At 46.2% G+C, this 243,781-nt stretch overlaps 1 protein-coding gene across 1 annotated transcript; it reads right to left on the bottom strand.

The window, feature by feature from the left end:
• Window positions 1-9,342: 9,342 nt before the first annotated feature.
• On the bottom strand, window positions 9,343-207,365 carry Vps8 (VPS8 subunit of CORVET complex). The gene is made up of 48 exons (XM_032899998.1): window positions 207,286-207,365; window positions 206,783-207,095; window positions 206,006-206,074; window positions 195,690-195,820; window positions 193,756-193,849; window positions 190,613-190,645; window positions 189,515-189,569; window positions 186,325-186,330; window positions 180,543-180,667; window positions 179,617-179,703; window positions 177,070-177,137; window positions 175,951-176,104; window positions 175,792-175,851; window positions 173,629-173,736; window positions 170,257-170,337; window positions 168,439-168,609; window positions 163,839-163,913; window positions 162,650-162,685; window positions 161,180-161,270; window positions 160,920-160,966; window positions 160,349-160,438; window positions 144,846-144,892; window positions 140,737-140,959; window positions 138,047-138,136; window positions 136,030-136,081; window positions 131,010-131,052; window positions 123,948-124,020; window positions 123,183-123,302; window positions 117,392-117,463; window positions 113,290-113,409; window positions 112,356-112,412; window positions 108,502-108,584; window positions 107,440-107,524; window positions 106,605-106,703; window positions 99,982-100,071; window positions 97,724-97,770; window positions 83,962-84,109; window positions 79,624-79,713; window positions 78,825-78,867; window positions 75,977-76,080; window positions 69,998-70,085; window positions 69,620-69,702; window positions 62,123-62,203; window positions 59,175-59,344; window positions 55,011-55,176; window positions 39,965-40,018; window positions 12,809-12,889; window positions 9,343-9,845 (listed from the first exon to the last, which is right to left on the bottom strand). The coding sequence occupies exons 2-48, from the start codon at window positions 206,933-206,935 to the stop codon at window positions 9,696-9,698; spliced, it is 4,293 nt and encodes a 1,430-aa protein (XP_032755889.1). The 5' UTR covers window positions 206,936-207,095; window positions 207,286-207,365; the 3' UTR covers window positions 9,343-9,695.
• Between the last annotated feature and the right edge of the window lie 36,416 nt (window positions 207,366-243,781).

Below are 243,781 nucleotides of genomic sequence, written 5' to 3'. Positions count from 1 at the left end.
ACTACACTGGGATCCGCACGCCTTGTGCGTATTCTCTCGTGCACACAAAATAGTGAGTAATTCTAACGTAGCTTTCTTCAAAACTCTGTTCCTGATTTGCTGTCAACCGTGTATTCTCATGTGATCTTAGGTGCCATTTCCCAAAACCTATCTGTGAGGCGTAGTGCAGACCTGGGCTTTTTACATATGTTGTCATAAAAAGAGTCACAGAGCTGCCAAGAGGGCCACCTCAGATCCCGGCTGTCTGAGCAGGCACCGTGGCCTTGCTGCGTTTGTGCAGTCTGTACATCCTCTGTCAGATTAGTATGTGCTGCAGGCAAGGAGACGATGCTCCCTCGGCCTCCCCGTTTGGGGGTTCTTCGCTATGTGCTCAAGGAAAAAAATCTGCTTCCTCAGTTGGATATGGAGTCCCAGTGATTACTACTAGAACCTTCTTGAGGCTGACAAGCCCAAACACCCAGTGTTCAGAAGGCAGAATGTGTTCCTTCCTCTGGAAAGCATTAGTTAAAATGCCCCATGTGAGACCAGACTGTAGCAAACCCCCCCACATACTTAAAAGCAAGAACTCACACCAAGGACTAGCAGGCACAGGGAGGGTAGGTGGGAGCCACCATATCATGCCTGTTGGGCAATTCTGCTGGCCTGGGATGGCCTGGTGACATCAGGTGGGCCCTACCTGAGGATTGTGGTGCCTCTCTGGCATGGCAACGAAACATATGAGCCACATATCCCTCATCCTGCACTTGGAGCTGTGATGGCAGCAGTAGCACCAGCCTCAAACATGGGGGAGCGCCTCAGACCCAGAGGTGGAGAGGCAGAAGCTCACACAGCAGGGCTCACACAGCAGGACTCACACAGCAGGGCTCACACAGCAGGGCTCACACAGCAGGGCCCACACAGCAGGGCTCACACAGCAGGGCTCACACAGCAGGGCTTACTCCTGCACCTTTCTTATCTACTTCTTTGCTACAGGACCACTGCCGTGAATACTGAACTAGCTGGGGTCTAGAACCCGGGCTCCAAAGCCATGAGAACACGTACTTATAGCCAAAGTTGGCTGTGTATTGGGTTTGGTCCCTTTATCAGTAACATCTGTGACTTTCGCCCAGGGTCCTGTTTTCTAAACCCCTGAAACTGCCACTCAGATTTGCCACCATTGTGACGGAATTTTTTGGACTTAATAACAATTGATGATCGCATTAAATATTTGCACAATCTCTTTATAATTACACTCACTAAGCTTCACTTGCCGTTTTATAAAATTGGACACGTTCCCTTGCGTTCTTGGATCTCAAAACAGCGTTTTCTAAATAAGCACAGCCGAGAGGCTTTTGGTTTTTCTCCTAACAGTGTTCATACCAGTAACTGTCTGAAAAAAATGATTAAGCCAGAATTATTTCTCTATGCTTGCATTCTGAAGTCAGCTGAAAAGACTATAAAAAATGTATAGCTTAACTGCAATTCTAGGCCTATTCTGTTCTATGTTCTATGAAAGAATTTCTCTATAATCCTGATATTACAGTGCTGATTTGTATATGCGTATTCATAGGCACTTTAGAAATACTTAGAGACCACATGCACCATAGTCAGTAAGCACAGTCGTGTTAAATAGGCGTTTGACGAACACGTGTACAGTGAGAGAGACGAAAGCTTACAGCCTGAACCTTACAGGATGCTGGCCTGGAGCCAGGCTTGGACCACGTGGATGGGTTTCTGTGGGATTCTGGCGCTGTTACCACTTCTGAAAGGCTGTTGTCTACCAGGGTAATCCCACTAAAATGTGGAGTATACTTTTCTTACCTAACCAAGACTTTAAGTTTCAAGTGTGTCCATAACTTTTTTTGAGAAGTGACAAAGCAATTAAACTATTGGGATAACTATTTGATATCTTAAAAAAAAAAATAAGGCTTTATTTCAAAACCTAGGTTTTTTTTTTTTTTGTTTGTTTGGTTTTTTTTGTTTTGTTTTGTTTTTTTTTGCCTTTAACATTTAAGGAATAATATGAGAATTTTGAGGACAACCCTGAAGAAAAAGTTGTTTTCCTAGAAGAGAAAGCTCATGCCTCGAGGCGACACAGTACAGAATGACTAAAACCTGAGCTACAGTGTCCAAACACAACACAGCACGACACAAGTGTAATACAGTACAGAGCCAGTGTCCCAACGGGACACAGTGTAACACAACACAACACAGTATAATAACGAAATACCAACACAACGCTGAGGCACCAAGTCCGGACCAACCACAAGGCTGTTTTCTGATGCGTCTTCAGCTATGTTCTAGGGTCTGATTATCTCTTTTACTTCTTAGCCTCACCTGCTTGCCTGACCGAAATAACTCGTACTTCTAGGGTTGACCAAAACAAATTGTTCTTATGCAAATTTGATTGCAACCAGACACTTGAGAAAGTCATAATATCCACATAGGCATGGTAGTGTAGATACCGCCATGTAAGACCAAAAAAAAAGCACACATTGAAGTAAAGTACTATTTATGTTATCTGCTCTTGATTGCCCCTGAATTATATTTGCAAAACTTTATTGTCATGGTCTTGGCTTTTTACTGGAGGAAAATACCCTAACTGGTCTCTTTCCTTCCCGTTTGTCCAACGGTGCTGTGAATTAGAACAGTGGGTGGAGCTGGGTAGCCTGGGGCTTTGTGGGGAGTGTGTGACTGCGCTCCTTTTCTGTTCCACACAGCCCAGAACACCATCTTAAACCTCAGTATAAACACAAGGGCATTTCTCAAAAGGAATTTGTTTTTAAATTTCACCTTGTCGTAACTATGGTGCCTGAGAATGGGTGCACCGGAAGGGCGGGTGCACCGGAAGGGCGGGTGCACCGGAAGGGCGGGTGCACCGGAAGGGCGGGTGCACCGGAAGGGCGGGTGCACCGGAAGGGCGGGTGCACCGGAAGGGCGGGTGCACCGGAAGGGCTGGAACAGTCCAGGGAGGAGCTGTTTGCTGCTGTTTGCTACTGACGGTAAGGCAGTTGGAAGCCTGTCTGGGGTTTGAATGGCACCTCCAGGTCACCGTGTTTGCACATGTGTTAAGGCTGTCTGTACCTTGCAGTAGTCACCTGCTGTGCTGGGTTCTTTTGAATCTGTTTTGAAGTTTAAGCACAATGTTGACCCTTCTGTAATTTCCTAAAATTACATTGTTTTCCTAAGACAGCTCAACTTTAGGAAAATACTGCTGTACAATAAACGTGATTTTCTTTTCTACTAGAACAAGACTACCGTTGGGGTTTTTGTATCATGGTTACTGTGTGTTAGGAAATAAGCGATTCGTACTCTGCACTCATTCTAACTTTCCAGATCTGTGTGTGTGTCTCCCCACTTGTTTTAACTCCCAGAACTCCATGTCAAACCTTGTGTTGGCTCCCATCATGTTTATGTGAAGTAAAAAACTATGTCCCTGTAAGTAACATTTTCTTTTTGCACCATTTTAGACCCCTTTCCAGTTCATAAGTGCTATGTGAGACAGCTGCAGCTACAGGCTGAGCAGTAAAGGAGACTGCTACCCCACGGGGCTCGGGGTTACCTGATCCCTAGGGCCCAGTCAACCTTTACTACTAAAAAAAAAAAAATTTTTATGTGCTTTTGTTTTATTTTATCTGCCTGCACAGATGTCTCTATGAGGGTATTGGATCTCTTGGAGCTGAAGTTACAGAGGAGGAGAAGGAATTGTCTCAGGTCTAAGGCAAACCCTAGGCGAGCTGCCATGAGGGTGCTGGGAATTGAACGTGGGTCCTCTGAAAGAGGAACAGAGCTGCTCTCCCGCCCCCCAGAAACTCTAGTTTGATTCAGCATGTCAGTTTCTGGGCATGGGGCCATGGGACAGCTGCCCCCAGGGACAGCTGTTGGACATACCAACAGTAATGCCTTCATCGGATTCCTGACGCCGCTTTACCACTTGTGATGTAGTCTTCGTAACATCCCATGTGCAAACAAGAGCAGCTCAGAAAGCGCTACAGCGGCACCAGCCCCTAGTTAGGTTCAGATCTGAACCCGGGACACTGGCCCACACTCAAGGGCCTTTGCCTGCATTACCCCAATGCTCTCTACAACCTAGTGAGCACTGCCTGAGCCTGGTGGCTCGCCACACAGTCCCGCAGAAACGCTGGAACTAGGCAGTGGTCTAGCCTCCCCTTTTCTGTGTATCCGATTACCTGCCAGTGCACGTGTGCTCGCAGGCAGTGTTTCCTACCAGCTCCACATTCAGATTGGCCCATCGCTTTTCTGTTTCGGTCACACCTTGGCCTGGACTCTAGGCTGGCTCTGCTTTCAAGAGCCCTAGCTTGTTTTCCTGCGGACAGCGACTCTCATCTGCATGTACGGCTCGGTAATTTAACTCCGCAGAATTGTACTGCCACATTCTGGAAGGCGTCTGACTGCTCATCGTCTTACAAGTGCTGACTGCCTACTGTTGTCCTGCAGTAAGCTGGGCCAGCATCTTGTCCTCATTACAACCCCGGGACTGTCAATTCCCTTAACTCTCACTGTGCAGCTCAGCACTGGGTGAAGAGGGTAAGACGGGTCCTGTCTCTCGGCAGTGAGTTCCAGGAGAGATGGTCAGGGGGAGGTTCTTAGGAACCAGGGAGACATGACGGAAGTGCTTTTAAGGCCTGGGAAGGATGCTGAGTTATGTAGGTGGTTTTGCCACTTTTTGGAGTTTTCTAAAATGAACCTGTATTTCTATTGGCTAAGAAAACCATTTAGTTTGAAAATTGAAGTCCTAGCCAATGAGTGCAGGAGGCACCTCATTTCACAGGGTCTGTGGCAGGAGGGGATGTCCAGGCCATGGCCACATGGCTGTGTTATCTGTTGAGAGTCTAGGGCGTGGCAGGCAGCCTGGAGCTAATGAACGCCTGCTGAGGATGACCCTTTCCCAGGGGCTCCAACCATGGCTGGGAGCTTGTGGGCCAGGGGAGGTCTTCCTGGGTTTCTGGCCGGAAATCTGGAGGTGAAGGATTAGAAAGGTCAGGCTTTGGGGCATGTTTGATCCTGGTGGCATTTAGCCTGTCACCTGGTGTGAAACTCCAGACAGTCTCTCTCAGTGTAGAGATCTGGTTCCCCGAAGGTGACCAACGGTAGTGCTGTAGACTTGAGTACTGCAGGTTGTAGGCACTCGTGTCACACAAGCATCTCCCCACACAGCAGTTTTCACTGTCCCTGACACACACATATTCTCTCTCTCTCTCTCTCTCTCTCTCTCTCTCTCTCTCTCTCTCTCTCTCTCTCTCTCTCTCTCTCTCTAAGTATGTGTTTTGGCCAAAGCACACAAGACTTAAGTCAGATGTAGAGTTCACACAGCAGGAGCACAGTAGGGCCTCAAACTTGGGTCACCCAAGAGTGCAGCCTTGGTTGAGTGTGTGGTATTGAAGGAACCACACTCAGCCTCCAGCGTTGTTACCAGGTTGCTCTGGCTTCCTGCCAGGCTGCTTTGATCTGGGTCTGGTCTCTCCCAAGAGTTGGATATGGTTTCCTTTGGGCTGTGGCATCCGATCTAAGAGCTACTTTGGGGAACTGGGCTTCAATCTTGGAGCTTTGGGAATCAGCTGCTTCCATTTGCCCCTTCTGTCCTCACTGGGTCATCACCACCAGCTGCCTCCCTCCACTTACTCCCCAGTGTCACTACACTTCTGTGTCGCTCCAGGTTAGAATGCGCCAGGGGCTGCTCACCTGCCCTGAGCAGAAGTGCTGTTTCTACCCACCCCCGGTCTAGAATCTGCCTGTGCAGACCATGCTGCCTGTCCATGCCCCGTTCATCTGTAGGACCTGGAAAAGCCACCTCAGCCTGCTAGTCAGCTCTTGTTGTGATATAACAGCCAACCACAAGGAGTAATACTCAGTTTCAGTCCAGGGCCAGAGGCAGCCTGTAACGGCAGAAAGGTGTGGCAGAGGGCTACTCAGCCCATGGCAGCCAGGAAGCAGAGATGTGGAAGGACCTGGGATACGATGTAGCTTTCTAGGTTGTGTTCCACCTCCCAATGATGCCATCAGTGGAGAAATTATTCTACTTGTGAGGTCAGAGCCCTTGGGATCCAGTTGCTCCCTGAGCTCCACCCTTGGACATCCTTGCATCGGAAACCAAGCTGTCAACACGTGGACTTTAGAGGTTACTTTGTAGCAGGCTGGAACAGTATCAGTAACTTCGTAGTAGGCTGGAACAGTATCAGTAACATGGGCTTTGGAGGTTACTTAGTAGCAGGCTGTAACAGTGTCACTGAGGCTGCTCTAAGAGGCTGGCCAGAGCCAAAGAGCCCTTGGAAAGATAAGGACACACGATATCCAGATAGTTTCAGCAAGGCTGCAAGAGTGGGTATGATTTTCATGGGCATCTACTATACCTGAATCTAGAATGAGATGACTGCAGTGGCTGCACAGAGTAGATGGAGATGATGCCAAGGATCTCAGTTTCTCAAGGAACTCTGGACCCTGGGTGAACATGCAGTCAACACTGGGTATCTGTGGAAAATCACTGAAAGGTCAGGAGAGGTCAGCTGGGTCCAAGTAGAATTTACTGTGGCTCCTTCTGATTGCTGGGAGTGTAAGAGGGATTGATTCTGGTGTCTTCCTATAGTCAACATGTCCAAGGGTCACTGAGAGGTCATGAATGCCTGATCAGTCCTGTTTTCCCTGATCATCTATGTGGACCCTAATCTGCCTCAGCCCTAGAGGGTCACAGTGGCAAGTTTGGTGACATCAAATTTGGCTGGAAACTGCCAATGTGGTGAAGCTGAAGTAGGCACCAGAGTGCTGGATGCCAGGCTCACTCATTCTCTAGAGGGAGGGACCAGATTAGGCAGGCCACAAGGTCCCCAGCCCATCTGAGGACTGAAGATGTGGCATTTTAATTCTCTTAGAACCAAATCACAACTTTCTTGTTCTAAGGGAGCAGATGCCAGGAATGCTGTGTGCCTGGCTTCTCAGTTACAGAAAGTGCTGTAGTGAGAAGCTACTGTTCACCCCACCCCTTGGCTCCTGGCTGCACCCAGCCCCAACTGGCAACTTTCCTGACCTTGGCAGGAGCCAACTGGTCTCTTGCTGTGATGGGGACAGGAGGCAATGACAGAGCCTTGCTTTTAGAGGTAAACTCAGAAGTCTGGGGTAGGTAGCATGGGAACTATTTCCATCTGCCCAGTTCTGAAGCTGTAACTTCATGTGGGCATTCAGGGGGTCACTGAGCGGTTACCTGCCCCTCAGCACTGTAAAACTTGAGTTCATAACTAGTAGAGATGCATGTATGTTCACAAAAGTCAGACAAGAATGGCAACAGGCTGGCCATTATTGCCCAGGAGACCCCCACACACTGGAATTAGAATGAGCTAGTCTAGTCACAGTGGAATGCTGTTCAAGAGTGAGAGTGTACAACATGGACACACACACACACACACACACGCACACACACACACACACAGAGGGTGGGAAGGACTTGTTCATAATTCCCACTGATTTGCAAATATCTGTGCTATTGGGAACCAGGACATTGGCTGACCTGGGGTTGGAGAATCTGCCTTGGAGGTCGCCTCTGTGTGCTTGACCTGATATGTTCCTGGGATACACAGAGTTTGTGAACATTTTTGTCCACACCTGAGAAAAACGGTGACTTTAGGAAACAGAAGTGACACCTCCTGCTTGAAGGAGAGCCTTGCACATGCTTAACCTACTGACTGTGCCAACAGAACAAAGAGCAGAAGTGGGCGGATTAATGCAGCCCATGAACAGAACCACGGGGAGTGCTCCCTGGAGCACTGACAAGGTGAGAGCCAAATGTTGTTTTCCTGGGGTAGGGGTGGGGAGGGGCTCAGAAGGGCTTCAGAGAGCCCTGGGGAGGAGGGGACATGCACTTCCATGCTGGGATATCCCAGGAGCTCTGGCCTTCCCTGGTGTGGTCCTGACCTACCACGAAGGCCACACAGCAGGAGGCCTTTCTTGTGCTCTAGGTGCAGCTGCAGCTTTGGGAACCATTTTCTGCAGACAAAGCTGGGTGGAACCACTGTTCTAAAAGGATCCCCACAGTTCTGAATTATTTATCCACTAAAGCATTCGCCACGGATGAACTGGTGTTCCTCCTGCAGTGGTCCCTCCCCACCTCCTGGCAGCCATATTGGGCCATACCTTTGTAAAACATTTTCCCACAGGTCTTGAGAGCTTCTGCTATGTAGCCAACCAGAGCTTTTCAGAGGATCTGACAGCTTTCTTCAGCTGTGGGGAGCTGAGCGGGGCAGTGTGGGGCTGAGCCTAGCGCCCAGCTCCTGGCTGGCAGCCCAGTACTGTCCCTTTTGGCTTGTCTCTTTGGAGCATTTGCAGCAGCCACTTTCTCTGGCTCTCTGACCTCAAGGCTGTCCCCTTACAAACTGTCACAGAGTTCTGTTGAGAGGGCAACAAAAGCTGTGGCCAGCACCGATGTTTCTCACCATGTTGCATGCCCTTGCCACCCCAGGTGCCCCTGTCCCCACAAAGTATAGCTTAAGGGTCTCTGGTACAGCTCTCCCTTCTCTTAAGAGGCCATGGGGGCAGCAATAGGACCCAGAAATGTGTTGTGGGGTGGGCAGGGAGATGGCTGTATGGGTGAGAGTATTTGCAATACAAGCGAGAAGACCTCGGTCTGAATCCCCAGAACCTATACAAGAGGTTGGCCTGGCTGCATGTGCCTGGAACTCTAGCACAGAGGGCAGAGATAGGTGGATGAATCCTGGGAGCTCTCCTGTCAGCCAGCTTAGCCAAATCACTGAAATCTGCTTCAGGGAAAGATCTGTCCTGAGGCAAAGCAGAGAGCAACCCGGGGTGTGCACAGAAGCAGCAGAGGGACAGCTGGGAGTCTGGGGCTCCGGTCTCACCTTCTGAGCTTGGCCCACACCTCTCATCACAATGTCAGCAGTGCCAGCGTCTGTTCCCACACAACATTTTGAACGGGTAGAACCTCTGGCTAAGTGCTAGAAGAGGGGACAGGGTGGGCTTCGAGATGCTCAGGCTTGCTACAACCCTAGTACACCAGGGCCTGGCACTCAGAGGGGAATACCTCATCCACTCCAGATGAGCCAGGGGAGACTCTTGAAAGCCCACCCTACTGCTTCTTCTGTGTCTGTTGGTAAAAGTGGCTTTGCTTAGCTGTCCAGGAGAGCTGAGCCAATGGCATGAGCTGAGTCTCTGGTGTAATGAACTGCTGTGTCTGCTACATACTGACCCAGCAGGCCCAGGCCCTAATCTCCTCGGCTGCCCTGACCCAGTCACAGGAACGCCTGAGTGTTGAGGGCCTAGTGGGGCCTGTGATGGAGCTGTTGGTCTGAACAGTGTTAGGGTCCTTGACTGGACAGACTGACAACCAGGAGACTGACAGGCATGCAGGACTCAAACACCGAGACATTTATTGTTTCAAAGGAGGGCAGGTTCTGGTCACCGGCTTTAACATAAACACTGACAGACACGCTGCTTCCCAGACCACTGCTCTCCCAGTGCCAACCTTTGCTTTTCACAGTTGATGTCCTCCCCAGACCCCTCCTCACACCACACGTGGCTGGGTAAGTGTTACACCCGAAGGGCTGGGTAGAACGAAGTAATATTCTGAGCGAAATGAAACTGTCCTGTCTGCAGTCCGATCTGCACCAGGGAGGCTGCCCTGAGAGGGAGGGTGGCAGGGTGGCTCCGGGGCCCTCCCTGCCTCCTGCAGCCTGGGCTCTTCCGGGGAGGCCTCAGTCTTCAGCCACAGGCGGAGGTGCAAGCTGCAGCTGGAAGTTCTCCTTCTGGAAGATGCTGTTGAAGGCAGGCCCGCTCTGGGAGCCGGCAAATGGCCTATGGCTGTCGCCACCTCGGTTCTGCGAGAGTTCCATAAGGAGAGCCAGCTGAGAAGAAGAGGACACATGTGAGGGCACAGTCCTGTGTGAGGGCAAAGGTGGAGAGGGTCCTGTTCCTCTGGCCACATGAAGGAGAGCGCTACCTTGTGGGAGGAGTGAGAACCCTGTCCTTGGATCCCAAGGTCATGTCTCATGAAAGGTGTGACCCTGGGCACAAGAGGCTGCCCGGGTGGGGTTTCCTCCAGGCATGGCTGCCCTGCCTGTGCACAGCCTCCCTGTAGGCAGACCTCTGTTCTCAGCACAACTCCCATGTGCTTCTCTTTGGAGCGCCCAGGCCAGAGTCACTCCTGGTCTTCTCTCTGGCAGCCTGGCCAGCAGTTTGGGCTCAGGAATAGCACTCATGGATCCCACCTCTCCTCCAAACTCGCCCTCCCTACCTGCAGCTGTATACATCCACCAGTGGCTTTAGCAGTACCTTGGTCTGTCAGTGGTTTAGTTCCAGGAGGAAGCATTCCTGAAGCCCACTGGAAAGCCGGGCTCTGTACCTCAGGTGCCTCCTCTTACCCAGCTGGCTGTCTGTAAGGCAGAGCCTGGCAGCCCAGTGTCAGATGCTCTGACAACCAGAGGAGGTGAGTGCATGTCCAGGAGCTGAGACCTCCGGCCTGCTAAGTGACAACACCCACACTAACCTGAGGGGAAGCTCAGGGCCAAATGCGAGCTTCCCGGAACCGGGGATGGGACCTGGAGACAGCACACAGTGCCCTGCCCTACTCTTCACAGGCAGCGATGAACGCCTTCTGTGGGGTGATGTAGCACATGAGCCTTCAAATGCCTGAGGGGAGGAGTAGGGGGGAGGGGACTGTGTGTGTATCTGCTTCCTGGCATAAGCCAGTCCCTGGAATGACTGCAGGCCACAGGTGACTGTCTTTTGAGGGCCAGACAGGCTGGGTGCTTTTCAAGAATGGCATTTCTAGTCCCTGGGGAGTGACTCACACTGAGCCACTCAGTTGTCAGTGATAGGGTCGGATTCAAACTTCCTGTTCAGCCAAGCTGCCTGTGGTCTTGCCTTCACCTGCCCCGCTTGCCTGCCCTGACTTCTGTCTGCTCCGATCTCTGGCAAAGAATCTCCCGTCACATGAGCAGTAATGGTACAGAGCTCATTTGCCTGTTGGCTGATGGCATAACCAGTGGCTGGGGAGCCAGTGAAACCCTCTAAGCTCTAAGTACCAATTTATCAGAACTAACACAGCCCTCGGTCCTGACTCAGCAACCCAGCCATGGTCTAACACTCACTCACTGTCACAGTCAGCCTCTGCTGCCCTCCTGGGACAACTGGTCACCTGGGAAGGGTGAACCTACCTGTGTTACCTGCAGGCAGGCGGGCCTGAGCTACAGAAGGGAGGCCGAGGAAACCAGAAAGCGGCACTCCTCTATAGTCTGCTTCAGGTCCTGCCTGCAGGTTCCTGCCCTGACTTCCTCTGACAGAAGACTGCAATCTTCGGGCTGTAATAAACCCTTTCCTTCCCGGTTGCTTTTGGTCATGGTGCTTGTCATGGCGTGCAGCAGACGGCACACCAGAGCCGCATGCTTACACTATTACGGTGAGCCTCCAGCCTGAGAGGTAGCATGGGAGGAAGGCTGGCTCACACAAAGGGCCATCTTGAACTCCCTACCTCTGCAATCTGCTCGGCCTGTGACTGGTCTGTGAGGAGATCATGCCCAAGGTTTCCAACAGAACATGAGATGTCTACATTCTGACACTAGGGCAGAGACCAACCACAAACTAAGGCTCCTACTTCTTAAGTCTCGCTGACTGAACTTCTCCTGTAACTTAGTGACTAGGAAACACAGACCCTGGACAAGGCTCAGAGTGTGAAGGAGATGGTGATTCTGTCTCCAGTTCCTGGCCAGAACTCAGTCCTGCATCTGGTTAACCTGCAGGGTCTTATTCGGGATATTGTGGAAGTTTCCAGAAGAGCCTCTGTCCTGGCTAACAGCTCGAGAGGAAGTGCTCAGGGTCTGCTTCAGTGAGAGCAGAGCTGCTGTGCCCAGAGACAGCTGGGCTAGACAAGCTCAGAGAACCACTGGGCTGGGGGATCTGGGTGTGCCCTGGAGTGGAGGTGCTGAAAAGTTCCTGTTTCCTCCCTCAAGGGCTGGGAGCCAGTGTGGGCCATGCAGAAGGGAAGAGGCAAGAAGGGAGCCCAGCAGCCAGACTTGCATGGCCTCTGTGGAAACAAGGAGCTCTTACCCAGAGCACAGGCAGGCTTGAGGGAAAATGTCTAGGGGTCTAGAAAGGATGCCTCCTGGACCTCTTCAGGATGAGGGCTGAGCGCAGGATCCTGCCAGACCTGTGCTCTGGATGACTGGATGGGACAGGCCGAGAGTCCAGGGGAACATTGAGTCTGCTATGGAGGCCTGTGCAGTACTGGCAGCTGGTAGCCTCTGAGTCTGCACCCTTCTCCCAGTTTTAAAAATGTCTAATCTCCCAGTCTATGCTGCAGATAGCTAGGTGGGGCGCAGATCTGAGGTGTGGCTGTCTCAGATACACATGATGGCCTTCTGAAGGAGGGAATGGGCTTCTGGCCTGCTCTCTGTGGAGACAGGCCAGACGTGGGCCCCCTGTGTCCTCACAGCTTGGGAGGTAAGTAATAAATGCCTCTCTACTGGCCTTTCATCAAATTCTGAGTGCCGCCGGGCCGGGACCGGTGGGCCATGTGCCCATCCGCTCTTGCACACCCATACACACTTAATGCGGCTCCCACAGATACCCCTTCCTTGCCGTGTCCTTGTTCGTCATGACTCTGGCTGATCTGCAACTGCTTGCAGAGGGGTCCTCAAAGCTCACCCCATCCCTCCTGCCCATCCTCGAAGTGCTGCAGTGAACCTTGCTATCTGAACACTAGCTCGGGTACCTTCCAAGCTTAGAGGTGGACGCAGGACACTAGGACACTGCCTTCCCCAAACAGTAAGTCCCAGATCAGAACCAGAGACATCGGTCATACAAACATTACCCTAGAACCTCCTCGGTACAGCCGGCACAGCTGGTCAAAGGCTTGCGTTTGCTGTGGGTCCAGAACGGGTTCTGAGTTTGCCTAGGAAACAAGAGTTATCGGATTAATAATGTCTGTCCCTGTTCCTCGCACAGAGGAAGCGAGACCCTGCAGCTCCCTCATGCGTCTGAAGATCAGGCCCCTGGCAACTGGGGGATTTGTTTAAGCGTTTGGAAGACACGGTCTGGCCTCCCTGAAGGCCTGCTTGGATGTTCCTCTCAGCTGGATCCTCTATCTGTGGTCCTGTTCTCCATCATTAACTCTAAACCTCCCTCAAGGCCTTCTGAGCAGAGGGCCTTTGGTCCATCCGCTCTTGCACACTCTGTACACACTTAATGCGGCTCCCACAGATACCCCTTCTTTGCCAGGTCCTTGTTCGTCATGACTCTGGCAGATCTGCAGAGGCTTGCAGAGGGGTCCAACCCCCTCCTCCCCCCTCAGAGGATCCTAGCAGTGCTGTAGTGAACCTTGCTATCTGAACACTAGCTCTCTCACCATGTGACCCTGGAGAGTCCTTTCGTTCCCCTGACCCTGGAGGTGGCCCGTGGGAGGTCACTGATAGGTAAAGCTAGATGACACCCTGCCTCCCACCAGCAGAGTCAGTTATGCCAGTGCTGTAACTACACCTCTGAGACACCACTGGTTAGAGGGTTAAGCGGTCCGTGCACAGGCTAGTAAAAACTGTCTGTGCTTGCCTTGCCCCGTGAACCTTCTAGGCAGAGAGGAAAAGGATTTCTCAAATGCACATCCCACATGGATGATGGGGAAGGCTTTGGTGCCAAGCCCGCGGTGTTCACCCTAGAGGGTGAGCGCTGTAGCCTGGCGCAGATACAACGCAAGTAACTGAGCGCAGGCAGAGCCCTGGCTGCTGCATGTCACCCGCGGGCCATCTCACCAAGTCCTCAAAAGCCCTCTGTAAGAGAGGTCCTGGCAGATTCACCTTCCCACCAAGAAGGACAGTAACTGTAGTTAATCAATTAGGGGTGTGTGTGGATGCCATTATGCCTGAATGGAGGTCAGAGGTCAGAGGTCAGAGGCCAATGCACAGGAGGAGTCAGTGTTCTACTGTGTGAGCCCTAAGGGAGGAATGCGGCTTAGGGAGCCTTTACCCATCTTGCTGTCCCTGAGGTGAACTTCAGATAGTGTGACACTCAGAACCTTTAAGAGATCTGTGAGTTGGATTTGTCTTCCCAATGGCTCTGCTTCTTTCTTTCCCTTAACATTTTCGCCACCCTCAGGAAATAGGCCAGTCAGGCTGGGAAGGGAAACGGCACTGCCAGAGACCCGCCTCGCTGGCCTGCCTTCCAGCGGGAGGAAAAAGAAGACTGAAGCCCCAGGAAGAAGCCGCAGGGAAGAGGGCTCAGGTCTCCTGGGTTTCTATGATGTCACAGCGGATCTAGCTATAGCTCCCTTTCTTGATGCACTTGACAATATGGCTGGCTGGGGAGGTGGCTCTGAAGCAGTGCGGAGCAAGAAACAAGGCAAGGCCTCGTAGGTGCCCTCTCATGGGGCTACACTCATTTCCCTGGTTCTTGCAGACAGGAGGAGGAGCCCACCACAACCTGGGAGTGTAAAAGCCATCTCGACACTTTTGAAGAACTGCTGGCTCAAGACTAATTGGTAGAGTGCGTATCGCACTTCTGACAGACTTTATAAGGTGTCAAAGGAGGCGCTAAGGCCTGAAGGTCTGAGAAATACACCAAGCCTGGCTCAAACCAAAGCCCAAGAGGGAAACACCATCACTGTTGAGACACAACCACTGGGAAGCGTGACTCAACACCGCTTTCAGGTCCTGAGAGCACTGGTGCCACAGGCTGGGAGCAGGGCAGGGTCAGAGTGAGGAGTGGGATGGGGGAGGGGTAACGTGCAGCGCTGACCACTCTACACCCCTGCCACATCCCATGTAAAGCACCAGCTCTGGTTATCGTGTGGTGAGGCGCTCCAGTTTCATTTCTGTTTCTGTGACAAATACCCTGACGAGAGCAGAAATATTAGGTTTGCAATCCAAGTTTCAGCCCATTTCTTCAGTAAAGTCAAGGGAGGAAGCAGTCAGGGGCAGACGACACAAACACGTTGCTAGTTTTTTCCTGTCAGAAACCCCTGCTGGTGGTGAGGGTTAGGGAATGGGAGCACGGGAGTGGGGAGTGGGGAGTGGTGCAGTTCACGGTGGGCGGGGCCCTGGACACCCATGAGCAATGAAGACCATTCTCTACAGCCATGCTCACAGGCTAGGCTGATGGAGACTGATTCTTCATTAAGGCTCTGGGTGGTGGCAGGCACAGGAGAGTTCAGTAAGGACAGTTTAACAGGAAGCAAACATAACAAAGAAGGGGCCTAGTAAGACACTAGGGAAGGGCGACCACTTAAAAAGATGTTGCAGAGAGACCAGCAGACGTCACCAGCGGCACACGCGTGGTGGCGTGCTGGAGGGCATCACTACGATGAACAAGTGTGTGGTGAAGAATAGGGAGAGAAAGAGAAGGAGAAGGAGCCTCCGGCCACAAGCAGGAGAGCTGACACCAGTGACTCATTGCAACGAAAATTTGCAAGCAAAGCTGTTTGGACGAAAGGGTATAGACAATGTAGCACACAGTGACACTGCGTCTTCCACAACTCGATTTTTTTTTAAAACTTTGTTTATTTTTGTCGTTTTTATTTGTGGGGGAGGTTGCAAGTGCAGAGGGTGGATATGGAGGGATGTGGAGATGAGCGGGGTTGGGGTGCACGATGGGAGATTCACAGAGAATAAAATGTACAGAACGACTTTGAGAGGTCAGGCTAACACATGGCAGAGCAGTAAGAGCCGGACGAGCCGTCCCCTCACAGAGACACCTGTCTGAGGCCTGAAGGGGTATTAGGCCATGAAGCAGATCTCGGGACACTGCACTTCCTGTATAGTCATGAGATATCATGACAGAAAATGATGGAGGAGACACAAGGGTGTTCCAGACGGTGCTGGTCACTTCTGAAGGTGACTGAAACTCCCCTCAGACCCTGTAATTAGATCCCTGTGTTGGACACTGGGATCTCTTAAGTTTTGTTACTGTCCGTCCTTCCTTCCTTCCTTCCTCCCTCCCTCACACCCTCTTCCATGCTTCCCCTCCACTTCATGTAGCTCTCACTGTGAGGCCAACAGTGGCCTCAGACACACAGTAGGCCCACCTCTGCCTCCTGAGCAGCCGTGTTCAGTGTATGCCAGGCTGGTTTAGACTTGTTTAGACTGAAAGGTCTGAGGCCAGAGAAAGAGTGACTGAGGGAATGTGGTGGCAGCTATTTCTGCAAGCTGAGATAAACACTGGCCTGGTTTTATATTATTCTTTCATGAACATGCAGTTTTCCCCAAATCTAGATTTTTCTCATTTACTTGTTTGATTCCAGCAGCTATCTTTTGGAGGCAATTAAGATCTTCTCAGGAAAGAGAAGGTCACGCCACGGGGTAGAGGATGCTGCTTCTAAAAACAGCCACATCATCAAGCCCTTGGGACACGCTGGGCAGCATGCGGGTCTATTCTGGGCAGGGATACTCCAGGGCCTGCCCTTGGGAGTTTGCTGGCTGAGTCAGAAGGAATCTCAAATGAGGTCCGCTCCATGGTTTCTGACCCAGCGGATGTTGTTAAATGCTGATTCTAATGGAAATCTCAGAATGTGGGGGCCAAGGCAGGAGGATACTTTGTTCTAGGCCAGTCTGGGACACATGGTTAGACTCTCTTCAAAAACATTTTAATAGTAAAAGCAGATTGGGGTAGCAGGTATGGGTGGGACTTGAAGACATGCATCTCAGACAGCTGAGCAGGTGGTGACTGCACTGATCCTCATGGTGTCCTGAGGGTAACGACACTCTTACCTTGTAAGTGTTTCATCTCCTGGCTCAACTGTATGCAGACAATTCATTAGGGCTTCTTTCCCCCATGGCGACTCAACTAGTTATGTCGCTTTCAACATTCACTGGGGTCACACACACCCCGGCAATTCTTGTTAAGACTGTTTAACTAGGCCCCTGGTTGAGGGGTGGGGCCACCCGCCCATCTCAAAAACATTAACCTAGAATTGCTCCTGTCTAAAGGAAATGCAGGGGCAAAGAGTGCAGCAGAGACTGAAGGAAAGGCCATCCAGAGACTGCCCACCTGGGGATCCATCCCCTCTGCAGACAACAAACCCAGACTACTCTATTCTAAGGGAAATCTCAGATCTAATAGAAATCTTCTATTGCTGATGCCAAGAAAGGCTTGCTGGCAGGAGCCTGATATAGTTGTCCCCTGAGAGTCTCTGCCAGAGCCTGACCAATACAGATGAGGATGCTCAAAGCCAACCATTGGACTGGGCATAGGGACCCCAATGGAGGAGTTAGGGGAAGGACTGAAAGAGCTGAAAGTGTTTGCAAGCCCATAGGAACAACAATATCAACCAATCAGACTCCCTCAGAGCTCCCAGGGACTAAGGCACCAACCAAAGAGTACGCATGGAGGGACCCATGGCTCCAGCTGCATATGTAGCAGAGGATGGGCCTTATCTGGCATCAATGGGAGGGGAGGCCCTTGGTCCTGTGGAGGCTTGATACCCCAGCATAAGGGAATCCTAGGTTGGTGAGGCAGGAGTGGGTGGGTGGGGTAGCACCGTCATAGAAGTGGGGTGGGGGGTTGGCATGGGGGTTTGCAGAGGGATAACATTTGAAATGTAAATAAATAAAATAACCAATGATAATTTTTTTTTTTTGGTTCTTTTTTTCAGAGCTGGGGACCGAACCCAGGGCCTTGCGCTTCCTAGGCAAGCGCTCTACCACTGAGCTAAATCCCCAACCCCAACCAATGATAATTTAAAAAGACTGTTTAACCAGACCACAGTACTTGATACATGGTTTGTGATCTTACTGGATTGGAAGCTTTATGTTTTCCCACATAAACACAGTTATGTAAACTGAAGGCAGTTGGAGGTTTGTCCAGCAAATGTGTGTAACACACACCTGCACACGGAGGGCATTTTTCAAGTCACACGGCACATCCAGGTGGGATGTTAGGGTTGGTGCTGAGCTCTGGCCTTGCTAAGGTCTCTTTCCTCTATTAGGCCTTTAAGTTTATTGGAGATGCCACGAGAAGGGACTTTTAATACGGTATCTGTGGTGGTTGGACAGTGGCTCCATAGGCTCATATGTTTGAATGTTGGACGCCAGTCAGTGGAGCAGTTTGGGAAGGATTAGGATTCATGGAGACGGTGTGGCACTAGGGGTGGACTATAGCCAGAGTCTATGTCTGTCTATGTCTGTCTGCAACCTTCAGATCAGATATGAGCTCTCCATTACTGCTCCGGTACGATGCCTGCCAGCCACTACATGCTTCCTGCCATGGACTAACCCTCTGAAACTATAAGCAAGCTCCCGGCTAATGCTGTATCTTTACTGCCCTCTGGGGCTTTTGTGGGAGCCCTAGGACCAAGTAGAGCTACTGCAGGAGAGTGATACCCCATGGAGGCCAGGGCCATACAATGTCTGCAGACAAGCAGGACTGAAAGGGAAATGAGGTGGCTGTTTGTTGAAGAGCTTAGGGCTTTTAGGTGCTTGCCTGCCCATCAAGCCCTTTCTGAACTGAGAGTCATAAATTTTACATGGTAGCAGAGATAGTGCACACAACATATATATGTATACATAGGTATGTATGTATGTATATATGTATGAATGTATGTATATATGTATGTATTTATGTATGAATGTATGCATGTATATATGTATGTATGTATTTATGTATGAATGTATGCATGTATATATGTATGTATGAATGTATGTATGTATATATGTATGTATGAATGTATATATGCATGTATTTATATATGAATGTATGTATGAATGTATGCATGTATATATGTATGTATTTATGTATGAATGTATGCATGTATGAATGTATGCATGTATGAATGTATATATGAATGTGTATATGTATGTACGTATGTATGTATATATGTATGTATTTATGTATGTACATATGTATGTATATATGTATTTATGTATGAATGTATGCATGTGTATATGTATGTATTTATATATGAATGTATGCATGTATATATGTATGTATGAATGTATGTATGTATGTATGTATGTATGTATGTATGTATCTGTTCTAATGGGAGGGAAGAGAGGGTGACAGAGCTTCTGGCAAACAGTTGTTCACTGAAGGATGTGGCTAGGCAACTTCTGAGATGCTGACTGGTTCCCATTCTACTCCCTCCAGCCCTATGAACTGGGATCCAGTTCTGAGGCTCAACAGGGATTTCTAGAGGTTCTACCATGTTAGGCCTTGGGCACAGAGATGGACAGTGCTTCCTTTTGCAAGTTGCCTTAGTCGTGGGTTTTCTTCTTAGCAATAGTAAAGTGTAGTCATCGCAGGCTCTTACTGCCTGTGTCTGCTAACCTAGGCCTAGTCCTGGAGGTTTCTAGCCTCTGTACTTTCTAATCTAGGCCTAGAATGTTTTCAGCCTCTGAGACTCACTGCTGAATAAACTGGCCTGTGGTGGTTTGAATACGCTTAGCCCATAGGGAGTGGCACTTAGGTGTGGCCTTGTTGGAGGAAGTGTAGGGGTGGGCTTCGAGACCCTCCTCCTACCTAGTTACAAGACAGCCTCCTCCTGTTTGCCTTCGGAACAAGATGTAGAACTCTCAGCTCCTCCTGCACCATGCCTGCCTGGATGCTGCCATGCTCCCGCCTTGGTGATAATGGACTGAACCTCAGAACCTGTAAGCCAGCTTCAATGGGTTGTTTTGACTTTTGGTAGCATGGGGATACTGGTGAGAGCTTCCAATACAGAATGGCTAGGAAGGCCATGCCCAGGCCTCCAAGAGCTCTCACAGGGGCCGGTACTTAGAATACACAGAATGGCCACAGTGATGAGGCCGGGGGAACAAGAAGGTACATACTACATGGTAAAGTATGGAACAAAGAGAATGGCACCATGAAGATGGAGGCCACACTAAGCGGCCTGCTCGCCAGCCCTGAGCTCAGCCAGAGCAGCTTTGGAAGAACGCTCTGCCCGTCAGATGACTGGAAGGACAGGGAAGGGGAGTGGTGGTGTTCTTACTCCTTCCTGATTTAACGATTTTCCAGAAACGCTCTGCAACGCAGAGAAACACAAAACAGGACTTCTGACAGCAGACGCTGGCTTGACCTGGATTCTAGCTGAACGGCTCTGGGGATACTGAGCTTCTCTCGGTCTGCACTGTTGTCTGTGAAACTCTACTGTGCAGAGACATTGTTAAACTTGCAGACCGTGTGGATCTGGTGCCCATTCGAGGTTTAATAAGTGGTGGCAGAGCCGTGACAGAGTGTCTTTTCTGGAGGTGTCTGGGAGGAAGAACAGAGGGCTGGGGCTGGGCAGCACATGAGCTCTCATCTGCTCACCAGCTTCGTGTATCAGCCTCTGGACCCAGCTCCAATCTGTTTCCCAGAGGCTACAACGGAGCACACACCATGCAGGGGATGAGGGCACCAGCAGACAATGCACATCTAGGGCATGAGAGCTTCAAGGAACACAGTGTTATTTACTGAAGCCAATCTTGGCTTCTACTGCGAACCAAACACAACCAGAGGCTACAAAACAGCCCCAAAGGGAGGAAAATTCAGTGCAGAGACGTTGCACAGAGAAACTGACTTCCCAAATCAGTGTCATGCACAAAGCAGAAGTGAGAGCAGCAAGAATTCCACCCAAAAACCTCCAGAAGTGAGCAGTACGTCCAGCCAAGGCAGGCTACCAAGCCAAGTTAAATCATAGCCTTTTTATATGACAGTAACAAGCAGTCTAGAGGAAAGGTCATGGGCACGCTTCCATTCACACTGGCCTCAAAAATTAAAAATATCCAGGACGGAACATTACAAAAAAATTCTCTATAGTAAAAACTTTAATATCCCTGAAGGAACAGGTTGAGAAGACACTGGAAAATGGAAAGACCTCCCTAGTTCATTGTTTGGAGGAATTGATATTGTGGAAATGACCATTCTACCAAACCCAAGCACAGACTCAGTGCAAACCCAACTAAAATCCCTACAGCATTTTTTTCCACAGAAAAAGACAAAGCAAAGCAAAAACAATATTCTAAAATCCTCCTACAACACAAAGGTGCAGGAAAAGACTTCCTAAACAGGACTCCATTCACTGAGTAATTAAGGCCAAGAGTTGACAAGTGGGACTTTATAAAACTAAAACGCTTCTTTCAGCGAAGGAAACAAGAGGATGTCCAGAGAGTCAGAGAGACCCTCTGCCTTCTATACCTCTGATAAGAACGCAAAAAGTAGTCAAAGTCCAACAGAACAGAACAAAAACCCCCTTAAACCGAACCAGACAGCTCAGTTGAAAAAAATGAGCTATAGATCTGAACAGAGAGGTTGCAAAAGACAAAATAAAAATGGATACAAAATACCCTGAAAAATGTTTATCCCAGTGCTTGGGGGCACAGGCTTTAATTTTAGAAGGCAGAGGCAGGTGACCTCTGTGAGCTAGGGGCCAGCCTGGCCTCTCTATACAGGGAATTCCAGGCCAGTTAGGGCTGCATCCCCCTCCTTGCGTGCCCACGTGCAGGTATTGATCTCCTTAGCAGTCAGGCCCGTCCCCATCTGTACAGCCTTTGACATCCCCCACGGTCCCTCTCCTTGCTGGTTTCTGTGGTTATTTTATGACATACTCAGATCTAAAGGTTCAGAGCTAGATTTCTATGAGAGAGTATATGGCGTTTGTATCTACTCAGTACAACATTTTCCAGTCCCATGATTTACCTGCCGACCTCACGTCTTTACAGCTGAACAGACAGTATTCATAATATATATGTATCGCTACCCCAGCTGAAGGGACAGTAAGTTGTTTCTACGTCCTGGCTATTGTGAACAGAGTGGAAGTGACCATGGTTGAGCGGGTATCTGGAGTGGGATGTTGAGCCCTTTCTTATAGGAACACATCTGCTTTGAGATTGTTTGTTTATGAATTCACCACACTGATTTCCTCAGTGGCTACAGCAGTTTATAACACCACCAGTGGTGAATGAAGGGTGTCTCTTTTTCCATATCCTCTCCAACATTTGTTATCAGTTGTTTTATTGATTGACTAACCATTCTGGCTGTCCCCTTGGATTTAACTTAAAGAGGGGATTCATGCCTCGTAACACAGACCTAGCCAGCCGCCTACAACTGTGGAGGGCCTGTGACCTACTGCTGCTTTCCTAAGCCAGTATAACTCCTAACTCTTATCATTCTCAGCAGCATCCAATTAATTGTGTATCTATGATGCTACCTTAGGCTCAAGGAAGATTCCAGAAAAGGGGCTGGAAAGACTGTAAGAGTTAAACAATCATGAGGCCTGCTGCAAGATGGTGTCTTCTAGACATTACAGGGAGGCTGTTCCCAAGAAATCACACAACATGGCTGCTTAAACAAAACCTATACAATGACAATATCAGGTGACACTAAATGCATTCGATGGCTTTTATGCATGCATGCATGCATGCATGTGCATATTTGCAGCATTTATACATGGAACAATAAATAAACAAAATGATAAGATTCTCATGAATCTGAGGGGAGTTGGGGGATGAGAGGGAATGGTGGAAGAGGTGTAAACGCACATATGAACTTTTCCAAAAAACCTCACAATGTAAGTTAAAAATAAAATGGGGGCAACAAAACCTTGGCAGTGTGACAAGCCATAACACACAGCTCTTCCCCATCCCTGTCCCCATCCCAAACCACCCGTCATGCGACTTCTCAGTCAAAGACAAGCAGAGTGCCTGGTGCCAAGGTGTAGCAGGTTTCTTGCCGTGTGATGAAGTCTACTGCTAGGGGCTGGAAATTAAACTGTAGCTGAACACTTTAGAGGAAGAAATGGTGCTGCCCTGTGAACGACCTTGCAATGCTCAGCGTTGGAGTAAATCCAGCCGAAAGCGAGGTCTTGGTGATCTGTGAGAGCCCTGCGGAGAGTGAGGACCCTGTGTCAGCATGCTGCAAAGCTGGGCTACGCACAGATGTGGTGTGAACGAGAGCTGTAATTACATCCCACAAAGAAAACCAACCAGGGCATTCAGGATCAACAGCTCTCTCAGCCGCACACCCAGCTTCACTGCAGAGCTGGCCGTGTGAGCCACCACTGCCCTGAGGGCCAGGCTCCCAGAGATGGGAGCCCAGGGGAGCCTGCCTGTGAAGCCTTGCACACAGCTGTACCCTGCTTGCTCTCTTCTTGCTCAGAACCCCGATGCTAAGATTTCATTTCCTAGTTGTCGTCTCACTACCGCGCCTTGGAGAGCCTTGGATGCTTGGTGTAATGAACAGACACGTCTTTCTTGGGCAGCGCCATGATTTGTTGGGGCGTGAATGTGACAAACTGTATGTCTGCTTTTCTTCTGCCTGTTCTCAACTCCGCTCTGAAATCTGTTAACACTGTGATCTGCTGCAGGCCTCAGCCAGGTTTCCACTACCATCCGAGCCGGTTCCCGCTAGCGGCCTTGGAGGTAGGAGCCATCTGCAGCTCCTGCTCTGTGAACTGAGCGTGCCCTTTCCGACTGTCCGGCGTGGTTACGCTCTCACACCTGACCCTTCAGGCCCTCTTATGTCCCAGTGACTCAAAGCTCCACAGGCTAACGGGGAATTAGATGATGAGGTAATGTGCGAGGCTGTTAAGCTGCTGGGCAGGACAGGCTGAAGATGTCAGGGAGGCAATCAGGGCTCCAGGATGATGCTGACACAATGGCCTTTCGCAGCAGAATGGGCAGATACTGGTGATGCTGGCTGCTGCTTCTGTGAGGTGGAAAGAGAACAGCCGGCAGGGCTGCCGCAGCTCAGTGCGGCTGCTGTGGGCCAGCCATGCAGCATGGAATCCTATCCTATGCTCTTTCTTGTCATTCTCCGGGGAACCCTACGGGGAGCTTCTGTTGCTGTCACTTTACAGTCAAAGAAACTAAGGTCCTGGGGTTCACTAATGTGCTAAGGGTCATGCTGGTGGTGGGTCGCAGGTCAGAGAGGGGGACAATCCAGGGACAGGGTGTGTTGTGCCTGTCACAGCCCCAGTATCAGTCTCAAAGAAGCCTAGTAGAAAAGTCTCTTAAAGGACACAAAGGTAGTATCAAGAGCGGGAAGGGGCTGGCCAGGTCAGTCACACAGGCAGCCTCTGACCTGCTAGGGAAACTTTCTGATCTGCTCTGGAAGGTCAGAGTTCATCCTCCAATCAGGCCTTCACGAGAGGAGGCGAGAGAAGGCTAGCTGGGAGGGGAGCAGGTCCTGTGAAGAACCAAGCAAACTGCACGGAGGAGCCCCACGCCTCACATAAAGACAGCTGTGTGCGCACACTGGTGCTAACACTGCCTTCTGCAGCACAGGGCAGGCTCTGACCTGGCTCTCACACTGCACATGAGTGACACTGGGCAGTTGTGCTGCCTTCTCGATGGCCGTCACCTTATCTGTGAAGTGTGAGGAATGTCTTAGTAGTTGTTTCCCAAGCTGCAGTTGGGGCAAAGGCAAGGGAGGGGGAGGCAGGAGACACAGGCTTCCTGTTGTCCAGAGCTCTTGGTCTCCGGTCAGATATCTCCATGTTGAAGCATACAGTGGCAGCCCAGGGAGGAAGGACTTACTGTCTGTACATGGTAGGACACAGAAGTTTGGATATGCTAAAGTACTGTTTGTACTGACAGGGTGGGCCATTAAATCACATCAATGGTAGACGTGAAGTTAAGGTGTCAGGAGTTCCCCACAGGCAAACCCAGCTGCCCACTTTGCTGGGGTGCTGAGATGGCTCCTGCCAGGTGTCTTCCTGATCACCGAGAGCCGGTCACTAAATGGTGTTGATTACAACAGGGAGCACCAGTGTGAAGTGGTGTGTGGAGGCCTGGTATTCATGTGAGGTCTGTCATTCTCTCTTCTCTTCACTCTCCCACTACAGCCAGAGTCTCTCACTGAACCTGGAGCTGACCAACTGGCTGAGTAGCCAGCTTCAGGGATCCACCTGTCATTGCCTTCCCAGGGTTGGGCCCGCAGACCTGCTCTGCCACTCAGCTTACGAGTATTGTGTGTGTTTTAGCTAACCATTTTGTGCACGCTCCTTCACACACAGAATGTCCCTGAATTAGCGTGGTGTCTCTGAGGCCCATATGGCACTCACACACATGCTTGGCTGCTCATTGCCTAGCCTACCGTGAAAGACAACACCAGGGGAACTAACCCACCGGAACCTGTCACCCCAGAGTGGATTTCTAAAGCTGATTTGACAACCTCAGAATGTGCTGGGAAGGCTCAGACATGCAGTGTAGCATTTTGGTCAAATTCACTGAAGCCTGCCCATCATCCTGACATCACGGAGTGCTGGCACGGCTGCTTCCTAGGAGTGGGGCGTCACCTCTCTACTACGCAGGCGATACTCACTGACTAGTGTCACCATCACTGTAACTGAAAGGAAAAGGGCACCAGAGGCAGGGGACTCACCAGTCCCACGGTGGGGCTGGGACCCCAGGGCACTGTCCTAAGAAGATTAGACATTTTGCCACGAGGTATATTATGGTCTTTCCATAACCGCTGTCTGTTTTTGTCAGGGACATTTTTGAAAAACCTATTAAGATTTCTTTTTATAGGAAGCAGAGTTACAGAGAAGATATTTTAGAGGATGGCATTGTTCTGCTAGTCAAAACCCTTCATTTTCATCACTGGACAAATGTTTGGTTTTACCAGAAAAAACTGACTTAAAGTAGGGAAAGACTTTATTCTCATATACATAATCACTTCGCTGATTGTTTGTACTTAGGAAAATGTCAGTTATCCTGATGGGCTGCTGAGGACTGTGACTGGGCAGAACTCCTCTGCAGTGCTGAACCCTTCATGATTGTTTTATCAGGGCCCTGAGTTCTAGACCACATTTAGCTCTAATATTCCTGCCCATCAGAACCAAACATGCCTAGAAGTAGAGACCCAGTAACAAGTACAGGAGAAGAACCAGAATAATGGGTTTAGATCTAAAATTAGTGTGGTGGTTTGGATATTAATGGCCCCCATTGGCTCCTGTATTGCAATCCTTAGTCACGAGGGAGTAGAACTACTTGAGAAGGATTAGGAGGTGTGGCCCTTTGGAGGAAGTGTCACAGGGGCTTTGAGATTTCAAAGCTCATGCCAGGCTCAGTCCCTGTCCCCTCTGTCTCTGTTTGTCTACAGGTCACTTTTGAAAGGATTAGGAAGTGTGCCTTGTTAGAGGAAGTATGTCACTGGGGGTGGGCTTTAAGGTTTCAAAGGCCTGTGCTCAGCCCAGGCACCCTCTCTTTGCCTACAGACCAGGATGTAGCTCTCAACTACTTCTCTAGCACCATGCATGCCACCATACTCCTGTCTTGATAGTGGACTAACCTCTGTGACTGTAAGGGAGCCGCCAATTAAACATTCCTCTTATAAGAGTTGCCATGGACATGGTGTCTCTTCCTGACAACAGAACAGTGACTAAAACTATAGCAAAATCAAGGTATCGATCCAATGACAAGTCAAAGGTCAGTCTCAAGGTAACGATCCAATGACAAGTCAAAGGTCAGTCTCAAGGTAACGATCCAATCACAAGTCAAAGGTCAAAGGTCAGTCTCATCAAGAGGCCGTGCTACAGTTATTCTTAGCGGGAACTTAGTGGCACCATGGAAGAGTCAACCATGTCTGGACTCTTTCTGTAAGACTCGGGGGTTGGGATGAGGGCAAGAAGTGAGTGCCCACCCCCAAGCAAACAAACAAATGAAAAGAAGTAAACAAAACAAAACAGAGGGAACCAGGAGTTTGGCACCAGCAGTGGGGAGAATTTGGAAGACAGGAGAGGTGAGCTGAGTTCTGGACATCAATGCAGGGCTTCGTACTTAATTCACTTACTGTGGTGGTTTGAATAGGTTTGGCTCCCATAGATTCACGTGCTTGAATGCCTGGCCACAGGGAGTGGCACCATTAGGAGGTGTGGCCTTGTTGGAGGAAGTGTGTCACTGTGTAGATGGGCTTTGAGGTCTCCTATGCTCAGGCTCTGCCCAGTGCCTAAGATAACCTTCTCTTGGCTGCCTACAGTCTCCTCCTGGCCTTTGGATCAAAATGTAGACCTCTCAGCTCCTTCAGCACCATGTCTGCCTGCCTGCTGCCGTGCTTCCTGTTATGATGATAATGGATTGAGCCTCTGAGACTGTGAGCCCGTCCCTAACAATTGTTTGTCTTCATAAGAGTTGCCTTGGTTATGGTGTCTCTTCACAGCAGTAAAACTACGACACTTGTGTAGGCTAGACGCTAGAGGCCTGGCAGAAAATGCTGCTTGGGGGTCTGAAAGGCACATGAAAACTCCAGATGCCGTGAAGTGACAGAAGAGAAGGGGACACTAGTGCCAGACTGGAAAGACTGTGGGTTCTGATGTGGAAAGCAAAAGCCCAGCCCTGAGCTATGTCTAGGATCTGGGATACTTTACATCTATTCCTGAAACAGCCGAGAACAAAGTCTTAGGAAGGAAGGAAGGAAGAGAGGAAGAAAAGAAAAGAAAAGAAAAGAAAAGAAAAAGATTGACAGACAGGCAAACTCAAACGCCACTAAAAGGAGACAATGAAATTCAGATGCTCAATGACACTGCTGTTGATGTGCAGCACACGACCCAGGACAGGAGGAGCAGGAACTGTGACCCACATCCAAGAACAGCAACAGCAACACTCAGAGGTGCTGGAACTAACACGCAGAGAATTGGAAAATTTTTTACGGCTGGTCAGCAGAGGTGCAAACCTCTAACCCCAGCACTTGGGAGGCAGAGGCAGGTGGATCTCTGTGAGTTCGAGGCCAGCCTGGTCTATAGAGTAAGTTCTAGGACAGCCAGGACACAGAGAAACCTGTCTCAGAAAAAAAATTTTTTTTAAAATACCTTAAAAATTTAAAATATATTTGTGTGTGTGTGCCTGTGTGTGCGTGTGTGTGCGTGTGTGTGTGTGTGTGTGTGTGTGAGAGAGAGAGAGAGAGAGAGAGAGAAAGAGAAGGAGGGGGGGGGGGAGAGGGGGAGAGAGAGAGAGAGAGAGAGAGAGAGAGAGAGAGAGAGAGAGAGAGAGCGCACATTCTCAGTGTTAGTCAGAGACATCGGTTCTTTCTTTCCATTGCATAGGACACGGTGGTCAGGCTTGAGGACAAAAGGGACAGGGAGATGCAGGGGGAGGGAGGGGGACATGTGTGGGGTGGGGGCGGCATGGGGGTCAATCACATGAAGAATGTATGGAGAAAAGGAGGCCTGTGACTTTGTAGGAGGGCTACTGAGATGTCTCAGTGAGTCGGTGCATTTGTCCCAAGCCTGATATAAGCCATCTCTCTAGACCAAAGAACTTAAAGTATTTATTTTACAAATATGTTTGAAGATTTAAAAGAAAGGTGGAATTAATAAACTATATCATAAAAATGTCAATAAAGGAATGAAAACCATAAAAATAGAATTAACACTTGGGAGCTACTGAGGAGCTGTAAGGCCAGAAGGCAGCAGTGAGTGAAGACACTTTCAGAGAAAGAGAGAGAGAGACTCTGAAGGGACCAAGAGCATGGCCAAGTGTGGAGGAGATGGCTGGCACCACAGAGGAAGCCTATCAAAATTACACCAGACTTCTCAACAGAGACTATGAAAGCTAGAAGAGCCTGGTCAGATGTCATGCAGACTGTAAGAGAACACAAATGCCAGTACATGCTGCTATATCCAGCAAAGCTCTCAATCAACATAGATGGGGAAACCAAGATATTCCAGGACAAAGCCAAATTCAAACAGTATCTATCTACCAATCTAGCCCTATAGAGGATCCTAGAATAAAAACTCCAATTCAAGGAAGATACCTACACCAAAGAAAAGGCAAGATATTAATCATCTCACAACAAAGCCGAAAGGAGAAAACCACAAGCACATAAAGCCACCTACAAAAACAAACATAGCAGGAACAAACAGTCATCTGTCTTTAATATCTCTCGATATTAATAGACTCATCTCACCTATAAAAAGACAAAAGCTAACAGGTTGGAAATGCAAACAAGATCCGGCATTTTGCTGCATACAAGAAACAAACCTCAATAACAAAGACAGACACTATCTCCGAGTAAAAGGATGGAAAAAAAGTCTTCCAAGCAAATGGTCCCAAGAAACAAGCTGGAGTCGCCATCCTAATATCCAATAAAATAGAGTTTCAACCCAAAGTTATCAAGTGTGACGAGGAAGGGTACTTCATAGTCATTAAAGGGAAAATCCACTAAGAGAATGCCTCAATTCTGAACATCTATGCTCCAAGTGCAAGGGCACCCATATTCATAAAACAAACTTTACTAAAGTTTAAAACACACATTGAACCTCACACAATACCACTCTGGAAATCAATTTGGCATTTCCTCAGAAAATTAGAAAGAGCTCTACCTAAAGACTAGCAATACCACTCTTGGGAATATACCCAAAAAGATGTCCCACCATGCCACAGGGGCAGATGTTCCACTATGTTCATAGTGGCCTTATTTGTGATAACCAGAAGCTGGAAACAACCCAGATGTTTCATGACAGAAGAATGGATACAGAAAATGTGATTCATTTATACAATGGAATACTACTCAGTTATTAAGAACGAGGACATCTAAGTTTTGCAGGCAAATGGATGGAACTAAAAAAAAAAAAAAAAATCATCCTGAGTGAGGTAACTCAGACCCAAAAGGACATGCACAGTATATTCTCACTAAGTGGATATTAGCCCCCGCCCCCAAATACAGAATACCCAAGATACAGTCCACAGAACTCAAAAAGGACACAAGTTGAAGGGCCCAAGTGAGGATACCTTGGTCCCACTTGGGAGGGAGAAGAAAGCAACCACAGTGGGGGAGGGAGGGAGGGGCTTAAGAGGGAAAGGGACGGGGAAGGGGGAGAGGGGACCATGATCTGGTATTGGGTGGGGGAAAAGGACTGGAGCCCTGAGGGCCAGCAGATAGAATGGAAACAGGCAACCTCAGGAGGTAGGAGGTTGGGAGGACGCTCTATTATGTACCAGAGACCTGGGAAGTGAGAGACCCTTAGGACTCAAAGCGGGGATCCTAGATGAAGTGGCCTACAGTGGGGAGAGAGAACTTGTAGAGCCCACCTCCAGCAGAAAGACATGGCATCAAGTGAGGGATGGGGTTGCTACTCCACAGTCAGAGCTCTGATCCATAGTTCTTCCTGTCTGAAAGAAATGCAGGGATAGAAATGGAAAAGAGCCCGAGGAAAAGAAGATCCAGCGACAGGCCCAAAGGGAGCTCCAACTCAAGGGGAAGCTCCAAGACCTGACACTACTACTGAGGCTATGGGGTATTCACAAAAAGGGACCTATCATGACTGCCCTCCAAAAGACCCAACAAGCAGCTGAAAGAGTCAGATGTAAATATGTGCAGCCAAACAATGAACAGAAGCTGCTGACCCCTGTGGTTGAATTAGGGAAAAGCTGGAGGAAGCTGAGGAGGAGGGCGACCCTGTAGGAGGACCAGCAGTTGGACCCCTGAGATCTCTCAAACACTGGATCACCAACCAAGCAGCATACACCAGCTCATATGAGGCCCCAACACATACACAGCAGAGGACTTCCGGTTCTGGGTTCAGTCAGAGAAGATGACCCTAACCCTCAAGAGACTGGAAGTCCCAGGAAGTTTTAAGGTCTGGTGGGGTGAGTGGGGTGGGGTGGGGACATCCTTGTGGATGGAGGGGTAGGGTGGGGACATCCTTGTGGAGACAGGGGTGGGGTGGGGAGGAGGTATGGGATGTGGATCAGTTGGGGGTGGACTGGGAGGGGAATAACTCTGGAGTGTAAAAATAAATAAAAAATTTAAAAAGATTAAATAAAATTAAAATAATTGTAAATACAAAAATAGAGAGAGAATGAATGAATGAATAAATGAATGAATGAATATGAATTGAAATTGTGGGGGCACATGAACACACTGACATTCTCTTGAGAAGACCAGGCTCGAGAATTTATTGGAGTCACCAGATTGAGGAAAATGGCTAATTCCCTCACCAGTACCCATAAATCTATGGATGCCTAAAAGTATAATACCATGGCCCCAATCCCAGTGGATCGTCTAATCCCAGGTGTGTGCACTAAGGACCCGGGGTTCCCAGATTCGACTGGTCCCCACTGTTAATGCGGCCTACTCCCCAGCGTCTGCCCACCTATGTGCCCATCTGGACCTCGCCTGGTGTGGCCTGTTCCCTTTGCAGTCACACTCTGCAGCTTTGCTCTGGAACCTGACTCCAGCAGCTGCCTCTCAGCACCGGATAGATAGTTTGTATCTATCAGACTTCCTCAGCTCTCCTACGGCCTCCTCACTCTGTGGGAGCATCTTTAATTTGTATTCGCTCTGTAACACACACACACACACACACACACACAGACACACACACACAGAGACACACACACACAGAGACACACACACACACACACACACACACACACTGGGAGAGAGAGACATACACATGCTGTATACTGTGTGATTTGAGAGTTAATAATTAAATAGTAATTAAGACTGGCCAGGCTACCGAGGTAGATGGACTTAATAATAAAGCCATCCTTGAACAATTACACCTTGCATTCAGTATTCACTTGCTCACACAATGTAAAGACACACGGTTGCACGTTGAGGACATGCCCACCATCAGGAAGACAGCTCTTAGTTAGGGCTTCCCAAGGAGGACAGGAGAGATGAGAGGCTCACTTCCCGCATGCCACCCCAAAGAGCTCTGCACTTTCCGTTCCCAATCGCAACCTGGAAATGCGTTAAAACCAAACCTAACCAAACCAAAAACATCATTAAAGGTTCTAGAAATAGACCTAAGTGAAGAATGGCAAAAGAAAAAACAATTATTTGAAGAAAAAAGAAATCTATGAATCCATGCCAATAGCAAGTGTCTGGGGTCTGAACCAAGACTCTTCCTCTCCAGCATCACGGCCCAGCAGAGAGGACTCCGTGCAGACACTGCCTCTCAGAGCCCAGGATGCTCTGGAGGAGGCAGATTTTGTCCTGCTTCCCATTGTCTGGGCTCAGTCTAGATGCGCTCGCCCGAGTGCTGGGGGTTCCCTGAGCTCACAGGATGGCAGTACTTCTATCTGTGAGGCTGTGTGCTGCCCTCCCCCATGTCCCTGCCGTAGGGCAGTTCTATGCCAGAAGATACAAGCCAAAAGCAAAAGGGACATGGGGTATTAATCCTTTCTGTCAAACATTCCAAAACTTTCATTTAAGACCAGGAGTACAAATTTTTTTTTTCTCCCAAGTTGTAAAACCTTCATGTTTTAATCTCCCTTATCTGTACCTTTTGTTTATGTAGAGGCCCTGCTGCATTGTTGGAACTTAAGTGGCCAACCCCTCCCTCCCTTTCCCAGTTTTTTTTCTTTTGGGACAATCTGCCCCCCTCCCCCAATTCTTTTAAAATTAGCCAACTGCGGGGGTGGGGATGGGTGGGGTTAATGATTCTGCAGTTAGGAACATGGCAGTTCTTGCAGGGGACCTGGGACCATGGCAGTCCACAATTGTTCAACTCCAGTTCCAGAGGATCGGGTGCCCTCATTTAGCCTCTGAGGACACAAGGTATGGATGTGGTTGGCTTACAGACATACATGCAGACAATACATCTACACACATTAAATAAATATCCTCCATCTCTTGTGCCCCACCACCCCCTCATCTTTTTTCTCTGTCTGTCTGTCTGTCTGTCTGTCTGTCTGTCTATCAATCTAGCCAATTGTGAATGACTGTGAGGTTGGACCCTAGCCAATGGGGAAGGGGCACAGTCACCACCTCTCTTGGAATAAAAACAGTCACTCTTCTGTTTGTGTGAATCAAGCACCTTTCTGCTCGGAAGGAAAGTTCTGCCTTACAGAGACACTGCAGTTGAGGTGGTCTCCTCTCTGGGCCCCTGAGATTATTTCTAACAGTTGGACCAGAGGCCGCAGCCTCCTCCTCCCAACATCACCCCAATCCTAGATTATGAGCGACACAGAAGCTTTGCACTGTCCCTGTCCAAAGCACCAGAGATTTGGGAGGATAAGCTTTTCCCAGGGATAAAAGCGGGTTTGTACACTGACAGTCTCCGCTCTCTTTTAAAGAGAGCTGCGTCATTGCAGTCAAGCTTAGAGATGTCTGAGCCCAGGTCTGAGGACCACAGGAGCTGTGGAAGGTAAAAGGAGAGCGACTTGAGATGTAGTGCATCACAGAGGAGGAGGGGAAAGACGACGGGAGGAGCCTCTAGTGGCAGGAAGAGCAATAACGTAGACTTCAGAAATGGTTACCTTCGAAGAGTCAGAGTTGACACCCTGGGTTCGAAGAACTATTTATGTCCTGGGTTATTGTTGAAAACAAAACAGCTGGGTGTGGCCAGAGATTAAACAGAGAGCCAGGCACCACCACAGCCCCAGGGTTATCACGGGGTGACTGTATCCTACCTCCTTAGGGAGCAGTATGAGAAGCTTAATGTGGAGACCTGGGTCTACCTGCTCTGTTACCCCCCAGTGTGTAGCACCATGTGCTCAGGATGTGCCTGGCTTCCTGAGGACTTGATTTCACAAAGCAGCATTTAGCTCCATTCTGAGCACAGACAGAGGCAGGTACCTCTTCCTTACACATGCACAGCACCACTTCTCCAAGCCCACCCAGGAGGCACAGCCTGCTAAGAGCTCATCCCCAAAAGTAGAAAAGCACTACCTATAAACTCACCTAAGTGTACAGGGACATCTGGGCACGGGGACGAACAAAGAACATAACAGAAAGTCAGGCCCAATAAAATACCAAGCACGCCAGGACAACAAAGGGCATAACGTCCTCACCTGGACTCTTAGGTCCAAAGCAGGCTCCCTAGATGGCAGTGCCCTAGCAATGCCCTAAAAGCCAGCCTGGGCTGAGCTCAGGCTGGACCCTGACCAGGAAAACAGGATAGACTAAAGCTTGCACTCGGCATTCCTCAGGAACCTTGCCAAGTGGGTTTCTGTTTGCGTGGAAAAACCTTTTCTTCCCTCATCCACCCCTACAGGCATAGGGCATCCCCATCGCTATATAAACCTATAACAGACCAAAGTCCCCATGCTACTGCCCTGGCTCTTCTGGCCGGTGACCCCTCCTGGCTACTCTAACTCACAGGCTGTTCCAGCTTACAGGCTCCTGCCCATCCCCTGTCTCTTTAAAACTGGCAACGCTTTCCCTGCCTTTTGCTATTCTCTGCCTGCTCCCCTCCACTGGAGATAGCCATGGCAGTCTGATTTCCCCCAAATAAACATTTCTTTCTATCCACAGAACAGCCTAGTTTGATGTTTCTAGTACGCTCTCGTTTACAGACCCCACATCTAACACTTTGATAGTGATGGACCCCCTTACCTGCCATTTGACCACCCAGTGTGTAAAGTAAGGAATTCGCCAACAGGGCAGAGAACTCCCCAGGGCGTTAGCTTAGCTCTTCCCCCACAGCCTGCTCTGTAGTCTGCACTGGCTCTCCGCCTCTATTTCCATTCAAGCCTCTTGGCCTCTTTGATTCGTCTGTAGCCATTCTGTGAGGCACATATGTGCCAATCATGTGATGTTGAATACAGACCTGACCGTTAATATTAATAATTAAGGTAGGAATGTAGAAATCTGCGTTTACCAACAGCTGGCTAAAAAGAGAAATCAAAACTACTTAGCAAATGAAATGTTGGCTGTGAAGTTAGTGCTATTTGATACATTGTGACACTGTAGAAAGACACAGCTGCGACTGACTATGTTTCTGGGAGAGTAAGTCATGCCATTAACAGTGGAGGAAAATAAGCTTTACTAAATTATCCCAACCCATCACCAGAACATAATAAAATAGTAGTGAGCCCCGGGGGCAGATGGGCAAGTACACCGTTCTCAAACATTCAGATTCCACTACAAACCACAAGGTGTGCACACATAGGAAAGCATTAACCAAAGAAACGGCTGCAACCACACACAAGAGGAGCTCGACCCCAGATCTCACATCCGGCTTCAAAGCAGTCAGGATATATGTGCTCACGACGTCAGGGGAGCAGGAGATAAGAAAACACAGGGCAGTGTGATGCTTGCCATGGCCCGTGGAGAACGCCAACAAAGAAACATATACAGAAGCTAAGTGAAAACTTGGGAGTTAACCCTGGAACGGAAATAGAGAATTCATTAGCCTACACCTAAGGAAAACCTGAACAGGCAAAAGAATCAGTGAACAGAGACCAGCAGAAAACTGAGCATGTGAGAGCTGTGGCTGGACAGGAGCTGTGGCTGGACAGACACTGTGTAGATAAAAGCACCCGCTGCTCTTGCAAAGGACCAGCACTGGGGATCAGATGCCCTCTTCTGGCCTCTCTGGATACCTGCACGCACATGCACATATCCACCCTCTGAGCCTCCACAGTCATGAACATAAAATAAATCTTATTTTAAAAGATTGCACCAAGTGAAAAGCACAGAGAGAAGAGCAGGAAGCAGTTTTGGAGGGATGTATAGTCCCAGAAGCACGGCGCAGCCAGTGAGACCCTGCAGCAGGGAGGGGGAAAGAGAAGAAAACACTTGAACAACTGTGCTCAATTTCCAAAGTTCACTGAAAAGTAGTAATGTTCGTTCACATTCAGTCAGCTCAATGGACTCTGAGCAGGATATGAATGAACGATACCATAAAACGATAAGACGGAGCCACAAGCGTGGAAAGTAAAAGACAAGGTGGAAAGCACTAGTCATTTCTAGGGGGTGAATGGGATGAGCCCTAAGATTGACGGCAGCAACAATGGTGGCCAGGAGCCAGGGAGGTAACATTCAAAACCTTCAAAAAAACACCTAGCAGCTGAGACTCCTACATCTAGCAAAGCTGTCTTCTAAAAGTGGATGTGAAGTAAGGGCTTTCCTAGATCAATCGAAACCTCGGAGGCCTGCAGACGTGGCTCGGCCGTTAGAGTGTTGTCTCAAAGTCTTGACCTCCTGAGTGGACCTGGAACCCAGGATGGAAGGAGAGAACCAACTCCTGGAGGTTAGCTGTTCTCTGATCCCCACAAGGTACTCAGTACTAATGCCCACGCCTGCTTACGTCTCTGACAAGAGGGGCTAAGCGGGCTCCTCAGAGTGAAAATCATTTTAGAAATTTCAAGTGCACGTAAACAAGGAGAACCGGAAAAGGTAACCGTGTAACTGTAAAATAGTAAATAAATGCCCGTTTTCACATCTTCTCACAACCAACTGGAATTAGCTGGTTTAAATCAGAAACTGAACCAGAAAAGCAAAGATACAAACAGTAAGCCCCAAAGCAACACAAAGCATGCTTCTTGAAAAAAATTTAAAGCTAAGACAAAACAAAAACCCTAACCAGGCTGAGAAATCAATAAAGGTGTTTTTAAAGGGTATATCAGGGAGCAGGTGAGCTGGCAGCCGGTCGGCAGTGTCTGGAGAGCAGGAGTTCCAATGCAGGGGACCAGGATAAAAAGCATTGCTCCTTCCTCCTCCTGACTGAACCGACTCTCGGCAGGTCTAATGGGGAGCCCATGAGTACGCCCTTCAGTCACAGAGTTTAAGAGACTCTGCAGCAGACACATTCAGCTTCTTCCTTTGTGTCTCTTACACATGTCACTTTGGCAGCCACTGTTTGCCAGACATGATGGCCATTTTCATCCTGTCAGAGGATCTTTGGGAGAGGGACTATAGTCAAGGACCAACGAGGATGTATGTAATGGACACACACATGCACACACACACACCTACATGCCTACATGCATGCCCACATGCATGTCTACACATAACATGCCCACACACACACACATGTACACATGTTAAGTTTCACACTGCTCCTCAGAGAACCTTCCCTTCGTATATTGTAGATTATTCTGGAGGCAGAAGCCTCGGTTAGCAACAATGTTTTGTTGTTCTTCCTCTGGTTGTCAGGGCTACACACTTCCTTCCCCACTCATTTTCTACGTACAACCCATACCCTGAGGGATCTCTTCCACAGGCCTCTCATTTATTTGACCACAGTTTGGACAACAATTGAGTGCCTGCTTGGTCCTTATCCTTGTAAGATCAGACACAAAGTTAGTCCTACCCTCAGGAGGCACGCAGTCTGATGAGTGACATTCCTTAACAGGTAAGTTCAGGTGCTATGCACTCAAATGACAAATAACTGACTTGGGGGACATTAGAGAGTTTCCAGGGGATGGGGAGGGAAAGGTGTAAGGCCTGAATGTATTTCACCTTTTAAGATTTCACTCGTACAGCCTCAGGTTAGGGCATTTTTCTACCCTGACAACCATGCTGTTCTGCCTTTCAACAGACCATGGGTGGAAATTCCTATCCTCCACTAAGAAGCTGCCACAGACGGGGCTCTGTGACCTGGACCCCCACAGTCTCCCCCAGCCCTTCTTGCGATTTTGTATTTAAGACATATACAGCCTGCTCCCACCCCCGCACTCATCCCTGCTGACTCAGGTCTTCCTGGGACACATCCCCTATTATTTCAGGCCAGATCAAGCTCTCCTTCCTCTGGGAAACCTTCCGTGCCATCCTGGGATAGGCACCCACACCACACATATGATGTGGTAAAGAGGTGTGCTGGTACACCTAGGCTTCAACTCAGGTGGTGACTGGCTCTAAGGAAGAGCTCACACCCCAGGAGTGGCCATTTAACGTGAATTCCCGACTGTAGCTTCCCAAAGAGTCTTAACTGCTAAAAATTAATGGCTTGTTAATCAGTACGGTAAATACTGGAAATAGGCTCTCATTGACAAAAGAAAATCTGTTCAAGATCTGTAGGTAAGGAAGGATACTTGAGAAGTTGTACCCACTCTTGCATGGGGAAGGAATAAGTGTATAACTTGACAACTTTTATCAAAATAAATCACTAAAAGGAAGAAAAAAATGACGCCAAGGGCAATGTGCACCCAGCAACGGCTTGGGAAGTTTCTTTTTTCTCACTTTGACACAGTGCATCCTGGACTGGTCTGAAACTCACTATGTAGACCAGGTTAGACTCGAACTCATAAAGACCCATCCGCCTCTGCCTCATGAGTGCTGGCATTAAAGATGCTACCACACCTCGGCCAGAGGCATCTTCAGACGAAGTGGATTAGAAGAGTAAGGGACCCCTGCTTTTGTGGTGGCGCCCCTTTTCTAATGGTAGTCAGATGTCTGAATCTCAGAGCCGAGGCACTGCAAAGTCTGAAAATAGGCTGCATCAATCTACTTCTCAATGAGTGTTTATTTAATGAGATCTCAGCTTCGTGGCTGAATTTACTTTCACTACAACATGAAGCGAGGCTGTTAGAGGGGCAGTTAACTGTTCCTCAAGGTTCTTCATTGTACTTACAATCACAAAGAACGTAAGGCTGCACCAGGCTGATCAGCCATCTTAAAACAAGGTCCCTTCTCGGTGCTGGCAGAGCATCCTACCTTTACCTGGCATCACCAAGCCGGACAGTAATAGTGAGATCACCGCCCAGTGCTGAGATTACCGAGAACAGAGAATCTCTAGTCTAGTGCTCAGCTCTGCGTCTAGCACACGGAAGTCCTTGCTGATCGACTAACAGCACGTAAGCAACATGGCTGACTAAAAAGGCCCATGTTAAATGGCGGTGCTGACCACAGCTAAGTATGTGCTAATGCATTACACGCTTACACAAGTCGTTCACTTAGTTTTTAGGGAAATTCTAAGATCATCACTATCTTACACAGGAAAGAGAAACAGAGGCCGCCTTTTCAGGGCTTTCGAGTTTAAGCCCGGCCATACCTTAAGCCTACGTGTTTAATCATTCCGTTGGAAGTGTGTTGCATGGCTACCATTCAAGAGCTTCTACAAACCAATTTCCTTTTGTATTCTAATTCTTTCATGTTTACTAATGAGACTAATATGGCTGGCTGATGACTGTACCCAAGGGTTCACGGAGGTCCTGATAGCTGTGCTAGGAGCTGCTATGGGAGTTTGGGAAGAGGCCTAACAGGAGGTCCTTGAGTCCCTGGGAACTGTGGCACCCTGGTTTCATCCTCTCTCTGCTTTCTGCTCATGCTACCTTTCAAATGTGCTCCTGCCTCAACCAGTCACTTTCTCTTACGGCCCACGCCCACAAAGCTTCAAGGACACCAAACCCCCGAATGACTGTAAGCAAAGCCAACTAACTGCTCACAGCGTGGGGTGGCTCTGAGGAGTCACAACGCTACCGCTTGGTCTTGCCCACCATGATGCTTTGATAGAGCTCAGAGATATTCCTGCAAAACACGTTTCAGGACTTTTCAGATGTTCTATCTTGTTTCTATCCTTCTTCTATTTGAAAATGTCAGGGTTTGCGGGCAGAGCAAAAGGAATCGAGTGTGTTACCCTGCTTTGAAGCTGAAACTTGCAGTTAGTAAACAGAGCAGCGAGATGTCACTTTCATTTCACAAATACTTTGCTGACTTCAACGCTGGCTAGAATTTTTTAAGGGTGGGGGGAGCAAACCAAAATAAAACACCTCGGCCACCAGAGAAGGAACAGTGGTAAAGGGAGGCAGCAGAAGGCCAGGTTACCCACAACTCTCAGCCACCAGCTGCAGCGGGATAGAGAAGGGGCTGCAGTGGGTCTCTTACTGTCCCCTCAGCATTGTTCGGGTCCAAGACTCACAGCCCATCAGGGTCTACAGGGAGGAATAGTGGCACAGAAGACAGGCCTCGTCCTGTATCTACCAACCACCCTCTGTGTGGCATGTGCTGAAAAGCAGTATCTCTAGATGGTTTATTTGGGGCATGGCTATCTGGAAGGAAAATATGTCACTAAGGAAACCAGGCAGCATTCCCTCAGAATATTGCTTCATTGGCTTCTGCCCTCGGGCATGAGGGCGCCAGCCCTGGTGGATGCCAGCCCTGGTGGATGCCAGCCCTGGTGGATGCAGCCCTGGTAGATGACAGCACTGGTGGACTGTGGGTGCTGACTCCACAATGCTGTAGTCTTAGATGCGAGGAGGTTGCTGGGCCTGAAATCCCACATGTGTGCTCTAGGAAGGGGTAAGGAATCCTGGCATCATATCAAAGCATCCAATCAGAAGAGGCCCGAGAATATTAACATAAGTAAACACCAGGGCTATGCAGAGAAGGCTGACCACAGAGGAGGCCATGCAGGAGGAGGTAGTTCTGTGGACCATTTGATTTGAAGACTCACCTTCCGGGCAGGAGGGTCCCCTTTGGACTGATGATACGAGGGAGACATTTTTATCTGGAAAAAGGAGAAACATTTCAACAGTCTTTTAGATATAAACTTTATTTGACCTACATTCCAAATAATTCAACCAAATGAGTGTAGCTGAGCTTAAAACAACAGCAGCAACAAAGCAAAGCGACAGCAAGAACTGTCTATGGGGGCGTGAACACCAGGGGAGGAATCAACCAACTTCTAATTGGATTCCAGGCCTGTTCTGCAGCAGGAGACACATGTCTGATACTGTAACTCTTAAGAGGCCATGGCCTCAGAGCTTACAGGCCCTGGCAGAGAACCCCTACTATGGTTTTCCTAGGTGGACATACCATCAAACTGCCAATTAAATTCCTATCTCCTTACCTGCACATTCCCATAGCTCTCAGGCCACACCTCAGAAGTTTCTTTGTGCAGTGGACGGCAGTTGGCACAGAAAAACATCACAGTCAGTGGGACAGCTATATTCCCGCCCACCCAAGGCTGAGGGACCATTTCAGAAGAGGAGAAAGAAAAATTATAGAAGTCAGAGGCCAGGGAGACCCAGAGTGAAACTGTGTTTTCTGGACCCAACAGGACCATTCATGATCTCATGGGCCTCCTGCACAAGACCAGTTCAGTTTGCATCCCCATGTAGACTGGGGAGAGGCTCATGAACTCCCTCCCTGCCTAACAAGAAGCTACCAACAACTGATAGCTTCAGGGGGAGGAAGCGCCAGTTGTGGTCCCACAACCAGAAGTCTATAAGCAGCATAGTTGGACTTGGTAGATTATTTTTAAAAAGGAGGTAAAGGCAGGAGGGAGTGAGGAGGAGGGGTGGTGAGAATTAGGGTGGGGATGAGTATGATCAAAATACATACATGCACTTATGGATTTCTCAAAGAGTAAAATTATCACACCAAGCATGAACAAGAACCCGCACGGACCTCTCTGGAAAGAAGTTGCCAGAGCATTGGCTGGAAACAGGGCCGACAGTGAGTAAACGAAGGCTGTTTATGAGTTAATTAGGTTGAATCAGGAAACTAAGTCAGACTGTATCCAAAATGAGCTAGAAATGGTCAAATGGCACAAAGAAACAAGAAACAAAAACCTAAATATGAAATAAAACACGACAAAGAAACAAATTAAGTTCATAAGTTATCGGAATGTGACTATAACATCTCCCAGGAGAGAGTGGCTATGGGCTTGCTCTGTGATGAATGCTTGAAGTTGGGCTCCTAAAGCAAGACAATAGGAGCACACATACTTTTACATTGTAACTTCAGAGATGTTAGGGTGTGAAACTAACTCAGAGTCTCATGTTTTCTACATTGTAACTTCAGAGATGTGTGGATGTGAAACTCTGACTCAGAATCTCGTGTTTGAGGTATGGAAAGTCATATCCTAATTTTTTACAGCACACACAGTAAGAGTACTGTATCTAAGCAACTCGGTTTTCCAGTGAGCATCGGCATCCTTACTGATTTTGGAAGCTGCAAGCATGGTTTCCAGAGCCTGCATTAAGTACAGTGATGGTGCTGCCGAGCCAGCAAGGACCTAGACAGAAGATGAGGTCCCTATCTGTGGAGTGCTTAGGAATTTTAAAGAAATGTAAGCCGTGGATTTAAAAGTCAGCAGTTCTTGGCCATGTCCCTCAGTGGCTGCAACAATAGGGAGATCGGGCCCTGCACCTCACCTGGGCAGCACGATACAGCTAGCCCTGGCTGCAGGGAGGTTGCCAGGGAGCCACCCTAAAGGTGTGAGAGCTTGGGGAGCCAGCAGGCCGACCTTCTCAGATACCTCTTAGGTCCAGATCCAGGGCTTTGAATGGACACAGGCTAACACTCATTCCATCAATGGACTGCTGGAGTGGATGAGGAGGCCAGTCCTACAGATCCAAAACTCTAGATCTCCATGACACAGGCAACAGAATGTCCAAGAAAGGTTTCAAGGAGCTTCCAGTATTGATAAAGGAACAGAAGCTGAGGTCTTGTACCAGACCGGATGACTCATTGCAATGAACATTTGCAAGTAAAGAAGAGAGGACAGAAGGGTATACTGTGGGACACACTGGAACACACCACAGCTTCCACAATGAGGTTTTTTTTTCTTTGTTACAGGGGAGGATGCAAGGATGGAGGGCAGGTATGAGGGAGGGGTAGATGAGTGGGATTGATGTGAAATTCACAAAGAACCAATAAAAAGTTTAAAAACAAGTGAGCAGTTTTACTTTACTGGACATATGGGATGCATCCACAATTGTGTCTCAATGCTTACATGTCTGTACTTTTTTTTTTGTCACCTTGACACAAATGAGACATAACTGGGAAGAGGGAAGCTCAGATGAGAAAATGCCTCCACAAGACTGGCCTGTGGACAAGTCTGTCAGGCGTTTCCTCGATTGGTGATTGATGTGAGAGGGCCCAAATTATTGTGGGTGGTGCCACCGCTGGAGTGTGACCTGGGGGCTCTGAAAGGAAATAAACTCTGTCCTTCCCAAGTTGCTTCTGGTCATGGTGTTTTGCCACAGAAACCATGATAAGACAATCTTTTACTACTTAGATGTAGATGATTTTTTTTTTTCTTCTTTTTTTTCGGAGCTGGGGACTGAACCCAGGGCCTTGCGTTTGCTAGGCAAGCGCTCTACCACTGAGCTAAATCCCCAACCCCAGATGTAGATGATTTAAAAAAAGAGAAATAACATGTAGTATATTGTGAGATTTTATGTGCCAAGTAGCACATTATGGGCACAATGCTATTTAATCTATACCACCTCTCCTAGTGTGGCTTCTGCAACAGAGACAGGAAAACCATGTACAGCTTTTGAGGAAGATCACGTGCTCTGAAGGGTTGACGGAGCAGATTCAAGGTGCCTGTCTCTGGGATTGGGCTTTTAAATGCTGCCTTGTCTAACACCTTGGCAGACAGACAAACAGCGAGGCTCACAGGAAAACGAACGTCTTAAAGCACGTTGTTAGGTTTCTAGGAAGAGACGGGAAGGTCACTAAATGGCAGGAAAGCGCCCTTTCTGTACTGAGAGCGCGACCCTCGCATTGCACCTAAGATTTTTTTCTGGAGGCTATTTGAATCCAGTGATAGATGAGTTTTCTTCATTACCTTTTATGAGTACCTCAGAAGCTCTTGACGCAGAATCATACCTTCTAAGAATTGTGAGCACACTCCTAATTTCTAACACAGCTGCAACCCTGCTGATTTTACTCAGACTTTAATCCTCTGACTGTGCTGAGCGGTCACTGAGATGCGCTCTGCGTCTGCCAGTACTAAAAGGTAATGCGGTGGGGCATCTCATGTGAGCGATACCAAAAAGGACAAAATTCTTGTTTTTGTCAATTTCTTCATGATTTCCGAACCCAGCTTCTACAAATACCTATGGTTTCTTTATATTTCAACAAGGACAACTGGAAAAACCACAAACATGAATACTGCCTGTGCTAGATTTGTGTTTTGTTTGCTCTTTGTCTTCCCTTCTTATTTTCTCTGACAATTTCATACATGTAGTTTGATAATATGTTTCTCCCTTTATGGATCTGACACATACAAAATCACTTCAAACCCTTAAAGGTAAAATATTAAAAAAAAAAAAAAATTAAAAGGGGTTGGGGATTTGGCTCAGTGGTAGAGCGCTTGCCTAGCAAGCGCAAGGCCCTGGGTTCAGTCCCCAGCTCCGAAAAAAAGAAAAGAAAGTAAAACATTCCTTAAGTCTAGACCACTGAGTATTCAAAGTATATTTTTCTTTGCTGCTCTACAGATATATAATTATTTCTAATAATACTGAACTTAATATCCTGGAAGACAGCCAACAATTATTTATAGATTCCTGTGGTAAAGGTTTTTAAGAAACTTAATTGAATGAATAATGAAATCCAAAAAAAAAAAAAAAAAAAAAAAAAGGGGGACATCAACAAAGTTGATAACAAACTAAATCTCTAAAGGACAAAGCTCTTCAAATACAGCACTTACAAGTGTGGGCAAGCATGATGACGCAGAAAATATGAACAGCTTGTATCTATGAAGGAAAATTCAGTTTCTTATAGAAAATTCCAAATCCAATAGTGAATTCCAACACATATTAGTATCTGGCCCGTGAAGCCTGAGTATACACTTAATCATTTATAAATAAGATGTGACAACAGGTGCGGGCTGGCTGGCTGATCGGAACTTCTGCATCTAGAATGATAGGGAAGGGCTCTAAGGAGTTGCAGAACAGACGAGACGACGACAGCGATGACGACAACAGCGATGACGACAACAGCGATGACGACAACAGTGATGACGACCGTGACCACGTAAGTAGGAACGGCTGCAAGCTTTCTTGCTTTCACGTTGTTGGAACATGGTCCAGGATGAAGTCAGTTGTGAGAATTCTGAGTGCTCATGAGAAACCATCAAGAAAACAAGAGTCTAGAGCTCCCTCCCCCTCCCCCAACCCCTCACCCCCATTTCTTTAAAAGGCAGAATTGTTCTTGTGTTCCTCCCTGGTGTAGCTGACAGTTGTGAGTTTGCTTCAGATTACCTGTTATTCAGTTAAACGCTTACACTCTCCTCTACACGCCTGTATGGAGAACGATGATGGCCATATCCCTGTGATTGTGTACGTCCTGAGCTCATGAGAACCTTGCTCAGGGGACCTTTCTTAACCCTGCGAGTATATGCTACCTGATACTCTGAATAAAGCTGGCTACTGCACCAGACTGTAATCTGCCTCACTTATCAGCGCCACTCTCCCGCCATCTTTAGCGTGGTGACATGATGTGACTTTCAGAAACTTCAGAAAGTATGACTCAGATTAAAGGTAAAAACTGCTAGCTGTCCACACTGCCAAGTTCAAAAAGTCGGCAAGAACAGGATTTGACCGTCCTTGGTGTAACATACTATGACATCAATACTCCGGAAATCACACCAGATGTACAGTGTGACTTGCACAAAGCGATCCATTTTTAACTTCTGCTATGTTCTTTTTCAAAAGGGAGAAATAGATTTTCAAAGGAAAAGTAGATATTTAAGCTTAAAAAAAAAATGACCTCATAAAAGGATCTGCAGACGTTTTCAAGCAAGTCCGGAACTGGCTGTGGTGGATGACTCACCAGAGAAGGCTGCTCTCCTGAGACGAAGTCTGGGAGCCTCTGATGTGTAACAGAAGAGGTTCAGCAGCCCCGGAAAAAGGTCTCGCTTTTGTTTAAAAAGGATCCTCTGGAAATGCCCCAGGCCGTGTGGCTGTAAATCCAGGTGTACAGATTGCAGCTCTGGGGTGTGGATGACAGCTGAGTGACAGCCTTAATAACGCTGAACATGGCGAACCTTTGTGAGCTCTGTTACCACGGCTCTTCCTGATTCAGGTAATCCGAGGCTTAAGTCCAAGAGGAGTGCCATCATTGCTTTCTGTAAAAAGCCTTTTTTTTCCCCCTGACTATATTAGAAGGAATATATGCACTGACAGAAATCTAGAACCCAGGGCAGACACAGGAAGCAGAAGCCACAGTTACCACAGCAGTGACCACTATAGCACTTGTAGTCACACTCTTGGGATGTCCATACTGTTTATTAAGTAACAGTTTGCTACACTGACATTTTCTACAGTGCGGTATTTCTTATTGCTACAAAGTTTACGTATTGTATAGAGTTACTATAACTAATTTAACCAACTGTGGGCTACTGGACTATTTTGGTTCCTTTCAATTTTTCTTTTTCTTTTTTTCCTAAGACAGAATTTCTCTGTGTGGCCTTGGCTGTCCTGGAACTCACTCTGTAGACCACACTGGCCTCGAACTTAAGAGATATACCTGCCTGTCTCCTCCCCGAGTGCTGGGACTAAAGGTATATACCAGCGCTGTCTGGTCTCCTTTCAATTTTTTAAATATTAAACGCACTGTCATAAGCATCCAAGTATGAGACACTTGGCACTCGAGTTTCACTACCCCTTAGATGTCTGCAGCTCCGTGCCTCAAGAGCACAAGCACAGCAAGAATGACTGTAAAGTTTTCTACAAAACCAGCCCTGGCTTAGAGAGCCCAGCGTCTAAGTACTAAGAACTTCCTGCTCACAAACTGGAAGATGACTGCGTGTCTCGAGGGAGGACACCCAGGCTTCCCCTTGGTATTGGGCTTGGCCTCAGTCTCTGCTCTCAGGGCTGAGAACACCCTGTAAGACTCTTTTTTTTTTTTAAAGATTTATTTATTCATTTATTATATATAAGCACACTGCACTGTCTTCAGACACACCAGAAGAGGGCATCGGATCTCTTTACAGATGGTTGTGAGCCACCATGTGGTTGCTGGGAATTGAACTCAGGACCTCTGGAAGAGCAGCCAGTGCTCTTAACCGCTGAGCCATCTCTCCAGCCCAAGACTCTTAATGAGTGTCTAAATGTCGAAATGTTCTAATTTTTTGAAGTTTAAAAGGAAATAACAACTTGAATGTTTCTGGTACATGATATCTCCTGTTAGTGTATCTGTCCTGAAGGAAGTCAGGCCTTGGCTTCAGAGACAGATCTGTGGGTAAAAAGATAAAGTGTGCTGGGCAAGCAAGCAAGACTAGTGAGTCGGAATCCCCTGAGCTGACGTAAACTCTGGACATGTATCATGAATGTCTGTAATCCTAGCGACCTCATGAGGAGATGGAGAGCGGAGACAGGAGAATCCCTGTAAGTTCACAGGCCTGATGCCCTGGGCACACAGAGCATAAAGCACAAGAGACAGTGTCTCAAGCAAAGGAGACGGCTACGGTCAATGCCCAGGCTGGTCTCTGTCTGGTGAGCACCATGACACCCACCCGACAGGCAGGCGCCCGCCCTAACACACCCATGGAACACACATACCACAAACAGGTAAGAAAAGCAGGACAGAAAGACAAACAACAAAGTGACCAAAGATAAGGAAGAACAAGCTAGAACCCTGAACCTTGTTAATAATGTCTGAATTCTATTAAATTCTTTTTTCCTTTGAACTTCTACTTTTGTTACTTTAAGTTTAATAAATTAAGATTAAACTGAAATTATTTGATATTCATATAAATGAATAGATGTATTTATACAGTAGAGGAGGCTGCTGAGTACTTCAAGTGGAATGACAGTGTCTCCTGAACATTTTACCTGTGTGTGTAAAGAAACAAAGACTGACTGAGACAGACCTGCCGTGGACATCTGCCCAGAGGCTGCAAACCTGGGACTCAGGGAAGACGCTCACTTGGATCATTTCTCTGCTACACAGAATCAAATCCTTATTATTTAGGAGAAAGCAGGTGTTCTGCGGAGTAACTCCAGTCATGTTCATGCTGATTTGTGAGTAGACGGCTAGTATGTAAGTGTCACTGGCTGTATATATTGGTTGGAGAGTGATTTTAACCCGTGAAGTTAGGTAAGAATTCCAGAGACAGCACCTGACCTGCCAGATCACAGGCTTGGGAGTAAGTTGCGTTGGAGCCAGAAGCTGGAGAATTAAATATCCGTTATCATGTTTCCCAAAAAGATGAACTAAAATGCCATGTGATAGGACGGCGTTCCAAGGGCAATGGGAATTTCAAACGCATTGAATCATCCTGTGTTCAGTGGAAGCAGGTGAGTGCTGAGTGCCTCCTGCCATGCTCTCTGGACAGACGATGCAGGACAGACGGCTCTCCCGAGTAGAGTCATGAAACCACCATACCGTGGAATTGGTGGTTATTCCTCAGCTTCTCCCACTGCCCTTGGAACACCATCCCGGTGGAGAGCAGTATTTTAAGATGCTCACTTCGCTCCTCCTAGTTAAATAACTTTTGAAGACCAGGATGCTGACGCGATTCCTTAGTCACAATACACACTGTGTGATGCCTCAGACTAACTCTTGTTTACCACTCATGTAGCAAAGCCCAGCACACCACCCGCTCTGAGCTCGAGAGCCACATCTGCCTCGGCAGCTCTCTGCCAAGGGTAACAGGACGCTAAGTTCACACCATATGGGCTGCTGGTGACAAGGGCTTTCCTGCTCTTTTCAGTGCAAACCTTTTGGCCAAACTGTAACTAGCTAGCATTACATTTTTACACAGGGTCTCTTGCCCTGACAGATGTATTTTCCTACCATAGGCAACTTTATCTGTTTCAAGAAAATTGCAATGAATCCTAGAGAAGTAGAATGATCAAATGTTAGAAATCAGAGCAAAGCCACATTTCCTATAAAATACTAGAAAGCTGATGACATATGCTACCACCACAAAATAAAAGCATACAGTCTGTGCTAACCAACTTTTTACTAAGGTGTGAAGACTACTCAGTGACTAGCAACATTCAGAAGATAGGGTCCCACTCCTGTTCACACCTTACATGTAAAGTCGGTCAAAGCACAGCAGGAACTTCTGGGCTTCGGGGTGGCAAGCAGTGACTGGGTTCCAGGAGAGATGGAGGTGACATTTATAAGGGAAGAGATACCTGAGGGTGGTGACACTTATTGAGGGAGGTGACACCCGTGAAGAAGGTGACACTTGTGAGGGCAGTGACACTTGTGAAGGTGATACCTGTGAGGGAGGTGACACCTGTGAAGGAGGTGACACCTGTGAGGGAACTGACACCTGTGAGGAAGGTGATACTAGTGAGGGAGGAGACACTTGTGAGGAAGGTGACACCTGTGAGGGAAGTGATACTTGTGAGGGAGGTGACAACTGTGAGGGAGGTGACACTTGTGAGGAAGGTGATACCTGTGAGGGAGGTGACACTTGTGAGGGAGGTGACACCTGTGAGGAAATTGATACTTGTGAGGGAGGTGACACCTGTGAGGAAGGTGACACCTGTGAGGGAGGTGACACCTGTGAGGAAATTGATATCTGTGAAGGTGACACTTGTGAAGGAGGTGACACCCATGAGGAAGGTAACACTTGGAGGGCAGTGACAGTGGTGGGCCCAGTGAGAGGCATGGGACCTGCCATGCTCAGCTCTCTTCAACCTTGTCATAGAAGAGTGGTGGGACTATCACATGACATGAGGGCAGTCTTATGGCCTGACCCTCAAACTCCAGAGTCAGCTGATGTCGTGATAACTGACAGAACTGGAGTTAGGATGGTACCACATATGTGAGGATCGAGAATGATTAGTCAAAGTCTGCTTATAACTCCATGGCTATACATTCCAGAAGACACAATAATGTTTTATCCTTACCTATATAATATTTCACTCACATCTAGCACAAGCAGGTAACTGACATTATGTCCAATAATATCTGGGTAAATGTCACTGTCCAGCCACCACTCCACTGGTCTCATCAGGCCCACACACAAAGAACATCCAGGTTAGATTCCTTCCCCACCCCCATTCCCCAACTGAGTCCATCCAGGGCTCACCCAGCTGCCCTGAGATGCTTGCTGTTCTCCAGAGCTAGACTGCCTGGCCGCCTTCACCTGGGCCTGCTACATCAAGCACACCCAGGCTACACCCTTACTTCTGCCCCCTGATGCTCTCCCCACCATACACCATGGAGAATACCCAGCTACTCTAGAAGAGCATTGACCCCTGAGTTCCACTGTCCAGCCCACGGTTGCCCCCTGGAGGCCCGCTGCACCGGGAACATCCAGGAAGAACCAGATGGCAAAAGACCAGCAGAAGAACACAATCAGCAAGAGCCTGGGCAACATGGCGCCTTCGGAGCAAGCTATCCCATTATGGCAGCCCTGGATATCCTAAAGAAGCTGAAACACAAGGAGATGACCTTAAATCCAACCTTACAGAGATGGAAGATGCCTTTACAGAGGAAGTGAAGACATCTATCAACAAACACAGGAAAAGACAATAAACAGGTAAAGGAAATGAATAAAACTGTTCAAGACTTGAAAACGGAAATAGAAGCAATAAAGAAGACAGATTCTGAGGGAATCCTGAAGATGGAAAACCAGGGAAAGAGCGGGAACAACAGACACAAGCATCAACATCAGAATATAAGAGATGAGAGAGAGAATCTCAGGCATAGAAAATAGAAGAAATTTATACATCTGCCAAAGAAAATGTTAAATCTAAAAAATTCCAGACATAAAACATACAGGGAATCTGGGATACAATGAAAAGACCTAACCTAAGAAGAACAGGAATAGAAGAAAGTGAAGTGTTCCAGATCCAAGAACCAGAAAATATTTCCAACAAAATCACAACCCTAGGCTAAAGAAAGAGATGCCTTAAACATATAAAAAGCTTAAAGAACACCAATTAGATTGAACCAAAGAAGAAAAGACTCCCGTTACATAATAATCAAAACATTACATGTACATAATAAAGAAAGAATATTAAAGGCGACAAGGGGAAAAGGCCAAGTAACATATGAAGGCAGACATATCAGAATTACAGCCAACTTCTCAACAGAGACTCTATAGTCAGAAGGTCCTGGACAGATATCTTATAGCCTCTAAGAGACCACAAATGCTAGGTCAGACTACAATACCCAGCAAAACTCTCAATCACCATAGATAGGGAAAACAAGATATTCCAAGACAAAAACAAACAAACATCTATCCACAAATCCTGCCCTACAGAAAATACTTGAAGGAAAATTCTAACCCAAGGAGGGTAACTACATACAAGAAAACATGGGAAATAAAATAACTTGACACCAGCAAAAACTAAATAATGGAAGCACACACATATATTCTCTCTCTCCCTCCTCCTCCCTCCTCCTCCTCCTCACCACCCCCCACATCCCACCACCACCACCATCATCAAAATAACAGGAATTAAGAATCATTGGTTATTAATATCCCTCAACATCAATGGACTCAATTCTCTAATAAAAACACTAACAGAATGGATGCAAAGACAGGATTCATCATTCTGGTACATACAAGAAACATACCTCAGCCACAAAGATAGACATTACCTCAGAGCAAAGGGCTGGGAAAAAGGTTTCCAAGCAATCTGACCCAAGAGGCAAGGTGGTCACAGCCAGTCTAATATCTAATAATGTAGACTTTCAACCAAAATTAATCAAAAGAGATGGGGAAGGACACTTCATACTCATTAAAGGAAAAATCTGCCAGGATGACATCTCAATTCTGAACATCAATGCCCAATTGTAAGGGAACCCTTATTCATAAAAGAAACATTACTAAAGCTTAAACTGCCCGTTGAACACCACATGTTAATAGTGGGAGACTTCAATACCCTACTCTTACCAATTGACAGATCCAGACAGAAACTAAACAGAGAATCAATGAAATGAACCAATGTTATGAGTCAAATGGACCTAACAGATATCTATGGAACATTTCACCCAAACACAAAATAATATATCTTCTTCTCAGCGCCTCACAGAACCTTCTCCAAAACTGACTATGAACTAACTGGTCGCAAAGCAAGCTTCAACAGAAACAAGAAAATTGAAATAAATCCTTATATCTTATTAGACCATCATAGATTAAAGCTGGATTTCAACAGCAACAGAAACAAGAGAAAGCCTACAAACCCACAGAAACTGAACAACTCTACTCAATGATCACTGGGTCAGGGAAGAAATAAAGAAATAAATTGAAGGTTTTCTAGAATTCAATGAAAATAAAGGCACAACATAGCCAAATTATGGGACAAAATGAAATCAGTGCTAACAGAATAGTTCATAGCAATAAGTTCTTTCATAAAGAAACTGGAGATTTCTCATACAAGCAATCTAAAGGTACGACTGGAAGCTGCATAACAAAGAGAAGTGAACATATCCAAGAGGAGTGGATGGCAGAAAATAATCAAACACAGGGCTGAAATCAATGAAGTAAAGAATCTATGAAACCAAGAGCTGGTTCTTTGAGAAAATCAACAAGATAGACAAACCCTTAGCAAAACTAACTAGAAGGCACAGAGACAGAATCCTAATTAAGAAAATCACAAATGAAAAGGTAGACATAACAACAGACACTTCAAAATACTCAATAAAATACTCGCACCGAATCCAAGAAAATATCAAAAACATCATCCACCATGACCAAGTAGGCTTCATCCCAGGGATGCAGGGATGGTTCAATATACAAAATTCATCAACATAATTCACCCAACAAACTGAAAGAAAAAGGCTGAAAAAGTCTTTGACAAAATATAACACCCTTCAGGTTAAAAGTCTTGGAGAGGTCAGGAATACAAGGCACGTACCTAAGCACAGTCAAGGCAATATACAGCAAGCTGAGAGCTAGCATCAAATTAAATGGAGAGAAACTTAAAGCAATTCCACCAAAACCAGGGAGGAGACAAGGGTGATTTCAAGCTGTAGTGCAGAGCAAAAACTGCAGGGCATTAGTACAGAGACAGACAGGTCTCAGTGGAATCGAACCAAAGACCCAGAAATAAACCCACACACCCATGGACATGATTTGTGACAAGGAAGTCAAAACCATACAAAGGAAAAATGAAAGTGTCTTTAATAAATGGTGCTGGTCTAACTGGATGTCTACATGTAGAAGAAATAGATCCATATTTATCACCATGCACAAAACTCAAGCCCAAGTAGATCGAAGACCTCAACATAATCATACAAACTGAATCTAATAGGAGAGAAAGTGGTGAGTAACTTTGAACATAGTGCATGGGAGACAAATTCCCGAACATCAGTAGCCCAGACACTAAGACCAACAATTAATAAATGGGACTTCATGAAACTGAAAACCTTTGCAAGGCTAAGGACGCCATTGATAGGAGAAAACAGCAGCGTACAGAATGGGAAAAGATCTTCGCCAGCCCTACCTCTGACAGAGGATTAATATCCAAAATATATAAAGAATGCAAGAAACCAGCAACAAACCAAATAACTCAATCAAAAATGTGGTACAGAGCTACAGAGGAATCTCAAATGGCCAAGAAGCACTTAAAGAATGTCCAACATCCTTAGCCATCAGGGAAATGCAAATCAAAATGACTCCGAGATTCCAATTCACATCCTCCCAGTCAGAAAGGCTAAGATCAAAAACTCAAGAGGAGCATAGGGAATCTCTCCACTGCTAGTGGGAGTGCAAACCCAAAGGGCTTGTATAGTTTGCAAAGTGGTTGTATAAAATCAAGTCGGTGATTTCTCAGAAAGCCGGGAATAGTTCTATCCCAGTGACACCACTCCTGGACATAGACCCAAAAGATGTACCATTATACCACAAAGAAACTTCCTCAACGATGTCCATTGCAGCTTTGTTCATAATAGCTAGAAACTGTAAACGACATGGATGTCCCTCACCTGAAGAATGGAATACTGTTCGGCTAACAAAAACAAAGACATCATGGAATTTGAAGGCAGATGGATAGAACTAGAATATATCATCCTGAGTGAGGTAACCCAGACCCAGAAAGACACGCATGGTAGGCAGTAAGTAGTAAGGAGGGCCCATGGGAGGATGCATGTACCTCACTCGGAAGGGGAATTAAGTCATTGGAGGTAGATGGAGGGAAGGACCTAGGTGGGAGAGGGAGTGAGATGGGGATCAGGTGTGGGAAGAGGGGATGGGGGCGAGAAAGGCAACTGATGGCGGGGGAAGTTCCAGAGAGTCTATGGGAGTGACCTTAGCTGAGACTCCTACCAGCCAGGCATATGGAGACTCAAGTGGCCACCTTTTGTAGCCAGGCAGGACTTTGAGTGGAGGGAGGGGGATGTCAACACACCCATACAACCTTCAATCCGTAGTCTGTCCTGCCTACAAGACGTGCAGGGATAAGAGAGAAGAGAGGCTGAGGGAACAACCAACCAAATGACCGGCCCAATTAGAGGCACATATCATGTAAGAGAGCCGATCCCTGACACTGTTAATCACATTCTGCTATGCTTGCAGACAGGAGCTTAGCATAACCATCTCCTGAGAGGCCTCCTCTGCAGCTGATGGATGCAGAAGCAGAGACCACAGATAAACATCAGGCGGAGCTCGGGGAGTCTTACGGAAGAGTAGAGGAGAGAACTGAGTGAACCAGAGGGGTCAAGGACAGCACAGGAAGACCTACAGAGTCAACTAACCAGGGACCATGGAGGCTCACAAAGACTGAATCACCGACCAAAGAGCATGCAGGGGCTGGACCCAGGCCCCCTCACATTCGTAGCAGATGTGCAGCTTGGTCTTCATGCGAGTCCCCTAACAATTAGAACTGGGGCTGTCTCAGACTCTGGTGCCTGTCGATGGATCTATTTCCCCTAAGTGGGCCTCAGTGGGAGAGGAGGTGCTTAGTCCTGCTGGGACTGGAGGTCCCAGGGAGGGGTGGTACCCAAGGGGGGCTTTCCCTTCTCCTCAAAGAAGGGGTGGGGGTAATGGGGAAAGGGATTTGTAAGGGCGGGGCTGCAATGTAAAGTAAAAATATAAACGAAAAATGAGTAAGTATGAATGTCAGTGACAAGAAGGGAGTTCTGATTGCTGGAATATAGATATGTTAAAGCGTTATCTGGAAGAGAAGCCCATGATGAAACCGTCCTCAGCTTTGGTTCGGTGCTCAGTGAGGACAGATAAAACAGTAATGTAACAGGTTTGAGTCAAGTGGGGGCTGCGTGACAGTGAGGGAAGAGCGAGAAGCAGCAACTGTGTCACAGTTCAGTGGTCAAGCCGCGGTCCTCCGAAGTTCTCCTTTAACCCTTCTGTGGTCAAACCTGTGGATCAGCAGGGAGCGCTCTGCTCTGATGCCTCTTTAAAAAAATGCTGCAAAATAAATATTAATCGATACAGTCCCTCGTCTCCACGGGCAACGAAAGTTTCTCAAGTGAACGCTGCAGCGAGTTCTTTAAGGGGAGAAGACAGGCGCGGAGTACAGGGGCAGCACCTTGCCCATTACCAGCTCCAAGACAGGGAACTCTCCTGTCTTGCCATGTGGGTGCTCATCAGAACTGCCCTGCCCTCATCTGTCCCCGCTGCCCCCTGCCGTTCCTGAGAATGACCCTATCTATCTTCTCTGCTGCTGACCTGGGCTCCAGGCGTCTCAAGGGCTGAGCGGAGAGAACGGGCTCTTCAGCACTGAACGCCTGCTCAGAACCCGTCGGGTAAACTGAGGCTTATGGGCCCTGACAAGACAGGCCGGGAGTAACAGACCGACAAGAAAGGCACGTGCCAGCGCTGAAGCGAGTCCTACCTGTGGCGAGGTTGTCCGTCCCTTCTTACTCTCGGAAGGATTCTCACTGAGTTTGCCCGCTTTGTTACTTGAGCTGCATTTGTAGCACGTCCATCTTGTTTGACCCTCAGTTTCTAGGGTGCATTCCTTACTTTGTAGACAGAACGAATGATACAAATGGCCACAGCTATGAAGTGAAGACAAACAATTTACACTTAGTATAAAATCCACACACATGAACTACAGAATACATTTGTATATGGTAAAGAAAAATCTCAAGTAACCAGTGGCTGGCTATTCAGGGACGAGAATCAAGAGGGGGCATATATTCAATGATATTCTCCCCCTTTAAGAATCCAGCCTTGCCTTACTTGAATTCTTAAGTTGTGAGTAGCATGCTCCAGACTGGAGAAGATGGGCCGAGCCTATGTTTGCTCTAACTGTAGTGTTCTGAAAGTTTTTATGGGTCATTGTTTAAAAAAGCAATTGGGAAAAATAATTATGTAAGTCATTTGGGAATAACATGAGAGCCCTCACCATATGCATGGCAGACTATGGCTCCAAACACTGACAAAGGTGCCACGCTCTAAAGCTTAACACTGTTCCTACAAGGGCGTCCCTGGCAGTTGGTTCTGGATCCCCCTCTCTCTAAGCAGAAACGTGGATTAGAAGGCCGTCCTTCTCTCTCCTGCTGTCCTCCCCGTTCTCCATGCTGTTTCTCTCTGTACAGAACCTGTGTCCCGTAGGTTCTCCTTGTCTCCTCTACCTAGCCCTGCTCCTTCAGTGATTATTTCTAATTCCAAATCTTTAAGATGCCCCAGGCTCCATACTCCCAGATGTATACCAGTGGTCCAGGCTGCTTCCTTCAGTCTTATCTGTCTCCTTGGCAACCCTACCCTGGATACCCAACAGGTATCTTAATTTAACACATCCAAACACGAGTTCCTAACCCCACTAACTGCATTTCTACTGCACGCTTTCATCTGACCTTCTACATCTCAGTAACAGCAGCTACGTCCCCGCAGCTTCTCAGGCGAGACCCTGGAGCTGTCCCAGACTGCTTTTTGCTTCATGAACGATCAACACTTCTCTCTCTCTCTCTCTCTTTCTCTCTCTCTCTCTCTCTCTCTCTCTCTCTCTCTCTCTCTCTCTCTCTCTCTCTCTCTCTTTTTGGAGCTGAGGACCGAACCCAGGGCCTTACACTTGCTAGGCAAGCGCTCTACCACTGAGCTAAATCCCCAACCCCATGATCAACACTTCTATAAGCAAATCCTATGGTTTGGCGTTTACATGGTCCCTGGAATTTTTGCCTCTTGTTTCTTTGCTATCGACTGCGCTGGGCCATCTCTCTGAAGTAGCCTTCCTAGCACTTTGCATCTTCCCTTGATGTCCCATTCTCCACTCTCAACACAGCAACTGCTGACCATTAACATGGCTCTCTCACTCTCAAAACTACACAGCGCCTTCTCAGAAGAAAGTCCAACTCTGAATAGGAACCAGTTCCTGCCTGGTTACCTCTGTTCTTCCTCTGCCAGCCCTCTTGTCATTGTCCCCTCACTCTGTCCAGACCTGCTGTACCACCCACTCACTGTCCTTGAAGTACACCAGGAAGGGCACTGCCTGACAGCCTCCACTTCCCAACCCTCAGCTTAACACGCCCTACAAATGAGACAGACACTTCCTTGTGTCTTAATATCTCTCAAACGTCATCGAAACGTTTAATTAGTAGCTACCAACATCCTCTTTTCCTCTGTACTGCTTTGTAATAAGCAGCTACATTTTAATTTTCGAAGTTTTCTGTTAAACAGTGAGGAATCCCTAACCATGCTGTATAAACACCCATCCCCTAAACTTCTGCTTGCCTCTCTGCATGCTTTATTCTTTTCCAGAGTCGCTACCACTGGTTCACATTTCACTCCTGTGTTCATGCTGTTCTGTATCCTGATGAATAGCTCTGGTGCACAGGAGTGTCTTTGTTAGAGTTTCTATTGCTGTAATTGAACACCATGACTGTGTTGGTTTGAATGAAAATAGCCCCAAGAGTTCACATATTTGAATGCTTTGGTCCCCAGTTGGGGGAACTGTAATCCTCCAATAAATTCTTTCTTCTGTAAGTTGCTGTGGTATGGTGTCTTATCACAGTAATAGAAAAGTAACTAAAGAAAAATTTTATTTCAGTTTACAACTCTCAGGTCATACTCCATCACGCAGGTAATACAGGGCGGGAGCTCAAGGCAGGAACCTGGAGGCAGGAACTGAAGCAGAGGCCATGGAAAAACACTAATCACTGGCTTGGTCCTCATGACTTGGTCAGCCTGCCTTCATCCATCCATCCATCCATCCATGCATCCATCCATGCATCCATCCATCCATCCATCCATCTACCCAACCACCCACCCATGCATCCACCCACCCATCCATCCATCCATCCATCCATCCACCCACCCATCCATCCATCCATCCATCCATCCACCCATCCATCCATCCATCCATCCACCCATCCATCCATCCATCCACCCACCCACCCACCCATCCATCCATCCATCCATCCATCCACCAACCCATCCATCCATCCATCCATCCATCCATCCATCCATCCATCCATCCATCCATCCATCCATCCATCCACCAATCCACCAATCCATCCATCCATCCATTTACATTTTATGAGTGTGGTTATTTTGCCTGCATGCCTGGTACCCATGGAGGCCAGAAGAGGACATCAGATTCCCTGGAAATGAAGTTACAGATGGCTTTGAGTTGCTGTGTGGTGCAGAGAACTGAATCCAGGTCTGCTGCAAGCGTTAGCCTGTGCTCTTTTTTTTTTTTTTTTGGTTCTTTTTTTTTTTTTTCCGGAGCTGGGGACCCAACCCAGGGCCTTGTGCTTCCTAGGCAAGCCTACCACTGAGCCAAATCCCAACCCCAGTAGCCTGTGCTCTAACTACTAAGCCATTTTGCCAACCCCAAGCCTACTTACTTCTTTATGCAACTCAGGACCACGTGCTCAGGGGCAGTACCAACCACAGTGGTCTGGGTCCTCACAGGACAATCATTAATAAAAATAATGGCCCATAGGCTTGCCTAGAGGCCAGTCTGATGAAGGGACTTTGTATTTTCCCAAGTAGGTTCCCTCTTCTCAGGTAACTTTAATTTGTGTTAAACTGGACCAACGATCAAACAAAAGCACGACAGGTAGGTTCTAATGTACATCTCTCACAGGAATGGGTTCTTTGTATGACAAGAACACATTCCTCGTCACCTCCAGACTGGCCAGTCTTCCTGCACAACTGCTGTTTACAAAGCACTTACTTGTGCCAGGCACCCACTGGCTGGTTACGAAACCCTAGGCTGTAGGCACTGCTACGACCTCCATCTACACATAAAGAAGCAAAGATATCTGAACCCAGGAAGTTTGAGTCTGAGTCATACCATGTTGTCTCTCCTCAGGTATTTTGGAGAAAGTGTCTTTGATCCTGGTACTAAGCTCTCCTCTTGTGCCACTGCTGTATGAACTGTCCCCCCCCCTCGGTATTGGGGTTCGAAGATCATCAGTGTGCTGCTGATTCCTAAATGTCTACTTCCCGCCAACATGGTGCTGGATTTATGATGAGAGGATGTGTGTTAGATAACCCTGCTCAGAATCTAGCGGCCACCTCAAGCCTCAGACCTGCAGGACAAGGGTGGTGTCACCCCAGTTCCTTACACTGGTCTCTCCTCAGACCAGGGCGCATGTTCACCCGGTTTACCAAGCCACCGGTTTCTGCCTCCACATGCAGTGCACTAAGATGGTCGCAGCTTTCAGAGCCTATGTGAGTGCGTTTGGCTTTTCACACAGTCAGTCCCCTCTGTCTCTTGTCCTGTTCGCAGTCATCCCTGAGAGACACATCCCCTTACTGTGCTTTCTCAATATAGCACTGTTCCCCAGCAACCATGTTCCCCGGCAACACTGCATCCTCCCATGCTACTGCCCTGTGCGCATTTTTCATCCTGACTCTGACTCACAGGACACATACTGTCTGAGACCCTTAATCCCCTCCCCACTCCCTGGCAGAGCGTAAGGGCAGTGGGGAAGGGACCCTACCTACCTTGCCCACTACACGTAGTGGCTGACTGGGGCTGTATGATCACATGTACTACTGCTTGGTTACTATGGCCACGAGAGTTAACCTTCCTTCCCTCTCTTACCTGAAGACGATAATCTCATCGGCCGTTTCTTGGCGTCTTTTGTACTGCTGTAAACATATAGAACAGTAATCCTGTTTGGGATTGAGTCCTCTGGACACTGACGCTCTCAGGTTACACAGTGACCAGTGGAGATCCTGGTTCAGGAGGCTGGCTGTTGTTTCTAGCAAGGTCTGTGACGGATCAAAACAAAAGAAAGGGTTAAAATGAAAGACAGGGATGGACGAAGAGTAACTGAAATCAGGGCACTTCACAGAGCGACAACCCAACATCCACACTCACGGGCTCCGGCAGGAACCCTCCGTGTGCAGCTATGATGAACGCTAAATGGTCAAGCCTGCCATTAGCTCCTAAACGTGTGCTCTGCCCTAACTCGGCCTTCAGAGGACTCGATGAGGTCAAACCCACACAGGGCATTTATAATTTCTCTTGATAGCTGACAGCGGGGGTGTGAGACGAGCCCTGCTCCCTGGCCACTGACTGGAAATGTGCAGACAGTGCTTCAAGTACCGCTCACTGGAAAGCTAACGTTGGTCGTTACTCAGTGTTCATCTCCCTTGGGCAGAGATCTCATTTTCTGATCAGCACTTAAAAGTCATTTGAAGCTGCCCAGGACCTGCCATCTGTCACTGAGACAGATATTCTGCAGCTAGCAGGGTAGGTCGCTTTAGGGCTGCCTTGCTTATAAAGTGCTTTCTTGCCGTATCGATTTCCAGTGCTCACATCTGTCGCTGAGCCCTGTAGTCGGGGAAGACAGACCTGGGCACAGCCCACCGCTTTGCTACACAGTTTAACTCTCCAGCCTTACCTGAAATGCAAAACTTAAAACTGCCAAGATGCACTCATTTCTTCCTAGTCTCCCCTTCTCTCTGCTTCGTAGGTCCTCAGTTGCCCGAATCTCCCCAGATGTGCTAAGCCTCCCTCCCACTTCCTAGCATCTGTGTCTTGGGGGTGGGCGTTGAGCCCCCCTGTGCCATCTGGGGCAAAACTCCAATTCTTAAGGAAAATATTTAAGAGAAACTCTGCCTCTCAATTTTTCTTCTTCTCACTCCTAAATTCTTAACAAAAAGTAGACCACAAGCGGGGAGAGAGGGAGAGACCTAGGAGGGAAAGGGTGGGGAGAGTGTCAGGGGGAGGGAGGAACATGATGTGGTATTGGGTAAGGGAAAAGGACTGAAGCCCTGAGAAAAGAATGGAAACAGGCGACCTCAGGAGGTAGGAGGTCGGGAGGACCCTCCAGAATGTACCAGAGACCTGGGAGGTGAGAGACTCTCAGGACTCCAAGGGGGAGACCCTAGATGAAAGGCCCTACAGGAGGAGAGGGAACGTGTAGAGCCCACCTCCAGCAGAAAGACAGGGCATCAAGTGAGGGATGGGGTTGCTATTCCACAGTCAAAGCTCTGACCCATAATTGTTCCTGTCTGAAAGAACTTCAGGGAAGGAAATGGAGAAGAGCCTGAGGAAAAGAAGGTCCAGCGAGAGGCCCAAAGTGGGATCCAGCTCAAGGGGAGGCCCCAAGGCCTGACACCATTACTGAAGCTATGGGGTGTTAACAAAAAGGGACCCATCACGACTGTCCTCCGAAAGACCCAACAAGCAGCTGAAAGAGTCAGATGCAGATGTGTGCACCCAACCAATGGACAGAAGCTGCTGACTCCTCTGGCTGAATTAGGGAAAGCTTGAGGAAGCTGAGGAGGAGGAGACCCTTTAGGAGGACCAGCAGTCTCAATTAACCTGGACCCCTGAGATCACCATCCAGGCAGCATACACCAGCTGAGATGAGGCCCCCAACACATATACAGCAGAGGACTCCCGGGTCTGTGTTCAGTCAGAGAAGATGACCCTAACCCTCAAGAGACTGGAGGTCCCAGGGAGATTAGAGATCTGGTGGTGTGGGGACATCCTTGTGGAGACAGGGGTGGGGTGGGGATGAGGTATGGGATGTGGAACAGTCAAGGGGTGGACCAAGAGAGGAATAAAATCTGGAGTGTAAAAATGAATAAAATTTTAAAAGTGAGATAAAATTAAAAAAAAAAAAAAAAAAAAAAAAGCAGACTTTGTACCAGCACAGGAGGCCTCACTTTGTACTTTAAAGAGTGTACTGGCTGGTTTTGTATGTCAACTTGACACAAGCTGGAGTTATCACAGAGAAAGGAGTCTCCCTTGAGGAAATGCCTCCATGAGATCCAGCTGTAAGACATTTTTTCAACTGGCGATCAAGAGGGGAGGACCCAGCCCATTGTGGGTGGTGCTGTCCCTGGGCTGGTGGCCTTGGGTTCTATAAGAGAGCAAGCTGAGCAAGCCAGGGGAAGCAAATAGTAAGTAACATCCCTCCATGGCCTCTGCATCAGCTCCTGCTTCTTGTTCCAGTCCTGACTTCCTTAGGTGATGAACAGCAATGTGGAAGTGTAATCAGCCCTTTCCTCCCCAACTTGCTTCTTGGTCCTGATGTCTGTGCAGGGATAGAAACCCTGGCTAAGACAAAGAGTGAGCAAAGTCAAGCTGGCTCCAACTGAATCTTTAAAGCTTTAAGTAATTCTGAGTTAAGAGAAGAATGAAAATTTCTAGTTAGCAGCAATAATGTTTCAGAACACTTAATTTGTTTTTGCTATTTTCTATAATTGTACTGACTCCTTTTAAGGATTAAAGATTTTTTAATTAACCATTTTCCCCAAAAGTGTATCCTACTTCCGTTTTGAGATTAAACTACTGGTCTGTTTGCCAATGAGTCAAAAAACGTTAGTAAAGTGCACCTGAATATTCTCTCTCTGTATAAAAATTAAGTTAGCAAGAACCTTACAAGTAGAGGAAGGTTATTTATATCTGACTGGACCTTAGTTTGGCAAGTAGTAATTCAAAAGTATTCCAACAGAGGGAAGGGAAGGGCAGAAAAGCCAAGCATGGCTTCCTTCCTGTCTTAAGGAAAACATGGACGCAAGCTGCTTACTCACTTGCTCATAGTTAAAGGTGTCCAGCATCCCCAGGATAAGGCCCTGGATCTCTCCAAGTTTTCCTTTTCCATAAATTGGGTCCTATTCAGAAAACAAGAGTAATTATTAGGACTCCCGGTGCTTTAACATCATTTTGAGCGCTTGCTATGTTGTGTGATCTTGTTTCCCCAGGGTGGCGTCTCACTCTGTGGGTCAGGCTCGGAATTTGTAGGTAGCTCAGGTTGGCATCACGCCTGCCAGCCTCGAGTTTCATGGCCAGCTCCCACACTAACAGTTACAACACGCTTGCCCTTCCATAGACCACAATCCATTCTCCTGAGCGTCAGGTTTACAGGATGAGCTACGTACTAACAGTCACAACACACTCGTTCTTCTGTGAACTGTACCCAGACGATGATTAGTTTGTTTCTCTTTGGACATCCCAAATGTTTTGGAAAATAAAATGGGTGACCCAAGTCCCTTCTATGACTCTCTTCTTTGCAAGTCTAATCTAACTTTTTATCATCTCTCCTTCCCTCAGAAGCCTCAGTGTATTAGACACCAACCCTCCCGGATTCATCCGCTGCATGGAAAACCAACGTCAGAATCTAAGAACGCAAGAATCTGTACTTCAATTCCACAGCACCCACATCTTGCTTAAAACCAACTAAATTCCTCCAATTTTGGAGACAAACAGCTTTCAGCATGCTTTTTCCTCCTAAGAAAGCCGTTACTGCTAAATTGAGAACTACTCAATTTAGAACCTCAAGTCCTCGCTACTCTCTGTAGCAGGTTTGCCAAGTCCTCGCTACTCTCTGTAGTAGGTTTGTCAAGTCCTCACTACTCTCTATAGTAGGTTTGCCAAGTCCTCTACTACTCTCTGTAGTAGGTTTGCCAAGTCCTCAACTACTCTCTGTAGTAGGTTTGTCAAGTCCTCAACTACTCTCTGTAGTAGGTTTGCCAAGACCTCAACTACTCTCTGTAGTAGGTTTGTCAAGTCCTCAACTACTCTCTGTAGTAGGTTTGCCAAGCCCTCTACTACTCTCTGTAGTAGGTTTGCCAAGACCTCACTACTCCCTGTAGGTTTGCCAAGCCCTCTACTACTCTCTGTAGTAGGTTTGCCAAGCCGCTTATTTATTATGCACAGTCCCCAAACACTAAGTGGACCAAAACCTCGAAGTGCAAGCCCACACCACCCGCCTGGAGACGGCTGACACTCTGCAGGCCTCGCTTTTGGAACCGACGAAAGAGGATGCATTCCTTATCATCTACAACGTGATGATTGCACGCCGACTGTTCAGTTAATGCTATACTCTGACATCACCGGACATTTCTGAGTAACTACGGAATATAAATCATGTTAAAATACAACATGTTTCCTAGTCACTCCAGGCTGTATGTCGGGGTCTCCTCCCCACTCACTGTCCAAGATGATGACTGCAATCTTGGTCTGAGTCTGACTCTTTTTTAGGAGGATATCTCCAGAAAGGGATGTTATGGAATAGAGGACATTTCTATGGCTGCACGTATATACTATATTGACGAGCTGCTCTACCCAAAATGTATCATACGATTCTCATTTCAACACATTCTGTGCCCCTTTAAACTGTGTCTGACCAGACTGATAATTAGTTTTAGGGATCGCTAACAAATGAGCAGGTCCGGCTCTAACGAAGTTCTGTACAGCACAACTGACTTCATCAAACAGAAAAATCCAGCCACAGAGCAGAGATCAAGTAGATGCCGCTTGCTAAAGGCTAGAATGTGTCGGATACGGGGGGAGGGGGGCGCTTCACACCGTCTGTCCCACCCCCATGAGGGGAGCACTTTATACCGTCTGTCCCACCCCTATGATCAGGCACCTGCATCTGATTTGACCAAGTGCACATGGAATAACTATGTGTGTACATGTCTAGACTTTGCATTGTAACCGCTTCCTAAATAAACACGTTTTTACCACAGCTCTTCACATATCATTTACACTGTACGAGGCTTGGTAAGGGGGAGCCGGTGATTCATGATTCTAGTTCTGGGGAGGTAGAGGCAGGAGGATACTGAGTTTGAGGCCAACTTGGGCTACAGAGCCGCAACAATCAAACAAGTGAGAAAAATGTGGCAGGTCTCATGCAAACTCACTTGTCTATAAGGGTTGGACATGCAGATGTTTGTATCTCTGGGGGTTCTCTGAACCTGACAGGGCTGCAGGATCACCCGATTCACATCCCTGACATCCTCCAGCACCTTCCGTGAGGCTGAGAGCAGGCAAACTGTGTAAAAGGACCGTGGTGCCAAAAGGCTGCACTCGGCATCTAGAAACTTCAGAACCCAAGTTTTCATAGTCTCCCGTGTGTACACTGCCCTCCCAAGTATAGATACATAAAAAACAAGCAAGCAAACGATTTTTGCTGGAAAATAAGGGTAATTAAACTGAATGATAAACCAATGACTGTAGAGATGTCTCTGGCAACTGTGTGTTAAGTCATGCTGTAAGAGTAGCTGAGCTTAGAAAGAAAATGTCCTGGGAAACTTGGGTGAATTTAATGGTTGCTCATTTTCGGTTTTGACTTCTGATGTTGGCTCTGGAGGGCCTGGCAGTGCAGTTCCTAATGGAGACTAGCAGCAGGCTTGGGTGTTTTCTAAAGCAGCATGGACCTGTCCCTCCTGGGTTCCTCTAGTCCTTTCGGCTGTGTGTTTTGTACTAATTACGTGAGTTGGGGCTTGAGCAGGTCCTATCTGCTTCGATCTGTCAGCCGGAGAGCACATCACTGAGCTAAAGATCCCTGTACCAGTGGGGATCCCTCGCCAGTTAGACCCACATCCTCTGCTGGAAAAACAATGCACACCACACATCCACGTCTTCCTCTTTTCAATTCTCTTGCATAAAAACAGATCTATGTAACGTCTTTCATCCCTACTTAATTACGCTTCAGTGAAGCTCCCATTGGATACACTCATTTCTTAGCCACAGTGCCAATCGATAGCACAGTACTATAAAATCCAATTTAACATCTATTCCAACATGCCCATAAATGTATGAGTGTACTAATGGTTCTGGAGTTTGACAAGAGAGACTGAAGAATAAAGATATCTTAAAAGGCTACGTTCAGAGAAAAGGAAGACATCTTTATAGGTCATTTCTATATTTACTTCAGTACATTTTCCCTCAATATACATAATTTAAGAGGGAAACCAGGAAAAATACTCATGCTGTGGCAACACATCAATTATAGAATTCGAGGCGAGCGCTTAGCTTCTAGGACAGCATACGACAGACACCAGCTCTCATAATTACTCTGCAGAATCCAGCTAGTTCTCCTAAAAGGCTGCTGGTGTTTCTCTGAACTTGCTGTTAACCATGCAGGAAGACATACGGTGCCCACTACAATTTCAAATGCACACCGGAAAAAGATGTGGCTGCCGTTTTCCCCTACGTCTCTCTGGAACTTACCCTGTCATGCGTGTGACTTGTTTTCTAACTAAGCTTTATCTTAAGTGTGAGCATGGCTCTACGAAAGAGTACACCAGGCCCACCGTCTCCTCAGTGGGACACTCAGAAGCAGCTTTCTTACAAGTCAAGAATGACTTTAGTGGTGTGTGTGTGTGTGTGTGAGAGAGAGAGAGAGACAGAGAGACAGAGACACAGAGATAGACAGAGAGACAGACAAGACAGAGACTGTGTGTGTGTGAGTGTGTGTGTGTGTGTGTGTATGTGTGTGTGTGTGTGTGTGGGTGAGAGAGAGAGAGAGAGAGAGAGAGAGACACAGATAGAGAGACAGAGAGAGGACAAGAGAGAGAATGGGCGAGAGAGAGAGAGAGAGAGAGAGAGAGAGAGAGAAGTAATGTGTGATGTGTGGGTATGTGTATGTGTGTGTATGAGGGAGAGAGAGGAGAGAGAGAGAGAGAGAGAATGTGTGTGTGCTGTGTGTGTGAGTGTGTGTGTGATGTGTGTGTGTGAGTGTGTGTGTGTGAGTGTGTGTGTATGTGAGTGTGATAGAGAGAAATAGAGAGAAAGGGGTGAGCATATATGTACACAGCGTGTATGTGGAGGCCAGGGACAATCTTACAGAGTTGGCTTTATCCTTCTATATGCGCTCTACATTGCCAAGCTTCTATATGGGCTCTACATTGTCAGGAAGCTTCTTTCCCACTGAACCGTCTTACCTGCCCCACCCAGCGATGCCTTTCTAACTTAAGAGTTACAATATGGGGGTTGGGGATCTAGCTCAGTGGTAGAGCGCTTGTCTAGCAAGCGCAAGGCCCTGGGTTCGGTCCCCAGCTCTGAAAAAAAGAAAAGAAAAAAAAAAAGAGTTACAATATGGGTTCCTTAAAAGCTTCCTCATTTATCAAGCACTTATGTCCCTAGAGAAGCTGTATAATCCAGGCCCCTGCATCACTTTGGATCAATATACACCAGTCACGGCCATTAAAGACTACAGTCTTAGACCATCTACTCTGGAAAATCAACTTATTTCAGCTGTGTGGGCAATTATGTGTGTAAATAATTGTCCCTCCCTGTGTTTCCCTAGGAGACTGAAGATTAATATAAACATGAAAAATACACTGACTCATGGTAGACACAGAGTAGAAAGCCAGAGATCTGAAGCCACTGAGGCAAGCTCAGAATGGTGCCTTCCTCTCTAGAAACTCGACATTGCAGATGCTTACTGCTCGGGGATCAAAAAGACAATGTGCACCCAGACTCTATGGCATGGGGGTGGCTTATCACCCATAGGTCCACGTGCTGGACACTCAACTAAGTCCTCAGCATAGGAGATCTATAATATGTAACAACCAGACTGGTAAAAAATATCAGGAATACTAAGGCATTTCCAAGAGACACCATAGTGCTCCTGAAGAACTGCAGTCATCCTGAATCATCTTTGGCTTCTGTCCTGGGATGTGATCATTCCCTCTTGCACGAGCCCTGGGCAATGATGTCATACACTACGAGGTCATCACTGGAGTGGAACAGACATGGCCTGGTATTCTACAGTGTGAGCTACGTAACCATAATAACCACTGAAACTGATGCGGGGAAACTGAGGGGGAGGGGGTGGGACTGTGCCAGTAGAGCTGACAGTCCTTGAAATGGACAGTGTTACCTCATAAAGTGCTCTGAACAGAAGAACTTGAACATTTTCTTTTCTCTTATGGGAATTCTTTTTTTTTTTTTTTTAAAGATTTATTCATTTATTATGCATAAGTACACTGTAGCCGTTCTCAGATACACCAGAAGAGGGCATCGGATCTCCTCACAGATGGTTGTGAGCCACCATGTGGTTGCTGGGAACTGAACTCAGGACCTCCGGAAGAGCAGTCGGGTGCTCTTAACCGCTGAGCCATCTCTCCAGCCCTCTTATGGGAATTCTTATGGGACAGACTCTCATTTCATGCACACAAGCCATCAGTGAACAAGGTAAAAAAAAAAAAACTAATACATGATGATTAACTTGTTCCTCAAGAATACAAAGTTAAGGGGCTGGAGAAATGGCTCAGCAGTTAAGAGCACTGATTGCTCTTCCAGAGGTCCTGAGTTCAATTCCCAGCAACCACGTGGTGGCTCACAACCATCTGTGATGGGACCCAAAGCCCTTGCTGGTGTGTCTGTCTGAAGACAGCTACAGTGTGCTCATATTCATTAAATAAATAAATATTAAAAAAAAAGAATACAAAGTTAAACAGAGGAAAATTGAAATGTCATGGTAGAAAATGTGAATCAGGATGCAGGAGACTTTGCGAGTAGTCCACAGGAGACGTCCGCATCTGTCATTCAGGACGGGGTGGGACTTAACTTCTGTATCCTTTGCTTTTCTCCCTTGTCAGCTGACCGTTTTGTTTTTACTTTTCTGAGACAGAGTCTGGGGTAACCCAGGCTCTGCACACATGTATCTGTACACAAGGTGCTGACGTAGTGCTGGGTGCTGGGCTCGGAGATTCCTGCACGCGAGGCAAGCGTGCTATCAGCTGAGCCACACACCTACCCTGTCGGAGAAATGTTTATAACTGCCTTTTCTATGTCGAGAGCTTGGTATAAACAAACGTGTCTTTAAAAGATGTAAAAACTTTAAATGTACACAGGGGTGGAGCTATCGCAGCAAAGAAAAGCATGAGAGTGAGGTTAAGAACAACACAGCTTCCTGACTGCTGAGGGGTTACTCGCTGCTGGGAACGGGATTTTATCACGAACCCAGTGCAGGTCAAAGCCGAGGTTTTCAAGTATGATAAAGAGGTCTTTTAAAACACGATATGTTTCTCAGTTACATGATGGTGTGCAAAGGAAAGGCAGGGTTCTGTTATAGTTAATATAGCATAGCGTGGGGCTAAGCTCACCTCAAAGCCCAATGTGCATACAGGAAAGAACCCGCCCGAGGTTGGGATTTGCTGCTTCAAGCCTTACGGAGGAGGTGTTACATTGCATGTTTACAAACTCCGTGATTAATAGATTTAAAACATATGGGAAGAGTATACCTTGAAGAATTCCTCAGCATTCGGTAGCCGTCAAGGACAGAATGTGGTAACTAGCACAGCTGAGAGCTGGGTGTGGCGGAGCATGTGTCTGAGGAGGCACTGGGAGGCAGAGGTAGGAAATCTCTCTGAGTCTGAGGCCAGCCAGGGCTACACATCGAAACGTGTCTCAAGAGACCAAACAAATAAACAAAAACCCACCCATAACACTCATTTATTTCCTTCAGTGCAATCAGGGCTCCTCCACTGGGCACCCTGGGGTCTAAGTTCCTAGGACAGAGCACTCTATGAAGAGAGAGACTCCTGAAGCAGAGCCCTTCATCAGGTGGGGTCGTCCAGACGCCTCAAAGCACACAGGAAGGAGCACTCAAGGGACCTTAGGAGAGCTGGTGGGGACAATTCAAAAGCGATATAAATAGAGACCTGTGACTTCCTGTCACTCTTTGACTGTGTGTGTGTGTGTGTGTGTGTGTGTCTTCTGCACATAAAGTGAGACAAGAAAGACTGATGAGTCTAAGTCTAATTCCTGCTGTCTCTCCAAGAATGTTCACAGGTCTTTCTAAAAATACACCTTACAGTATTTTTAGTGTTCCCTTTTTTATGAAGCCAGAAAGTTTCTAGTCTTCTTGCCAAAGAAAACAGGAGAAAGTGTTTCTTACAATAACTCTGGACAAAAGGCTAGCTAGAATTTACAGCTGGGGTGAGTTTTCAACATAGAAGTATATTTAGAATGAGCTAGAAAACTGAAATAACAACCATTACTTAGAATGCTTACATTCGCTTTATTTTTAGAGAACTTTCTTTCTTCTTTCTTTTAATCTGAAAGTGTGATCAGCTAGAAATAAGCGACCATTGTCTCTTAGGAGCTGCAGCCACCAGGAAATGTGGACATGAACTGCAAGGCCAGACCCGGGGGATGAAACCATGCAAAACTGATTCGAGGCCAGTTAGAACTTTAGTTAATGACAAAACACAGATGACATAAGCCTCGGCCTCATTTCCGGGTAAAATAACGGAAATCAATCAACAGCCTCCCCAGCCCTTTGAGCTCACCTGCAGGATTCTCTGTAGGATGGACGGGAGGGCGATGAACGTGGCCATGCTGTTTAGGACTTGCATGGTCAAAGACTTCAGAGCTGTCGGAACAAAACGTTAACCCTCAGCTAGTTCGCTTTTCTTTTAGTTAGGGGAAAACAGTCGGTCACACAGACGCTTACTTAACCAAGGCCAGTTTGGCATCTTAAAATTGACTGTTGGTCAGGTGCAGAGACTGCACGTTTTCTGAATAAATTACTGAATAAAAAACACACAGGACAAGATGGGGCCTCACTGGGGAGAGTCACTGGGGAAGGTCACTGCCAGAGCGGGTTTTGCAGACAGCGAGTGGGCGGGTGGGGTGAGTGGCTGGGCCTGTGGCTCTGACGTGCTTACCCTCACAGTGCGGATGAGGAGGAGCAGCAGCCGAGCTGGACAGCTTCTGTGGTGCCATCATTGCCTCCAACAGTGGAAACCATAGCGCCTGTGTCATCAGAGGGAACCAAGACGTTAGGACAGTGTTAGCAGACAGAATGTACATGTAACGGCAAAAGCCAGACAGCGAGAAACTTTGCATTGGACTGGGAAAAGACAGGAGGTCACCTTCATCAGCCTTGGGAAGCATAAGGAAAGGGCAGGGTTATGACTCCATTCATGCATGGAGACTGGGTGCAAACAAGCCAAGAAAGCTTCCTTGTAGGTTCTCCCCAGCCACCGAGAAGGGGTAAACACCTCCACAGCCGCTCGCACCCACTCCCGTTATTCAGGTTTCCAAAGCCTTTCCTGCATCAAGAAGTAGGCCATTTTCCTACCCTGTTACGCCTTAAGAGGGTTAAGAACAACCTTCGCCAAGAGACAAACAGATTTACCAGTAATTTATTACTTCCATTGTGGACTCTATTTAATGCCCGCCATGTATTTTTTTGCTTTGTTCTCATAATAACCTTATATCCTAGGTGTCTTTGCTTAGTTTAAAGAAATTGTAAGTGGTTTGCCAAAGACAACACAGTAGTAACACAGTAGCAACATGGCAGTAACAACACCTACTCCAGACAGGGTGGGTCCCAATCTTCACCACAAACACCTAGCTAATAAGTCTGGCCATTCACTATTAGGTACCCATTTACAAACACCTAACTCAGCATCTGCCGCAGGCATGCAGGAGACCCGAGGAAGGGCCAGTGTAACAGAAGACGGGTGTGGTGTCTCCCAGCACAGTAGCACCGACTCTGCCCAGCTAGACGTCCTGCTCACCTGGGCTCGGGCACACCAGCGAGCCATCGGGAGCCGTGCTGCCTCTGCTTCCCTCTCCAAGCTACGCTTAACCTCTGCTGCTGCAGATCATCGACTGTGGCCGTATGTCTTTTAGCCAGTTTTGTTCCTGTGCTTTTCTCTCCAGTACCTCACCTTCCGTTCATTCTCTTCCTATCTTATTTTTACAGCCACATCGTGTATTTGTTTATTTTAGGAAACTCTTTATTTTTACATGGCATGCCTAATTTTTACTTTTGGGTTATATATTGTGTTTAGAAATTGGATGTATAGAGCCTAGCCTGAAATTTGCTTTACAGTGTCCCAGCCTTACTGTAGCTATGCCATATTCAGTTGCTAGCCATGGGAGACTTACTTTCTTCTTGTTGTTTTGTTTTTGAAGAGAAATGAAGGACGAGTGGACCTAGAGGAGAGGAGAGGTAAGGGGCTGGGGGGAGTGGAGGCAGGGAAACTGTGGTTGGGATGTGACTATGTAAAGAAAAAAAGTCAAAAAATAGATTTAAAAAATTGATTTATAAAACTTATTTGATTAAGATGATCTTTAAAAATTATCTTTAAAAAAGATTTATTCTTGCTTTCCAATTAACAGATGATATAGGTATAGAGGTAAAAGACATGGGATATATTCATATTGTAAACAGAGCAATTATCCTTCTATTAAATCTCTACATTAATCTTAAACACATGGTCAACACTTTACTCCTCTCTTGTTCTGTAATATTGAGTTTTAAGATTTTTAAGTTGGGTAAGTCTGAAAATCCTCATGAAATTAAAGATCCAATGTGTCAATCCGATCACCTGAGAAAATGACAGAGCTTGAACTGCTGCCTTGAGATACGTAGCGAACAGTTTTATTTTTAGAGAATCCTCTTGGTTAAGGGGAATCATGGGGCTTGGGGCAGCAACACATAGCACAGATATGTGGAGGTGGGTGCCCAGCCTCCTTGGAGAAGGGCTGCCAATTCAATTCCCCGAGGTCTAGCTTCAAGGGACTGCTCCACAGTACTAAATTTCCTGGCTGGCCTTCTTCAGAGAGATAGTCAAGGAAGCTTATTATCAAGCTTCTGGATGTTTCAAAGCTTCTAGTTGCTTAACTGTCTATGGCAACAGTTCTTGCTTTCATTGTCTTCAAAGTGAAACAAAGAGAAACAAAGAAAACTATCTTTAAAACTTCCTCAGACTGAAGGGGGACACAAGCCTCCACCTACAGCTGAGGCACTGTTGAAGCTCTTGTCTTCTGGAGGAGGAAAAGGAGTTGGGCTTCATTAAGGGCATAGACCCTGGGAAGCATTGATTTATGACTCAAAAAAAAAAAAAAAGCACACCTGGTGGATTAGGGAAGAGGGGAAGGAAGGAGACAAAGTCGGGAGGGAACAGGGAGATCAGAGAGCAGCTGAGGTAGTCAGAGGGAGGATGGAATATGATTAAAATACATTATATGAAGTTCTCAAAGAATTAGAACAGAAGTACCCTAAACTTAATGATTTTCATAAAAATAAATTTATAGAGACGAGCATTTAAATATTTTGCTATTGTTGTGAAGGTTGTTCAGAAACGAGGCAGACTGGGTTAGTCATGTAGTTCTTGGTTGCTCTGAGGTTTCAACAGCCTACACCAGGCCCAGTCTCTCTCTCTCTGCTGCCTGTGGATCAGGATGCAGGGCTCTCGGCTACTTCTCCAGCACCGTGCCTACCATTGTGCTACCTTGCTCCCCACCCTGACAACAGTGCACAGAGCCTCTGCACCAGAAGCCAGCCCCAATTAAAAAGCTTTGCTTTGTAAGAGCTGTCTTGTCATGGTGTCTCTTCATGATGCAGAGGGAGAAACGCTTTTCTCTAAGAGCACAATCTGACCATTCTCCAGATGGAGACACGGCCAGGGAATTTGGGCAGCAAAATCGGTCTTGAACGATTAAAAAAAGGAGAGACAAAGTTGGGTGGGTAGATACGGCAACGGTGTGTATGAATATAACTAACACGTTTTATATGAATCTCTGAAAGAACTGACTTTAGAAGTCTGTGAGATACAAAGGACTTAGGAATGTTGTAGGATGATGTCATTATGCAGCAAGGAGGGTCCAGGATAAGGCGAAGCCTATCACTGGATGAGAAGGGAGTTAGGCGGGGAAAAGTCGAGGAAGGAGAGAGGAGGAAGAAGGAGATCAAGATTGAAGTCTATGGAGGAGGATGGTTCAGATTTAGGTGAACTAAATCGATTTTATCTTGCCTACATGGACGGTTTATATCTTTATCAATTGACAGTGAATTTATTGTGTGGGTGAATTGTGGATTGAGAATTTAACATATAAATTAGAAGGGGGAACAGAATAATCAAGGGAAGTAGAGGGTGGGAGGGACTTGGGGGGAAGAAAAGAGGGGGAGGGGAAAACGCGCAGAATCAGGTGTGGGAGGAGATGGGGGAGATGTACAGGGTCAGGACAATGAACAGAGGTGTAGCAATGGGGGATGGGGAACTGCAAGTGGGGTAGCAACCAGAAAATCCCCAATGCTAGAAAGACAAGAGCCTCCCAGGACTCCATGGGGATATTAGCTGAAATACCCCACAAAGGGGAGGGAGGACCTATGGAAACCATATCCAGAGGATGGGGCCACTTACCTATTTCCAAAATTTTAACCCAGCATTGCTCCTGTCTAAAGGAAATACAGGGACAAAGAGTGGAGCAGAGACTGAAGGAAAGGCCATCCAGAGACTGCCCCACCTGGGGATCCATCCCATATGCAGCCACCAAACCCAGTCACTATTGCTGATGCCAAGAAGTGCTTGCTGACAGGAGCCTGATAGAGCTGTCTCCTGAGAGGCTCTGCCAGAGAATACAGATGCAGATGCTCGAAGCCAACCATCGGACTGATCACAGGGACCCCAATGGAGGAGTTAGGGGAAGGACTGAAGGAGCTGAAGGGGTCTTATCTGGCATCAAAGGAAGGGGAGGCCCTTGGTCCTGTGAAGGCTTGATGCCCCAGTGTAGAGGAATGTTAGGGCGGTGAGGCAGGAATGGGTGGGTAGGTGGGGGAACACCCTCATAAAAGCAGGGTAAGGTGGGGAAGAATAGGGGATTTGTAGAGGGGAAACTAGGAAAGTGGATAAAAAAATTTTCAAATTTTTAAAAAAAATTATTTTTAAGTTCAGACTGCAGAACTCTGTGGTCTTCAAATCGTGGAACTAAAAGGTGAACAAACAAAATGCGGAGATCTGGGTGGAGGGGGTGGTGCGAACTTCTACCGTCCTGAGTTCTAATCCAGCAAGAAAGAGAACACTCTGGCATCAAGGCGGAAGAGTGACTGCCTTGAGTTCAGGTGTCAGGCCACCATTCTGTCATGGTTGGTCCCCAACCTACAGTTTCAAAATCAGAACTTGGTTTTCAAAACCATGCCCCAATATAATCAACTAATCAGAGGACAAATAAAAACAAAGATTCGGGAATACAAAAACTATCGAGTGAGTTTGTGTGACTTCATGGCACGGCCTCTCAAACTAAACTAAAAAGCACAGAACAGAGGCCTAACCTAGGGCGGTTCCCAGGCCTTTGGATGTGGGCGTGTTGGGAGCTAATAAGGTAAAGGAACATTTCCATGCAGTTTAGAGATTCCTCGACTCCTAGAGAAGACAGAACATAGTATTTTTAAGAGAAAGTATCGTTTGGTTCATTTTTAACCAAATTCATCAGCCTGGGCAGACAAAACCATCCAGGGTGGTATTTCCCGAATGGTGATGGTGGGTAACTCTGGGTTACCATATGAATCTGTGGCAATATTTTATTTAAAATTTCTCTGTGAACTTTCTATATTGCATGACTTCCTTTTCCTTTTTCTTTTTTTGTGCGTGCATGCATATTTGCATGTGTGTGGGTACGTGTGCACGCTTGTGTGTGGGAACGGAGATGCTCAGTCAAACCCCCAGTGTATAAAAGGCCAGTTCATCCTCCAGAAGTCCTGCACCCCCCTGGCATTTACGTGGACTCTGGGGGTCTGAACTCCAGCCCTCTTGCTCATGGCAAGGGCTTTAACAGTCTCCACTACTGCATGGTATTTTAAAATGTACTTGTATCATTTTATCAAAAAGTTTTTAATGAGGAAAACAAATAACATCTATGTGTAAATATGTTTCTTATGCATACTTTTTACAATCCCTGACAAAAACATAGTAAATTATAAAATTATGAAAACAGCAAACACACCCAAGATATACTTTTTGTTTTAATATATATAGTAAATATATATGAAAAATTAAACTTAGTTTCCCATTTCGGACACTTAGGGTGTGGGAATTAGGCCTGATACCAGCATGAAGCCAGAGTCAGGAGCCCTGGAGGGCAAGCACAGAGAGGGGCTGTGTGACAGAACGTCTGCCAGCTGACCTTGTTATACTTCTAGAGCCACGGAGAACTCAGCTGTCCGTCCTAAGTCTGCTGGAGTTGCTATTTCACTGTCGTAACTGCCTCCTGCGCCCGGTGCTCAGCGGACCTCCCTGGGGCTTCTGCTTTAACTCTGTTCAGTCCACTTGTTAGCAGCAGGGCTCCCTAACCTTGGCTGTCACTAGAATCAGTGCACAGCATTCGGACACACTGATGGCTGGGTCTTAGCTGCAGAGGCTGTCGGTTAATTATATGGGGCACAGCACAAGTAATGAATATTTCAAAGCTGGCCCAGGTCGCTCTCACGAAGGCTGAGGGGTCACCATATTACAACTGCTCTTTACCCTCTGCTGCACTCTGGGTACCTGCAGGGCTTAGCTCTCACTCGCACCACTGTGGGCAGAAAAGATGACAACAAGGACATGGTCCCACCACCCAGCATAAACAGAGGCCCCGCCCACCGCGCAGATGCCACAGGCACCCAGCATCCCCACGCCTAACAGTCTGCAGCTCAGTCTATGGACGTGAGGCCTCTGTGGAAAGAAAGACGGCAGATCCTCCTGATAGGGGCACCAAGAGCCTTACACTAGTGGGAACACCAGAGAGTGATTGAAGCCCAGACAAAGTACATTCTGGTGTCTGGGAGGGCAGCCGAGATAGAACTGACTCCTACTTTCCACACAGAATACGTTTTTTTTTTTAAAGGGCTATCCAAATATCAGCTTGCTTACCTCTCGTTGCTGCTGATTCAAATTCTGTGAATTTCTCTGGCAAAGAGCAATGGTCTCTACCATGGTATCTTCAACAGCTTTCAGCAGGATGTCCTCCTTGGTATCTAGATTTGAAAAGAGGATAAATGTCAGATATGCTCTTATTGCCTCAGAGTCTCTGTGAAAAGCCACTCCGTCATGTGTGTGTCTGTGTGTGTGTCTCTGTGTGTGTGTGTTCCAAAGTTTTAACCAGAGTTGTGAGACACATCCTGGACATGGGTGTCAGTGACCTCTGTCCTCCTGACTGAAAGTCACCTGACCTGCTGCCACCACAGCTGTAGCTGCTCTGGCCCCATGCCCTCCTCACTCTGAAGGACTGCACTCACAAACTAGGAGCTAAAAGAAATGTTCCTTCCCCAGTCCCTTTGTTCAAATACCTTGTCACAGCCTAAGAAAGGTAGTAGTACTCAATGCCAAACTCAACCTATTTTACTCATCTCGAAACTGCTTCTTGTCCCCTAACTTCCAGAGGGCATTAAAGCCTCGTCATCTCCACATCTCCTGAGTTGTTCTCAGGAGCGTCTGTGACGATTTCTTCCCTGTCTGTGCCCCTGGTTCATTTGTTCTTTCTGTCCTCCCAGTGTGCTTGCACCTGTCCCCTGTTGGAGCATCAGCTCTTCACTCAGTTTCTGCCAGACCCTACCTTTCTGGTCTCTTTCATATAAGTCCACTCAGATCGCTCTCTGCAGAAAGCACTAAAGATCCCTAAGCCTTAAAGACAGACTGCTTGAGTAACAGAGGCAAGACCCGGCCTTAACTCTGTGCTCTCTCTGAGGTTACTGGTAAGCCGCTCTCACACACGCCCACGCTAGGCCCCAAAGCCCCTTCCGGCTCTGTCTGCACACTTCCGTACTGATTCCTGAGTTACAGCTAGACCCTGAGCTCTCTCGGCTCCTTTGCTGTTCCCATGGCACCTCTGACACTCTGTTCAACATGGAGTACAAGTTTATCTCCCGAGTCTCCTTCGTGGGACTAAAGCTTCAGAGGAGAGAGGGGCTGTGATTTTGTCAGCTGTGTGCTATATGTGCAGACTAAACAAAATGCCGTGTGCTTAGAAGACACTTGGATTTCTTAGCACACTGTCAACAATGAATCTGAAGGCAGGATGTTGGTATTGGACCAGCTATGAACTGGCTTCTGGATGTGTCACCCACGAATTCCCGCAGCAAGTGGGAAACACCTTTCTTAGTTTCCCTTAGCCATTCATATATTTGTAAAATTATCCTTGTAACATTAAATTTAAGAGAACACCACTAAATGCACCAAATACAACAAAATCAAATTGATTAAACTCTGACAATTCAAAAGCAATAATTAAATGTCTAGGTTGATCATTGATAACTGAAGTAAACCAATTATTCCCATAGGTTCTAAAAAGCCAAAGTGTAATAGAAGGTGGCCAAGGTATAACACAAACTGGGTTACCAAGGACCTCAGCATCACAGAACGTGGGCGAGTTATCCAGAGATGTTGGATAAAGAGCACTCGGGGAGTGTGTGCGGGAAGGGTTCAAGGGACATGTGAAGAGGTGAGACAATATAAAACTCACCTAGGAAGATTCCCCCGACTTTATGGCAAGATAGGTTTGACTGTCAAGGAACACAAAAGCAGGTATCTGACTAAAAACGGACGGAGGAGGAGAGGAGAAGAAATACTTGAATGGTCAAGACAAGTACAGGAAGCAATGCCCTGCTGGCCAGAACCACCCAATGCCAGACAGCACCGGTGGAAGGAGAGAGAAGGGAGGTGAGGAGACAGAAGAGGAAAGGCTAAAGCGAGAAGACGGGTAGAGTGGAAGGGCCCCCGCATCCCACCATGATAGAGAGGGGGAGGCAGGGCGGATGGAGGAGGCAAGGATGAGAGTGGTGGTGAGACCATGGTGCGGCCAGTCCACACCCTGCCGACGATGTCCCAGAACAGAGTAAGTTTTAAATTACTACTCTATCCAGCAACCCCACTTTTGTTCTTACGCCCAAAAGAAAGCAAGAACCCAAAAGCTATCTGCATAGTTCACAGCAGCGCTGTCCAGCAGACCAGAGTGGGGACGGCCCATGTGCCTGTTAAAGTGTAAGTACGCGACAGGATGGGCGTCTACACAGCTCTACGAGACCAGACATCTGACTTGTTCCAACATTTAAGAGCCGTAAGGAGGTTACACTAGGGGAAATAACTCAACCATAAATTCAAACAGCAGGATTTCACTCTTATATGTCAACCAAATTCAGAAATCCCGAAACTAGAAGGCGGACAGAAGGTGGGGTGTGTTAGGGGACCCCAACCCCGTATCTAGGGACATAGAGGGTCTGCTTGGGAGATAAGAAAATTGGAACTAGATGGAGGTGAAGAGTGTATTAAGTAAGTATTATGTGTAGCATAATAATACATAATGCCATTGGTACACTTTGTAGTTTTCCTTATTTTACAATAACTTTTAAAGATTAAAAGAAATGTCAATGAACACAACAAAACACTCAGGATTCCAAAAGGTCAGGGTTCACTGCCTGGGGCTACGTCTCACCAGCTGCTCTGATCTGCTGGTATTTGGCACAGTTTGTTATGGACCCACACAGTCAGGCATAAGTGCAGACAGGGACGTAGGGCGGTCAGGGGCACCACACTCCCTTGCCTGGTTACCCTCATCCCACTACAGTGTGTGTGTGTGTGTGTGTGTGTGTGTGTCTTTCAAGTGTCCTCAAAAACCGCTAAAACTTCCTTCTACATTAAAGCAGATCAGGGGGGATTATGGAAACGGCTTGGGGTAGTCATTACTAAGCTAAGGCAGTATATTACATTTCATGGAAGAACTTACTTTCACTCTGCTGGGTCATCTCTTGCAGCCTGCTCTGCAGTCTCTGGGAGGCAAAAACACAGGGGTGAGAAAACACTTTGTATTTCTACCCACCACGTCTTTGAATTAATGAACTTTAGAGGTAAACCCCCAAGAAACAGCTGTGAGTTGGCTTGGTTCCTGCACCACGCCTCGATGACCTGAGTTGCGTCCCTGGGACCGGCATGGTGGAAAGAGAAAGGATTCCTGCGCTTGTCCTCTGACCTCCGCTGTGCTTACCTGTGCCCATACAGACAGACATATATGTAAGGAAGTGAACACATGAAATGTTCTTTTGCTGTCCTTCAGCATGGACTCTCTGTCTACAAGGCTCATGATGTGGGAGTGCCTGCAGATCAGGTGTCACCGGCTCTGCCCATGTGTGCCTCTCTGTACCGCTACGAAGTCACCACTGATGTCTCTTAGAGCAGTACTGAGGACCCATGTTTTGGATGAAGATGTGAAATTCTGACTGGGTCATGAGAAAAACAGGTGTGCTGGGCAGGTACTAACAAAAAGTCCTGACAGGTCTATCCTCAGGGCACAGGGCACACAGAGACTTACGGCTGAATTTTCTCTAACCTCGAGATGTACTGTGGAGACTTTCCATGTATATAAATTTTGACTTTAAAATTATGCCATAGATAAATATGGACCTGTTCTCGGTGAGCCCCATAATTAAGCACTTCTATCTGTAGCTTACCTCGAGACCCAAGAGACAAAGACAGACTGGGGAGTGGCAGAGGGACAGAGTGTGACAGTAAGCACGGTCAACACTTACCTCCAGCAGCAGCAGGAAGGCGCCGTGGACATCCCCCTTCTTCTCCAACAGATATGCAGTGACTTCGTGGAGCTGGTACTTTTGTGTAATCTAGGAAAAGCAGAAGGGCTTCTGTAAGTTGGGGTTTCAGAGTACAGAGGGCACAGCACACAAGCCATGGGCCAGCCATTAGTGAACCCGGGTCTTTGCAGAATGCTACCGCATAGCGCGCTCTGTGCAACCCATCTTATAGTGAACACATCTGGTAGTTATACTTTCAACATTTTCATTCCTTTTTTACTTGATTTTCCAAATTAACCACACATCTGAATGAGGTGCATCCTCAAGAAAAGTCAGCACACACGGAGAGTGTCAAATAATTCTACATAAAGCACTGGAACAAGATGACTGAAAAGAGCACATATTAACTTACGGGGGTTTAGTGAAAATCACTTTCCAGGACAGCCTGCTAGTGCAAGGCTCACTTTCCAGGACGGCCTGCTAGTGCAAGGCTCACTTTCCAGGATGGTCTGTTAGTGAAAGACTCACTTTCGAGGACAGCCTGCTAGTACAAGGCTCACTTTCCAGGACAGGCTGCTAGTGCAAGGCTCACTTTCCAGGATGGCCTGCTAGTGCAAGGCTCACTTTCTAAGACGGCCTGCTAGTGAAAGGCTGACTTTCCACGATAGCCTGCTAGTGCAAGGCTCACTTTCCAGGACAGGCTGCTACTGCTAGGCTCACTTTCCAGGGCAGGCTGCTACTGCTAGGCTCACTTTCCAGGGCAGGCTGCTACTGCTAGGCTCACTTTCTAGGACAGCCTGCTAGTGCAAGGCTCACTTTCTAGGACAGCCTAGTGCAAGGCTCACTTTCCAGGACAGCCTGCTAGTGCAAGGCTCACTTTCCAGGACAGCCTGCTAGTGCAAGGCTCACTTTCCAGGACAGTCTGCTAGTGCAAGGCTCACTTTCCAGGACAGCCTGCTAGTGCAAGGCTCACTTTCCAGGACAGCCTGCTAGTGCAAGGCTCACTTTCCAGGACAGCCTGCTAGTGCAAGGCTCACTTTCCAAGGCGGCCTGCTAGTGCAAGGCTCACTTTCTAGGACAGGTTGCTAGTGCAAGGCTCACTTTCTAGGACAGGTTGCTAGTGCAAGGCTCACTTTCTAGGACAGGCTGCTAGTGCAAGGCTCACTTTCCAGGACGGCCTGCTAGTGCAAGGCTCACTTTCCAGGACGGCCTGCTAGTGCAAGGCTCATTTTCCAGGGCGACCTGCTAGTACAAGGCTCACTTTCTAGGACAGGCTGCTAGTGCAAGTCTCACTTTCCAGGGCAGCCTGCTGGTACAAGGCTCACTTTCCAGGACAGGCTACTAGTGCAAGGCTCACTTTCCAGGACGGCCTGCTAGTGCAAGGCTCACTTTCGAGGACAGAAAGAATTTAGTTGGTTGCTAAGTACAAACCAGCTTAAATGAGCTCTCATATTTTAATGTCACAGCAGCAAACAACAAATATGTCCTTAGAGAGCCAGGCATGGTGGTGCCTGCCTTTATGATCACAGCACTCTGGAGGCAGAGGCAGAATCTCCATGACTCTGAGACCGGCCTGTTCTACACATCAGGTTCCAGGGTAACTAGAGATACACAGCGAGACTCATCTTAACCAAACCAAACAAAACAGCAAAACAAGCCTTACAGAAATGTTACAGAAAGACAAGTTTCTGAATGTGAAGAATCAGGTCCACAGAGCTGTCCGTTCTCCCTGCATTGATGCAGTTCAATGCGTTTTACAATTGAAGCACCACAAGCTTTCAGAGAGACTTGGTATTGTGATCCTAAGTGACACAGAGCTGGTGGGGAAGGGAAGCATATGGGGTTTTATCAAGTAAGGGAGGGGACGAGGCTTTCCCCAAATGATAGGCCTTCTGTCAAACTGTGTGGACTAAAATATGTGGTGGGCATACAGGGAAAGACAACCAAAGGAAAGAAGAGACCACAGACAGATCCACGTGTGCAGAGTTTAACACAACAAAGTATGGTGTTCAGTCAGTGAAGACGGTATGCTGGATAGTTTTTTTTATGTCAACTCGACACAAGAAGGCAGGCTGAGCAAGTCCTAGGTAAGCAGCACCCCTCCACAACCTCTGCGTCAGCTCCTGCTTTCAGCTTCCAGCGCCATTTGAGTTCCTGTCCTGGAATAAGGAAGCATCATCTGAATAAACCCTTTCCTCCCAGAGTTCCTTTGGTCATGGTTTCATCATAGCAGTCATAACCCAAGCTCAGAGAGTCAGGGAGATGATGGTTCAGTGGTAAAAGCACTGCCTGAAAGCTGATGACCCGAATTCAATCCCTAGATCCCGCAGTAGGAGAAGGAAAGCAACTCCTGAAGGGTGTCTCTGGCATCTACATGTGCACTGCGGTATATAGTGAGTGTATATACACACAGAGATCTATGCATGTGTGTGTGTATATATATGTGCATATATATATATATGTGTGTGTTTATATGTGTGTGTGTGTGCGTGTGTGTGTTTATATATGTGTGTATACACACAGAAATCTATGCATGTGTATGTGTGTATATATGTGTGTGTGTGTTTATATATGTGTGTGTGCGTGTTTATATGTGTGTATACACACAGAGATCTATGCATGTGTATGTGTAGATATATGTGCATATATATATGTGTGTGTGTGTGCATGTGTGTGTTTATATATGTGTGTGTGCGTGTGTTTATACATGTGTGTATACACATAGAGATCTATGCATGTGTATGTGTATATATATGTGCATATATATATGTGTGTGCGTGTGTGTGTTTATATATGTGGGTATACATACAGAAATATATGCATGTGTGTATCTATATCTATATCTATATATATGTGCACGTGTGCGTGTTTATGTGTGTATACATAAATGTGTATGTATATACATACACACAAACACATATACAAATGATAATAATTATTTTTCATAATCAGTGAGGAAAAGATGATAAAACATCGTAAACGCCAGGCACTTAGCATCATGCACGGTGGAAGAGATAAGCCTTTCCTTGATCAGTCTACAGATGGAATGAATGAAGCCCAAAATGTGAGAGGTTAGACTCTATAGAGGGAGAAGGGAAACCTTTTGTATCACGAAAACAGGGATGGAAATAGCAGACGCACACGCTTACGCTTTTGGATAGTGACAAATCGGAACAGAGGTAAAAGCCGTGATAAAGATGCACCAAAGCGGAGTGAGGAAGGAAGCGCTTCTATTACACAGCTGGCGAAGAGCACGGGATGCAGAAACCAGACAGGCTACAAGTGAGTGACAGCAAAACATAGTGGAAAAAATGGTGCCCGTGTGAATACCAACCAGTGACACCATCATACCATCGAAATGGAACATACCAAATGTGTTAAGTAAAAGTGTTTTTTGATTGATTAAAAAAATTAGGAATCCTCAAAGCTATGGGGAAATGATGTGTGTGTGTGTGTGTGTGTGTGTGTGTGTGTGTGTGTGTGTGTGTGTGTGTGTGTGTGTGAAAAAACAATGATGAGAACAGAAGCACAGGAATACTGGATGCATGGGAACAGAGGCAGTTGGGAGTACTGCAAACTTCAGCACCAATCCACTCTAGCAGGCATGGCCAACCTAGGTGCACAGGCCGTGTGTGTCACAGGTCACCTACGAGTGCGCCCAGCATATGCTTAGAACATTTGGTTGATAGTGACCTCAGAGGAAAAGGAGGGAGAGAGGGCAGACAAAGGAGCTTTGTCTATTAAATAAGGTGATGTTCAACTGAAATTTACTCAGTGGGAACGCACGGAGCTGATACTGTGCACATTTCTAAGTACCTGAAATGTTTCATAAGTCAACATTTCTAAAACATGGAGGCACCTCGGAAAGTGGATGCAGAAAATATGGGTCACTATTTGTTAAGAGCAAAGGGAAGAAGACATAATGTTATCCTCAAATTTTAAATGGGAAAACATACTAGCCTCATAATACATGCCTAAACATATGCACGCGTGTGCGCGCACACACACACACACACACCCCAAAAAATATCAAGGCATGGAGTGCTCTGAAGCTACTGGGCTTTTCTGCAGCCTTCGCATTCCTTGGCACACGTGGACTACTTGGCCACCACGGTTTGTACCAGGAACTTGCCGAGTTCCCTTTCCCAGGCTCGCGTCGATGGCTAGAATTCCTATAAAACCTGACAGAGCTGTTTGAAAGCATCTGGCTGTAGCAATGATGACTGCACCCTGGGTACCAGCACTCACTGGGAACTTCACACCCGGGTATCCCTATGCCCGTGAAAGGGGGAGACTTCAAAACAGGTCACATTGTCTTGTGCCTTCAGGCGGCCTTACCTGAATAGTTTCCTCCAGGTGGTAGCAGTCGAGGACTTGCAGTGTCTCTATGACTTGGTCAGGACTGAACTGGCACAGGAGCTCAATGAACTGCTCTGTAACGCAAGGTGGGATCTGCAGGGATTCCTGACTGATGTGGACACGTTCCCTGAAGGGAGAAGGCAAGAGACTCCTGAGTAAAGCCCCCCTGAGCACACCTATAATCAAAGGGTACAGGTAAGGGGCACATCGTGCTGAAACAAGGCCACCTTTAAGAGATAAAAATGCCTATTGTGCTTCAAGTACTCAAGCGAACTATTCCATATGTCTGAGGCACGGAATATGTCTCAGCTCGCGTGGAGTAACTAGCAAGAGTCAAACTTCATCCTAAAAGACGTAAGACCCAAGTCAGTTTAGACATCAAGCACTATGAGTCGCTATAGTAACGAACGACCTCTAGTCTTTGCAAGAGTCCCTAGCATGCTTCCCCTTCCAGCTCCAGTGACACCACTCTCTGGCTGCTTTTTCATTAATTTAGCACATGCTATGTATGGTCTTTGGGGAAGTCGACTGAGAAAATGCCTCCGCCAGACTGGCCTGTGGCAAGCCTGTGGGACATTTTCTTAAATAATGATTAATATGGTAAGCCCATGCCATGGGGGCAGTGTCACCCTGGATCATACAGGAAAGCAAGCTGACACTCTGCAAGACAGCCTGACTCCTGTCCCATTCTACACCTCGTCCTTAGAAACGGGCAGCTTTAGCTTCCACCCCTCATCATATAGCTTCTCTTTATACCAAATGGAGGCCACCACAGAAAACCACAAATGGACACAACGCAGAGAGCATTGATAGCTTAGGAAAACAGCACACCCTGAGTGACAACTGCTGGAGGAGTATTGTGGACAAGTGTGTGGGTTCAAGCACCAAGGGTTCCTCTGCCTCTAAGTCTACCTGCAGGAAGTTCATTGGTTCTCACCATGAAGGACTCCTGCTTCTAGCAGGGGGAGGAGAGAAGCAGATGCTTCCAAATACACACAGTTCGCTCTTCTCTCTCAACAGGCCCCCCCGACATGATGGACAGAACTACATCACACCCACTACCTCATGCTATGTGAGTCCTAAGGCCTCAAGCGGTGAGACAGTGGGTGTCTACAGCTGCTGTTCTGGATCTGTTATCACGGCCAGGACACTAGCACACCTCTCCAGAGAGGTGCATGGACTGGAGCTTCCCCAGTGCTTAACTGATGCCAAGAAGCACAACAGCCAACTCCAGCCTTCCTGTCTCACGGATGGCTCTGGGAGAGAAAGGCTGACACTCTGAAGAGGCTGAGGACAGGAGCGCAAAAGCTAAGAGCTAAATGAAGATCACTGTGCCTGCCGTGCACCCTCCCACCACAGCAACAGGCCCTTTCACAGAAACAAGGGAATAGGACAGGGAAACCAGTGTCTGCAACTTTCCTCAAGAAGCAGCTCCAGGGAAATGCAAGGGTAGGGGGGCCGGGGGTTGGGACCTGGGGAAAGATTCCAGCCTCAGGCATTACAGCAAACAGTAAACACACTCTTAGCCAGATGAACCTAAAACCCTAAATTTGAAGGTCTATTCTCTCTAGTTTCTTTTCATAGAGATGTCTAGCTTTCATTCCAACAGTATAAGACGTGAGGAGACAAAGCAATGCGGTTTGAAGAGGTGCAGCAAGCAGCAAAGGCAGACGACAGAGATGCTGGGGTGCGAACTAACACAGTGAGAGCTCTGAGAGGAAACGCAGGCAAGCAAGAAGAGAATAATGCAGGCAGATGAACACACATCTGAGATACAATGGAAACTGAGGAGAGGAAAGTAATACAGAGATGAAGACAGCCCCTGGTGTGCTTATCAACAGCCTAGACGCAGCTGAGGGCAGAGTCTGGAAAGCTTCTCTTGATGTCCACAGACATCTCCAAACTTCATTTGCTAAAAGGTAAATGAAGAAAAGGAAGGACAGAATATCCAAGAATTGTATAGTAAGGCCCCGAAGAATAAATACACATAATGGAACTGTGAGAAGGAGAAAGAACGTGGGAATAAATAAATGGTAACTTAATTTTCCAAAATAAGTGGTAAACCATGGAGCACCAGGCCCTACCAGCAGAGGGGAGGGCAGAGGGAAGACCCTAGAGATGCAGGTGGGAGAGGGAGTTCATTGGACGTCCTCAAGCCCTGCAAGCCGAGGAACAGTGTTAAAGTGCTGAAGGGAAAAGCGAAAACAACTGGAAAGTCTGTAATTCAGCAAAATTGGCTCTTAAAGGCTAAAAGGAAATATTTTCCCAGGCAAAGAAAAATTGAGGGAATACGTTGCTGACGCGTCTGCTCCACAAGAAGTGCTGAAGGAAGCATTCGGAAAGCAGGTGGACACAAGTCAGAGCCTGGATCTATAAAGACAGAGTGCGCTGGGGACAGGACACATTCTATCAGACAGTGCTCGACTCAGAAGAGCACAGTGCAGACAGCCCGGGGCAGTGAGCGTGGTGTGGACGGATCAGGCGCAGGAGGGAACGGCCCCATGATGATGCTACAGGCTCTCAGAGCGCTGTCTGTACTCAGACTCTGATCACTGAAAGAGATCTTGCTAAATAAAGGGCAGTCACTAGTGTGTGTGTGTGTGTGTGTGTATGCATGTGTGTGTGTGCATGTGTGAGTACGCGCGTGTGCGCACGTGCATGTGTGTGTATGTGCGTGCCTGCATGTGTATGTGTGTGCACGAGTGTGTGTGTGCAACGTTCGTGTGCATTCGTGTGTGTGTGCGCGCGCACGTGCATGTACATGTGTGTGTGCATGCGTGTGCATGTGAGTGTGTGCATGTGTATGCGTGTGTGTGCACGCGTTCGTGTGCGTGTGTGTGCACGCGTTCGTGTGCGTTCGTGAGCATTCGTGTGTGTGTGTGTGTGTGTGTGTTTGGGAGGGATGGTCAGAGGATAACCTGTGGAAATCTCCCCTTTCACATGTGAGTTCTAGGGGCTGAATTCAGGCTGTCAGTCTTGGGAACAGGCGCCTTTACGTGGGGAGACAAGTCATACACCCAGTTTTTTTTTGTGTGTGTGTTTTTGTTTTTTTTGTTTGTTTGTTTGTTTTTGTGAATTCATATAAACTATCTAATTAAAACCAGGCAAGGCAGAGAACAAGCGATGGACAGGCAGAAGAGGAGCAAGACACCAGAGTCTGCTCACAGCAGAAGAGAAGAACCTTAACGAACCCTTTTCATTGCAAAGTGGAGAAACCTAAGTATTTGCAAGGAGAGTTAAAAACAGTAAAGTTTATGGAACTTCAGTATGTGGCACTAACATGCCAGCTGTCACCGTGTCAGACGTGTGCGGCACAAAGGGCAAAGCCACCAAGGATGCTGAGCAAGTGAGGGCAAAGGGCGGCTGGGTAGCCACGCCCACATTCTCTCTGACCAGTGCGCACTGTCGACGCACATCTTCCCTGGTCTTTATTTATTGGCTGGGCTTGCAGATTGGGATTCAATTAGACGTGCAAGTGTTTAACTGGCTTCTTCCCTGTCTCCTGCTTAGAGTCACTTTTCCTATTCTGAATGCTAAGACGGATAGTTTTCTATCATTTTAAAGTGCTTTTTAAACAGAAATCTTTACGAGGCATCTTCACAGCACTTACCTACCTGTGGGCGAGCTGTGTTCAAGAACTCAGTATGGGAGAAAGAGGACAGAGACACAGAGAGAGGGATGGAACTAGGGCATCCTTTGAGCTGCTCAGTGCTGCTCAAGACGGAGGAGGACAGATGGAAGGACGCCCAGCACACTGGAGAGATGGGCCAGGCCAGGCCAGGTCAGGAAAGCCCTGTGGATACCAGAGTCGGGATTTTGCTGTGGGTGGTGGGGGCAGAAGAGCTGTGAGAGGAGGGGGGCAGCGGTCATGCTTTGCATGCTGAGGGTGGACACAGGCATTAAGAAGGCCGTATAGGAGGGGCGTGCACATGAGGCTCGTACTTACGGGAAATGCTCGGAGAGGGGCGCCTGCAGATTTTGCTCACTTATTTTTTTTTTTTTTTTTTTTTTTTTGTTCTTTTTTTTTTTTTTTGAGCTGGGGACCGAACCCAGGGGCCTTGCGCTTCCTAGGTAAGCGCTCTACCACTGAGCTAAATCCCAGCCCCCACTTATTTGTGAAGTCAAGTTAGCCTCCTGCCCTGGCCCCCAAGGTAGCCCACACTACAGATAGGCACCCTCATGCCTGGCTCTGTGGATCCTGAGGACTGCCTGATTCTGTGTGGAATGACTGAGAAGATGGAAGGGCAGTGGGTTGGAAAGTGAAAGCAGGTAACCTCTCGGGACCCCGATGAAGCATATGCCTGCACTTCGGTCTGTCCCTGCCGGGAGAGTAAGCTCTCTGATGCCAGGGCTCTGTGGTAGTCACTACTCGATCTTCCGTGCCAGTCGCCGTGTTCAACAGGCTTCAGCTGAAATTACTAAATGAATTAGTAAGTTGATAAAGCTATTCGCTAAGAAACAAAGTGAGGGGAACCGTTTGAGTTAGAAAAGAGTAACCAGAGCAATCTCCCTCTAAATACATAAACGTACACAGGCTGCATGCATGGGGGAGAGGAGGGAGGAGTAGGGGAGGAGCAGGGGAGGGGAGGGAGAGGGAGGGAGGGGGGGTTCAATGTCGATTCTGGGCTTCTGGCAACATCCTAGCAGAGGGGAGACAAGGCTGACCATGCTGACAACCATTTCCCACAGGGGACTCACTACAGAGGACTGCATTTTGTATGGAAAAGTTCAAGAGCATCTATTATGTTCTAACTTTTATTTAACTTTGGGAATTGGTATCTTCAGATGTCCCTTCAAAGACAGCCCCAGAACTACCGACAGTTCCAGTGGCAACCCAGAAGCATTTCCATAATCTATATTTTGCTTCTTGGCGAAGTTACCCATGTTCAGTTTTTACTTTATCTTGATTGAAGACTTAAAAATACAACATGCCATTTGATGTGAGAGTTTTCTTACGAGAAAAGCCCTATTATATATTTCGGAGCCCTCAAAGATATTAACAAAAGCCAAATCAACATCTACAGGAAATTCACACTGGGGAAGAGCTTTGAATATAAATTCTCTTGCATGTTCTCTGGACTCCACACAGCTCATGTCCTTACAAAGGCCACCGGTGTCCTTTTGTGGTGTCCTTCAAGTATGCCCTCTGCATAGATGCCAGCCCGTCAGGAGTCCTGCAGGAACTGGTGGTCAGCAGAACCCAGGGGGAGGGGTGGGGAGGGCTCTGGGCAGCAGCTGGTGGGGAGAGAAATGGAAGAGGATATTTCCCAGACAAATGAGTCTGTGAGCAGACTCAGGTGTCTTGTTCCTCTTCTGCCTATCCATCGCTTGTTTTCTGCCTTGCCTGGTTTTAATTAGATAGTTTATATGAATCCACACACACACAAAAAATCTCTCCTCAACTGGTACCTCCATGCAGAAAGGTGCTTTTCTCTCCTAAGCTGGTGCCTCCATGCAGAAAAGCACCTGTTTCCGGAGGATTAACCCCTCCAACTATCTGATCTTTTCAAGTATAGATGCCACATGACACTAGTATCTTGGTGGGTCATTTAAGTCTACTGGCAAAATTATTATATAATAAGGATAACTTAAAGGATTTGGGGAAAGAAAAAAAATATAAAAATTCAGCTAGAGAATGTGTTCCTTTAAAATGCTGTTTACAACTAAACTCCAATTAAAAACAACTCAGTAGTATTAAGTCAAATATGTATACTATATATGTGAATATATATATACATATATATATGTATATATATATAGTTAAGTGGGCTAAAGGCCATTCTGTTGTGATATATACAAGCAAGATGCCTTCAGTTCAAGATGTTTTATTTCCCCTGTTCTCCAGAATGCTTGTATAGTTATTTCATGGAGGAATGGGGAGGAAGGGGGCTAGGGTTTTTTTTTTTTTTTAAAGGGTTTACTTCTTTCTTTCTTTCTGCCATTTTTTAAGATTTATTTATTTTATCTATATGAGTACTCTGTAGGTGTCTTCAGACACACCAGAAGAGGGCATCAGATCCCATTACAGATGACTGAGAGCCATCATGTAGTTCCTGGGAATTGAACTCAGGACCTCTGGAAGAGCAGCCAGTGTTGTTAACCACTGAGCCATCTCTCCAGCCCACAGGTTTTCTTAAGAACAGAAAAGGAAGAAACAAAGGTGGAAAACATTGTAGACTTGGCTCTCAGAGAGCTGGAGGGAGGGGCTGCTCTGCCTATCTGTAAAACTCTGTTGCTCCCAGCATCTCCCATATTTCCCTGGTTTTCTACTTCTGGTTTCCTCATTCCTGGCTAGAGTCTAGCTAATACTGAGGTTAGCCAATAGGCCAGTAGGGGGCCCTAGAGAACAGTATCCAAAGCCGGGTGCCCTGAAGAGCTGAGATTCCCACCCTGCTAGCAGCACCCCCTTTCCTCAGCGGTGTGAGTTCAGTCTACTAAAGAGGAAAAAGCCCTTCGTTAGGAAGGTTGAAAATCACTGGTATTGAAGCACTTCATTAAGTTGACCAAGTTCTCTTCCCCTTCCTCCCCCACTTTCTCTGACTCTCTCTGTCTCTTTCCCTCATCCTCTCGATCTCCCCTCTCCCTCTTCTCAAAAACAAGTTGTCTGTGTAGCCCTAGCTGGGCTAGAACTCCCTCTGCAGACCAGGCTGGTCTTGAACTCAGATCCACCTGCCTCTGCTTCCCAAGTGCTGGGATTAAAATCATACCTCACCACTGCCTGGCCAATCTCTCTTTTCTTTTTATGCAAGCATTATACCTATGAACTTTTCTCTTAGGTCTGTCTTGGCTATTTTCCAGAGGTTTGCAGCAGACTCTGCTGCAATTTCCACTGGGTTGTAGAACTTGTCTAGTGTCCTCACTGAATGTTCATTCAGAAGTCTGTCACTCGGCCTGGACATCCTCATGTGGTGGCCGAGGTCAGCCTTCATGCTGAGTTCTAGTTATGCTCTAGGCTGATGAGATGCGAGGAGTATTTGGGGGAGGGAGGACAGGGGCATTTTTTAAAATTTTAGATTTAGAGTGTATGGCACGTAAATACCATGGCGCATGTCAGGAGGTCAGAGGACAGATTGTAGGAATTAGTTTTTTTCCTTCTACCATGTGAATTCCAGAGAACTCACTGAGCTTGGCTCCGAGCACCCTTACCCACATGAGCCATTGTTAAGGTTTGCTTTGTGACCCATGATGTGACCAGTTCTAAAGAAGGCTCCATGTGTCTGTAAGAAGAGTGGATGTGTCCTGCCTATCAAGTTGAACAGTCTATGCCTATGTTAAATCCAGTTGGTCTATGCTATACTTGAGATAAGCTTTGTTTAGAAGACCTGACTAGATTATGCCATGATCCCTGGTCCTGGATTTAACTGGAAGATTCTGTCACTACGGTTTTGGGCTCACCTCTTATTACATCTATTTAACTCGTCTATGTCATCTTGGCTTAACTCTAGTAGATCGTACAGGTCTATAGAAACTGGTCTTAGATCTGCAAAGTTTGGTAGAAGTACCAGTTGTATATTATGTTGTAATGATCCTGAATCTTCTTGGTCTTTCGTCTCTTGTTCGCCTCTGATTTCCATTAATATGGACTGTCTTTTCTTCTTGTTAGTTTGATTAAAAGTTTGTTGATTTTGTTCATTTAAAAAAAAACAACTAACTCTTCGTTTCACTGATACTTTGTCTCTTTTCCCTACTTACTACTCATACGGCTTTAGGATACATCATTATTTGAGATCTCTCTTGTTGTGAACTTTGATAATTTTTACATGCATACAATGTGTTCTGTCACATCTATCCCCCTTGAATCCCCTCTCATTCTCCACCACGTATCCCTTCCTACCTCATGTTCACTCCTCTGGCTTCCTTTTTCAGTTGTCTTTTTTAACGACTAATTTCCGATTGATACTGCCTCCATATGCATGGGTGTCGGGTCATCCATACACTGGAGCAAGGACAACACATCAGGGTCCACAGCCCTGGAGACCACTGATTCTCCTACCGTCAGACATCAGCCATTGGCAGCCAGCAGCTCCTCAGCTGGGGGCGGGGCCTCATGACGGTTGGTTGGCTTGATATTGTGCACGTCTTGCTCAGGCGGTGAGAGCTGCTGTGTGTTCCTGAGAGCAGCAGGCCTGTCCGGAAGCCACTGCTCTGCAGGAGCCTGCCCTGCCCCCTGGCTTTGCACTGTTCCTGCTGCTCCTCTGCAGGTTTCCTCAGCCTTGGGTGTGGTTGAGATGTCCTGTTTGCAGCTGTCAATTCTGGTCCTTCATTCTCTGCTCTTTGTCTATTGGGAGTCTCTGTATTAACCATCATCCAAAAACCAAAACCAAAACTTCTCTGCTGAGGGACTAGTGCTGCACCAACTGGGGATAAGCTTAGGGATTTAGAAGGCAGTTGCAAAATGGTAGTTGTTTTGTTTTGTTTTCCTAGAGCCCATGACCCGTACAGGTGGTTGGCCAGGCATGAGTCCCCTTCTGTGCAATAGGCCTTAAGTCCAGTCTAAAAGCAGATGAGCACCGTGGAACCACTGCTGTACCAGTAAGCACTGTCTTAGAGTGATGCTTGTCAATATAGCTCAATGCGTCCATTTCAGGGTAGCACCACTGACGCCAGTGGTGCACAGTGCCTGCACAGCACTTCCTGGCACTGTGAAGACTGGCGGCAGGGAGGGAGCTTCCAGATAAGTATCAGCTTAATTTCTCACTATGGCCAAAGTCTGTGCCAGCAGTCTTTGGCCGTAAGGTTTTCCAGATATTTTCCAAGGGTCTTTTGACCTCAGAATCTTTTATACAGTTCCATACAGTTCCTCGTGTTGTGCTGAACCCCAACTATAAAATTATTTTCATTGCTACTGCATAACTGTAATTTTCCTACTGTTATGAATTGCGATATAAACACCCGATATGCAGGTCTTGGCCCCACAAGAACCACTGCTCCAGACACTTGAGAAAACAAGTTCACATTCAACAAAAGGTGAAACAGCAATATAATTCATAGTGGAAACCAATGGAATAGACATTAAAAGGACAACATATGGAGTTAACTTTTAAAGAGAGGGGGTTCTCTGAAGACTAACAGATCATCAGCAAAACTAAACCAAACAAAAAGAGAGAGAAGACCCACATTAGAAGTAAAATGAGAGGTCACAATAGACCCCAGGGAAAAACAGAAATCATAAGGGAATGCTTTGAAAACTTAAATTTCCTAAAGCTGGAAAAATACACAGAAGTAATATGTTAATTTCTAACTTACATAACTTGTCAAAATTAAAGCCATATGATACCAACAGTTACACAGGCCCATAACAATGTGACTGAAGCAGTGACGAAAAGTTCCACACAGAGGAGCCGGGACCAGATGGCATCAGTCTGAGTCCCATCAAGCTACAGAACAAGTCCTACCAAGATCCAAAACTGTCCCACCATCAGGAAGGGAAGGAACACAACAGAAGTCGTTCTAGGAGGCCGGTATTTCCCCGACAGCAAAACAAGACAAGGACACACATACAAGTCACACAGACACACGTACAAGTCACACACACAAGCAAAAAGCTGTATGCAATAAAGCTGTGTCTAACCTTATACCAAACAGAGAGTTCCTAACAGCTTTTCCCTCTACATAGAGATCTGACCGACTTTTCAGGAAAGTTGCAATATACAAAATCAACATATTAAAAAGCAATGGCTTTATATATGCCAATAGGTTTCCTGAGAAAGAACATCCCAACTCAGGAGAGCTCGATGAGAGAACTAACGTTGAAAAATGGCTATCTTGTCAGAAGTACTGCAGATCCAACATGATTCCAGCAAAGCTCCACAGATCTCCTCACAGAACTTAGGGTTCCCCTGAACCCTAAGAATCATACAAAACACAGGAGACAACGGATACCCAAAGTGATGCTAAGCAGAACGCACTGCCAAGATTTCACAACACCTGACCTCAAATGATCCGTCAGAGCTGGAGTGACACTCGCAGCAAGGCTCTGGCACTACAACAGACACACGGACCAGTGGGACATTTTAGAGGGCCCACAGACGCTGAACAAAAGCCGTCCTATTGAACAAATGCTGCTAGCTAAACTGGATCCCCGCCTGCAGAAAAATGAAACTGAATCCATATTTCTTAGTCTACACAAAATCGATTCAAAGTAAATTAAAGAACTTCATTTAAAATCTGGAGTGTTGACATGGCAAGAAAAAAAATAGTGAAATGTACATTCTTAAAACTGCAAAAATAAACATTAAGAAACCCAAACTGCCAATCAATAAAAGGGCCAATGGACTAAAGCCTTCTCAATAAGACAAAGCAGCACTTGCAGAGGGATCTTTACCAACCCTCTATCAACGCAGGGCTAATATTAATAAATTAATTAATAATGTGAAATGAATAAAGCGCTCAAGTTAGACTCTGACAACCCAAATGACCCGATTTAAAAATGGGGTAAAGAGCCAAACAGAAAATTCTCAATGGAGGAGTTTTGAGTGGCAGAGATGCACTTAAAGAAATGCTCAAAGTCCTTAGTCATCAGGGAATGCAAATCAAAACAACCCTGAGACTCCGTCTTATGCCTGTCAGAATGGCTAAGATCAAACACTCAAGTGACAGTGCATGCTGGCGAGGTCACAGAGCAAGGGGAACACTCCTCCACTGCTGGTGGGAGTGCAAGCTTCTACAGTCACTGTGGAAATCGTTTGGTGGTCTCTCTGAAAACTGGGAATAGTTCTACCTCAGGACCCAGCTATACCACTCCTGGGCACATATCGTAAGATGCTCCAGCATCCCACAAAGACGCTGCTCCACTACGTTCACAGCAGCTTCATTTGTGATAGCCAGAAGCTGGAAACATCCCAGATGTCCCTCAACTAAAGAACAGATAAATAGAATGTGGTACATCTACACAATGGAATACTATTCGGCTGTCAAAAACAAAGAATTTTGTAGGCAAATGGATGGAACTTGAGTTTATCATCCTGACTGAGGTAACCCAGCCTCAAGAGGGCACGTATGGCATATAATCACTTTATAAGTGGATATCAGCCATAAAATAAATCCACACTCCACTCCACAGAACCAAAGAAGCTGAACAAGAAAGAAGGCTCGGTTGAGGGTGCTTGAATCTCTCTTAGAAGGGGGAATAAAATAGTATTAGGAAGCAGGGTGGAGGGTACTGGGGGGGGGAGGGAAATGAGGAATTTCTGGATCAAGTGTGGAGAGGGACAAGAGACATGAGCAGATGGCCATGAGAATGAATGGAAATCTCCAACTACAGGGGCGGGGAGGTGGTTTGCATCTCCAGGATGTGACAGAGACCTGGGATAAGGAAGGCTCCCAAGAATAAATGGGGGTGACAATAGCTGTGACATATAGCAGTGGGGATATGGAACCTCAAGAGGCCACCTCCTGTAGCCAGGCAGGAACCCCAGTGGAATGACAGGGACACAAAACCCACCCACAAAACTTTCAACAAGTTTTGTAGATAGAATTTATCTTTACAAAAAGTGTAGGGACGGGGGATGGAGCAGAGACTGAGGAACAGTCAGCTGATAACTGGCCCAACTTGAGACCTATTTCATGGGCCAGCACCACTGCCTGACACTATTAATGATACTCTGTTACACTTGCAGACAGGAGTCCAGCATGGCTGTCCCCTGAGAGGCTCCAGCCAGCAGCTGACTCAGATTAAAGCAGAAACCCACAGCCAAACAGTGGATGGAGCTTGGGTACTCCTATGAAAGAATTGGAGGAAGGATTATGGAGCCCAAAGGAGATAGGAACTCCACAGGGAGACCAACAGAATCATCTAACCTGGACCCTTGGGGCTCTCAGAGACTGAACCACCAACCAAAGAGCACACATGGGCTGGACCTAGGCCCCCCTGCACATAGGTAGCAGATGTGCAGCTTGGTCTTCATGTGGGTTTCCTAACAACTGATGTGGGGGCTCTCTCTGACTCTGTGTCCTGCCATTGGATCCCCTCCCCTTACAGGAGAGGATGTGCCTAGTCCTGCTGGGACTGAATGTTCCAGGGTGGGGTGGTACCGAGAAGAGGGGCTTCCTCTTTCCTGGGGAGTGGGGAGGGGGTAGTTAGTGTTTATTACAGCATATCCACAACAGTGATGTGATGGAACCAATCCAGCTCTCTATCGACAGAGGACTGGATAAGGAAGTATGGTTTACATACACACTGGCATTTTCTCAGCACAAAGAAAAACAGGTTGTGTAGTTTGCTGGAAAGCATCATATGAAGCAAATTAAGTCATGGAAAGACAAACATTGCAAGTGTTCTCTTACTCCTAGGTTCTGGACTTAGATAGCTGCGTAAAATCATGTACATACAGATGACAGGAAAGTAGAAACAAAACTGTCCTGGGGCCAGAGCAGCCAATGAGAGAAGGAAGTGGGGTACAAGAGGTGTGCGAACAGTGCTTTATATATGCCTAAAGCACCCGCTGTAACCCAGCACACGACTAACGAGAGCGATTTAGAGGATGTTACACATCATTACACACAACTCCCAGGTCCTTCCACATAGTCAGTTACACTTCAGGATCTCACATGTGGACCTGGTTTGCTCACAGATCCACTGCTAGCCCCACCACCTCCTGAAGTCTGCTCCATTGTTACCAACCCCATCATCTCCTGGAATCTGCTTCATTCATTGTTACTAACTCCATCATCTCCTGCAGTCTGCTCCATTGTTGCTAACTCCATCATCTCCTGAAGTCCGCTCCATTGTTACTAACTCCGTCATCTCCTGCAGTCTGCTCCATTGTTACTAACTCTGTCATCTCCTGCAGTCTGCTCCATTGTTACTAACTCTGTCATCTCCTGCAGTCTGCTCCATTGTTACTAACTCTGTCATCTCCTGCAGTCTGCTCCATTGTTGCTAACTCCATCATCTCCTGAAGTCTGCTCCATTGTTACTAACTCCATCATCTCCTGCAGTCTGCTCCATTGTTACTAACTCTGTCATCTCCTGCAGTCTGCTCCATTGTTGCTAACTCCATCATCTCCTGCAGTCTGCTCCATTGTTGCTAACTCCATCATCTCCTGAAGTCCGCTCCATTGTTACTAACTCTGTCATCTCCTGCAGTCTGCTCCATTGTTACTAACTCCATCATCTCCTGCAGTCTGCTCCATTGTTGCTAACTCCATCATCTCCTGAAGTCTGCTCCATTGTTACTAACTCCATCATCTCCTGCAGTCTGCTCCATTGTTACTAACTCTGTCATCTCCTGCAGTCTGCTCCATTGTTGCTAACTCCATCATCTCCTGCAGTCTGCTCCATTGTGGTTTGGTTAGTTCTAGATCAGCAACTGAAAATCTCATTTGAATTTACCTTTCTACACTACTAGAAAGCTAATATAAACTAAACATATTGAGTGAGAGTTAATAAGTTGGCAGATGAGCTAGAAACTAGGTGTACCCCATTTACACCGTTTACCCAGGACTAGGCCAGGGGAACCTAGGATAGAAGGGGTCCATCCTGAAGGGAACAGTCTGCGTATAGGGCTTTGTTATTTACACCAGTGGGAACTCAACTGATACACTTATGTTTGAGTGGAAAGACAAGTACTACCTTACACCTACTGTCAGAGCAGGATGATTTATTATTTAATAACCACTCCTTATATTAAAAATAAGAAGAGCTAATATACCATTTGGAGGCCTAGGGCCAGTGTCTTAACTCTAGTTTCTTCCCATCCTTCCACGCGTGTATTGTGAACCCCAAAATTTATTAACATACCTTGGATCAAGAAGACTCCTCAAAAACTTGAAAAGCAAAAGCTGGTTCTGAATAGAAAAATAAAAAGCACATTAAGCATTGAATTTCCAGAATTATGCAATTCTAAAGAAGTAGTCTAGACTAGCCCTTCAAACCCAGGTGCTGTGTTTCCCTGAGGCGTCTGCACACACCTCAGTGCTGCAGACTCTCACAGCTCCAATACCCTTCAGGCTGACTCAACTGTCCTCTGCCTCTCCGTAGGGCCTGCTGTGAGAGTTAATGGTGGGGACAGTTGGGGCATACTTAAGGTCTGAACGAACAACTACCTCCAAAAATTCCATTCTATCTCTGCAACAGAATCAACCACAACTGCAAAGTGTTAGCTGTCAGCACAAAGTCTGTATTCTATTTCCAGCATTCGTTAGCAATGTGACCATGTAATTCTTAGTGTTTGGTTTCCGTGTGGGGAAACAAAACAACTCCACCCCTCCCCTGAACCCCGGCTGTATCTTCCCTGCCTTCGTCAAGAGTAGTGACAAAATGAAGTAAAGCTCCTCATAGCACATGAATATAGTTGCTAAGTTCTTAAGAGGCCTAAGCAAAAATGAGCATTTTCCTATGTATTCAAGTTTCTTCTCTACCAAGCAGGGAGCATTCCGTGTGAGAAGAATGGCATAGTTTTCAATATAATTTTAAATCTATTTATGGCTAGGGATGTAGCACAGAGATAGAATCCTTGCCTAGCATGTGCAAGATAAGGCTCAATCTCACACTGAAAAGGGACAGGGAAACACACACAAAGACACACACACACACACACACACACACACACACACACAGAGACACACACAGATACATACATACACACACACATACGCACACATTTATTCATTTGTATACATACAAACACACATGAAACTATAGAAGCACATGCTAGTTTTTAAAGACTGGCCCATGCATAGTCATTAGTCTCTATCAGCCTTCACACCCTGCCTTCCCTATGTTGCTTTCTTTTGTTTTCATGCCTTTCCTCCTGGTTATGACTTGATTTTCCTTCCTAGAGCCCTGGGAACTATTCTTCAGGAGCAAATTGCATTAAAAGTAAGGGAAATGCATAAGATCAATGTGGGTTTATACGGCCACTAAAGCTTAGCAAAAATATAGTGTCTTTGAAAGAACTGTGTAGAATTCAACAAACCAATCAAATAGTCACCTTTAAAAAAAAATCCATCATACTCAGATTTATTTATGTGACCGATCAATGATATTTATTCCGCAGGCTTCCCTGACTCTTACTACGGGAGGGGGTAGAAGTGGTTGTTAATTGTCACGTGTTTTAAAGACAATTCCAGAAGCACCAGGACAAGCAAGATTTAGTAGAAGCGATTTTTAAAGAGAAGAGGGGCTCTGGGTTTGAGGTGGTGTGGTATGTTAGATGTGTGAGCACGCTGTCTGACTGCCTCGCTCTCCCCTCTGGCCATCAGGGAAGTAAGCCATCTCACCCTGGCACTGTGGTGATAAAGTATGAGGAACAGTGGCCCTCACACCGCACTTCTCCCAGAGCTTCTCAGCATTCACCGTGCACACAGCCACGTCTAGAGAAGCTGTTCCCTAAAAAATCTAAAACATGACCACGGCTCTACTGAAAGGTGACGAAGTTCTGTTTAGGTAAGATGAGCCATCAGCAGAACAGGATTGTGGGTCCTACAGCCAAAGAAGCCAGGAGGCTCTTCTACGGCTTATGGTTTCTAGGGCAGTGTAGGTTAGAGATTCAGAGATGTTTCCTCTGTGTCAGGATCTGCTATTCAACGATACCCTCCCGCATCTCAATACTCAGAGATCAACGCACAGCTGCTCCCATACACGTCCCCTTACAACACATGCGCAGAATACACACAAGGTAAACATACCACACAAACGCAGTACATAAACCACATACACAGCATGCACACACATCTAACATACCACCACCACCTCCTCCTCCACCAACACCACCACCGCCTCCTCTACCACCTCCACCTCCACCACCACCACCACCTCCTCCACCACCACCACCACCTCCACCACCTCCACCTCCACCACCACCACCTCTACCTCCCCCACCACCACCACCACCACCGCCTCCTCCACCACCACCACCACCACCACCTCCATCACCTCCATCACCTCCTCCTTCACCTCCACCAAGCTACTGTTACTTGGCAACTATGGCTTAGGTGATACGTATAGCCAGGAGTCCTCGGACCCAGGTCCTCCCATCGTGTGCTCACAGTCCTTACCTGAAGCTGTCCAATGACTACTTCAATCTGTCCAGAGAAGTGAGTAGCAACCAGCTCTGCAGCCTTACAGGGCTTCAGGGACACAAGTTCCTGCAGTCAGCAGAAAAGGCGGCCATTTTCACATGGACACTTAATGGGCTATTCTTAGGTATGAGGCTTGATGTCCTGAGCTTCCACATGTACTTCAAGAGACCCTGCGTTAGGCTTTAATTTACCAATTGGCAAAGTTAGAACAGTCCCACACTACAAGTCAGAATTGAGGTTTTGTTTTTAACCTCTCTAGAATTTGTAAGCAGTATAAGCTTTATGGAATTCTGGATTCTGACCACAATAGCTGTGGATGAACAAAGGAGTGAGTGCCTCAAAGTTCCCTGTCAAAGAGCTTCATGCTTGAGCTTCGAGAAATGAGTAAGGGTCCAGTTTTGATTTCTTTAGCTAAAATCCTAGCTTGACCTCTGCTGCAGGGTGAATTTACAAACCAGAAGTGTTTGTGGAACCCAACCTAAGTTTTGAAGACACTAGCGTCTTACCCACTGTTAATTAACCATTTTTAATAGGATCCACATCTGTCAGACCTAAGATTCCCATGTGTGTCTCCTTGGTGTTCCTGGCTACTCTTCCAATTGAAGCCCTCCTTTCCAGGATTGCTCCCACTTCTGCCCGCACTGAGTAGCTTTTATTACCAGTTTGACCCAAACTGGAGACACCAAGAAAGAGGGCCTCTCAACTGAAGAACTGCCGACATCAGACTAATCTGCAGGCTCGTCTGTGGGGCGTTTTTTTAATCAATGCCTGCTGTGGGAGAACTCAGTCCTTTGTGGGCGGCATGGTACCTAGACAGGAGGCCTGGGCTGTGTAAGAAGCTAGCTAAGGGGCTGCAGAGATGGCTCGGCAGTTAGGAGCACTGGCTGCTCTTCTAGGGGACTTGCTTTCCATTCCGAGCACCCACGCGAAAGCTCGCAGCCTCCAGCCCTAAAGGATCTGATGCCCTCTTCTGGCCTCCTCCACACTGCGTGCACAAAATATTAGAGTATAAATAAAGTCTCAAAAAAAAAAAAAAAAAAGGAAGGAAGCAAGAAGGAAGAAAGAGGAAGGGAAGGAAACAAGCAAGCTGAGCATGAACCAGTAAACAGCATTCCTCCATGGTCTCTGTTCACTTCCTATTCCCACGTTCCTGCCTTGAATTCCTGCCCTGCCTCTCCTCAGTGGTGAACTAAGTGTGAGATTAAATGAGCCTTTTCCTCCTCAGCTCATTTGGTTGTGGTGTTTACTACAGAAGTAGGAAGCAGCTAGAACTGTGTCTTTTCGATTTCTGCCTTTCTCTGCCAATGGGGCAGAGACCAAGTTTGGAACAGCACAGTGTAGCAATTCTACGGTAATGGATTCCAGTGAGACTGGGTGAGATAAAATAAAGAATTCAAAAGAATGACCATAAGAATGTTCAATGAGATCAAACAACAGGAATTCTTGAGTGAATTAAAAAACAACACAAATAAAGAGCTGATGAAACAAAGAAGATGGCACAGGATATAAATGAGGGAATCAATGGTGATAAAGACTGAAATCAAAGAGCAACTTTACAAACAAAGAGCTCCAACGCGTCAGATTTTAAAACTCAGCAAATGGATCAAGTAGAAGATGATCTCAGTCTCTGCCTGAGATGGGGCTGATTTAAAACATTCGGACAGTCGCACAAACAAAGCGACAAAGTAGGAAAGAGCATGGTGGGTCCACACAACACCATCACAAAACCATAGGCCATAGGCGTGAAAGGGAAAATAAGCAAACAGTTGGTACCGGCTGAAGCATGAGAATCCACATAAAAGCCAGGGGCAGCAACCTCTGTCCCCCCAGAGCGTGGGTATGACACAAATACAGACAGGTCCTTGGAGTCACTTGCAGTCTAGCCAACTGGCAAGCTTCAGGTTTAAGGTGGTTTGAATAGGCTTGGCCCAGGGAGTGGCACTATTTAGAGGTGTGGCCTTGTTGGAGGAAGTGTGTCATTGTGGGCGTGGGCTTTATGACCCTTCTCATATGGGGAGCCAGTCTTGTCCTAATGGCTTTCAGATGAAGATGTAGAACTCTCAGCTCCTCCTGTGCCATGCCTATCTTGATGATAATGGGACTGAATGTCCGAACCTATAAGCCAGCCCTAATTAAACGTTGTCCTTATAAGAGTTGCCTTGGTCACGGTGTCTGTTCATAGCAGTAAAACCATTACTAATACATGTTCCAATGGAAGACACTGTCTTAAAAAAGCAAGGTGGTGGGAGCCTGAGGAAAGCACACCCAGCTGGACCTCTGGACTTAATAAATGCACATACGAAAGAAAGAAAGAAAAGAAAGAAAGAAAGAAGAAAAAAGAAAAAAAAGAAAGAAAGGGAGGAAGAAAGGAAGGAAGGAAGGAAGGAAGGAAGGAAGAAAGAAAGAAAGAAGGAAGGAGGGAGGGAGGAGGAGGGGGAGACTGATTCAATAAAGTTACAGCAGAGGGTACTAGAGAGACGGTTCAGCAGCTAAGAGCACCACTGCTCTTGCAGAGAACTGGACTGAGCATCCAGTAACCACTGGGCGATTCACAACCACGTGTAACTGCAGTTCCAGGGTATCTGATGCCTTCTTCTGACCTCTGTGAAAACCAGGCATGCATATGCTACACATACATGCATGCAAACGAAATGTTCGTAAACTTAAAATAAATCTTTAAAAAATGTATTTAGTCATAGTAGAATTTTCTGAAATATAGGGACGAAGATAGCCATCCACATACCGAAAACATTCAGAATGCTAAACGGGTAAGACCAGAGGGACTCCTCCAAGTCATATTATAACACCCTGAACAAAGAAATGCTGCAAATTCAAGAGGTGAGCACAAAGTCATATATAAAGGCAGAGCCATCACAACACAGCAGATATCTCAGCAGAAGCACTAAAGTTCAAGAGGACAGGGAACGCTGTGTTCCACGTTCCGAAGCCTTTCTCCAGTAACCACATTACTGTTTCCGACACAGCCTTCCCTTAAAACTGAATGCTAATCTTGGCCATCAGGCCGACATGTCTGGGAAGAGGAAACCTCAAACGGAGAGCTGTCTTCATTAGCTTGCCCCAAGGACATGTCTAAGGGGCCATTTTCTTAACTGCTTACTGATGTCGGAGGGCCCAGCCCACTGTGGAAGGTGCCACCCATGGGAGGTTTTTCTGGGCTACAAGCCAGGAGGAGCAAGCCAATAAGCAGTGTTCCTAGGTAGTATCTGCTCCGTTCCTGCCTTATTCCCTTAATGATGGGCTGTAGCGTGTAAGCCAGATAAGTCTTGCCTTCTCCTAAGCAGCTTCTGATCAGTGCTGAATGATTTTGGAACCCTGGACTGGAAAAGCCATCAAGGGCTCAGCTTGATGGGCTGCTGCTGAAAGCGGTGTGGGTGATGGGGGCCTGGGGTGGGAGGCTGCAGAGGGACTGGGTTCTTTCGGTGGAATTTTGGACTTTCATACTGCTGGGATTGTGTTTTATACTGCGGTATTAATATTAATATGGGACTTTGAGTACAAGCCGAAAAAGGAAAGTTACTGTTTAACCATGATGTGTTTGTATGTCAAGCTGACAAGGCGTGAGTGAGCTTGTGACAGCTAATCTTGGTTGTCAACTTGAGATGCCTCGGAATCGGGGAACTCAACCAAGAACTGCCTGTCAGATTGTTCCTTGGGCTTGGGCATGTCTGTGAGGCATTTTCTTAATTGCTAATTGATGCAGGACAGCCCAATACACTGTGATTGGTGTCATCCCTGTCGAGGTGGGTCTGCATTCTACCAAAAAAAAAAAGGAAAAGAAGAAGAGGAGGAAGGAAGAGGAGGGTAGGAAGAGGGGAGGGGGAGGGGAAGAGGGAGGAGGAAGAAGAAGAGGGAGGAGGAGGAGGAGGAGGAGGAGGAGGAGGAGGAGGAGGAAGAGGAGGAGGAGGAGGAGGAGGAGGAGGAGAAGTAGGAGGAGGAGGAGGAGAAGTAGGAGGAGGAGGAAGAGGAATAAGAGGAGGAGAAGAAGTAGGAGGAGGAAGAGGAGGAGGAAGAGGAGTAAGAGGAGGAAGAGGAGGAGGAGGAGGAAGGGGAGGAGGAGGTGAGTTGCCAAGCAGTGCTTCTCTATGGGCTCTGCCTTGGTTCCTGCTTCAAGCTCCTGCCGTAGCTTCCCCCAGCGATGTCCTACAGCCTGCGAGCCAAATGAACCCTTCCCTTCCCTTCCCCAGGCTGTCTTTGGTCCATGTTCTATCACAACAACAGAGACCTAACTAGAACAAGGGACAGAGAAATAAAGTTTCCAGGATAGACATAAGCCAAATCCATGAGCAGCAGGGTCAGTCTACAGAAGACACTGGAAGAGCCCTTTACACTGAAGAGAAAAAGAGACACAGCACTGAAGCCATCGGAAGAGCTGCACTGGAGCGGGCAAGCAAAGCAAGCGGGAGAGCCCCACACACTACAAAAGCAACAAAAGGAAAGGAATTGATGCATGCTTTGCAATAATTAGTACGTGTTGGCCTCGGTTCTCCAAGGAAGATCCAGACTGGCACGTTAGATTAAAAAACAGGATCCACCAATTTCTATTTCTTGTATTCTGTCTGATCGATCACAAGGGACTAAGACAAGGACGTAATAGCACAGTGAACTATAGAATAATCAAAAGCAAAGCAAAGCCCCATGAGGACTGAACAGCACGCCAGTGAATGCTGCATGGTTTGCAGAGGTCAGGAGCAGGGTCCAACTGCCTGGGCTCTCTATCTGCAGAGTACTGCGGATACACGATAGGGTACACAGTTCAACAGAGGTCCATTCTAAGAGTCTTTTAGGGGGGGTCTATGGATCTCCGAAACTATATGTAAATTTCCATATTATCATGTTACAGTATTAAAAGGCACGGGTTAATGACATCATAGTTAATGATACTCTGCATTAGGAGATACTGAGTTTATACTGTATAGAATCTCATTGTAATATTCTTGTTCGCTGTATTTATATTATTGAAGACACACAAGTTATTCAACAAGAATTCCGTATATATTTTTAAAGGTTTATTCTGATTTATGTGGTTGTGTGAGTAGATGCCATATTTGTGTGTGTGCCCACAAAGGCTTACACCCTCGGAGCTGGATCACTCAGTTGTGAGCAGCACAACAGTGCTGGGAACCAAGCCTGTGTCCTCTTGAAGAGCAGCAGTGCTCTCAGCCAGTGAGCCATCTCTCCAGCCTGTAAACTCCGTAAGGGTCTGTGCATGGCTTTAAAGCCTGAGGTGAACAGAAGTACAGAGGTGAGGGGGACAGTCAGCCAGGAGGAACGACTGTACGGCAGAAATGCTCCCTGCTTCCCGTTTCCCTCGGGGAGTCCCTCTGCTCATTGATCCATTCAGCACATCCCATACTCATAAACAGACATGAGCTTGTGTGGATTTCTGGAACCCATGTGCGCCAGGAACCATGATGCAGGAGGAGTACTACGTACTGTAGAGACCAAAGGGAATAAGGGAAAGGAAACCCAAAGTGCTGGAAGGTCTACTGGGTTTTTCCCGAGTCACACTGGTATTGTTAGCAGGAAGCTGGTTTCATTCCATAACATATACCACATTCTCAACCCCACATATGACAATGTGACTATCTCTGAGACTACACATCCCCAGGGACCGAGGACCAGCCCTCCACCAGATGTTTCTCCTAAGGTGCCATTCAGACACACAGCCTTTCTAAATATAAGAATATTTCATCCTATAAACTGTGCGATGATGTACTTGCTGTGAGAGAGGAGTCGGGGAGCTGGAGAAGCTGCAAAAGACAATTCTTACTTTATTCTTGCTCTGTGGAGCTAAGACAAGAGGCTCTGGCCTTCACAAGCTCAGTGTACCTTGGGACAATGGACTATTCTAGCCAGCAGACAGTTATGAGATCAATAAGGCCTTGAACCAATTTAAAAAAGGAATAAGCTAGTTGAACCAATTCTGAACAGCTATAAAGAGACATTCTGAGCCTAACCAGAGAGAGGGTGGTGTTAGCCAGAGCAAAAGATGCAGGAAAATGGTAGACTCCAGACACTAATGTCCTCTTCCTCAGGGACAGAACAGGCCAGCCTTTGTGAGTACGTCTTTTCTCTTTTTTAAAGAAGATATCTATGTGTGTCACATATGTACGGGATGTGTGTGTGTGTGTGTGTGTGTGTGTGTGTGTGTGGTCATTAGAGTGTGTCAGTGCACATGGCTGTGAGTCACCTCCTTGGCGTTTGTTTTTAACAGAGCTCAATGTTCTCTCTGTATCTTGCTGAATTCTCTTCAATACGAGTACAAGACTTGAGGAAACTCCTGTGACATCTGCTGCTGCTTGGTTAGCAAAAGTTAACCTGGAGAACAGCCATTTAAATGGTAAAGGTTTAAAGGGCTGATGGGCCTGGTTGGCACTGAGGTGGGAATGTGTCCATACTTGAGTGGCAGCTCTAGCAGGACACAAAAGGAAGACGTGAAAGTGGGAGGAGGAACTCGAGAAGGGTTCTAGTGACAGAGGGAGGGGATGGGGGGTGGGGAAGAGGCAGGGAATGACTAAGGTTCCGTTATACAAACATGAAACTGTCCGAAAATATTTTTAGGGATCCTGAGTCAGTACCTCCATGTGATCCATTGCTTTCTGCCACACAGACTGCTTCTCCTCAGCACTGTGACCGGGGATAGACAAGATGTTGTGGATATAATTGAAGACTTCTTCCTGTGGAGCACAAGACAATGCATTCATTCATCCTTCGTCTGAACAGAATTCAGTGACTGCTGCTGGGTGCCAGTCTCCATAAACGTCATCTATTAGGAGATGAAAGTCCACTTAGATTTGGAGTTTATGGAAGCTGGCATTAGAGGAAAGGTAACTCTTATACATTCTAAATCTATTCCACTTAAACTTGACCTCAATCTGTTAGCCCTCAGTGTACTGACTGAAGAGCATACTTTTGTTTTGGGTAATAGCTGTCTGCCTACATCCCCAATCTCACCTCAAATCCCTCATGCCCTTGTCAACTATGCTCCCTCCGCACTGATTCTCATTTCACCCACGTGATCTCCATTCAGCTCCCTGAAGATGTCCGTTTCGCCCTGCTTCGAGACGTTCATGTCCACTTCTCCCTAAGCATCCCTCCCTCCCTATCTTAGAGCTCACCTTTGAGTGGCTTCTCTAATGTCAAAGGTCAGATCACCCCGGTCTCTGCTTGCTCTATAACTCAGTCCCTCGTTATCCCCCAGAGTCGCACACAGTCCTCTTGCAAAGCACAACAGTTAGGTCTACATCTGGTTACCACCAGTGTCTGTCACTGGGTTATACACTCAAACTTCAGGAACTCTCGTGCTTTAATACAGACTCTACTTACAGCAGATACCATGCAACAGCCACGTGGATACAGCTTGGGGAGAGGGGGTGGGGATAGACAAAGGGGTGAAGCAGGCTTGAGGCTGACCTCTCTCAACGGGTCGTGCAGGTAGCAGTCAATGATCTTGTCGTACTGGTGTTCTCGCTCATACATAAATTCACAGATCTGATAGCTGGAATGCAAGAGGGCAAACTTCAGTTGCCAAACAGGCCGGTGGCGATGCACTTCTGACACTCGGAACTTTATTTAAACACGTGGAAAGGGAACAGTGCTGTTCCGAGTGCTGAATACAGGTCTAAGACTTCTAATCCAAGGATGCCTCAGACTTGGAGTCTCACATCAGGAACACAGGAAAGCACATGCAAATGTTTAAACGCTGCAAACCCCGCCAAAGTCTAGTCCCAGGCATCTCAGATATAAATAATTGGCCTGGGTTATGTATCTACGAGAGCACAGAGCCTGCCACTCTCCTAACAACTGAAATACTGCTAAGTGCTATATTTGCAAAAGCTTTAAAGAGACAGTACCAACTGAGAAATAGCTGGCCCTAGGTATCAGTAATTTGCAACAATTTTTATATTACGTTTCTTTGTTCAGAACTAAATACAACAAGGTGATTAAGTGTTGTCACATTGTATCTTATGTACAATGTTAGCTGTAATATCATTCCTACTGACATAACTGTCACAATCTAACAAACACCACACACATTAAATCTAGAGCTGGGCATGTCTATGGGGCCAGCGCCGGGGAGGCAGAGACAGCAATATGACAACCGCAAGTCATATGGAGCACATTCCAGCACAGCCTGGGGCTGCGGTGAGAACCTGTCTCAAAACACTAAAAATAAACAGATGTGTGCATAGATAAGGTGAAGCACAGGAGGGCTGCTTCCTTACATTCATGTCAAAACAAACACACATTTTTAATTTATGCTATACATTTCTGTAAATTTTGCTAATTTTCAGAGTTTGTGTAAAGCTAAAAAACAAGACAAAAACAAACCCCCCCACCATCCTAAGCTTATGTTTTCATTACTGTTGTTGGTGTGCCCTCTCTTAGGTAAAATAGCAGATGCAAAATAAACTAGGTTTCATGTTAGAGACGAACAACACTGGAAAATTAATACACAGCTTCAAAACAGCTCACAATTCTGCCTTTTCTGCCATGCGGATGAGCCGACTCTCTTCAAACTGAACGATGCCCCCGGCCTGCAGCAGTTCTAAAAGCACCTGGAGGTTTAGAACAGAGCGAAAGCACTTTGAGAATTGCTCTGTGTACTAGTCCTCTAAGCAGCCTTGCAGCCCACAACCTTTTCCCTGTGTCTCATTGCCTGGGGATAGTTAGGACTGCATTCAGTGCCCTATGACGACTCTGCCCTCAAGGAGGAAAGGGATATCACAGTGTATCAGGTATAGCCTGCAAGCACATGTACCATGTGTGCATGCCTGGAGACTGCAGATGACAAAAGAGGGCGCTGGATCCCCTGAAAGTGGAGTTACAGATGGCTGTGAGCACCAAATGGGTGCTAGGAATCTTCTGCATGGGTGCCTGGTGCTCTGCAAGAGTGCCCGGCTCTCTTATCCACTGTGCCATCGCCCCAGCCCTGAGAAGTTAGTTTTGGTCTGGTACTTTTGTGCCTTATGGTTTTTTACATCTGTAACATGGACAGTGCCCAGCTTTACACACTAATTATTTTAATTAAACATAGATGTGTGTGTGTGTATGTGTGTGTAAGAGTATGTGAGTGTATGTGTATGTAGTGTGTGTGTATGTGTAAGAGTATGTGTGAATGAGTGTATGTGTATGTAGTGTGTGTGTGTATGTGTGTGTGTATGTGTGTAAGAGTATGTGTGAGTGTATGTGTATGTAGTGTGTGTGTGTATGTGTGTGTATTAGCAACTCTGAAAACATACAAAGGTAGGAACAATTCAAATGTCTATCAAGGATAAACAGACAAACAGGGTAACACATGAATTAATATTATTTGGTTTCAAAACAGAAAGGAAGGTTGGGTGTGTGGTACAATACGAATAATCCTTCAAGATACTCCGCAAGTGAAATGAAGCGCAGACAGATGGGCAACAGACACCGTATGGCTGAACTTACATGAGGAGCCAGAACAGAGAGCTAATGGCTGTGACCGGGAGCCTGGGCGTGGGAGAACGTGGAACTGCTACTCAAGGTGATTGCAGCTCCTTTTGGGAAGGTGGATTAACTGGAATGGAGTTCCAACTTTAGACTTAAAACCGTGCCTTCCAGGGCTGTTGGTAGGGACTTACCTAGCAGCCATGGAATCTGTGGTCTGATCCCCAGCAGTGCATAAAACTGGGTACAGTACTGAGTGCCTACAGCCCTCGAATTCAGAAAGATCAGCAATCCAAGGCCACGGTCAGCTACACAGAGTTCAAGGCCAGCCTGGGTCACAAGGGGACATTTTAATCCAGGTATCACAGCGCACTCAGGAGGCTGAGGCAGGAGATCATAAACTCTAGGCTGGCCCGGACAGCAGAGCAAAACCTCATCTCAAAAACAAAGACAAAAACAAAAACAAGAAAAGCCAAAAATATTGGCGTTCACATCACTTTCAGGACGGTAGCTGAAGATAAACTGTGAGCATGGCAGCAATTCAGCTAGGACCTCGGGCCTACGTGAGAGCTCAGAATTCCGAGAAACAGGACCCTCGTCAGGGCGCGAGGGACCTTCAGCAAGAACATTTTGTTTATCGTTTTGATGTTGAACTAAACTGATCCAAAATTTTCATTCAAGGTCCAAATTTAATCCCTTTGGAGCACTGGAATGAATGCCTGTCACATACAATAAATGCGGAACGAAGCCTCCTCGCTCAGCCGGTTTGGACTGGAATAATGGAATGAGTTAGAGCAGTCTTACCATCTCAGCCTGACGGTCATCACCGGGGGTTTTTGTAAGCAAGTTATTCAGTATTATTAAAAATTAAACTAACGTGTAACTGTGTACATTAAAAACAATGATAATGAAACTAAAAAATCATCATGTCCTATTATTAAATCTTATTTTGCCGCTCTCTCCGCCCTTGGGGCTGTTTAAGCCTGCGGCAGCTGCATCTGATGGCGAAGACAGCACGCAGGTGTGCAGCCAGGCATCTTCCTGCTCCGTGCTTAGTGACAACACATCAGAAGACTAAGCATGCCATCGGTGGACCTCTAGGGATCGTCGAAATGTATTTAAAACATTACTTTATGAAGGGTTATAAAAGCAAGCAAACGAAGAAAAGACAGACCCATCTGTGGCCTACACAACGGGTAATGTCTACTTTTGGTTCCTTGACGGCGATAGCTTGTCCATCAGGAAAGTGGAGAAAAATATTAAAAAGGCCGTTAAGCTTAAAAGTGTGAATGTCTGAGCCAGCACGCAGGTAAAGGGGCTTGGCCCAAGCTTGCCAACTTGAGTTCAATCCTGGGTCCCACATGGTGGAAGGAGAGACCTGACTCCTGAACCTGTCCTCTGACATATGCGCCAAGGCTCATGCTCACACACAAAAGGTATCTGTTTTTATGTATTACATTGTAGCGGGAAAGGGAACAGCTTGTTACTGTCATTATTATTCAAAAGTGTTACCTACAAGGGGCAGCAAGAGAGGGTAATGGTTAGAGCTATGTGTTGGGGGAGGTGTGGATGTGTGGGTATACAGTACCGTACCTATGTATGAAAATGTCAAGGTGAAACCAATTGTCTTGAATGCTAACTAAAGGAAAATGGTGATGATGATGATGATGATGATGATGATGATGATGATGATGATGGTAAAAACCTGTTACTTGACTGGACAAAATAGTCACTCTACTGATGAGAGAGTGAAGTTCTGACAAGTTTTCCTTTCACCTTGTTTATTTACATAAGTTTACATAAATGGCAACAATCCTATCAGAAACTATATTTGGGAAGCTAATTACTGCTGTCTATGAGCACACCGCCGGGAAATACTAGGGAAGACTGCATAAACCAAGTCTGGTGTGTGACAAGCAGTATCAGGAGTGCTGGGTCAGCGGGGAAGGAAGTCGCCAAGTACTAATTTGAATTGTGACCTTGAACAATTTTTCTCAGCAATTTTCACCTGTTTAAAAACGATGGCTACGGGGTTGGGGATTTAGCTCAGTGGTAGAGCGCTTGCCTAGCAAGCACAAGGCCTAGGGTTGGTCCTAGCTCGAAAAAAAGAAAAAAAAAAAAAAAAAAAAAAAACGATGGCTACAGGAGCTGTGGTTAGTTTTCAAAGTCTGGATTTAATGTTCGGAGAGCAATCCCACCGTGATAGTTCTCCTTGTGTCAAAGAAGGCTTGCACACTAAGACGGTGTGCACACACCATGCACACCACGACCCACCTTCACTGCTGCAGACACACACGTGTAAACAGAAGAGCTCCCTCCCTGTTACTTGTTCAACGGGAACTCGACTGCTCGCCTTGCTCTCTACGGTGTCTGAAGCAGTCGCTGGGCCATGGCAGAACAGCTAACGGGTTCGCTGCTGACAGTCTACACTCTTCATCGGAGTCTGAGTGTGCACTGCCACCAGGAAGGCCAGCTCAACAGTCACAACTTCAACCGCTGTGACTTAATACCTTACAAAGTTTGGTACCCACTTTAAGTGGGTTGACTTAGTGCCCACGATTTCAGTGTGAAGGCTTTTAAAGCACGGCTCAGGAAAGCGTCACGAGGGGACGTGGTGGCCAAGTACTATCCCAGGACTAACTGGGGGTGGATTCCAGTCTCCAGAGCGGAGCCCTTCGTGCAGTAGGATGCTGCCCAGATGGAATGTACCAACACTCGGGCTCCTGTAGTTCACGTGAGCGGCTGCCTCAAGCCCCTGCAGAGAAACCGTCTCAGCCAGATGGACCACGCGTGAATTAAATTAAATGTTTTCTCCCTTAAAGTACCTTTGTTAGGATATCTTATCATAGCAACAGCAAAAGTAACTAAAACAGACTTTATCCCCAGTCTTTCGCACAGAGTTCTGGTGTCCGTACCTGCTGTCTTTCAGAATGGCGAGAGTCATCGTCAGGGCTACAGAGGAACTCAAGCACCTGGCCAAAGGCAACAGCGATGGTTATCCTGTGTCAACGGTTCATTCCCACTCAGTTGTAACAAGCAACCACACGGACGGTGTTGTCCAGTTGATGGCCTACTGTGGGCATCAGGCTTCAAGGACGCCTATATTTAGCATGTTATTTGGATTTCTTCACTGTTGAGAAGCATAACCGGGAGCACTTCCTTTTGATTTCCTTAATGCCATGGTGAGCGGCCATGGGCTTCAGTCAGGACATTTGAATCTAAATCCTAGCCTACACATTATAAGATTTCTGCTAGAAAAAAAGTTACCCTAAGCCTGGCTTTAGATGAGTTATTTAACCTTCTGGGACTTCTCTGAAAACACGAGGCTAAATGGACTGATGGCAGAACCTCTGGAAAACTTTGTGACTCGAATGTGCAGAAGGCCTTGCTGGGTGGTGGAAGTGCTCAGAGCATCACCTTATTACCCCTGGCTTCTCTACACCGAGGGTGGTTGTCACACAACCTGTGGACGTGTAGGGGACGGTCTGTGACTGGGAAACGCCTGCAGGAAAGTGATTTCTAAGCAGACGCAAAAATTCTCAAAGTAGCCCCTTCCCCAGGCAACCAACAGGATGTGACCATCAGAGAGAGAGATTCTTAAGCTGGTAAATTAAGAAGCAAGAAATTCTAAGCAACTTGGAGTAACCAAATGACTATTAATACTGATGTTGGATATGGATAGCCAGGCCCCCATAACGCTAGGCACTGGGGGAAAGTCACATAACCCAGATCACATCTCTAAAACACACGTCCCTACTTAGATCCCACAGCAGACCCCAGCAGTCTGCCTTGTCTACGAACGGGAGAACAGAAGACGGCAGCTCCAGGTCTTACTGTAAAGTCACTTACTTGATCAAAGAGGGTTCTGTTCACAAACAAGGTATTGTCAGGCTTCGCGAGCTGCCGAGCGAGGAATGTAAAGAGGCACCCCACTTGTGACGGGGTGAAATCTGAATTCTCCACCATAACCTGGTGAGCAAAAGAAACCAGTTAGCAGTACTCTACCTGGAATGCACACCTATCGGTGAGAAAAAAGAATGCTGCTTTGGGCTTAAAAGTCAATTGACCTGACGGTGAAGAAACCCCAGGAAGGAAGTCACAGCTGCCTTCGTGAGGTGGCTGCTTTCTGTGGAATCTGCAAATAGCTCTGGAGTTGAATGGACAACCATATACAACAGGTTTCCAATCACAGCCACTCCTCTGGTTTAACTTTGTTCTCATGCCCTAAGTCCCCACGGTATATATGGTGCTCTGACGGGGCCTTTCAGGGAGTTGTGATGGTCAGCATAGATTGTCAGCCTGACAGGATCTAGAATCACCTGGGACACAGACTTCTGGGCCTGACTGTGGAAGATTATCTTGATCATATTAATTGAGGTAGAAAACCTGCCCACCATGGGCGCCACCATTCCCTGGCTAGGATGCTGTCCTAAAAGGAGAAGACTGAGCAGCAACAGTTGGAAACATGAACTGAGAAGGAAGGTGAGTCAGATTAAACACTCAGATTACATCTTAAAATGTGTAATCAGATCACATCATTATAAAAGCACAAACACATCAAGGAAGCCCAATGTTTAAAAAACAACAACAAAAAAAAAAAAAAAACCCATAACAGAACAGCACCTTAGATTCACTGCTACAGAAGGAATCTGTGAGAAAACAAGAAAGAGACAGCTTCTAAGCCAAGCTCTGAAGTCTTTAGTGGAACCTTTGCCAAGGAAGCATCAACAGAGAGAAGCGAGAGCAAAGGCGTGTGTGAGTCCCAGAAGACAGGAGGAGGAGATAAATCAGATGGCAGCTTCAGAAACCTGGGACGTATGCATGACGCAGACTGTGGGATGACTAGAGGGGCTGAGCTGGAGAGTGGATTGTGATCAGGACTGTTCGTGGAGAAATGATCCTGAATGTGAGTAGGGGCTACAGGCAGACGGCGTCAGGAGGCCAGTGTGTGAGGGACTGCATGGGCTGAGGAAGGAGTCCTGACTGCGGCAGTGATGACAGCTGAAGCCCAGTGCAGAGCAGACACTCAAGGTCCCCACACATGGAAAATGTAACTGACACATTCTGCACATCATCAGTGGGTGGACAACCCTGCCCTGAACAAAAGAAAGAATGCAGACATTTGTGGCTGAAGATTACGTGCTGTCGAGGGCTGCCGTGTTGAATCAACTGGGGGGAATTTACCACAAGAGAGGTTTGGAATCCAGCACATCCACTGTAAGACTTCCGAGTTCCACCCTTTATCCTCCATTCAGAGACATGCTTAAAGTATGAGACTTTGCCTGCTGTAAAGCAGTCCCTAGAGCCTGTCCTGACCTTCCTACTCGGGGAGTCGTCCTGCTTCACAGTGACGGTGAGCACTTGTCAAGTGTACTGTCACCACTGAGTTACATTACCAAGAAGTACAGCCTTGGGCTACACTTCCAGTTCTGCGCTCCCTGTGCATCCACTTTGCCAGCCAGCTCCTGAACACGCCACATGTTCTAGCCCATGACCTCAAAGAGCTTTCCATGGCTCCATCTCTGCTCTGCTTGGTGTCCAAGGTCCCCTTTCTAGGATTCCAATCTCGGGGCCCACCTAGTGCTTCCTTCTGCTCTGTAAGGCTCCAAACTATCTGACCTTACACACTCCTCACAGAAGCGGCTCCGGTTCACTCCTGATTCTTTTACCTACTCAGTAAATGTCTGATTCTATCCCACAGTATCTCTTTCTTCTTCAAAATACTGCAAAGGCCACGATTACAAATTTCCTGGGTATCACTTAGTCTCAAGTTGTGTTTTCTATGTGTGCGACCATACATACATAATGAGCCTGTCTACAGTGCCCTGCCATTCCCCTGCTCTCAGCGCTCCCGTCCAAACACACTTCCATACAAGCTGGCACTGGAAATGTTCTCCTCATTGATCTGAGGTGATAGGATGTAACGGCAGGAAAAAACAGCCCATGCCGACAGTCCCGGGGAGTCACAGAGCTCTGGTCTCTGCTTCCGGATCATCCTTCCAGACTAGAATAGATCCAAATTCAAATCCCAACTGACTAATGTATAAATGCTTTAAACACCAAGAGAGTTCAGGCACAGAGAGCACACATCCTAGGCATGCTACAACAGGGCCTTAGTGAATACAGTAAACACAGTATAACGCAATTAATAAAATTGATATAAAAATGCCACTAGTAATAAGCCTCAGCTGCTACTTTCACGAGGCTCAAGTTGAGATAGGGAAATCTGTAAACGTATCTGAGACAATGTGCAAGTGCAGACCAAGGTATCCTGAAAACACGAAGGAGCTCTAGCCAACCTAGGAACTTGTGGGAGGACACAGAAGACGTCGGCAGTCTAACGGAGAAGGGAGAGAAGAGGCTGAAAGAACTCAAGTCAGGACGATGACGCATGGGTGAAGAATTCTCTTCAACAGCTCGTGCGTGGAGGGGCAGGGGATGGCGGGAAAAGGGATCAGCAGTCAGAGACTATGAAATACGGAGGATCTCAGATGTCACCTTACATCACTGACGGACGTAGCATCAAAGTGGGCTAACCTAGGATACGGTTTGTTCCCCAAAGGTGTATGAGCTGGAAGTCTGGCCTCTGGGAAAACGGTGGAATTTCGGTCTAGTTGGCAGAAGCTGTGTGCCCACAGATGTCACTGGTGAGGCTAATGCTAGGCTGCCGTTAAAGAGTATCCCTGATCCCTAGAACCTCTCTGACTTCCTGACCCTCTCTCACGTTCACTGACACCGTGACACTATCCACCACATTATGACAAAGCCGAGGGGACTTTTACTGGAAGTCAATCAGGCGAGACTACCCGACTTTGAGCTTTCGGCTTCCAATGCCGTGATAAATAAACCTCTCTCGGATATAAAGTCCCGGGGTCTGTCTTACAGGAAAATTGCACTAACATACACACAAGTATCTGTCCTTCCCTCCTAACTGATAAACACAGCTTCCAATTTTCAGCTGCGCATATTGTAACCCGGAATGCTTCAGTCTCTCTTAGTAGCTTCCAAAGTACTGGATAACATGATATTATAAGCAATTTTATAGTATACAACTTCAAAGACATTTCCTTAAAGACACGTGTCCTTCCGTGTCTTTGTGACACCGGCCTGCTAGCTGCACAGTAACAGAGCAGCCACACTGAACCATGGGAAACCCTGTGCTAAGTGTAACAGTAACAGAGCAGACTCAGGGCCTGGGGGGTCTGAGTCTCTCCACTGGATCATGTTGCCTGCCTCCTGCTTAAGAAAGAACCGTACATTTCCACCGTAGTTAAACTACTGCCATTTTGAATTATCTCACGGGTATAATTTAATTCTATTTGACCTAACAGAGAGCTACAGAAAAATACCAGATAGACAAAAGGCATGGTTACAAATAGGTAGACATTTGGGAATCCAGGTGGGGATCCTTTATACTGACTACCTGGATTTACCTGGTTTTATTTGAGAATTTGAAAATTCTGTCCTCAGAGTCATCACCGCTTATCTTACGAGGCTCATAAATAGCTGAGCTGAGCTGATCTGTGCATGCTGTGCGTGCTGTGCATGGTACAGAGAATGTTACAGATGCAATGTGCTTGTGCTACGCATAACTAGAGGACACTGCCATACTAACCAACCCAGCCTGGGACAGAGACTGTTGGCACCAATTCCTTCTTCGTGTCTCTATTATTGCACATGACCATACTAATAGAGCAGTTATCAGACTGAGCGCCTCTCGAGACGCCGTCCGTCAGCTGTATCCCAGCCTCCAGCCTCACTCTAGACACAGTAAACGTCCTCCATCGTTAATATCTCATTCGCCTCTCGAGGAGCAAGCACCATAATATAATACTAATACTGCCACGAACGGCTGCATTAGACGGGTTGTTTCAGATCCGACTATAAAAACTCTCAATTAGCTCACCATACCACCAGTCAATAGATAGACACGCACTCTTTGAACACTTACTTTCAGTAAAATATCCACAATGCGCTGCTGGTATTCCACGGCTTGCTTATCATTTTTAAAGTCCTCAAAGGTCTAAAAGAGAGAGAGAAAGAAACTTAAGTAACTGTCATTTGCTAGTTTTAGGAGGGAACAAATGACTACATCTCCCTGTCTTTAGCGGGAAGCAACTGAACTTATTTCCTTGGATAAAATAACACCTAGATGATCATTAAAGCATCTGTGAAATAAAATGACAAACGCCCATATTCTAATGTTTAAGAGATATTATCTAGTAATACTCTTCATTTCAGATATATTTTGTGGAGAAAATATGCATTTAGAATGTTATATCCACCCCCACCACTACACACACACACACACACACACACACACACACACACACACACACACACACACGTATTGGGGAGGGGGTGTTGTCTATGAATGCAGGTGTCTACAGAGGCCAGAGCCCCTGGAGCTGGAGTTACGGGTGGTTGTGAGCCATCTGACATAGGTGTGAGAATTAAACTTGGGTCCTCTATAAGAGGAGACAAGCTGAGTGAGATACGCTCTTAACCACTGAGCCACCTCTCTGGCCCTCTTTCCTCTTTTTAAGACTATTTCATGTGTGAGTGTTTTGCCTACAGTCAGGTGTGTTTACCACATGCTTGCCTAGTACCAGTAGGGGCCAGAAAAGGACAGCAGACCTCCTGGAACCAGAGTCACAGATGGCTGTGAGCTGCCATATTGTTGCTAGGAATGGAACCCAAGGCTCTGCACCAACAGTAAGTGCTCTTAACCACTGAGCCTACTCTAGCCCCAGTTACAGCACTTAACATCTTACAACATGCCAAGACCTTAAAATTAATATATATGCTGTTATTACATAGCCAAAGAGTTTGAGAAAGTAAGACAATGTTACAAAAACAAACAGCAAGGGGCTATGGGGGAGCACAGAGGTATTTGTGTACACAGAGAAACAACAGGGGAACCTCAAATGTCCAGCACACATGGTTGTCCTTTTAAGGGAAGGAATGTAATACCTGTTACATGCTAGGAGTGGACATGTTTTCTATCCTGGAGATCTTTGCTCTGTTCGTGGCTGGAGACCACACCAGACCCTCCCCAAGACCATTATCATAAACTTGTTTTTCCCAATCTATAGGACCTATCTTTATGGGAAATTTTATTTAATTGGTTAATGTTAGAAGGAAACAGATTACTAAATCTTCCTGCCCCCATCTCTGTTCTCAATCTTCTGAACCTATGTTTCTAAACGGTGTCACATGTACGCTACAAAGACTTTCAATGTAGTCATGTCTGATCTGTATGTAGCTTACTTTGTTCCTCAAGGGAATTTACATATGCCTTTTTGGGCAAGTAGGATTGAGTTAATTATCGCCAGGAAGGTTTTAACCAAATAGTGCTGTGCTTAAATATACCTAAAATGAATCACTTGGGGTCAGACTCTTGAAGTTTGAACCAACATCAACTACTGAACTATACTGAACCAAACTACCTTCTTGTCTCCCTTGGACCATCTCTCTGCAGGCCTGTGAAGGTCACAGAGACCCATGCAGGACTGGGCAACCTGGAACCTTGGCATTAGGACAGAAGAGTAAGATGCCACAGGCTTAGTCACCATTCAGACTTTTACTTGGAAATACCTGAAATGCAGTTTACTGTCATATAAAACAATTTTCATGACTTCTACAACTGAGAAAAAGGGTTTTCAGAGATAAGCATTTCAAAAATAATCATGGTTTACAGCTGTGCAATTTACAATAGCCAGGAAATGAACTAGCTTTGATGTCCATCAACAGAAGACTGGATAAAGAAAATGTATACCACATATACAAGGCAATTTTATGCAGCCATAAAGAAAAATAAAATTGGACATCCTTATGTGAAAGAAACAGGCCAGACACGCTACTCAGAAGGACAAACACTGCATGCTTTCTTCCACATGCAGAACTCATACATGCACTCATCTGTGTACGCATGTGCGTGCATGCGACTGTGTATTTATTTATAGATGTATGTTTGTGGGACATGGAACTAGAAAGAGGGTCACAGAGAGGTGGAAGCAATCATAAAGGAAGTGGGACACAGATAAGAGTCAGGATAAACATGAGGGGACTTCCTGGGGAAAGGGGAGTTAGCTGGGAGGAAGCAAATGGGAGAAGGACCATGGTAAAGAGGAACAAATGAAAACAAAGTGTAATGTATGGTGGGTTCCTGCAGAAACCATGTACTTAATATGCTAACCTAAAAGTTAATTTAAACTGTGTTTTAATAAGAAAAGTAAAAACAAAGAAAAATAATTATGGTAAAACTGCTGAAAGGCCAAAAATTTAAGCCTAACTACCAGAATGAGTTGCCACATCCTCAAAACAGAGCCAAGCACAGCACTTAAAATTTTATATTACTGTTTAATGTGTCCTGACTATAATGTGTATCAAAAATATTAGATTCTGGGGGGCAGCATGCAACAGTAGTATGTTATAAAAGTGCCAACTTCACACAGAACAACACATAAGGGACAGAAACTGGGACATACCTGGGTGCTGAGTGTGAGTGAGGAAGACCCCCAGCACTTCTTCTGGTCTTCACGTACACCACCCCAACCCCCACCCCTACCCCTGCTGAGGAAAGCTAAATTAACATAGACACAATAGTTGCTGTAGGTTGGCAGGCTGTGAAAGGTACCTGGATTCCTGGTCGAGATAGGTCGTCGAATCCCTGGGGACCCTAAAAGGGACAGCAGGAGCATCCCCAGTCTCCCAGGAGATCAGGTTCTTCTCACATAGCTACAGTCTCCCCCCTCCGCCCCCCACAACTCCCTATAGAGAAGTTTGAGACAGATCAGTTACACAAGGTAATGTCCCAAGCCCCTCCTCCACAGGTGAGGACATGACCTGTGTAGGCTCAAGACAGATCGGTAATAGAAGCGAGATCACGCCCCCAAATATGTAGACAAGGTCTTCCCAAGCTCTTAGACCAAACCAATAGGAAGTACCTGCTGTCAGACACTGACCCATCCCAAAACTATATTTAAGAATCCTATTCAGAAAGATTAGAAGGATTAAAGATGTGCAGGATTAAAGATGTGCAGGAATTATTCTGTCATAAGAACTGTAACACTGCTACTTGGGGAAGAGATCCTCTCTCCTTAAGTTGCTGCCCGAAGCTCTCCTGCACCCCTCACTGGCTAGTCAGTCCCTTGCTGGTTCAGCCCAGCCTGATGTCCTGCAGCAGCAGCAGCAGCAGCAGCAGCAGCAACAGAAGGCAGCAAAAGCTGTTTCCCCTTCCTGCCTGAGCTCTCTCCCCTTCACCTGAACCCTTGGACCTAGTTGGACCAGAGATCTCTGTGGAAAGCCCCCAGAGCAAAGCCCCACCGGTTGCTATACTCTTGACCTGGGAAATGAACTGCATATTGTCCCAGTGAAGTTTTAAAAGGATCTGCATCACCATGGGCTTTCAAGTCAGTTCTACTCAAGCCAGAGGACTTGCTAGTCTTTACAAAGACCCTTTCCTCTGGTTAGCATGCCCTTCCCTTCCTATTTCTGACTGGCACATGGCAGGAGCTTTAAAAACAACCATTCAAGACAAACAAAACAAAAATAACCATTAAATTATCTAAATTATTTACACTGAAAAATAACTAGTTATTTCAACTAGTGTGCTCTGCAGTCAGCTGGATGAAATGAGTTGCCAAGGAGATCACAGGAAGGCTTATTAATCTGGGAAGTTCAACCAGGAGATATTTTTATACTTAGATGAGTTAAATATGAGCCTGCCTGGAGATAAGAGGCTGGGCAAGAAAATATTTCAGCTCTATCTTCTGATTTATTAGAACATGAAAACACACACACACACACACACACACAATCACACAATCACACACACACTTTCTCTCTCATCCCAGACTGCTCACATGAGATGTCACTGAAGATGCAGAAGGTACCATTTGCTACAGAAGTGCTATTCAACTAGTATCCAAAGGCAGAGAGAATTAGTAAGTGTTCTATAAACAGTGACAAAGGAAAGAGACTTTCCCTTTCCATAGCCATTTCCTCTCGGAAGCATGCAGTCACTACTTTGAAACCCACATTGAAAGTATGTTTTTAATTAGTCTAAGGAAATGGAGACATAGGAGTATGACTGTTATGATAGGCGGTAGACATAGAAGTGTGACTGTTAGGATACAATGTTATGACACGGTGGTAGACATAGGAGTATGACTGTTATGATACAATGTTATGACACGGTGGTAGACATAGGAGTGTGACTGTTAGGATACAATGTTATGACACGGTGGAAGACATAGGAGTGTGACTGTTAGGATACAATGTTATGACACAGACATAGGAGTGTGACTGTTAGGATACAATGTTATGACACGGTGGTAGACTGTTAGGATACAATGTTATGACATGGTGGGGTGGCAGATATAATGTTATGACATAGGAGTGTGACTGTTAGGATACAATGTTATCATACAATGGTAGGAAACAGCTGGCAGGCCTGCACATCACTGCTAGAGTATCACACCACAAAGAAATGTAGATCTGAAACTCATGTTCAAAGTTTCTGGGAATCAGGACACAAACAATTAAGGATTATTATGAGGTTTGGATGATATGATAGCAAGATAAATCTTAACCCAAGGTCAATAAACATCCTATGTAAAAGGCCTGTGGGTAAAAATGCCACACTTTGTAGGCTATATGTGGTGTCTGTTATATATTCTTTTTTCTTCTCTTTGACAACCCTAATAATACAAACATTCTTAGCTTTTGCAAGTTTGGGGTCAAATGGGGCTGGACTTAGTCCTCAGACAACTGTTTGTAGGACCCTGCCCTATCACAGAAGCTCCCCAAATAGAATAATGCAAAAAATTAAAAAGAATCACCCCCATGCATGTTTAAAGGCAAGCCAGAGTGAGAATAGCTGCTGGATCCCTCAAAGTGCAGCAAACAGTAGTCAGCCTCTCCTGGGCTGATCACATCTGACACTGTTAGCTCTCTTCCTTCTGCCATATACAACTAAGGCCACAGTTTCTGCAGTCAGACGATCACAATAGCCAATGCAGACTATGATACAGAGACCCTCTCGTGGCACTCAGCTCCTTACAGGGATTTACTCCATTACATGCTGTAACCTAGACAAGCAGTGTGAGCACACAGAGAGGCAGGCACCGTCTTACAGAGTTATGTTGGCATTTAGGTGTGTTCCCTTCTTGACTCATTTTCTTCAAATATTATGTCTGTAAATGTGTTTTACATATTTGTGAACCAAATGATTTCACTAAACACCATAACATGAGCACTTTCCATCTTTTCATAAAGCTAAACAAAACAAGAAAAGTACAATACAATGCTATTTAACTGGGGAGAGTCTTTACATTTTATATAATTATTCTCTGAGATAATTATATGAAACAGAAAACCCAGCTCATCTGAACGAGCTAACTCTCACTAAACATTTTAGGAAGGTGTTTTCAACGGAGACCTTCCACACCCGCTTCAACTTCAGTTTATTTTAGTGTGTTTACTGTGTCTACCACAGAGCCTTGTCCATATTGCAGAACCAGTAACATAAGCATGGAATCACAGACCACACACACCTAGCCAAAGCTTTTTAAAAACAGAAATGTTCTTTTTTCCCTTCAGACAGAGAGACAACAGCAAGGGAGGGAGGGCTCTAAGCAGAGAAGTAAGGTCTGAAGCATTTCTACTCCTGCCTTACCTGCACTCACATACATATCTTTGGATCATTTGAAAAGATCTTAGGAATCAGTGTCCCTTACCAGTGCCAACACATTCAGAAATTCTCTTGTGTCAAAATGTAGCAAAGTCCGAACATAAGGATAAACTTCTTCCTCAGAGGATGCTTCCACAGAATGCAGGCGAATCAGAAACTCAAAAACCTAGAGTTAAAAGTGACCGTGCATTATTTTCTACCACCTTACGTCTTTCTGGAACACGGATTCCCATGTAGAGAAAACAAAGGCAGGCTGAATGCACTGTAAACTGCCACCATGTGACACAATGTCTCTCTTAAATCCCCTCGTAACCCAAATGTTAAAGTTGGCGACAGTGTAGACTCTTGCCCTTACAGTGGAGCTATGTGTAATGTTCAACAATCTGTCTGCAGTCATTATGCTGGCTAGCTTTATGACAACATAAGCTGGAACAACTGAGAGGAAGCCTCCATAAGGCCTGGCTGTAGGCAGCCTGCAGGGGCATGCTCTGAATTAGTGGCTGGTTGGGGAGGGCCCAGTCCAAGGGCCCAGTCCAAGGTAGGTGGTCCCACACCTGGGCAGGTGGTAGTGGGTTCTATAAAAGCCAGTGAGTCAACAGCACTCTTCCACGGACTCTTCATTGCCTGCTGCCTCAGGTTCCTGCCCTGACTCCCTGAGTGATGGGCTGGGCTGTGTAGGTGTAAGCTGAAATAAACCCTATCCCATCCAATTGCTTTTGTTGATGGTGTTCATCACAAGAAGAGAAACCATCACTGAGTGAGTCATATTAAGAGATGCAGACAATAAAAATGCCATAAAAATAATACTCACCTGGTTTTTAACCAAGGGGACAAGATCTTCAGGAATGTCACCAAGAGGGTAGGCACGACCTGCCAGGCAACAGCTAGAAAAAAGGAAGAATAGATCTGATGCCTCTGTTTCTCAACCCTGAGATTTTGCTTCTGTCACGACATAGACTCAACTTTTGCCAGGTCAGGTTCAAAACCAGATCACTACTGTTTGGCAGGCGGCTAAGCACAGAGAGGACAACACAGTGCATATTTCAAAAGGGCAGAAGAAAGGTGTCAAAAACCAATGATAAAAAGGCTGCAGTGATTGGTCCAGAAAATAACACATCATTGCCTTCACAAATGAAGTTTAAGACATGAATGGGGCCTCAAGGCCCCTCAAGGCAGAAAGAGATCATTAGACAGAAATAATAATACGGTGATCTAAACATGATAAGGTCTTAGAGGTTAAGAGAGGTTTCCCTTTAAAGTCTAACGAGGAATTTCATTAAAAGAAGAATGAGAGAAGGGGAGAGAATGAGAAAGAATAAGCCTGCCAGGCGCCCCCTGGGGACAGCCCAGAAGCAGTGAGCTGTCCCCTGTCCCCTGCATTCTTGTCCAGCCCAGAGCTTGGCCTGCACTCCTGGAGGTCTTCTGGCACCAAGTAAACCCAGATGGCTAACAGCCAATGAAAGGACGAGAGCCACAGCAACATACCTCGACCGGAGCCCAGCTGTCCTACCACAGCTGAAGCATGAGAAAGTGACCTTAAGTCCAATCTTATGAAGATGACATGGCCTTTAAAAAGGAAATGAATAAATCCCTTAAAGAAATAAAGGAAAGAACAATCAAATAGTGAAGGAAAATGAATATAATTTTCAAGAACTAAAAATCACAAACTTATGAAGATGACACCTAGCCTTTAAAAGAAATGAATAAAATAACACATTAAAGAAAATAAAGGAAAAGTTCCTGACAATCAAATAGTGAAGAAATGAATAAAAAGATTCCCAGAAAAAGGTAAAAATTTCCCTAAAGAAAGAATAAAACATAGCAAAAACACAAAAACCAATTAGATCAGAACCTGAGGATATAAACCTAAATGTCAGAAACAGAGAATACAAGAGAAAAGGATAAAAAGCAAACTCACATAAAAGACCTAGAATACCACTACCAACATCAAATGATAGAAATTAGAAAAATTAATAACATTGGTCAAAAAAAATGTTAAATCCATCAAAAAATACAAGTTCACACCTGCACAAGAAACATTGAGAATAAAGGGGCTGGGGAAAAAGAAAACAACGCAACTAAGTACCATTCTCATCTCTAGAGACTTTCAACTAAAATGACGTTTCAAACCTAAGAATAATATCCCAAAGATAAGATTCCCACAAAATTGAACTCCAAAGATTCAGAAAACAGATTTCCTAAAGAAAATGAGATGCCTATAAACATACAAAAAAACATTCCACCCAAACACAAAAGAATATACTTTCTTCTCAGAAAACCAAAAATGATTAGAGCAAAAAAAAAATTGAAATAGCTTCAGTCATATAATAAACAAAAAATAACAGAACACTAAAACTGAACAACTCTCTACAGAACAGATAAAAAAAAAAGTTAAAAATTCAATACTTACAGGATACATATAAAAGCGAAAAGTTTGTATAAAGATTTCCTAAAAAATTAGAAAGATCTCATAATAGTGTTGACAACTGAGCACATGAAACCTAGAACAAAAGGAAATACACAGAGAGGAGTAGATGGCACACAAAATTCACTGAAAAGCAAAAATTAGCAAAGCCAAGAGGCTAAATGGTTTTAGCATAAATCCTACAAGACTTTTCAACTAAAAAGGCTAGAAAGAACATCCTCAAAAAATCTAAAAAAAAGGCATTTATAACAAAATAGAAACAGAAGAACATTTTTACCAAACTCACTCTATAAAGATTTTCTTGCCATAACCAAAGTCATCCTGATACCTAAACCACACAAAAGACCCAACAAAGAAAGAGAATTTGAGATGAATTTCCTTTATGAACATTGATGTGAAAATACTCTCAAACCAAATCCAAGAACACTTCAAAAAATATCAACAACCATGATCAAGTAGGCTTTATCCCAGGGATGGAGGGTTCAACATATGAAAGTCCATCAACATAATCCACCATATAAGCAAACTGAAAGGGAAAAAAAGTACATGATTATCTCATTAGATAATAATAAAGCCTTTGAAAAGTCTTGGAGAGATCAGGAAGAGAAGATGCTTTCATGAACACAATAAAGGCAATTTATAACAAGCCAACAACCAACATCAAATTAAATGGAGAGAAACTTAAAGCAATTCCACGAAAATCAGGGACAAGACAAAGCTGTCCACTTTCTACATATCTATTCAATATGGTACTTGAAGTTCTAGCCAGAGCAATAAGACAACTGATGGAGATCAAGGGAATACAGATTGGAAAAGAAGAAGTTCAAAGTATTGCTAATCGGAGCTGATAAGATGGCATACATAAGTGACCCCAAAAATTCTACCAGAGAACTCCTACAGCTGATAAACACCTTCAGCAAAGTGGCAGAATACAAAATTAATTCAAAAAAATCAGTAGCCTTTTTCTATACAAACAGTATATGGGATGAGAAAGAAATTATGGAAACAATACCCTTCACAGTAGCCATAAATAATATGAAATATCTTGGTGTAACTCTAGCCAAGCAAGTGAAAGACCTGTATGACAAGAACTTCAAGTCTCTGAAGAAAGAAACTGAAGAAGATACCAGAAGATGGAAAGATCTCCCATGCTCTTGGATCAGGATTAACATAGTAAAAATGGCCATCTTATCAAAAGCAGTAGACAGATTCAATGCAATTTCCATCAAGATTCCAACGTAATTCTTCACAGACATGGAAAGAACAATACTTAACTTCATATGGAAAAACAAAAAACCTGGGACAGCTAAAACAATCTTGTACAATAGAAGAACTTTTAGAGGAATCACCATTCCTGATCTCAAGCTGTACTACAGAGCAAACGTAATAAAAATCGCATGGTGTTAAGATATAAACAGATAAGTTGACCAATGGAATCAAATCAAAGACCCAGAAGTAAACGCACACATCTACAGACATTTGAGTTTTGACAAAGAAGCCAAAACTATACAATCAGGAAAAAGAAAAAGCCTCTTCAACAAATGTTCCTGGTCTAAGAGGGTGTCTCCATATAGAAGGATGAAAAGACCCCATATCCATCACCCTGCACAAAACCCAGGTCCAAGTGGGTCGAAGAGCTCTACATAAAACCAGGTACACTGGATCTGATAGAAGAGAATGTGGCACTTGAGTGCACTGGCACAGGAAACGACTTTTGTGGATAGAGCATCAATAGCTCATCAATTGATCACTAAGGTCAACAATAAATGAATAAACTGAAAAGCTTCTGTAGGGCAAAGGATACCATTAAAAGGACAAAATGGAGGCCTACAGAAAAGGAAAAGACCTTCACCAACTCTTTGACAGAGGGGATGATATCCAAAATAATAAAGAACTCAAGAAATTAAACATCGATAAACTAAATAATACAATTTAAAAATGAGTTACAGATCTAAACAGAGAATTCTAGACAGGGGAATCTCTAATGGCCAAGGAACACTTAAGGTTCATCATGGAAATGCAAATGAAAATGACTCTGAGATTCCACCTTAAGCCCATTAGAATGACAAAGATCAAAAACTCAAGCAACAGTTCAGAGAGAATATGGAGCAAGTGCTGGTGGGAGTGCAAACTTGTAGAGCCACTTTGGAAGTCAATGTGGCAGTTTCTCATGGAAACCTATCTACCTCAAGACCCGGGTATACTTGGACATTTAACCAAAGGACACCTCATCCTCTCACAAGGACACCTGATCAACTATGTTCATAGCAGCTTTATTCGTAATATCCACAAACTGGAAACAATCTAGACGTTCCTTAACTGGAGAATGAATTTTTAAAATGTGGTAAATTACGCAATGAAATACTACTCAGCTATTAACAACATGGACGTCATGAAATTTTATGGCAATTAGATGAAACTAGAAAATATCCTGAGTGAGGTAACCCGGACCCAAAAGGACATACATACATGATATGTAAGTGAATATTAGCCATAAAGTATAGGATACCCATGCTATCATTCACAGACCCAAAGAAGCTAAGTAACAAGAAGGTCCCAAGGGAGGGATATTTGAATCTTATTGAGTAGGGGAAATAGAAAGACATCAAGGATGGATAGATGGAGGGAATTGAGTGGAAGAGAAGGTGGGAAGGAGAATGGGAGGGATCAAGCATGGGGAGAATGGAGTGAGAGGGAACTGGAATCTGTTGGCGGGGGACAGGCATCTCTGGGCTGAGCCAGAAACCTGGAATAATGGAAACTGCTAGGACTCTATGAAGGTGACTGTAAGGTCCCTAGCAATGTGGATATGGAACCTGAAAGGCCACCTCCTGTAACTTTCCAATGGAGGGATGGGGACACCAACCCAGCCACAAAACCTTCAACCCACATTTGTCCTGACTACAAGATGTGCAAAAATAAAGATGGAGCGGAAATGAAGGAGGGTCCAACCAATGACTGCCCACCTGGAGCAAAAATGAAGGAGGGCCAACCAATGACTGCCCACCTGGAGCGGAAATGAAGGGGGGTCAACCAATGACTGCCCACCTGGAGCAGAAATGACTGCCCACCTGGAGCGGAAATGAAGGAGGGCCAACCAATGACTGCCCAACCTGGAGACCCATGCCATGAGAGAGCCCACCCCTGACACTATTAATAATATTCTGCTATACTTGCAGACAGGAGCCTAGCATAACTGACATCAGAGAGGCTTTGCCTAGCAACTGACAGAAACTGATGCAGAGACCCACAGCAAAAACATTAGGTAGGGCTCAGGGAGTCCGGTGGAAGACGAGGAGGAAGGATTGAAGGAGACAGAGAGGTTAAGGACAATACAAGAAAACCTATAGAATCATCTAACGTGTGCTTACAGAGACTGAACTATTTAACCAGAGAGCATGCATGGGATGGACCTAGGCCCCCTGCACATAAGTATCGAGTGCAGCTCAGTCTTGTTGGACCCCTAACAGCAGGAGCAGGGGCTGCCTCTGACTCTGTCACCTGCCTTTGGAACCCTTTCCCCTAACTGCGCTGCCTTATCTAGCTTCAATGGTAGAAGATGATCCTAGTTCTGTTACAATTTAATATGCCAAGGTGGATTGATATCCATGGGAGGCCTCCCCTTCTCTTAGAAGAAATGGAAGAAGGAATGGGAGAGGGGAGAGGAGAGGGACTGGGAGCAGAGGAGGAAAGGAAAGCTGCAATTATGATGTAACATTAATTAAGAATAAGAGAAAGAGATACCATGAGTGTAGTGAGAAGGGGCAGAACCTCTACAGACCGACAGCTTCCTCTCTGGCTGTCTTCATCATTGGTCCCTGAGGACTCTTGGACCAATCCCCAGAAGAGTGGAAAAGGCTGACTTTCTATGATCTTTTAAGGGATGAGAAGTTTCAGACCACTTGACTCAGAGCAGCAGAGTAGACCTGACGGGGAGCATGGTGGAGCCAGGAACTATAAATTCAGAGTTAACAAGTCACAACACAGACAGCTTCTTAACTCTCCATTCCAGGGATGTCTGGCTGGATTCAGTCAATGGGGTCAGGTCTAACAGTGCAGGCCCGTTTTCTAACAAAAAGCTTTTGAATATTTTCACCATAAATCTTCAGGAGAGAATTGTGTTAACTTGTTTCTTAAACATTTATCAAAAACATCACAGTGTGGCCCATAGACATGCATAATTTTTATGTTTTCGTGTGTTAATTCACAGAAAGAAACAAAAGACAATACTTGGTTCAGAAAATGTGGGTGATGGGAGGGGGTGGCACCCCATATTCTGCAGTGCACACAAGGACAGCAGTGAAGGGAACACTCCACCAAATGCTTCAGACTTGGTATCCAGAAAGAACCTAACGGTGCCATTCAACTACTGTTTGCCTACTAGAGACCTGATACTCTGAGACTTTAAACCAGAGGTTTCTCAGTGGTGGGCATTTGGAAATTAGCCATGGTAATGAGCACAGAGAAAATCAATGGCTGCCTTTAAGGAGTTGGCATCTGAGAAAGGCTTTGCCCTGTGGCTTCACCTCTGAATCAAAATTTCTTTTTTTAAAAAAATAATTAGTGGTTTGACTTCTGAATTATTTATGAACATCTGAATATCCCTCTTAATTAACTTTTTGGGGTGAGGTAGGATCAACTTTACACCTCTATGAACCTGCCATTAATTTTTAATAATAGAAACAACTTGGTAACAGATATTCCAGAGTTTAAAATATGATAATGAGGTGCTAGGTAACTGTTGCTATGTTCTCCCCACTGACAAGTCAACTGGCCCCAGCGTCAACCCCAGAACTACCCCAGCTTCTACCCCAGCGTCTACCCCAGCATCAACCCCAACGCTATACAGAACTAAAATGATGCCCTGAGAGGGTCTGCCACCTCCCCAACCTTCCTGCCAAGCAGCTGCAGTGGCCAGTTCTACCCACACTGAAACCTCCCACTCTACTGGAAGGAACGCTCTTCTATGGGTCAAGATGCAAACGGTGGTTTTACCTCTGTCACTAATGTCTCCATGACTTAAACAAGCTTCTTGCCTGCATATGTAAAACTGGGTAACACACATCACCCAGACTTTCTGAGAGTAAAAGGTCTCTCGACCACTAACACATCTTTCTATGCTGTAGGGACTGCCCTATGCACTTAGGGGTGTTAGGTGTTAGCAGTGTGCTTGCCTTCAGGGCCTATCAGGGGTAACACAAAATGATATTGCCAGGACATGGAACTTCCTCTACATAGTACGGCTTTGAGAGAATGAAAAGAATGAGAAATGAAAATGCTGTTGTACCATTCTAAACGTGGGGGGTTGGGAGGACACAGTTACGAACACATCAAACCTCTCACCTGATGTAAACACAGAGAAGGGGGATACACATCAGAACCTCTTAGCCGGTGTAAACATGGGGTGTGGAGGGGACACACAGTTACAGACGCATCAGAATCTCTCACCTGATGTACACCAGAAGCTTGTTGCCCATAACGACTTGCTCATCTGAAACAGAAATAAAAGTACTTAGCAGTTCTCTCTCCAACCCTGACAGAACTGTGACACTTACATGGGAAAACCCTCACGGTTGGCTTTAAGGTGAACTAAATATATTCCTGCATAAAACTGAGATAACAAATTACCTCACTTTTTACTTTCCCTCTAGATTGTATTTGAAGACACGTGTAGACACGTGTCGACACGTGTCGACCCATGTAGAGCTGCGCAGATGCTTATCTACTGCTGACGGCCTGAGAACAGGGGATGGGGAGAAAAGCTGATGACCTGTTGATCGTGGCCAATTACTACTGAGATGCAGTTACAGTGAGTACTTATGGGTCACCCACCTCCCACAGCGCACAGGTCTCAGGAGGCCGTGTTTCCAAATGTTTGAAGTAATAAACCTTGACTAAATAGCCTATTTTAAACTATGTTAGGAGACTCTGTCATTTGTGAGGCTTTTAGAGAGCCAAAGATAATTAGATGAGTTTTCAGCCTGAGGGGTAAAGGTAGCACACATTGGAATACATCAATAAAGTGAAGTGATTGGACGCTTACGGAGCAAAGATTACAGCAAAGATCTGTTATTGGTAATGAAGAAAGGGAGCTGGAGTCCTAGACACAACGCAAGTAAGAAAATGTCTTTCTCTTATAAATACTAAAGTCTGTGACGTTCTACAAATAAAGCTGAACTTCCCGACACTACATGAGCAGTTGTTATATTTTGCCTTAATTCCAAGTGTCATTTGATCTACCTCAACTAGTCTGACACATGACAGCAATCACCTCACTGATGGCACCAAGTTCAGGTTTATTGACTGATTAAATACTCTGCATGTGTATGTGTGTACATATGTGTGTGTATATGTGTATGTGTATATGGTGTATGTGTACATGGTGTATGTGTACATGGTGCATGTGTACACGGTGTGCGTGTACATGTGTGTGGTGTGTGTGCATGCATATGTGTGTGTGGTATATGTGTGGGTCAGAAGACAATGTTGGGAGTTCGAGTTAGTTCTCGACCTCCAAACTGTGGGTCTTGGACTCTATTCGAGCCCAAGCTTTGGAAGCAAGAGCCAAGCTCGCTGAGTCATCTTCCCAGCACGTGATTATGTAAATAGTTATTTGAAATCTCAGGAAACGTACATCTGGCGTGTAGCGTCTTCCTAGAGAGATGGGGGTACTCAGTAGGATGCCCCACCTCCGCTCCACTCCCAGGCCTTCCTCTGGAGTGGGAGCTCTGCGACTGGCACTGTAAGCAGCCAGCACAGTGTCTGATATGTAAGCGGAAAACCAGCAAATGTGCAGTAGCTCAGCCAAGACTGAGACGCGTTCTCCACTACCCGAGTCTGTCCAGTGCATTCTAGATCGTTCTCTACTGAAGACTCGACAATGCTGTTCAGATTTTTCAGTGCTATGTTCCATATTCATTGATGGTGGATTCATGTGGGAAAACCAATGTTCAAGTCTACATCAATACAAGGTTTTTGGCTGTAATGAGATATAAACTATTAAGACTAAACAAAATGACTCGTGTCCCATCATTACAGAGAGGAGGTGGGGAAGGAAGAAAAGAAGGAAAGAAGGAAGGGAAGAAAGAAGGATGGGAGGAAGAAAGAAAAGGCCTACAACCTGCATTTAATACACAAGGTAGCTATGAGACCTAGACGCTAACAACCTGAGGGAATGCAGAGCCCTCTTCTCCTGTGAGGCCTCTCCCTGAGAGTAAGTGCACACCAGATAGGACAACTCAGAAAGATGATCTGGCCTGAGGGAGTGATGGAGGACCATGTCAGGAATGAGGGCTATTGTGGCAAAACCTTCCCCTAATGAATAAAGATTTCAAGGAACCAGTCACTGGGGGAGTAGGTAGGACTTCCGGGTGGAGAGAGGAAGAGGGGAGGCAGGAGAAAGATACTTGCTTTTTGGATGGGAGAGTTGATGGAGGCCAAAATGTAGGTAGGGATCCCCCCACCCCCACTCCGTTCAGGTTCAGGTGGCGGATCCATTGGGATCTGCTACTGGAGAATGTATAACTTAGAACGGCTTACAGACTAGGATGCTAGTTACTGCACCCATGACTGTGTTACCTGTTGACTCTAAACTAAGTTGGTGAGGTGTTTTCCTTCACATGGAGGCTCAACTGGGTTCCAGGGAGAAAGGTACGGTGGCAAAGCGTGGCTTTGCGAGAAGTGCACCCCAACTTGCTGTGGGAAGTTGGAAGCGTGGGGCTGGTGTGGCAGCGACCACCAGGAGAACTTAGTGAGCCAGGTGGAGAGATTTCAGAGCTCCGGGTCGGGGAGTCTGCAGGGCTGAGAACAGATCAGCCTGTCCGCCGGTGGTAGTGTGGGATTCATGTTTTTTATTTCAGGCTAAAGCCTGTAGCTACATGCAGTTCAGTGGCTGCACCCGTGTGGAACACCAGGACCAATCTGGCAACGCTCTTACGAGACCCATTCTTAGTACACTGCCCAATGAAACGAACGAGGGAATACTCAATGGGGAAGACGGCAGGGCCCAGGGTCTCCATACAACTGTCTTTTTCTAGACTCGGCGCCTTTCTCAGGTGCTCTTCAGGCGCTGTGAAAACAGTCATTCCTACGGCTAAACACTCACTGCCGAGGCGCTGTTATCTCCGAACGCTAAGGAGACCATTTCAAAAGGTAAAGTGGAGGATGAGTGTGCAAGGGTTTAAAAGTCCAACATGGCCCTGGAATCTCAGCACTATCGCACACACAAGATCTGTGAACACATCCAGGAGGACCAGAGATAGCCCTATTCACACCTGGAGGCCGACTCTGAAGCCCCGCCCAGGAAGAAATAAAGGTCAAAGGAAAACTCCTGAGCAAAAAAAGCAAGCAGGCAGGTCTCTCTGACAGGTCGCTCTCACAGGTCTCTCTGACCTCTGCTAGACAGACGAGTACCCCGGGGGGGGGGTGGCCTGATACTCTTGGATATGGTCAGTCTTAGAGCCACGATCTTCCCGTTCTACCACGAGGTCTTCCTACATGTGCTTCTGCCCTTGTGGATGGCTGCCCTGAGGTCCTCACAAGTCCCAGCCAGGTCAGCACCATACTCCTAACTCCCAGAACTGAGGACTTGGGAAGAGTCAAGACAACTACTGAAGCAAGCACAGGATCCTCTATAAAACACGCTGTCTGCCATGACTTGGTCTGGACTCTACGTCTCTCTCTGCTGAGTGGGTGACAACCCAGACTGTGGGTGGTGCTTTCAGAAGGAAAGGTGCTGTGAACGATATGGTAAGGTATAGCATGTGCTCTGGAGGACGCAGCAAAGACAATCAGAAGAGCGCCATCTGGGCCTGGGTCTCCACGGATAAACTGACTACACGCTTAGAGGACAGGGCCGCTGTGCTGAGCTCCTCAGAAGTGTGAAGTCCTTTTCTGTGCGTGTCACTCATGGTCTGCCAGTTTGTTCAGTAGAACGACAGATGGGCAGACGTCACAGGAGATTCCCAGTCAAAGAAGCACCCAGATAAAGATCAACAGGTCATTTCCTTTACAGATGACCAGAGGCGCTGTACCACTGGCTGGTCTGAATGAAGGCAGCCGCAGTGAGAGAGAGGGGCAGGAAGGTGTGTGGGCACAAGAAGGAAAACACTATTTTGTGCATTTACTGATGGCAAGTTAATAGGAAAGACCCACGAGAGAGGGCAGAGGAGTGTGCGGGGGAGGAGAGGGGCAGACGGATGCCTCTCTCTGGCTGACGCTTATCTTTGGGTAGCCTCAGGAGAGGCTGGTGCCCCCAATGGAGCAGATGGCCCCTGTGTAAGGAAAATCCGCCTCAGGTCTGTCTTCCCAGCTTCCCAAGTAAAATGCTTCTGACTTCTAAGACTAGCACTGCAACTTGGTGACTTCCACGTGAAGTTAAAACCTTCAGAGGTAGTAAGATGCAGCCCACAAAATTCCGAAAGCCAGTAAGAAATTAATTTATATTGTTGCTTCAGTTCAGCCAAACGGCAATTAGGGGGCTCTGCAGGAGTGTACTTTCCTGTCTGAGCTAAGGTAATTTTAGTTTATAATGACCCCAGTTCATTTCCCACGAACATAAGACATTTTGATAACAGTTACTTAGCCATCAGCAATTACTTCGCAAAAGGAATTAGGCTACATAAAACTTGAAAAGTTAAATACCATCCTACTTATTAGCAATTTGAAGATGTCCCATGAAACTGCCGTTCATCTCAGTGATAAACACTTTCTGAACGTTAGCTATAAAACCTGGAAGGACTGAGGCGTGAGACAGAACACAGAAATAACTCGAAAGGGCTCCACGCCTGTCTTCAACAGCAGATAAAACAATTACAGAAGGCATGCGGGACCCAGAAGACTTGGGCAGAGCTGTAAACCAATAGCAATTCCAGGGCATTCCACATGACAGAATACTTGCAGTATGTGCCCCAGTGTGTTTGAAACGCTCTCTAGAGTAGACCAGATATTAAGCCATAAAATAAATCTCAGTATGATTTAAAAGGCAGATATATATAATGAAATAAGAAATCTACATCAGAAGAAAATGTTGTGGGAGTGGGACCGGAAGTGCAGGTCAGCGTGTGAAACACCTGGTGTGCAAACATGAGGGCCGGAGTCTAGACCCCTGGCACCCACAGAACAGCCAGGCATGGCCACACTTTCCTGTAACCTCAGCAGCACCAGGCAAATCCCTAGAACGTGATCACCAATATGACCCCAAACCTACAGCTCCAGGTTCGAGGAGAAATCCTGTCTCCAGAAATAAGGTGGGGGAGGGGAGGCTAGACAGCTCACTTGCTAATGAGTGTGCAGGCTGGTGGCCTGGGTTTGACCCTGAAACCCAGGTAAGGTGAGAAGGAGAGAAGCAGAGCGACTCTACGGTGCCGTCTCATGACCTCCACACGTGGACCGTGAGCCTGTGTGCCCCCCACCAAATAAATCAATCAGAATGCAACAGATCGTTTCAAAGAAGAAAGAGAAGGAATACCTGTGAGTGTCTTCCCTGCATTCAGAGGTGGGGCGATGACTTTGAAAAGCTTCTAAATTGAAACAGAGAAATCGTGGTCATTTCCGAGCACAGCATTTCTGAAGACAATCATGAAGATCAACCCGTTAACCCTTTCTTTGATGGAGTTACTTATTTGCTGTGAGATTAAATATATGAACAGAGAACTAATTGGAGGGATGTCCTCCGCAGAAACTCCAACACCACACCTCATTTAGCAACACCAGCTTCGTGAAGGTCTTTGTTAAGGTGGTTTCTGACATTAAAAGCGTGTCAGGTTCTCCCACCAAAGTGGCAATGCAGAGGATTTTCCCCCGGGAATATCTAAACAGCTAAGGCCCCAGAATAAAAGTGTATTACCCATACCATACACAGACTCAAAGAGACCACCGCCAGGGTCCTCCAGAGGAATGCTTGTCTGGTTTGGGAGACAGCGTCCTACTCTGTAGGTCAGGATGGCCTATAACTCATAGCCATCCTCCTGCCTCAGCTTTAAGGTCAGGGATTATAGACATGAGTCACCATGCCCAGCATTCCTGTCTAGGAAAAAATACTGACTTTGAAAAATAACTTGTATGAATATTTACTATTTGAGATGCACGGAGTGGGTCCCTTACTGACTGACAGCCCTTACAGAATCACACTGGTGGCTTCCAGACACTTAACAGTTCAACTGCCTCATGTTCCTTGCTGCGTTCACCACCGTAACCAAACACAGGTGCTGTTTACCACAACTAATGAAGCTTGATTGTGTCCCAAGCTTTGTTTACATCTTATTTTATTTGCCCAATTTTATTTTATTCTTTAATAGGAAATAAATCTCTTCTGTACAATGTATTCTGAACACCGTTCCTCTCCCCCATGTTCTCCTCTCAGACCCTCCCCACTCCATGTTTTCTTCCTCTTTCTTTAGAGGGAAGCAGCAGGAGAATGTCCTGCATGGCGGAAGGATGGAGCCTTACCGAGGGGATAGCAGACTTGGCAAAACAAAGGACGGATTTTCAACATCATCGACAGCCAGGGTTAGAAACTGACCAAGAGGAAAGGGGTGTGACCAAAACTGGGAGTAGTGTGCTCGAAGAGACTGCAGTCGAACAAATTCTGACCAAACGACATTGGAGTGAGAGTCTGGCACCTTCCGTCGTCCATAGTGACAAGAGGCAATCAAGGCCTCTGTCCTTCTAGACTCTCAGGGAGGAGGACAAAGACAGCGTCACAAATACCCTAAGGGTCTGTATTCAGCAAAGCAACCTACTAGCAACCCACAGTGACTCCTGAGCACTTACAGGACCTACCCACAGAACAGTACTGCCCACAGCCACAGAAGGAAGTCACTGTGGCGTAAAAACCAGAGTGGAACTTAACGAGTAGGCAGTATTTATACCTCCTATTCCCCGATGCTTGGTATTTACACATGAGGATGAACTAAAGGAGCTAAGATAAGAAACTGAACTGAAAGGTAGGACTCTGCGATAGACAGTGCACACCGCAGAAGAGGTCCCGAGTTCAATCACCAGCAAGAGAAAACTAAAAGATTAGAATAAAATAAAATGAATGCCACCGAAAAGTCCCAGGAATTTACTCCTGAAAGCTAAGGGTCAGTGAGAGGGCTCAGCGGTAAAAGTGCCCTGGCAGCCTGAATTTAATGCCCAGGATCCTAGGACAGGAGAAAGAGAATCAACACACAAACACACGCACACACATACACATGCGTGCACACATGCATACATACATACACACATGCATGCACATACACACACATGCATGCATACACACACATACACATGCATGCACACATGCATGCATGCACACACACACCTGTCTACACATAAATACACAGACATGAATGCACATACACAAAATAAATAAATGTAATAATTTAATTTTAAGAATGAAAACAGTTCTGATGAATGATATAAAGTTTTAATTAGAGGAAAACAAAGCATTCACAGTAAATGGGGAGCAGAGAGACCAGCAGACGAGTGAGACAGTCTCTTACCTCCATTGGACTGATAAACTCATTCATGCCTCTATTGTAGACATAGATCATGGCGTCATACAGACGATTCTCCCAACACATGAGAACCACCTGTGAAAGGAAAAACCTCTTGACTCACATTCAATATAACTATACCATTTCCCCTTCCCCTTCCTCCCCGCAAACCCTCTAATACACGCCTCCTTATGAGCTCTAACTTACACCATTTTCTTGTCTTCTTTGATGGGGGTGCAAGCTGAGCATAAGTTCTAGAAGGATAGAGCCCCAGGATGGGAAGGGGTGACCAGGAGGGGGCAGCGTGAGGAATGTAAAGTGAATAAATAAAACATAGAGAATTTTAAAAGATAATATCTAAAAAAAAAATCTTTAATATTTTAATTCACTTTACATCGCAATCCCTGTCCCCCCTCCGGGTCCCTCCCCTGCCCCATCCCTTCTCCCCTTCTCCCCTTCTCCCCTTCTCCCCTTCTGAGATAGTGGAGCTCTACCCTGGATAACTCCCAACCCTGGCCCATCAAGTCTCTTCAGGGCCAGGCACTTCTACAGAGGCCAGATGAGACATCCAAGTAGGGAACTGATTCCACAACAGCTTTAGGGACAGTCCCTGTTCCAGTTGTTAGGGACCCACATAAAGACCAAGCTGCATATGTGTGGGGAGGGGATGGGGCGAGGCCCAGCCTGTGTATGCTTTTTAGTTGGCTTTTCAGTGTCTGAGAGCCCCCAGAGGTCCGGGTTAGTGGATTCTGTTGGTCGTCCTGTGGAGTTCCTGTCCCCTTTGCTTTGGAGGCCTCAATCCTTCCCACCATTCTTCTGTAAGATTTCTTTACAGCAAACTGAGTACTCGGGTGAACTCTACCTGGGAGCTCTACTCTGCACCCTGAGCTCTGGACCCACTTACCTTTTCCTCTCTTTAACACTCAAGGCGGGTTCTCTTCCCCCCCAACACTGGTTTTTACCTAAAACAATTTTATCCACTGGCACTGCTGATTTTTCTCTCTCTGCTGTGTGTCTTGGTTTGTTTGTTTGTTTGTTTTCTTCCTTAAGCAGGTCTCATGAATCTCAGACTGGCCTGAAAGTTACTCTAGAGTCATCCAACCCCACAACCCCAAACCTGGGGATGAGGGACTCGCACCACAATTCTCAGTTTTCCGATGTCTTCTGTCATTCAGAAAGGTTTTCTACAGTTAGCCAATCTCAGGCAGCCTCTCTCTCTACTATATTGGTGGTTTTGATTTTTAATATAACACTTGTTTTCAAATATTCTGTGGTTTGTTTACTTTTCTGATATTGCCAAACTTTTCTCCTTATTTTATGAGGAAGACACTTGACAAGCAGGATAGCTGCAGCACGCTCAGACCCTGACACTGCTGGAAGGAATTAACAAATGCTGTGGATGACAGCAAGCAAAGTAAATGCACACATGTGCGCGCACGCGCACACATATACACACACACATGCAAGCATGTACACACATGCATGTACATATGTACACGCATGTACACACAGCACACGCACATGCACACGCACACATGCACACACACACACACACACACTAACCTAAGCAAGGTCCTTACTGACCCACTGAAAGCGACCTGGAAAAGTTACCAGGATGTAATACAAATGGAAACAGCGACCCAGACAAGGTGTTCATAACTTAGTGTGCCTGGGAGTGAGGAGGCTGGTGGCTCTGTGGTAGACGGTACTGGCACGGAGATGAGATAAACTGGGAGGACTTTGTGCTGTTTTAATGTGGAAAAGATAAGGGCACATTAACACTGTGTTTAGGAAAAGCTGAAAATACTAGGAAGAAATAAAAACTCCTCCTAGATGGGACCACCATATATGTGCAGATTAATGACAAATTCTCAAAATACTGGGTGTTGTCAAACTGCACCAATTCACCCACCGGAAAGGCATGTGCTCACAGGACCCAGCTTTACCTCGGATGCTCACCAACATTAGTGAAATAATAATGGTGTCCCCCCAAGGCTTTCAACCTATGGGCTCTGCACCTTCTCAAAGTTTGGTCCTCCCAAGACATCTGAAAGCCACTTATACCTGGGGAAGCCCAGACTCTGGGAGTAACACACTCATTAGGGGGTCTAAATGTGTCTAAAGAATTAAATACCATCAGTCACAACTAGCTAAACCCAGATATATTACCAACCACAGCTGCCTGAACCCACTCACTCAGACATACCCTCAGCCACAGCTGCCTGAACCCATGCGCGCCATCATCCACAGCTGTCGGCTTCTTCTGAGAAGCCTGAGATCTGCCTCTCATACCGTTCACCACATTTCAAAACTCCGCTCTGCTTCAGGTACTAGCTGATTACTAAATGACATCATTCTCTTAGATGTACAAATGGTCTATTACTAATGAGTAGGTCTCCATGGTTGAAAACAACCTTCCAGATGTTATTGAGCACACTGAGTAAGAGTCTGGCAAAAAGCATTTCCTGGGTGATCTAACAATAAGCAGCCATGATCCCCGGAGAAGGCCCAAGAAGCAGAAGACACACTCTGTGGCTTGGGACAGAAAATCTGAACCCAGCTCCCTGGCTCACATCCTGTTTCGATTCTAGGTTTTACTTACACAGACTCCTAAGAAGTACACTATTAGTAACGAGGCTCAGTAACTGGGCCTTACTGATCAATGAAGGCGAGCACCTTCTCTGTGGTCAGCTTACCTGCTGAATGTCCAGGCTGGTGATGTCCATGTGGACAATGAGGGCTTCCACATTCTCCATTAGTTTCTTGTCTTGGAAATGAACAATCAGGTCTTTCATGACCTGGGGTGTAATTCCCACCAGTTTATCACTTAAGATATACGGCTCCAGGCACTCTAAAAACACGCCTTTCGCCACGGAATTTTCACTTAGTTTGTCGTACATTTGGCTAAATAGAAGATCCCTATAACAGAAAGAAAAACGTAGTGTTAAGACTATTCCAAACGCCCGTTAAACTTAGTCTGAGTGTGTCGCCTCTTTCCAGATGTCGGCTTGCATCAGCTTGCTAGAAACACGAGCAGTGTTTGCACCAAAGTTTACACTGCCACACTGCACCCAGCAAAGGTTTTACACATAAGAAGTGTTGCATGGTGGGCATTCCAGCAACCCTAACACTCAGAGAGCTGAGGCCAGATGAGTATGAGTTCAAGACCGTTAAACAACATTGCCTCAGAACAAACAGGACCAGCATGAGGACTCAGTGGGGCAGGGAGCTTGCCACCAAGCATGCCAACCAGAGTCTGATCTTAGGTCCCACAGGGTAGGAGAGAAATGATTCTGAAAGTTGTCCTTTCAGCTACACGCTTGGGCCGAGGCACATTCCCCCCACCGAAAGAAACACGGAATTAAGTGTAAAGCCATCAAAGTTGGAGAAGCTCAGTGGCTTGCTGAAAAATGCACTGGGAGTATCGGTGAAAATCTGAACCCAGCTCCCTGGCTCACATCCTGTTTTGATTCTTAGGGCAGCTAACGCTGAGGGCAGTAGCTAGGTAAAGGGAGGTACCATGAAGTAGGGACAGAAGCATCAGAGGACCACGTGCCCCTCTCCCACTCCGGGCACCGACATATTCCCAGTGGCCTCGGAGTCAGTGAGCTTCATCTCCAGTTCAGATCCTTCACTTTCCCAGGGAAATTAAAAGTGCAGCAAACTGCACAGAAGTTTCGGACAAGACGGTTCTGCGACAGAGGAAGGGCTGCACGCTGTGGTGGTAAGGTAAGGTAAGGCAAGTCCGCCCAGAGGCTAGCGCCGAAGAGCGAGAAAAATCACACTCAGCAACTCCTATCTGTCTCGCTACCTCAAAGTTCTAGAAGAAAATGTGTTAAGCATCAGGAAAGGAAGGCAAGGGGAAGGTGCGCCCTGTCTCTGGAGTTAGGCGTTATGCTCTGGGTGCTGCTGTGTTTCCTAGAAGGGCTAACCTCAGCCCCGCTCGTACTATTTTCGGCTTTCCTCCTGTAACACGAGGTCCACTGAGTAAGAGATGAGGTTGTTCTAAAGACGTCACTGTTGCTAAAGCTCTATTAATAGAGATATTTCGGAGAGCTTATATTCTGCTGCAAACAGAAAAAAAAATGGCTAGACTCAGACACTACCCGTTTTATAACTTCTTGAAACATGAGGAACTTATGTGGCGATAACTGCAAATTTCTGAGAGGAGAGAGAAGCGGGCGCCGTCAGGCAGCAGCTGTGCCAGTCTGCACCAAGTACAGAGCGGACGTCTAAGGACTCTGGCCTGCCCACTTGAGCTGCTGAGGCGCTGTGGGCTCAGAACATCATGGAACTGATCACTTGAGTTTAATCGCCTCAGAGACGAGCCACGGTGATGGAACTTCAATGAGACCAGCACCACTGCGGTTTACTGAAATATAATCCAGATACTGTATCTATTTTCACAGTTTAAAATTAGTGGACTCTGGACCACTGTGCAGTAAAGCTGACATTAAGTCTAGTAACATGATGTTTGCATTGTGTACAATTTGCTGCTAAGGGGAGGCTCAATGGCAGGAGTTCTTTTCAATTTTGAGAATGAAGAAGAAAGATTAAATGCAGAGCAATCAGAAAGACAAGGGTACTCCAGTCTGAGGAGAAAAGTACAGAAAGGGAAGTTATGCACATTTAATAATCCTCTGCCTAAACTACTGACCACTGCAAACCTGACTACCTGCGGCCAGTTCTAAAATGCTAAGACCTCTCTACCATTTAAGATTGACTTCTCGTATTTAATTAAAGATTACATAGTCACAGCTAACACTTTAACTGCTACATGTTTGAAATGGAAGAGACCTAGCAAGTAGGTGACCTAGAAATAAAGATCAGTGATGATCAAACGTCTTAACTCTATCCTTCCTCCTAACCCAAGACCATAGGCTGGATCTCAATAGTCTATGGAAAAGAAAGCCAGACAGGAAGAAGCCAAGTCTAGAACGACTCAAATCTAGAACAAAAGGTGGGTGCGGGGTGGGGAAAGGAGATCAGGGGACAAAGGATCCAAAACCTGTAACACTCTAGGCATTTGCACTGTGGTGGTGATGCTGACCTGGCTTCTCTGTGATTGCTGGAACTTGAAGGGCAGACATGGGACCAGGAGAGAAAGAAAAACAAAGATATGGAATCCTCATCAAAGCTGACCAATATAATCTAGTTTTCAGACTTGGGAAACAAAACCAAGATAAAGAAATATATAGTATTTACATCACAGAGCAGTGGACGAGATGTTTGTGTGGATGAAGAGGAGGGTCGGGGAGCTACAAAAAGTACTAAAATATACCGTGACACAGGTACTCCTCTCGGAAATTCCCAACAACAGATACTGGTCTCTCCCTGGCACAGCCCAGAGGGAGACTAGGGTGAGAGGCTGATGGAAACAGGAGAGTAAACAGGCTCTGGTGAGGACACATCTGGAAGAGAGTTCCATCTTCCCCTACATGTCCTGGTTCATGTAGCCCAGCTGACAGACTGGAGAATAATTTTGAAATCGTACATATAGGAAATGTTTATAAAGCAAAGGAAGACAGGAAGAAGTATGCACTTACAGAACATAAAATGCTCTGACAGAGTTCTTCCCACCTTGCCCTTCAGTTTACAGCTGCTGGGGTCACTTCAGCCTTGGGTCACAGTAAGAGCTCTCAGAGCTGCAGACCGTGAGCACACGTCACCTTGCTCACCCCCATCATAGAGCAGTGGAGAGCCTCTGCACCAAGTACCACGCTTCTTCAGTATGAGAAGCATGTCCTACTGTGATGAGAATCCGCTAATACCGTAAGGAAGCCTCTATAGCTACATTTCCTGTCCTGGAAATGAGGAGAGTACTGCCTCTCTGAAATACTAGAGTTAGGTGAATCAAAACATATACACGTAAGACTAGTAAGGCTACTGTGAAAACTAAAATCATAACAGTGAGGAAATGAGTATGAAAATGGGGGTCCGGTAACCAGGAAATGGCGGCCGAGGATCCACACAAGCGCCATGGTGTTTTGCCTCCTGAGGTCTTCGCGACTGAAGAAACTTCTCCTTCAGCACTAACTTGTAAAGAGGACAAAGAACATACAGCACAGCACTGTCAACAACACCTTACTGCAGACACAGTATGCCACACTAATGGCAGGAAACACTGGGGGCAACTTAAGCCTCAAGTGCACAGGACTATAGCCCCCTATAGTAGAGACACAAAGACCTAGAGATGCTTGGCTCTTACGATGAGTATCAAAGCCTATGAATTGGCATATGTTGGAAATGAATAAAATTAATACTTAAACCTACAAAATCCAATCTAGAGTTTTATACTGACTTTGTTTTTAAATTAAAAGGCTCTGGAAAAAGCAAACTAAAGGTGAATTAGCAAAATGAACCTAGCCTCTTTCGAACAGTATGAAATACTGTGGTGTGGTGGTCTGTAAAAGTCGCATCTGTCACCCTATGTGGAGAGTCCGTCTCCCCTCCATTACTGTCGCACACAAGCACGTACCAGTGGTAAACCACAAGCTCCTGTGTGGGAAACGTTAAGTTTATCGTTGAAAATGCATTCAAGAGCCAAGTCTGTGCAAATTGAGAAAAATCCTGGTTAAATTTATAGAATTCCTGTAGTGATTTGAATATGCTTGGCCCAAAGAGTGGCACTATTAGGAAGTGTGTCACTGTGGGCGTGGGCTTTAATACCCTCATCATAGTTCCCTGTAAGCAAGTCTTCTCCTAGCAGCCTTCAGATGAAGCAGTAAAACCCTAATTAAGACAATTTCTAAGCAGGACGCTACCTGGGTTTCCTGTCAGAAGCGGAGAGGCAACAGATACTCACTTTCGCTGGAGCAGAAGGCAGTAGTCCACTATGACTGGCACCGTATCCTGGAAGAAAGCATAAGGGCGTCAGCTCAGCCCTGACCCACAGCCCAAAGTTCGGCTTTGGATGCTGTGCAGCTGCTAGGATGACGCGACTTTGGGGCACGCTGCTGGAAAGCAATTCGGCATTCTGTCCCAGAAGTCTTAGGAGTAAATACTCTGATCCAATAATGTCCATTCTGGAAATTTATCCCAGATATATTGGGGGGTGCCTTTTTTTAAAGATTTATTGTGTTTTATATGCATGGGTGTTTTGCCTGCATGTGTATCTTTGCAGGTGTTCTGCGTGAAGCCCACAGAGGCCAGAGGATGGCACCGGACTCATTAAAGGCGAAGACACAGACAGGTGTAAGCTGCCAAGTGGGTTCTGGAAATCAAACGTGGGTCCTCTGGGGGGAAAAAAAAAGTAGCCACTGTCCTAACTGCTGAGTCATCGCTCTAGGAGGGGGTCAGGGAGTTAAATCTATTTTAGGTATTTAGGTGTCTCGGCAGGCTAGGTAACTGGGTGGGAGCTCCTAAAATGCTGGAGAGAAATCTAACAATAACATTTAAAACACGAGGTTAAGGGTTGGACATCTCTCGGCAATTAAGTGCACACTGTGACCTTCCCTGCCCCCGGGGGATCCTCAGCCCATAGTGAGTGGTCCGTGAGGGCAAGGGGAGCAGAGATGAGGCAGTTTGGAAGCTCCATGGGTGTGGACGGTAATAACGATACACCAGGACGAGCTTCGGAAGACAGATCAACTTTAGTTGGGGTAAATCGAGGGCTATGCAGTTTAGGAGAAGCCAAGTAGGATTATCCAAGGTGAGCAATGCTCACTGGCTGACAGCTGACGTATTGAGATGCCTCATTAGCATAGGGAGGGACTCCAGGAGAAAGGAAGCAGAGCCCCAAGGTGGAGGTGGGAGGGGGTTTTGAACTCCCTTGACAAGGTCAGAGAGGAGAAGCCCTGCTGACACAGGGAGCCTGCCATTATGTGCCAAGCTCAGAAGACTGAGTGGGCAATGGCAGACTTCGATCTCAGTCAGCAGGCCGTACACGCCGCTCTTTCAGAGGACCCAAGTTTAGCTCCCAGGACCCTACATTAGGCTGCCTAAGATCTGCCTGTCACTCTAGTTCCTAGGGATTCAACCCTTCTGCCCCTGCACTCTTATACTCACATGCACACGTCTGCACACACACATATAACTAAAAACAAAAAGGATATCTTTTAAAAATCAAATAAGTGAAACACACAGCTGGGCTCTCACCAAAAAAAAAAAAAAAAAAGAAAAGGAGGAGGAGGAGGAGGAGGAGGAGGAGGAGGAGGAGGAGGAGGAGGAGGAGGAGGAGGAGGAGGAGGAGGATGACGGCAACGACGGCGACGGCGGCGACGACCAGCTTTACTGACGGCGACAAACAGGGTGTAAAGTGAATAGAGGGCTGAAACTCAAAGGAAGGCACTAGGAGCCACCCGTGGTCTGTCCCTCTGTCACAGAAGAGCCTGAGTTCCCATGCTCAAAGTTGTTGAGAACTTAGACTCACAGCAACAGAGAGAAGCACAGCAAAAGAAAAGTCTAAAACTGGGATCCCTAAAACCCTGCATTCTCCACGAAAAGACATTTGAAGAAAGGGAAGCAGGCCCTGGTAGAGGAAGACCAGCAGGAGGCTGTGTCTCCTGGCTTGGTCTCCCAGACTGGCATGCAGACCGTGATGTCAGAGGACTGTCGCTATCTCCTTAGAACGCTAACTCATTCTCTTCCTATGCTAACTCGGGCCCAGAAATGAATGCAGTGATTCTAGGAAAAGGTACACGTGGGCCATGTGAAAGAAACAAGTTCCAAACTCTCCCAAGGCAGAATAAGTCCCACCAATAAAGGCCTCTCCCCTAAAGGCGCTCGCTGGAAATAAAACATTTGAACACCTCATGAGCTAACAGACCATGGATGAGTGCCCCTAGGGACTGCCAATACAGGTAGTTAAACCATAATGCTTACCAGGCAGAATCTGTTTAAAACTACTACAGGCACAAAAAAGGAATGGAGAGCTTTATCTAAAGCATCCTCAGACAGTAACGTTGATATGTTTTCCATACCTCTTCAGATTCACTCAACCAACAAAGTTTTTTAATTAAGAAGAAGCAGGGGAAGGGTACCCACTGCTGTTCAATATAGCACTCAGAATTACTAAGGTCTCCCCGGTGCTGCTGGACTCCATGACAGGAAAACCACAGATGTGTTGACTGAGGAGTCTGTCTTCCAGTGACAGTGACAGCCAGCTGCACATGAGGAAGCAGAGAGAAGAAGGGAGAGTACCATGCATGCATGACTGGAATCCCAAATAAGAAAGGAAAGTGCTGGAACGTAGCAAGTATCTCATCAGGGAATTCAATGTTTCCCGAAATAAAAACACTTGCATCTCCAGCCTGAAAGAGCTTATCGTACATGAGAGGGAAATGGTCCAAAATGACACATGGAGATGCAGTGACTCTAAAAATAAAAAAATGGCCAGGGGAATAAACCTGCCATTTGGAAAAAGCAAAAGCCTCTAGGCTAACCACGGGTTTTCCCACAGTTCCAAAGGTAACAGTAATACTTCCTAGGTTCTTAACAAAATGGCCTCCAATCTAAAAACTGGAGACCAGCAATTTAAACACAGCTCAAAGAACATTGTTCTCACAAACCTTGAAAATGCTTAAGTGCTTTCTAACTTCCTTCTCACTCACTCCTACCCCTCCTTCCCACTTCCCCATTCCTTCCTATGTCACTACATGAAGATTGATACCTTTGCCCTAAAAGAACTACAAATTACATTCTCCCCAAACAGTACCCTAAATGCTCCTGTCTTTGAACCTTACAGACAACAGAGGTGACAAGTATGTCCTCCTGTGGTCACACTGGGCCTGCTACCAAGTTATTGCATGTGCTACTGTACTTGGGATTCTCCTCGGAACATAAATTCAAGTGGATACCACACCAGGATGACTCAAAAAAAACCTAATAGGAAAAGAAGAAAACTAAAAATCAGAAGATACTTGCAACCCACCAGATTGACAAAATGCAACAAAAGAACACACACACACACACACACACACACACCCATACACACATACATAAAGCTTCAGCACGCCCCAAACACATTATACACACACACACACACACACACACACACACACACACACATACATACATACATACACACACATCACATCACACACATACACACACACACACACACACACACACAACACACACAAATCACACACACAACACACACACACACACACACACACACACACACACACACATATTACACCTCAACAGGCTGACACCTTCTCAGTTCTAAAAGATAATGAGATGACTGAAAAAAAAAAAACCAGAAACATCAAAAACGCAGATGAATGAAACAGGATCAATTCAGACTAAGAAAGAAAGTTACACAATCAATTCAGTATTAGATAAGAAAGATACCAAAGTAGGCGAAAGAGTAGGTAACTAGATTGGAGAGGTGACTTAAGACCACTGGCTGCTCTCGCAGAGGACCTGGGTCCAAATCCCAACGTGTACATGGTGGCCCACAACCATCTGTATCTCCAGTTCTAAGAGACCTGAAGTCCTTTTCTGGCCTCTGCAGGCAGCTCATGCATGTGGTGCACAGAGGGACATGTAGGCAAAACGTCTATGCACATAAAATAAATACTAAAAAAAGAAGACAGCTCATTAGTTTGGAGATAAAAAAATTGAAACCATGAAGAAAAATTTATCATGGAAATTGAGATGCTGAAAAAGAACCAAATAGAAATTTGTGCACTCAAAGAATGAAATACACAGCAGAACCAGCACAAAACCTTTAAAAGATCCATCTGTGAACAATCCAGTATGAACTGGACCAGGTTGAGGGTGAGGGTGGGGGTATGAGGCCCCACCTTATCTTAGGCCCTAAGGCAGTCAGTAGTTACTGGAAGGGGGAAGTCATTTTTCTTCAAAGGCATAGCCACTAGTAAATTCTCCACAATCCAGTAAACACTACATCCAAGCATGTGCAACTAATCCTGATTAAACTCAGTGGGTTATTTAAAAACAAACAAGCAAGCAAGGGGTTATGAGGAAGTAAGGGGGATGCAGAAGGAGACAAGATAGGGGGAAGGGCAAAATATCAATATTAATTATATGTATGTATATGAAATAGTAAAAAATTAAAAGTCATTGTAAAAAAACCATACCAAGTTTGTTAGTGCACACTTTTAACCCTGGCACACAGGAGTGAGGGACAGATGGGACTCCATGAATTCAAACTGTCCTAGTTTATATAGCAAGTTCCAGGCCAGCCAAGCTACATGGTAAGATCATATCTCAACAACGACAAGACCAAACTAAGTTACATGGCAGAAAACATCACCAGAGACACGAGCAGGCCCAAGAATGAGTTCCAAGCACAGGGACATCATGAGACAGCAGCACACGGAGATGTATAAAAGAAGAAGCAATTAATAAACACAGCCCATCCTACCAAGAAGCCTGGGTAAGTTCAGAGACAACCTCTGAGGTAGAAGTCCTGAGGTAGAAGGAGATGAGGTAGAGTCTGAAGGCACACACAATTCTCTCAATAAAAGTGTAGTGAAGATTGCCCGGAGCTGGAGACATCCGAACCCACAGACATTTAGCTGTGACCGCAGAAGAACCTCATCATGGCAAATGTCACAGATACATACAGACATACAATCCTAAGCCCTGTAAGGGAAGAACTCCAAATCACACACATCGACACCAGCATAATCAGATCTGTCACCAGCACTGAGAGCCAGGAAGACATGGCTACGTATTTTGAGCGCTGCAGAGAAACTGCCAACTATGCCTCTCCATGAAGCCAAGTTCTCTTTTAAAACTGAGAAATGACTGCTTCCAGAACAAATTAAGGCAATTCCTGACAACTGAGCCAGCACTGGAGAAAAGTCTGAAGGGACACTCCGCAGAAGGAGAGAACAATTGTCTTACCCACGAGGAAGCAGGAGAGAACGTATTTCACAAGAGAAACAGGTAATGGTGACCCAATAAGCAAACAAATGAGAGGGAAAACCTACCAATAATTCACCCAAACACAACCACAACAAAACCATAGCAAATAGTAAAACCCACCAGGACAACCATCTTATATGCAGACGTAAGACTCAGAGAAAGGCTGGATGGGGTGGGGCGTTGGGGGGAACAGGTAAGATCCAGGGCTGGGGAGCTGGTGCTTAAAACACAGAGAAACCAAGTGTGAGGCCTGGAGTTCATATCCTTAGAACCATATGGCTGTATGGCTGTCGTGGAATTTTAATTTCAGCGCCCTGGAAGCCAAGCTGGCTTCAGGTTCAACTGAGAGACCCTGCTAAAGCAGTCAGATGAGACAGGAGGACTCCCCACGTCAACCGTCGGCCTTCACACAGACATGTGCAAAACATTTGCGCCACACATGTATGCACAAGAGAAAACCGGTATATGCTGCCTCCAGTAAGCCAGCGTAACTGGCAAAAACAGCCAAAAGCTGGGAGTCAACCGTCCACAACTGAAGAAAAAAGGAATAAAGATAACCAAAGAGGGAAAGGCCTCCACGAGAATGTTCCGACTCGAGGAAAGAAATTGAACAAAACGCCAGGGACTGGAGAGTCTGCTATGCTCCTGAGTTGGCAGAATTAATAGTGTGGAAATGAATATATTACCAGAGGTATTCCACAGATTCAATGTAATACCTTCAAAATTCCAATGGCTGCCCCTGAGAGGAAGGCATAACTGCTAAGTAGCATTACCTACTGACTCCAAGAGGAAAGTGTGGCTGCTGGCAGCAGGCATGAGGTGCCACCTGCTGGCAAAACACAAATTAGCACTACTGACATTTTAACTAGTTCATCTTTCCGTTTCCAACAATAGCGTCTTTATTTATTTATTTTTTTTTAATTTGTTTTTCTTAAGGCAAGGTCTCAGAGATCCAAGCTAGCCTTGTACCTCTGATTTTTCCTATTCAATTTCTAAGTTCTAGTATTAAAGATTAAAGTACAATAAACCTTCCAGATACTACAAACCCAAACTCCGCTACCCAGCAAAGGAAGTCGTTTCAAAAGCACTGCTCTTAGTACTGTGTATGGAGGGAGGAAGCCACTCCCGGGACATAAAGATATCAGAGGAAAGTCCCAGGGATCTGGGAGATGGCTGAACTGGTAAAGTGCCTGCCGTGCATGTATGAGAACCGGGTACAATGCCCAGCACCCATGCAAACGCTGGGCGGGGCAGCGTATGTGTAACCCCAGCACTGGAGAGGCATGGGCAGGAGGACCCCAAGGGATGGCTACCCAATCGGTCTACTCAAATCAGTGAGCTCCAGGCTGAGAGACTCAGACGAAGAGCCATTGAGGAAGACCCAATGTCAATCTCTAGCTTCCACACGCACACATGTGCACACTCAGGCATAAACACAGTCACAGACACAGAGACAAATACACAGAACTTACAGGCAGAGACAGTCACAGACAGTCACAAACAGACATAGAAACAGCCACAGATAGAAAGAGATGTAGACAGAGACACACAGAGACAGATGTAGATAGACACAAAGACATAGACAAAAACAGACTTAAACACAGATATAGTCACAGACCCAGACACAGATACAGACTCAGACACAGAAGCAGTCACAGACAGACACAGACACAGACGCAGGCAGAAAGCAGGAAAGAGAGGATAGACTCTCAAAGCAAGGAGTAAACTACCTCCCTATGTCTTGTTGGACAGAAAGGCCCCTCTAGTCCCCAAAGCAATAAATACTACGGCCACCGCTACTGACCGCCCATGGCCACTAAATGGTGAGACCCAACTGTGCAGGACGCCAGTTGCTTTGGCCATAAAGAGATAGAGCTGAACTGAGCTGGAAGTGCCCCAGTGGCATTTCACAGAGCATGCTGTGTAGGCTGCTGGGGGAGAGCTATCGCCGATGGTCTTCCTCAGCTGTGAGACTTCCAAGGTACGCAAGGTACAAACCAGTCAAGGTGTCCCCACTGGTGCAAGTGTGGGGATAACCAACGTTTTCCTGACTGGAGTTGAGGCCTGCTCTACAGGAGAGAACGCACTCTGGTACAGTAAACCTGATCAAATGTCTGCTCCTAGTGAGGAAGCTACGACTGGTGTTTCCTCATATGGGCGTGGCGTGCCTGTCAACGTGCCCTCTGTATCTCCACGCTGACGCCAAAGCACTGCTGCTCGTGGGCTGGGTGAGAGAAGCTTTAGCGGTGGGTGGGGTTACCGCAGATACTTAGCTTCTCTAAGTAACGAGGACAGGAGACTGTTAGTATTCACCTGCCCACTAAGAGGGGATTCTACACCACCGGCTCCAAGGTACATCATGGAAGAGAACCCTAAGAATATGAGGGCCAGAGGAGGGGTTGGAATGTCACGGAGCACTACCTTCTAGGCATGCCCTGGCCACTGCATGCTTGAACACCCAGTAGCTGCTACAGCCTACACAGGACCTGCAAAGGATTCAGTCCATCGGAATTCTGTCCTGATATAGAGAGGGTCCTGCCACCTCCTGCAGGTTCATAGGCAGTTTACTCACTGCTGAGGGAGTTTGCAAGAAAGATAAGACGAAATAAGACACACAAATAGAAGGGGATGGGGTGGGAAGAAGAAAGGAAAGGGAGAGAAGAGAGGGCAATGGGGGTATAACCAAAACATATTACACACATGTGCATGTACGGAAACATCATACTAAAATGAATATATAGTAAAAACTTAAACAAAATGCCCCTCCTGTTCAGAAGCCATCCTCCCTCCATTTGAATGGGTCGAACAAAAGAAAAGGCATAACTCCAAGAGCTATCTTGTCAGCAGCCCTTCACTTCAAACTGAAACGCACCATCTCTCACTTCCTCCTCTCCTTCCTCTCTTCCCGCTGCCCTCCCCTCTGCTCCCTTTCATGTTGCTAGGAAGCCAGATGAGCCTCACAAGCAGTATGCGGCAGAGGAGAGCCTCGAACCGGGTGCCCTTGGGTCTCAGTCACCTGCAAGGTGGAGCTGTGTAAAGTGCTTCATCAGAAGTCAGCACCTCCTCCTGATGTCAGCCCGCTTAGACAGCCCTCGCCGTGGCTGGCGTGCGCTGCACACAAGTCCGCAGGGCCGCATGTGCCTGGTGGTCCACCAGCGTGTGCTGCTCAAATCTGTCTTGGTGAGAGAGGCCTCTTTTTGCAGTGGGTGGTAGTCAATGCAGAGACTCACGACTGGTCCAAGTGTTGCGATTAAGTGGCTGCTGAGTGCCCAGCCCTGAACGAGTCTATGTCATCACCTCCAAGGCTTGAGGGACATCATGATGAGAGGGCAGAAAGAATGAGAACTCAAGTGTGGACTGTGCTACCAACCTGTAAGGCAGGGTGTGCCCTTGGTACAACAGTGCTGTGACTGGTAAGGGGTTACCCAGTCACTTTCTGGTCATATTTCAGGCCTGCTCTGGAGGAGGAAATTCACTTCTGCTACTGTAAACCTGGTCAAGAGCCCATACCTCAATGGGCCCTACCAGGGAATCTGCTCCTAGACCTGAACAGACTTAACCTTTCAGTGATGAGGACAGGCACCTTACTGTTCATGTTGCTGGGGGAGAGGGCATTCCTTCCAGTAAATAACCCCCAACCTATGCACACAGGAGAGCCCTACTTAAACCCAGGGAGTCACATGAAAATAGGAGAGGTGCTTAGAAGAAACTTGGCAGGGGCAGGAGGGTGTTAAGAGAGTACTGGGGTGAATACACATTAGGAATAAAATTACTTTCAACTCCTCTTACACCTTTTACATCTAGTAAACAAAACTCATTTGAATCTAATGTTTAATCTTGTTAGGTTTATACATAATTAGGTTGGATTTTCTTATCAAGATCATTTTCGATCTTGTCACTAAACCTTTACTTAAGCCACTGATTAAAAACTTGGGTATGAAGGTATACATACATATACACACATGCACACACACACACACATACACACATACAATACACACATATACACATACACACACAATATACACACATACATGCTCATACATGAACACATACACACACACAATACACACACATACTATATACACATACTACATACATATATACATATATGCAAAGACTAATCCTAGGAGCCTGACATTACAGACAGGTATAGTGTATGATCTATATAAAACTGGTTTTGTGTCTGGTTTCAGTGGAAATGAGGATTGCAAATGCCGCTTCTCCATGTAAATATCACTATGGCAAATATTTACTGAAAAGCACCTATTCCACCCCAGTAATAAATTGATCATACAGAAAAACAACTTAAAAATACGAAAGTATATTAAGAGAGAATTAATCACAAGCCACCAAAGATATCTTTGTGTACAAACATGTAGGCACCCACACTGATCCAAAGCTACTCACAGATCATTGATTATGGCTCTGAGTGTTCCAACAATACCTGGGGTTCTAATCCTGAGTCTTAAAATGTGAACAATTACACTGTAATTACATGTCACACATGATGGGCTCTGGCTTTAATTTCTCTAACACGTAACCTTTGTCTGGACCTTTCCAACTATGTTCTCATGAAAAGAAGTCCTGTTCAACTATGCAATAAAGCACTGCAGATGGAAACCCTGAAGTCCAATTGTCTACATTCAAACGCTAACATCGCTGTTTACTAGCTATGTGACCTAAACGACTTATCTCACCTCTCTGCACCTCGATGTCACTTTTAAAGGTGAGCAGAAATAGCACCCACCTTAGAATTCTGTAAGGAATTAAATGGGTGATATGCATTAATGGAGCATTACTTTAATATGATTCTGCCCGCTCGAAGCCTGGTCCCTGCTGTAGGGAGGTTGAATGATGGCTGACCTTTAAGAGCTGCAGTCTGCTGGGACGTTAATTAGGTCTCTAAGAGAAATAAATGTTTTCCTCGTAGGAGTCCATGAGAGCAAATCGCTAAGATGAGCCCAGACCATTTGGAGCACTGTTCTGTATGCACTACTCAACACTCACACGTGCCCTACTGACTTTACAGTGCCATTCGCCTCAGACGCCAGTGCTGCTCTCTCAAACTGAGAACAGGTGAGCTGAACGGATCTGTTTTGCTTATAAAGTAACAAGCTTTGGTTTTCTTTTATAACACTACATAGATGAAGGCAAAGGGTTTGTAACAGAGTCTGTCAGATGTTTAGAAAACAAACGATTAGGCGTTCACTAGAATCGTTTTAAATTTTGAGATGGTCCTGTGTAGCCTTTTAGCACTGAATTTGCTACACAGGCAAGGATGACTTGAATTTCTGATCCATCCTCCTGTGTGCTGTGCTTTTAGGTGTGTGCTCTCTTCTGCACAATACTGCAGCTCAAACCCAAGGCTTGGTGCCTGCCAGGCCAGCACTCTGCTGGGTACCTCGCCAGCCATGCGGTTATCACCCGCGATACCCACTACCCAGCACTGCAGCGGCTGTAAAGAGAGGGCTCCGGGGTCCGGAACGTTAGATCTGAACCCCAGCTCTTCACTTTAGCAGCAGTGCTGTGCTGGGAAGTAACTTGGCCTCTAAGCTTCCTCAGGTAAACAGAGGACCAAAGATGTCTACATTTCGTGGAAGCATAAGGACTCAATGAAAAGGAAAGCCACACGCTTCACGTGCTGTCCGACACAGGCAGATCCGTTCAGGGAAATCTGTCAATGATCACCGGTTAGTTTGCCTGGATGGTTAGTGTTTGGTGGACCGCTTGAACTCCTCAGTACTGTAGTAGGCAACTGTGTCATTCTCCTCTTGGAAGTCTTAGAAGACTCTTCTAGCATCTAACTCTAGGTAAATATTTGTAGACGCTGTGATTTACAAACTGTCACGCTTTGAATATGAAGTATCGCCCATGGGTTCATGTCCCCTGCACTGTGCTCCACGTGCTCCCCCCCCCGCCCACCTCTCAATTAGTTCTCCCATCCACTGGTTGCTTCTTTTTTAACAAAGCACACTTTCTGACGGTCGTTCTTTCAACGAATGCCATCTTAGCACCTCTTGGTGAAATATATTCTTATCAAAACTTATCTTTTCTGTCTACGCCTCACTGTATATTTTTATATGGTCTTTGTACATATGTGTGCAGGATCTGGGGGCACGTGTGTGTGCCATGGCGTACAAGTAGATGTCGGATGACAGCCTTTGGAGTCAGAAACTGAGCTCTAGGCGCCAGACTGGGCTCTTTGAGCTTTCACCAAAAGTGTCTGCACTCGGTGAGCCATCAACGGGCCCACGGAAAACACTTGTTTGCACAGGCTGCTACCCTGAGCAAGCCTGTCTGTCCCCGTCTTTTTTGCTGTGTGGTTTCCTCCCAAGTTGCTTATTTCATAATTTTTATCCAAACTCATTTATCATTCTCTACTGATGAATTTTAATAAGGTCCCAGACAAGTAGCAATGGAATCTGTGCTAAGCAGTGCAGGCCAGGAAGCCACATGGTCCTCTGACACTACGCAAAATTTAATTGCCTTGCCCATCTGTCCTTGTAATCTAAGTTCTGAGCATCAAATAGAGATGTAAAAATAGCAGTATCAAAATCCAGCTCTCGGGAGTTCAAGACCAGCCTGGTCTACATAGCAAATTCCAGGTCTACCAGAGTCACACAATAAAACCCTATATTTAACGATAATAATAATAATAATAATAATAATAATAATAATAATAATAATATAGCAATAATACTATAATCTTTATGACAGGAAGGACTACACTTATTGTAATTAATCTATATGAAATTTATATGTGGTCAAGCCAATGAGCCAAATCCTGTCACAACAAAGAATGGTTCTCAGCTAGGTCTGGTGGCACGTGCCTTTAATCTCCACACTTGTCAGGCTGACAAACGTGGATCTCTGTGACTTTAATATCAGTCTGGTCTACACAGCAAATTCAGGCTAGCCTGGGCTAGACTGTGAGACCTGCCCCCAAATGAAAACAAATAAACAAACACACACACACCCCATATCTATCTATCTATCTATCTATCTATCTATCTATCTATCTATTTATCTATCTATCTATCTATCTATCTTCTATCTATCTATCTTCTATCTATCTATCTATCTATCTATCTGTCTGTCTGTCTGTCTGTCCGTCCGTCCGTCCGTCCATCCATCCATATGATGACTCGGAAGGTAAAGGCATCTGCCAAGCCTAGTCTGAACTGGAGCCACAGAACATTCACGGTGGGAAGAAGTAACTCCCAAGAGCCGTCTTCTGAATTCTGCACGGACACCATGGCACATGAGCCAGTGAGAGCTGGGACGCAGCTCGGGGTCACAGTGTGTACTTGGTACATGTCAGGCCCCAGTTCATTTCGAGCAGCCAGAGGAAGCGGAGTGACAGAGACCACTGTCACCTAAAGACCTGAGACTCACCGTCCAGCTCTTTTTAGAGAAGTTGGCTGTTGTAACATCCAAATATGTATTTAAAGAAGACTCGAGACTGGCTAGGGAATTTGGCTCTGGGCTGAAGTATTTGCTCCACGGTGCCGGAGAGACGGCTCAACGGTTAAAAGCGCTCGCTGTTCTTGAAAAGTTCAATCCCCTGCAACCACAGGGTGGCAGGCAGTCATTTGTAACTCCAGTTCCAGAAAAGCCAACACCTTCTTCTGACTTCCATGGGCACACGGTACACAGGTACACGTACATACGTGCAGGCAAAACTCTCATGTGCATAAAATAAATAAATGAACCTTAAAAAAATAAAGTGTTCCTTTTTCTCCACGTCCTTGCCAACATGTGCTGTCACCTGAGGCTTTGATCTTGGCCATCCTGATTGGTGTGAGGTAGAACCTCAGGGTTGTTTGGATTTGCAATTCCCTGATTACTAAGGACACTCAATATTTCCTTAAGTGATTCTCAGCCATTTGGGATTCCTCTGTTGTGAATTCTCTGTTTAGCTTTGATTTTTGTTTTTTTTTTTTAAGAGGTTAGCTAATTTGGACATTAGCCCTCTATGTGATGTGGGGTTAGTGAAGATATTTTTCCCAATCTGTAGGTTGCCAATTTGTCTTATTGACTATGTCCTTTGCCTTACAGAAGCTTTTCAGTTTCATGAGGTCCCATTTATCAATTCTTGATCTTAGAGCCTGAGTCATTGGAGTTCTGCTTAGGAAATTTTCCCCGTGCCAATGCATTTCAAGGCTCTTTCCCACTTCCTGTCTAATTGATTCAGTGTATCTGGTTTTATGTTGAAGTCCTTGATCCACTTGGACTTCAGCTTTGTACAAGGTGACAAATATGGATCTATATTCATGTTTCTACATACAGACAGCCAATTAGACAACACCGTTTATTGAAAATGCCTTCTTTTGTTCATTGTATATTTTTGGCTTCTTATACTCCTCCATTGTTGGTGGGATTGCAAACTGATACAACCTGAAATCAATCTGGAAGCTCCTCAGAAATCTGGAAATAGATCTAGCTGAGGACATAGCTATACCACTCTTGGGCATATACCCAGAAGATGGCCCTCCATACCACAGGGGCACGTATTCCACTATGTTCATAGAGGCCTCATCTGTGATAACCAGAAGCTGGAAACAACCCAGATGTCCCACATAGATACAGAGGATATGGTTCATTTACACAATGGATGCTACTCAGCTCTTACGAATGAAGACATTGTGAGTTTTGCAGGCAAACGAATGGAACTAGAACCCAGACCCAAAGGGACATGCATGGTGTGTACTCACTAATAAGTGGATATTAGCTTTTAAAAAGTACAGAATACCCAGGATACAATCCACAGAACTCAAGAAGGTTCTCAAGACAAAGGGCCAAGTGAGGATGCTTCAATCCCACTTGGGAAGGAGAAGAAAGCAATCAGGGGGAGGCAGAGGGAGGGAGGAACCGGGTGGGAGAGGGGAGAGGGAGGAGAAGTGGGGAACAGGATCAGGCATTGGGGGAGACAGGAGAGAAGCCCTGAGGGCCAGCAGAAAGAATGAAAACATGTAACCTCAGGGGGGCTGGGGGGAGGAGCGGGGGTGCTCTAGAATGTACCAGAGACCTGGGAGGGGAGAGACTCGCAGGACTTAGATGAAATGCCCAACAGTGGAGAGAAGGAACTTGTAGAGTCCACCTCCAGTAGAAAGACAGGGCATCAAGTGGAGGGATGGGGTTGCCATCCCACAGCTGAAACACTGACCCAGAACTGTTCCTGTCTAAAAGAACTGCAGGGACAAAACTGGAGAAGAGACTGAGGAAAAGGAGGTCCAGTGCCCAGCCCAAATTGGGATCCAGCTCAAGGGGAGGCTCCGAGACCTGACATGGTTACTGAGGCTACGGTGTGCTTACAGACAGGAGTCTAGCATGGCTGTCCTCCGAGGGGCCCAAGAAGCAGCTGACTGAGACAGATGCAGATACTTATACCCAAACAATAGACTGAAGTCGGGGACCCCTGTGGTTGAATTAGGGAAAGGCTGGAAGAAGCTGAGGAGGGCGACCCCATAGGAAAACGGAAGTCTCGACTAACCCTGAGATCTCTCAGACACTGGGCCAGCAATCAAGCAGCAAACCTGGCCTGGTCCGAGGCCCCCGACACATGTACTGCAGAGGACTGCCTGGTCTCAGTGCCTAACCCTCCAGAGACGTGAGGCCCCACGGAGTGGGGAGGCCTGGAAGGGGGTGGGGGGGGTAGAGACAACCTCTTGGAGACAGTGGGGAGGAGGAATGGGATGTGGTACTGTGGGAGGGTGGACTGAGAGGGTGTAATGACTAGATTGTAAAAAATATAAATAAAAGTAATTAAAAGAAAGTATTTGCCCCATAGATGAAAGGTCCTAGATTACACACACACACACACACACACACACACACACACACACCACACAGGGAAAGAAGAGAGCTACTGTTGTAGAAATTTGTTTAAGCAGATTTACAAAAAAAATATAACTGGAGATCACTACAAATAGGAAAGCCAGCAATGATACATATGCATCTCTCTAAACCGTTCCCTTGGACTGCATTTTCACTAAGCGCAAAGATAATCTAAACATCTTTCATTAGCATATTTTATAGACTATCATATACATATCCATGAATATATCATATGTATATGTGAGTCACAGGTGTTGTGGGAACTAAATTTAAACCTTAGCAGCCCACTCCTTCCTTAACTACTCCAGTTAACATAAGAGGGTGTCATTAGAGGGTGTCATCCACGGTAAAGTGTCAAGTCACAGGTGTGTCCCTTCGTGACACGCGCCCTCTCCCTTCACAAGGCGGTGAGCAGCAGCTCACCTGTCTCTCCCCATCGCACTAGAAACTTCTGTAAATTTAGTCTTGTATAGTTTCCCTGCAAGTGCAGAAACACTAAAGAACGCTCAGTAACCCAACCCAAGAAGTCAATGCGTGAGGCCAAGTGTATCATGTGCACGGAGGCCAATGCGGGCACGAGGGCACCTGTGGCTAGCGCGTGAGCCACACGTACAGAGGCGGCGTTACCTGAAAGTGCTGCTCCATCACTTGGATTTTTCCCTGGTCTGGGCACTTTTTCAGAGCCCGATCTGCATAATGGAACAGGATCTCTACCATCTGTGAGAAAAGTGGGTTTGTGTCAGATTCAGAGAGAATGGCGACGTTTGTTCAATATTTAACATGAGTAATAGAGTAACCACAGTTGGGGATTTCATGGCTTTATTCCCTAATTCTCTCAGATGAGGGGCTAGTGTCAATTTACTAATCCTTCCTGAGAAACGTCTGTATAGTCCAGACACTGCTCCTATATTGCTCGGGAAATGAGAACCCGGAGTTAAGTGCCCCGGGGATCCTTCCCTACAGAAGATGGACAGGTCGCTGTGAGCCTGGGTCCCCATGTACCCCTTCTCCCGGGTGCTCTCTTGACTGTTGTGTTGTCTTACTATTTTTACAGGTGAGGGCAACTGTGAGACTTTGCACAGCACTGCAGAGTGTATCTGGGAACCACAGCCTGACCCACTTCTCATCCCCAAAGATAGATGCAAACATTAAAAGCAAAACTGCACTGCACCGGTGCAGCCAGCATGGAGACGCTTACCCGGTCTGCAACGACAGCCTTCCTCTTGCTGACATCGCCAGAAAGCCCTTCAGAGAAACAAGTCCCACACGAAACACAGTTAGCGCTCAGCTCCGAAAGGAAACCTGGTTCTGGTCTCCCGCCACGACCCGCATCAGCGTCACGTACAAGCCTCAGTATCAGAGTGCTGGGTGACTGACGGGACTCTCTCACACCCAGTAGACTAACAGCTCTTGACAGTGACACAGCCTCCAATTCCACGACATCCGCTTATCACTCACCCACTACTGCTTTTGCCTTTCCTTCATGAAAAGACCACGCGAGGGCCAAGGCTTCCGTGAGGCAATCCTGTTTCAGGAGATGGTCCATCCTCTGCAATGAGTAAGGAGACACACCAGACCCATCTATGTGACAATCTACCAATCAGAACTCCAATTCTACCACCACAGAACTGCTGCTTGGGAATTGTACTGGCGGGTTTTGTGTGTCAACTTGACACAAGCTGGAGTTATCACAGAGAAAGGAGCCTCGGTTGAGGAAATGCCTCCCTGAGACCCAGCTGTAAGGCATTTTCTCAATCAGTGATCAAGGAGGGAGGACCCAGCCCATTGTGGGCGGTGCCATCCCTGGGCTAGTGGTCTTGGGTTCTGCAAGAAAGCAAGCTGAGCAAGCCAGGGGAAGCAAGCCAGTAAGTAACATCCCTTCATGGCCTCTGCATCAGCTCCTGCTTCCTGACCTGCTTGAGTTCCAGTCCTGACTTCCTTTGGTGATGAACAGCAATGTGGAAGTGTAAGCTGAATAAACCCTTTCCTCCCCAACTTGCTTCTTGGTCATGATGTTTGTGCAGGAATAGAAACCCTGACTAAGACAGGAGTGAACAGTATTTCAATAGTATTGTGCAACATTTCAGTGTAAAACTTTGACTAAGCAAAGCTCTTCATAAAGCACTGGGCGCTGTGTTATCTATTGGCTTGTGTGATGGATGACAGGAGAGCCTATACTCAAAAGGGGAACCACAGGAGAAATGGCTGGTATTAGCACAGTAGCTCTCTGCCCCTTCTTAATAACAAGCTCCAAGCTCTCTAGGGTCAGCAATACACCAGCTCAATGTAATTTCTAAGGTTTCCTTGTAACTTCTGGGGCAATGCACTAAACTTTGGTCAACACGTGCAAGTGTTGTCTGGTATTTCCAAATTTATATTGTCTTTAAAAGTTGGGGCTGGACTTAATTTTACTGTTCCTCCTTCACAGAACCTAGACATAACTATTGTGGGTTATGAAGTGAGCTTGAGACTGGAATTTAAACACAAGGATGGTGGAATGGAGTAGCATCTTCGAACCACGCAGCTCTCTCTCGTACAAGCTGCAGACTGTCTGCCTCTCAGTCACTCAAATTGGAGTGAGCTCTTGATGAAGCCACTGTTATCTTGGGCAGACTCAAACCTGATTATTTTTTTTTACACTAATTTCGCAACTTAAAATGACAGATTATCACTTGTAAATAGGGCACTACTATACAAACAAAGCCACCCCTTCCAAATGTCACTGATTCTTCCTCACGCCATGTTCTGATAGAAGGATAGTACAGCAGCACTAAACCCGATTCTGATATGATCAGTTTTAGCAAATCATGTACCTAACAGCTGAAATGGCGTTTAAGTATTCTTCTGAGGTTAAGATCTGCAGAGTCAAGGAAACATGAGGGCCCTGCCACTTCGGTCCCCATGCCGACCATCCCCGTGAGCACTCACCTCCCTCCAGCTTCTCAGCATCATCACGTAAACGGACTAGAGAACAACAAGGGAATGGAGACAACCGTTAGTTAGCAGATGCACTAGGAGGCACAGCTGCTCCAGCCCTCAGCGTGTCTCATTACCAACCCCTAGGCGAACGCACTGCACGTCTCAGATGGAAACGTGTCCTGGAGCTTACTAAAGGGTCCTCAGTACTCACACTGAAGAGTAAAGAGACGAACACTCAAAGGAGACAGACGTCCAGACTCACCTCCTGCACCAACGTGGCAGTGTCTTGGCTGAGTTTTAATAATGAAGAAAACTGTCCATTTCGTGTTGAAAATTAAATTGTTCTAATGGCAATTATTCTAAGCCAAACACCTGAATGCACTTTAATATACCTTAAGTTGATCTAATATAAACATCATTTTAATTCTCCAACAAATATACATAATTAGGTCCTTCCTGGGTGTGGCGTCTACTCTCAACTGTCAGCATGAGAGATGGGCCTCTGGGATGTGTGGAGGAGGCCATCTTGATTCACTGACTGATATGGGAGGGTCCCTCTAAGCAGTGCTTGGGATCCTGTATAAATGATTAGACAAGGAGCAGCCGTGTGCACTCACTCTGTTCTGATTGTGAACACAACAAGACCAGTTGCTTCGAGCTCCAGCTGCCCTGACCTATCGGCCATGATGGACTTTGAACTGTGAGCTAAAATAAACCCTTTCTCCCTTAAATGGCTTTTGCCAGTGGCTATCACAGCAACAGGAAATGAACCCAGATATTATCTTCAAAGTTGCTGAGGCCTCTAATCCTAAGCATCCTCAGCCCCCATGCAAATGTAACTGAAGAAGGCGGTGAACACTTATCAGCTTGGGGTACTCACTTTGCATGCATGTGCGAGCAAAGCATGACTAGACACTGTCATTAAAGCGGATGGTAAGAAAAACTATAGAAGAATATCCCCGAATCGAAAAATAACACTCTTATTAAGCACCTGAACAAACGTAAAACTAGATCCTAAGAGAAAAGGAAAAGGTTAAATGACTAAGAATCCTTTCCTATATAACTATTACAAGATTTGGACCACCGCTGACCAGAATTCTGCAATTCTGACCAGAATTTGCAAATGCGCTATTCTTTATGAGCAACCACCATCCTCAACTATCCTGATGACCCCCGTAATGGAGTGAAAAGACCTTACCTTTGTCCCCAGATAGAAGATCTGTCCTCCATAGCTACTGATGGATTGGTAGCAAGCCTTCTCTCCAACCAAAGCCTATAAAAGAAACAGACACACTAAAGTTACACACACTAGAAGTTTCGTTAAGAATGTCAGGCACAAGTCTGATACCGGATCCCAGCCTCAACCCCGAGAAGCAGTGAAGAAGAGAACTGACTCCACAGAGCTGTCCCCTGGCCTCTACGCACACTGCTGCACACATACAAATGGTAAAGTAACTTCTAAAAGAATGCGGAATGCAGACACATTTCAACTCAGTATAGTTTTAACCTACAAGCAAGTAAGAAAAAATATCTATTGCGTGACTGCCAGTGGAAGGGACTGAAAAGACAAGGTTCAAGAAGTCATTCCGCACTTCTACAAAGAGCCTTTTTCTTCCTCAGAATAATGTGGGAAAGGAAGGAAATATGCTAACTTGAAGTCCTCACTGCAGACTACTGCAACCTGCTGCCTGCTGAGTGATGGGCAGGCACTGCTTTTGGCAGAAAATGAAGATGGTTGAAACGCCGCCACCGAGTTCTTTGCAATGAACAACATAAAGCACAAGAAGAAAAGGGAAGGTGGGGCTGAATCGTAGACTGTGAGTGCCAGGCAAGACTCCCTGCCTACGAGTGCGTCTTCCGTCTCGTCAGACAGCTCTGACTCCCTGCCTACAAGTGCGTCTTCCGTCTCATCAGACAGCTCTGGTTACCACCCACTGCGAGTGCCGCGATTGCACTCTTGGGGTATCGTGCTGGTCACTGTATGCTCACAGATGTCACAGCTGGGTAGGGCAATGGGCTGCTTTCCCCCTGTTTAGATAGTACCATCCAGTGTTATGGAAGGTAGTCCTCAGGAGGACTGGGGCTCACTCCTCCCTGATGGATAGCAGACTTCTTATCCACCCACCGCTTTCTTGAAATGGGGACAGTTTCTAGCTCTGTTAGCACACATCTCATGATCTATGACATATAGCTGTGTCCCCCAGGAAGCAGCAGGGCCGCTGTTCATGCAATCGTATATAGCCTCAGAGCACCCCTGATAGAAAGTGCCAACCAGAAGGATCTCCTCCTAAGGTTCGCAGACCCCAAAACTGCTGCAAAAGAAGCCGAAATAATGCTTTGGGGGCAGCTTTTGCCTGGTGATCTTTGTGACTGGCTTGCTCCAAGTGGGCCGTGTGGCGGCACACTGCTGTGCACATCTTAATGCTGGCGCCATAGGCTTCTCCAGGAAATCTCATCTTGCAGCATTTGTAACACTCTAAAGTTCATTCATCTTTCATCCTACAATCTCTAAACAGCCACCGAGCTCTTCAGCAGCTCTACTGTTATCTCAGGCACGGTGACAGTTACCACTAGTCTTTTAAAGAACCCTCCATGTCTCCATTTAACTCTATGAACATTTGCACTGCAGTTATATGTATGTGTATATGTATATGTACATGCAATAGACTTATATATAATGTATATGCAATAGACTCATATGTAATGTATATGCAATAGATGTATATGTAATGTATATGCAATAGACTTACATGTAATGTATATGCAATAGAGACTTATATGTAATGTATATGCAATAGACTTATATGTAATGTATATGCAATAGACTATATGTAATGCATATGCAATAGAGACTTATATGTAATGCATATGCAATAGAGACTTGTATGTAATGTATATGCAATAGACTTATATGTAATGTATATGCAATAGACTTATATGTAATGTATATGCAATAGACTTATATGTAATGTATATGCAATAGACTTGTATGTAATGTATATGCAATAGAGACTTGTACACTCACGTTTGTTGTCAAATACTGACCGAAATCAGAAGAAGAAACCAGCCTGGCATCCTTCAACAGGTGAATGGATAAAGAAAATACGGTCCATACCCAGGAAAATTTTATGCAGCCATAAAGGAAAAGGTAGTCATGGCGCTTGCAGGAAAATGGGTGCAAATGGAGGTCATCGTGCTAAGTCAGAAAAATCAGACTCAGAAGGACAAGAGCTACAGTTTCTCTCATAGGCAGAACCTAAGTTTACGTATGTGTGTGTATAATTGCATGTGCATGCTTGTATGTGTATTTATGTGAGCTCATGAGTCACAAAGCCAGAAGGGGATTGATTATCTGAGGACGGGAAGATATCTTAGAGAAGGGGAACACAGAGAGGAAAGGACAACGTGTGATATAAAATCAGAAGGGAACGAGCCAGAGAGAGAGAGAGGGAGACAGAGGAAGGCAAGAGATGAAAACGAAGCACATCTGTGTGGAGACACCGTGATGAACCATTATTGTTACGTTAACTTCCTAAAAATTAATATAAAACAAGAAGGGGGAGGACTGTTACCCTCTGGCCTGCTAAGCCCTGTGTAAGGTCTAGCCTGGTTTTGACAGGTTTTCCCCTCTTTCCAAACGGCTTCCCTTCCTCTTTGAATACCAAGTGATCCCTAGTCAAGCGCAGACTGCGAGTTTAACTTCAGTGGTGCTCAGAAAGTTCCACGTTGACATTCTCATGTCCTGGTCTGGTCCTGGCCTCTTGCTTGCCTGTTATTCTAGGGATTGGGCCCCGGCCTCAGAGGTGCTAGGTAAGGGCTGTGCCACCAAGCTGTACCCCCAACATCGGTCTGCTCCCCTCCCGGCCTGCTTTTAAGATTGTAAGTATTTACCAGCCTAGCATGCTCTCTGTTTCAAACTCAACTACTGAGGTGCGGTGGCCCCGAGTACTCTGGCCAGTGCTGGCCGCTGTGGCTCTCTCGATAAGCAGGAGGTACGCTCTGGGGAGCACTGGACATTCCTTTTAAGCCTTTTAACGGCTTCTCCCTGTCCTGGGGCGGTGCCCTTACACACACCCCAGCTATCAACAGAGAGAATAGGGGACTCTTCAAGGTCCCCGGCACCGTCCACAGACACGAACCACCCTTCTTTTCCTATGTCCTCAGCTCTGTTCCTCAGTGGCCGAGTCAACCAGGTCTAACTACAGCCTCTTCCTACGCTACAGGCCAGGAAACCAGAGGACCGGAGGCAAAGAACAAATACTTGTTCCCTGCGTGGCCTGGGACTTGCCATCCATCATTACTGATGTCCAGGGTCTTGCGAACCGTTTTTTTTTGTTTGTTTGTTTGTTTTTTGGTTTGTTGTTGTTGTTGTTTATTTAGTATTTTAAGCAGGAAAGTGAACATACTTCCCCACTTTCTATCTTGGCTAAAGTGCACGTTTAAAGTTTCATAGTATGCGTTTGAAGATTCATTTACTGTATTTGTGTGTATGAATGCTTTGCCTGCATCTATGTGTGTGCACTGTGTGCGTGTCTGTTGCCCAAGAAGTCCAGAAGAGAGCACTGGATCCCCTAGAAGTAGAATTATGTGTGTCAGCCACCATGTGGGTGCTGGGACTCAAACCAAGTCTCCTGCAAGGGCAGCCCGTGCTCTTAGCCGCTGAGCCATCTCTCCAGCCCCCAAAGCCACCCCATCCCAGGAAATGCCTGCGTCTGAGACACTGGCTGCTGTTACCTCCGTGCACTCGACTGCGTGGCCATTTCTTATCGCTTCTCCCTGGTTTTTACATTGTGTGTCTAAGCAGCCTTCGTGTGTATTTCACGCTCTGAAGTTATAAACAGGAGAGAGACCAGAGCAAAGCCCACAGACTGTGTTGTCAATACCCATTAAATATGATCATCATTGCTGTTTTTTATAAGAAGTTTCCCGTGGACATCCCAAGCAGTCAACTGTCTGAGTTAAAGTTAAAATGGCTTGGGAAACAGGTGATCAGGAACTCACGGTGCTTAACTACACTCTACTCACATAAATAGCTCAAAACTGTAGCTGCCTGTCCACAGTTGCATTAACACCAATATCAGCCGTGTCCTCATCCTCCTTCCTGTCTCGTTCCTAAAGCATCTTTCTAAAGACAGCCATGTTGGCCTTTTAATGCCCCAAGCTGCTACTTCTGCTTAAGCTCCTGGCATACCCCAAAGGCTTCCAAAGCCTTGTAGGCTACCAGAGCCAGTTATTTTTCCCCTAAATCTACTGGGTTTACTGTCACCAGCTCATTTCCTAAAATACTTCAATTTTACAAATTCCCTCTCACGAAAATTGTTTCATTTTTTTGTTAGATATAAAAATTAAAACTTCTGTACACCACATGCATTCAGTACCTGTGGTGGCCAGAAGAGGGCATTGGATTCCCCTCGGAACTGGAGTTATAGCCCAGTTGTTAGCTCATAAATAGGTGTTGGGAATTGAACCCGGGTCCTCTGAAAGTGCTCCTAACCCCTGAGTCATCGCTCCAGCCTTTTCCTTACTATTAAGTAACAGGAATTACTGTTCGCAGTCATAATCCTGAATCCTTATAAATACATCGATACTCACTTCAACTACACCAAGGCAAAAAACCTTAGTAGTCCTGTTTTTAAACAACATGGTGGTTAAAAGAACAACAACAAAACAAAGAAACAAACGAACAGACAAACAGAGCCCCACTGTGCGGAGAGCAAGGCTGGGTCAGGGGCACTCACTAGGGCCTGGTTCACAGAGCCCCACCTTGGAGAGAACAAGGTGGGGTCAGGGGCACTCACCAGGGCCTGGCTCACGTTCCCGCCCGTGGCCAGTGACTTGAAGTGGCTGCTGTTGTAGACCAGCTGGACTTCTGAGATCTCCATGGTCTCCAGTTCCTCCTGCGTCTGCCGATCAATCACGTGGAGCTTCTCCACACTGTCTAAAAGCACAACTGTGCGGGAGTTTATCCACTGCAATTCAAGCACATAACAGTGAAAGTTAGGGCCAGTCCAGACCTCTCGTGACAAAAGGGGGCTTGGCCACTCCACATGTGGCACCAAGGACCTTATGCTTCCAATAACTTAAACAGTAGTAAGTGTCCCAGTGTCAGATGGCGCCCTGCTCGGATAAGGGAGGCTGACTAAGAACTCTAATATATTGTAGAATGTTATGTCTTTTACAAGATTTTTTTTTTCTGGAGGACATATTGGAACAAATGACCTTACTAGAGTAACAAACTTTTCAACTTTTTATAGTGAAGCGAAAAAGTAACTTGAACCTCATAAACCCAGATGGTCAGAGAACAATTCTTGGCACTGAAGTAAGATATATTTTAAAGGAAACCAGCTGACACATCCAGCCTCAGGAACTGAATGACTACTGGATTATTGGAGTCTCTGCTGGAAAATAGCCATCGTTGGACTAGCTGGACTATGTCTGGTAAGCCACTCTAATAAATACCCTTTAAATAAATAAACAAATTCTATCGGCTCCTCTAGAGACCTCTGACGAGCTCACACAGCATTTTTGTGCACCTGCATTTTAATTACAATTCATTACACGATGTCAAGTGTGGCATTTTCTAATTGTGCTTCTGTCTTGGTCCTCACAAAGTTTTAGATTCTGGAGCTTCCACTTTTGTCTTTTTGGATTAGGGATGCGTAGGGGTTTGAGTGAGAATGGCTCCCGTACACTCGTATATTTTAATGCTTGGTCCCCAATTGGTGGATCTGTTTGGGAAGGATTAGGAGGCGTGGCCTTGTTGGTAGAAGTGTGTCACTGGGGGTGGGCTTTGGAGTTTTAAAATCCCACACCATTATCAATTAGTTCTCTCTCTGCCTCTGACTTGTGTGTAGATATGAGCTCTCGGCCACTGCTCCAACACTAAGCCTGCCGGCCTGCCACTCTCTGAAACCGTAAGCCCTCACCAAAGGCTTCTTTCACTAAATGCCAGCATCGCCTACTCCCAAAGGCTTTCTACAGTCCAAAGCATTGGTCATAATGCTTTGTCACGGCAATAGAAAGGTAACTACAAGATGTTCAACATATATTTCTGAATCAATAGAGTATGCGTGAGTTTAAAAGAGCAGTGTGGGCCAGGCATGGTGGTACACTCTCATAGTCCTGGTCGGGTCAACAGGAGTGACTTAGGAAGACTTAACTGAAAGTGTATCATGCAGTTAAGCTTATACATCATATAATACTTCTTAAAACCCGACTATACCAACTACATATCCTAAAATATCATATATGATTGAGGATAAAAACTCAGACTTTTTACTGAAGAAATCATAAAATCTGAATCAGAAAGAAGTCTCATTTTTTTTTAAACCAAAATGCCCTGAGCACTAAGAGACAAGGTAGAGAGAAAACTTGGCAACGTTTTTTGTCACAAGAAAAGAAGAGTAGCACCCTACATCCTTTAGGAGAAGCTCAAAAGCACACGTGTGTCCACACACAACACAGTGTAACCGCTGAAGAGACCTGGGCTCTGAACCCCGTACTCCCCTTGGGGTATTAGGACACTCAGGGAAGCTCCACCCTTCCCTGCCAGCAGAACAAGCAGGGATACGGTCTAAGTGACACTCACAGTGGGATACAATCTAAGTGACACTCACAGTGAAGTTGATCAGGTCGTAGTACAGGTGGAGGTGCTTTTGCTTGGTGACGTGTATGGCGCCAGACTCATCCCTCTTAACCTGATGATGAGAATGAAGACGGCCCGGATATCAAATATTATTTGACAGAATTTTTTTCAAATGTTTGCACTCCGCCTACAATACCCACTTAGTACAGATAAGACGAAAAGACTGTGTGAGAAATTGTTATGTAAGTGAAAAAACACCTGCCACACGGTCTCCAGCCGAGACAGGGAGCAGCAGGTTCCAGCAGGTTCAGCTGGCACCTGAGGCCCTAACGTCCACTTCAGCTTGCGCTTTCCCGTACGTACTACGGCAGATGCCTTTCTTCTAAGGCTGGTTCCTTCCCACCCCTCTGGTCCCATCTCTTCGCATGCTGGCCCCGTGCACCGGCCTCTTCGCTGTCACGTGCCTGTGAGCGTGCGTGCCCTGGCCACGGGTTCAGTTGCACAGCTGAGGCCATGCGGAGGGAGTCACTCCCTTCTCAGTTTCCCAGCTGTGCTTTATGTGCCGCGGGTACCAAGTGTCTTGTTAACCGGAAGATGGATCCCAGCCCCACCTACTGCCAGAGGTTTTCTACAGCTCTCCTCCAACAAACTATACCCATCCCTGTCCCCAACCTGTTCAATGTCTTCCCCCTTTCTAGCATATCCAATTGCTCCTTTAGAAGATCTGCTTCCTTCCTTTGCTCTCAAACATACTTGACGTTGTCTTCAAAAACAAAAACATTCCCTAAACAGACTTCCCTAGGTCTGCTTCTCACAGACATTATTTAGCCACGCTCTTCCTCTCGCAGACGAGAGGTTGCAAGACTTTGCTCTTTTGGAAACCCAGTTCTTTATCAAGGAGCCCCAACCCCATTCCACTGCTAATCAGACATCTGACAAGGACCTGCAAACTGCTCTGTGTCCAGTGTCTGACTCTCCAGCCTGCCTTCCACCATCATTGCCTCGGGACCGATACTGTCCCAAAGGCTCCGCCCCTCCTAGAGAGCATCCCTCTGCCTTCTCCTCCCCTTTACTTTTTACAAGAACCACCTTCCATTTGCCTTTTGTTTCTCTGCATTTCATGAGTGCCCAGAAAATAGTGCTGTGGTTAAGTCTTCACTAAAGACCCATGTGCTAAATACTGGCCTGTGACATTACTTATGGGGGAGTGGGGTGGGGGGCATAGCATCTTCAAGACATAGTGGTTCCTGGACAGAAATCACTGTAGATGTGCTCTCTCGCTCGTTCGTCTCTCTCTCTCTCTCTCTCTCTCTCTCTCTCTCTCTCTCTCTCTCTCTCTCTCTCTCTCCCTCTCCCTCCCTCCCTCTCCCCTCCCTCCCCTCCCTTCTGCTTAGTTGCTATGAGGTAGGCAGCTCTGCCCCACAGTGAGAACCCACTTTGATGCAGAACCTTCCCACATGTCAAAGGTCACAGGACAACTGACCCAAGGACCACAAAAACCTCTGAGATGTGAACGCGGCTGAACCTGTCTGCACACACCGATGGCCGTAGCTGCTGTGCTCCTAACAGCTACTACGTGATGCTCTTTAGGTCTGCAGCCCTACTCCCTCTCTGTCCTGAAATGTTCTGCTCTTCACCCCGCTGTCTGCTCATTGGCATCCATAAGAAACATTTGCGAGTTCCCCTCTCATGTCTACCTCAGCGTGCTGGCATAGGAATCGTTTTCTGCACGAGAGTTTTTCCTGAATGTTCCCTCACTCCCCAAGACAGTGGCCTCTGACTGGTGCCTTTCTGTTCCTAGGCCCTGGCTGACAAGAGGCTGGCTTTTCTTCTGAAATACTTAAGGGCATCACACGAGCCTCGGTACAAGTGCACAGCACCTACTCGCCACAATCTACTATTTGTGCTGCTTGTAGACTGAACTGACATTTAATTACATCTTAACCGCTTTCTTTACCTAGGAACCTAGAGCATCTGCCCACTGCCCGTCCAAGCGATCTTCCACACATCAGGGACTCCAGGACTGGCAAACTTGTCTCTGAAGACCACATAGGCTATCAGGCCTACTCACCCCCACCATGGCAGCATAGATAACAGGCAAGCTGGGCATGGTGCTGCTGCCTACAATCCTAACACCTGAGAAGTGAAAGCTGGGAAGTCAAAGGCCAGCATTGGCTACAGCATGAGCTTGGGGCCAGCCTGGGCTACATGAGAGTTTGTCTCAAAAAAAATTAATTAATTAAAACATAAATGAATGAACATGACTATATTCCACTAAAAATTACTTACCAAAATACATAACCATGGGTCCTAAGTTTGCCCGACTCTAATCAAGCCACCCAGAGATTCAATTTCACACTCTCCCTAAGATCGGCTCTACCGACCACCCTGTACACACAGGTGCTGCCCCAGGCTAGTGAAACAGGAGGGCCAGCCTCCAGGCTCAGTTCTCAGCTTAGTGAGGAAGAGCGGTTAGGCGAGGTTTATGTGTGCTCACTGTCATGACGGGGCTGAAGAGCGCAGAGCTGGTTCAGGGAGGCAGAGAAGGCAGCACTGACCGGGACCAGGACAAGTGGGAAGCGCTGAGCTTGGCTGACAGGTGTCTGTGTGAGTGAGGGGACAAGCTGGGAAGCCATGCGGAGTCTAGGACAAACACGTGTGCGGTTTACACTGGGGAGGCGAGCGACCCTGGAGGGGTCAGAAGGAAGGGCGTGAAGACAACATGGGAGAGCGCACGGGACACTGTCTGAAGGGGGAAAGAACCTGGAAGGTTTCTGGCTGGAGAAGTGAGGTGCACGGTGGCGTGCTGGCCTCACTGAGTAAGACACCCTGTGTGCTACACAGACACATGCTTCAGCTCTGACTGACGTTTACTGTCTCCCTCCACGCTTTAATTTAAAGCTTGCGTATCTCTCAAACGTTCTGCTTCTATGAGCTCTCATCAACAACTTCAGTTCTCACCAAACAGCTCAGCGCTTCAGCCATTCTCTGCGGCAGTAACTCTGAGTTTGCCCTTCAAACAGCGCATAAGCTGCGTAAGAGAACGTGTTTTACCGCCTTCATGGGCTTCCTGTGCAAACGAACTCGCTCTCCAGCAAGTCAATACACACACAGGTACAGACTGTGTTACTACACATGTGTTCTCAATCACGCGTGCGCAATTCGCACAAACAGACAAACCACTCATCATTGGAACCGAAGGAGAAAGAACCAAGAGGTAAAAACCCTGAGGACTGAAGAGCCAAGAGAGTTCAAGCTTTTGCATTTTTAACGTTAAAGCCTTAAATACAATTAAACAGGCTACACACTTTTCTGACACAGCATTGAATTACCAGCGAGTCTGTGGGAGAAGGGTTTGATGAAGCTTTACGGCAGACCCGCCATCCCACTGCGGCTCACTCACCAGGAGGAAGTGAACAGTGTCGCCTCTGCAGAAGGCAAGCATGGGATTCACACAGTTACTCACTGCCACGAAGTGCCAGGCCAGCAACGGGACACTGGAAGGATCCATCTGAGGAAAAGAAGAGATGGGAGAGTATTCACGGCAGTAGACAGGCACAAGGACAAAGTAACAAAGGCACAAGGAGAAAGTAACAAAGGCACAAGGACAAAGTAACAAATCCGCTTAAACATAGCATCTGACTATCCCTTTGTAAACCTTCCCAGATTCCCCACAAGACTTCCGATGAGCAGGGACTGGTGGGACGGGCACAGGGAAGGGCCTGGGGTGAGGGTCATGATTTTTATCTTGGCTGGAGTTTGGTTGTAATACAAGCATCTGTCCAGCTTTAACAAATGTACACTCAAGATTTGTACATGTACTGTATATAAATGAATACCAACAAAACCTAAACAAATATGGAACTCTAGCTAATGCCCGAGGCGGAAGATGCTGGTTTCTGTATTTTACCCTGAAATCTATTAAGAAACTGAAGTATCTCGCTGGGTAGATACACAGATGTGTAATGGGAAGCGCAGTAAAATGACAGTAGTAGGGTTAGACGGCAAGGATACTAGTATTTCATTAAGGAGCTTTCGACGTCTCTCTTTGGAAATGTTCGTGAATGAAAACATCAATAAGACAAGAAGATGCAGACAACGCAACAAAATCCCAGGGAGCCAATGAGGCTGACCTAAGAAACATTAATGATAATCCCCATTGGTCTGCCATCCGGAAGGACAGACCTCCCTCGCGTGGTGCTGAAGTAAGACAGCACACAAGCAAGGAAACACCAGCAAGGAACCGGGAGCCATCTCCCTCAGTATCTCGGCTACTGCTCTCTGGCCATGGCTCTATCTTCGCTCTCCATGGCTGTTTTAGAGTGAGAATTGCACCCTCAGCCCAGGTTCATATATTTGACTGCCTGGTCTCCACTTGGTGGAAATATCTGGGAAGGATTAGTTAGGTGAGGTATGTCACTGGGGGAGGGCTTAGAAGTTTCAAAAGCCCACACCAGATCCAGTCTGTCTCTGTCTCTGTCTCTGTCTCTGTCTCTGTCTCTCTCTCTCTCTCTCTCTCTGCCTCCAACTTATGATGGGATGTAAAAATCTCACCAACTGCTTCTGCACTATGCCCGCCTGTCTTCAGCCACACGCCCCACCATGACGGCCATGGACTACTCTCTGAAGCTGTAAGCCCCCAGTTAAATGCTTTCTTTTGTAAGTTGCCTTGGTCATGGTGTCTCCTCACAGAAATTCAAAAGCAACTAAGACCCTGGCATTTATCTCCTTCCAAAGAGGATGCCAACTCTCTTACAAACAGCAACAAGAGAAAAAGAAAAGGACTTATTCCAGGCTCACTCCTTACATTTAGTGGAAAATATCCGCACAGAACCTGTGCACTTTACCATGTGCTTTAAATCGTGTCTTCGACAGTTAACAAGTCAGTGTGACTGCTGTGCAAACACGTGCTCTGCTGTCTCATTTAGAAAGCAGTGACAAGGAAGCATGTCTCTACACGTTCAGTACAAAAGTAACCTTTTCTGATTATGCTGTGTGGCTGCCCGTATCCACAGAAGCAAAAACCCTTAAAACCATCTGCACTCCCTGAATAACAGCATCGTCTAAAGTGACAGGCGTCAAGAGTCAGAAATCACAGGAAGTGTGCGTAGTCCCAGTCCATGGTGACTTTACAGTGGGGTGTGCCCACCCACAGAGGGCATAACCCTGCCTCGGCACCGCTGACTCGCGGTGTTCTGGGTCACTGCACTCCACACACCGTCTGCCCATCGGTGTTCCATCTCGTGAGGGTGGCTTACTGACCTCGAAACTAAGAAAATGCGTGAGTGAAGGCAGGTGCACCCGCAAAGCAGCAGGGCAGCGATACGGAGAGCACAGAGTCCAAGTGAAACACAGACGCTGAATATTCTGCCCATGAGAGAAGCTTCAAACACTAAAGATACCAGGTACATCTTAATGTCTCCTAAATGCCACTTTATCCTGCTTGGTTTTCCCAGTCAATGCCTTCGGGAATTCACTGCCATTCCATAGCAGACTGCAGAGAATTTGCCCTGCAGATCACTCCCTCCATCCTCCTGACTTGCCAACAAAACAGAGTGGTACTTACCCGTCCGTAGGGGAAAGTCATCCACACTTTCAGGGACGGTTTCAACCCAATGACCAAAATCTAGAGGAGAAAGCATATTATTCTCATTATTTACCTTGCGAGTCTCAAACGAGTTCAAAGTCTGTAGAGCTCAGGGTTCTGTCTTCTAAGCACGCCTACCTTTGTTAAGGACGCCATGGCCAGCAGTGAGAACTGTGTGATGGGATGGTCTTTCAACTCGGGCTTGGAATGCAGGGGCTCGATGCAGCAGACTTCACCCTTGGAGCCGCTGAACAGACACCTAGACTCACACGTTCTCACGCCCATGACTCTCCTGAAAACGTAAGACATTCACAATCGATTCAGAGCTAATGCAAGACACTCTCCCCTCCACCTTGACTGACGGCAGACACTGTCAGCCACACGACCCACAGGATGGCAGCATCTTTTCACTACTCAGGACGGATCTGCCACTCTCCAAGTAAGGACATTCAGCCGGTTCCTCTCAGGCGTCACTTCCTACAGAAGCCTTCCTGAGTTACACCCAAGTGCTTCCCTGCACAGCGGTCTGTCTCCTCACGCATGTAAGCCTACTGAGGTCACGCCATTTATTTGTCTGTCTGTTCCTGTCTCCCTGTGCTCACCCCAGCTATTCTGTTAAGAGTGAGGGCCTTCCTGGTCCCTAGCTCTGCTGTCTAGAAACAGGAGGTGCTCGGTAGACACGAGCCAGGTAAATGAGCCATGCAGCCTTAGCAATTACTTTCCGCCTCGTATTTAAGGAGTTACGAAAAAAATGTAAGAAAGAAACAAATATAGACATTAACCTTGAGAATTTGTGGAAACAAAATACACATTATATATTATATTCTATACTTTTTAATCCTCAGCTTCACAAATATTCTTCCAGGCAGTTAAGACAATGTTTGCTCCTACTCAAGAACTAAAATGGGGCAATTCTAAGACAAGAAAACCTTTTTTGTACCTAACCATTACAGTTATAAGCAAATGGGCTTGGAGCCTAAACTAAAATTAGTGAACTGTCCAGAACAGACTCTAGCCTGACAGCACAGAAGAGTCCCCCCCAAGGGAGTCAGAATCTAGAATCCCAATTTGGACCCGAGATGAAATTGTGGAGACCAGGTCTAGACTCCCACATGTTTTATAACCTCCCCAGGCACCTGTAACAGAGCCAGAACCTATCTGCAGACACCTGGACTTTCCAGACTTCTCCACGTTCAATTTCAAACCATTAAACAGCTAATCTTTCCATTTTTCAACAAAGGTCCATTAGTCTCTTACTTAAATGTTAGCTCAAAAACAGAGCCTCCACTGTCGTTGCAAATCGCAAGAGTTGGATCATCTGTGAACTAAACAGAGAAGGACTTTACTTTCTTAAAGCAACCAGACAAGCGTAGATCATGAGGAAAAAGTTACAAAGTTTGAAAACAAAATACACATTCAGTACCTAAAATAACCCAGATTTGGTTCATCACTCTAAGTGTACCAACCGCCATTACTTCCATTAATATAAACTCAGTATCTTTAAATAAGTGAGCCTTTCTAAAAGCAAAACGGGGGTGAGATGGCCCAGAGGGCACAGGAGCCCGTGACCAGCTCCAATGACAAGAGTTCTATCTGCCCCTGAGACTCTCATGGTAAACGCAGAGAACGCTCTCCCACAGGTTGTCCCAAGGTCCACGAGCATAGCATAGCAAATGCCCCTCCCCGCTATACACACACAATAAATAACATTTGTTTTAAAAAGTAAGACAATCTTTCACCAGGATAAAAGGAAAAGGAACTAACTTCGGTTGGTAAAACCCTGGTGCTCTTCCTTGGTCCTTACATTAAGGTTTACAACTGGTATTACATAGGCAGGATCAGACAGACACACCGCCATCGGTGACTTCATAAAGACAGACACGAGTAAGATTCTCACGGTCTTTGGGAAATAAATTTGTAAGTGTTCTGAGCAGTCAAGGGGCACAGTCACTTTATCTACTATAAACTTTTCCTAAACAGGCCTCTCCCTGACCATTTTTAGGAGTCTGTCTGAATGACTGTAACCTGACTTGCGGAACTCAGAATAACGGCTTCCGCAGTGAGACAGTTCTAAGGTGAGGTACGCTATGGTAAATGCTACCAGATGCTAAAGGAAAGGACGGAGTTTGTGTCGTTTACAGGGACTTGTCTCACAATGCCCGAATGACCTCAAGTTCACTCTGAACCGGGCACTCTTACTCAGATATCGCTGAGACACGAGGCAGCTGTACGGCACTCCCTCGGGTCCACACCAGCATAACAAACGAGTCCCCGTCCCTGCTCCCAGGGCCCAGAAGCGCAGCCAAGGGAGAGGCACGTGTCTGTGGATGTGTGTGAGATATCTGCTCCAGTGCAGGAGAAGAAAGGTCTCGTGTTTCTGTTTCACTTTTCCTTTCTGTGTTTGCACTTTTAAAAGACCGGTAAGGAAGCACGTTTGTAGAATTAGACATGCATACTAACACACAGGGCCCAAGTCTGGGCTGCCGACGATATGGGGCTGTCTGGAGAAGGCTGAGCTAGTTACTCAAAGGCAAGCTAGTCCTTGACTCCAGTTACGCTGAAGCACGTGCATCCCTCTCTGACGCCGGTGTCTGCAAAGCCTACTTTGAAGCCATTTGCAAACAACACAGCTCCTGGAACTGTGCTTTAATCTCGACTGTGTTCCTCCCCTTTTTTATATTCTTTTGTTTCTTATTGTATCACCCAATAATCTCTTTTTTTCTCCCCTATAGAAAGACTAGTTATGACTTCAAGCAAACATTTATTGAGCAGTTATTATGGGCAAAACACAAAGATAAGTGACGAACGGATTCTGATTTCAAAGATCTTAACGTACTAAGGGAGATAAAACATACGCGGACAACAACGCCATTAGGAGTTGGCACATGCTATAGAAAAGGAGGTCCAGATAAATTAGCCTCACGCGCGGGGAGAGGAGAGTCTCTGACTCATCTTGGCGGTTTTCATCATTACTAAACGCTTCAGCGCTGCTCTGTCACGGAAGACTTTTGTAACCAACCTAGATGCAGATCTATAAGCTCCAGATGCCACGGGCTTTAAAAAGCATGTGTGTGTGTGGATAAGAGAGCTGCAGAGCTAAGCAACCAAGTATGCACATGATTAAATCTAGAAGAGCCGGTTTTAGAATCCCCTTGATACAGTCCTTTACCTTTTATGCTTCCGAACATGGGCTTGCCAGCATGAAAAGGCGGGCTTCACATGAACTATAAATGAAGCCTGTTACCTAAGTCAGTTTTATGCTTTTCAGGCCCGAGAGTGAAAAAAAAAAAAAAAAAAAAAAACAATACTCCGGCCTTACCGCTTTCCCTTTAGAGAGGCCTGAAAAAAAAAAAACATAAACCAAATGGTTCACTTCTAAATATACTCCAAGCCTGGCTCTTCCACAGTTGGCGCCTCAAACCTCGGGCACCGCCCAACGACGGGCAGCCATACACCACTCAGCAATAAAATCTTGGCCAATTGAACAAGGTAAAGGGACCATTTAAGATCTCCAGATGAGTTTTTAGCAAGGTACTGCCTCTCTGCTGCCAAACGCCTACTATGGGATTAAACTGAGTTGGCCTCTTTACTCTTTATTGCTGGACTTCGGCTAAAGCTGAAGCTGTGCGTGCTCATGCTAGCCCATCTCTGGTTTTTAACTTGAGAAAATACCTCATTGGGTTCACCAAATAATGTTCAACTTCGTGTTAAATAAATCTAGGGGTTTCTGGTTATCAAAATATTTAACGTGGCTACAGAGGCCTAGCAACGAAGACGGTTAACACAAGGAGGGGGAGCTGTCACCTTGATGTGCAAGATCGCGGTCCCTGGAGGATGAGCATCTGTTATTGATCTGAGAAGTTTCCCACTGGCCAAATCCCACATGGTGATCTGTAAGACAAGCAAAGGCTTTAAAAACAAATGTATTGCTTTTGGACTTACGTATCCTGCCTTTTGGCTGCAGTAACCCATTCCTCATCTATAAACATTGCAGGCAGAGAGTCATTAGGTTAAACATACCCACAAACTGAGACCGCATTAGAGCCTGCGTCTCTGCTCCGTCCTCACTGCCCGCCTTCTGCTTTACCTGCTAACGCTCTACGGCTCCCCACAAGTCAATCTGTTAGGCACAGACTAAAAACGTACAAAAGGCATCACATCAAACCAGCTGTGAAGGGAATGATCAGGGAATGAGAGAAACCATGACCTATCACCACAGAGGAAAAAAATGCCAAAGCTATTGTCCAGGAACACAGCAATGTGAGTCAATTTAAGTGGCCACAGAGGGCGGGGAGGTGGCTCAGTTGGTAAAACGCTTGCTTTGTAACCATGAGAAGCTTCGTTCAATCTGTACAACCCTTATGCACATATGAAAATGCCAAGTGTTGGAGCACATGTGCGTGCGCACGCACACACATGCACATGCATGCACACACACCCGCACACGCACACACACACACACACACGCTCATCAAAAACTAAATGAAAGCAACCACAGTTATGTACTACTGCCATAAGAGGATACATTTATAAAAGCTAGCTAAGATTCTAGTTCAGTCAGTGACAATTATTTTAAAGATCTACACAAGACAAAGGTCACACTAGCAAGCCTTGGGCATGTGCACCACCTCGCAACACGTAACATGTATTTGTTCTTCAAGATACAGATCTAAAAGGTTCGGGTCTTATTTCCACATCACCCTGAGGGTAAACCAAACTGTACGTCTTACCTGTCCTTTAGCAAAGCCACAGAGGAGTCTTGAGCAGTCGTTGTTGATGCTGAGGGCAGAGATGGCTCCATACTGCTCCCCAACGCTAGTGCTGCCCAGGCAGAGCCGCAGCGCTTGATTCTGATCTGAAGGAGGGAAGCGAGTTAGATACTAAGATAAAACAGGAAGACCTACGAGAAAACATAACTCAAAGCTTGCTGGTGAAGTCAGAAATCCACAAGAGGATCTATTCTCTTAAACAAACCAATCATCTCTAAGCTGCCTTATCCTACGATCCTAAATGTTTTGCTATTTCTAAGATGTTTGTGTGTGTATGTGTTTGTGTGTGTGTGTCTGTGTATATATTGTCTATCTACATCTGTGTCTCTGTGTCTGTGTCTGTGTCTGTGTGTACGTGTGTGTGTGTGTCTGTATGTCTGTGTATGTGTTGTCTGTCTACATCTGTGTGTGTGTGCGTGTGCGTGCATGTGTGTGTCTGTGTATGTACTGTCTGTCTAGATATGTGTGTGCATGTGTGTGTGTCTGTATATGTATTGTCTGTCTACATATGTGTGTGTGTGCGTGTGTGTGTGTGTGTGTATGTGTATGTGTTGTCTGTCTACATCTGTATATGTGTGTGTGTGTGTATGTTCTGTTTGTCTACGCCTGTCGGTGTGTGTGTCTGTCTGTGTCTATGTCTAAGATTGAGGTGCAGATGTCTGTATTGTGGATGTGGGGGCCACAAGAAGATGTTAGGCATCTTCCAGTTTCTTCTTCCCCTTGTTTCCTTCACTAGTGCCTCTCTGAACCTAACATTCAATGTTCAGCTGGACTGGCTGTCCAGAACGTTCCCAGGATCCACCCCTCCCCAGCCCACCAAAGGCTTGGAGGCAGGTTCGGCCATGACAGCTTCTGTGTGGTGCTGGGGACTTGAGCTGTGCTCTCTAGCTCTCGAGAGAGTCTTCTGACCCCCTGAGCCATTCCCTGGCCCAAAGAATGTTTTCTTGGAAGATTTCAAAACTCAAAATATATTAACGTAACAGCTGGCTTAGTGGTTAGGAGCACCAACTGCGCTTCCGAGGGCCCGGGTTCAGTTCCCAGCACCAAGGCAGCTCACAACTGTCGGAAACTGCAGTCCCAGGGGTCTGACACCCCCTTCTGTCCTCTATAGGAACTGCACACAGACAGTGCACGTGCAGGCAAGAACGCCCACATGCAGAACGGAACATTTAAAATTATTAAAATAGATTTTTAAAGGAATTTGTTAAAATTTACATTTATGCTATCTATATAGAAAGGATTGATCAAACAAATGAACTGAATAATCAAAAGCAAAATTTTAAAGAATTAAATTACTGTAGAAAAAGTATTTTTATGGAAAATGCTTAAATATTTATTAAATGCTATTACCTAACAATTAAATGCAATTACTGTAGGCCCTCTCCTAGGCAATGCTCATTTTGTATAGTGCTCATGGATTATACCTACTTGAAAACAGCAAAATAAAACAATTTAATGGGGGCAGGGGGACAGCCGAGTGGTCAAGAGCACTGACTGCTCTTACAGAGGAGTCAGATCTGGTTCCCGGCACCTACAGGATGGCTCACAACTGTCTGCTACTCCAGTTCCAGGGATCTGATGCCCTCTTCTGGCATCATTACACTGTGTAAACATTACACTGTATAAATAATTTTGTGTTGATAAACTGGCCGTAAGCACTCAAGGAGGCCTGAGACAATCAATGGCTGTCCTACATCATCAGACACTCAACAGCTTGTAAGTCATTTCAGATTCCAAACTCCCAAGGTAAGTATTCAGAAACAATAAACCCAGCGATACACAAGGTCTGATATGTTTTAAAGGTCCTATCCGTACCTCACACCCAGGAATATATAATTACAGCTTTTCACACACATACATCCAAACTAACCCCCCTAATGCTCTACCTCTAACCCTAATTATTAAAACCTTCTTTAGAATTTCTTGCCTCTAATTAGGACATTATTTTTCTCTCTCTCTACCAAAACTGCCAACAACTCGGATTATTCACACCGAGAGTCACTGACTGACTGGATAGTGTTCTTCTATGCATACTGCTGATTTGTACAGGCAAGACATGGGCTAAAATTAAGAAGGCATAGAACTCACGAGTCCCTGTCTAGGCTGTGCGCACACCTTCCAGGCACAGAGTAGTGTCCAAGTAGCACACGCATGGGCTGAGGCTCTCGCTGTAGCCCGCTTTGGGATCCAAGCCCTACCGTTCTGAAGCACCAACAGATTTGCTGTTGCTTTAGGTTTCACAGACCCCAATCCGATCAGTAGATAGCATGCAGCTTAAGAAAAAGGGAGACTACAAGGCCGGCACTGGACAGGAGGCGGCGGGGCACATTCAGCTGCTACAGTAAAAACCTGCACATGGCCAGGTGTGATGGTGCAGCCTACGGCCCCAGTGCTCAGAAGCAGAGGGAGGAGGACCAGGAAGTCAGGACCATCCTTGGCTACATAACAAGCTCAGAGCCAACCGGGGCTCCATGACACCTGGTCAAAATAAAAGCCATAAATGCTACGCTCCCCTACCTACAGCTCCCACATGATAAAACCTAGCCAAGGAAGGAAAGAAACTAAGTTACCAACCTTGGTCACTCCTGAAACATATGCTAACTGTCTATGCTACCGTCCATATCAGTGAAAAGATTTTTCCTTTTTTTTTTTTCAGTGTTTTTATCTTGTCTCCATAATGTCCCTGATAAGGCGGCATGCCTGAAAACCTGGATGTTAATTTCACCTTTACTAAAGAGTTACAGGCACCAATGCTATACATGTGTGCCATTTCAGGATGCTCCCACCTTCATCTGTGCAGTGTGTAGAACAGTCTCGCCTCATGGCTTCACGGAGAGGGCGGACTACTAAAGCCGGGGAATTTATACAAAGGACCAGTTCAACGCCCCTCAAATATGACTGGCTTTACCATGAAAGCTAATCTAAGGTCCTATTTATACCCAATATCTGAAGTAGCAAAGATGGAGGCAGGAGATGGACTACATATAAAATATAATCTAGGGGCTGGAGAGATGGCTCAGTGGTTAAGAGCACCGACTGCTCTTCCAGAGGTCCTGAGTTCAAATCCCAGCAATCACATGGTGGCTCACAATCATCTGTAATGGGGTTGGGGTGTGTCTGAAGACAGTTACAGTGTGCTTATATACATTAAGTAAGTAAATAAATCTTTAAAAGATATATATATAATCTACTTTGACTCCATGAAGTTATCTTTTGATTTTTATTTTTTATTTATTGTTACGGTATGCTAAGCTTGCTGTGTTAACTGGCCTAACTCCAGAAGTAGATGTTCATGGGAAGAAGACTGGGGGTCTCCCATCACAGGGGCTCAACATTCTGTACTCCAGATGAATCCGCACAGCGGTCGGAGTGGTGGGCTGAAATCACATACAGCCTCGTTAAGACAGTGACAGCTTGCAGTCACAGAAGGAAGAGTGGCGGTGAGCACTGCTCGGGAAAGCTCTACTCTCCCTGCATCCCGGAGCCTCCTCCCTCTAGCAGAGTACTAAGAATGTCCTAAACTCATAGCACATCTACTTGACACAAAATATGTCTGGTTAACACTGTCAATTTAGTATCCTAAAACAATGCTGATGCTATCAGCAGGTGACCATCACCCCAGACAGACACGTACACACATGCACACACTCACGCATACCCCCAATTTCGAAGTTTGATATAATCTGATAATTATCAAGTAATACAAATGCAAGGACTTATTATCAGCAGCAATAATATAGCTTACAAATGAATTTCAGAGAGCTCTAAATCCAGGATCATAAAAAACACAGTAGCTGGGCATCATGAACCATGCCTATAGTCCCAACACGCCTACAGTCCCAGCATGCCTATAGTCCCAACATGCCTACAGTCCCAGTGTGCCTATAGTCCCAGCGTGCCTATAGTCCCAACATGCCTACAGTCCCAGCGTGCCTATAATCCCAGCGTGCCTATAATCCCAGCGTGCCTATAGTCCCAGCGTGCCTATAGTCCCAGCGTGCCTATAATCCCAGCGTGCCTATAATCCCAGCATGCCTATAGTCCCAGCATGCCTATAGTCCCAGCATGCCTATAATCCCAGCGTGCCTATAGTCCCAGCATGCCTATAATCCCAGCATGCCTATTCCCAGCGTGCCTAATCCCAGCGTGCCTATAATCCCAGCGTGCCTATAATTCCAGCGTGCCTATAGTCCCAACATGCCTATAATCCCAGTGTGCCTATAATCCCAGCATGCCTATAATCCCAGCACAGGAGGCACAGGCAAACTGTCACAAATTCAAGGCCAACTTGTTTTTCTCAGTGAGATCCAGGGCAACCAGAAATACAAAGTGATACTTTGTCTCAAAGCAAAAAGGGGAGGGGGGAGCTATTTGGCCATGCAGTGAATTACACTTGTTTTTCATTAGTACCAGAGGAGCATCCCTAATCCAAACAACCAAAGCCTGAAGTACTCGAAAACCCAATCCTTTCTGAGCATCACACTGACTTTGCAACACTTCTGATTCTGGAGCATTCTGAATTTTAGCGTTTTAAATTAGAGATGTTCAGCCTGTGAAGTCTATACAAATATTCCAAAATCCAAGAGACTCAAAATCTGAAGCACTCCTCACACCAAGCATTTGGATAACGTTCAAAGCACACTTTGCTCAGTGCAGACCTCGTGCTAGGCTTAACCATGACATGAAAAATAGCAATGAGAAGCCACAAGGAAGTAATAGCTTAAAATCTAAAGCTGAACGTACTTCAGGGATTTTTCTTTCCATATACCAAAATGAAGCCAGTCCTCTCTATCGCCATCCCTAGTTTTTAAATTGGTTTCATAGACAATGAGAAAAGGAACTAGCGGCAAAGAATCAAATGTCCTGGTAAGCGGGAAGTCTACCCTGCCAGGAGTCACCACTATTTCCTTATCCTTTACTCATTCACACTGTAATGAGCTCTAGGGCCAAGAAAAAATAAAAAAGGGGACTTCATTATAAAGCATTTGTCACATCTGATACAAAGTAGCAGATGCACTTTAACTGAAGAGCTCAGACAGACAAATCCTTATCCCTTCCACGCTCTCTAACCAGGCACACTGAATCCCATGGCTAAGTGGCTACCTTCGGGAATGCTGCTTCTAGGAAAGAGCCAGTGTTCATTCCCAGGTACGTATGCCACTGTGACGTTAGTGTATTTTAAAGACACAGGCAGTCCATCAACTGATAGACCAGAGTGCAAACAAAGAGTCGTGGCTACCATGAGCACAAAGCAGGGGTTTCAGAAAACCTGGAAAAGGCCAGATGCATCAAAAAACTGGACATCAACAAGATAATGTTACAGTAAAAGACTGAAGCAAAGCTGTGCTGGAATCTAGAGTCCTGTACTCAAGCGTTTAACTGAGAGGTGCTAAAATTCTATATGGCTCGTTATCGATAAAGTTTATGACAAAAGTAATGTTGCAGCAGATCTCCACTGGCAGACACAAATTTCAAAAAAAATGCTCAGGGCTCTACTAAATGATCAGAGGAAATAGAACATACTGACAACTACCTAAAAGAATCCCATTTATTTTTAGCTAAAATAAAGCATTTAAAATATGCATATATTTTGAATTTTTCACAATGCCTGTTTTAACCAATTTTTAGGTAGGTATTTATTTTTCTTTTATAAAAAGGCTTAAGTGTAATTGACAATACTCGCTTTCGACATTAAAAAGCTCAAAAGAAAAGGAACCGTTCATGCATACCAAATTTACTATACCTTTTCCTTTTGAATCCATGGAGAAAAGATCAAAAGAGAAGGAGAAAAAGGCAAGAAATCAGTTCAAAAGTTCAGAGAAAAATGCAGGCAAGCTCTGAAGTGCTTAAGTGATGAGCTTTGCTTATCTGTGGGAGTGACAGACTAAAAAATTTGGTTAAGAGGTGTTCTAACCCTTGTGGTAACAATCAGGTATCGGCTCTGGGGAAAGAGAAAACATGTAACATTCAAACTAGAACACAGTAAGCAGAGGCATGACTCAGCTAAACAGAAACAAAACAATTCCAAAGAGACACATCACCAGTGCACACCAAGGACAAAGGGAAACGCAGGAGGAGGGAACACAGAGGTGGGCACCTTTATTAAGCCCTATGTGTGGTGAGAACCACAGGAGACACACCAAGTGCCACGTGCTGTAACTGCACAGGCCTTCCAGACATGGGGTGTTAGCGTTTTAATGACTCAGTCCTGTTTCACAGAGAACCTAATGGTGGTCAAAGTAAAGTCTTTCTATTAGGTCTCTTCTGTGATAAACAAAGGCAGGGTTTCTCTGTGTGGCCCTGGCTGTCCTAGAGCTTGCTCTGCAGACCATGTTGGCCTCCAACTCAGAGATCTGCCTGCTTCTGCCTCTGTGTTTTGGGATTAAAGGTGTGCACCAACGCGCTGCCTGAGGACAGAGTCAGATGGCTGGTCGAGACACTTTGTAGCATCTGCATTTGTTTCTGAGCTTTTTAGCATATTTGAATGCATTTGTTAGAAAGCACTGTCCAAACATCTGTCTCTTACAACAACCAGTGAAATTTATTAACTGTAGTAGTAAAACTCAATGCAAAATCAGAGTACTGTTGTTCTCCCTCAGAAAGTCCACTCTGGCACAGTCTTCCGAGTGAAGCCGTAACAAAAGACTGTCTCATCACATCTACTGGAGAAGCTCCTGGGGATTTTAGAAGGACAGCAGGCAGGTCCAAGGCAGTGAGAGACAGCATCAAGAGAGCATGCACTCTTCGTGTTAACAGACTTGTGTGCACACAAGTGGATGACGGTAAGCAGTCACTCTCTTCTGACCTCTGGATTAGGAGCGAAGAGAATGAGAGCAGAGTTGAGGAAAACTGACCACGACTGAAGGGACAATGTGCCCCCTGGCAGATAAACACTCGTGTATGCTCTGCCCTCCTTTAACCCTTTTTCAATCCTTGCAACTCTGCCACCTTTTCTCTCAGAAAAGAACTGCTTAAAACCCTGGAGACTGCTGACCTAGAAACCAGTGTTGTGTAATCTGAACTTGATTCTGTGTACACCCCTTAGTGATTGGGTCTCAATCACTCCATGCACATGACGTTAGAGGACTAAAACAAGATGGTGAGAGCCTTCCCCATAGTCTAGTGATCCCTGAAGGAAACTAGGCCCTGCCCACCTGCCGGACACCATGCTTACACAGTTTTTTGAAGGCAATTAGGCAAGAACGTGGAGTCTTTAATGTTGTGTCCTGGACCACTTGTAGGAACTTGTTTCAAAAGTAATAAATGCGAGAACTACAGAAACACAGTTGCACATGACACTACTGTTTACAAACAGCTTAAGCGGTTTCCTTGAGCAAAAGGCTTATTGAACTTTCACGAATCCATTTGAAAGAATGTTATGTGCCCATTAAAACGATGTTCCATGCCTGTACTCTCAACACTGGGGGGCTAAGGCAAGATGGTCACCATGAGTGGCCCATCCAGGCCATGTAGCAAGTTCTGGACAAGCCTAAGCTACGCTGTGAGACATCTGAAATGAACAAAGACGATGCAAATATAGAAATTCAGGGGGTGGTGCCACTGTAATGAAAATCGGGTTCTAAATTAACACAGTCTCGCTGAGGAGTTTGCACATACCTATACACACAGGTGGAGAAAAAGCTGGATAGGTATCAGAAAGGCTATAGATTACCCCTAGGTGTTAGAATTTGATATTTTATATTTTCCAATTTGTGCACACCTATGTTTTTGTACATTTTCTACTATGGACACATATCAATTATAAGGAAAAATAACTACCATTTAAAGATTCAGTTCTGGGCTGGAGAGATGGCTCAGTGATTAAGAGCACCGACTGTTCTTCCCAAGGTCCTGAGTTCAAATCCCAGCAACCACATGGTGGCTCACAACCATCTGTAATGGGATCTGATGCCCTCTTCTGGTGTGTCTGAAGACAGCTTCAGTGTACTCATATATAATAAATAAATAAAATATTAAAGATTCAGTTCTAAAGTTCTCTCGGGGAAACTACGCGTGCATTTTTATCCTTCTGCTCTTCAAAAAAATAAAACTATTATTTAAATCAACTGCATTTGAAAAGAATGAGTATTACAATTATATGTTAAATAACGCTTTCGGCATAATGGAAAATTCATAAATGGAAAGTCAAATTGTTCAGTAACAATGGAAAATAACTAGTTATTCTCATGTATGGTAAAAATCTAAGACTCCCCAGAAATCAAACCACGGTTCTGTTAATAAAGCACGCTCTCGTAACCCTTACTGAGCAAGCCTTGCTAGTTCCCTTTTAAAGGAAACGCAGATCTTGAGACCCAGAGGAGAGCGCTCACACACAAAAAGAGCTAAGGATATTATCTGATGTGTTTTAAATGTTTAAATAGATCAAAACAGTCTGCCTACATACAGAATTCAAAAGCAAGGGAATAATGAAACTGATTAGTCTCAGAGATTAGTTCAAGAATGCCACTAGTTTCTGCTATGTAAATAAGATATTCGCAGTAACTTTTTTTTTTTTTTCAGTTTAGAAAGATTTACAATGGAAATGACTCAGAAACCTGGGGAATGCATTTCCCTGAAGACTGCTTTGAGCACCCATGGCTGGAATATGACTTAGAATAAAAAATGATTATCACCACCAGCCGGAGGGAGACACGCTGACAAGCGAAGCCTCTTTCCAACATTATTCCTCTGTCTAGGTGTAGAGCACGCCAGCAGCAGGAACACCTTACATATTCATAAGGAAGGAGAGATGTGCGGTGTAGTCAGAGGAGGCCACTCGGCCAGTCACTTTTAACTTAAAAATACCAACTGCTGCTGCTTCAAGTTTCCCCTGTTGCACCCATGGAAATCAAGTTTGCCGTATAAAATGCAATTAAAGGACATCAAACCTAAAGGAATCAATATTTAAAATTAAAAAGTACTTAGAAAATTACCAAATATTAAAGCCAATCCGTGAGATGTTCCCACCGCGATCAGACTGGACACTGCCTGGAAACAAAAGGGAAAGCCATCAGTGTGGACTCTGCCTGCTGTCCTCCAGACACCAGCCGATGTGCCAATGGCAGAAATAAGGCATTTCATCCAGAAAGTAAACTGTGAAAGCACCTAGGGCACTTTTCCTTCTAAGAATTCCTCTACGTTTAAGAGAAATGTTATTGAAATACCATATATTCGATTCTATATATAAACAATGTCATTTGGCCTCCTTTAAATCTTCAGTTCCCAGCCTATGGGTCACAACTCCTTTAGGGGGGTTAAATGACCCTTTCAAAGGGGGTTTCACAGATGTTTACATTATGATTCACAACAGTAGCAAAGTTACACTTATGAGGTAGTAACAAAAATAATTCTATGGCTGGGGGTTACCACGACATGAGAAACTGTATTAAGAGGTTGCAGCCTTAGGAAGGTTGAAGGCCACTGATTTAAAGCAACTTTAAAACAAAGCCCTCCCTGGCAGCTCACTAAAGAGGTTCTGATATTGCCCACACAGGGCCACCTTGCAATGTGGGGGGAACGAGAATACTTTTCTCCAGTTTATCACCAGCAGGCAAGAGACGGCGGAATGGTCCACTCGAGCCCACTTCTTCAGCGGTGACTAATGGGAAAGCCACGGAGGCAGCTGAAGGAAACCAGAAGACAGATCCTTAATGCGCCGTCAAGCCTGCTTTAGCTGGCCCTGGCCACTCCAGACTATGCGCAGCCTGGCCCTGGGGCCCATAGCTGTGGAATATGTATTAGCAGAGTGAGCTCACTCCATGCTATTCCAGTCCTCACTGAACAAGGGATGCAGATCACAGGGGAGCAGATGCTGGAAAGGCTCATTACTCCGTTACCTGCTCTCAAGCAAACGCTAAGAGCTAAACAATAAATAAAGAAGAGCCGAGATCCAACATGAACAAGCTTTAAAACTTGACTACTAACAAAATGGCTTAAGACTTTATCAATAATAGCATTGAATATTTTAAAAATAAGCCTGAGAACTCGGTGAAATTAAAAATCTTACTGTAAGGGTTAAAAGGTGTACTTACGATTGCTGTCGGCAAGCCAGCATCTACTTTGTCCTAAACGAAAACAGAAGAATTGAAAAGGATAACAGTATCGAGAGGAAGCATGCAGCCTCTCCTCACGCACACTCTGACTGAACAACTGAGGTAGGAAGTGCGCCCTTGGCCTGCCCCTCCAGTGAGCTCGATCCCAAAGCTGTGGACAGCAATCAACGAGTGTGGAAGCGACGGTTCTATTTAACTCTGGTATCAGAAACTCCGGGTACTAATTAGAAATACAAATTTAAAGAGAGGAAAGAGGTCTGTTTCCCAAATGCAAACAGATTCGAGTCTAACAGGGCCAAAATGGTAGAATCAAAGATTTCAGAAGAGGGGAACTTGCTGCAGGCGCCCCATGTCTGAGCAGGGGGCTCCCCTCCAACAGATTAACTCCAGCATCTAAATGAAGCCCGTGGTTCATGGGAAGCAAGGAGTCAAACATGGAAGGCCGAACATGAAGCGCCACTTCAGCTCCTCCCTAGTGACCATGACCCAAAAGCCACCAACTGTCTGGCAGCAATCTCCATGCGTTCAGAAAACTAACAAGCTCTGCTCTATCAATCCTAACACATGCCCTGTGGACTGCATTAGATGCAAAGAATGCTACTGAGTGTCTATCTGAGGCTTACATAGCCTGAGGTCATCACCACAGCTTGGGTGACAGCACTGTGGCAGCATCTTCACCCAGCGTCCAGAGCTGTCCCAAGGCCCTATATAAATATCCGATACACGATTTGCACTCTGTTCTGCATGGAGAAAGGCAGGGGTGAGAGAGCACAGATGAAAAGCATAAACCACATTCAAATGAATGCAGAAGCCATCTGACTCAGAAGGAATAAAGATGTGGGAACCATTTCAGCACTGAATTAGAATTTTCCTGGGGTGGAGCAAGGGAATGATGGAGAAGGGTGTAGGGGATGGATGGCTTGACCAAAAGTAAATGTTATAAAAGTGCTCTGAGGAAACCTTCACTTGTATGCCAATTAAAAAATAAAAACACTCTTGAAAATTGATTGATTTTGAAAATTGAGATGAATGGGAAACACGCAAACGAGAAAAATCAAGTGGCACAGCTGGGCAGTGAGCTAAAGCACAGGTGGGGTGGCTGGGCAGTGAGCTAATGCACAGGTGGCACAGCTGAGCAGTGAGCTAAAGCACAGGTGGTACAGCTGAGCAGTGAACTAAAGCACAGGTGGGGTGGCTGGGCAGTGAGCTAAAGCACAGGTGGTACAGCTGAGCAGTGAGCTAAAGCACAGGTGGCACAGCTGAGCAGTGAGCTAAAGCACAGGTGGGGTGGCTGGGCAGTGAGTTAAAGCACAGGTGGTACAGCTGAACAGTGAGCTAAAGCACAGGTGGGGTAGCTCGATTCAGAAAGTATGGGTGATTTCCAAGAACCTGCATTTTAGCAGTCACCCCCACGAGAGCCTGGCACAGGCATGTTTTTAAACAACAATAAAACATTGTGCTGAGGCCTCTATAGTACCTTAAGGCTCATCCTTTAAATGGTAGATTCCTTAAAAACCTAATTCCAATGTATTTTAAATATAGTCATTACTTTGAGAAGGGTCCCTTGTCATCCACAGACTCCTAAGTCAGGGTGATCAAGGTCCAAGCAGGCCTGATAAAAATCACTGCATGGGGCTACAGACACAATGCAACCAGCCAGGGAAAGTACCCCAAAGAGAAGCAGCTTTACATGTTAATAAGCCAACCATCACAGAAAAGCATGCAGCTTAAACGGAGCTGCTAATCCGAGGCCAGAAAAGTACTGCGTCAAGCCCGGTGCAGGAAGAGCAGTGCTATCTGAGCACGTCAAAGCAGCCAGAGCAATGTGGCGAGCACAGAGTGCTGCTGACACTCTGGGATTTATTAGAGCTGCCTCCTCCTCCTCAAGGCGGAGGGAAACCCCTTCTAAACAACAGGTTTATCTAATCAGCGCTTGGTGTCTGAGTTCTAGCTCAGTCTCCACTATTCAAAATATTTTTTAAACTGCACAGGTGGGTCAAATGACTGCTCTGGTTCGTCTTGATTTTGAAAGGAATGAATTTCATCACCTCCATAAGGATTAGATTCAGAAAATGTCATGGAAACACGATCCTCGACAGGTGGTTTCCATTCCGGCGAGCATGAGTTCCTCTCCGTCTAACGGAGGAAGGGCGCTGGCCGGTCTTCAGTGCTTGGCCATCTCTACTTAGCATCATGCTATGTGCGTCGGCAGGGTCAGGACACCCTAAGTGCCCAGAACAAACATCATCCTCAACCTGCAAAAGAGCTTTCTCTGGGGGCTGGGGATTTAGGTCAGTGGTAGAGCGCTTGCCTAGGAAGCGCAAGGCCCTGGGTTCGGTCCCCAGCTCAAAAAAAAGAACCAAAAAAAAAAAAAAAAGCTTTCTCTGACAGAACCGAAAACTGGGACACAACCGGATGCCAAGACTCCTATTGTCTCTGTATCTTGTTCAAGCTAAATATATGAACCGTTAACTACACTCCGAGAAGAGAATGTAAATGACATCAGAGTCCCTGCTGTCCTCTTCCTCACTACACCGCCGTTGTGTCACACACAGGACTGCTGAATTCAGAAAACAGACTTGATAGAGTAAACCGAGCTCGGACTGAGAGGTCAGGGGAGGAGCGTGCGAGTGCCCAGTGACTCGGTATGACTAGCCAGCTTCACACGCTGTCCCAGTATTCTAAAACATTTTCAAAGGAGGCCACGAATACGCCATTGCAGCATCGTACCACGGGCACACTCACCAGGTCCCACCTCCCTACAGCAGCACCCTTCCCTCTTGAGTGGCCTTCAAGCTTCTAAGTCAGGGAGACCTCACCTCCTCCCAAAATTGCAAACCGTCAGTGGAAAGGGCTTGTGAGCGTTCTCCCAGCTTGCCACCATGCTTCTTCATTCGGGCGCACCGAAATGCTCACAGACCTTTATTCTCATGGCTACACTAATTCCTCTGTCAAGATGTGTGGCCATGTCTTACAAGTCAAAAGTAATCAGAAAAACCATAAAAGCCCAATTGTATTTCTTTTCCTAAACTTTGAGGCAAAAGAGGAGTGGTGCCCGGTCTGTGCTCATCCTACTATGTCACGACACTACAAGTCACACTGTGAGGAGAACAGACACTCACGGCTGCCGACACGATCTGTGCAGATATCCCCTTTAGGAGTGAATGTCGCATAACCGACCCATGCAGGGAGAAAGAATCAGGTAACTTCTTCTTCCTAAGCGAAAGAGAAGGAAGAAACATTTAACAGATCGAAGGGCTGAAAAGGCAGGGTCCCAAAGAAGAAAATACTTTTTAAAAAGCATAAAGTGGGGGTTGGGGATTTAGCTCAGAGGTAGAGCGCTTGCCTAGCAAACGCAAGGCCCTGGGTTCGGTCCCCAGCTCCGAAAAAAAGGAAAAAAAAAAAAAAAAAAGCATAAAGTGACACTGTGTTTTTGCTATTAATTATTAATCATTATATAGTTATTATTGCTAACTGCTATTTAAAGACGTATAAAAATCTAACAGAGCAGCATTCAGATGTGTTCTAACTCACCTTGAGGCTTAGAGAGGCTCGAGCGAGAGAAAGAATAAACTGACATTCCTCTGCCACTGCTCAAGATGTCCTCTGCCCTCCTGACACAGGCTCGGTTTCCTGTTCTCCAGACCACCCCTCCTGCTGATGAGTCTGTGTCACCCCACTTGCCTCAGAGCCTCCGACCTGTGAGGACTCCAAACACCTTCCCACTGCCCTCACCCGCACTTGTCACTCACTCTGTTGCGCCTGCTTACGACTCCTCTCACTTCCGCACCTCGGCACCATCCGAAAAGCATCCTTAAACTTTTACCACACATTAATGGGGCGTGCCCATTCTGACTAAAAATGTGCTCTGCTGATCCAAAGAGGAGGAAGTCACAGGTCCTCTTACCGGGCTCCTATGGCCAAGCAGGAGGAGCTGACGGACGTCTCGTAAATACGAAAGCACAGATCAGAATTATGAATGCCATGCAAATGGAGCATACGGAAGATTAGAGGCACAGCTATGAGGAAAGAGCTGTCTAATCGCCCGATGGATGAGAATGTTAGGGCATGCTGTGGGGAAGCATGACCACAAGCAGGCATAGACGGGGCGGGCAGGAGTGAGCACGCTCACAGACAGGCTCCGGGTGGGAACAGTACCAGGACTGACACCACCAAGGGCTTCTGGCTATCAAGTACCAGTCATGTCCAACTTGTGCCCAGGGAGCCACACACAGCCCGGGAGGACCACGAACACAGTTCAACACAAAATCAGGAGCTTGTCTAAGCTGTTACAAGATTACGTGGATGTGATTTTTTTTTTCAACTAAGTTACATGGTTCTCAAGTGAGAACCTGTGACAATATCAAAAGGTGGGAGACTCCCGATTGGCAACGAGCGAACACCGTAGCTTTTAAACAGGGAATTCAGGTCATCAAAGACATCGGTCTGTACGAAAGGCGCTAAGCTATGAAGAGGAGGTGAGCATGCCTACAAGGATCCCTGTCCAAGATGGCGACCTCGGGAAGACAGTGCTGACACAAGAAAAATCTCTGAGAATCGCCGAGCACGTGGGCAGCGGTCCAGCCACACGTGGATTCAATAAAGCATTTCACACGGAGCTTCCTCCGCGCCTCTCACGTGAGAAATGTTTCATGTTCTCAAAAGAACCTGGAACGTGAAAACAGCCCACACTGAAGTTAGAGGCCAAAGCCTTCCCCCAACCTTTAATCATCTTTGAGAGTCTCCTCTGAACTTGCTCCAAGGAAACGCAGAACTCTGGAGCTGACCTTGGAGCGTGTGTGGGGGGGGAGTGCAGGGGACACGGGCGGCTAGGGGGCCGAGCTCCAAACAGTGTGCCCCAAATGAGCCATGCCCCCTCCAACAGCTAATTACACTGGAGTGTGAAGACATTTACTTTAAATAATCAAACTATGCTGCGCCGTGAAGATGCTGACTTTAAAAAAATCAAATTAGAACGTACCATAAAGAGGGTGACTTTAAATAACCATACACTTGACTTTAGCCGTACACAAGTACAATTTACAAGAATATTTACCTCTTTAGGTTGGCCCTGTCGCCGCTGTCTGAGCTTGCCACAGATGAGGTGTCATAGGAGTGAGAGTCGATGGTGTCGACGTTTAACAATGTAGGGTCCTCCAGAACAAAAGACTCCTCTTCATCGTCGGTCTAAATTGAAAGAAGATAGACCGTAAGCTCAAGACTCCAAATGCTCATTGCTGGCCTCTCCCCAGCACCCCAGGGGCGGCCTGTGCTTTTCCCTGCTCTTCCACACACACATTCTCATTCACGGAGAGGCATGGCGCAGGACACACAGAATGAGATTTCAACGCCACACAGAGATCGCTCGCTAGAGAGTTCGTGAACTCTAGAGATTTTCCTTACAGCAGGAAGATGCAGAACGGGCATGCAGACCACTGTTAGCTGCGAATACCTTTACAGGAAACTAACGATCGCTGGCTAATTAGAAAAAAAAAATCTCACCTGGCTGTAAGTGTCTGCATGAAAACATGATAGGTATACAGAAGAAAGGCATTCTGGGTGGGAAACAACATGTGCAGAAACCTTGACCGCATGACGTGGGTTTTTACTGGAGGGTAGAGGAAGTTGTCATAAATGGCTGGAGTCTATGAGCAGAAGCTGAAGGTGACCTAGAAAGATGAGCTGGGGTCCAGGCCGTAGAAGGCGCTGTTTTCCATCAGGTTTGGAGCAGCAGGGCCTCTGTCTGCCTTGTCTGTCACTGTATCTGCAGTAAGGAGGCCTGGCGTGTAACAGTGCCCACGCACTGATTTACTAGAGTACTCTCTGCAGCGGGCAGGGAGAAGGCTATCAAGACTTTCGAGGAGCAGAGACAAGATGGGAGCCCTGTTTCAGAATGAAAACTAAGGCCACGTGCTGGATGAAGGGGACAGGGAGAGGCTGTGGCAGGAGGAGTATTAAAGACCAGATATAGGGTTATTTGAATACCAAAGAAGAAAAGGTTCCTGCTGAGGAAAGCTGGGGCCAAGGGAGCCATGAGGCAAGAGGGCAGCACTAAGCTAAAGTCAAGGCCCTGGGTATCCCTTAAACGTGGGCTGGGGAGTTCAGGACAGGTAAAAAGTGGATGATGAGTTAGTCTTGAGGGACATGGTGAAGCGACACTCCCAACCCACAGCCCACAAACAGTAGATGAAGGAGTCAAGCTCCAGAGCCATGCAGCCGACTCTGGGCCAGTCACTGTCCCAGGGATGTCAGCCATGCCCATTACTCCTCTCCCCCGCTGAGCTGCTGCCTTAGGTCCTAGCTGCTGCCCGGTTTCAGTCAGCCCAGCGTCCACGCTGCACTCTGTACTGACCATTCCCTACTGGAAGCATCCTCTCTCCCTGGTTCCCAACAGATGTGCCTTGCCCTGTTTATGTGGACTCTCACAGGTCACATTTCCCAGCTTCTCCTCAGCCCACCATTAAACTGCTAATCCACAGGAATATCTGTGGCTCTCTTCTCCTGCTACTTAGACACTCCCTACTTAAGCAAGCGCTTTTATAACCACAGCTTTAAGTGCCATGTGGTAATGGCTCTGAAATCTGTCTTCGACATCAACATAAAGGAGTCTATAATTTCACTACATTCCAGAATTCTCCACCACACGTAAGTCTGCTAAGAATGAGTCTGTGCTTGGCAAGGAGGCAGTTACTTGAGAGCTGAAAGAGACTGCCACAATTGCTGGAGGAAAAGGAAATAATTTGGAAATCAGAACTACAGGGTAAAGGCCACAAGCAGGAGAGTCAATCAAAGCCTTATTTGATTTTCTTAAGTAGCCTGGACACACAATTAAATAAAACAGATCACCTGAGAAAAGCCAGGCTCACAGGATAACCGAAGGAAAAAGAGAAGGAAATAAAAGGATTGAGGAAGCCAAGAGGAATGTAAAATTACTGCTACACAGTAGAGATCGACTTCCCCAAACTGTAAAACCCATGCGCTCTTATCAAGTTGAGCAGAGTGAGCCTTGCATGGTGAAAGTCCAAAACTTAGACATCACTCTCAGTGGCGGCAGAGCTGGGACACCCCAACCGCTGGCTATCAAGGCCTGTGTTTGTTTTATTTACTGATAATGTGGTTTCTTTAGATTTATGATTATGTTGTATACGTGTGTGTGTGTCTGTCTGTCTGTCTGTCTGTCTGTCTGGGTGTTTTATCTGCATGTAGTATCTACAGAGACAAGAAGGCAGCATCAGACGCCAGGGATCCAGAGTTACAGACAGTTGTGAGCCACAATGTGGGTGCTGGGAATCAAACCTGGGTCCTGTGCAAGAGCAACAAGTGTCCACAGTGACTGAACCAACTCTCTAGGACCATATTATTAACTTTTTTTTTTTGTTTTTTTGAGACAGGGTATCATGTAGCCTAGGCTAGCCTTGAGCTCCCTTATGCAGCTGAGAAGGACCTTGAACTCCTGATGAGTCCTCCTCTGCTTCCTCTTCCCAAGTCCTCTCCTTCTCCTTCTTCCCTCCTTAGTATGTGTCTTTGTGTCTGTGTATGTGTTTACCTGTGTGTGTGTGTCTGTTCGTCTGTGTACATGTCTGTGTCTGGGTGTCTGTTTAGATGTGTGTGTACCTGTATATTTGTGTGTGCATCTGTCTGTGTCTAAGTTTGTATCTCTGTGCATATACATGTATGTGTCTCTGTGTCTGTCTGTATGTTGTCTGAGTCTGTGTGTGTGCGTGTCTGTATATGTATGTGTGTCATAAGTCTCTGTGTGTGCGCATATGTATGTGTGTCTGTGTGTACGTATGTCATCTGAGTCTATGTGTGTGTATATATGTATGTGTGTGTATAGGGGTGTGTGTGTGTGTGTGTGTGTGTGTGTGTGTGTGTGTGTGTGTTACTGGTGATGAATCCCAGGGCCTCCCATGCTAGGTACATGTTCTACTGCTAAGCTACATTCCCAGACTTAAGATCTACAATCCCAATCTTAAGATTGTGATGATGTGATATTGGGGCAGCCACAGACAGACCAATTAAATCAATTCTCAAATAGATGATCCTCTAAGCTGTAGCAAAGGTGACATCAGACTTTGGAACAAACACGATAATATCATCACGGCCTCAGAATGGCAAGATCTTCTTGTCACACAGGAAACACAAATAACGAGTTTGGAGAGCTGGACTGTTGTAAAAGCTCCTGGGTGTCAAATGAGAACAGCAGTGCTGTAAAAAGGTGCAGAGGGAAGAAGGCGAGTGTGTGGACCGTGAGTGATGAGTGAAGACTCCACAAACCACTGTCTTTAAAGGAAAGCTTTCCACCAGGTATTCATGGCCAAAACCGACCTGGAGGCATCCAATGTCATCGGTCGTCAGAGAAATTAAAATTAAAATCACTCTGCACTTTTCCTTCAGTATAAAAGGCCAAAGAGAGGCACACAAATTCAACGGTTAACAAGCACGTAGACGACCAGACCTCTGGTACATTTCCCCTAAAGAATATAGTAAAACGACACTTGGACAGCCCGCAGCAGTGCTCACAAACGCTGTTACACATGATCGCTTACCAATTCTAAAGGGCACGCACAAGAAAACTGTGAGAATGTAGCTGTGTGAGCACAAGCCATGATAAAAACGTCCTCATCTGTAACCACATGAGTACCTAGCAAGAGGAGGATGAACAGATGAGGCAGAGAGAGTCATAAATGGTTATAAGACATGGCAAAACCTCAGAACAGTGTACTAGAAAAAGTCTGACACAGGCACACATGCCATGCACATACATGTACATACATGTACACACACTACATGCACAAGAGTACACTATCCTGTGTGTAAGGTCAGTCAGGCAAACCAGTCCCTGCGGGTAGAAGCTGGAATCAGTTATTCTGGGCCTTGGTGCAGAAGCCCAAGAGGAGCTCCTGGGATAGGCTCCGCATTCTACCTCGCAGGCCGTTCAGTTAGAAAGTTTCCTCCACACTATGATCCGTTCACCGTGCTGTGCGCACGAGATGTTCACAAGATAATCCTAGCTACCCAACAGCAGAACTGAAGTGACCCAACACTACTCTGACACTATGAAAGGTCAAGAGACAAGGTCATGCCAAGGTCAAAGGACAAGTTTAGTGGAAGACAGGGACCAGAAGAAAAAGGGTTGTGTTAGAGAACGTAACTTCCAACCTAGGTCCCAGGAGGCGGTGATTTCGAGGCCTGGGAATGTTATTTCATGAGTCTTGGGTTCACAATGTCTCACAAGTTCCTATCTTCCCATCTTAAGAACACGTTAGGTCCAGCTTTGGCCAACCTCCCTCAGGCTGATATATAAACACTGTAGAATGTACACATAATTATGCTAGAGAAAGAGCCTTTCCCTGCTGCCCTTTTTGGTTTGTTAATAATTTTCTTTAATAACCCCGATAGTCTTTGCTGGTCTCCAGACCCAGGCCAAGGGCTGAGGTGCATGTTTATCATACCAAAATGGACCTGGCCTCCAGGTTCTCCCAGCATCCCTCAGTCCCTGCCTGTCAGAGGACATGCCTGGAGTACCTGCCCTCTGCCCTGAACTTTCCAGCCAAGGGCTAGAAGCTCTTTCCTACATAACCCGTTGGTGCGTCCCTCTCCCCCTGCATTTTCTCTCTACTTGAGTGCACACGCTCTTTCTCTTTCTATCCCCTCCCTGCTATCTCCCTCCCTGAGGTGACTCCTCTGGCATTCTGGGACCAGTGAATCCGCCCAAGATCAGCCTCCCTTTGAATTCTTTCATTCAGCTTGAATCGGCTTACGTCACTGGCGGAGAACAGCTTATCGATCTTCACAATGATTCTCTTACTTTTTTCTCTTTCTTATTACCTCTCTCCCTAAGCCTGCCCTTTTCCAAGTCCCATGTGTCTGTCAAGGGCAGAGACTGTCATATGGCACTATGCAATGCCAGCGTCCGTCTACCACAGAGACCTAAAGCAGCAAGCACTGAATTATACTCGCCGTGATCGCTCTAGGGTGACAGTCGGGCTCACTTCCTGGTTTTCAAACCTACCAATCCCTGAGCTCACCCCAAGCTCAGGACTTGATATCCTCACTCTGGAAATCACTACCCTGGAAAACTCCACCCCCCAGAAACCCTATTTAAAGCCTGCCTTCTGCTCAGTTCCCAGCTGCTTCTCACCAGAGCACAGGCAGCCACCCTCCTGGGTTTTTCCCCTCCAATGGATCTCTTGAATGAGGGTTGCTGTGCGGTGGGATTCTATGGTATTCCTTGGCTCCTGACTGCCAGGGTACCTTTCCTTCAGAGCTGCATCATTGGCCCTGGGGAAGCCTTCCCCGTCGGAGCCATAGCTCTCACAACAGCAGCACTGCCTTCTCGGTGAGCTACAGAACAACAGTATTTACTGTTCCTCAGGGACGAGAGAGTTGTGCTGGGATAGCCTGCTTTCATGATCAATGACAGTCTCGTTCTTTAAAATATGTTTTTAATTTATTATCTTTAGATTAGTAAAATGAAAACAAAATATTAGGTTTACTTATTTTTATATTATGTGTATGAGTGTTCTGACCTCATGTATGTATGCCGAACGCGTGTGAGCCTGGCATCCAAGGAGGTCCAAAGAGGGCATCAGATCCCTTGGAACTGAGGTTAAGAACGGTTGTGAGACACCATGTAGGTGCTGAGAATTGAACCCAAGTTCTCTGCAGAGCAGTGCTCTTGACTGCTGAGATGTCTCTTCAGCCCATAAAGGCATTATTTTTATTGACAGTGTTTGTGTACAGATATGCAAATAAGGCTATGCAAGCCCATTAGAATCTTACTCTCTACTGAGTAAGATTCCTCCAACAAAAATGAATTAAACGTTTAACCACACTAGCTAAAATTAATTTCCCTCCCTCTAAATAAAAGGTTTTGTTAGACATTAATAATTATAAATATTCATAAAACTAATAAATTGATAACATTTCACTGCAAAAGATCCTTTCAAGCACAAGGCTACCTATATAAAAACTTAAGGGGTTGGGGATTTAGCTCAGTGGTAGAGCGCTTGCCTAGCAAGCGCAAGGCCCTGGGTTCGGTCCCCAGCTCCGAAAAAAAGAAAAGGAAAAAAAAAAAACTTAAAATGTGGGCTGGAGAGACGGCTCAGAGGTTAAGAGCACTGGGTGACCACTCCTACAGAGGTCCTGAGTTCAAATCCCAGCAACCATCTATAATGAGATTTGGTACCCTCGTCTGGCATGCAGGCAGAACATTATATATATAATAAAAATAAAAAAGAATACTGAAAATGTTTTAAGTCTCTTTTTTGTTCATTTGTTTTTAAGATTTATTTATATATAAGTACACTGTAGCTGTCTTCAGACACACCAGAAGAGGGCATCAGATCTCATTACAGATGGCTGTGAGCCACCATGTGGTTGCTGGGAATTGAACTCAGGACCTCTGGAAGAGCAGTCAGTGCTCTTAACCACTGAGCCATCCCTCCAGGCCCCATGCTTTAAGTCTTAACACAGATCACATAAAACACTTTGAAGTCAAATACAATCAAAGTAATTATAACATCAGGCTGATTTAAAAAAAAAAAAAAAGAGAAAGAGAGAGAGAAAGAAGGAAAAGTAGCAAGCTCAGTGGCAGGGCGCTTGCCCAGATTACACAAGACCCTGGGTTCAATCCACAGCACCACAAAAAGTAAACTAGAAAGGAAGCTGAATGAGCCTGAAGAGCAAACCACTGAGCAGCACTCCTCCCCGTCTCTGCTTCAGTTCCTGCCTTGGTTCCTGCCCAGGCTTCCCTCTGGGATCCCAAGTGGCTTTCGGCTCTGGTGTTTATCAAAGCGATGGAAACCCAGTGAGGACACCCACCTTCCAGTATAAGCCAGCAAGCCTAGGCACTCGCTAGAAGGTAGGAAGACACACCGTGGCCCCGCGGTAGTGCCCAGGGTAAGGGGGTGAAATGATTTATGTGAAATGGTTATGAATTACAGAGAACTAAATAAGAAGCGTCCCCACCCACACCAGCGCACCCGACGTTTCTCTTTTGACACAAGCGACTGACCTTTTCACGACGCTGTGGCAGACCGTGCTAATGTTTGGGCATCCGCTTAACAGCCAGCATCTCAAAACTAACTGGCACTTGCTGGGAAGAGACAGCGGTAAGCTGTCGGAGATCTGCCTACCTCTGTGAAAAGGTTCATTACCTGAATGCTATGTCTTAAAGATCCAAAAAAAGCATCTTGAAGAATTGTTTAAAAACTGAAGAAAACCCAGGAGGTATGAGAAGCGGACGGTATCCTGAGTGACCGTGAAGTGTTCATGAGAGCACAGCCATGTCAAGGAGCCCAGTGCCCCAGACCCTAGGGAACCACAGAGCCTTCCTTCCCCAGGTCCTGTGGATGTTGGCAGTCCGTGCAGACAATGTCCCTCGCAGCTTCCCCCTCCTGCATGTTTACAGCCTGACACTGCTCCCCTGCAGAGATCCCAGCCAGGATCAGCCACACCGGCCTCCTTTTCAGCTGTGTATCATAAACCTGCCTCTTCACCCAGGTTCACCATAAAATAAAGATGCTGAGTTCCCCTGCTGTGGCTGGTGCACCTCCTAACCCCAGCTTTTCTTTGTCTGTGTGTGTCTGTTGTTCCCGCATTCACCATCACCCCAGTCAGGGCAATCCCTGCTGCTGTACAAGGTCGTGGGAGAAGATGTGCCATGGGTAGATTACCTCCCTACAGAATGTCGGCCGAAGAAACCCTGGAGGTCCCCACAAGCCATAAAGGCCAGTGCTTTGGGTGGCCAGACAGATGCGTGTTCTGGGAATGGGCTCTGGCCAGCCTGAGCGTGGCAACCACGGCGCTGACAGGCCTTGCCCTTCTCCCATTCTCTTTCCCTTGCTAAAAACCGTTACTTTACATTCCTAAAGCCAGCCACCAAGTCACTTGGCCACGTCCTCTTCCTGAGGCTGACTACCAAGGTCCAGCTATCAAAGTGTTTAAGTCCAGCAATCAAAACCCCCCAATTAAATTAAACACCTCACCCTAACATGGAGTTTCCCTGTTTCCCTTCACAAACTGCCTTTTGCCTGCGGGTCATGTCTGTCTCCTCTCTACCCAGTGTAGTCCTTTGTCGTCCTCTGGGAGAAGTACATCTTCCCCTCTCCTTTGTCCGCCTCTCTTTCTCCCTTGTACTCTGTCCCCCGCCCTTGTCTTTTATTATGAGCTGAGAGCGTGCTCTCGGAGGGTCCTGAACAGATACTGGTCCCTACACTCTGGTTTCTGTACATGGAGAAGTCAGACGGGGCCCGTGCTAGGGCTCTCCTTTGCTGTCTGTCTTCTGCAGCACCAGAAGGTGCCATCCAGGCTACCGGTGACTGTCACTAACGGGTCTGCTAGCTATCAACCGTGGGCCGCACTATCAATAGCAGGTGAAAGATGTGCCCGCTGGCACACTAACGGTATGGCTGCTACGGACGCAACCAAGTGCTCTGTGAAGGAGTGTGGGGGCCGCTTCACAGAAGGAAAACAGTGTCTTGTATACTGTAGGCCACGGTGAAACCCTTTACCTGAGGAAATCACAAAGGCCAGGGCAGGCTACTGAGGTGACTTTGTGGAATGGGTGTGATGTGCCTGCTAACTGCCTGCTAAAGACTTCTGTCTAACTTCGGGGCTGACCACCTTCACTGTGGGGGAGGGTTATTTGCTGTGGGGCGTGGTTACGCACAGAGACTCATAATAATCAAACTGCTAAAAGTAAGTGACGTGTTGTGGTGTGATGGCCCACTCTCAGGATACAGTCATGTACATACATGTCGACCCTTCCGAAGCTCAGGTAATGTAGGGGAAGAAATGGCAGAAAGTGTGTGTGTAGGAGCCACAGGATAGGAGCGGAGCACTGAAGAATAGCTTTCACCCCGGGAGATAGCGCAACCGTGCCATTGCCACCTCAAGCAGAGATAACCCTGGCTCTTCAGGTGTAGAGTGGGAATCAAGAGAGGGTCGCCAGAGTCTCACTTACAGAAGAGTTTATAGGGAGCTTACATTTTCAAAGGGTTAGAGTCCACGATCATAATAGAAGGCAGGACGACAGCTTTTGAAACCTCAAAGCTCACCCCCAATAACACACCTACTCCAACAAGGCCACACCTCCTAATCCTTCCCAGACAGCTTCACCAACTAAGGACCAAACATGGCCTATTGGAGCCATTCTCATTCAAACCCCCAGACCTGGGATTCCACCTGCACTGGCCTCCTGCCTCACTGCTGCCTGTCGTTTGGAAAGGTCTGAGCGTATATAGGAGGAAGAAGATCAGATGGGATGGCTATTCATCATTGTCAACTTGACTTCATCTGGAATTAACTAAAACCCAAGCAGGTGGGTCACCTGTGAGAGATTTCTTTTTTTTTTTTTCTTAATTAAATCATTTGATTGAGAAGACCCGTTTTTGATCCAAATCTTTTGAGGAGGGAATGATCCCACTTTAGTCTGGGCCACATCCTCTTGGTCGCACCCTACATAAATGACATGGAAGGAGGAGGCTTACTCTTTGCCTGCTTGCTTTCACACTCTTAATGGCAAGTCCAACCCTTCACTGGCATAAGAACCTACTTCTTCAAGAGTCTGGCATACACTGAGGACCAGGTGAGACAGCAGGCCTTGTGGACTAAACACCGACTAAATTCTTGAACCTTCAGTTGGTAGTCAGCCACTGTTGGACTACCTGGACACAGCTATTCTAATATTTCTATATAATTTCATTCTCTATATATTTCATTCTGATATATATCATATATCTAGTGTATATACACACACACACACACACACACACACACACACACACACACACACACACATGTTCTGTTTCTCTAGAGAACCCTGACTAATAGACCAACTTTCATGATGGATGAGAGATGGGATGGAAATTTTAGTGACTATATTTGAGTTGTGTATTCTCTTAAAACTGAGGCAAATAAAGTTCTGGCTCACCAAGTTGGACTTGCATAGAATCTTTTCTTGGTCTATCACTGGTCTCTTATTTCAAGTGAATTCACATTTGCTCATGGACGTCCCCCTCCCCCCCAAAAGGTAACAGAACAGCTGGGCAAAAGGGCAAAAGATTCGAAATCTAGATTACTGCTGACCAGCAGAGCTTTCTGCATTGATGAAGATACTATGTCTTTGCTGATCACTATGGTAGCCCCTAGTCACACATGGCTACTGAGCTTCTGAAATGGGGTTGGCACAACTAAGAAACTGAAGTATTACTTAGCATAATTTTTAAGTTGACACATGGTAATTTGTGGCTACCATACTAGACAGTATACATCCAAATACACACACTGTAACTAACCCAATATGTTATGAATAATCAATGAGAAATCGATGCCACGAATTGAGAGCGACCAGTAACATTTACTTACCTCGTTAAGAATGCTCTCCAGAGTTGGAGGAGTATCCACCTGAGGAATATCAAACTCCTTGTCATCGATCTAAATAAAGAAATAAAAGTTCGCATGAGGTTTTTTTCTCATAGCTGTGAAATATTTTAAATAACTAAGAACCACTGTCAAAGGGGAAACTTACTGCTAACTGGATCATAAGTTCAACTCAGTAATCCCTGGCCACACACTCAGTGACACACAAGGCCGGGAACACCCTGACTCTGACAGCCCTAGGCCTTTCTAGAAATTTGCAGGACTTTTGTCACTCCCGTCTCAGGATGAGAAAACGTCTCAAGCCAGATCCTCCTTTCCTAACTTTGGACTTGAGACCTAACTGACATGCCAAAGCATGCCGCAGAACTTCATGGTGAAGAATGACGAAGCTTAAAAAGAAGTTGTCATTAAATATGCTCCCAGTCACAGAAACCATTGATATTCAACCAAGAAAGCAAGCGGGTGAGGTGCGGAGGTAGGAATTCTAACGTGCCCATCGTATGAGTGGGCTAGAGAGGGTTTTCTGCACAGCTGCACATCAGTGTCTTCAACTACAGAGTGGATTACCGGTATAAACTCAAGGACGCCAGAGTGCTCTGTAAACGGGAACAGACCGCACAAATCAGATTGATGGGACCCTGTAAAACCGTACAGACTCCCGCTAACCAGGCATGCGAAAACGACAGGCTCAAGGTACGTGAGTCATAAAGCGCACTAGCTCAAGTTTTGTTAAAAATCACTTGAAGAAAGCTAAACTTTTACCAGATCATTTTTGAACTCCAGCTCCTTGTCCAGATCTATGCAAGAGAATTTTGAAAAGGAAGCTTCTAAATTAAAAGACTTGTTCAACTCTTCTTCCGCAGTCCTGGCACATGGGTTCTGTTCCAAATTCTCCTGATCTGGTTCGGTTTCCATATTTGCTTTCGATAACTGAATTCAACCACTCCGAGCAGTTGTTTCTTGCTTTTGGTCTTGAGTTGCAGATCTCTTCGGTAGGGAGGTAGGTGTTACCTAGACATCTTCTTCTTAGCTGGACATTTCAGAGACGTTCTTGATAAAGGTTCTACTTGGTCATCTGTTTGTAGGCAAAAAGAAAGGGGGTGGAGGGTAAGATGTGGGTGGAGGGCTCCTACGAGAACACAGAGGGGAAAGTGTAGCTCAGACTTGGAGAGGGATGGGACTGGAAGCTCCACCCAAGTCGAGAGACAAACAAAACTGATGTGAAGCACTGTGGGTCCTACACAGTACCCAGCAGACGTAAATACCTGCAGCCAGAGGGCAAACTGGTGCTGAAGCTCCCAGTTAACCCGTCCTTCTCTTCTGGGACCTCAGGACTCCCAGCTCCCTGGCAGGAAGCACATAGACTCAGCTTTGAACCAGATAAGTGTATATGCCCAAGGCAGACAGTTACTTAACAGCACACTAGCAACCCCATGAGCTGATTTACAAGGTGGAGTCAACAGTGACCCCAGGACAAAATAATTACACAAAGCCAGTCATTGAAAAAAACATGGCTATCCTTAGGAAAGAATAAAATAGTCAAGAAATCTAGAAGTGAATACATTTTTCTGTGTGTTTCACAGATTAAAACAAGACCTTGCATTATACATTGAAAGATAAACTGGTAATCCTAAAGATTGTCCATCTCTAGAAAATGAAAACTACTAAAAGCAATAAAAGTTTAATGTCAGCTGGGCAGTGGTGGTGCACACCTTTAATCCCAGCACTTGAGAGGCAGAGGCAGGTAGATCTCTGAGTTCAAGGTCAGCCTGGACTACAGAGTGACTTCCAGGACAGCCAGGGCTACAACCGAGAAACCCTGTCTTACAAAAAAAAAACAAAAACAAAAAACAAAACAAAAAAAAAAAAAAAGCTTGGATGTTTAAATTTTATTTTGAATGTCTTTAGATTATGTTTCAATTAGACAAGTGGCCTAATTTCTCAGTCTGCCTGCTTTTGTCTGTAAACATGAACAAAGAGATAATCCAAAGTAGTAACAAGCAAAGCATCATGTAGTCCTCTGAGGTGTTTACCACAGTAGGACGTCCTTCCTACAGCAGTAGACACACTGTCTCACTTTTTCTTTTTCAGCTTTTCATTCAATCATGAATTAAAAATGTTAAATGGGGCTGGAGAGATGGCACATCGGTTAAGAAGACTGGCTGCTCTTCCAAGGTCCTGAGTTCAATTCCCAGCAACCACATGGTGGCTCACAACCATCTGTAAAGGGATCTGATGCCCTCTTCTGGCAGGTAGGGTACACCTACAAGTGTCTGTCTGTGTGTGTGTGTGTGTGTGTGTGTGTGTGTGTGTGTGTGTGTGTGCGCGCGCGCGCGCTAAATGGAAGAATCCCAAAATGTTTACATATTAAGTCATATATTGTTCCAGGTGATAGGGTGAAAAGCCTGCACCATCCTATTCCGTCCTATTGGGGACAGCAGTCACCCTGCTGTATGGTCCATGCCACCCTTCTGCTTGTCTCTCAGTCCCTGTCTTGGTTATCAGATCAATTAGCACAATGTTGCAGGGCTCCTGTCACAGTAACTCTTATATTACTTGATTTAAATTATGATCCCAAGGCACAAGAGTAGGAATGGCGGCCATACCACACAGAAGCCACCAGCTACCTCCCTTAGGGGGACGGTAAAGGTTCCTGACTTATGCAGCTGTTGGCATACCACAGCAGCACAGACTGAGGATAAGGCAGGATGTGTTGTGACAGGTTGCATCCACTCGATTTTTACTACAGCATAATTTTTCTATATTATTGTTGCTATTAACCTTATATCATGCCTAATTTTTAAACTAAACTTTCATAGTTTAATCATGTACTTACAGAAAAAAATGTTGTATGCGTGGTTGGCTCTCCTTACCCATAGGCTCCATATGGCCCCGGAACCAACCATGAATCAAATCACTTTTTAAAATTGTTCCTGCAGATAGGCAGATCCCAGCACTCAGGAGGCAGAGGTAGGCAGATCTCTGAGTTCAAGGACAGCCTGGTCTACATGGCAAATTCTCCAGTGTACCAAGGCTCTACAGTGAGACTTGGGTCTTAAAAATAATAATAAAATAAAAAAAATGAGGATTTGTAAATGTTTCTAAACATACAGGCATTTCAGTCACCACGGTTCCCTCCACAGTACACTACAGCAACTACTGTTACAGTGTTGGATAGTCTAAGCAACATAGAGATAGTTTAAAATACACAGAGGGGACTGGAGAGATGGCTCAGCGGTTAGAGCACTGACTGATCTTCCAGAGGTCCTGAGTTCAATTCCCAGCAATCACATGGTGGCTTACAGCCATCTGTAATGGGATTCGATGCCCTCTTGTGGTATGTCTGAAGGCAGCTGCAGTGTTCTCACATATACAAAATAAATAAATAAATCTTTCTTTTTTAATTATTAAAAAAATACAGAGAAGGATGTGTGTAAGTAATCTGAAGTGTTGTACTGTTTTACATAAGGGACTTAACCATCTTAAGCTTTGTGTCAGCGAGTCCCTGAACTAATCCCCCACAGTAACTAATGTATACTGTCTGCAGACTCAGGTACTGACTGGGGTATTTGAATGTATTCCCTAAGGATAAAGGGGGACTACTGTAGCAAAACTCTCAGTGTTCAGGCTCTTCAAATTACACAGTGCTCGGAGGGAACAAACGCCACTCCCACCAACCCCTGGGTCCACAGTGAACTGTTAGAACATTATCAGTCCTTGGTGAATGAAAGAAGAAACAAAGGTTGACCTCCACGATGGTTTCAATTAGAAATATCCTCACAGTCTCGGGCATCAAAATGCCTGGTACCCAGATGGGGGCGCTATTTGGGGAGGTTTAGGAGGTGTGGCCTTACGGAGGAAATACATCACGAAGGCAGAGGCTTTGGGGCTACAAAGTCTTCTCTGTTTCCCTCCTGAGGTTCAAGATGTGAACCCTGAGTTTAGTACTTCAGTCACTTCCCGCCATGATGGCCTCTTAAAAACCGTAAGCCCAAATGAACTCTCCCTTCTGTAAGTAGTCTCCATCATCTGTCTTATCACAATGATAGTAAAGTAACGGCATCTGCTGAGCCACTGAGAACTGGGTGTGTGTGTACAGAGAGACTGTGCCCATGTGCACAGGCAGAGGTCAAGGGCGTCCGTCAAGTGCCCTCCTCTTTCCCCATCTATTCCTTTGGGGCAGGGTCTCTCCCTCAGCCCCACACTTGTGTCTCCCACATAGGCTGAAAGCCAGCAAACCCCTGTCTCCACTCCCCTCAGAGGAAACATAACTGTATGTTACAGTCACATGCAGTTTGCCTGGCTCGTTATGTAGGGGCTGAAATCTGAAATCCACTCTTCATGACTGCACAGGAAACACTCTGCAGAGTCACCTCCCCAGCCCTAAGAGAACTCGGCTTTCAAAAATTAACTTAAATAGACTGAGGACACCACCTGCCAGTGGTAAGATTATTTGCCTAGCGTGCCCAAGATCTTCTCTTCCATTCCTAGCGCACACGCACACACGCCACACAAACGATAAAATACAACACAGGTAAGCTTAGCTATTTTAAAGCAACAAGCCAAATTCACTGATGATTTTATCATGTATAGTGCCTTCGATTAGGGCAACGGTTCTTAACCTTCGTAATGCTGAGATCCTTGAATACAGTTCCTCATGTTGTAGTGACCCCCCAACCGTAAAAATATTTTTGTTGCTACTTCATAACTACGACTTTGCTACTGTTATAAATCACAATATAGGGGCTGGAGAGATGGCTCGGTGGTTAAAAGCACCGACAGCTCTTCCAGAGGTCCTGAGTTCAAATCCCAGCAACCACATGGTGGCTCACAACCATCTGTGATGAGATCTGAGGCCCTCTTCTGGTGTGTCTGAAGACAGCTACAGTGTACTTATATATAATAAATAAATAAAATATTATAAATCACAATATAAACCTGCTTTCTGGTGGTCTTAGGCGACTCTGAAAGGGATGTTCGACTCCCAAAGGGGTCCCGAACCACAGGCTGAGACCCACTGGACTAGGGTATTAGAGAATAAACAGCTAATAAGCGTAAGACATGTGAAGTTGTGAAAACTGACTCTTCACAAGCTGAAACTGACTCTCTCGCAGCTGGAACATTTCCAAACCCAGACTATTTTCTCTCCAACAAACTCTAATGCTCTATCTTTGAAACAAACGCTATCAAAACATTCCTAGAAACATAGCTGGGGGAATTCTCCCTGGCAACCTATCAGTTACTCAAGGAGCTGTTCCTTACCAAGGAGCATGCACAGCAGCAACACCGATGTTCATACGCCTCCCTTCAAAGGCTCATGACGAGTTACTCCTCTACAGTCTTTCACTGTCTGTACCACTGAGCAAAAACAACCACAATATTCAAACGTTCCTAAGACATAAGCTTTATTCTTCTGAAGCTTGTTTTAGCATTCCATATCTGAGCACTGTGTTTACATAATTTCCCCTTTCCACCTCCAAATCCTCCCATTGTCCCTACACCAAGCTACTCAGGGATTTCTGACCTCTTCTTCCGTTTTTATTTCACTCACACACACGCACACAACCCACTAAGTCGTTTAGTGTTACTTACACGCACATGTGTTTAGGGCTGACCACTTAGGATCTGACAATCTATCCGGGGCTCGTGCCTGGAGAAAACTAACTGGATATAGTCCTTTATCTAGGGGTGGGTGGGGCCTAGTGGACTGTCCCCTATCCCCACTGGTATGTCCACTGGCGTGGTCATCATTTGGGTCTTGTTTAGACAACCATATTGTTAGTATTCCAAGAGTGTAGCATCCCTATCACATTGCAATGCACAATTCCATCACAGCCATAGAGAACTTGCAAACCCTTTTTAAAAAGATGTATTTATCTGTATTTTATGTACGTTTGTGCTCCATGTGCTTGCAGCACCCTCACAAGCCAGAAGAGGGCGCCTGAACTCACGGAACCGGAGTTAACAGGCAGTTGTGAGCCACCAGGTGGGTGCTGAGAACAGAGCCCAGGTTTTCTGTGAGAGGAATCGACTCTCCAGCCGCTGGTTCTGACAGTCTTTATCCTCTCTCTTCTCTGATGTTCCTTGAGCCTTAGGTTTAGGGTCTGTGTCTCGGATGTACCAATTGGAGCTGGGTGCCTCTGCAGCTTTAAATAGTGGGAAAGACCACACAGAAGGAGGGAAGAGGGAAAATAAGATAAATAGGCAGAGGCAGAGACAGATGGGTAGCTGGGTGGCTGAACCATCTCGGCTGGTAAGGGCAGGCTCTGAGGCTGGAGGAAAGGTGTCAGGAACCAGAGAAGTCAGACAGACCCTAGGAACGGCAAAGGCAACCAGACAGACTCTCTCTGAGAAACTCCAGAGCCTCTCCCGACACCTCAATCTTAGTAAGACAAGGTAGGACTTTGAACTACAGAACTAAAATAAGGAGGGTGTGGGGGAGGGGTTGGGGAAGGGTTAGTGAGGAATGTGTGGCCCCACCGGGGGCTTTCTGAGTAGAGATTCATCGCCTACTGCTACCCGTAAACCAAAGATAAAACCAACTCTCCACAGCTGACCAGATCCTGCTTCAGGCCCCACGCAACAGCAGGCCAGCACGAAGGCTGTCAAGGAACTAACTTCCTACTTCTCAAGGAGGACTCTTACCTGGCCAGCGTTCTAACAGTTCCTAAGAGGATGCCTCCCCTACCACAGCGCTTGATGTGCTGCATCTGATGATGCATCTGAGGGAAGAAATCACACCAATCTAACAGCAAACCTGTTTCAGAAGCACGGGTGCCACGTGTGCTGCTAGACTAATAAAATTCCAGACTTAAGAGTCCAACGTGGGCTGGAGAGATGGCTCAGCAGCTAAGAGCACTGTCTGCTCTTCCAGAGGTCCTGAGTTCAAATTCCCAGCAACCACATGGTGGCTCACAACCATCTGCAATGGGATCTGATGCCCTCTTCTGGTGTCTGAAGACAGTGACAGTGTACTCATATACATAAATAAATCTTTAAAAAAAGAGAATACAACATCTTGACCATTCTCAAGGTAATTTCCTCTTAAAGTTATTCTTTAAAGTTAACAGCCGGGGACCATTTTTAAAGAGAGGAAAACGTGTCATATAAGTAGCAGTGACTGATGACAATGGCCCACGTAAGGCTCTGGAGTGTGGCCTGCCCCGGACTAGCTTCTGACTGGAGCTAACACAGCCATCCAAGTCCCAGGAGTCCACAGTGCACCAATGCTCTCTTCCTTCTAAGAGTCCTTACAGGATGCTCAGGGGCCCCTTGCTTAAGGGATGTTTTCCTAAACACTGTTTTGGTACTTCCCTTGTTTTACTAGTTAACTTACCACAGTCAAAACTAAGTTTTTAAAATTTACCATATTGTATTAAATACCATGAAATCCTGGTAAGGCGTTTAAGTTAGTTAAATTAATTTAGTGTGACCTATTAAGTTAGCCTTGCTTCTGCCTATCTTATTTGTTTGTTTGTTTGTTTTGAGATAAAGTTTCTCTGTGTAGCCCTGGCTGTCCTAAAACTCACTCCTTGAGTGACCAGGCTGACCTTGAACTCACAGAGCTCTACCTGCCTCTGCCTCCTGGGTGCTGGGATTAAAAATGTGTGCCACCAGTGCCCAGCTAGTCTGCCCATCTTTTTTTTTTTTTTTAAGATTTATTTTTACTTTATGTATATGAGTACACTGTCACTATCTTCAGAAGAGGACATCGGATCCCTTTACAGATGGTTGTGAGCCACCATGTGGGTGCTGGGATTTGAACTCAGGACCTCTGGGAGAGCAGTCAGTGCTCCTAACCGCTGAGCCATCTCTCCAGCCCCCTAGTCTTGCCCATCTTAACCCAAGTATTTTTTCCTCTGCTTCTTTGCTTTGTAATCTTGTGAGGAAAGAAAGAGACCACAATCAAGTTGATTTATATTTGTTTCCTATTAACGATCATTTCGTTGGTTAGAGAACAATCTCGCTTTCAGCAGCCCACCAACGGCTGTGGGTAAACTCCAGATGCCGAGCCTGTAATTTCAGACACACAGGTGCTCCCTGCTTCCTCCTCCTGTACGACTCCATGACTTCTGCTCACAGTCCTCCGTGAGCAGCTTCCACCATTGGGCCTGGTGGGGTACAGAGGCACATGGAGGCAGAGGCAGAAAGATTGCTATGAGTTCGAGGCTGGCCTATAGTATGATGAAAATGGCTTCCATTCGCCCTCTATGCTTCCTCCTCCCGTTCCTTTCCTTCTGTATCTAAGTCCCTTCCTTCCTTGTGTGCACTGTCCAGCTGTGACTTGGGCATTATCTTCCTTCCTGAATCATCTTCTACATCTTATAGACTGTGCTCTCCCCTTCGCCCCTCGCTCTCACTCGCTCTTTTGCTCCCTTGTGTTCTCTTCAACTCTCCTCTCCTCCATTATCAAAATCCCAGACTGGCTGCCAACCCATTAGGAACCCAGGCTGGCCTTGAACTCATGATCCTCCAAGCCTAGGCTCCCAAAAGCTAGGATTATAGGCAGGTTGGGTGGTGATACCCTGTGCTTAAGGCCTGTTTTTCCTATCTCTGTCTAGCACTTTCCTTCTTTTGATTCACCAGCTAGCTTACCAAATGGTGATGCCTTTTCTCTCCAACTATGAAGGAAAAAGGGAGCCACACTTCTAGCGCTTTGGCTAAATGACTTGCAAACTACACAGATGATCAATAAATATTTGCCGATTAACATAGGACTGGAAGATAGGAATGACACATGTGTTACCTGTGACTGTCACCTGTGCTAACAACAAACCACACTCTGCTCCAATGTAGGACAAGAGCCACCTGCACTGGGATTCTTTTTGTTTGTTTGTTTGGTTTGGTTTTTGAGACAAGGTCTCTCTGTATCTCTGGAACTCTTTCTGTAGACCAGGCTGGCCTCAAACCCATGGAGATCTGCATCTGCCTGCCCCTGCCCCTGCCCCTGCCCCTGTCCCTGCCCCCCCCGTCCCTGCCCCTGCCCCTGCCTCCCAAGTGCTGAGATTAAAGGGGAGTACCACCACTATCTGGCCTACACTGGGATTCTTAAGAGCACAAGTCTGTCTGCCTGGAATGCCTCAAAGGTACTTTTTTGGGAAGCCTCCAGCCATGAGACTTTGATGGTACACCAGCCACGTGCCCGTGAGCCTAGCTACAAAAGCATGCACAGAAATCCGTCTCCAGTCGGGCCTGAATCAAGGTCCTTCTTGGAACTTCTAAGTACCGAAGGCAAGAGTTTTCTCAACTCTAGGGTACACTGGCTTGGAGGAGCTGTCAGGAATCTATTTTTTCACACTAAGTAACAGAACAGAATGAGATGCAGTTAGAGAAACAGAGATGGGACCAAGACGCCGGAGGTCCTTTGTAAGGAAGGGAAAGGTACCCAGAATCCTTTATTTATGTAATGACACCCAATCCCTTCCCAGGTCTGTAAACTAATAGATCTCTTTTGGCTTAAGTGCATTTGAATTGATTTCCTGACACTTGTAACAGAAAAAGGCCTAACTTTAAAACATGTAATTGCTAACCAATGTTAAGTCTAGACAGAAGTCATTAACAGTGGGAAGTCCAAGAGAAACCTATGGTTGCCGACTGGAACACACGATGTACTTAGGATGCCATCCACATACAGTGAAGATAGCCCAAACAATAACTCACGAACGACCTCATTAATATACTGGGAACGGGAGGTCAAGAAAAGATGTCATCTAATGTCTATGAAGCCTGATAAACAAAAGCCACACTTGGTGGTAGGATACGATTTTAATCCTAGCACTTAGGAGCCAAAAGCAGGTGGATCTCTGGGAGTTCAAGGACTGCCTGGTGTACTGGACAGCCAAGGCTATGCAAAGAAACCTTGTCTGGGGGCTGGAGAGATGGCTCAGTGGTTAAGAGCATTGACTGCTCTTCCAGAGGTCCTGAGTTCAATTCCCAGCAACCACACGGTGGCTCACAACCATCTGTAATGAGATCTGATGCCCTCTTCTGGTGCATCTGAAGACAACTGCAGTGTACTTATATAAAATAAATAAATAAATCTTTAAAAAAAAAAAAAAAAAAGAAACCTTGTCTGAGGGGGGGCGAAAAAAGGCCTCACTGAATCAGCAAGACAGTTCAGTCAGTACAATGTTGTCCCTGCAAGCACAAAAACCTGAGTTTAGTGATCTAATGATGTCTGTCATTAAGTCCCCAGAATGCGCAGAAAAAGCCAGGCCAATTGTGGCCCACTTTTGTAATCCCAGCACTGGGGAGATAGAGAGAGATCCCTGGGGCCCAGCAACCTGTCAGCCTAGACTACAGAGTAGGCTCCAGGGTGGTAAGAGACCTTGTCTCAAAAGCAAGGTGAAAGGCCACTGAGACAGCTCAGGGGCAAAGCACTTCTCTGCAGGCCTGGTAAGCCGAATCGGTTCCCATGTCAAGACAGAAAGGAGAGGACTTCACAAAGGTGTTCTCTGACCGACACATGTGTGCCTAGAGAGGCAGGCACACATGCGCATGCATAAGAATAATTAAATTTAATTTTTGATAAAAAAAAAAAAAGGTTAAGTCTGGAGTGAGGACTTAGTAAAAAGTTCGAGGCACAGATATGAGAACCTGAGTTTGATACCCCAAAACCTGCACTAAAATCCTGACCATGGTGGCCTGAGCCTGTACACCCAGAACGGAGACATGGACACACGGTCCCTAAGGCTTACTAACTCATACATCTAGCTGAATCGGCAGACTGTGCACTGAGCAACAGGGCCCATCTCAAAGTAGAGGGGCAGGAGAGATGGCTCAGTGATTGAAAAGGTATACTGTTCTTCCATAGGACCAGAGTTTGGTTCCCAGCACCAACACGGGGTAGCTCAGAACAGTTTGTAACTCCAGCTCCAGGGCTGTGTGTGCATACCGTGCACACACACAGAGGTCTTACTTCTCCTGCCCCAATGGCTAAAATGTTTACGGACTAGGGGGGATAACACTAGGAGTCACCCCCCCAAAAAAAAAAAAATTCTGGAAGACAGAAAACACTCACGGACTGCCAACAGTCCAATTACAAAAGAAACATATAAAGAAAAAAAAATCAGCACCTTATTCTGTTAGAGGTCTGTAAAGAATTTTCTCACATAACTCAGTCACTTCAAACATGCAAAACTCAACAGTTCAAACGAAACTGCTCCATTTATCTTTATTGTGTATTCTACAGAGCGGGTCGGCTAGTGCTCAAGGAGTCAATACTTCTCTGCTTAAATGTCAACATGAGCAAACCCATGACTTAAACACATGTGGGTCCCCCGTCCTCACTCTATATTGGAAGCACTTCAAACACAGAAGTGTAACATAAACCCACACACAACGATGTGCAATTTTCTCCCAAACAGAGACACCTGGAATAGAGTTAGCGGCACTAGTCAACATCTGTGCTTACGTTACTTGGGCTTTTTTTGGGGGAGAGGGGGGTTCCAGTAGAGTGGGCAGTACAGTCACTAGCATTTCGGCAAACAGAGCCCCGCCTACTTAGAGAAGGCTCCGGCAGCTACTCCGGATAACCCAGTACAAGCCTTTCTTTAAAACATGTCCATTTGGTACACCCAAACTCTGGATTGCCGCGTGCCTCCGTCCCCGAGTGCCACGCCTGGACAAGCCAAGGCACCAGGGTGCCCCCAATTTCCACCTTGCGGCCCTCGGATTGGGGCACACTTGGCAAGAGGCGAGAAGGAACCAACCACACAGGCTGCACCTCAGTTCTACGGGGTGAGAGCCTCCAACCGGAGCGGCATGGGAGGGACAGCACCCACCTCCCGGCCGCAGTCCGGGCGTGGGCGCGCCTGTCCTGTACCCTCGCGGGCGGGCGGACCCGAGTGGAAACTGCTAACCTAGTCCGAAGCCAGACTCCTGAGACAGCCGGCGGTGGCCACAGGGTCTTTGGCTGCGACTGGGGCGCAGCTCCGTCTGCGCACCCCTGCTGCGCCGGCCCGCACCCGCCGCCCCGCCCCGCCCGTTCGGAATACGCGTTACCTGAGCCCGCGTCCGCCTTGACGGGACCCCGGCCCACGTGACCCCGCGGAGGGCAGCCTACGCACGCGCACTCTCTGCAGCTCTCAAGCTTGCTTCCTCTCTCCTCCCCAGAGACGCTCTGCGTTGGGCGGTGCGAGCCTCTGCGTCACGCCCTCCTTAAAGGGAGACTCCGTCCGGCTTCCAGGGCCGCTCACGGTCGCCCGGCCTCTGAGCTGGAGCAGTCTAGTAAATAGAGGTCCTCAGGTAAAAAGGAACGTCCCTTTCAGTCCCTTTCAATCAGTTCACCTGACCGTCCATAAACTCACCCCAAACCCAGATATCATGGATCGCACCTGCTATCCTAGTGCGCAGGAGCCTAAGGCAGAAGGATCATAGTGAGTTCAAACTCGCTTGGGATACAGAGACAAACCTGTCTCAGTTTCGATAAATAGATAAAATGGAAGGATGGATACACACAGTGTAGGGGTGGGAGTGGATATGGAATTTGTTTCGCTGGATTTGGTGGCATCCACTTGAAAGACCCCAGCTTAGCAGCAGTAACGCCATTTTGCAAGGCTGTACTTAAGATGACTGGTTCAGAGAAAGGTTAGAACACTGAGTACACAGCGGCTGCCAAGCAGGATGTGTATGGTTGAAGACATGGCCAGGACGACTGCGGTTGAGCGCCTGACAATGAGAAAAGCCCGGAGAGGTCCCACCCCCTGGGGGGGGCCGTCTTATGTTTCAGGAAGGTAGTTAGGGAACTTGCCCCCTAAACCTTTGGGGGCTGAGTCAGTCGTTATGTTCCAGGAAGGTAGCTAGGAAACTTGCCCCCGGCTGAACCCTTGCCACATTAGAATCCACCAATTATCCCTGTAACCATGCATCTGGACCCTGCCCCCAGAATGATAAAAGCCCATCCTGAGTTCCAGGGGGCGCCAGTCCCAGGATCTAGCAGGTGTCTGTGCCTGTGTATCCCTACGCAAATCCTCTTGCTAATTACATCCGGTGGTCTCGGTCTGGTCATTGAGTTAGAGGACATCCCGAGGAGAAGTTCTCCTGAGAACTTTTTCATTATTTGGTGCGTTGGCTCTCTCCTCCCCCACTGGGAGGTACTGTCTCTTTGCCCATTCTGTCTTTTTCTGTGAGCGGTTGTTTGGAATTTGGGGACGAAGGAGCTGACGAGCCGGACTTCTCGCCCCGGCAGCCCCGTGGAAGACGTCACGCCCTCCCCAAGGAGGAGGATCCGACTTACGGCACCTCTGTCTGTATTTTTGTTTTCAGAGGGCCCCGGACTTTGCCACCCCATCTGACTTTTTGCTTTCAGTTTATACGCCGTGCGGTCGTTGTTTGTTACTTGTTTGACTGTTGGAATTGTTTATTATCTTCTTTGTGACCTGCTGTGGTTTTCTGGACGAGCAGTTTCTAGTGTTTGAATTTGACTGACGAGGTGTTGAAAATCCTCAAGGTTTAAAAAATAATTTGGAGAAAAATTGTTTTTCTGCCTTTGAGCCTCCTCCCAAGGAGAGATGCCCTCCTTTGCAATGTCCAGTCGAGCTCATTAACAGTTGTGTATGAAGGACCGTCCCCATCTAAAACAGGTATTAACAAGAGCCCCCTAAAAAATTTCCCTGTTGCTTAAACATTCACAGCTTCTAAGGAAGGACAACACAGGAGTAAAAAAATGTAGGGCTGAGGGTGTTGATACAGGCCTGCTAGTGCAGGCTGCGCGTGGGCAGTGGCGCAGCCTAAGAGGAGTTTCAAGGTGATGAGGCCTGCAGGGTTAACAGTTGCCGCCTTCAGTGAGACCTTCAACACTTGCTCCAGAAGGAGAGTGTTCATTATGAGAAGTTCTTTAAGAGAGCCTGCCTTATCTGCTGGCCCCTATTCCAAGAGAGAGGAGTTGATCTATCCCTATCCCCATAGCAGCCAGTTCCTGCCCCTGTGGTCAAAATGCCCCAGGTTGGGGGCCAGAGAAGCCTCTCCTAGGGCTATAGAATGGATAATCACATTGGCCAGCTCAACAGCTTTCCCAGAGACTAGCTGACCATAAATCTTAGAGAACAATTTTGAGAGAGCAGGAAACAACGTCTCCTAAGAACTACGGACCAGCGGACCATGAAGTTAAACAATCTGAGAAGTAAGAGACAGCTTCTCCTAGGAAACAATCTTGGGAGACAGAGAGTTCTTCCTTGATTTTCACTGTTATTCTATGACGCCATCCCTGCCCCTCAGGTTTGTGGTTTCTCCCTTTAAATACCACCTCTCAGGGTCGAACTCCACTGCCCCCATTGGGGATTCTTGCACTTTTCTTTCATGTAATTACAACAAGGACGGTCTTGTGTGAGTTCTTGGGGGTTAACCATCCTGAGACTTGAGGAGGGTCTCCCCCTCTGGGGGTTTTTAATTCATTTTCTTTTGAAAGGCTAACACAGGATTGTTTTGGTGAGCTGTTGGGGAACGGGAAAGCATTGTTTTTTTGCAAATAAGCATGGATACTGAAAAGTATCCTTTTCCAAATTACCATTTTTAGTAGTCATCTTAACATAAAAAATAATAGGGTGGGTCACATTATTAAATTAAAAAGGCATCCCTTTTTTTCCTAATTTGCTACTGGAAAAAGCTAAAACTTTCAGGACAGTTTGGCAATCACCCACAGAAACATTTCAGCCATCACTGCGGGGTGAGGGGGTGCATATGGGGAGGGGGGTGTTAGGGAGAGAGAGAGAGATCTAAAACAGGGTAGACAGAATGGTGACACCAGAGCCCTGAGTGACAAAGAACTGTTAAAAGTTCTGGAAAGAACGGAACTCAGCAGACACATGGGGAATGGGGTAATAGGACTTGAAAAATGGGAAGATTGTTAACTGACATTTTTAAAATATTTTACAGTTGTCATACACTTATTCTAGATAACTTAAGAAAGCAACCTAAGTCTTGTGGGTGGTGTTGTAGAAGAGCAGATTTCAACTCAAGATACCTGGGAAATCCCTTTACGTGACAGCCTCTCCTATACCCTTGTTTACAACCTGGAGCAGTTCACATGCTTGCCTGTCCAGTGCTACTTAGCTAAAAATGAAAACAGCATATGCTTACTATAGAATGCTTAGAAAATTCAGGACATGTTTTAAAATAAAAACTACCTTGGCCCAGAAACCAGGAAGGGGAATAACAATCGAAATGTAAATAAGAAACACTCAAGTTAATAAAGATGGAAAAAAAAAAAAAACAAACCAAAACTACCCACATCCCTCTCTTTTACCTACTCTCATTGAATCTCCTACTTTTTGAGTAATCGAATAATAATTTTTTGGAGGAGAGATAACAGTAAAAACTTTACTTTTTACTTTTTACTTTTTTTATCTGGTCTTTTGACAGTTTCATACATGTATAAAATACAGTCTAACTACTCCCACTGGTCCCTTTCCCAGGTTCATGACTTCTTATATTTTTGGTTGTAAGCCTAGCCTTTAATGGCTGAGCCATCTCTCCAGCCCAGTTCATGACTTCTTAAAGGTGTCTTAAATTTTATTTTATCCAGCAGAACAGTGGTGGTGCACGCCTTTAATCCCAGCACTGGGGAGGTAGAGGCAGGTGGATCTCCATGAGTTCAAGGCCAGCCTGGTCTATAGATCGAGTTCCAGGACAGCCAGGACTACAGAGAGAAACCCTTTCTTGAAAAACAGAAACAAAAGAACTATTTTATGTGTAGATGTTTACCTGCATCTCCGATTGTACACTATGTGCATGCCGGATGCCCTCGGATGCCCTCAGAGATCAGGTAGATGTTTGCGAGCCACTGTGTGGGTGCTGGGCACAGAACCTGGGTTCTCTACAAGAACAGTAAGTGCTCTTAACCAAGGAGCCACCCTTCCAAACAGGGTTTTGGTTTTGGTTTTGGTTTGTATTTGTTTTGTTTTATTTTGAGACAGGGTCTCACTTTAACCCAGGTCAGCCTGGAACTCACTCTGTAGCCCAGGCTAGCCTTGAATTCACACAGTCCTCCTGACCTAGCCTCCCAACTACTGGGATTAAGTGTAAGCCATTATGGCTGGAAAGCCTTAATATTTAAGAAATCTTGAACTTGCAAGATTGCTCCTAGCAACCTGAGCTTGAGCTCTGACACCCACTTGGTAGAAAGAGTAATCCTCTGACCTGCACATGTTCACCATGCCGTGGTATCTTACACATATACATCACATAGACATGAAAAATAAACGTAACTGTAAAAACCTGTATTCATAGTAGGAAATACATTCTGTGGAGCTGAGGGTTTAGCATAGTGGCACAGTGCTTGTCTAGTTTCAGAGTTGATCCCCAACACTGAAAAACAAGGTCATATGTTTTATAAAGCAGTAACTGCCATAAATATTGATTCTTCTGATGGATCTGTGCAAAGTAAATTGAAAACCTTCAAGAAAATCTAGCTACTGTAGGTGCTATTAAGAGCATCTGTGATTTATAAAAGGAGATCAGAATACCAACTTGACCAGACATTTTGAAGTCAATTGGGTGAGGGTGACATCATCACTTCAGAGATGAAATAATTGCAGATGTGCTAGAGACAGCCTAAGAAGTGAAGTTTGAAGGTACAGCTTAATTGATCTCATCATAAAACCTCTACACGTGAGAAACTGTTTTCTGTGGAGGAGTAGAAAACAGTTTCTTGAGAGAGAATCTACTTCTGGTGAAGATTGTGCGAATCTAGTTGGATGAGAAAGAATTTGGAATATAAATGTAGGTAAAAAGCAGAGTGGAGAAAGTGAGTTCCAATTATGAAAGCATTTCTACAGTGGGTAAAATGTTACTGAAAAAACACCCCTTGGGGGCTGGAGAGATGGCTCAGTGGTTAAGAGCACTGACTGCTCATCCAGAGGACCTGAGTTCAATTCCCAGCAACCACATGGTGGCTCACAACCATCTGTAATAGGATCTGATGCCCTCTTTTGTTGTATCTGAAGACAGCAACAGTGTACTCATAAACATAAAATAAATAAATCTTAAAAAAGAAAGAAAGAAAAGAAAAGAAAAAACGAAACACCCCATGCTAAGAGAACTCTCCCATTGATGAAGAGTTGCTGACTTTAGGGAAATGCCATAGCCACTGGAGTGTTCCTGTTGTTTTTAAGACAAAATTCCAAATCCTCAATTTACCAAATGAAGACTCAAGAGCCAGACACCGTGGTGAAAGCCTACTAGCTCAGAGAGAGACAGAGAAAGCACCCAGATGACCTTCCTACTCCACTGACATCCCAGAGGGAAAAAGCTCCTCCTTCTGCATACTGTCTTAAAGACCGTTCAACTCAAAGACTCTCCTTCTTCTTCTTTCCTGGGCCTTATGTTCACTTCCTGTCAACTGTTTGCTCGCTATGCCTCGTGACCTATGGTTGACTTTATTTAATCCTGTTTACAGAAAGCTCTTGGATTAAAGGTATGTGCTAGGGCTGAGCCACACCACAACAAGAAACAGGTTTTCCGGGTTCACAATGTGACCAAACACCTGCAACAACGCCAGGATGACTCAGCATTATCAACATTGAGGCAAGGCCCTCACCAGCAACAATGTTACCACTCTCCATGATGGTTTGCTTTGTTGCTAGTACTTCTTAGCCATAAAGCATCTCTAGTTGAGCCCTGTATGTTGTCTTTTTATGATGCAATTGAATACTGATTATACTACAAAATAATGTAAATGTAGTTTTTACACACATTTAGAAACCAAAAAGTTGTCCTGACTCACTAATGCAGTGTTTGCTTTACTGCCATCTAGAATCAAAACCACAATATCCCTAAAGTACCTTAATTTATTTCATTGTTCCACTATTTGGACATCTAAGGGCCTCTATCTTTCACTGCCCACATTTCCATGAATATCTTTATGCAAAAATCTTTTTGCAGTAGCTTAAAAGTATTACCTTAGGATAGAAAGCTGTATTGGAAATGACTGATTCAGAGGTTTTGAAATCTCTTAAACCGGCCAAATTGCTTTCCACGAAGGTCAGGCAAGATTTTATTCCTGCAGTAAGTGTTCATGAGTGCCCATCGTACATGCCCAACAACATTTATCTTTTTTTTTTAAAGCCTTGTCAATGTGACAGATGAAATGGACTCTCATTTTAATTTGCATTGGATTAATAGTGAGGTAGAAAATTTTTGTAAATGTAAGAACCGTTTAGAGTTTTCCTGGGAGTGAAATTCCACTGCCGATGTTTGGCCATGCAGTTGGCAAAGAGAACTAAGAGAACTGTTACAGACTTGAGGAAAAATAAACAACAGAACAATTTAGAAATAAAGAATATGGCCACACCAAGGGGCAGTCGGATTGTTGTTTGGTGTTTTGTTTGGTTTGGTTCATTGTGTTTTGTTTGAGACAGGTTCTCTGTGTATAATGTTGGCTGTCCTGGAACTCACTATGTAAACCAGGCTGGCCTGGGACTCACTATGTAAACCAAGCTGGCCTGGAACTCATTGTGTAAACCAGGCTGGCCTGGAACTCACAGAGATCTGTCTTCTTCTGCCTCCTAGGTGCTAGAATTAAAGGCTTGCAGCTGGCCAGCATAGTCAAGTTGTGCTGTGGTGTGCCCAGTTAACAAAGGGTGGGAGGATGAATCATTGCACAATATGTGATGAAACAGACTCATGCTGTTGCCCTGCTCTGCGCTCAACAGCGTTGTTGTTTTGAGGGTGACTTAGTTTCAGACACACACACATCATTCCTTGTAGTAAATCAATATGACCAGCTTGAATTTCTCTTCATTTGGTAGTTTTATTTGTATTTAATTAACATATCTGTCTTAGTTTCACAGATTTATAAATCCGTAAAGCAAGTGTGTTCTTTATTTTGTGTTCGTATATATGTGCACATGTATGTTTAAGACAGATGCCATATAGGGTTGGGGATTTAGCTCAGTGGTAGAGCGCTTGCCTAGCAAGCACAGGGCCCTGGGTTGGTCCTCAGCTCCAGAGGGGGGAAAAAAAGATTAAAAAAAAGAAAAAAAAAAAAAGATGCCATATGCCAACTCAGGGTACTTCTGAGAATCTTTTCCCCCATGAGAGATCAGAACAACATTCAAGTTCGTTATAGGAAAAAACCTGTCTCGTTTATGTGTCTCTAAACATAGGAATGTTTAAAGCAATTTAGCGTTTCAAAAGAAAGGTAAATGTAGTGTCTGCTTATAAGTGAACAATTTCAATATATATATTGAAATTTTTCTGTACATAATATTGATATGATTTTTTCCAGCCTTTGGAAATAGCACCAGAAAGAGCTGTTTAGAATTCAGAGAATGTTTTGAGTTAAAACACATTATTCATCAAAGTCAGCTAGGTCGGAGAGATAGAGAAGAGTGTCTGCATTTATGTACCTTGTCTTTTCAGAACAGAAGTTTTAAGCAGATAGTGACTAAGTAGAAATTCTGTGAAGTGGTGGGCAAGACTCCACATGAGCCTTGGGAAACAGCGGGGTCTGGCCACCCTAATGACAGCAATCGGGAAGGCAGCACAGGAAGGATGGAGACTCATGGTCCAGACACCACTGTCTCCTATCTACAGTAAACCACTTCATCGCTGAAGGCAGGGGTTGCCTGCACATCAGAAGCAACAGGGAAGGACAACCTGACTGGAGCACAGAAGGCCATGAAATTGTTCTGTGTGCTACTAAGACGGCAACTATGTGTCACTTATGCATTTGTCAAACCCATAGGACACCAAGAGTGAGCCCTGTTGTAGCTATTTCCTTGGGCGATACTGATGTATCCGTGCAGACCCAGCCGTTTGTAACAAATGTAACCCTTGCAGGAGATGCCGCCAGGGGAAAAGTTGGATATGTGGGACCAAGACAGGACACATGACCACTCTCCATCTCAAAAATTCTATTTCAATACAAAAGAATAAACTAAAACTGAGCACACAGCTTCTTAGTTGATTCAAGCATCCAAGTCGACTGGACCCAGTAAAACTGATAGCCGCGCTACTCCATGCGCCATTCTCATGCTCTCTCTGCCTGGCATATTCTTGCTCCAAAGTAACCTTATGGCTCACGTGCTCACCTGCTCAGGGCTTTGTTCAGTGCAGTGAACAGTGGCTTTGCAACTGTCTGGGAAATAAATACAAGAAAGATGGGGACAGTCACCCTCTTCCATCCAGGTCTCAGGGACTCAGATTACCCCATCTGGTGGCAGTCTCAGAACACATGGCCTCAGAGTTCTCCAAGGGAGAAGAGGAGAAGAAAGCCCATTAGCTGTAAATGGCTCTGGACTGTGAGATGTGTTCACTCCGCTTAGTCTGTTGGCCAGCACCAACCACCTGGTCCTGCTTCACTGCAGAGGAGGCCAGGAAACAGAACAGAGACTTGACTGCCATTGATGGTGGCAACACCAGCATCCAGGACAACCTGGTATGCGGTAGAAATTCCAGACATTTTTACAAAGCCAATGGCCAGTCTGTATTAGTGGGAGGAGGAGGAGGAATATCGCTGATGTAAGAGCGTGTCCTGAAGTAGGATTAAAATAATGAAGACTCTTCCTTAGAACATACCTACAATTATATGGCTTTCTAGGTCTGCCCCGGCTCTGAGTGGAGCCACAGAGAGATTTATTATGCATGCTTAGGGCTTTTGCTTACTCTTGTTCCCAGCTAGCTCTTATAATCTAATTAGCCCATTTATTCCGATCTAAATTCTGGCAGGTGGAATGTTAGTTACCTATCCTTCAGCCCCAGCCTCCTTCCTCTGCAACTGGCTGGCCATTTCTCCTCGCCTGACTCTTTCCCAGGGTTCTTATCTCCGCTGGAAGTCCGACCTGTTCTCTCCTCCTTTGCTATAGCCCATTGGCTCTTTATTAAACCAAGAAGGAAGCAAGAGAGGGAAGGAGTACAAAATAGGATGTAGCAATATAAATAACAATACCAAAGTCTGGTCTGCACTCAACTCTCTGCCAGCATAGAAATCAGCATTTGAACAATACCAAGACAACCTTTTCATGGCACAAAAGAATCACCCCAACATACATGAAACAGTTTATTGAGTGTTTGCTATGTACAAGACACCATACTTGATGACAGGAACACACGTGAATGAGAAGTAGTCACTGATACCTAGTCAGGGACCCATAATAGAATTAAACTGTGGGAACTCAAAAGGTCAAGTTCTCCTACATTTTAGTAAGACTGAGAGTTTATATCTAAACATTGCTAGCATACTAGGCATAAGACACTCGGTCAGGAATGGCCTCCCGTGGTCATAGAAGGGAGGTCTGTATTCTTTTCTGTTCTCGGTTCAAGCTGCCTTTGGGCTTTTCATTTTCCCATTGATACTGGCATACCCCTCACTCCTCTTCCACTCAGTTCAGAGTAGGCAATAGCCCCACGTCACTTAGTTGAAACCAAGGTTGCTCAAGTATTTCAAGAACTTCCCCATCTAATATTTTCAGAAGTCTAGTATTTTCAGAATGAACACACCTCACCCCTTGTACACCCCTATAAGGAAAAAGGCAGACTTCTTTTTCTTAGCATTGAACTCAGCCTTGGAACTGCCAGAACTTGGTGACAGAACTTGGGGGCTGAAAAAGGGATCTGGGGCATGGCTCTGGGCTGAAGCACCAAGGGCAGGGACAGTAGAGAGTTGGGAATTAAACAATGAAAGTCCTAAGGAAAAGGTGGACAACCATGTGGACAACGTCAGTAAACCAGACCGGCCTTGCGTGGAGACCGTTTTGCTTGCAAAAAGGACACGTTACTTCTTTAACACAAAAATATGAAAAATTACTGTCAGCTGAGAAAAAAACATTCAAAATGATAGCAAGGTTCCCTCGTGTGGTACCATACTTCTCTGGTTCACTGTTATCCCATGTAGGGTCTTTGATAAATCAGTTTTATAGCTCAAGATGCCTACCCCAAAATTCATGTCTGTTTTCAAGTTAGCGAGGAAAAGTTTATGATCAATTCTCATTTGTATCATCCTGAGCTCCTCTGGACAGGAATCCAGGCACAATTTAACTGGGTTCTCTGACTCAGGCTTTCTCCTAAGTTGGCATTCAAGGTGTCAGCCCAGCCGCTCAGGTTGGGAAGGTCCTGCTTCCAAGACCCCCAGTTTCTAACAAAATCCTGCTCACTGCAATCAGTTGGACTGAGGGCCTCTGATCCTCACTCGCCATTGGCCAAAGGTGCACTCGGATTCTTGTGGCGTAAGCATCTCCATAAAGCAACTCACTCCATGGTAGCTTCATACAAGCAAGCAGAAAGAAACCAGCAAGGGTATGAGCGGGACAAGCCGAAGCCTTCTGAGAAGCTGGTCTCGGAGGTGACACCCCTTTGTTTTGTGCTACATTTGCTCACCCAGAGCAGTGACTCAGCCCCTACTCAAGGGGAGGAGATTACATGACTGATGTCTAGAAAGTAGTCTCTGGAGTCGTCTTATTTTTTCGTTGTTGTTTATTTAGTATGTGCTTGTGTAAGTCTGTGTGGGCGCAGGTGCATGTGTGCTGTGAATCTCAGAGAGTTGGTCTCCTGTCATCTCACGGGGTAGAGGGTGGAGAGTATATCTCAGGCTGTCAGTGCACAGATAAGCTCCTGAACTACCTACTGAACTACCTGGCCAGCCCTCCAGAAGCCATTTCAGATGCTGTTAGCCAAGAAGGGTCCGCCTCCTCCTTTCTAAGGCTTCCTAAAATTACACATGCCAAACCTGCTTGCTTAATACTGGCCTATAGTTAGTTTCAAGGTAGGTTAGAAAATGTAAGCAAGAATTCTGGATGCCAATAGGCCCATCTAAAAGGGAAAGCTCGGGACATGGCTTAGTCGGTCAAGTGCTTGTCTTTAAAGCACGAGGACCTGAATGCAATCCCAGTTTTTAAAGTGACTGCACACATGGTGATGTGTGCTTGAAGTTCCAGTTTGAGGCTCCCTGGCCAGCCGCCTGTCCTATTTGATGAGTTCAAGGCTTGAGAGAGACCCTGTCTCAAAAATAAGTAGACATTGCTTCTGAGGAATGATATTCAGACTTGTCCTGGCTTTCATACATGCACACACATGCATGTGCACACATATAAGCATAAACATACATATATGCACAGAGAGAGAGAGACAGAGACAGAGAGAGGGAGGGAAGGAAGGAGGGGGGGAGAGAGAGAGAGAGAGAGAGAGAGAGAGAGAGAGAGAGAGAGAGAGAGTTAATCATGAAGGAGAACTACATCATTCTGGAGAGTAGAATATTTCTGTGTGCTTCGAGACCAGTCCCAGGCCTCAAGGAGAAGAAAGCTGGTCGGAGGAAGTCATAGAGTCTGGGTTCAAATCCCACATCTGCTGCACTGTGTTGCATAAATAACCTCCCTAGTATGTTCAGAGTAAGTGAATTCCCTTCTGTGATACACCTTGAATATGGTAGGGATTCTCCCAGAGAACCATCTGCCAAGGGACTAAGGGTGGCTTGGTGGATAAAACTGTTGTCTGAGGTCGGATCTTTGACACCCATGTAAGACTGGGTGGGAGCGTAATCCCTCAGGTGGCAGATTCCGGGGATCTTTAGGGCAAAGTGGTTAGCTAAAGCTAGACCCTGCCTCAGACACCAGACTACAACCTTAGGCTTCCACATGCATACACACCACACACATTCTCCTGCAAAAGAAAGACGAAAGGAAACATTTAGGATCATTCTAAACGTAGCCTCAGACCCCAGAGACTTTGAAGCCCGGCTGTGACAGTCAGTGAGCTTGCTGCTGTGTCACTCCACACCACTCACCTAACTGCTCTGAAAACTAACCCAACTGTTAGTTTCTTTCTGCTTACTTCGTCGGGTTGCTCAGAAGGACGGCATGTGCCAACTGTTTAAAGATATTCAGAAAAATGTATACACTGGGCAAACGTCACGGCATTAAGACCACTAGGTGGCGGTAGGGAGCAGCAGCCCTGGGTTATGGCCCATGTCCACCAGATGGTGCTGGCATTCAGTAAGTAACACTTGGCTCCTCGGGGGACACTTCACAAGGGGCCTTGAAAAGCCCTTGGAGATAGCTGGTGCCACACCTCAACCAAAAAAGAGGGGAATGATACCAGCCAGGGTGGGGTGGGAAGTCAGGAATCCACCAGTGCTGGTGGAGCCCTGGCTCCCTGAAGCCCAGGCTGATGGCTCTTACACACACACTGTGAAGAAACTCTCACGTTCTCTCTAGACTTACACTATATCCCCACTAAGTCTACCATCTTCTCCACAGAGTTACCAACTTTTAAAACTCTGAGAAATGTCCACAAACAGCACCTGTCTCTCTAACTGTGTAGAATAACTGTTTTAAGCTTTCGGGTCAAGGAGGACCTCAATTTATATCAGTAATATAGGCTGCAAAGTTGGCATACAAATTTTCCCTCATGAGATTGGTACAGAGATTAAGTGAAATTAGTTATGGGGTTATAGTACATAACACCAAAAAGCACTTAGGAAGAACTGCACACTTCTCAGCAGTTTTGGGGTTTTTTCTGTTTTGTTTTTTTTTTTCAGAGGTGGGGACCGAACCCAGGGCCTTGTGCTTGCTAGGCAAGCGCTCTACCACTGAGCTAAATCCCCAACCCCGCTGAGCAGTTTTTTATTCATTCTAATACTGTATTCATTTAATTCTTACCATTACCTCAGATCACATACGTGTGTGATAACATAAATATGTATTTATATGTTATACATACAAATATGTATGTGTTCTCATAAAGCCCATTCTGCAGAGGAAGAAACGGTCATATTGCTTACCCCCCTTGTGGCCAGCAAGTGGAAGAGGCAGGATTTGAACCATCTTTAGAGCGTAACCATGCTAATGCTCAGCTGAGAGCAATGCTCAGTGACAGAAACGGGTCCACAGAGCAAGCTAGAGACCCTCAGTTTCTGGGACAGAGTCTGCAGTGAGAAAGTCAGCCGCACTCCCCTACTCTTCCACAGCAGGGAGAGCCACTCGTGTGAGGGAAGATGCTAAGCACTCCAGTTAACTGGAAGGAACACAAGATTTAAAAAGACAGAAAGTAGCTGCACCAAAACCATAGAGAGACAGGCAGGCAGGCAGACAGACAGACAGACAGACAGAGGACAGACAGGCGACAGATAGACAGACAGGCGACAGACAGACAGACAGACAGATGACAGATAGACAGACAGATGAACGGGACGACAGACAGACAGACAGACAGACAGAGGACAGATAGACAGACAGAACTGACTGACTGACTGACTGACGACTGACTGACTGACTTTTGGACCAGAGAACAGCGCTTGAGTTCATCACTGCATCTTGCTCGCTCTGGGTCGCTGGTAGGCTGTTTAATACAGAAGAGTGCTGTGTTCCTCATCTAAAAGTGGAAGCCAGTGAGCCTCCTTGCAGAATTACCGTGAGGGCCGGAGACCAGTGCGATCAAAAGGCCTTTGCAGCATGGTGCAGAGGTTTAATTCTTACTATCCCTACCATGCTACAAACACACTCAGCATGTATTGCTTCACACTGAAACTGCCCTTGCATCTATGTACGAACTGGCAAACACAGAGACAAAAATGGCTACTGTGGAATCACCGTGTCATTCAAAGCTCCTCGTGGACAGAAACTTATCAACTGCTGGTGGAAAGGGATCCGAGAGTCAAAGACATTATGCTAGTGTGCCTTCCCTTCAAGATGCATACACAGTGGAGGTGATGGATGTTTGGACATTTAACATGTGACTTTGGAGAGATGGAGTATACAGTACACATGAGAAGGCAGACATTTATTCTGTTGGTCCAAAATGGCAGAACAGGTGGATACAATACCTTAAAATTAGCTCTGAAGGATGGAAACCGGTTGAGAAGAACATGCCAGAAACTATCAGAGGCAAGGAGACCAGAAAGGGTGGGGTTCATTTGGAGAACAGTAAGCAGTTCAGACTAGCAGTATGAACTGGGCTTGAGTGTGTAGAGGAAAGAAGTGAGTTGTGCTGGGCAGTACATGTGGATCCCAGCATGTAGAGACAGAGTTCAAGGAAAGTCTAATCTACAAAGTGAGTTCCAAGATAGCCAGAGTTACCCAGAGAAACTTTGGCTTGGAAAAAAAAGATGAAGGAGAAGGAGAAGGAAGAAGAAGAAGAAGAAGAAGAAGAAGAAGAAGAAGAAGAAGAAGAAGAAGAAGAAGAAGAAGAAGAAGAAGAAGAAGAAGAAGAAGAAGAAGAAGAAGAAGAAGAAGAAGAGGAGGAGGAGGAGGAGGAGGAGGAGGGGGAGGGAAGGAAAAGGGGAGGGGGAGAAGGAAGAGGAGAATGAGGAGGAGGAGGAGGAAGGGGAGGAGGAGGAGCAGGAGAAGAAGAAAGAAGGTGAATTGCAAACCAAGCATGCTGACACACACCTTTGAACCTTTAATCCTAGCACTTGGGAGGCAGAGGCAAGTGGATCTCTGTGAGTTCAAGGCCAACCTTGGCCTACACAAGTGTTCAAGGACAGACAAAGGTACATAAAAGAGGCCCTGCCTCAAAAAGAAAGAAAAGAAAAGAAAGGAAGGAAGGAAGGAAGAATGGAAGAAAGAGAATGACAGCAAGGTAGTAAAATACAAACCCACAGGGCTGAAAACATGAGGAGAGACAGGAGCTATGGGAAGGTTAAACAATGGGGGAGGGGCTGGAGAGATGGCTCAGCGGTTAAGAGCACCACTGCTCTTCCAGAGGTCATGAGTTCAATTCCCAGCAACCACATGGTGGCTCACAACCATCTGGATGGGATCCGATGCCCTCTTCTGGTGTGTCTGAAGACAGCTACAGTGTACTTATATATAATAAATAAAATAAATCTTAAAAAAAAAAAAAAAAAAAAAAAAAAAACAATGGGGAAAAGGATAGTTGCTGGATGAATATTAACTGGTTTGGCAAAGAAGAAAGAGCTTCCTGCCAGGCAGGTGGGTTCAAAGATTCTTTCAAACAAGAGCTGATTTGTTATGAAAAGCAAAACCAAAAGAATAACGACCGCAAATGTGGAAATGGAAACACTGATACCTCTGATGTCAATGGGATGTTTGTGCTGAGAACATCGCCAAGAAATGAATGTCTGCCCTGCACTCCTGGCCTAGTCTGCCTCTCAGGCTTTCTCCATTCCACTCAGCAAAATAAATACAAGAGGTCTAGAGAGAGCGCAAGTGAGATTCTCTGCACTTGGGGACAGCAGACAGATATAATAAGGTATCATACAGAACGCAGGCAGTGGGCAAAAGTGTCCATCTTCTAAGGGAAAGGGTCAGGGAAGCCCCTGCTGTTTTGATTGGTCCAGAAGAAAGAACTATTGTTACCACCACAGGCGGGTTCTCCCCAGTAAACACTGGCTTCCTACCTGGTAGCCCTAAGCTATGACCTACCTCACACAGCTCTGTACAGCACTCTCACAGATCTACACACGCACACACACCCCACTCACACAGATCTACACATATACCACTCGCTCATCTACACACACACACACACACACACACACTTATATTGAGAGAGAGAGAGAGAGAGAGAGAGAGAGAGAGAGAGAGCACTTTCGATGAGCACTTTAGGACTCATTAAAAAGTATTTAAAATGAACAGTGAGGAAAGTCTAAAGACAAAGACCCAGGAGGGTAAGGAAAGAGAGAGGGAAGGAGGGAGAGAGAGAGAGAGAGAGAGAGAGAGAGAGAGAGAGAGAGAGGAATCAGGACAGCTAAAGTGTGAATATGTAAACGTGTATATGAAAAAGGAAGAGGTCTCCTAAAAGTAAAGCCATCAAAACACACAGGCCAAGAACTCTTACGAGGGAGAAGATGTTAATTATTCCAGAGGGTTAATTGATGTCATCGCAACAGGATTTCAGGAGGAAGAGGTAGGAGGCTGGAGGGATACTTGCAAAGAAATTATTTAATTTTTTTCTAGAACAATAAAAGAAAAATACACATCGACTTATTTTATTGTAATGTTTCAAACTTCAGACAAAACAAGCAGATACTTAGGACCTTCTAGGGAGAAAAACTGGGTCATACAAATAGGGTTCAGAATACATTAGACAAATGCTGGAATGGGAATTTGGGATCTAACTGAGTGGTGAGAATGTTCTAAAACCTAGTTTATGGAGATTATTGAAGAACAGCAAATTTAGTAAAAGTCACTAAGTTGAAATAAGTGAATTTTAGAAATCCAAAATATACTTCAATAACATTGTAAAATAAAGAATTTATAACATATAAATCTTTGGAATGAAATAATAGAGCATTTTAAATGTGAAAATGTAAATTATAAAATAGTAGACTAATGCATATATAAATAGCTAACTTCATTAAAATAACTTTCCATGTAAAGAAACCAAGCTCAGGGTTGGGGATTTAGCTCAGTGGTAGAGCGCTTGCCTAAGAAGTGCAAGGCCCTGGGTTCAGTCCTCAGCTCTGGAAAAAAAGAAAAAGAAAGACAAGAAAAGAAAAGAAAAGAAACCAAGCTGGCCATGGTGGCACATACTGGAAGGATTTGTTGAAGGGGGCAGAGTCAGGAGGATCATGAGTTCCAGGTCAGCTTAGTCTACATAGTGAGTTCCAGGACATCCAGGGCTACACAGAGAAACCCTGTTACAAAATCAACCTCCTTCCTCCCAAAAAAGTAAAACAAAACAGGACCTATATAGTAGGAGAAGCTCCCTCAGGTTGTGCTCTGACCTACATACACACACAACACACACACACACACACACACAACACACACCGCACACACACACACACAACACACACACACATACATACAACACACACACATACACACACACACATACACACAACACACACACACATACAAACACACACACACACACACACACACACACATACATACAACACACACACACACATACAACACACACACACACATACACACACACACACATACAACACACACACATACATACACTCACACCGCACACACACACAACACACACACACATACATACAACACACATACATACACACACACACACATACAACACACACACATACATACGCACACACACACACACACACACACACACACACGAGCATCCATGTTTGCAAAGTAAATGTAGAAGGAATGCTGAGAGCTAAGAGATGGTAAAGCAGTTTCTTCTATGCTCTGAAAGACATTATTCTGTGTTTGGGATGCTCTGGTTGTCAGACTCTGCGCTGCCCACAAAACAAGAACAATGTTTTCGGTTATACCAGGTTTCAAAAAATTTGTCTGATGAAGCTACAAGGAAAAAAACAAAATGAAGACATGAGATGGAGGAAAAGGAAAAGCTATTAAAGCAGGACATAGACAGAAGAACTTTCTAGAATGAGGGGTCCTCAGGATAACAGCTGTGTGACAAACCAGGAAAGCAGCTGGGGCAGCTGGAGTGGAAGATTCAGGCTTCAGCCTGGGTGCTGTTCCTCCCGAAATACAGACAATATGACTTATGCTGTTACTATACTCCAGTCATCTCCAGGGGCAAATGCTCTTTATGAAGAAGTGTAGGTACTTAGGGTAGTGCAGGCTTATCACCCCATTTACTTAGAAGGGGGCAAGAGGATCAGTTGATTCCAGGAGTTTGAGACCAACCTGGACAACAGAACAACACCCAGTCTTGAAAATACATGAAATAGAAATGAAATCATATTTCCTTATGTTCTTTAACTAAGAAGAATAGAAACATAGTCTGTTTTAGTTAGGATTTTACTGCTGTGAACAGACACCACAACCAAGACAACTCCTATAAAGGACAGCATTTAGTTGGGGCTGGTTTACAGGTTCAGAGGTTCAATCCATTATCATCAAGGCTGGAACAGGCAGCATCCAGGCAGGCATGGTGCAGGAGGAGCTGAGAGTTCTACATCTTCATCTGAAGGCCGCTAGCAGAGTACTGTCTTCCAGGAAGCTAGGATGAGGGTCTTAAAGCCCACACCCACTCCAACAAGGCCACACCCACTCCCACAGGGCCACACTTCCTAATATTACCACCTCTTGGGCCAAGCATATACAAACCATCACAGAGTCATAATAATGCAAATTCTGCGTACTGACTTAACTAAAACCATGCTCCAAGGATGTGGGGAGAATGTGCTGTGGTATATAGGTGCAGACCCGAGACAAGGATCTGTTCAATTAATTTATCCTGGAAGTGCAGGGGACACTTAGAAAAATTTGAACGTCTTAGAGGGAAGAAAGACACAAGGTGATTAAAACGCACAAAAAAAGTGTGCATCGTTAAAGCAATGGCTGTGGCTGTGGAACTTAAGCTACAAGGGTAGCAATGAGAGATGGGGCAGAACATACACTTCAGAGGTGACAGAGCTTGGTGCTTATGGGCCAGCTCCTGAGAGTACAGGATGCGAGTGAGGGGACATTAATGTTCAGGCCCTCATCCAGCTCCTCCTGTGTGCATTAAGGCAGAACCCCAAAACTTTCTCTTACAGAGATAAACACCTTGACCATTGGGAGTGAGGACTAACACTGCATGGAATGTATGAAGAATTCAGGTGGAGAATTCAGGCAGCAGCAGCATGAGAAGACAGCCACCATGTCTGTAATACAGCAAACTAATAATGCAGTCGGGGGTAAAAACCTGAATATACATAGATGATTGATAGATCATAGATAGATAGATAGATAGATAGATAGATAGATAGATAGATAGATAGATAGATAGATAGATAGATGAAAGGATGGATGGATGGGTGGGTAGGTGGATGGATAGATAGATAGATAGATAGATAGATAGATAGATAGATGATGGATTGATTGATAGATAGGTGGAAAGATGGATGGATGGATGGATGAATGGGTGGGTGGGTGGGTGGGTGGGTGGATGGATGGATGGGTAGATAGATGTATGGACAGATATATAGATAGATATATGAATAGATAGCTAGATGAATGGATGGGTAGGTGGGAGGTAGATGAATGGATAGGTGGATGGATGGAAGGATGGATGGATGGATAGATGGATGGATGGATGGATGGATGAATGGATGGATAGGTGGATGAATGGATGGATGGATAGATGAATAGATGAATGGGTTGGTGGGTAGGTGAATAGATAGCTGGATAGACAGGTAGATAGATGTTTTATCACACACACACACACACACACACACACACACACACACACACATACACACGACAGCTGTTAGGTCAGTGAGATAGCTCGGCAGGTGAAGTTGGTTGCCATCAAGCTGGACAACCTGGGTTCAGCCCCAGGACCTATGTGGCTGAAGCAGAGGCCTGACTCCCAAAAGCTGACTTTGCCCCCAGGCAGTCTTCTGTCTAGAACCTGTGACTGGTAGCTCTTTAGTAAGACCTTGACCAAGTGAGAGAGCGAGTGGGGGCTTTGGGAGGAGGGAGATTGCTTTGGGGCACAGCACAGTGAGGCAGCAGGCCAGACATCTGGGGAAGGTCAAATGCCTCCGAGTGTCTGGAAACCATTCCCAGTTAAGTAAGGAACAGGAGACAGTATGAGAATCCTAGGGGTGGAGACACATGAGGAGGTCAAAGCGGGGAATTCAGAGGCAGGGAGGATGAGGAGATAGTGAGTAGAAAAGGAACCTAGGGAGTGTGAAGAGAGGTCATGGCTTTCCAGGAGCCGAGCCATGGACACAACCTCTAGCCTGCTCAAGGAGTCCCCATCTTGGCTTCCAGACCTCTTCTCATCCCTCGTTCTGGTCAGGTTTAATCTCCCCTGACCTCGGTCCCTACGTCAGCACAACTGAACTGATTATCAGTCTACCGTGTGCTTGGTACAGTCAGGGCTTTAGAAGCAGAAATGCATCCAGACCACTTGATAAACAGCCATTCCTAGGTACTTGCATCTGGTGTACCAGCCCCTAGCCTCAGCTGCCCTGGTGTCCCTGCTCCCTCCCTCCCGGCCCTGCTCCCCACCAGCCCTGCCCCCCACCAGCCCTTCCTGCCACAATGGAGGGAAGGAGGCTTCTAGGGCCTCTCTAGGGTCTGTATCTATTCCAGTTGGTTGAGCCTACAATGTAAGGGCCGTTAAATATTTTGACCATCACTCCTGCTAATAATCCCTTCTCGGTCTACCTGACAGCGGCCTGGTTAGGATCAAATGAAACAGCAGACATAAGCGGCCTCTGCAAAGGCTCCAAGCACTGCCATGTAGTGGGCAAAAATATTGTTTTAACATCAAAATGCAAAGGTATTGCTGGAGAGAGATGTGGTCACAAAGGGCATGAACACAGAGCTGTGATGAATTGCAGGCTGGGAACAGCCGAGGGAGGGGAGCAGTGGGGCAGGGAAGGGAGGGGGAGAGAGGCAGGGAGGGGAGAGGCTGGAACAGGCTGCTCACACAGCCTCCATTCTAGGTCAGTGTGGTGCTGTGTGCAGGAAGAAGGGGTTGCATTCCCTGTGTGCTGCCCTACACCCGGCCGCCATCACTTGCTGGCCTACTGCCTTTCTCAGCTACCACCTCTCTCCCCTTTCTGTCTTTCCCTCCTACCCTTTTCCTCCCTCTACCTTCTCTCCCCCACCTTCCCTCTTGGAAGGTTGGACTAGAAAAGCAGCCCATCTAAGTCCTCCTGCAGCTCCGGATGTTTTATGGCACTGGTAGAAGTGCCGGGATAGCAGAAGCCACAGCCACCTTGAAATTCGTGGCACCTCCATTGTCTGATGCTTTCAGAACCAAGCTTCACTCACATGTGGTTTTCCTACACCGTTCATTCCAATAATTCTCCTCCCTCCGAGGGCCCTCCCCTGATAAACATGCTGAAACACTTCTCTGCCTTCCCTGCTCATAACGAAATTACCTCCTGTGATTCCTGTATTACGGCTGGGGAAAAACAAGGCTCAAAGTAACTAAGTAACTTGCCAGAGATGCACAGGGGACAAGGGGCAATGCTGTAGCTAAGATTCAGTTTGTCTGTTTTCCTCTTTGCCAGCAAACCTGACAGACGGTACTAGAAGAGGTGACTCTCCTGGTAGTGATGGCTCGTGACTTTAACCCCAGAAGTCAGGAGGCAGAGGCAGGCAGATCTCTGTGTTTGAGGCCAGCCTGGTCTACATAACGAGTTCCAGAACAGCCAGGGCTACACCGAGAAACCTTGTCTCAGAAAGACCAATAAATAAATAGCAAAAGAAGAGTTAACTCCTCTTTTTTTCATTTCAAACCTGTTAAGCCCAGTGCCCACCACAATGACTTTCCTATTATCTGCCTCATGAGGTATTGATTGCTCTCGACCAAATGGCCCCCGACTGCTTTCCCCTCTTCCTCCGTCCTGCATTTTGCTTTCATCCCATCAGATGGGGTGGGAGGTTCCTAGATCCCTTTGGAATAAGAGTCAGAGTCCTTTGAAACTGAGTTGCAAACTCCGAGACCCAGAAGAACCTGGTGGGTTACATAAATGAGTGCCACAGGCCAGTGCTGGTAAAGGAAAGGAGCCCCAGCTAGCATGTCTGTCTGTCCATCCGTTCATCCATCTGTCCGTCCATCTGTCTAAGTGTCTGTCTGTCTCTCCCTCTCTATGAGGAAAGGAGTGATTTATCTGTTAGTGGCCGTGAAAGGAAGATTTGAGCATGAGGCTCACCCTTTTCCTTCCACTCTCCTAGAGCCAGTCTGCCTGCCTCCCGGTCCTGAACAAGCCAGTTCCCACCACCCCACACCTAGGACAGGGCGTCACAGTTTAGCTGCCATTTGGTTCCTTGATGGAGGAAGAATTCCCTGAGACAATGCAATGGAATTTGGGGAGCGTGGGTGCTCAAGTCAGATTGGTGAAAGATTTGAGGCCCAGTTGTGACTTCCATAACTTGAGGTTGCTGCAATGTTCAGTCTGTCCCAGGGCCATCAGCACATCTATAAGTAGCTGCTTAAATTACAAGTGGGAACCGAATCTCAGCCTTCTATTCTCCCATGCCTTTCCTTTCTCAGCAAATGGCACCTCCATTCGTCTATGACTCAAGTCAGAAACCACAGAGTCATCCTTTCCCCTGTCTACACATCCAAGCCATTCATCGCTTCTGCTGACTTTGAGCATGCTATCCCAGACCTGGTCACAGCTCACCTACACTGCCGGCTCCCTCGCCTGAGCTGCTGCTGCTGCTGCTGCTGGGCTGGGCTAGCTTGGTCGTCACTCGCCTCATCCTCTGCTTCTGCTTCTGCTCTTCCCTCCCAGACTACATTTTCAATCCAGTAGGAAGGAGCTCATGAAAAATTAAATGTAATCACATCACTCCCGGTCAAAATTCTCCAAAGGCCTCTTGTCTCACTTAGAGTGTAAGCCCGTCTTCGCGATGGTCCACGAGGCACAGTCTGTGCCCCGTCCTGTGCCAGCTACTCTGCCCTCCTCACTGTCCTTCATATGCAACGGGCATACTCTTGTCTTAACCCTTGGCATCTGCCTGGAAATCTGCCCTCAAGTTGCCATAAAGCTTGCTTACTTGACCCTTCCAAGTCTTTATTCAAATGTCGTACTCGGGCCACCCTGTTTTGATTGCTTCGCTCCTCCCCTATGTCACCTGCCTCCCTTACCTTATTTTTCTCAGTTGGATAAAAGGCCTCCAGAAGCTGCACGAGAGGGAAACTTGACCAAGCAAGAGGAGCCCCAAGTCTACTTGCAAAAACACACACTGGACAAAGGCTGTCTTGGCCCTCAGAGGTTTCCTATTTATGCCTCGAATGGGAATGCCAGGATAGGAGATGTTTTCTTTCTTTTGTCCGATTGTCATGTTTTTAGTCTGGCATCAGGAGTAGCACCTCAGGGACAGGAATGCTTCTTTTGGTCACTGCTGTAGTCCTAGACCACATAGAGGCTGCAAGCACACAACATGTGCTCCACAAATCCGCGGACGGAGAAAATCCCTGAGATGTTCGGTTGTGTCCAGTTGAAGGTTGGCACTAAATAAGAGTTACCTGTGTCTTTATTGAATTTTCATCTCCTCGGATCACGTAAATTTCCCACCTCCGGGTGGAGTGGAGATTCCGAACATCCATTATCACCCTTCTGCCACCCTCTTTGATTGCTCTCTGCCGAGCCGACCAGAGTCTGGGGTTACTGCCATCCGATACGGACCTCATGTCTTCTGCATTAATCACACTCTACCTTGCCAACTCCAGTTCCACCAGCTAATGTTTCCTGCCATTGTGCTCCCAGTGACGGACTGTCTGCTGAGCAGGGGAGAGGAGATGGAACTGTGGCCAACAGCCTGTCTGGATCTGCACATCCAATTGCCTGCTGCTCTCTGTGCACTGGGAGCCTCTCAGGTATCCTTCAGTCCAAAAATGTACTTCCGGGTTCCTTGACTTCACTGCGGAACAAGCTTACCCATGCTAGCCCGTTGTTCCCATCTGTCTTCAACCACTCCCTCCTGTCTACACTTTAACACCAAGGCCTTCTAAGTCGTATGCATTACCTCACTGGTATACTGTAGAGTAGCTTCTCACCCCTCTCTTACCCGATCAGATCACTCCTGCGGTCAGAGTAACTTGAAAGGGACTTGGAGACTTTCTGTTAAAATCTTTAAGTGAGGGGTTGGGGATTTAGCTCAGTGGTAGAGTACTTGACTAGCAAGCGCAAGGCCCTGGGTTCAGTCCTCAGCTCCGGGAAAAAAAAAAATCTTTAAGTGATGTCCATGTCAAGAGCATGAAGCTACTGTAAGACCCGTGGAGTCTGGGCCCCTGCCTGCCCACGTCTCCAAGCTCAGCTTCCTTGATGTCTGGCTGTCATTCTGTTCCTGTGAAACCCGGAGGTACTGAGGTGTCGTTGTTCCCCAGCCTTGCCTGGGGTCTCACATTCTGCATTCTTCCTTCTGCTTCCTTTCAGGGGAGTTTCTTTATCCTTTGCCATTCTACCAGGACAGTTAGAGTGCAGTGGCATCCAGTTTTCCTAGCTACCTGAGTCAGAGTTCCATTTGTAAGCCTTCTGGGCCTCAATTTGCTCCTCTGTAAAATGGGAAAAACAGAACCGGAGGCCAGACAAAAAGACACAGAAATCACAAGGCCCGGAGAAAGGAGGGGAGCTCACATCCCAGTGTCTCTCTAGCTGAGCAGCGAGAACTCCTGCACGGTTGCAACATTTTGAGTGAAGACTGCCTCTGTAGTATTCCTTTCAAGTATAGATACTTTGTATCAAAATAGCAATGCCCTGGGGTTAAGCCCAAGGATGTCTATGATCTTTTGTAGGAATCATTTCATTTCCTCAGACAAAACCCGCTTAAACATATTCTACCTCCTCGGCCCCTTTGGGCTCTATTTTACCCTATTGATTTCAGCCTGAGAGGTGCCCCTTAAGCGCCACATAGACTAGTCATTTCAACAACCACCAAAATCCTACATATGACTGCTATAAAAACAATGAACCGGGCCTCTCTCTGGAGGGGCGTTGGCCATGCTTGGACCACTCTTGGGTGTGGCTTACTTCCGAGTGTCCCGTTTCCTCCCACTACTTGTGCTTAAGCCTGTATTCAAGCATCTTTAATAAACAATCTCTTGCTTCATAAACTGACTACTCCTGAGCTTCTGTCCAACACTGAAGCCACGAATACCGGTTTGGTCTGAATCTTGGGGTGCTTCTTAGGCTGCTGGGGTGACAGTGGAGAGCAATGCTTCCTTTGCCTGTACCCCCAAACACTCACGAATGTGTTTCTGCTAGGGGAGGAGTGATGGAGAAGCCTGAGTCTGCAGCTGAGCAAACCCTGAGCACGTGCGGCTCCATTGTCACCCAAGCCCCCTCACACAGGGCCTTGTCCCTCATTGAGCCACTCCCATAGCTGTTCAGACACCAGTGGCTGTGCTTAAAACAAGATGCCGGGTGTCCTTCTCTGCCTCACACACGGTAACGGGACCAGAAGGCCAGCCTTTAAATGCCAGCTTGTAAATACCGACTCCAGTTAACCAAGTGAATATCTGGGGCTGGTGAGATGGCTAAGTGGATGAAGGCACCGGCTGCCAAGCCAGCCAGCCAGCCTACCCTCCATCCCAGACACATATGGTGGAAGGAGAGAACTGACTCCTGCAAGTTGCCTTCCGACCTTCACACATGCAACGAAGGAGCAAAAACAACCACACACACAAGCAATTAAACCTAATTTCTGAAAAAGCTTTCAGCAGAGGCTGGCCTGCATCATTGTTTCAAGGTGGCCTAGAAGCTGCCCTGCCCCCGCCCCCACAGCTGGGACTCTTCCTCACCTCTAGAGTTCTAGGCTTGCAAAGGACTGCTTTGCCAAGGATCGCCCAGGCAAGGGGCCTGCCTTCCATGCAGACAGTGGACAGGCAACATTCCAGAGCCTCCTCATCTCCTGCTAAGTCAGCCTTAGAAGGAAGTGCTGAGGAAATTGCCCAAGAAGCCAGGAGTAGGAGTGTGGTGGGTCCATGTGTGGCAACACAGACAGCTAAGCCTTCTTACGCTCTCAGCAGCTTCGGCTCAGCCTGGCACTCAGTGTCTCCCTAGCTCTGCCTGCCAATCTCTGGAAGATACAGGTAATACCTCAGTCATCTGCCCTACCATTACACATCAGGCACTTCTTGTGCCGATGGACAAAACCCATATGCCTTTTCCCCCAGCCACTGAGGGATGTGCTTGTCCCCTCCCCATATGACATAGTATGAATGAACCATTGCCTCCTCTTTTAAGGATCTGGTATTTCCAGGCCGGTGTGGTGGCCCATGCCTTTAATCCCGCACTTGGGAGGCAGAGGCAGGCAGATCTCTGTTGAGTTCCAGGCCAGCCTGGTCTACAAAGCAAGTCCATAATAGCCAGTGCTCTGTTACACAAAGAAACCCTGTCTTGAAAGACCCAAAACCAACCAACCATGGTCATTTTTGAATGTCCATAAGAGACTTGCTCCTAAA

This window comes from Rattus rattus, chromosome 4 (assembly GCF_011064425.1).
Source record: "Rattus rattus isolate New Zealand chromosome 4, Rrattus_CSIRO_v1, whole genome shotgun sequence".
Classification (NCBI taxonomy): domain Eukaryota; kingdom Metazoa; phylum Chordata; class Mammalia; order Rodentia; family Muridae; genus Rattus; species Rattus rattus.
This window is presented reverse-complemented; position numbering and strand designations above follow the sequence as displayed.

Coding starts and splice junctions, on each gene's coding strand:
- Vps8 (XM_032899998.1), bottom strand. CDS start 206,935: ATGGAAACCGAACCAGATCAGGAGAATTTGGAACAGAACCCATGTGCC. Junction 117,464..123,182: donor TTCTGAATGTGTTGGCACTG/GTAAGGGACACT, acceptor TCTCTCTTTTAG/ACCTTTGAGGACTTTAAAAA. Junction 9,846..12,808: donor TGTACCGAGGAGGTTCTAGG/GTAATGTTTGTA, acceptor TCTTCTTCTCAG/CTGGCTCTCCTTATGGAACT.